Source organism: Oncorhynchus masou, chromosome 23, assembly GCF_036934945.1.
Source record: "Oncorhynchus masou masou isolate Uvic2021 chromosome 23, UVic_Omas_1.1, whole genome shotgun sequence".
Classification (NCBI taxonomy): domain Eukaryota; kingdom Metazoa; phylum Chordata; class Actinopteri; order Salmoniformes; family Salmonidae; genus Oncorhynchus; species Oncorhynchus masou.
The window spans coordinates 44,266,286-44,554,643 of NC_088234.1; the positions used below are offsets into that span (position 1 = coordinate 44,266,286).

The following is a 288,358-nucleotide window of genomic DNA, read 5'->3' on the forward strand; positions in this document are numbered from 1 at the left end:
CTCAGGGATCCTTTCTAAAGTATCATTCCATTTTCTTCTCGTTAAACGAGATCCTTCAGCCGGTGTGTGTGTTTCACTGAAGCCACCATTGTGTGGTGTTGAAATCACTGATTTGCTTGTATTGTATCTAACTGTATTAATCATAATATGATTCATTGTGTGTCTTGTTTTAAACTAATTTGTCAATCATTGTCATCATAAACAATGACTTAAAATCACTGTGGGATTGTGTCCTCGTCTGTCTCGTCATTTATGACGAATCTTCATCACTTCATAGTGCCTAACCACATTAATATGGGCAGTGGGACTCGAGTTGCTATCTTATGTAATACTGCCAGAACAGTTTCTGCCTCAACTCACAACCCCCTCCCTCTCTCTCCCTACCCTCTCTATCCTCTCTCTCTCTCGCTCTCTCTGCTCTCCCTCACCATCTCTGTCTCTACCTCTCTCTCCCTCCCTCTTTCTCCATTTCTAACCACCCTCTCAGTTCTCGCTCTCTCTCTGCCTGATGTGATGTGGCTTGGTTGCCTAGCAGCCATCCCATGTTTGAGTAACTGGGGAAGCGGAGAGTTATCTAGTCTGCTGGACAACACACACACATACACCAAGGCAGATTATACCACTAGTGTGCTATTCTATGGGCCTGACTGTGTCTGTTTGATGTCAACTCTCGCTGCTGTAATGAATTGTTCTGATCTCTGTACATTGATTTCTGTTTTGAGAAGAAGAATCCCAGTCTCTTCTCTGCAAGCACAATTTATTAACCCTTTCACGCACCAGGATAGAGTTATGACTGAAGAGTATTTAAATCTGTCTGTTTCACATAGGTCGACTTCGCTCACACATCAAAAGCCACATGCACGTCCCCATTTTAAGTTGGCGATCAACACATTTTCTTCTGATCCCTGCCTCTACTACCTCCACCACTCTCTCCCTCTGTCCTCCCCCACATTAGCCCGTGTGTGACAACTGCGTCTGGCCGGTGGGTTGGAGATTAGTGACTTAATCCAGAGGTTTCCAAACCTCTCCTCAGGGACCCCCAGTTATTTCATCGTTTTGTTGTAGCCCTGAACTAGTTGACCTGATTCACCAGTCAACGACTTGATAATTAGTTGACGAGTTGAATCGGGTGTGTTAGCTCGAATAGATCACATGGAATGGCTGGGGTACCCCAAGGAGACAGCTGGCCTAATCCATGCGGTTGTGGAATGTTCTATATTGTGGCGCGGTCAGGACAGCCATGACCAGGCTGGTAAAAGGAGACATTAATGAATAGGCCTGCCTGCCGCAAAGCCTCTCAGGATGACATCAGATGACGAAGGGCTCTGGACAGTTTCGCTGATCGCCAGGCTGAATAATTAGCCTACGTGCCTTCTAAAACACACACCCAGTACTGTATAGTAGGCTAGGGGAGGCAAAAATTAGAGAGAAGAGTTCTATATTCTCCAATCAATCTAATTTGTTTGTAAAGCCCTTCTTACATCAGCTGATGTCACAAAGGGCTGTACAGAAACCCAGCCTAAAACCCCGAACAGCAAGCAATGCAGATGTAGAACCACGGTGGCTAGGAAAAACTCCCTAGAAAGGCCAAAACCTAGGAAGAAACCTAGAGAGGAACCAGGCTATGAGGGCTGGCCAGTCCTCTTCTGGCTGTGCTGGGTGGAGATTATAACAGAACATGGCCAAGATGTTCAAATGTTCATAGATGACCAGCAGGGTCAAATAATAATAATCACAGTGGTTGTCGCGAGTAGCACGTCTGCAGAGACAACGGAATTGTCTCTTAATAGCTCTGATTGTCCCTAGGTCTTTGTTCTCCCCTATGTATAGGTGGGTCCCAGTGGCTGTGTCTGCTGTGTGGCAGCTTCATGTGATGTCAGGTGGCCTTGGCAGGGTTCTCTGGTTACCCTCAGGGGTGGCTGGGCGGCCAGGTCCCTGGTCGCTCTACTTGTGCACTGTTGGGGCTGAGAGGGGGGGTCAGGTGTCTGGGCCCAATTACACCCCTATTACAGCCTTTCTGTTGTGGGGAAAAGTAGTGTTGCACGTTGTACTGGTACCACGTTGTACTGGTACCACAGTACCAAAATATATGATACCAACATTTTAGAAAACTGTACTACTGTATCATATGAAGTATGCCAAGAGTTTTGTCCCTATAGAAATTTAATTACTAGGAAGTTTAAAGACCGCCAGACCACGGCAATGTTCGAGTAATTTGATTTCTATGATTAGCGCTTTACTGTACTGTATGTGGGGTGGTATTCAGGAGAAAGAGGAAGCAACCTTATGAGACTGCCAACAACCAGGGAGTTATTGCAGGGCAGAGGGAAGTTAAAGGTCCAGTGCAGTCACAAATGTGATTTTCCTGTGTTTTATTTATATAAAAGAAATATACAATACCAGTCAAAAGTTTTAGAACACCTACTCATTCAAGGGTTTTTCTATATTTTTACTATTTTCTACATTGTAGAATAATAGTGAAGATATCAAAACTATGAAATAACACGTATGGAATCATGTTGTAACCAAAAAACTGTTAAACAAATCAAAATATATTTTATATTTGAGATTCTTCAAAGTAGCCACCCAGTGCCTTAATGCCAGCTTTGCACACGCTTGGCATTCTCTCAACCAGCTTCACGAGGTAGTCACCAGGAATGCATTTCAATTAACAGGTGTTTTTTTTTGTCTTCACTATTATTCTACAATGTAGAAAATACTAAGAATAAAGAAAAACCCTTGAATGAGTAGGTGTTCTAAAAATGTTGACCGGTAGTGTATATACAGTTGAAGTTGGACGTTTACATACACTTCGGTTGGAGTCATTAAAACTTGTTTTTCAACCACTCCACAAATTTCTTGTTAACAAACTATAGTTTTGGCAAGTTGGTTAGGACATCTACTTTGTGCATGACACAAGTAATTTTTCCAACAATTGTTTACAGACATATTCTTTCACTTATAAATCACTGTATCCCAATTCCAGTGGGTCAGAGGTTTACATAAACTAAGTTGACTGTGCCTTTAAACAGCTTGGAAAATTCCAGAAAATTATGTCATGGCTCTAGAAGCTTCTGATAGGCTAATTGACATCATATGAGTCAATTGGAGGTGTACCTGTGGATGTATTTCAAGGCCTACCTTCAAACTCAGTGCCTCTTTGCTTGACATCATGGGAAAATCAAAAGAAATCAGCAAAGACCATTGTAGACCTCCGCAAGTCTGGTTTGACCCAAGTTATTTTAAAGGCAATGCTTTTAAGGGCAATACATTTTAAAGACAATGCTACCAAATACTAATTGAGTGTATGTTAACTTCTGACCCACTGGGAATGTGATGAAAGAAATAAAAGCTGAAATAAATCATTCTCTCTATTATTATTCTGACATTTCACATTCTCAAAAAATAAAGTGGTGATCCTAACTGACCTAAGACAGGGAATTTTTACTAGGATTACAAGTCAGGAATTGTAAAAAAAAATAAAAAACTATTTGGCGAAGGTGTATGTAAACGTCTGACTTCAACTGTATATTAAAATGTAATTTGTGGAATTTCTTTCCTTCTTATTGTGTCTGAGCCAATGAGTTGTGTTGTGACAAGGTAGGGTTGGTATACAGAATATAGTCCTATTTGGTAAAAGACCAAGTCCATATTATGGCAAGAACAGCTGAAATAGGCAAAGAGAAATGACAGTCCATCATTACATCAATAATCTCAAAGATAAAATATATTTGATTTGTTTAACAATTTTTCGGTTACTATATGCTTCCATATGTGTTTTGTCATAGTTATAATGTCTTCACTATTATTCTACAATGTAGAAAATAGTAAAACTAAAGAAAAACCCTTGAATGAGTAGGTGTGTTCAAACTTTTGACTGCTACTGTATATATACACTACCATTCAAAAGTTTTGGGTCACCTAGAAATGGCCTTGTTTTTGAAACAAAAGCAAAAAAAATGTCCATTAAAATAACATCAAATTGATCAGAAATATAGTGTAGACAACTAAATGTGCTTTTCTTTCAAAAACAAGGACATTTCTAAGTGACCCAAAACTTTTGAACGGTAGTGTATATATATATTTCCACACTATGAGGTTGAACAAAAATATGCCCTTGTAGTGTAAGAGCTATTTGAAATGACTGCCTGACATTTCAGCCTGTTGTGGTGGGATGTAGTTTTGGCCTGCCTGGTGACATCATCATGTCGTAAATTTGTTAATAGACCAATAACAGATATTTTTCGGTTTTCCCCTCCCTACTCCAGACAGTCCGAGCTAAATTATTGATTGAGAAAGTGTTCTTTGCTAAGAAGCATTTTTTTCTTCTCTTTTTGACCATTTTAATTTAAAACAATCACAGTAAGGTACTTAATTGTTACCCAGAAAGGATTTGATATTGAGATAAAAACAGCTGCATTGGACCTTTAATAGAGAGGACGCTAACAATAGGTCATGTGTGGCAATCTGAACCTCAGGGCCTGGAGGGCAATTATGTTTGGTCATTGGTGTGGGTTTTCCCATAAACCTAGATGGTTATATCTCTTTAACAATTAGTAAAGGAACCGGCAACCTAGCAATACATTCTAAAACAATGTTGACACATGAGGCAGCAGCCAATGAAGCGGCATATCCAATTGAAACGTTTTCTCCTTGATAATGTTTTGAGGTTAACCAGTCAATGTAAATGAGTTACAGCAGCAGAGATATCACCAACCCTGCCCCCCCGGGTTCTATTTCACCAAACCGACTCACCTGATCGCCCTCAAACAGCCTTGGCCCGTGTCCATGTGCCCAACATCATGCCAGCGCCATTACGGGATAAACAATGACCCCTTGTTTCACTAACAGCAGCCTATTCAACCTTATTAAACTTTTATATGTCATTTAATAGAGCTGTAATGTCGGCCTATCGCACCTGTCAATTACATGGTAAAGAGATACCTGGTCATCTGCTTTGGTGTCATGCTGCCTTCTGAATTCTTTAGCCAGCCGTCAACACTGTGGTGGCGATGGGAATGGATGTGACCCTGCCGGAGAGGACACAAGTGAACAATACTCCATGACAGCTCTGTCTTCATGTCTTACCATTGGGCTACGTGAGAGGGCTGGAGTTTTGAAGGTGGTCATGTAATACAAGGAAGGGAGGAAGCAGCAGTAGATTGTGTGGGGGCGGCCATCTTGGTTCATTGCGTTGTAAACAAAGGCTGTTTTCGCTCGTTTGGCGTCGTGGGTTCGTCAATCTTTAGAGTGATGTGGACCGTGGAGTGACTGATGATGCTTGTTGTATCTCCAGAAACAGTATGAGCCAATTCAGGACAGACGTACTTACCTCAAACAATGGAAAACACAAATAGCATGGCAATTTCTTTGAACTGCTCGGTTTGATGTCGGGTCACTTCCTGTTCAAAGCTGCCAATTATATGGATTGGAGGATTTTAAAAACATCCATTATCATATCGCCTTCCCAATATTATCCTGAATTCATTTAGCTATTCCAGAAACCAGGTCATGTTTGGGTTGTCTGTTCTGCCAAGTTGTCCTTGATGACACTAGATGGATTCTAATGAAAGTGAGGGACTTAATCCCACAAGAAACCTTGGCTGCAGCCAACCCAACTGCCTCAAAACCTGGAGAGGATTTTACATGGAGTTTAGATGGAGGTGAACAATTGAAAAAGCTTATCTCCTTTCCTTTGCTTTTCGATAACACAAAGTCACGCAATTGCTAGAAAATAAAACGTAGCCTAGTGGCCTAGGTGCATGCTTTACCTTCTCTGAGAGTCATTTATTCAGCTTTTTTTTGGAGAGGTTGATCCTGGTTCAATCATATGTTGTCCTTTTCTCACTAGCCCCGTTTATAACTGGTTCTAGCATGCATCCTTTGTCCTGATCTTGTTCACATTCTGATTGTGCCCACATTTGTTTGACGGGTGTAGACAATAATATATCCCATTTAGCAGACGCTTTTGTCCAAAGCGACTTACAAGTCGGCTGGGGCCACTACTTTTTTTACATATGGGTGGCCCCAGTGGGAATCGAACCCACGACGCTTGGCGTTGCAAGCGCCATGCTCTACCGACTGAGCCACACAGGACAACACATTGTGATCTGATTGTGATCAGATTTCCTGATCACCTCCAGAGGTAGTCAGAGACCCATTGTGTCTGGATATAACGATCTGGACAGTGAAACCATTTAAATCATCATTATATTGCCTTCTAAAATCATTGACAGGTGGCACTATTGGCTTATGGCATACATTTTTCTTAAAATTAAATCTTATTTTGAAAGAATATCTGTCAAATAATGTGCATACGGGGAGGGACCAGGAAATCTGGTCACAATGCAGACACAGCAGATGGATGATGTAAGTGACACATGTTTGAAAATGTGGGCACAATCGGAATGTGGACAAGATCAGGACACATGTTTGAAGCAGATATAAATGGTGCTAGGCATTGTGGTCAGCCTAACCAATGTCTTTCATTGACTCAGGACCTAAAAGAGGTCGGGTTGTGCTAAGTCCTCACTATGGGGCATATGTTACAGATCAGAGTGTTGTTATGATGACCATGAGGGATTGTAAAATAAGATGTACTTTATTGTTCATTAACTTGCAGAGAACTTAAATGTGTCTTTATGATCATACGCCAACCCCCTGAGACAAACACACTCCGAGGGAATGGAAGCAATGGGTCATCCGCAGTGCAGCGCCTCTGGAGCAATTGTAGGGGGTTTAGGGCCTTGTGCAAGGGTGATGGTAACTAGGATGATGCCAGCAACCCTCTGGCTCGCTTCTCTAACCACTAGGCTACCAGTGGCTGGCTATAGTGTACACCTGACCACAGCCTACAGCGATGATGCATCCACCAGAAATGTTTGTAAGGTTTTAAATGATATCAAACTCAACTGTTTATATTTTCCAGTGATGAAGACATGGATGTCTCATGGTATGGCGAGGATTGCAAAATGGGTTAATTTTGAGCACCTTTTATTTCCTGAATGTTTTGGCATTCATGTCCAAAAAGTACCTTTCTGAGCACTTCTTCCATTGGCAAACATGTAACAACAGTGTTGTTTAGATCCAAAGGGATGCTGTCAAAAAGAGATGAATTCAAAATGGATTTACCCACTTACAAGACCGGGCTTATAGCCCGATAATAGGGATGTCTTTCTGTCAGCCTCAAAGTGTTCTCCTTAGTCCCCTGTACAATGACAACGTCAATAAGAGCCCTGCACTTGAAACACTTGAGCCGCTCGTATGTGTCGCAAGCTGAAGACAAGGACGTGAAGTGTTGGAAGGTTTAAACTGATGAGCTAACATAATAACATTATGGATATATTTGGGAATATTGCGAGAATGCAGACATTATGAACTGACATCTATACAGGCCAATGGAACGAGTGAGATACATAGTGATGTCTCAAAAGACGTCAAGAACAAGTACTCCCTGATTTTATTTTTTTTATTTTTTATCTCATAGCAATCTGATGAGAATGTAATGTGGTTTCAGACAATCGGAGCATCCAGGACCGAAACGATCTATTGTAAAAAATAAAAATAAAATGTTTTTTTTTTTAAACAACTACTTGGCCTACATTCCACAGGCCTGATTCCTATCAAGGCTGTGGTCTATGTTAGTGTAACCTGAGTCCAACATTATCCCGTGTTAGTTTTTTTCATTGACAGTAAGGATAGGTAGTGACAAGAATAGCCCTTTGGTGGTGTGACACTGGCTGCTCCGCTAATGTTGAATGTGCGGCATGCCAGCTATGTGCATGTGATGGATGACTGAACTGCATTTCCCCCCTCACTCACGAGTGCATAACACAGCCGACAGTGTGGAGGCACAACAGCCTGCCAGACAGGCTGCCAGCAGAGAGAGAGGGGAGACAAACTGGGGTAGGCAGAAGTACAAAGGGCTGGATTCAATCCGTAGTGCCGAAGATCGGACGTTTTTAGGAAATGTTCGATAGAGCCGAGATATGCATCGTTTAACGTGAATGCAGTCTCCGTGAAAACACTGGCTTGAAATTTCAATCCCGCTATAATGCCGATCTTCTACGGATTGAATCCAACCCTTAGTCAACCAGCGTTGCAATGCAGGTTAATATTGTTTAGTTTCCCTGGTTAGTGTCTCTAAAAATTTACTAAGGTAAAACAAATGTTTTTGACAATGGTGGGCCTATGTGTCTGGCAATAGTAGACACGTTTGTGGGTAAATGTAGTCAAGTGCATTTGACAACGAAATCAGGGTTTTTTCTTTACTCGGGGGGAAAATAAGCAACATGATCACCCAGTGTCACGTGCATTCTATCAGACAGTAGAAGTGGGGGGGACTAGGGAGTCATAAAAAGGGATGGCTAGATTACACTGTTGGACGATCTAGAAGACATTGCGGAAGAAGAGACCGTGGGCCCTGCCCATGTTGGCCTCCGTCCCCAGACGGTGACCCATCTGCCAGGACGGCTCATAAGTCCCCGGTCCTGGAGTCCTCTGCCAAACAAGATCAACAAACAAACACTCACTAAAAAAGCACAGCTAGCTCGGTCTTCACGTATCATTACTGTGGGAGAGAGAATAGCATACCATACCAAGCATTAAAAATGACCGTTTACATTTTTATAACTATCTGAAGCGACATAATGCTTAGGAGAGTGCGACTACTTTCAATGATGTGTGTGTGTGTGTGTGTGTGTGTGTGTGTGTGTGTGTGTGTGTGTGTGTGTGTGTGTGTGTGTGTGTGTGTGTGTGTGTGTGTGTGTGTGTGTGTGTGTGCGTGCGTGCGTGCGTGCGTGCGTGCGTGTGCGTGCGTCCCTCACCGAGCGCACACTGTGAAGACGGGGCACAGTGGATCTGAAACAGGACGTGACTCCTATGGTCGGGTCCGTCCTCATGTTGTAATGTCCAGGAGCAGGGCCCTCTCTCTGAACACAAACAGGAACCATTTGATTCACTATTTACAATAGGCTAACTCACTCACACAGGCAAACTGCTCAGAGGGACCACGGTTGAATGGTTGTCTTGAGGATTATTTTCTGGCACGAATCCCAATTGCATAAGTATTCAAGGTCTAAAGCTGGAAGTTGGATCAGTGAGGCAGTTCATATTGTAGGGCTTATTTATACTTGATCCACGGCATATATGAATTACGTGAGGTTCAAACTACTTTATTTCAATAGCTTCCAGCTCTCATTTTCCCCTGCTGCCCACTAACACACGGTGTTGGCCACAAGCAGAAAATAGCACACAGCCTATCCTAGCCTTTCCCGTTCCTGACATAAAACATTTTTACGTCGCTGAGCCGGTAATCCATCCCCAGCCCTCCTGATGCGGTGATTCATAGCACAAAGAACGAGAGAAGAAGAAGAAAAAAAGAAGCCGTTCTGTCCCTGAGCTCAGACTAGCTGGCTATAGCTATCAATATTTGCCATTTGATTGCGCTGGGCAAGTTCACTTGATCCCCCACCCCCCCCCCCCCCCCGCCCCCACCCCCGCCTGCCCGCCTGCCCTCAGGGGAGCTGATCTGCGGCGAAGGTGTTAATGCAGGTGTATTTCACAGGAGCTTTTAGAAAGGACACAGAGGACCAAAGCACACTCGCCTACCCATGATGAGCTGTCCTGGTGATCTGCCTCTGTTCAAGGCGCCTGGCCTACTTTTCGCCGCTGTCGGAGCGAGCGCCACATTTTCCCGGTGTGGCACAGATAACTGGCCCATGCCGCACATTAATTATGTGTGTCAAGAAGGACCATGCCACAGCGAAGGTCCTCGACACCTCTATTCCCATAGATACGCCACGTGTGCATAGTGCAGATACACCGAGCTGTTCTCTTCGACCACAAAACTTTATCAGAGGCCATGGCCAAACAATAAAGATTTTATATAGATGATCCCAGATAGGAATAAATCAAATAAAGCGGAAATAAAGTCCCCAAACATGGTTTGTTCGGAGTTGCATCTGCACAGACTCTGCACACTGCACACTGCACACTGCACAGTGCACACAAACAAATCTGGGGCACATTTAGGCCCGAGGATGAAGAAATTAAGTCAAATCACGTGAAAAAAACAACCCCCCGCTTTGTTGGGTTTGCAATGCCTTAAACCCTGGGGATATTTCTATGTGAATATGTGAAAATCTATTTCACATTTGGAGCCTGCAAAGAGAAATCACAAAAAAATCCTCCGTTGCTCATTTCAATGAGATTGATATGGATTCGCTGGCTGACTATTTTCGGTGTAAAACATTAAGACTCTGTGACCCTTGACCCCCTGATATATGGCGAACCTGCTTCAATTCGTCAAGCAGACAGCTGTCTGAATGGCTGTGGCTACAAATATGATTGCCACGGGACTTGTTGAACTGTTTAACCTTTGACAATAAACTTGCTTTGGACTAGCCCTGACACACCACTAGCGGTGGAAAAAGCTCCCTACTACATAGTAATGGCACCCTTGAGATGTCCCAACACATTTCCTTCTCTGTTAACGCGAGAGAGCTGCCAACACTGCTCAAATATGTGCGGACGCACTTGCTGCACACTGCAGCACACACAGTGCAACCGAACATGAAACATTAATCAACACTGTAATAGGCATCAAACGCGGTCAGAGATAATATACCGTATCCTCCATAACATACTGTAGGTCTCTAACAGACTTGGTTATGGGTGTCATAACCAAACCGACTGAAACACGTAGGTCTGCAGGCCTTTGTTGGCAACGTAATTGGCTTAGTCATAGCTAGTGGAGACTAGATACTCACAGGCAGAAAGCTGGCACGCTGCACTGCCGAACGAAACATCACGTGTCTGCAAGGAGAGAAGAGAGAGAGTGGTTCGAGAGGAGAATAGGTGCTGTAGAGGCCAGACCTGTTGTGTGGTACTGGAAAGGAGAGGTCAGGTGGTTATTTGTACAGGAAAAAGATATCAAGGGGATGATTCATATATCAAGGAGATGAATCAGAGGCAGTCTGCTTGCTGTGATTCAAAGGATGAGTTGAAAGTGTAAAAATGATAATGATAGATTGTGCAGGACAGGTGCTTACTTGCAGGGTATCTTGGGCACTGGTTTCTGGGTCACATTGTAGTGGCATGGTGAAAGGTCTATTTCCTGGACAAAGATGGACAATATAAAACATTCAGGTTAAAATGTCAAATAAAACTGCATTATTAGAAGATACATGAATGCTGATAACAGCTCCTTCTCCACGCCTCCCCATCTCCTTTCCCCCACACCACCTCCCCTGGTCCCCCTCCCCTTGTCCCCTGGTCCCCCTCCCCTTGTCCCCTTCCCATCCTCTCCCCACCTTGTCGCGGATACCCAGAGTGTAGTTTTTTGGGCGGGGGCAGCTCTTAAAGGAGTAGGAGGCCTGGCATTGGAGGGCCTCCTGGGTGGAGTCAGTGAAGCAATAGGCTCCCGGCAGCAGCAAGTCCCCCTTACGCATCTGCATCTTGGTGTCTCTCCCCGTACCCTTAAAGCCATACGTCCTACGGACCGGGTTCAGGCCAGCCTCCTCAATGAAGTCCCGGATGTGGTAACTCCCAGGGATGGGCGTATCCTGGAGGGATGCGAATGAGAGGAAAATGTATTTTTTGAAAAATATCTCCTGCACACATGATTTCCCGCATATACGGGAAAAGGAGATTGAGAAGGCTTTTTTGGACAGCATAATCTTTAAATGCACTGGATAGAGAGTTTTATCTAATCTTTTAATATTACATCAATTCTACATAATTCCATAATCTTAATAGTAGAACTGTGTGAAGATGCTTGACTGAAATCAACTGTTGTAGTTTCCCCTCACTGAAAATACCTACTTTCAAAGTACCCATCCACCATCTGCCTCTGTCACACTGGTCCCCTTTCTCATTGCCCTGTAGATGCAAGATAGACCAAACAGTCAAAAAGGCTTGTAATACAGGCAAAAGGCTTGTTTATGGACTGTATTTTTAGGAATACGTGACAAAATAACCGACTTAATTTATTTCTACATCTACCTCTACATTTTAGTGACATTTTAGTCATGAATACTTATAGCTACTGTATTTCTTTGCCGAGAGACTGAATCCAACTTCAGTGTACAGTCATAATATCCTATGACTGCCAACTCCTCCTGACTGCAAAGATGATAACACTTCACAGGCTATTTCTGCTCTCAACAAACCTCTTTTCTCATGACAAAGATACAAAATAACACTGACTAGTCTCAAACTTACCCTCTCCTCTGTCCTGCATGATGCATCATCGCGGGATATGTCACTAACTTTGGACATATTTTTTCCTACGGTCATTGTTTTCCCAGTACTGTGTGTATGCACTTCGCCGTCGGCTGTTTGCTCTCACAGAGATAAAGTTACAGCTTCTCAGACCGTGACTGTTACTAGTAGCAGCCCCACCAACAATCCATTTTTCAACAGGCTGACACTGTGAGATGCAGCGGACACATGGTGACCCAGGTCAAAGTTTAAGATGTTGATAATGACACAAATGAATATTGTCATAGTTACTGTGCCAGTGTTCCCTTTGTAACGTCACACAGGCCTACTGCACGACCAGGTTAAAAATGTGTCATAAATGGTTTCCTAGTGGCATGTCACAATTGGATAATATGTTATGGTGTGACAATTATCTTTCAGCTACAGATCAGCTCTGAAAAAGATCTGATGTGATTGGTCAAAATACCAATTTGTGAAAAACAGATCAGAATTGGGTTGCCTGTCTAAACGCAGCCACAGAGTATCAGTGAGAATGAGTGGTATGCAGCTATCACTAGATGCATAGCACACTTCTACCCAACAAACTTGGGTGGTCATATAGACACATCATGTATGTATGAAAACCCATCGTAAAATAAAGTTAGTAGTTCTTATTAGACCTTATATCAGATTTCTTCTCAGAGGGTTATGGCCAGGTTGAATAACTCAAGTAAGGGGCCCCCTATATTATAAGCACTTGTCTCTAGTGGCCGAGTCCAAACTTTCTTCGCCTCATAGCACATACAGCTGAGTGATATGCAGTGTAAGTGCTGTGCAACACACTATGAACCAGAACTAAAAAACATAATCTAGATTGGAGAGCCTGCTAAGATATTTGTGGGAGCAGAAGCAAAATGTTCTGCCCCATTGCTAAGCTACATGGAGCATTTGATTTCAAGTAGCCAGGAATTCATGTTTACACTGCTTGTCAAGGGAGTCTCATGTCATGTTTCAAGTTTCATGTTTTTAATGTCACATGCACAAGTACAGTGAAAGACCTTTATTGCAAGCTCTAACCCCAACGATGCATTAATCAATAACAATGTAAGACTAAAAATAACAAGGTAGAACAAAAACACACAATAAGAAATAATATAAGAAATCAGAAGAACACAATAAAGTAAACATACTATACACAGGGTCATTTCCAGTACCATATTTACAATGTGCAGGGATACTGGATCGATAGAGGCAGATATGTATAGAGATAAGGTGACTAAGCATCAGGATATATGAGAAACAGAGTAGCAGCAGCCTATATGATGATTGTATGTGAGTGGGTGTGTGTAGAGTCAGTATAAATGTATGTGCGTTTTGTGTGTGTGTGTCAGCAAATTATAGAGTGAGTGTTTGTATTTGTGTTGGAGTATCAGTGTGCATAGCGTGTAGGGCCCTATGAGTGTATAGATGTAATCGGTGTGAAATGGCTACCTATTTAGCAATGCGCGCTAACAGTGTTTCAATCGGTGATGTCACATGCTCTGAGACCTTGACGTAGCTGTTTTTGAGGGGCGAAAGATAACGATGCTTTGAAGGTGACTATTGTCACTGGGGCAAGGGGAGGGACGCAAGACACACTGATACATAGAGACAGTGCAAAATCAAGAATAAAATACAAAGGTCAACTCAGATAGTCCTTGAAGCTATTTAGTTAGCTATTTAGCAGTCTTATGGCATGGGGATAGAAGCTGTTCAGGAGCTTGTTGGTGTCAGACTTGATACGCCGGTAACCGCTTGCCTTGCGGTAGCAGAGAGAACAGTCTATGGCTTGGGTGGTTGGAGTCTTTAACGATTTTCCAGGCCTCCCTTCCACAACACCTGATATAAAGGTCCTGGATGGCAGGGAGCTCGGCCCCAGTGATGTTATTCGGCAGTCCGCACCACCCTCTGTAAAGCCATGCGATCGAGGGAGGTGCTATTGCCATATCAAACAGTGATGCAGCCAGTCAAAATGCTCTCAATGGTACAGCTTCAGAACTTGTGTGTGATTTGGACACAGAGGAACTTGAAGCTCTCGACCAGCTCCACTGTAGCCCCGTCGATGTGGATGATGGTGTTGTTGTCGTGAGTGAACAGGGAGTACAGGAGGGGACTAAGTACACACCCCTGTGGGGTCCCCGTGTTGAGGGTCAGTGTGGCGGAGGTGATGTTGCCTACCCTCACCACTCGGGGTTGGCCCATCAGAAAGTCCATAATCCAGTTGCAGAGGGAAGTGTTCAGTCCCAAGGTCCTAAGCTTGGTGACGAGCTTGGAGGGGACAATGGTGTTGAACGCTGAGATGTAGCCAATGCAACAGCATTGTCATATAGGTATTGCTCTTATCTAGGTGGTTGAGGGCAGTGTGGAGTGCAATTGAGATGGTGTTGTCTATGGATCTGTTGGGGCAGTATGCAATTTGGAGTGGGTTTAGGGTGTCTGGAATGATGGAGTTGGTGTGTGCCATAACCAGCCTCTTAAAGCACTTATGGATGCTACAGGACGGTAGTCATTGTGGCATGAAGCCTTAGAGTTCACCCTGGAATATCATCGGGCCTGCGGCAGTGGCGGTTGGTGCTGTTTAAGATGAGGGAGGATGATATATAGTGGGGCAAAAAGTATTTAGTCAGCCACCAATTGTGCAAGTTCTCCCACTTCAAAAGATGAGAGAGGCCTGTAATTTTCATCATAGGTACACTTCAACTATGACAGACAAAATGAGAAAAAAAATCCAGAAAATCACATTGTAGGATTTTTTATGAATTTATTTGCAAATTATGGTGGAAAATAAGTATTTGGTCACCTACAAACAAGCAAGACTTCTGGCTCTCACAGACCTGTAACTTCTTCTTTAAGAGGCTCCTCTGTCCTCCACTCGTTACCTGTATTAATGGCACCTGTTTGAACTTGTTATCAGTATAAAAGACACCTGTCCACAACCTCAAGCAGTCACACTCCAAACTCCACTATGGCCAAGACCAAAGACCTGTCAAAGGACACCAGAAACAAAATTGTAGACCTGTACCAGGCTGGGAAGACTGAATCTGCAATAGGTAAACAGCTTGGTTTGAAGAAATCAACTGTGGGAGCAATTATTAGGAAATGGAAGACATACAAGACCACTGATAATTTCCCTCGATCTGGGGCTCCATGCAAGATCTCACCCCGTGGGGTCAAAATGATCACAAGAACGGTGAGCAAAAATCCCAGAACCACACGGGGGGACCTAGTGAATGACCTGCAGAGAGCTGGGACCAAAGTAACAAAGCCTACCATCAGTAACACACTACGCCGCCAGGGACTCATATCCTGCAGTGCCAGACGTGTCCCCCTGCTTAAGCCAGTACATGTCTAGGCCCGTCTGAAGTTTTCTAGAGAGCATTTGGATGATCCAGAAGAAGATTGGGAGAATATCATATGGTCAGATGAAACCAAAATAGAACTTTTTGGTAAAAACTCAACTCATTGTGTTTGGAGGACAAAGAATGCTGAGTTGCATCCAAAGAACACCATACCTACTGTGAAGCATGGGGGTGGAAACATCATGATTTGGGGCTGTTTTTCTGCAAAGGGACCAGGACGACTGATCCGTGTAAAGGAAAGAATGAATGGGGCCATGTATCATCAGCAAGGGCATTGAAGATGAAACGTGGCTGGGTCTTTCAGCATGACAATGATCCCAAACACATTGCCCGGGCAATGAAAGAGTGGCTTCGTAAGAAGCATTTCAAGGTCCTGGAGTGGCCTAGCCAGTCTCAGATCCATAGAAAATCTTTGGAGGGAGTTGAAAGTCCTGGTTGCCCAGCAACAGCCCCAAAACATCACTGCTCTAGAGGAGATATGCATGGAGGAATGGGCCAAAATACCAGCAACAGTGTGTGAAAACCTTGTGAAGACTTAGAGAAATTGTTTGACCTCTGTCATTGCCAACAAAGGGTATATAACAAAGTATTGAGATAAACTTTTGTTATTGACCAAATACTTATTTTCCACCATAATTTGCAAATAAATTCATAAAAAAATCCTACAATGTGATTTTCTGGAATTTTTTCCTCGTTTTGTCTGTCATAGTTGAAGTGTACCTATGATGAAAATTACAGGCCTCTCTCATCTTTTTAAGTGGGAGAACTTGCACAATTGGTGGCTAACTAAATACTTTTTTGCCCCACTGTATATATTTTTTATGAGCATGGCCTTATTTCTATATCAGCATATTGGATGACTGTCAATCGCTAGGTTTAGGCTACTACATGAATCGTAGACTGTTCTCTATGCTACCGCACGACAAACGGTACCAGAGTGCCAAGTCTAGGTCCAAAAGACTCCTTAACAGATTCTACTCCCAAGTCATGACTGCTGAACAATTAATCATATGGCTATCCGGACAATTTAAATTTTTCAACAGAATCAGCATAGTGAATACACCGCTGATCACACACAAACACAGTTCACTTTCATAGCAGCCACATAAAAACAACATGATCACTGCTCGTTGAATATATAATTTGCAACTATCTATGCGCTCTCCTCTCACCTTTTCCCTTCAATTGTGGACTTCAATGCACAACACATCAGCTGTCTGTGACCAGTCAAAAAAACCTTTCCAAACCTTAATACTTGGTATTTTAATATCATGACCACTAACAGCCACACACAGCCTACATGATTGTCATGTCATAGTCAACATATTAGAACTGACACGTTAGTAAACCCGCTACAATCATGCAGTACGGTGTACAGTCAGAAAGCAGTATATCAGTTACAACGGCTGGCCCCAGTGGCAATAAATTAATAAAACCAAAAGCTTCCTTTGTCTTAGAGTTCCAGTGTTGGCTATCCACTAGCTAAGTGAAAGTTTAAAAAATACAACCAAGCTCTCTCTCGCTTCTATTGGAATTTTCACAACTGCTTAAATACTGTCTTTCTCTGAGTGAAATAATCACCACACTTTATGCACTGCAGTGCTAGCTATCTTATGCTTTCAGTACTATATTCATTACCTGATCCTTTGATTAGGACATGTCAGTTCATGCTGCAAGAGCTTATGCTGCAACGTTCTCCTGAAATTGTCATAATTACTATGCAAGTCTATGGAAGGGGGTGAGAACCATGAGCCTCCTAGGTTTCGTATTGAAGTCAATGTAACCAAAGGACAGAAGCGAGCTATCCTCTAGCTACACCATGGTGCTACCCTACAGAGTGCTGCTGAGGCTAATGCAGACCTTTATTTCAAGTTTTAAATTATTTGGTGACAATATTTGGTATAGTATTATCTAAAAAGGTTAACCGTTTTTCATTTATGAAATTCACTGATGGTCCTCTCCTTCCTCTGAGCCTTCATTTGCCCACGGCCTTGGGGGTATTGACCTGATTAGACTTAACTCACTTTGGCCTCAGAGAGCAAGATCCCCAAATCTAGGTCGGCAATGTTATGAGACTAAAAAGGGAACACACAATCCAATGTTTAATCTTGTCAAATCTGTCAAGACCATCTGCAGATTTGCATCTCATTAAACTGTATAACAAGTCACACATTCAACACCTTACTGAGAAGGAAAAACAAGTTTATGATCATTTTTAGAGCTGTTCTCACCATAGCCTCAAGGTGAGAAACAGGCGTCAAATGCATTTTTTTGTGCACTGTCATAATACTTAGGGTTCTCAAAAGTATGTTATTCAGAGTAATCCTATTGCCTTGCTGGCAAAGAGCAACCTTTCCAGGCCCACTCGTCAAAGTGCTGTATGGTAATTCCTGATTGACCGTTAGCTAGAACTTCAGCAAGTCACCATGCAGGGTGACCAGTACAGAGGATCAAGAAGCACAGGTGAGTTACACAATAGCTTTATTTCATCGTCAAACTTAGAATCTCTGCAAATTAACAAGTTCAACATTTAACAAATGAGCGCTGTTCCATTTACAGCCTTAGTGCCAACATGCATACCTGCGATTCAAGCATCTCGTGATGAAGACTTGTGCCAAAGACACAAGGCAGTCAACTTCTTCCTAGTACCAAGCCAATATGATCAGATAATGCCACCAGTTAACAAAAGACCTGGACAGTAAATTGATATACTAATATTAGAAATATAATCCTTTGATCCAGCAAGTCAATTTATTTTGAAGGACTACAAATTTGATCAGAGCTTAGCTGAAAGCTAAGAGGCATTGGCTGAGACATTCTGTGCTCATGGAATTTACCTGATCACTTTAGTAAATGTCAAGGCCTATGCAAAATTAATGTTTATCAAAACAAACAGCTTTCCTTCATACAAAAGATCACTATTACACAACGGCAACAATCCATTACGGTTGAGAAAAGACAATTTTCAAATCTGGGTAAATAGTAAATTTTATTGGAAAACAAAAATATACAACTTGGAATGGATTATTTGAAGCATGGCCAAAGGCCATAAAAAAGTAGTGAGTAAAACATTAAAAAGCATAGTAAGATTAAAACAAAGTAATTTTCTGGTAAAGAACAGCAGATACAAAAAGAGTTTAAGTGTACCTACAAGATACACCTGTGTAGTTTTTTTAAATTCTTTGCAGTAGTGCAATGCTGAGAGATTTCCATATACACTTTGTCCGTAGTCCATGCAGTGTTACTCCTCTAGGCCATTTCCATGGCAACATAGCTGCCCCAAGTGACAGGTCACCAATGTTGCCACGTGTCCAGAATGGAGCCGACGTGACGATTCTAAGCGCTCGCCAACCCCTGGGGCTGCGACAGGCACCCGTTTGTACAACCACACCGTCACTCCAAAACACGAGGACAGCAAAAGAAAGGGACATGGGGACTCGGAGCCTATGCAGTTTACATGCAGTTCCTTTGGACATTAGGGAGGGGGGATATTAAGATTTTACAGATAAATTCCACAGAAAAAAAAGGCAAGTTATTTATACATCTGTACAAGGCCTTCACTTCGCCGTCATCATTTGTACGAACTCTGCAAGGGAGAGAAATAAAGAGCCAATGTTACTCTTTCTATGTCCAAAAGTGGGCTCTTCCATCTGTTTAATTCATATTTTGTACCAACCTTCATAATTGACCTGGCCATCTCCATCAATGTCCGCTTCTCGGATCATCTCGTCAACTTCCTCATCGGTCAGCTTCTCCCCAAGGTTTGTCATCACATGGCGCAGCTCAGCAGCACTTATGTAACCGTTCCCATCCTAGAGCAGAGCACACGTTGGTTGAAGAGCACTAAACCAAACGTTGTCAGGACGAAGGCAGATGGGAGTGTTACCTTGTCAAAGACACGGAACGCTTCTCTGATCTCCTCCTCGCTGTCTGTGTCCTTCATCTTTCTCGCCATCATGGTCAGGAACTCTGGGAAGTCTATCGTTCCATTACCTGGAGAGGGAACAAATGGGCTTAAAGAATATCTTGTGTGTAGTGCCATAAGAGGTGGTGCGTCAGAGCTGGCTCCCCACCATCAGCGTCCACCTCGTTGATCATGTCCTGCAGCTCAGCCTCTGTGGGGTTCTGGCCCAGAGAGCGCATCACGGTTCCCAGCTCTTTGGTGGTGATGGTGCCGTCGCCATCCTTATCAAAGAGCGAGAAAGCCTCTTTGAACTCTGCAGAGAGAGTGAAACAAACAGTCAGGTCCCCCGTTGGCAGTTCAAGAGGAAGACGTGACAAAGGAAACAAAGACCATTTGAGGGAGAGAGAAAAAAGGCACTATTAAACTCAACATTAACAGGGAGTATGTTCTGAATAAATATCAACTCCTTGAAAACTCTGCATCAATACACCCCACCCTGAACCCTGTCAGCTCAACACCCAAAACGTAATACATCACTCATGTTCCAGACGACAAACCAGCTAGCTGCATTACCATAAGCGTTTGGGTGTTCCAACACCGACTGCTCTGTTTGTTTACACAAAGGACCAACGGCATGAACAAACAGCAAAGGCAGGATAGGAAGCAGAATGAATGACAAGCTGTTTGCCAGGAGCTTTGTTGAGCAGTTGCGGCATGCAGCAGCTTGTCAGAGTTGTGAAACCCAAGACGTGGCCTGCAGTTGAAAGTACTTTGTGATAGAGGAAATTCCTTTGTTGCAGGGGTACTGGGTAATAAATACTTTCTGCCACTGTCAAGAAATCCTTATGGGTTTACAAACAAAAGCACCCTAATTGCCTCCACTCTACCAAACAGAAAAATAAGCCTAAAAGTTAATGAAGTCCTTTGAAATACACTGTACAAGACAGTATGTCAGGGGACACTTGCCTACAAATGACAATTTTCAAATGATGCTCTAGATAGGAAGCATGTCCTCAGCAAACACCATGAACCAGGATTTAGACTTTGAAAGCTTACACCAATAGGGATGTTAGTGGTTAACCACTGAAAAATACATTTGACCAGCCTATCAGCCTAAGGCTTATTTTTCATAATTGTGGCATTAAATTGGCACGTGTGTATTTGTTAGTCGTCATGCATTTTATTTACCACACGCAAACAGAGCCGAGTTTGAAGAGGAATAGCCTATGATTTGTCCAACAGCTCGAGTAGCTTCTCAAAAAGCCTACTGGGGTGAAATCTGCTTTTGTAAGCCCATTGCACAACAAATCATTTAAAATGCTATCACGTGTTAACTTGTGGACACGATTATAAAGGAACCATTTTTACTTCTCAATGTCAACTCGTAAAGCAACCCTCCTTGTCAAATGCACAGGCTACCATGCGAAAATCCATCCATAGAAACAATTTTATACAGACTTCCTCATGCCACTACCAGCATGTCTGTCCTGTTATTGGTTTTCATAGCAACTTTCCTAGTCATTAAAAAAACATCATAGTTGCTATTAGATGCCACCTCTTCAGTAGACTCATCTGTAACTGCCAGCATTAGTCACAATTTAGACCAGGGTTCCACAAGTTGCATTTTGGCAATGTTTGAAATCTACAAATTGCATACTCAATAATAGCCTTGACTGTAAAACAATAGGCAGCACATTTCCATTAAGCGCTTAACGAAAAACGTGCAGTACTTGTACTGCATGCATAGTTCAGGGGAAGAGGAAAAGGTTGACTAACAGTCCATTTCTACAGCCTTATTTTGAGTCTAAGCAGTAAAATGTGCCTCTTTACACCACTATGAAATAAATCCGTCAGCTTTTTCTGAAAGCTGAAGACCAAAACAGGTGTCATGTCAACTTAAGTGGCTAGTGAAGTGAAAACCACTACAACCGAGGCATGACTTCCCCATGATTCATCACTGTCCTGGAGGGGAGCCACTACAGGGAAATCTCAGAAGACCACACCAGTTTAAGTTCCTCGATACCGGCATTTATGGCAAGAGTTTATTTTTACTGGCGGAAAAGGCACGATTGTCAGCATTCCTGTCATTAACTAGCTAGCCGCATTCCATTCAACAGCGAGAGGACACACCCATGTCAAAGGCTGCCGCCAGCAGTCTGGCAGTTGATCAAGGCATGGGATCTTATGATCACTTTCTGATTACATAATTTGTGACATGGAAACCATAAAAATGCAAACTGTCACGTTCCATGAGTGAGTCCTGTAGACTGGGGTTTAAGGCCTGTCTAATTCTTGTTTTATGACCAGCTTGTCCAACGAAAGCCTTAAAAGGCAAAAATATAAATCCAATGCCGGGTAGGTGGGGGGAGCCACAGTGGGCCACGTGTCAGGGTAGGGACCAGATGAATACAATGCTGTCTTACCGGCAATCTGCTCCTCTGTTAGCTGATCAGCCTGGGGGGGGAAAGGAGAGGGAATTTAAAACTGGACCACATGTGAAGTAGCTAAGACTAGTTGACTTCTGAGTCAATCTTAACTCTGGCCACCTACGAAGTTATGCTGCAGTTCTATGTATAGTCACATTAGCCAACTTTCAGAAATATCGCTACTGCTAGCTATGAAGCTAGAACGTAACTAACATTTCTTATCCAGCTTGCTACCCAATGCCAGAAGCAACCTTCAACCATAGATTAACTTTAGCATGATCTATACTTCAACCCTTGAGTGGCTGGGCTAGTAGTTAGCCAACTAGCTATAAAACACTACTGGAAACTAATTAAAATAATATTTTTGCTGACTTGCGAGAGCATCGCCAAGATTAAGGTTCACGGAAACATTAGCTAACGTTACTTTAGCTACGTAAAGTTAGCTGTTCTATCGGCCGTGATCCATACGACGTTAGCTAGCTAGTTGCAGTAACTGTTAAAGTTCTCTAGTTACTGTAGCTAACATCTCAAGTAGTTCGCATGTTAGCCAGGTACCCCTATTTGACCTAGCCAGGTCGCTCTCGTTTTGATGCCTACAAGGTTGATTACATTGTAAATGAAAGCGTTACCTAGCTACAGCAAATTGGCGGTAATCTTTGCTAACGTTAAGTCTTTTTAACCAGTTAGCTGGCTAATAACAATCAACATTGCACAGTGACTATCAGTTTGTATAATACTAAGAGATTAGATTTCTTTAGTAACTGACTCACGACAACGCCGGTACCTATGAATTAATTTCCGCGGCGACAAAACAAGGTTTGGCCATTCAAACGCAGTATGGCTGTCAAGCAACCACTCATTTGTCAAGAAAAAGACGTAAGGATAAACGCTGAAACATAAACGAGAAATAACGTGATATGCTTCACTTACCATTGCGATATACCGAGTAACAGCGGAATATAGAAAACAATTTTTTGGTCGCTAAACTTTCAACCTCGCCGAACGCACTGTCTGGCAGACAGTTTGACGCGCCTTTAACGGTTGTTTTTTAACTCCTCCCCCATGTGCTATCCCTCCGCCAACTTCGTTTCTCGTCATTTTCTCAATTAGTAAAATCACGCATTTATTAGCATTCAAAAATGATATGAAATGTAAAATGACCTCGACTCTGTAAATATTTCACCGGCATTAATTTATATCCCAATATCTAAACAAAAAAGTGCCTGTAGCATACTGAACTAGCTAAGTGCGCATGTATACTTTCTGCTAGTCAGTGAAAAAGTACAAGACGTAGTTGGATGAAATAGCAAGCTCTGATTGGTGAGTTTGTACCTGCAATGCGTCACTGCTTGGATTTGGTCTGCGGCTGCATTGTAGTCCACACAGACATGGAATTGCCACAGGCACAGCATAGAATACGTAGCAGTCTGTAGTGTAGGAATGATCTCGTAGATTGAATTTCATACATAAGGTTGTAGATGGAAGTGACATGCATTCCGTTTCAGAAGAGCTGCTCGTTATAGTATACATTGCACAGACTCCATGATCCACTTTTTCTGGTGGGGACCGTTTTCAAAAAAGGTAGTGCCACAGCTTTCAGAATCAACACATTTTATTATATTTTATTGCATCTCCAATTCAGTGAAACATGTTGGGAAAGAGTTTCTAGATCAGGGGTGTCAAACTCGTGTTGCCCTAGGATGCCGCATCAGGTCTTCAACGAGGTCTAGAGGGCTGCACTGAAAATGTGTTATATTTCCTCACTGTCAAAATTTCAACCAACACAAACCGCTCTCTCTAATATAGCCCCACCAAGCCAAACATAACTGACTCCAACCACACATGACCATCTTTTCCTCTTTATATTTTATTTAGTTTTCACGTAACTTATATTTTAGATAGTTAGTAGCCTATCTTTAATTTCCCTACTTTACATTTATTTAGGGCCTACAACAACTTAAACATGCTATTTATCCCTTTAGCACTAAACTATGATAATTAATATAACTAACCCTTCCCCATATTTGCTACCCTTACCCTAATATGGGTTCTTATCCTCTAAACCAGTGGTTCCCAAACTTTTTATAGTCCCGTACCCCTTCAAACATTCAACCTCCAGCTGCGTACCCCCTCTAGCACCAGGGTCAGCACACTCTCAAATGTTGTTTTTTGCCATCATTGTAAGCCTGCCACACACACTATATGATACATTTATTAAACATAAGAATGGGTGTGAATTTCTCACAACCCGGCTCGTGGGAAGTGACAAAGAGCTCTTATAGGACTAGGGCACAAATAATAATAATCAATAATTTCTCTTTATTTAGCCATCTTACATATTAATCAAAAATTGTGAATAACCACAGCCGTTATTTGTTAATCAAAAAACAATAAACAATACCAAAACAAATCGTGAATAACCCACTGTCAATCAGAGACAACGTTAAAATTGAGAACCATACCCGAAAACATAGAAACATAAAATCATAGAAATCCAAGGTGCAGTGTGGTGAGCGTACATACTTTTAATAGTAGATGTTGCCAACAAAACAATAAACAATACCAAAACAAATCGTGCCGCTTAAGGCTATGTGCCATCAAACAAAGTTAACTTCCCACTAAGAAAGGAGGGAAAAGGGGCTACCTAAGTATGGTTCCCAATCAGAGACAACGATAGACAGCTTCCCAATCAGAAACATAAAATCATAGACAATAACTGATAGACAGCTGTCCCTGATTGAGAACCAATAAACAATACCAAAACAAATCGGCCAAAACATAGAAACATAAAATCCCAATCAGAGACAACGATAGACAGAAATACCCGGCCAAAACATAGAAACATAAAAAACATAGAGCTGTGCCTGTGGTGAGCGTACAACAATAGTATGCCCACCCCAAATTACACCCTGACCAAACCAAATAGAGACATTAAAAGGCTCTCTACGGTCAGGGCGTGACAATAACTCACCCCAGGTTAATGAGAAGGGTGTGCTTGAAAGGATGAACATAACTCTGCAATGTTGGGTTGTATTGGAGAGAGTCTCAGTCTTAAATCATTTTCCACAAACAGTCTGTGCCTGTATTTAGTTTATGCTAGTGAGGGCCGAGAATCCACTCTCACATAGGTACGTGTTTGCAAAGGGAATCAGTGTCTTAACAGCGCGATTTGCCAAGGCAAGAAGCTCTGAGTGCAGCCTTATCAAGAAATCTGGCAGCGACTTCTGATTAAATAAAATTTTCACAGAACCGCTTGTTGCAATTTCGATGAGGCTCTCTTGCTCAGATATTGGTAAGTGGACTGGAGGCAGGGCATGAAAGGGATAACAAATCCAGTTGTTTGTGTCATCCGTTTCGAGAAAGTACCTGCGTAATTGCGCAACAAGCTTACTCAGGTGCTTCGCTATATCATATTTGACATTGTCCGTAAACTTGAGTCCATTTGCACACAAAAAAAATCATACAATGATGGAAAGACCTGCGTGTTGTCCTTGTTAATGCAGACAGAAAAGAGCTCCAACTTCTTAATCATAGCCTCAATTTTGTCCCGCGCATTGAATATAGTTGCGGAGAGTCGCTGTAATCCTAGATTCAGATCATTCAGGCGAGAGAAACTCGTCATTATGCAAGCGGTCAGACAAGTGAAAAAACGTGTCAATACTTCGCCCCTTGATAACCAGCGCACTTCTTTTTGTATGTTGTAAAAGCGTTACATGGTTGCTGCCCATTTCTGCATAATGCAGAAAATACATGAGCGTTCAAGGGCCCTGCTTTAACAAAGTTAACCATTTTCACTGTAGTGTCCAAAATGTCTTTCAAACTGTCAGGCATTCCCTTGGCAGCAAGAGCCTCTCGGTGGATGCTGCAGTGTACCCAAGTGGCATCGGGAGCAACTGCTTGCACACGCGTTACCACTCCACTAACGTCTCCCTGTCATGGCTTTTGCACCATCAGTACAGATACCAACACATCTTGACCATCAAAGTCCATTTGATGTCACAATGTTGTCCAGTACTTTCAAAATATCCTTTCATGTTGTCCTGGTTTCCAGTGGTTTGCAGAAGAGGATGTCTTCCTTAATTGACCCCCCATAAACGTAACGGACATATACCAGGAGCTGTGCCAGGCCCTGAGTCTGTTGACTCATCCAGCTGTAATGCATAGAATTCACTGGCTTGTAAGCGAAGCAGTAATTGTTTCAAAACATCTCCTGCCATGTCACTGATGCGTCCTGAAACAGTGTTGTTTGATGAAGATATTGTCTGTATAGTTTTTTTCATTTTTCCCCCAGCATTGACCCAGCCATAGCCGCGGCAGCAGGAAGAATTAAGTCTTCCACAATGGTATGGGGCTTGCTTGTCCTAGCCACTCGGTAGTTCATCATTTAAGAGACTTCTGTTGCTTTTATACATGTTTTACTACTCAAAAGTAATCTTTATTCTCGCTCAAAAAAATCCTGTGGCTTATTTTTCTAATTGTCATGTTTCATTTCGAAATGTCTGTGCAAGAGTGAAGGTTTCCCGTGAGAGAGTAACGATTAATGTGATTGGATGTTAATTATTTGACTAGGCTACCTGTATATGACATTGTGTTGTTATTTTGTTGAACACTAGACGGTTTAATTTTATTTTTTGGCAGTGAAACGAGGCTACTCAGGTGAGAAGTCCTGTTGGAAAATATAAATGTACCGTTTGAAAACGTGAAGAAAAAAACATTGAAAAAATATGAATAATATGTGAATCAAGTTTTAATGTGAATCACATTTTTATTTGACGTACCCCCGACGGCATTGTGCGTACCCCTAAGGGTACCCCAGTTTGGGAATACCTGCTCTAAACATACCCCCGCCCGTTACCCCAATCCGGTCCATGTCCTCTCCCCCACCCCTCCCTATTCATCTAATATTATTGACTATATAATGATCTACTATCTTATCTAATTTCTTAGTTATCTTTTATCCTTCTAAAGTTTGTTTAAAATAAAATCATGTGGTTCCCAACCAGGGGTACTAGGACCCCTACGGGTACTTGGTCTATCCACAGGGAGTACTTGAGAAGACTCATGAGACCATGGGCCTATGGGTAAGATGCACACGAGGGGGTATTTCAGGGGTACTCCGGGCAGAGCAAAATTCAGTTGGTGGTACAGTAACCGAAAAAGGTTGGGTACCAATGCCCTAGAGCACATTTAAAATTACATTTAAAGCCACATTTAAGCAGAGAAATGTCTTGATCTAACTGCACCCTCCCTCCTTGACCCTTGCATCTTCCTCCCACCCAAGAGAACTACATATATATGGACAGGAAAGAGCAGCTCTGCTATCCCATCAGGCCCAGTTAGTCTTAAATGTCCAAATTGGCAAAATTGGCCATCATTTTTTGAATTTTCTATGCTCCCTGACTGTCTAGATTTCATTTCGGTGATTATTAGCGAACTGGAAACTTAGGTCCATTATCATTTCTACACAATTTGTCATTATTTTGTCATTTTACAGTATATTGAGTTTGCCCCCCCCCAAAAAAAAATAATAATAATAATTGATATATATATATACAGTGCCTTGCGAAAGTATTCGGCCCCCTTGAACTTTGCAAACTTTTGCCACATTTCAGGCTTCAAACATAAAGATATAAAACTGTATTTTTTGTGAAGAATCAACAACAAGTGGGACACAATCATGAAGTGGAACGACATTTATTGGATATTTCAAACTTTTTTAACAAATCAAAAACTGAAAAATTGGGCGTGCAAAATTATTCAGCCCCTTTACTTTCAGTGCAGCAAACTCTCTCCAGAAGTTCAGTGAGGATCTCTGAATGATCCAATGTTGACCTAAATGACTAATGATGATAAATACAATCCACCTGTGTGTAATCAAGTCGCCGTATAAATGCACCTGCACTGTGACTGTCTCAGAGGTCCGGTAAAAGCGCAGAGAGCATCATGAAGAACAAGGAACACACCAGGCAGGTCCGAGATACTGTTGTGAAGAAGTTTAAAGCCGGATTTGGATACAAAAAGATTTCCCAAGCTTTAAACATCCCAATGAGCACTGTGCAAGCGATAATATTGAAATGGAAGGAGTATCAGACCACTGCAAATCTACCAAGACCTGGCCGTCGCTCTAAACTTTCAGCTCATACAAGGAGAAGACTGATCAGAGATGCAGCCAAGAGGCCCATGACCACTCTGTATGAACTGCAGAGATCTACAGCTGAGGTGGGAGACTCTGTCCATAGGACAACAATCAGTCGTATATTGCACAAATCTGGCCTTTATGGAAGAGTGGCAAGAAGAAAGCCATTTCTTAAAGATATCCATAAAAAGTGTTGTTTAAAGTTTGCCACAAGCCACCTGGGAGACACACCAAACATGTGGAAGAAGGTGCTCTGGTCAGATGAAACCAAAATTGAACTTTTTGGCAACAATGCAAAACGTTATGTTTGGCATAAAAGCAACACAGCTCATCACCCTGAACACACCATACCCACTGTCAAACATGGTGGTGGCAGCATCATGGTTTGGGCCTGATTTTCTTCAGCAGGGACAGGGAAGATGGTTAAAATTGACGGGAAGATGGATGGAGCCAAATGCAGGACCATTCTGGAAGAAAACCTGATGGAGTCTGCAAAAGACCTGAGACTGGGATGGAGATTTGTCTTCCAACAAGACAATGATCCAAAACATAAAGCAAAATCTACAATGGAATGGTTCAAAAATAAACATATCCAGGTGTTAGAATGGCCAAGTCCAGACCTGAATCCAATCGATAATCTGTGGAAAGAACTGAAAACTGCTGTTCACAAATGCTCTCCATCCAACCTCACTGAGCTCGAGCTGTTTTGCAAGGCGGAATGGGAAAAAATGTCAGTCTCTCGATGTGCAAAACTGATAGAGACATACCCCAAGCGACTTACAGCTGTAATCGCAGCAAAAGGTGGCGCTACAAAGTATTAACTTAAGGGGGCTGAATAATTTTGCACGCCCAATTTCAGTTTTTGATTTGTTAAAAAAGTTTGAAATATCCAATAAATGTCGTTCCACTTCATGATTGTGTCCCACTTGTTGTTGATTCTTCACAAAAAATACAGTTTTATATCTTTATGTTTGAAGCCTGAAATGTGGCAAAAGGTCGCAAAGTTCAAGGGGGCCGAATACTTTCGCAAGGCACTGTATATATATATATATACACACATATACACAGTGCATTCGGAAAGTATTCCACATTTAGTTAAATTACAGCCTTATTTTCATCAATCTACACACAATACCCCATGTTTACAAAGCAAAAACAGTGCCACTGAAAAACATCCCCACAGCATGATGCTGCCACCACCATGCTTCACCGTAGGGATGGTGTCCGGTTTCCTCCAGACGTGACGCTTGGCATTCAGGCCAAAGAGTCAAATCTTGGTTTCATCAAACCAGAGAATCTTGTTTCTCATGGTCTGAGAGTCATTTTCCAACCTTTTAACAAACTCCAAGCGGGCTGTCATGTGCCTTTTACTGAAGTGTGGCTTCCGTCAGGCCACGCTACCATAAAGGCCTGATTGTGATTGGTGGAGTGATGCAGAGGTGGTTGTCCTTCTGGAAGATTCTTGCTCTGACATGCACTGTCAACTATGGGACCTTATATAGACAAGTGTATACCTTTCCAAATAATGTCCAATCAATTGAATTTTCCACAGGTGGAAACATCATTCTTTGGGGATGCTTTTCTGCAAAGGGGACAGGACGACGACACCGTATTGAGGGGAGGATGGATGGGGCCATGCATCGCGAGATCTTGGCCAATAACCTCCTTCCCTCAGTAAGAGCATTGAAGATGGGTCGTGGCTGGGTCTTCCAGCATGACAACGACCCAAAACACACAGCCAGGGCAACTAAGGAGTGGCTCCGTAAGAAGCATCTCAAGGTCCTGGAGTGGCCTAGCCAATCTCCAGACCTGAACCCAATAGAACATCTTTGGAGGGAGCTGAAAGTCCACATTGCCCAGCAACAGCCCCGAAACCTGAAGGATCTGGAGAAGGTCTGTATGGAGGAGTGGGCCAAAATCCCTGCTGCAGTGTGTGCAAACCTGGTCAAGAACTACAGGAAACATATGATCTCTGTAATTGCAAACAAAGGTTTCTGTACCAAATATTATGTTCTGCTTTTCTGATGTATCAAATACTTATGTCATGCAATAAAATGCTAATTAATTACTTAAAAATCATACAATGTGATTTTCTGGATTTTTGTTTTAGATTCCGTCTCTCACAGTTGAAGTGTACCTATGATAATAAATTACAGACCTCTACATGCTTTGTAAGTAGGAAAACCTGCAAAATCGGCAGTGTATCAAATACTTGTTCACACCACTGTATATATATTATATATATATATTCAGTATACACACACATCCCCCCATGAACTCCTCACAAGTTACATCACAGAGTTGGTTTAATGTTTTAAAGACCATGAACTCATTTCTCCAGGGTTCCAATCAGGCCCATCCATATTAACCTCTAACCTACCATCACCTTTGATTCGGAACAAGTCTACAGGGACCCAGGGGGAGCGAGAGGGCATGTCACCAACCACCACCCAGCTGATTCTACAAATGTATGGGAACCAGTATAATAGATGGGATAGAGATGGAAAATCATAATGGTGTGACTATGCCCACATCGTGGGCATTAATATCTTTGGTTTGCAATAGCATAATTGCTGCATTATAAATGAAACAATACTTAACCAGAACATCATTTGTCACACCGAGTTCCTTTAAAATACGGAGGCAAACATTTTCATCACAAAGTTTATAAACGCCTCATATGGTGCATTTTCACACCGAAATACACTCACACACAGATCCCAGATTATCTGGTTCTTGTGACAGATTTAAGCCTTTGCGCCGTCTCCTTCCGATTGACATAATCTGCACTGAGAGTAAAATCCTGTTGCAGGAAAAGACCTTTCACTGAATACACATGTTCCAGATTAGGTAGAGAAAAGCCTGGGAGGTGACATTGAATCTGCTCACATGATCACACATCACATCTACAACTAAAGCTCTGTGAACAGAATGAAATTAAAGAGAATAGAGAAGACATTTGTTGCTCTTTCTGCTTTCATTTACAGTATGTCACCAACCCAAAGGGTCTAACAAAGGACTATTAGAGACAACAGGCAGCATTTATGTTCCTTGTCAGGTTACAGGTATGACTCGGATGCAGACAGTGTCGAAGAAACAAAAGTTTATTTCTTGTACAGGGACAGGCAAACAACAGGACAAAGGCAGGCAGAGATCAGTAATCCAGAGAGGGTGCAAAACGTCCAGGACAGCAGGCAGTCTCAGGGTCAGGGCGGTCAAAACTGTGAAGGACTAGAAAACAGGTGCAAGAACAGATAGGAGCAGGGGAACAAACGCTGGTAGGTTTCACGAAACAAAACGAATTGGCAATAGACGAACAGAGAATACAGGTATAAATACACAGGAGATAATGGGGAAGATGGGCGACACCTGGAGGGGGGTGTAGACAAGCACAAAGACAGGTGAAACAAATGAGGGTGTGACATTCATAAGGAAATTATCTCAATGTTTTCTCTAGGAAGCAATGTTGGAAAGAGTACCCAATTGTCATACTTGAGTAAAAGTAAAGATACCTTAATAGAAAATGACTCAAGTACAAGTGAAAGTCACCCAGTAAAATACTACATAAGTAAAAGTCTAATTTGGTTTTAAATATACTTAAGCATCAAAAGTAAATGTAATTGCTAAAATATACTTAAAAGTAAAAGTATAAATTATTAACAATATTAAGCAGATGGCACCATTTTCCAGTTTTTTAAATTTACGAATAGCCAGGGGCACACTCCAACACTCAGACATAATTTACAAATTAAGCATGCATGTTTAGTGATCAGAGCCAGTAGGGATGACCAGGGATGTTCTCTTGATAAGAGCGTGATTTTGACCATTTTCCTGTCCTGCTAAGCATTCAAAATGTAACAAATACTTTTGAGAGTCAGGGAAAATGTGTGGAGTAAAAAGTGTATTCTTTTCTTTCGGAATGCAGTAAAGTAAAAGTAAAAGTTGGCAAAAATATAAACAGTAAAGTAAAGTACAGATACCATAGAAAACGACGTAAGTAGTACTTTCAAGTATTTTTTACTTAAGTACTTTACACCACTGCTAGGAAGAAGAAACTTCATTAGACCTTTGACTGTCAGTGAAAGAAACTGAGAAAGGTGACTTGAGGTACAGAGATAGATTCTGTTACATTCTCAATGGTTATTCAAATCCTCCTCAGCCTAAGAGTTTCCATCTTCCCCCTGCCTTGTGGTTCCTGTGGGACAGGGACAGAGACAGGTGGCCAGTGGGAGACAGGAGTGCAGCCAAGCATATTAAATCGGGCTATCAGATACTCCCATCCACACTACCAACTCAATTAGCCCTGAGAATCCACAGTAAGCTGACAGCCACTGACTGCTGCAAACCTGGTCACGTCTGTTATCACACATCAGATCCCCCACACACACTCACCTGCACAAACACACGTATGTCTATAAAAAACTAGGAGTTTCTATTGATGAAAACTTCATTTCATGTGATGTTGGAGCTCCAGTCTGCCCACACCAGTCTCCGCTCAACTCCATCGTAAATCGTGGAGTTGAGTAGAGTCAGCTAACTCGAACATGGCTGTTTAACCTCTGCACTCATGTCTGACCTATTATCTCATCTAGCGTATTTTATTTTTATTTTAGCCTTATTTTACCAGGTAAGTTGACTGAGAACACATTCTCATTTAGAGCAATGACCTGGGGAGTAGTTACAGGGAGAGGAGGGGGGATGAATGAGTCAATTGTAAACTGGGGATGATTAGGTGACCATGATGGTGTATGAGGGCCAGATTGGGAATTTAACCAGGACACCTGGGTTAACACCCCTACTCTTACGATAAGTGCCATGAGACCTTTAGTGACCACAGAGAGAGTCAGGACACCCATTTAACATCCCATCTGAAAGACGGCACCCTACACAGGGCAATGCCAATCATTGCCCTGGGGCAGTGGGATATTTTTTTAGACTTGAGGAAAGAGTGGCCCTCCAACACCACTTCCAGCAGCATCTGGCCTCCAATCCAGGGACCAACCAGGACCAACTCTGCTTAGCTTCAGAAGCAAGCCAACAGTGGGATGCAGGGTGGTATGCTGCATCTAGAATCCGCAGAGTTAATTCGGAAAGTATTCAGACCCCTTGAATTCTTCCACATTTTATTGCGTTGCAGCATTATTCTCCTCATCAATCTACACACAATACCCCATAATGACAAAGCGAAAACAGGTTTTTAGAAATGTTTGTAAATGTATGCAAAATAAAAAACAGAAATACCTTATTTACATAAGTATTCAGACTCTTTGCTTGACATTTTGAAATTGAGCTCAGGTGCATCCTGTTTCCATTGATCATGCTTGAGATGTTTCTACAACTTGATTGGAGGAACAGTGTATCAAATACTTGTTCTCCCCACTGTATATATATGTATGGGTTTTATTGGTTGGTTTCAATAGATTTACATGCAATAGTTTACTCATTGTGTGACAACGTGCGTCTAGGTGGTAGGTGTAGGAGTCAGGCGCAGGAGAGCAGGGATGTCTGAGAAGCGTGTTTAATAAGAAAGTCTACCAACACAGGAATGGCACAATCAAAAGGACAGCGCCCTCGACAACAGAAAACCCATACAAACGTACGGAGGAACAAACAAAGTTCCGACACTCCTATACTTCAGAACCCGTGAAAATAAATAATGGTAATACTTAACTGAGCACCTCACAATCAACAACTAATCCTGCACAAACTTAGGCAGGCAACAGGTTACAATTATACACACAGAAATTAACGCAAATGAAACCAGGTGTGAAAAAGAACCAAAGACAAAACAGAAAAGGAAAAAGGGATCGGTGATGGCTAGTAAACCGGTGACACCGACTGCCGAGCACCGCCCGAACAGGGAGAGGAGCTACCTTCGGTAGAAGTCGTGACACATTGTGCGTGCATGTCAATCAAATTTTCAATCAAATGTATTTATAAAGCCCTTTTTACATCAGCTGATCTCACAAAGTGCTGTACAGAAACCCAGCCTAAAACGCCAAACAGCAAGCAATGCAGCTGTAGAGGCACGGTGGTCAGCTACCAGGGAGGAAACCTAGAGAGGAACCAGGCTCTGAGGGGTGGCCAGTCTTCTTCTTGGCTGTGCCAGGTGGAGATTATAACAGTACATGGCCAAGATGTTCAAACGTTCAGAGATGACCAGCAGGGTCAAATAATAATAATCACAGTGGTTGTAGAGGGTGCAACAGAGGGTGCAACAGGTCAGCACCTCAAGAGTAAGTGTCAGTTGGCTTTTCATAGCCGAACATTCAGAGTTCGAGACAGCAGGTGCGGTAGAGAGAGAGAGTTGAAAACAGCAGGTTCCGGGAAAAGGTAACACGTCCGGTGAACAGGTCAGGTTTCCATAGCCGCAGGCAGAACAGTTGAAACTGGAGCAGCAGCACGACCAGGTGGACTGGGGACAGCAAGGTCATCAGGCCAGGTAGTCCTGAGGCATGGTCCGAGGGCTCAGGTCCTCCGGGAGGGGAGGGAGAGGGAGTATGTGTGTGTGCCTATGTATGTGCGTGTGAATGTGTATGTGTGCTCGCGCGAGTGTGCACACGTGCACATATATGCCTATGCGCTAGCCCAGTAACCTCCCCTTTCTTGTCATGCCACCTCTCATCTGTATGGTATGCATGTGCAGTGCTTGACTTGGGCAGGAGCTCACAGGAGCTGAGTATCGTTACCTCTATTGCTTGAGCTCATGTTCTTCTTACATAATATTACCTCAAAAGTATTGTGGAGCTCCTGCACCTAAATATAGACAGTACCAGCACCTATTTCAGCCAAGTCAAGCATTGCTAGCATGTGTGAATATATAACTGCTCCGGAGAGTGAGACCTTATCTGCAACAGGCAACCCATCCCCGAACACACTCCTCCAGACAGCTGCTCTTGGCAGTGGTGGAAAAAGTATTACATTGTCATACTTGAGTAAAAGTAAAGATACCATAATAGAAAATGACTCAAGTAAAAGTGAAAGTCACCCAGTAAAATACTACTTGAGTAAAAGTCTAAAAGTATTTGGTTTAAAATATACTCAAGTATCAAAAGTAAATGGAATTTCTAAAATGTACTAGATATCTAGAAGATAGCTTGACTCCTTCGCATAATTATGAGATGGGAACCAGGTGTGTAGAAAAAACAAAAGGAAAAATCAAACATGGATCGGTGGCGGCTAGAAAGCTGGTGACGTCGACCGCCGCACGATGCCCAAACAAGGAAAGGGAACAACTTCAGTGGGAGTCGTGACAAACACAGCATTTATGTTTAGTGAGTCTGCCAGATAAGAGGCAGTAGGGATGACCAGGGATTTTCTCTTGAGAAGTGTGTACTGGACCATTTTCCTGTCAAAATATAACGAGTACTTTTGGGTGTCAGGAAAAATGTAAAAGTACATTATTTTATTCAGGAATGTATTGATGTAAAAGTAAAAGTTGGCAAAAAATATCCCCCCAAAAGTAGTACTTAAGTACTTTACACCACCACAAGGTCAGGGTCATGTGTAGAGGAGGCGGGCTGTAGTCAGGGACTCTGGCACTGTGTCCACCACTTCATTTTAATTAGTGTCACTGCTCAATGTACTGTGACATCATGCCTGGATAAAAGTTGTTATTGTCCTTCTATACAAGCTAAACAGTAAGCAGATCCATACATAGCTACCTTTTACAGAGCAATGACTTGTTGTTTTCACAATTGCATTATCATGAGCCAAATCTGATAAGAGGATTTAGCATTGCTGGTATTCCCAAACTATTTCAATCATGTTCTGATGAAATGGATATGAACAGTGTTGAATCCAAATTAATCCTTCTAATTCTGTCCATCTGTGAGTATCTTTGTAGCTCAAGTCATCGGCTGGCTTTTTTTTTATTAATCTGAGGTGCTCAGAAGGACACCACCACTTAGAAACTGTCAAACCGAATCCCTGCTGTTGATCTTAGCGCTCAGCTCTCTCTCTCCTCCTTCTGGCGTACCTCCAGGTGTCTGCTGCAGTCAGAGTAGGATCCCTGTTCAAACGCTGCAGCCTTCAGTTTAGCTCCAGACTAAACTATGCAGGATAGAAGTAGGCTAAGTGCTTGTCATATTTTCATCTTCAATGCTTAATTCCATTTATTACAAAGGTGAGTTATTCTGGTATTTCTTCATTCAACCTGATGTTTCTTCATGCACAGGTGTCAGCTGTGTTGCTTGCCATGTCATCTCTCAATGACTCTTTATAGCACTTTTCCTATGCATATTCTGAAGAGGACTTTGACCTTATCTGTGTTCGCTTCCTCCAAAGGATGAAATCAAGAGGAACTGTGGCACTGCAGAGGTGTGGAGGGCGAGGTGGAGGGGGATCCACATTCAGGAAGTGGGTCGGGTAGTGCGGTGGCAGTGCCCTGCCCTTGACCCTAGTGTTGCTGCCTCTCTGCGGTGCTGGGAACTGCAGAGCTGCGCTGTGCACCGCACTCAGATGATCTCATCTTGCAGGGGGCACCACACGGCATGCTGCAGCCACTTTCTAAGGAGCCAGGGCTGCAGTCTGAGCAGGTGACTGCTGTGCTACTGTGCTACTCAGCTCAACTCAACCTCCCACAAGCAATGTGATTGATCAGCCTCTCTGCTGCCCCTGTCTGGGTGACTCGCTGCTGACACCTAATGATTGGAAAAGGTATAACACCTCCACAGGATGGGAATGGTCAAAGTATGGTGGTACTGTAAAATTTTGATGGTAATATATAGCCAAGCAGATACACTATATGTACCAAAGTATGTTGACACCCCTTCAAATTAGTGGATTCAGCTATTTCAGCTGTATAAAATTGAGCACACAGTCATGCAATCTCCATACACAAACATTGGCAGTAGAATGGCCTTACTGCAGAGCTCAGTGACTTTCAACGTAGCACCATCATAGGACGCCACCTTCCAACAAGTCAGTTCGTCAAATTTATGTCCTGCTAGAGCTGTTCCGGTCAACTTTAAGTACTGTTATTGTTGTGGAAAAGTCCAGGAGCATAGTGGTAGGCCACAAAAACTCACAGAACGGGACCGCCGAGTGCTGAAGCACGGAACAATGCCCTGTCCTTGGTTGCAACACTCACTACTGAATTCCAAACTGTCTCTGGAAGCAACTTCAGCACAAGAACTGTTCGTCGGGAGCTTCTTGAAATGGTTTTCCATGGCCCAGCAGCCGCGCACACAAGCCTAAGATCCCCATGTGCATACAATGACATTCTAGGCGATTTTGTGCTTACAACTTTGTGGCAACGGTTTGGGAAAGGTCTTTTCCTGTTTCAGCATAATTCTTATTTACAATGACAGCTTACTCTGGCCAAACCCTAACATGGACGACGCTGTATGCCGCCCTATGGCACTCCCAATCACGGCTAGTCGTGATACGGCCTGGAATCGAACCAGGGTCTGTAGTGATGCCTCTAGCACAGAGATGCAGTGCCTTAGGCCGCTGAGCCCCAAAATGCCCCTGTGCACAGAGCGAGGTCCATACAGAAATGGTTTGTCAAGATCGGTGTGGAAGAACTTGACAGGCCTGCACAGAGCCCTGACCTCAACTCTATCGGACACATTTGGAATGAGCCAGGCCTAATCGTCAAACATCAGTGCCCAACCTCACTAATGCTCTTGTGGCTGAATGGAAGCAAATCCCTACAGCAATGTTCCAACATCTAATTGGAAAGCCTTCCAAGAGGAGTGGAATCTGTTAAAGCAGAAAAGGGGGACCATATTCATTACTTAACTCCATATTAATGCCCATGATTTTGGAATGAGATGTTTGACGAGCAGGTGTCCACATACTTTTGGCCACGTAGTGTATGTTTCACCATCTGTGCCTCTCTGTAACATGGGTGGCAATCGTGAAACATGTATCCCCTTGTAAACATGCTACCCCCTTTTTATTTTCTAATTGAATCGAGGGCATGCCATTGTCTGGTTCATGACTTCAGCGATTAAAACATCGTCTCCAAGGGATCATGCATTTAGTTTCTTTTAGAACATTGAAATGTATCATTATTAATATTGCATGTATTCCATAGGTTTAAGGCAAAGGAGACTCCTCTCTCTTCAATGTACATGACAATAATAATTTATTTGACTTCTATAGCGCTTTTCATTACAGAATGAGTCTCAAAGCGCTTGAAAAAGCTGAACAAACAAGAATCAAATAAAACAGCTATATAGATTCGGGTCTGGATTACTATTTTCAGCCAGAGTTTAACGGTTTTTTTTTTTTTTAAATTTCAAGCTACCAAAATATGGAGTGACAGTCAAGAGGGAACCTCATGGCTTGAGTAGAGGGAGGATGTGGTCAACAAGGCGTCTCACCGATGCCTCGCCATCCCAGCCATCGACTGAGTGCGACTCCTCTGTAGCCGCTGACTCTCTCTGGTCTTGTAGTTCGATATGAGGTTTTGTTTCTGAGCTCTCCACTCAGGATAATGGTGTCAGCCCGTTCATAACTTATATAAGGGTGTTTGAGACCCATGTATGACAAAGTTTGTATGCTCGGTGTATACTTCTCTTACCGACCGGTCGTTAAGGAAACCTTGAATTGGATTCAAGTGCTCCTCGTTCGTTCTCCGTATCTTCATAACCAATAAGACTCAGAACCCTACAGTACCCTCCACCACAGTGCGAAGTCCAACACAAAGCGGTAGACATTGTGCTCTAAAGTAAAACAGCTGATGGACTGAAGTTTAAGAAGAGGACCCCACAACATGTCTGATAAATGAAACGACTACAATCTTCTCTGTTAATCCGTTGCATGTACAAATATGTGGCAAAGCTCACGCTGTAATATGAATACAAATGTGCTTTACACATGCATATAATAACTACGATAAAAAATAATGAACAGAAAGCATTAGGGGTCACACAAAAATACTTAAGGCACATGAATGGCTCCATGTTTGTTTGTCTACGGCTTTATTAAGTTCCCTCGCCTAGAGCCGTCCAGCCTTTACTTCGATGTACTTGCTAGGAGTGCTTGTCAGAATCACAGCACGAGATATGCGTAGCTTCTCCCTGTGTCCACTTCTTTTCTGAAATACATTGGACTTTGAAAGTCCCTCAGCTTTAAGCGATTGGTTATTACAGTACAAATAATATATTTACTTTGTTTTATTTTTGACATGTACAATCATAATAGCGCTGTCAAGCGTGTGTGAAGTTTGTACTGCGATGCTTCCTGGGTGTAAGGTCGTCGATGACGCGCGGGCTGACGTGGACGTTGTAGTGTAGAGCCGGGTCGGAGTAGTTGAAGGGCGGAGGGTTGTACTGCTCCTGAACATATTCGGGTAACAATTGAGGAATTCTGCACAGAAACAACACAAAGGAATGAGAGTTGTCCAACAGTAACACTTACATCTGGCACACTCAGTACTGACTTTAAAAAAAGGCCATTATGCCATTAAACATGAATACAGTTACACAGACACAATCCAAATATGTTGCATAATCTCTATCAGATGAAGAGCACTATGTGTGTCCGTGCGACAATGGCCTATTTCCTATCATTATAATAACCTAATTCTACAACATCCCGAAGCCCTTTTGATTTGAATGAAACTTTCCATACATATTTGCCCATGGTAGAAGTGGTCAGAAAGTTAAACATTCAGGAGATGGAGGTTCATTCTTTTTGTTGTTGATGATAAAATGCGTAAAGATCCGTTGTTTTAAATGATACTGTCAATCTTCCATAGGGAACCTATTGAAATATAGATAATAGAATAGACGTTCCCATTTAAGTTGGCATCCGACGGTGGTTGACTGATGACCATCTTTGTGGTAATAATTGGAAGTTAACATTTCAATTCAATACACTTGGCATTATGCATTGGGGCAGATAGCATTCTGCTGGAACTACTCGCTTCAGCAGGCGGCGGCTCTGTTCTGTGAGCTTGTGTGGCCTACCACTTTGCGGCTGAGACACTGTTGCTCCTAGATGTTTCCACTTTACAATAACAGCACTTACAGTTGACCGGGGCAGCTCGAGCAGGGCAGAAATGTGAAGAACTGACTTGTCGGAAAGGTGGCATCTTATGACGGTGCCACGTTGCAAGTCACTGAGCTCTTCGCTAAGGCCATTCTACTACAAATGTTTGTCTATGGAGATTGCATGGCTGTATGGCAGATTTTATACATCTGTCAGCAATGGGTGTGGCTGAAAAAAACCCAAATACACTCATTTGAAGGGGAGTCTACATACCTTTGTATATATAGTGTATTATGACATGGTTATGACAGGGTCATAATGTGTTATGACGCTGGGTGTCAAGTGAAGTGTTACCAACATTTCAATGGTATCAGCTGTGGTCTGAAGGGATAGGTCCATTCTATACATTCTATTTCTATGATTGAAATGACACCCACCCCGTATTCAAGAGCATGGCGGGCACAACACAAACACCTCAGATTATGTACATTAGGGTCTATGCTACAACATATACGGGAAAAAAAACGTTTACCCGTTTTAATATGTATAAAATAGTTAGACAATCCTGTTTGGCAAGCTTTTAAATTATATCAAGCTCAACCGTACACTTTTATCCAGTGATGTCGACTTGTCTCATGGTATCGTGGGATATGCAAAATGGGTCAACTTTGAGCACCTCTACCTCCGGAATATCTTGGTATTTAGGTTCAAAAAGTCACTTTCTGACCACTTTTACCATGTACGGAAAGTTCAAAAAGGGGTGAGGTCAAAAAGTGAACTCAAATAGAATGACTCATATATTACACTGTGGTTTACAGTATAAAGCAGGGCCAGGACTCAGCGTGTCTCTCGACTACTGCCACCTGCTCCAGATGCTGTACATCTGCAGACTGTAGCACTGCAGTCATGGAGATAACACACAAACAGGGCTGATGGACATACGGACACCAGATGTACCTCTATTATCCTGCAGAGGTCAGGTAGACCAACACAGTGTTAAGGTTTTGTTCTGCTTCTGAGAACTACTGTGGAATTCATTTGATGCGATTACCAGTGCAGTTAGTGTCTAGCTAGTATATTGAGGTTGTCGGTTCATGAAGTTTGTCACGTATACTCCCTCTCCGGCCTCTAGGTCATCAGGCTGCTGATCATATCGGTGTGTTGTTTGTGGTTTGTGCTCATTGTTTTGCTTATTTATTAAAACACTTACTCCCTGTACTTGCGTCCAGACTCTCAGCGCACTCGTTACAAACTTGGTGTCGTGTTTCCACCCAATCTTGTGTTTTTGTGATTATGTACTGCTGCAATAACAGTAAACATTGTGAACTGAACTGAGGGTAGACTATGCATCTGTTACTGTAAATATATGTATATATTGTGGTTGCAGTATCTTTCGGGAAGATACTATATACCATTAGGTCTGTGTGAATGTTGTATACACCATGTAACTGTCTGTGAGGATATTCAGGCTACTCACTCTCCTGTGATGGTCTTCTTGCGGGAACAGCAGAAGCAGGCGAGGGCAGACAGTAGGAGGAGGACAGGGATCCCGATGCCTAAAACCAGGCCCAGGATCAGGGACTTCTTATCCTCCGCCATCTGGGCCACGGCTATCCCCGTCCTGTTCAAACCACCCATGTCTAAATAGTGGGCCAACAGTGGAACGTTAGGTTTAATAGGCCATTATCACATTATTGTGTCATACTTAGGGCCCCCCAAAAACCTTGGTCAGTTCCCAAGTTAACGAAATTTAGTAGCTGGCCAGTGCATTTGGTTCTGGGTTCAGAGAATACATGCTTAGTGGAAACTCTTTTCCATAACCATAGTATGAAATGACCACGTGAAATGACCAGGAAAAGCATCACACCCTGGGTATTTGCATAAAATGGTAAATGGTCAACGACCCATCTTTTCCCACAGCCTCACCTAAAATGCAGGATTGGGTGTAGTCGACGTCGGTGGTCCCGTTACACACACACCTGTACCCTCCGTAAGTGTTGGCACAAAGAGCAGGTTGCCTACACACAGCCTCATTTGATTTACACTCATCCAAGTCTGTGAGAGAGAGACGAGAGGATTGTTTTACATTACATAGTGTGACGGCCGCCTGCACTGCCACCTGTCAGGGATAATAACGCTTTCCTACAACTATTGCAATCAATCATTTCTCCGTCTGACAACTCCTCGTGACTATAGAGTAGAGTTTAACAGAGAAACGCCTTCCTTTTACCTCCAACTTCAGCGGTTTTGATGCTGTAGTAAGCACTGACGCGGGTCAGGTAGTCTCTGATGTACCAGTGGGGTGTGTCACTGGACACGTTGATCCTGTACTCATCCAGACCTGAGCCCTGCATCGGCCGTTTCATCACAGCGTTGTAGAACTTGTTCTGGAAGCCCATTGACAGAATCTCCTCCAGCTGTAGGACGGAGAAGTTTGTCGTCATTGGTATAAATACACATATCACCACATCTTTATATCACACCGCTCAGCCATGATCTAAATTTACACACACAATCCTAGGAGCCAGAGTTTTCCCCTTTCCATTTCTGGACTGGTATCCCTGGTCAGGTCATGTGGTCTGGAAAAACGTATGGCCCTATAGCTCTTTTTATGTGTTCCACACACACAAATGTAGCAATTCTTTATTTGGAGCCCACACACACCCTCTCTCTCTCACCTGCCTCAGCCCCTCTCCTCCAGACCCCTGGTTCCTCCAGCCCAAGGACACGTTGAAGACATTGAACCCTGTCAACAACATCAACAACATCAATAAGATGGGGCCTAGACCCGAAGATGACCTCACACAACCACAATGTGGTCACGATCACCACGGTGACACAGTATTCATGTCTTGCTGTGCAGTATTGGGGGATTTCTTTTGAAAAATAGAAGGCTTACCTGGTGGATTGGCAGAGTCCCCTGCAAAGGAACAAATTAAATGGTATCATCATTATACAGAGAGCCTTTACATGACTGACATAGTGTAAAGATCAATAATGCCCTGCAGAAGATACTGTTTCATGCAGTACTATACTGGAACAGTAACTGGGCCGTTCTGTGTACGTACCACAGCCATCGGTTTCCTCAGTGCTCTGGTAGCGACAGGAGCATCGGATGGACCCTGGCGTGTTCACACACTCAAACTTAGCGTTACGACAGGCCGATGGGTCCAGGCACTCATTTATGTCTGAGTCAGGAGGAATATTACCATTATGTACTGTAATCTCTTCAGAAAACAACTGCAATATGGCTCAGAGATACACTACATGGCCAAAAGTATGTGGATGCCCTTTCAAATTTGAGGATTTGGGCTATTTCAGCCACACCCGTTGCTGTCAGGTGTATAAAATCGAGCACACAGCCATGCAATCTCCATACACAAACATTGGCAGTAGAATGGCCCGTACTGAAGAGCTCAGTGACTTTCAACGTGGCACCGTCATAGGATGCCACCTTTCCAAAAAGTCAGTTCGTCAAATTTCTGCCCTGCTAGACCTGATCTGGTTAACTGTAAGTGCTGTTGTTGTGAAGTGAAAACATCTAGGAGCAACAATGGCTCAGCCACGAAGTGGTAGGCCACACAAGCTCACAGAACGGGACTGGCGAGTGCTGAAGAAGTGGTGTAAAGCTCGCCGCCACTGGACTCTGGAGCAGTCGAAATGTGTTCTCTGGAGTGATGAATCACGCTTCACCATCGGGCAGGCTGATGGATGAATCTGGGTTTGACGGATGCCTGGCCTGACGGATGCCTGGCCTTGACTGGCCTGCACAGCCCCTTGATCTCAACCCCATCGAATACCTTTGGGATGAATTGGAATGCCGACTGCGAGCCAGGCATAATCGCACAACATGAGTGCCAGACCTCACTAATGCCCTTGTGGCTGAATGGAACCAAGTCCACGCAGGAATGTTCCAACATGTTAATGCCCATGGTTTTGGAATGAGATGTTCGACGAGCAGGTGTCCATATACTTTTGGCCATGTAGTGTATTTTACATTGCTTTCAGAATGTATGTATACTGTAGTGACCTTACCTCAACACCTACAACGTCACTGAGAGGTTTGGATCTCTTGTCGTGAAAGCTATGGTGTTGGCTTGACTTTCACAAAGTCCAGGGTTCAAGCCCCGGCCAGGACTGCGCCCTGACTTTGCTACAACACATTATGTTTATGTCAGAGGTCAAGGGTCAGTACCTGTGCAGTTGCGTCCGTCCCCAGTAAAGCCAGGCTTGCACCTGCAGGTGTAGTTGTACCCTGAGCTGAGGCAGTCGGCCATCGTGTGACAGGGAAAGGGGAAAGGAGGGAGGCAGAGGTCTGAGAGGAAAAGAAGGAGAAACATGAATGAGAACAGCTCAATGGTAATGAATAGGGCCAGGAGTTTATCTGGATGAGGAAAAACTCCTGACTAGTAGTAATGAACAATTTCCTGAATACAGGTAATGAAGTTGCTAGCTGAGTCGTGCTCATAAGGGCAGGCAACACAAAGCGAGCAGGTAGCCCCAACCTGTTTTCTCTCCCGTTTAGTGCCTAATGAACACAACCCTTTGTTATCCAACGTATACCAACCATTCTCAAAGCACTTGTATCCCTGCTTGCCCCCGTAGATGGTGGGTGAGGGGCACTCTCCACAGGTGAACTGGTCTGGCTCTCCCTGGGACTGGCACTGCACTCCTGGGAAGCAAGGCTTCATTTTACACACGTCGGTGGTATTCTCACAGAATTTCCCACTGAAACCCTTAGGGCACAGACACCCTACCACCTGGGAGGAGAAGGCACAAAGGAAGGGTGCGTGGGTTGATCGGCATGGGAACATCATCTCACACTCAAAAAACACAGGACTAGTTCATATTGCACTCTGGGAGAAAACACCCAAGCCCATATAGAAATACTTCCCTTACTGTTTTGTCTGTCAGTCTGTCTGTCTGCATGTTTGTTTACCAGAAATCTCCCCTGCAGATGGTTGTCCACTATGCTGTTATATTGGCAGGTGCCACCGTTGAGGCAGTTGCACACCTGCAGGATGGGGGTGAACTGAGAGCTCAACAGCTGGTCATCAACTCTGATGGTCAGGTAGACTGGCTGGATGTTGAGTGGTGTCCAGGTTAATATACCATCACCTATAGGGAGAAACACATTAAGGAATTATAGGAAACTTTGCCAGGGGGGGGGTTGCATGTGTACGTACGTGTATGTGAGTGTACGTGTGTGTGTGTGTGTGTGTGTGTGTGTGTGTGTGTGTGTGTGTGTGTGTGTGTGTGTGTGCTTCTAGCTCACTTTTCCCAACAGATGCTTGTGGTGGTCTGGGGAAGAGCAGTGAGAAGCTTATAGGGTCTAGGTTGGAGTCTTGAGTGCTGATCTGCACGCGAACGGTGGATTTGACCTTACAACGGATCACCGTGGGCTCAGTCACTATGGGAGGCATGTTCCCTACATAGGAGAGAAATTGAAGCATGTCAAACTCAACTCTGGAACTCGAAGCCAGTTCCTTTGCTTTTTTTCATTGTTCCCCTTTAATAACGGACTGATTTAGACCCGGGACACTAGGTGGGTGCAATTAAGCATCAGTAGGATAGAAAACCAGCAGGCTCTGGACCTCGTAGGCTAAGAGTTGAATACCCCTGATCTGTAGAGAAGCATGTCAATTGACCTCAATCAACATTACGCTGCATTCAATAAATTCTTACGGAGCGATTGGCAGAATGCTGTGGAGTAGGATGAAGTTGCACATACTAGGTCAGTGGTGGAAAAAGCACCCAATTGTCATACTGTAGTAAAAGTAATGATATCTTAACAGAAAATGACTCAAGTAAAAGTGAAAGTCACCCAGTAAAATACTACTTGAGTAAAAGTAAAAACGTATATGGTTTTAAATATACTTACAGTAAGTATCAAAAGTAAAAGTAAAAGTAGAAATCATTTCAAATTCCTTATATTAAGCCAACCAGACGGCACCATTCTCTAGTTTTTATGTATTTACGGAAAGCCAGGGGCACACTCCAACACTCAGACATCCTTTTCAAACGAAGCATTTGTGTTCAGTGAGTCCACCAGATGAGGTAGTAGGGATGACCAGGGATGTTCTCTTGATAAGTACGTGAATTGGACCTTTTTTCCGTCCTTCTAAACATTCAAAATATAGCGAGTACTTTTGGATGTCAGGGAAAACGTATGGAGTAAAAAGTATATTATTTCCTTTCGAAATGTAGTGAAGTAAAAGTAGCCAAAAAGATAAATAGTAAAGTAAAGTAAATATACGCAAGTAGTTTTACTTACGTACTTTACACCACTGATAGACACTGATATAAGGTTAGTTTTGTGTTTACCCCCCTAAACTAGCCCAACTAGGCTAATATTTTAAGATTAGACTCTGTAATTGGGGAGGGTAAACTGATCCTAGATCTTTGTCCAGAGGGCAACTTTGACCCAGAGCATGTGACTCGAAGAGGAAGTGCCAACATCTGCAATAAAGATACAAATTGTTGATCCTCTGGCTGACATAACAGTTGACTCACCAAACACCGTAGCCAGCTTGTGGTACAGCTCCTGGGACTCCAGACTCTGCAAACCCAGTCCAGTGTCGTTAGAAGCCAGGATGTCATGAACACACTGCAAACTGCCCTGACATGTCCTCCTCAGTCTGTCTTGTACAGCTGGACTCACTGACATCAGCTCCTCTGTCGAGGCTGGAGTAAACTGACCAGTGGGTGGGATGGAGAAGAGCAGGCTCTCTGGAATGGGTACAGCCCCTATGGAACACATTACAAGACATCCGTCAGAACCCTCAAGATATCTCACCATATTTGACATTAGACAAAGTGACTGTACAGACATGACCTTATATGTAACCGAGGGGCTCTGTGTGAATTCGTACCCACTTATCAGACCAAGGATGAAAGGGTGAAAGACCGCTCCTTTAAACACCTAGCAATGTCTGCGAATGGCTACTTAGGGGTACTTAATCTGCGTGATACACTATATTTGAATTAGGGTAGAGGGACCACACTAGCATGCTACCTAGAATGAAGCAATGTATTGGACATGGATTCTAAGTGGTATGTTAGTATTGACATTCAATGTGCCGCCAACTCCTTCAATGTGAAATATTGACTTAAGCCTCACTCACAGGACAGGCCAAATTGGCGCAGGCTCTCCTCCGGGGGAGGGTTGCTCTTGAGGGAGATCATCAGCTTCCCGTCAGACTGCAGGAAGTCATCGGTGCGGTTGGAGCTCCAGAAGCCCAGGAGGCCCACTGTGCGGTTGTAGAAGGTCTGGGGGACCTCCACCAGGGCGGCCAACTGCTGTGCACCACCACCTCCACCCACCCTCCACACCACCACGTGGAGCCCCCCGGCGTACACTGCCGCACAGCTACTGGCCGAAGTACAGCGCACCGCAAAACCCTCCTTGCCCATGTGCACCACACCTGCAAGGACAGCAGAGGGCACTGTTATGTCATCTTAAAGGGATATGAGGATAGTGTTCCATTGCTACTGCAATATGCTGGGTCCCAGCCCACTCGGGTGTGGAAGGGAATGAAATTGCAGACCAGATAGCCATATCATTAATATTCATCTTCCACTGGTTAGAGGCGAGGCCAAATGTAAGATCAGAACCATTTTGATGGATGTGTGGCAGAAGAGATGGGACTCTGAGCCCAAGGGCCGAGTGTCGAGTGTCATTTATGTGCCCTCGATAGAACGGTCGGTGGACCAAGATTCAAAGGTCAGATTAGGAAGGAAGAGGTGGTGTTACATCCGGTTGGCCAGCATGTGAATGGTTTGTGTCTGGAGTGAACGGTCGAGGAAACGGTGGAGCACGCGTTGTCATATTGTCGTAAGTATGTTGAAGAGAGGCAAAGCTTGAAGTGTAGGGTCATTGAGATTGGACTGCGTTGGTACTGTGTTAGGTAGGAGGATTTAGAAACGTGGAGCTTAATGTTGTAAACTCTGATTGACCACACACTCCGGCCCAGTAAGTGGCGGCATGCACCTTCAGCGTTTGTTTGCGGAACCGCCATGATATCATAGAAGAAGAAGACGCTACTGTAATATTGTATGTAACAAGGGTTGGAGAATGATGTTCCAGGTCATTTGTAAAGTTGTATAGAGATTTACAATATTCCTAAATTGCATTGTCTAGTCCGGTAGAATAGTAGTAAAATGTTTCATAGTAATTGTCCTGTTTCTGTGCCATGTTTGCTATGGGAGGCCAAGTGTAGGCCTGTGCACCGCTTAGATTTCTTACCGACAAAGACTGGGACCTTCACATTATCCACCAGGACCTCCAGTCCCTCTCCTGACTTTGCACAGCGCCACTCAACCTGAACACACACACATTCACACAGAGGCAAGGACAATCAAGCACGTGAGATCTACATCCCATAATACAACCCATAAGACAGACACACACACACACACCACAACACACTGACCTTGCCGATGCCCTGGTGAAAAGCAGCCATCCTCACCACCGTGGGGACCCGTCTAGCCTGTCCGCCCGTCTTCAGCTCGCCCGTCTCACCCTGCAGCGTGAAGATATTGGAGCCCGAGTAGGAGGAGAGGCGCACAATGACAAACTCGCCGAGGGCCTTGAAGGAGTACTCAGTCCCATCGAAGGTGATGAAATGAAGGCTGCCGTACACCATGCCTGAGGACAAGACAGGTACGTACTGTATGAGAAGGAAACAATTCACTAACCGAGACTTTACACAGGACATTTACACTCATTTACACTAATGGGTCCAAGCAGACAGGCACACAGTGAAGGATCTGTCTACTATCGCATAATGGGACCAAACATGTGGGCTATATATCATTCACAAACAGTGACAAAATGATGTATTATTAAGCAACACGGCCCGAGGAGGTGTGGTATATGGCCAATATACCACGGCTAAGGGCTGTTCTTATGCATATTCTTATGCATAACGCAACGTGGACACAGCCCTTAGCCGTGTCATATTGGCCATATACCACAAACCCCCAAGGTGCCTTATTGCTAATATAAACTGGTTACCAACGTCATTAGAGCAGGAAAAATAACTGTTTTGTCATATATACGGTCCGATATGTCTGTGACACAAGTCAATAATAATTAATTCAATGAGTTGACAGGAGTTGAAAGTAAATGACCCCCATTCCGCTGAGTATAGGTAAGCTCTCACCAATGCCCTGTGTTGCCTTGGCTGCGGTAATGCAGCAGTCGGGGCTCACCCAGCCGTAACCTTGGCAACGGTCCAGGGGTCTCTTGGCCAGATAGAGGTGGCACAGAGGAGACTGGATACAACACCACTGGAACGGAAGGAGATCCTCATCTAGAGATGGAGGGGGAGAAATAAGACGACAACAGGCCATAGGGATGAGTTTGCTGCTTTAAAAGACATGCAACTGGTGATTACTTTGATGAATGCCGTTATTGATTTGAACAGCATCCTGAATGGCAGGTTGAGCTTTCACTATATGACGTAACTGAGACGGTACCTATGTGTTTCTGTGCAGTGGCTCCAGAGAAGTAGCGCTCACTGTATCCAGCCAACAGGGGACCTTGTGGGTCATACACACATCTCTTCCCTGAGCCGTGCCGATTGGACAGGATGGACTGGAATACGTGACCCACACTGCCCCCCCAGCGCAGCCCCCGTAGCTCTGTCACCCGTACCCGATCCTGCTGGTTGGGGGGAAGGGTCTCAGGCCCGAAGGCCAAGTCCTCCAGTGCTTGGGCGCGGGTACAGGGGCACGGGGACACCCCCTTGGCCCACTCCTTCGGCTCGGGCTCCTTTAGGGCCCACACTTGGCACCTCATCTTCGGGTCCTGTTCGCGCTCTGTGGGCCCTGTCAGGTCGTACACCAGCTGACCCAGCTGACCTGTGTTCCCCTTCACCTCCTGAGGTCTATACCGCCCCCCTGGGCCAAACAGATTTGTTGGATCCGTGGTCTCGTTGAAAAAGTGGGCTCCACCGTCGGTGTAGCCTGTGAGGGCGTCATGGTGGATCCTCTGGCCAGGACCCCAGTACATCTCCCCGAAGCGTAGCAGGGCAAAGGAGCGCTCCCCGTCCGTAGTCAGGATGCACTGGAAGGTGTTAGCCTGGAACAGGCCACAAGGTGGCAGCACAAGAACAAAAAGACGGGGAGAGAAGTGATATGTGAGGACTGATGAATCAGGTAGGTTACATTCCCCCAGCTAACACTTGAGCAACAATGGATACTAATCTAGGACAGACATCCGGGCATACACTACCACACCTTGTAGCATCCAATAACCCACTTTCCTGCTAGACGTACAATTATGTTTAGCGCCAATAGACACCTACAGGAAATGCCTCTATTGGAGATTGACCTGATTGGGACATGGACATTGAACCAATACCTCAGAGTAGTTGATTTTCTGATAGGAGACAGCCATCACATGATCCCAAGTGATCTTTAGAATCCAGGCTGGGGTGAACGCAGGTTTGTTGTTCCGTTCCTCAAACCGCGTCACATCGTCCGCTGTACGGCTGAAGACAATTTGGGAATATCTATCTGACATATTCAGCTTGTGGAATTCCTAGGAGAGAGAAAAATAATTCAGATTAGATGAGATTAGTCCAATGACTGTCATCCCCACTTTGACTCCACTCTGACTCAAACTCACTCCTAACCCTTGAAATCTCACCTGATAGAACAGCTTCCCCTCCCCAAGGGTGAGGTCAGCATCGTCCCAGAACACGGCCAGCATTGCCATGCCCTCGTTGCCACGGAAACCCGTAGGGAAAGGGACAGGAAGCAGGAACTGCTCGTTCTGACTGACAGACTGGAACTGAATGAGTCCATTATCTGAGAACTAAACCAGAGAGAGAATGATTTATTTATTTTATATATATTCATTGCCAAACCTACAGTATGTCTTATGAAACATGCATTCTAGTCAAAACTATTCTGATTTGTCATTTATTATAACATTTGGAAAGATAATTTGACCATTGAGAAAGCATTATCGATCAAAATATTGGTACTGACTTGGCCAAGCAGATTGTCACTGTAATGGTGCACATCTTTGTTGTCATATTAATACATTTCAATATTGTGGTAGAATATGTCTTTCCCAGTTATACGGTACTGTAGAACCAATCCTTTGGCTTCTTTGAGTATTGCTTATCCTTAGTTCTGTCAAAGGTGATTATTTTATTTTGGTGAATTTATGTGTTGTAGTTTTGCACATATATCAGTGTTTTGTTTGTTGTTGTTTTTTTGTTGTGTGTGTGTGTGGGGGGGGGGGGGGTAGATCAGTTTTAATATTGCAGATAGAGTTTCACAGCAAAGGCCATTTCAGAGAAAAAAAATACACTGATGTACATCTTCTTGCATCTGCATCGAATAAAACACTTGTAGAATTAAAAAATAGTACTAATCATTTATCTTGCTGTCTGCAGTTCAGGGTTGCCAGTCTCAGAGTTGTGAGTAAAGATGTGGATACTTACATAGACCCGATCATACAACTTGCCTATGAAGGGGAAACCCATAGGTGGTGTGATGTAAGGAGAGTTCCCATCTTTTGTGTCCAACCACACTCCTATATCTCCCACCTCATCACCAAACGGGTACAAATCACTCTCTGTGAATTACATCATTGTAATTTTGACATTTTTATACACTTTTCACACATAGAAAATATGCAGCAAAATGCCAATTACTATATATGCTGCAAGAATATTCGAAGAAGTAAACAATCTCTTTACACTATTTAGCACTTCAACTACTTCAAGTGTACACTCAACACATTTAGTATGTGTTCAGCATACACTACCGTTCAAAAGTTTGAGGTCACTTAGAAATGTTCTTGTTTTAAAATAACATAAAATTGATCAGAAATACAGTGAAGAGGCGACTCCGGGATGCTAGCCTTCTAGGCAGAGTTCCTCTGTCCAGTGTCTGCGTTCTTTTGCCCATCTTAATATTTTATTTTTATTGGCCAGTCTGAGATTTTCTTTGCAACTCTGCCTAGAAGGCCAGCATCCCGGAGTTGCCTCTTCACTGTTGACGTTGAGACTGGTGTTTTGCGAAGACTATTTAATTAAGCTGCCAGTTGAGGACTTGTGAGGCGTCTGTTTCTCAAACTAGACACTCTAATGTGCTTGTCCTCTTGCTCAGTTGTGCACCGGGGCCTCCCATTCCTCTTTCTATTCTGGTTAGAGCCAGTTTGCGCTGTTCTGTGAAGGGAGTAGTACCAGATCATCAGTTTCTTGGCAATTTCTGGCATGGAATAGCTTTCATTTCTCAGAACAAGAATACAAGAACAAGAATACGAGTTTCAAAAGAAAGTTATTTGTTTCTGGCCATTTTGAGCCTGTAATCAAACCCACAAATGCTGATGCTCCAGATACTCAACTAGTCTAAAGAAGGACAGTTTTATTGCTTCTTTAATCAGGACAACAGTTTTCTGCTGTGCTAACATAATTGCAAAAGGGTTTTCTAATGATCAATTAGCCTTTTAAAATGATACATTTGGAGTGATGGTTGCTGATAATGGGCCTATGTACGCCTATGTAGATATTCCATTAAAAATCAGCTGTTCCAGCTACAGTAGTCATTTACAACATTGACAATGTTACACTGTATTTCTGATCTATTTTATTTCTTTAAAAAAAATACATTTCTAAGTGACCCCAAACTTTTGAACGGTAGTGAACATGCAGAGACATTCATTCCCTAACCACATACAGAACACAGAGCAAAGTTAACTTGAAGGAGTAGCCCACCCTTAGCCAGCTCAATACAAACAGTGTTGTTAGAGGCACAGGAGCAGTTGAAGGACCCTGGGTAGTTTCTACAGGACGTGTGGGCGGGGCATGCCGAGGGCGACACACACTCATCCTGGTCAACACACCCTCTGTCCCCATGCCCCCCTCTCTCCCCCCTGGTATCCCAGCCACTGGCACAGTGGCATTGGAACCCCCCCGCAGAGTTAGAACAGGTGGCAGCAGAGTGGCATCCTCCATTGTTCTGTTGGCACTCGTCCAGGTCCACACACAGGGCCCCGATGCCCAGGAGTCCTGGGTGGCACACACACAGGAATGACCCAGGCGTGTTGTAGCAGAGGGCGCGTTTGTGACAGGGCGCCGTCAGGGCGGAGCACTCATCCACGTCCTCGCACCAGGTGCCGTTGCCCGCGTGGCCCTGGGAGCAGAGGCATGTGTAGGAGCCTGGAGTGTTCCAACAGCGCGCCGCGGGGTGACACACCTCGGCACCCTTACTATTCCCACATTCATCCGTATCCACACACGCTCCCACATCCTCATGGTACCCCCCGGGACAGTCACAGTGGTACGTCCCGGGCAAGTTAGTGCACACCTGGTCAACGCGACATGTGGTATTAAAGAGGCACTCGTCAATATCCCTGCACACCGTGTCATTGCCTTGTGCCCCTGGCTCATACCCGTCCAGACAGGGACAAAGGAGGGAGCCAATAGTGTTTTTGCACACGGAGTGATCAGGGCAGGGGGCGCCCTCCGGGTCGCTACACTCGTCTACATCCTGGCAATCTGTGCCGTTCAGGAGGAAGCCACTATTACAGGGACACTGATAGGAGCCAGGGAGGTTGATACAGGTGGAGGAGGGCTGGCAGACAGAGACCGAGGTAGAGGAGTTGGAATACACCTCTGAACACTCATCCACATCCACACACTCAGTATCGTTGCTCCAGAAGCCCACGTAGCATAAGCAGAAGAATGAACCAATGGTGTTCATGCATGTTCCGTTGATACAAAGCGGCCCGAGGTCGGGGTCCGAACAGTCCTCGATATCCTCACACCGATCATTTATACTGAGGAATCCTACGTTACAGGGACACAGGAAGCTGCCATAGGTGTTGACGCAGGTGCTGTTCTCAAGACAGGTGGAGTTGTCCAGGCATTCGTCGATATCCTGGCAGCCTGTGCCATTGCCCTGGTAACCGTCCCAGCAGTTACAGACAAAGGAGCCGGGTGTGTTCTGGCAATCTGAGCTATCCGGGCATCGCGCCAGCCCCAAGACACACTCGTCAAGATCCAGACACTGAGAGTTGTTACTTGCCAGGAAGCCCAGATCACAGCGGCAGCGGTAGCTGCCCTCTGTGTTGGTACAGTTGCTGTTGTCAGGACAGGTGTAGTTCCCCGCCTCACACTCATCCACATCCATGCAGTGTGTCCCATTGTCCTGGTAACCATCCCAACAGTCACACGTATAGGAGCCTTCTGTGTTGAAGCAGTAGGAGAACTCCGGGCAGTACTCCCACCCCGATTGGCTACACTCATCCACATCCCAGCAGGTCACCCCGTTGCCATGGAAACCACTCTGGCAGTGGCAGTAGAAGGAGCCTTTGGTGGGGTGGCACGCTGCGTGAGGGTGGCACGCCCGGCTGGCGTTCAGGCAATTCTCCACGCTCACACACGTGCCTGCTTCGTAGGCTAGTCCCAGAATGCAGGTGCAGTTGTACCCCCCGGGGGTGTTGTGGCATGTCAAGTTCCTCCCACAGGTGGAGGGTGAGAGACACTCGTCCACGTCCTCACAGACGAACCCGTCCCCCTGGTACCCCTCCTGGCACAGACAGAGGTAGGAGCCGTCCGTGTTGTTGCATTGGGCCAGGTGGCTGCAGTTGTGGGCCTTGGTGGAGTTGTCGGCACACTCATCAACATCCTGACACTCAATGCCAGTGCCCTCGGTGCCAGACGGGCAGATACAGTTGTGAGATCCGGCAGTGTTTGAGCAGCTGGCAATGGGGTGGCATCCTCCATTTTGGTTTTGGCACTCATCAATGTCTATAATTCATCCAAAATGGGACAGTGTCAGGAAAACAGCCCCACAAGTTGCTAAAAGAAAGCTCACAAGAGAATCCACACAAAAGTAGAGCAGGTACGGTATACATGAACAGTCTTAACAGAGTTATGTGATGTAAACTGATGATAGAAATTCTAAGAGAAATGTTGTGCTTACCAGAACAGTTCTTTCCATCGCCAGTGAAGCCACTGAGACAGAAACAGAGGTGACTCCCTACTGTGTTCACACACTGGGCAAACTCACTGCACTCCTTGTCTCCAGACACACACTCATCCACATCTGAGGGGAGGGAGGGGGAGGGAGGGAGGGAGAGAATATCACCTGATTAACATCTTACAATTTTATAGTACAACATATTCTAAATCATTTGTAACACCAGATTTTGAAGAAAACACATAGGATTTTGCAAATGAGTGTTTATTGAGAAATATTGAGTGGTTCTGGTAGTATTTGTGACTAAATCAAATCCTCTTACCAACGCAGTTTGTCCCGTTCTGTCTGTAGCCCACTTTGCAGAGACAGGAAAAAGAACCTGGGATATTCACACACTTTGTCTCATTCTGAGGGCACACATTCTTCTGACACTCATCTATGTCCGAACAGGCGAGTCCATCCCCCTCAAAGCCTAGGTCACACACACACTGGAAGCCAGCGGGCGAGCGGTGGCAGAGCCCATGACGGTGGCAGGCAGGGGCACACCGTGGACTGGGGGCCACACAGGTGTCATTATAGGCCACTGTGCCATTCATACAGGAGCAGACGTAGGCTCCGGGGGAGTTGACACACTTTGAGATGGGGGGACAGGTGGCGGCGTTGGAAAGGGCACACTCATCCACATCCTGGCACCGGAAGCCATCCCCAAAGAAGCCCTGCTGGCAGGAGCAGGAGAAATCCCCAGGTATGTTGGCACACAGTGCCCGTGAGTGGCATGTGCCTTCTTCAGCACACTCGTTCACATCCTCACACCTGGAGCCGTTGCCTATGAATCCGTGCTTACAGGTACAGGTATGGGAGCCCACTGTGTTCAAACATGTGGCGTTGACGTGGCAGGGGTTGTTAACTTTGCACTCGTCAATATCCGTACAGGCCTTGGTCGCTGTGGGGCGGGCAAAGCCCACCCGGCAGGGGCACTCATACGCCCCCTCAGTGTTTGAGCAGCGTTCATTGAGAGTGCATGGCTTCTCCATGGCCTGGCACTCGTCTATATCCTGGCATGTGGTGCGGTTGACCAGGTTGAACCCAGGCGGACACAGACAGGAGAAGGAACCTTTACTATTGACGCAGGTGGCTTTATTCCGGCAGCCTCCGTTGTCCACCAGACACTCGTTCACGTCCGCACACTGGATCGCCCCATCCCCGGAGTAGCCTACCTGGCATTGGCAGTTGAACGTGCCCGCAAGGTTGGTGCAGAGGGCATTGGAGTGGCACTGCTGTGCCAAGGAGCACTCGTCCAAGTCCTCGCAGGTGATGCCGTTGCCCCTGTACCCTGCCCTGCACTCACAGGTGAAGGAGCCCGGGAAGTTGGCACAGGTGGAGAAGGGGCTACAGCGCCCAATGGTACACTCATCCAGGTCCATGCACTTGGAGTTGTTAAAGGTGTAGCCCGTGCCGCAGTCGCAGTAGAACGACCCCCTGGTGTTGACGCACACGGCCGAAGCAGAGCAGATATTAAGGGTGGCGCACTCATCGATGTCGGTGCACTTCCTTCCATCCCCTAGATATCCGGTGCGGCAGGAGCAGTCATAGCTGCCCAGTACATTGACACAGGCAGCGTTGGTGTCACATGTATTCTCCCCATTACACTCATTGATGTCCCTACATGCCAGCCCATTCCCAATGAATCCATCGAAGCAGGCGCAGCGGTACGAGCCCAGCGTGTTGACACAGTCAGCATAGAAACTACAGATGTTACCAGCACACTCATCAATGTCCTCACAGGTTTGCCCATTGCTCTGGTAACCAATACTACAGGTGCATTGGTACGATCCAGGCAGGTTCTTACAGCCTTTGTAGCCAAAGGAGGCCGAGCATACACTGGGAGTCTCTGAACACTCATCTAAATCCAGACACAGGTAGTTCCCATTGCCCTTATAGCCTGAGTTACAGGTGCACACATAGGAGCCAGGGTTGTTAATACAGGTGGCATTCCAATGGCAGATGCCACTGTTTGTGCATTCGTCAATGTCCGTGCACTGAAACCCATTGCCATTGAAGCCTCCCTTGCACTTGCAGTCTCGCCCTCCTTCTCTATTCGTACAGAGGGCACTGGCGTGGCAGCCTCCGTTCTTCGTCTGGCATTCGTTGACATCCTCACATTGGACTCCGTCGCCGAAGTAGCCATCCAGACACACACAGCTGTAGCTGCCCAGTGTGTTGAAGCAACGGGCCTTTGGGTGGCAGCCGTGGAGGCCGGTAACACACTCGTCAATGTCCACACACAGTAGTCCATCTCCATGGTAGCCAAACCGGCACACACATACAAAGCTATTGGCTTTAGCCTTGAGGCACTCGGCATGGGTGTGGCATTTACTTCCCACCGCTTCACAGTCACTCACATCGGCAACTAGAGAGAACGGGAGAAGGAGGAGAAAGAAGCACTTGTTAGAATAGAGATAAACATGTTTATGCAATTACTTTATTTAGAACTCATATACTATACTACACCAAAACAAAATGTAAATGATAAAGAGAGAGATGACTACAGTCAAGATGACATGCAACCAGATTGTGGACAGACTCACCCACAGAGCAGTATCCCAGCACTGCACAAAGACACACCAGTCTTAGCAGTGGCAACCTGCAAGAAACAGAGTACAGTGAAAATGGTGACATTGAAATGCATAACATTGAAGTTTGCAAATGTATTTGACACTGCCTTGAGACTGATTTGGAGGGTCTGGAAGTCCTGTTATTTGTCAGTGCATTAACCTTCATCCCTTGCATTTGTATGAGTCGCAGAGACACCGTTATATCATAGAGTTCAACTCTGGGGAAAGTAGGTCAATTCCTTGTTCTGCTTAATGGTGGTAAGGAATTTGTTAAATTTGTGGGGATCCTTTTTGTTTGTTTGCGTAACCCTCTTCCATTCCAAACAATGGTGCAGGGTCTACTATGACCTTAACATTATTTTTGAGACAAGAATCATCCCACCACAAGAGATCAGTGAAAAGGTACTGATATTATTATCCAATTATAACTGGAATATTATTAAACATTGATGGGATCAAATAGGGAGTAAACGAAACAAAATTATAGAGGTTGCTGCTATTCATAATTGGGTTGGAATAATACATACTTTTGTCAAGACATATTCCAAAAAAGTATTTGATATTATCTGGTGATAAAACGTGATTTTGAGTATACAGTACCAGTCAAACATTTGGACAATCCTAATCATTCAGGGGTTTTTCTTTATTTTTACTATTTTCTACATTGTAGAATAACAGTGAAGACATCAAACTATGAAATAACACATATTGAATCATGTAGTAACCAAAAAAGTGTTAAACAAATCAACATCTATTTTATATTTTTGATTCTTCAAAGTAGCCACACTTTTTTGGTTACTACATGATTCCATAAGTGTTATTTCATTGTTTTGATGTCTTCACTATTATTCTAAAATTTTGAAAATAGTAAAAAATTAAGAAAAACCCTTGAATGAGTGTGACACCCTGACCATAGAGAGCCCTTGGTTCTATATGGTGTTGTAGGTCAGGGCATGACTAAGGGGTGTTCTAGTCAATTATATTTCTATGTTTGGGTTTGAGTATGGTTCCCAATTAGAGACAGCTGATTATCGTTGTCTCTAATTGGGGATCATACTTAAGGAGTCCCTGCTCACACCTGCATTGTGGAATATTGTTTGTGTTAGTGTTTTGTGCAATATGGCGGTCACGGTTGTAGTAGTTTGTTTAAGTTTCACAGTAATAAAAGATGTGGAACTCAACTCACGCTGCGCCTTAGTCCGTCCTTTCCGAAGAGCGGGACAATGAGTAGGTGTGTCCAAACTTTTGACTGCTACTGTATGTTTTTACTAATCATTTGGCATTAACTGCTGTTTCTTTGATTAGTCCACAAAATGAACAACCTTAGAAGGAAAAAAAAGGACACTGAACTGGAATCCATTATTGTTTGTGCAAAGAATGTCCTTGACTGTATTATTGAGCATCCAAATAGGTGAGACGTCTAAGTCCAGAAGGGTTGGAAATACAAGTCCCCTAACAATATCCCACTGAATAGAGGAAACTGATAAGAATAATATCGGTTTTCTGATTGGGTTACAAGCTAAATGCTAAGACTCCCTCGAGGCCAGGTTCAATTAGTGTGTGACTGTGTGGAGGCCTGTGGGGACAGAGCTCCATACATATAAACCTGGGTGGTGGTGAGTTGTTTTACATAAAAATACAGTCTACTGTAAGTCCCAGAGGACCTTATTCTACACAGTAAAGTTATACAGTTACAGTGAACTAAAAGGTCATGTTTTCCTCTTACCAAACCCCTACATTTCAACATTAGGTGCAGTATCCACTGTACTCTATGGGTAAGTTACTGGGCCATATGAAGGCTATTTGTTTTCAGGTCCAGAAATGGTTCAAGTTTAAATCTATTAGAATGTAATTGCTCTAATACAACATTCCAGTTTCAATGTTGAAACCCAAATGATCTATATCACAACTTGGCAAATGAAGGTGAACGAGACATGCACGTACCATTGCCTTCAGTTACGGATACGTTTACTGAGTACCAAAGAACGGGTATAGATTGTTAAAAAAATCTAGAAGACAATATGGTCAAGGACCAATGATATGCATTTACTTTTATTTCATCAGGGGAGACCAGGTTCTCATTTTCAGTGGTGCCCTGAGACCTTAAAGTAAAAGATTAAAAATATATAGCAAGATACAATCGCAAGTACATTACATCAGAACAACCCTAACATCACAGCCATCATAGACCATGTTATTAAATCAATCGATGTAAGGATTGCCTTTGAAAATGTTCTGTCCACCTTGCTCGGGAAAAGTGTGTCATCAGACAATGTCTTTATGTTGGGTTTCCTGCTCAGTGTCACAGACACCGGAGCACATGAAGAATTCGGCAATACGTTATTAAAATGACCATGAAAAATGTTTCTAAATCACAGAAAATAAGTATGAAACGACCAATTAGGAACCTTTCCAAAATGTATCATTTAGAAACCATTGTGTGTCTAAAAGTCAGAGTGCACCAACAACTTGCATACAAATATATGTATATGACTCAAAAAGGACATCAGACATTGACAGGTATCATAGCAGAGATTTACTCACCGCATATTTTTCTATATTCTCAGAGTCTATGAGGCTTTCATTGGGGCTGAGAGTGCAGACTTCTCTCGGCTGTAAGGTGTGTGTCTCTCCGTCTCTCTGAGATGGATGTGACCGTGTCCTCTCCTCCTTCCTTACCCAGGCTGTGTGCCAGTTCCTCCACTCCTGTCTCTTGTCTCCCAGAGGGACCCAAAACAATAGGAGTTCTAACATACCTGAGAGCCCTCTGACATCTTAAACCGCTGAGAAGGGGAACACCCATATTTTTCATTACGTATCATTCCTCTCACAATAACTGGACAAGTCCCCTGAGGCATTCATTTGTCCTCCTCACTGTAAAGGTATAGAGTCAAATAGACAAGGAACACTGGTCGGGATAGGTTCATCTGTAACGAAGTGTTAGAGTTTTACAGTGTTATTCTACTGAGAATAGTTCACAATTTTATGATGTGGGCATTTTACATTTGGGTTACATTCTACATTTATCATGATTACATATTGTTTTCTCGGAGGAAGGCCTTTGCATAAAGTTTACAGAATCAGGAATCAGGGCCCACATTCACAAAGCATCTCAGAGTATTTTTTTAACCTTTATTTAACTAGGCAAGTCAGTTAAGAACAAATTCTTATTTACAATGACAGCCTAGGAACAGTGGGTTAACTGCCTTGTTCAGGGGCAGAAGGACAGCTTTTTACATTGTCAGCTCAGGGATTCAATCTAGCAACCTTTCAGTTACTGGCCCAACGCTATAACCACTAGGCTACCAGGTCTCTCTTCTTATTCATTAAGGTCTACAGGCAAAATGGATCTGAGATCAGTCCTCCTAATCTGAGACGCTTTGTGAATACGGCCCCAGGAGTCCAAATAGTAGGAGTAGGAGTGCTGATTTAGGATCAGTTTTGGCTTTTAGATCATAATGAATAAGATCAGGACAGATTGTAGATCAGCACTCATACTCTGAGATGCTTTGTGGATTCATTGCAGGTGCTTCACTCGTAGACCTGCTAATCAGCTGTGTGGTGAGATAAAGGCTACAGGTAGATAATATATGCTCGGTTATAAAGTAATAAAGTAAGTCTACTGTGTTTATAAGGCCATTTAAAGGGAAATTACCTGTCTGGTTTATCAGTTCCATTCCCAGGTGAAACAATCACTTGAATAGAGTGTTTTGATATATTTTTATTGTCTGGTCAATAAAAAGCTTTGATATTATCGTATTTTAGAAAAATATCATGATTATTCATGCTGTACAATAGTTGTACAACACATTTCTATTTAATATCGAAATACATTTTTCACTGGTGGATCAGTAAATAATTTTCCACACTGCATTTACTGATGCATCTGAGAAATGTGACTCATAGACAAATTTGTCATCACTGTGGAGACTTGAGTCAGTGCATCAGCAAAACTGATCAGTGTTGTTTCAAGCTTTGGTTCAGTTTTGTGTGAAAACTTTACCTGGGTTGTTTAAATGATACTGAATCTAATGATATATATCAACAATGAATCCTGTAGTTTGAAAACTTATTGTACAGCTGGTATTTTGCAAGGCATGTGTAGAAGAGAACAGTAGGGGATGAGCATTGTAGGGGAAATAAATGTATGCTTTTTTTTTTACAAATCTTGATTATTTTCTCAAACAGTTTACCAATAAAGCCTAGATATTCTAATTACCTCATCTTATTTTTCATTGCTATTAGTTTGATTATATATATATTCTGCCACAAAAACCTATTTTTTTGCGACTTACATTCCATCCCTGTGGTAATTGCTAACCATTGCTATGAATGCTAAAATGCCGATATTACTGAAACATATAACACTTGTTGGCATATCCCTCTGTACTGGCACAGATCTACTCTCATTAATCCTCTCAAGATCCCTCCCCCTTGACTCATGTTGTTCTCTCTCGTTCTCTCTCTCACGTTCTCTCTCTCACACACACACAGATAGAGATAGAGAGAGAAGGGTTGGGGGAGAGATTGATTCCTAATATGGTCAAGGCGGAAAAAAAAGGTGAGCCAGGTAATACCCCATACACCCCTTTCCCATTATGTAAATTAGCTGACGTCATGAGACTAACCTTTCTTATAAATCAAGCGATTCTTAACTATAGCATCATATAGCAATAGACGTTACAACGTTGTTGCAGAAGGCGTTTAAACAGGTGCTACGCAGACACACCGTTGCGCGTTTGGTGAACTAGGAATCATTGGAGTGTGTAAACTGGTTGAACGAGCCGTAGCTGTGAGGAAGAGAGTACGTTTGTGTCGTTCAGGTGTTTACTCCATCTTTTTTTTCTCTCGGTTTTTCTCAAATTCAACAATGAAGATTTGGATTGCACTTCTTCTTGCGACTTTCGCAGTGGGTGCATCAGCTCAATGTAAGTTGCTTTTTTAAAATAGGCATTTTTAACAAGGTAAATGTATTCTAATCATTTTGTTTTCTAACAGATACATAAAGTAATGTTTACGGTAGCCCTGACCTCTAGCCAACTTTCAAAAGTTGGGAGGCTGTTGGCTAAAATGTATAAATTGCGTGGGTAATTGTATTGCCCTCTGCTCTGAACTGCCTACATATAGACAGCCAGGTCTAATCAAGCTTTTCGGTATAACACCGTTTGCTTAAATATTACAATGACGTAATTGTATGAATTTTAGTTAAACTCAAACCATCAGTTTCGGTGCGCAAAGCACGGTCTGTTGTGTAACCGGTTTGAGTTCTCTACCGGTAGGCTTAATTACACCCTCCATGGGGATTCCTTTGTCACTTCGTTCTAGCATATAATGGCTATTTTCTAGCAGACATGTCAATTACTTCACCGGTTAGCCTCATGTAGACTTGACCGGTTTAATTTGTCTTCCACAGGCACATGTGAGAGTTTTAAGTGGGCTACATGTGATGGCACCCCTTGTCAGTGTGGCGTTATGGTGGGAACTGGTGAGCTGCAGAACCTGAACTGCTCTAAATGTAAGTACCTCATCAATAACAGGCCACGTTCATCTAATATTTTGAACTTTTTAAAGGTGCAGTCAATCATGATTTTTTTTTTTATCTCGGTTAAAATGATAATGCCCTTGTAAGAGATGTTTGACAAGATGGCCGGACAATTCAGCCTGTTTTGGCCTGCTGGGCAGTACATTTTGTTATTAATTGACCAATGAGTTCCAAACCTCTTTTTGCTGTTTCACTGTGGCTGGCAACCAATAAATGTTGCAGTACCACCACCTACTAGGTTATTACTATTTTATACTTTGTTTGGAGAAAAGGGGGTTACCCTGCCATCTGACCCTACACATTAATAACCCACTACCCTATTCCACTATTTTAAACCTGTCTGGTCCAGCTCAGGCCAATGGCCTGGAAGGATGGGACACCAACACACACTAACTCTTCTGACCTATTTGCATATGCAGTCACAAACTCTACCTACATGTACGTATTACCTTCGACACTGGTACCCCCTGTATATAGCCAGCAGTAAACGATAGTGGTCTATCTATTTTTGGGGGTTAAGGGCTTGTAAGCATTTCACTAAGGTCTACTACAGCTGTTGTATTCGGCATGTGCCAAATTTAGATTTCACCTCAAATCTCATACACCCAAATACTAATCTGCTGCTGCTACCACAACCTACATTTTCTACGACCTACGTCCCATCCCTGTGGTACAGTTGATAACCATTGCTTTGAATGCTAAAAAGCTAATCTTACTGAAGCGTATCCTTCTGGACTGGCACAGATTTATTCACAAATCCTCTCCGGATCCCTCCCCCTTGACACCTGTAACAACGTAATGGATTTGGCACAAAAGCTTGTATGGGATAACTGAAACATCCTTGCATCACTTTGTCGGGCAATAACTCAACATCAACACTCAAAAGATCCAACAGACTTCCGTTTCCCTGCTCACGCCACCCAGTCTGCATCGCACCAAACGACGAGCATCACAAACACTGGGAATATTCCCCTTCAGTTGGTCCAGCCATTTTATGGCTGCTCCAGTAATCAATGCTGTCAACTGCAGTAACCATTCCCTCTGACTGGCAGAAACACAAGCAACTATCACAAGACCACTTCAGGTTACCTTCAGAATGCACAGCACCAACTCATTTTCAGCTACCCTGAAACCACATGTGGATCAGCTTAAAGGCAGGTGTCCACTTTCTCAAAACGTCACTCCTACTGTCACTAATCTTTATCAGTGCAAGCCTCGGGCTCAGAACTTCACCACACCCGCCACCTCTAATTCACCCTTATTCACTTTAATATGACCTCTGACCTCACGCCAGTGTGCAGCTTACACTTTCCACCATTTGACAAACCACCTCCCTTTTCCCCCTGCCGTCTTCAAACGATTCCTTCTTTCAAGACCTCTGCCAATAAAGACTTTTCAGTTTTCACCACTCACAGACCGTTGTAGCTATATATTTGCTAGAGATATCGCTCTTTCCTAAGAAGCTATTTGTTTCTTTTGACCATTTAATTGAACACACTTGTTAGCCATTAATTATTTGATATTGCGATGACTGCATTGGACATTTTTATATACTTCCTGTTTCGAATCCTGCAACGACAGTCTGTGTTCATGGGTAGAAAAGTGTCAGTCCCTGGGTGGTGCTATTTTCAATATTTATTATCCCTCTCCTGTCAGTGGTCCCCAAATGCTTCCTGATGAAGGCAGAGATGTACCGTGCTAGGAAAGGCCTGTCCACTCGTACCGGAGGAAAGCCAGTCAATACCGCCTTTGTGGACAACGATGGCATCTACGACCCAGACTGTGAGACCACTGGTGCCTTCCGGGCCAAGCAGTGCAATAACACTAAGGAGTGTTGGTGTGTGAACAGTGCTGGCGTGCGCAGAACCGACAAGGGAGACGAGAGCCTTCGGTGTGAGAAGTTGGTGGAGACCTAGTAAGTGCCTATTGTGTATTGTCATTCCTCATGCATTTTAGAATAAAGGGTTAGTATCATTCATGCGAGATGTGTTTTTGACCTTGCCGTACAGCCTATGCTACACATGTGAACCATACATGCAGGATGAGTAAGTTGAGATATGAAGGGTAGAGATGCCAAAGAGTGATAGGCTTCATCTCAATTCTGATGACTAGGCCATTGTACCAAGTATTTAAATCTGATCTACCCCCTGTCCCTTTCTCCTAGTTGGGTTCGCCTGGAGCTCAAGCACAAGCCAGTGAACAACGCTGTGGATGCTTCTAAGTTGCAGGCGTAAGTAGTTGTCTATTTTTCTAGAATTAATATTACAGCACTTGTAAATTGTTGCTGCGTGGAATAACTGAACTTTTGTCCTAATGCAGTGCCATAGCAACTGCCATCCAGAACCGTTACAGCTTTGACAAGACCTTAGTGAAGGAGGTGGAGTACGACTCTGAGGCTCGCCTGATCGTTGTCGATGTCAAGAAGGAGAAGGGAGACCGCAAGGCCGACCTGTCTCGTATGGCTTACTACATGGAGAAAGACGTAAGCCATGACTTTGCTTTGCTTTGGGATTTCACTAAAGTAACAAAGATCAAGGTTGGAAAGATGCCTTCTGACCTCAATGGGACTTCCCAGTTAAAATAAACTTTGTCAAAACCCAGATTAACCTGAGAATATTCCATGTTATTCCCAGGTTAAGGTGCTGCCACTGTTCAAGGACCAGGCTAAGTTTGAACCCAGTGTGGACGGTCAGAAGCTGGAGATGGAGGATATCTTGGTGTACTATGTAGATGAGGAGGGCCCCACCTTCACCATGAAGAGGCTGACCGGGGGAGTCATCGCCGTCATCGTGGTGGTCATCCTGGCTGTGGTCGCCGGACTGCTGGTCCTCTACCTCGCGAGGAGGCGAGAGCGGGGGTACAGCAAAGCAGAGGTGAGTGGTCCAATAGGTCTCGTTTTTTTTTTTTTAAGCGCTTGAAATGTGTAAAGTGGTCATGGTTTTATTAATGCAACCCTCTATCATTACTAGTTTACGATCATCAAAACTGTACTAACCTGTTGGAAAAACAATTGCCGCCTGATGTTTTGTTGCTTGTCTTTCAGCCCAGAGAGATGGAGGCCATGTAGACAAATATTAACCACAGAGCTGGTTCTACGCTGAAATATTAACACCTTGTATAGTGCCTTTTATATAACATTCTGTTTGTAATTGTGCTGTTTAATACTGTTACTTGAGGGGTGCCGTTTTGTAAATGATTGGTCAAATCTATTTAGCACTATTACTACTACCCAGCATTTTTATTTATGAGCTGTTGATTTAAACAACCTTTTGATTTAAATGAAGATGTTTGAATGCTGTAGATCCCGCAAACTTGATTCTGGACATCGACGCCAGTTCCACTTCAATAATAAAATGTTCCACACTAGTCAGGGACTTATTTAGACCTGGGGCACCAGGTAGGTGCAATTTTAGCATCAGGTAGAACAGAACCGGCAGGTTGTACGGTTTCATATGAACTTTGTGTTTGGTTTTTTTTTTAAATAAAGTATGGATTTTAAAATTATCCTATTTGGTTTTTTTAAATATTTGTCAATTGCTTTTCTTCTAAGCCAAGAGATTCAGCATTTGAGCCAGGTACTACTTTTTGTAAGGTGTCTCAAAGGAAAATTACTGAGTCAGATTAGAGGTGTGTGGTGTTTAGACACCTTAGTTTAAATGCATTTCGCTAAGTTATTCACAATTCCTGACATTTAATCCTAGTAACAATTCCATCTTAGGTCCATTAGGATCACCACTTTATTTTAAGAATGTGAAATGTCAGAATAATAGGAGTGATTTATTTCAGTTTTTATTTCTTTCGTCACATTCCCAGTGGGTCAGTTTACATGCACTCAAATGGTATTTGGTAGCGTTGCCTCTACATTTAACTTGGGTCAAACGTTTCAGGTAGCCTTCCACAATAAGTTGGGGGCATTTTGGCCCATTCCTCCTGACAGAGCTGGTGTACATGAGTCAAATTTGTAGGTCTTCATTCTCACATGCATTTCAGTTCTGTCCACATTTTCTATGGGCATGAGGTCAGGGCTTTGAGTGCCACTCCAATACCTTGACTTTTGTCCTTAAGCCATTTTCCCACAACTTTGGAATTATGCTTGGGGTCATTGTCCATTTGCGACCAAGCTTTAACTTCCTGACGCCATCTAAGTGCACCAGTCCCTCCTGCAGCAAAGTACCCTCACAACATGATGCTACCACCGCCATGCTTCACGGTTGGGATGGTGTTCTTCGGCTTGCAAGTTTCCCCCAAACGTAACGATAGCCAAACCATTTTTATTTTTTTTCATCAGACGAGAACATATCGCCAAAGTACAATCTTTGTCCCCATGTGCAGTTGCAAACCGTAATCAAATTTATGGCGGTTTTGGAGCAGTGGCTTCTTGCTGAGCGGTCTTTCAGGTTATGTCACTATAGATACTTTTGTACCAGTTTCCTCCCTCTTCACAAGGTCCTTTGCTGTTCTGAGATTGATTTGACCTCTTCACACAAGTACTTTCCACTCTAGGAGAAAGAACGTGTCTCCTTCCTGAGCGGTATGACGGTTGCGTGGTCCCATGGTGTTTATACTTGCATACTATTGTTTGCACAGATTAACGTGGTACCTTCAGGCGTTTGGAAATTGCTCCCGAGGATGAGCCAGCCTTGTGGAGGTCTACTTTATTTTTTTTTGGACTAGGCTGATTTCTATTTTATTAATTTTTTTATTTCCCCCATGTCACGCAAAGAGGAACTGGGTTTGAAGGTAGGCCTTGAAAAACATCAACAGGTACACCTCCAATTGACTCAAATTATGTTAATTAGCCTATCAGAAGCTTCTAAAGCCATGACAATTTTCTGGAATTTTCCAAGCAGTTTAAGGCACAGTCAACTTAGTGTATGTAAACTTCTAACCCACGAACTGTGATAGTGAAATACTCAACAATTGTTGGAAAAATAACTTATGCACAAAGATGTCCTACCCAACTTTCCAAAACTTTAATTTAACAAGAAATTTGAGTGGTTGAAAACGAGTTTTAATGACTCCAACCGAAGTGTGTAAACTTCTGACTTCAACTGTATTTAATGCTGTCTGTCGCCACCCAAGCAATAGGGATTTGTTGTCAGAGCAGAATGGCGGGCTGTCAAGCGCCTGCCTATTCCTCTTTGGATTGGTGGATACATCTTGTTGGAATATTTGAGGGGTGTTAGCTGCCTGTATTCAGTGGAGAGCTACTAGCCGCGTGAATATGCATAGCCATCTCAACAATCTTTTCAAAGTTGCCAGGATGTCTAGTGTCCTGTATCAGTACACAAGCTAAATATTACAAAACTTATATTTGATCAAATAAACCTCATGTAGCAAATATACCATTTTGTCACAACACAACAATGTCTCAAGTTGAAGGAGCATGCAATTGGTATTCTGACTACAGGAATATCCACCAGGGCTGTTGCCAGAGAATTGAATGTTCATTTCTCTTCCGTAAGCCACCATTTTAGAGAATTTGGCAGTACGTCCAACCGGCCTCACAGCCACAGACCTTGTGTATAGCTTCATGGGTGTGAGCGGTTTGCTGATGTCAACATTTTGAACAGAGTTGGCCATGGTGGAGTTAAGGTATGGGCAGACAAGCTTCAAACACAATTGCATTTTATCGATGGCAATTTGAATGCACTGAACGAGATCCTGAGGTCCTTTTCTTTTAAGGTATCTGTGACCAACAGATGCATATCTGTATTCCCAGTCATGTGAAATCCATAAAAAGGCTTAATTTATTTATTTAATTTGACTGATTTCCTTATATGAACTGTAACTCACTAAAATCATAGAAATTGTTGCATGTTGGCATTTATATTAAGTATATGTACGTATGGATAGTATTGGTCATGGCACTTTACTGAACCTCAGCCATGCCCATTTACACATCTCTGACTTGATCCCAGCTGAGCTCAGGCAGTGAAGAAACGGGAACCACTGAGCATGTTTACACACATTGTGTACTTCAGACATGTTTGAACACTACAAACTAATTGCCTGGGTGTGTATTTGGATATGTTGCCAAATAGGACTGTTAATCCATGTTATGTGGAAATGGCTTCCATCTTCTCTATAGTTTCTCTGTCGTGCCCGTATTTCTCTTTCTGACCCCACTGCCCACAAGTCCCGAGTATGTCAGTCAATCCAGTAGAAAAGTCAACTGTGGTTTTATTTCACTGTTGACATTCAGAGACAGTTTTGTTATTCTCCCCAGGTGAAAAGACTCAATAGGGCGTGGTCACCTCTGGTCTCAGCTCCATGTGAGTCACACGTTCAGTATCTGTTTATACTCTGTTAGAAATGCCACTGAGTGTCTGGTCTCTATAGACCTTACTATCATGGGATCATTGATACTAAATGTGGGGGCTTTTGAAAGTATGCAGGTATATTCAATACATACAGATGAGCTATGACCATGAACGCTTGAATGTGTGAATTGTTTAGGAAAGATCTATTATCTCTGAGCTTGTGTTAATATTAATATAAATTGCTTAACATTGAGAATGTATTTTCATGCCAGTCGATTGAGAAGGGCCTATGTGTAGATATGACACCACCTGTTTCATGGGGCACTTGGTAGCTTAGCGGTTAAGCGCATTGGGCTAGTAACCGAAAGGTTGCTGGTTCGAATCCCCAAGCTGAATAGGTAAAAAAAAAATCTGTCTGATCTTGAGCAAGGCATTTAACCCTTATTGCTCTGGATAAAATGGATGTGGTTAGTCAACCTCGGCTCTGAAACTGTTTGGCATCACATCAGCCCTGTTTGTTAAGTTTAGGTCCACATAATTCTCTATGCTATTACTAACCAAGAGGTGGACTGAGTTTGTGTGAGGCATGCCATCTCAGGATGGTAAACTGTATTTACTGCTCTCTTATCAGAGCTGTTGGTGTCAGAATGTCAAGTCAAACACCTTAAGGTCATAGCACATCAGTAGAATTGTAGGTAACCAGTCTCTCTATGCACCATAGTGCCCTAAAAACTCAGGACCCTGTCTGCGGTGCAAACACTTAAACGACACCCTATCCCCTCAGCCCACAAATTAAGTGGACACTTCTGATGTGGTATCATGACGAGTATACACTTGCAGGGCGAGGGAGGAAGGAATGATATTTAAATGGACCACCCTTGGCTGGATATTCGTCACTCGTTCATCTCGCGTTGTGTTTTCAGCCATCGGTAGCTTGTGGGTGCTTTATATGCGCTACAGTCAATTATGAGTGCATGTCTATTTATATTAAATATAATTATTAAGATATCCCTACTGTATGATTGCTAGCAAATTAATTATCTAAGGTCAGCCTGCCGAGCTGGAACTTCTGAAGGATTATTTTTTTATTTCTACAATTTCCAAAAGATGACTAACAAAAACATATTTTATTTTTACGAGATGTGTTTGTGCCATCATGTGCATTAGTAGCACAATTTCGAACTTACTTGCATTCATTTTTACTTACACTTGTATGTTGACTTCTCCATTGATGTTTTTACGTTTTCGCAGACTTTTCTTAGCGGATGTACGATCGTCACGATGGGGAGTGGGGAGTTTCAGGCCCCGGAGCGAATATAATTCTACACGAGCAAAGCCGACTAAAAACGAGGGCTAATCATGGCTAATCATTTGGACCGCCGTCCAAGATGGCGACGGGGATTCCCCCAAGGGAATAAGACGAGGGTAAGTGGATGAGGTTGTGTCTTTTAAGTGTTTGGACCGCAGCCCCTGGGACTAAACACCTCCCTCTGCATCCTGGACTTCCTGATGGGCCGCCCCCAGGTGGTAAGGGTAGATAACAACACATCCGCCACGCTGATCCTCAACACGGGGGCCCCTCAGGGGTGCGTGCTCAGTCCCCTCCTGTACTTCCTGCACAGCCAGGCATGACTCCCAATACCATCATTAAGTTTGCCGATGACACAACAGTGGTAGGCCTGATCACCGACAACGACGAGACAGCCTATAGGGAGGAGGTCAGAGACCTGACCGTGTGGTGCAAGGACAACAACCTCTCCCTCAATGTGATCAAGACAAAGGAAATGATTGTGGACTACAGGAAAAGGAGGACCGAGCGCACCCATTCTCATCGAAGGGGTTGTAGTGGAGCAGGTTGAGAGCTTCAAGTTCCTTGGCTTCCACATCACTAAAACTAATATGGTCCAAGCACACCAAGACAGTTGCGAAGAGAGCACGACAAAACCTATTCCCCCTCAGGAGACTGAAAATATTTGGCATGGGTCCTCAGATCCTCAAAAGGTTCTACAGTTGCACCATCCTGACGGGTTGCAGCACATCACTGGGGGCAAGTGTTTTGCCTTGCAGGACATCTATACCAGGTGGTGTCAGAGGAAGGCCCTAAAAGTTGTCAAAGACTCCAGCCACCCATGTCATACACTGTTCTCTCTGCAACCGCATGGCAAGCAGTACCGGAATGCCAAGTCTAGGTCCATGAGTCTTCTAAACAGCTTCTAACCCCAAGCCATAAGACTCCTGAACATCTAATCAAATGGCTACCCAGACTATTTGCATTGCCTGCCCCACCCCCCCTTTACGCTGCTGTTACTCTCTGTTATTATCTATGCATAGTCACTTTAATAACTCTACCTACATGTATATATTACCTCAATTACCGCAACTAACCAGTCCCCTCGCACCTTGACTCTGTACCAGCACCCCCTGTAAATAGCCTCGTTATTATTTTACTGCTGCTCTTGAATTATTTGTTAATTTATTTATATTTTTGTACTTTTCTTAAAACTGCATTGTGGGTTAAGTAAGTAAGCATTTCACTGTAAGGTCTACTACACCTGTTGTATTCATCGCATGTGACAAATAACATCTGATTTGAATAGTATATCTACATCTGAGAGAGATTATTAGCCAAATTGACAAGGGATATGATTGTTGCATTTGAAAGGTGCAGGGCAAGAGATCATTTCCACATTATGAACACCAGAAGCTAACTATTGAAAACCTGTCTCAGCTTACTCACACTGTTGGGTTTGGTGTTTGGTTCTGGAGATTCTTCCTTTACTAGCAGTATGGCTACAAATAATTAGCATTTTTGGATGTTTCCAGGTGTCAACATCGATTAACCAATGAAGTGGACACCTGGCCTGTCAAAGTGTTATCTTCATGCATTTGGTACATTACTTATTGACAAAGGATTTCCTTTCTCACTGGAGTTTCTCTTACAAAAACTAAAATACTACACAAATATACAAAAATAGCCTTAAATTAATAATTGCTATTTTCAATAGTCATGACAAATTGTTTTCCCTGTTTCCCATTCAAACTCTTCTTCCTTCTACTGTTTTCCTCCTCTCCTAAGCAACACAAAGTGCCTCTCTAACTAGTTTAGACAGGTTTGGGTGTCAGATATTCCCCTTCCGCCCACTGTTCCTGGAATGAGGGTGTGTCAGTTCCCCGACAGGCCCTATTGAAAGCTCCACAGCATCAGCCAAAGAGAGAACAACAGTCAATACTACTGGGAGATATATTTTGGAACCGTTTATTTTTTTTATTTTTTTTAATAAGTCTGTTTTAATAGGATAATTACACTGTTTTAAATGGCTGCAAGCAGTCGGTTAACCCTGGACCATCTCTGTGGGGATTCCAAATGCCTGTCTGAAGCACAACTCCAAGGGTGTCCGTTTGCCAATGGCGTTTATTTAAATATTTGTACAATAATGACCATTTTAAAAGATGCATTCTACATATATTTATAAAAATGTATGGCATATCAAAATAAATACCTAAGTCATACAGTATAAGCTTGTATTTTGGGAATGACAGGCAGCATGAACAGCAAAACACGCACGAGAAACAAGTAACATACAGCTCAAAATGGGTTCAGATTCTAATGAATGATCATACTGATCTAGAAATATGCTTTCCAGTTCATCTTTATAGTAACGTGATGCAAAATGGAACAAATGGGTCGTGCTTTGCTTTAAATTCCATTTGTCAACTGTCACACCCTCCCAAACTCCTTCCACTGTAATACAAAAATTGCACTCCTTTACCTTCCTACCCCAGGCCCACAACACACATACTGAATACTGGTAAGTAGTTTCTTCATTCTTCATCCTGGATGTACTGAAAGGACAAGTGAAAACAACATGGTGGTCACTGGTCACCTACCAGTAATCTAGGTTGAGTTTTGGACCATTTCAGTTTCCCCAACAGGCCACAGTAACCAAGAGGTGATCGAGTGGTGTCTGGTTGAGACATCACCATTCATTTTTTGTGTTCAGGGTTCACTCTAACATTGTTTTAAGGCTTTGTTTGACTGTTGTAGCTGATTTAAGGATTGTAATATCGATTCGCTCTCCTTAAATATAAATCATCCGATTTATTCATTTGAGTGTAGTTAAATAAAGGTTCAATGTAAAAAAAAATATTTAAAAAATGGTTTCAGTCGCTGAATTGTTTAATCAACATTTTCGCAGTCTCCTGAATTAGCCTAGTGTGCATTGGCGCACATGTGCAACTGGCCCGAGCTGGTTTTCCCTGGCTAAACTATGCTAGTTTTCATCCTCATTGCCAAACTTCATAATAAATACATTTTATTTTAACCAGGTCAAGTCAGTTAAGAACAAATTCTTATTTACAATGACGGCCCACACCGGCCGAACCTGAACGACGCTGGGCCAATTGTACGCCACTCTATGGGACTCCAAATCACGGCCGGTTGTGATACAGCCTGGATTCAAACCAGGGTGTCTGTAGTGACGCCTCTAGCACTGAGATGCAGTGCCTTAGACCGCTGTGCCACTCAGGAGTCCATAAATAATGCAACTTCAGAATCCCTTTGCTAGTGATACAATCATTTAGTTAAGAAATTCACTGGAATGCAGCAATGATATCCTTTGTCACCGCCATCTTAAGACAGATATCTTAAACCAGTCATGACTATTCAACAAAACAATAAATCATTTTGAAGTTACTTTCCAGCAAATTTCTTAGTTACATGATTGTATAACTAGCAAGGCAGTTTTGAAGTTGATGCAGTATTTCCTCACCACTTCATAGGGCTCGACCATCTTTTAAAGGGGCAGTGCAGTCTAAAACATGATTTTCCTGTGTTTGATATATATTTCCACACTATAAAGGTGTGAATAATACTGTGAAATTGTGAAAATGCCCTTTTAGTGTAAGGGCTGTTTAAAAAGGGTGCCTGACATTTCAGCTTGTTTGACTGGATGGAATTTTGGACCAGGCGAGATAAGTTAATAGACCAATAACAAAGAGAGTTTGCCCTCATCTCTGTCAATAAAAGCTGGTTTGAAGGTTACACTTCCCTCCCATTAGGCCCCTCACTCAGGCCACTCTCAGACAGTCCTAGCAACATTCTTGCTGGAGAAATATCATTTTCCTAAGAAGCTGCTGTTGTTCCCTTTTGACCATTTTAATTGAAAACAATCACAGTAAGGCACTTAATTGTTACCCAGAAATGGGTATTGAGATAAACAAAAAATGTCCGCATTGGACTTTTAACATACCAACTACTCATAAAGTGGTCTTTCTCAATACTGTACTGTGTCACTTCCACTTAACCAATCATGTGCATCAATCACTTCCATTGCATTCTTTCCAACGTCTCCACAAACTAGCCACTTACACCCCTTCCTTTCCTCAATCTCTGTACTGTCCATGCAACCAACTTTGCACGAAGGAAGCTTATTCATCTCTCCACTCCAACCATAGTGGGCCAGTTGGCTAAAACAGCAACCCCAACGTCATCCTATATCCTTTCAGTAATCCTGTTCTACATGGCACTATATCATAGGCTGTTTCGTGTTGGTTTCCTTTACCTTATTTCACACACAGAAATATGAACAACAACAAAAAGGTCCTCTGTTGGAAACTGGCATTATAGGTCGCAGTAAAAACAGAAGAAAAATATCTAGAGGCGCTATACAACGGCGACCCTGGCCGTGACCCCACTCCTTGTGGGTGTCTAATGAGTAGTTGGGATATGCAACAAACAAAAAACATTTGGAATACACATTAGTGTGTAACAGGACAAATATAAGCACCCCCAAAATTATTATTATAATAATAGAGGTACAAAAGTTTAAAGGCAGGAAGTAAACTGTGTACAAAGTTACAAAAAATATAAAACAAGCAATAGAAAATACTGAAAAGCTTAAACTAGAGAAGGCTTTAGAGTTTAAGGCTGTCTGTCAATAAATAACACTGACCTTTTGCTCTTTGGTGAGCGAACAGAAGGATCTACAGCGGATGAATTAAAGTGCACAGGGATGAGAAAAAGCTCACTATGGACCATTGTACCATGTACCCACTGTACCATGCCATAAGTCTCTGCACTGGAGTTCATCAGTCCTCTGTCACGTGATGAGAGACGAGACTGGGTGGCGTCATTATGCCACAACGTGTCAAAACGTTTTGCAATGAGAAAAGTAAATGGTTGTTTCTTATTGGACAGGTTAAGATTGTACCCCCACCCCCCTCCTGTTTCACTCCATTTCGTACCTACTGAACACAACCCTGATTCCACGTACTCCGCTGATCCCCTGGCCTGATATAAATGTACATAGCTGTTCTTGCAGCTCGTAGAAGGGCGATCACAGGAGAGTAGGTGCCTTGCTAGGTCTGCCCGCTGCTGGTGGTGATTTACTCCTTAGCTCTTTGCTCTTGAGATTGACAGGCTGAGCCACCAGCAAGGCAGGGGCAGAGAGGTGGTGGGCGGCGGCTTTCTGTTGATGGGCACTATTGATGTAACTGGAGATGAGAAGGGTCATCTCCCTGTTCTGCAAAACAAAACAGAACCTTTTCACCTCTTTACATAAGTGCAAATCTACTTAGTCACCTATGCAAATCTACATAGTTCACCTGAGCCTTTGAAATCGGAAATGGCTGTTGAGAGAGAGAGAGAGAGAGAGAGAGACAGAGAGAGACAGAGAGAGAGTAGGAGAGTGAGAGTGCACAAGGGAGTGAGAGAGAGCGAGGGAGAGAAAGAAGAGAGAGAGAGGGGGATAGGGAGAGTGTGTTCTTGTGTGCCTCACACACTAACCTTGGAGGTGGCCATAGTGAACAGGTGTTTCTCTGTGGGCTTGTCTTTGGTAGCATTACTGCCAATGCTCTGGCTTACCACCAGCATAAAGTCCTGCCTGCAGCCTCCAAACGTCATCAGGTTCTTATAAGGGTGGGACACCAGCAGTTTCTACACAGTAAAGGGGAACATGGAGAGTGATGGACGTAGTGAGCGGAGAGACTAGTGGGGAACCACAGGAAATGCATGCATAAACCAAAAGATGAAAAGATGTTAGTAGAAATGCTTACAATGGAGTTGTGCTCCAGCACGCTGATGCCATCCTCATGCACTGCCAGCCACAGGTGGGCACCCTGCTCAGGAGAGGGCGTGATGGACTGAACGATCACAGGGTCAGAGAGACAAATCAGGGGAGAGCACAGAGAAAGAGTGATAGGTGGTTAACATCTTCATTCAATGCAAGGAACACATATATATGCCTGATTACCGACAATAATGAGACAGCCGATAGGGGGGAGGTCAGAGACCTGGCCTTGTGGTGCCAGGACAACAACCTCTCCCTCAATGTGATCAAGACAAAGGAGATGATTGTGGACTACAGGAAAAGGCGGGCCGAACAGGCCCCAGTTAACATCGACAGGGCTGTAGTGGAGCAGGTTGAGAGCTTCAAGTTCCTTGGTGTCCACATCACCAACAAACTAACATGGTCCAAACACACCAAGACAGTCGTGAAGAGGGCACAACAAAACCTTTTCCCCCTCAGGAGACTGAAAAGATTTGCTATGGGTCCCGAGACCCTCAAAAAGTTCTACAGCTGCACCATCGAGGGCCTTCTGACCGGTTGCATCACCGCCTGGTATGGCAACTGCTCGGCATCTGACTATAAGGCGCTACAGAGGGTAGTGCGTACGGCCCAGTACATCACTGGGGCCAAGCTTCCTGCCATTCAGGACCTCTATATACGGTGACAGATGAAGGCCCCAAAAATTGTCAAAGACTCCAGTCACCCAAGTCATAGACTGTTCTCTCTGCTACCGCAAGGCAATACATAACCTCGTTATTGTTCCGTTATTGTGTTACTTTTTATTATTTTTTGTTTATTTGGTATCGGTACCGAGTCAATGTGCGGGGATACAGGTTAGTCAAGGTCATTTGTACATGTAGGTAGGGGTGAAGTGATTATATGTATAGATAATAAACAGGGAGTAGCAGCAGTGTATAAAACAGATGGGGGGGTGTCAATGTAAATAGTCTGGTGGCCATTTGATTAATTGTTCAGCAGCCTTATGGCTTGGAGGTAGAAGCTGTTAAGGAGCCTTTTAATGTGTTACTTTTTATTTTATTTTTTACTTCAGCTCATTTGGTAAACATGTTATTAACTCTTTCTTGAACTGCACTGTTGGTTAAGGGCTTGTAAGTAAGCATTTCACGGTAAGGTCGACACCTGTTGTATTTGGAGCACGTGACAAATAAAGTTTGATTTGATATTGGACGATAAAACACACTGCTGACTAAAATCATGGCTTTTTATAAAGGCTAACTTGTACTATGTAAGGCTAAGTGTGTACCTGCGGTATATTGTCCAGCTGGTTGATGTATGGGTTTCATTTTGTGCCAGCACACACACACACACACACACAGACACAACACACACACAGACACAACACACACACAGACACACACACACACAGACACAACACACAGCCATTTCTGTGGTGTTTTTTTTGTTTCTAAAATAGCCAATATTAATGTGTGCACCACCACATTGTCTCTTCGTGTGGTGCAGATCATAGAAAAAACCCAATGCTCTGTGTGGCCAATGATGAGGTCGTCTGAAATGTCAACAAATAGGTAAATGTGTATGTGGAAGTATTTTTAAATAAAATCATTAGTCTTTGTCCAGTACATAAACACACACACACACCTCTGCTTCAAACAGCTTGGCCCCGAAGAAGGGCCACTTCCTAGCCACAGTCAGGTAGATGCGTACACACTCGGATGAACTTCGACCCCTGAGTGACGCCCATCGGGTGGACAGACGCTGGCGCAGTTGCCTGGGGGGTGGGAGAGGGTAGTTTATCAATGACAGAGTGTGTGTGAGGGGGATGAATAAATAACAAAGTATTTGAATCAGACCAAGAGAAAGTAATAATTACCCATCGAGAGGTGTGAAACTTGGGTAAAGAAGGAAATAATATCATACCTGGGTCCAAATACTATTTGAAATCTTTCAAATACTTTTAGCATTTGCTTTAGCGTGCCCTGAGTGTCATATGGTCGGGCTTTGCACTTTTGAAACTATTCTATTGGTTCCTTTGCATCAATCAAGTCCAGACAAACCTTTTTGAACCCAGGTCTGTATAATGTAACACATTCTAGCAGTTTACCTGAGTTGTTCCTCAGTGGATGTCCTGCGGTAGTGTTTTGGGTAGAACCTCTCCAGTACCTGTTTCAGGGTCTGGTTGGACTTGGTCTGGGATGAGTTGGGGCTGGCTGGGGTGGAGAACGGACGCTCAAAATCTCCAAACTCCACCTGAGACCAAAAACAATGAAATTAAAATTAAAAAAGGGGACACTAGGCTTTACAGTGCGATACCGTCTCATGTCCACGACTGATACTTTAAATGGTTCCCATTAAACCTGTCTATATTCTACAACTCTGAATACACTGTTGACTTTCAAAACAAGGTGAGACAATGACAAGTTGGCAAACTGCTCACACCCAGGCTAGGGGTACTGCAATGGCATTCAATACAGGCAGAATAGATGATACGTCATTTACAATGGGCAGACAGTGAGGAGAGAGAAAATACACCAACGATGTGTATAACTTATGTGATGATATACAGTAGGCATATGGACGTCACAGACCTGGGCAAGCAGGGCAGACATCTCCAGAGCCAGCTCCTTGTTGACAGGGAAGTGTCCCGCTGCGATGGCCTCGTTGGCCTGATAGACCAGGAGCAGCCTCTCTCTCTCGGACTCACCTCTCACCTGAGGAGAGAAGTAGAGCCTGCAAACACACACCCAGACACACACCCAGACACAGGTAGAGTGTTACAAAAGGTTGACTGGTGGCGAATGAGATCTCTACATACAAACAGTATGTGAATGTAAAGTGTCAAATCTACCTGTTCTTGTAGGTGAGCCTGACAGTCCTGGTGTTCTCAGATTTGCCCGTGTGCTGCTCCTTGGAGGCCTGCTCCCATTTGGAGATGATGTCACAGATCTGCGGGAGAGGAAGACACGCAACTTTTGTGATGAAGGCTTTGTTGAAAAAAAAAAATTAATAAAGAACCCTGAAAAGGCAATTCCACAATAACAGTGTCTACATATGTGAAAACGGCACACTTTTACATTTTGTACAAACAAATATCCGGGTAAGAAGTTCTGTCCGATGACATTATCAAAAGTTGAAACATTGTCAAAACTCTGATTTTCAAACACAATGAGATTCGCGTTGACGTGGGGGAGCAAGAAAATACCCTCCCTCCGTCTAGAAATTCTGGAGAAAACCATAGAGAAGCATTTTATAGGACCTTTAATCTGATCTTTTTAACCACCAATCATAGAAACACGCCTTTTTTTTTTTTTTTTTTTTTTACATATGTAGACACTGGTATGGTGCTGAAGACAATGAATATGAGGTTGAAAAGTATCGGAATTGCCCTTTAAGTGCTTTTCTAATAAACACAGCAGATATTGTCCCACATTTTTAAGTGGAGAAAACTCCTTCATTTTATTTGTGTGTTGGTTCTGTGAACGCGGCCAGCTATTCAGTCTGACCTTGATGCCCCCCTGTAGACAGTGCTCCAGCTCTCGTCCAGTAGGGTCGTCCGTGTAGAGGCTGAAGCCTGATTGACCAGTCTTCCTCATGCCTGTGTCTTGGTTCAGCCTGCACTGAAATTCCTCCACTGTGGTAGAGGCATCAAAGCCCACTACCTGTATGGGGTACAATACACTGTAAATGTGTGTGTGAGTGTGTGTGCACTAGGGTTGCATATTACTTGAAACTTTTTTTTTTATCAGATTACATCTAGTTGCCTTTTGGGTACTTCAGATGATCACAGGTGTCTGTAATTATCTCACTGTGTGGGCCTTATCACATGTAGAATATATAAAATAATCAAATAAGATTATTTTGTGAATACCACTGGTGTTTAATATGAGGGTTTCAGCACGAAATATATTTGATACATTTTACCATGTAAAATTTCCTTGTTGTAAATGTTTTGATACCAAACTGGTGGCTGTTGTGAAAAAAAAGTAAATAGTTGAAAGTGTTGCAGAGTTTAAAAAGTGATTTAACTATAAATGACCAAAGCCACCATAGACTCCCATATATGACCTGTTAATTACCAAAATTACAGAAGATTCCGTTAACTTTGGTAAATTACCGGTTAGCTCGGCAACCCTAGCATGCACACCCGTGCCTCTCTCCCTGTGTACACCAACTGGTAGAGAGCGTATCTGTTGTACCTGGTATGTATTGTTGAGGAAGTGGACAGGGACACTGAAGGGCAGTGAGTGGTGGTATGGGTTCCTGAGAAGGATAGACAGGATCTCCATACGGGACGCCCTGGCCTGGCGCTCACCCTTCTGCTGTGTCCGCTCTACCGACCTCTGACAGTAGATGGCGTATTTACCCACCTCTGTTCTGAGAGAGACACAGGGGAAAGTACAGTCAAATCGCAGGTAAACACAGGGTTGGGTGAGCAAATGAGCGACTAGGAAGTCAGACTAGGGACAATTTGCATGCGTGCGTGTGTGGGCGTGTGTGGGTGCTCACCTTGAGTCTCCATGCCTCTTAAGGTGTACCTGCAGCAGCCAAAGGAAGGGGTGCTGGGGCAGAAAGAGACCCACACACAGAGCCAGGAACTGCCAGCCCTGTAGAAGACCATACACACATACACTCCGATTTGTTAACTCCGTATACTAAACATCCGGGACACCTTCCTAATATTGCATTGTAAACCCAGCCGCATTGTAGTTCTTGACACAAACCGGTACGCCTGGCACCTACTACCATACGCAGTTCAAAGGCACTTAAATCTTTCATCTTGCCTATTCACTCTCTGAATGGCACACATACACAATCCATGTCTCAACTGTCTCAAGGCCTAAAAATCCTTCATTAACCCTTCTCCTCCCCTTCATCTACACTGATTGAAGTGGATTTAACAAGTGTCATCAATAAGGGATGAAAACGTTCACCTGGTCAGTCTATGTCACGGAAAGAGCCGGTGTTCTTAATGTTTTGTACACTCAGTGGATAAGGGCAAACTCTGTTTAAATCCATTGCAGTTCACTAGTTCATATTCAAAAACATACTCTGCATGCTACAGTTTAACGCATTCGCAACAATCTATTCATGGCCGCCACAGGCCATTGTGTTTGTCAGGTGTGGACTGTATGTAGTTTTTCATGTACTCCTGCTGCCCCCGGATGGTGTAAGAGTGTGTATGTGTACCTGTAAGGGCCAGGGCTGCCCTTGGGGCTGTCTCTTGGTTGTCTGTTTGATGAGCTGACAGAATAACTCGTTCTGTAGCTCTGGGTGGGTCAGGCACACCTGCAAAGCACTCTGGGCCAGGGACACGTGGTAGTCAATAGCTGGAGCATCGATGGCCACGTTGATGAAGAGCTGGCATGTCTGGAGGAGTGGGAGAGAGGGGGACAGAAAGAGAGAGAGAGAGAGAGAGAGAGAGATAGAAAGAAAGAGAAAGGAGGAGAGAGTCCTTGGAAAAAACGGACATAGCTCTTTGAATATCATTTATTGTCAAACGACTGCAATGCTAACCAACTCTCTTTGGTGTGTGTGCGTATCCTACCTTAAACAACTTGATGGCCTCAGTCTGCAGGGCCTGAGAGGGCAGGGTGGTGAGGGCAGAGACCAGACCCTCTTTACTGAAACACAGCATGGGGTGTCTCCAGCTCTGAGAGTCTGAACGAAAGAGCAAGAGGCAAATAGCAAGTTAGGAAAGCGCAGTCCAAACTGTTGACATACTGAGGAGAAGTCTTGCATGCCCGACTTACAGGCTCTTCAGCTGTTGAAAGTGACTAACTGTCTACTGGGAAAAACAGGCTCTTCAGCTGTTGAAAGTGACTAACTGTCGATACTGAGGAGAAGTCTTTGAATATTCAGCTTTACTTGTCAATACTGAGGAGAAGTCTTGCAATGCTTCAGCTGTTGAAAGTGACTAACTGTCAACTCTCTTTCAGCTGCGTTGACATACATCTCTGTTGGTCTTCAGCTGTGAAAGTGAGTGTTACTGTGTGCACGTGACTTACAGGCTGTTCAGCTGTAAAGTGACTAACTGTAAACTGAAGAAGTCTTGATGGCCTCAGGCTCTGCAGGACTAACTGCCTGAGGAGGTCTTGCAGGACTTACAGGCTCTTCAGCTGTTGAAAGTGACTAACTGTTGACATACTGAGACCAGACCCTTACAGGCTTTCAGCTGAAACACAACTGTTGACATACTGAGGGTGAAGTCTTGCATGCCCGAGCTCTTCAGCTGTTGAAAGTGACTGTCGACATACTGAGGAGAAGTCTTGCAAGAGGCAAAAGTGAGCAAGTTAGGACATACTGAGGAGAAGTCTTGCATGCCCGACTTACAGGCTCTTCAGCTGTTGAACTAACTGTTGACATACTGAGGAGAAGTCTTGCATGCCCGACTTACAGGCTCTTCAGCTGTTGAAAGTGACTAACTGTCGACATACTGAGGAGAAGTCTTGCACGCCCGACTTACAGGCTCTTCAGCTGTTGAAAGTGACTAACTGTCGACATACTGAGGAGAAGTCTTGCACGCCCGACTTACAGGCTCTTCAGCTGTTGAAAGTGACTAACTGTTGACATACTGAGCTGAAAGTGAAACTGTCTTGAGGAGAAGTCTTGCACGCCCGACTTACAGGCTCTTCAGCTGTTGAAAGTGACTAACTGTTGACATACTGAGGAGAAGTCTTGCACGCCCGACTTACAGGCTCTTCAGCTGTTGAAAGTGACTAACTGTCGACATACTGAGGAGAAGTCTTGCATGCCCGACTTACAGGCTCTTCAGCTGTTGAAAGTGACTAACTGTTGACATACTGAGGAGAAGTCTTGCACGCCCGACTTACAGGCTCTTCAGCTGTTGAAAGTGACTAACTGTTGACATACTGAGGAGAAGTCTTGCACGCCCGACTTACAGGCTCTTCAGCTGTTGAAAGTGACTAACTGTTGAGATACTGAATCAGACAAAAGTCAGGAAGAGCAGTATGACACTCACTTGGTTCTCCCTCCACATTGAGCAGTTTGCCCACCAACTGCTCAAACTCTGTGCCCACCTTGCCCAAAGTGGTGCCCGCTGCCACAGACAGGTGATACAGCCAAGCATCCTAAAGAAACCAGAAGACAGGACAGAACTTTCACATAGGCACCGTAGCTTTAGCGGTGTGGCTATTAAGTGTTCATCCCCGTTGGATTTTTTTCACACTGAAATGGATTTAATTGGGATTTTATGTCACCAATTTACACAAAATACTTCATAATGTCAAAGTGAAAAGAAAATTATATAAATGTTTACAAATCTATAAACAATGAAATGTATTAACCCACTTTGTTATGGCAAACCTAAATAAGTTCAGGAGTAAAAATGTGCTTTACAAATCACTTTTTAAAATATATTTTTTTAACCTTTATCTAACTCGGCAAGTCAGTTAAGAACAAATTCTTATTTACAATGACGGCCCACTGGCCAAACTCGGACAACACTGGGCCAATTGTGCGCCGCCCAGTCACGGCCGGTTGTTTCACAGCCTGGATTCGAACCAGGTTGTCTGTTGTCTGAAGTAGTGACTCCTCTAGCACTGAGCTGTAGTGTCTTAGACCACTGTGCCACTTGGGAGCAACATAAGTTGCATGGACTCATTCTGTGTGCAATAATAGTGGTTAACATGATTTCTGAATGACTACCCCATCTCTGTACCCCCCACCCATACAATTATCTGTAAGGTCCCTCAGTTGATTAATGAATTTCAAGCACAGAGTCAACCACAAAGAGCCGGGAGCTTTTCCTATGCTTGGCAAAGAAGGGCAACGATTGGAAGACGGGTTAAAAACAAAACAGACAATGAATATCGCTTTGAGCATGGTAAAGTTATTAGGCTTTGGATGGTGTATCAATACACCCAGTTACTACAAAGATACAGGTGTCCTTACAAACTGAGTTGCTAGAGAGAAAGAAACCGCTCAGGGTTTTCACCATGAGGCCAATGGTGATTTTAAAACAAATACAGAGTTGAATGGCTGTGATAGGAGAAACCTGGATCGCTCAACAACATTGTAGTTACTCCACAATAGAAATGAAAAGGAAGCCTATACAAAATAAAAATATTCCAAAACATGCATCCTGTTTACAACAAGGCATTATAGTAATACAGCAAAACAATACAAAAAAGTGGCAAAGGAATTAACTTTCTGTCCTGAAAACAAAGCATTATGTTTGGGGCAAATCCAACACAGCACCATAGAGTAACACTCTCCATATTTTCAAGCATGGTGGCTGCATCATGTTATGGGTATGCTTGTCATCGGCAAGGTCTGGTGACAATAACCTAAAACACAAGGTCAAATCTACACTGGCGTTGCTTACCAAGAAGACAGTGAATGTTCCTGAGTGGTCTAGTTACAGTTTTGACTTAAATCCGCTTGAAAATCTATGGCAAGACTTGAAGATGGCTGTCTAGCAATAATCAACAACCAACTTGACAGAGCTTGAAGAATTTGAAAAGAACAATGCTCAAATATTGCACAATCCAGGTGTGCAAAGATTTTAGCAACTTAGCTACCCAAAATACTCACAGCTGTAATTGCTGAAAAAGATGTCTCTAACATGTATTGACTTAGGGGGTGAATACCTATTAAAATGTGTGTTTTATAAAAAATCTAAAAAAATCTAACTTTGACATTACAGAGTGTTTTGTGTAGATCTTTGACCATTTTGTCCCTATTAAATAGATTTAAATTCCACTTTGTAACACAATAAAATTTTAAGAAATCTGGGCAAGGTGGGGGGGACTTATGATAGGCACTGTACAGTATATTGGCTAAATACGCCAGTATTAGCAGTATCTACCACTTGGGTAAAGCATGGTGCTTGCAACATCTCAGTTGTGGGTTTGATTGTAGTATGTGTTCCACATACTAACATGTATTCACTGTAGGTAATGTTTGTGTCTGTGTGAACATACTGTACTGGCTTTTTATCATGGGATGTTCTCTACCATGCATCCATACTGATTTTGGCTCCTCTCATACCTTCTCATGACGGGATTCAATGAGCAGGTAGGTGGGGCCCTGCTCCTGGGGATGGACAGCTATGGTGTGGGGCGGGGCCTCTAAGCCCCTCCCGCATGACTTCAGCTCCTCATCCGAGTCATGTGACCTGTCCACCTCCTCCACCCGAGCCTCCCACAGCTTGATCTGACCTAGGGGGAACTGATGGGGCACACAAGCACGCACACATGCACACTGCGTGTTGGTATGGTGAATGGGAAGATAGATGAGAGTAGAGTGTGTGAGTATTAGTGAATGAGTTGTGTACCTTGTCTTCCTGACTGCGGAAGTAGTAGAGTGTTTTACCGATGAGGGCACACCACACCCGCTTGGAGTAGCCATGTTTCACCTGACAGAGATACAAAAAAAGTTACCTTCACTTCAATGAGGCACTGGTCATTGGTAACCACCTCAGTCAACCAAATGTCAACAGTCAACTCATAGAGTCATAGTTCAAATAGAGAGTTTAAGGGTCAATCTGCAGTTCAAACAATAACAAAGCCTTGCACCTGGCCACTGTTTTGGTAAACAGCGATGCAGAAATGAGGGGTAGGGCTGAAGAAATGTAACCACTCTAAAATGTATAGACAGAGCTATGGATGCAAGGGCTGACCATCCATGATATCAAAATGCTAGTTTAAACAACATTTTGAGGCTGTACAAGGTTTGTTTACAATGACATTGTTTATAAACAAAGGAGTAAAAAAAGCTTATTTCGGGTTCTGATTGGGTTAGACAGTTGAACTAAGCTCATGAGGAATTTATAAGTTATATTCCTCAATAACCAATAGATATATATTATGAATTTTAAAAAGTAACAAAACGGATGTAGTCCCTTTAAAGTTCATGGCTATCAGGGATATTTAGTGATGTTAGTCAGAACCTTGATGAGGTGGCCCTTCATCCCGGGTCGTATCTCAGGCTGAGCAAAAAGTGGGCTGGCTGTTTTGACCCTCAGAACACTCTGTAGAACCCTCAGCCACTCCTCTAGCAGGTTGGGAGAGTCTGCCTTCAGATAGTATACCCTCTTCCCTGTAACAATCTGAGATCACACACGCACGGCACGCACACAAACAGGAAATGATAGTTAATGCTATATATCCACATGAACACACTCTTGCTCTCTCTATCGCGCACACACACACACACACACACACACACACACACACACACACACACACACACACACACACACACACACACACACACACACACACGTACCTGGAGCACTTGCTTCCCGTCACCACGGGCGATGCTACTGGTGGCATTGACCTCAATCTGACCCTGTGGTCTCCGGATGACATCACTCTGGGAAGACCAATCACATGGGCTTGTTCAGTAAATGACATAAGTGAGTGTTACAGTTCACTAAACCAAATCATCAGAGCAGTCATGAGAGCTACAGACGTAGAGCATCATTTGATCACTCTTTTGTTGACGTGTATTGTATTCAAGGTTTAATAAAAAGGCTTGTAAAGTTTGTAATTTCCACTTTAAAATGTCAGACTTCAACAAAAAATGTATATTAATTACAATCCACATAATAATTCACATTTCCTGTTGCTACAGGTTTATTTGAGCAAACTGGCTCAAATTAAGATCCGTTTTCTGTAGACTTGAGCCTGTGCAAGGAGACATGGCAGAAAAGCACACACTAAATATAACCTCAGCTATATATAAACCCATAAATAACAGATCCAAACAGTGTCAGTCCACATTCATTTCAAAGCAAACTCTTGAGGACAGTTGGTATACATGATTTGAGCGAGTGTGTGTGTGTGTGTGTGTGACTGTGTGACTTTCTTTAACTGACCGGTGACTTGTAATAGAGCAGCTCTCCATCTTTGAGGACAAACCAGCGCCTCTTCCACGTCTTCTTCCACGTCTTCACCATCTTCAGGAGGTACCCTGACTTCTCCATGGGCTCCTAGAAACCCATGAGGCGGGGAGTGGTGTGTGAGTATAGTATCAGCTGTAGGGTATACAGTGCATTCGGGAAGTATTCAAACCCCTTGACTTTTTCTACATTTTGTTTTGTTATAGCCTTATTCTAAAACTGATTCAATCGTTCCCCCCCCCCAATCTACACAATACCCCATAAAGACAAAGCAAAAACAGGTTTTTAGAAGCGTAACTAGTCTCTCAGCGTAACCAGTCTCCTGAATGCCAAGCGTAACTAGTCTCCCAGTCCCTGCCTCTGAAAAACATCCCCACAGCATGATGCTGCCACCACCATGCTTCACCGTAGGGATGGTGCAAGGTTTCCTCCAGACATGACGCTTGGCATTCAGGTCAAAGAGTTCAATCTTCATTAGGTCAGAGAATCTTGTTTCTCATAATCTGAAAGTCCATTAGGTGCCTTTTAGAAAACTCCAAGTGGGCTATCATGTGCATTTTACTGAGGAGTTGCTTCTGCCTGACCACTCTCTGGAAGGTTCTCCCATCTCCACAGAGACACTCTGGAGCTCTGTGAGAGTGACAATTGGGTTCTTGGTCACCTCCCTGACCAAGGCCCTTCTCCCCCGATTGCTCAGTCTTCCATTTAAGGATGAAGGCCACTGTGTTCTTGGGGACCTTCAATGCTGCAGAAATGTGTTGGTACCCTTCCCCAGATTGTCACAGGTCAGGCTTTCTCCCTTGAGTGGACTACCTGTGGTTGCCACTGAAGAGCACCCTTGGATTTATTCTAGTATCCAGGTGACCCTGATTGGGCTTATTGGGATCACCAGCTGGATGACTATTTAGGTTCCTCTGTGGACTGTGCCAGTTGCTCAGTTCTCATGTTTTGTTCAATGTTCTCGTGTGCCCTTGCTTTGTTGTTTTGCTATGAACACCTTAAGTAAATATTCTGGATTTACCCTTACCTCTGCCTGCAGTGTTTCTCTGCGCCTGGGTCCAAGTTCGTACTAGCACTAATATCACAGTAGACCTGAGCCACTGGCCCAGTCCACAGAGGAACCTAAATAGTCATCCAGCAGGGGATCCCAATCAGGTCACCTGGATACTAGAAGAAACCCAGGGATGCTCTCCAGTGGCAACCACAGGTAGTACATTCAAGGGAGAAAACCTGACTTGTGACAGGAGCTTATCGTTCTGGCCATCCGGATTGACAACCGGCTTCGGGAATGTCATCATGAGCGGATGGAGGGGTCCTGAGTTGGTTCCAGTGTTTCGGGCTCCGGGAGTCGATTCTTCATTTGTTCCACTGCCATATGCTGAGCCTGTCCACCGTCAGGGTTCTCAATTTGGCTATGGTTCTCCTTCAGAGGAGCCGATGCAATTGGGAGGCACCACACTTTCCGCTCTGGAGCGTCAGATACAGTCTCCTACAACTGATACGGTACGCACCTCACACATTAGCTCGCCAAAAGAGGCTGCCACTCACTAAACTGGACACTCCGTTGTCGGTCACTGTGCTAGATGGTCAACCCCTAGGGCCTGGGAAGGTGAAACAACTCACCATGCCTATTCAGCTACAAGTTCTGGATGACCATGTGGTGCTTTTCCAGTTACATCTGGTGGACTCTCCTGAGCTTCCCCTGGTTCTTGGACATCCATGGCTTTCCACCCATAATCTTAAAATTGACTGGCCTTCGGGAAGAGTTCTGGGATGGAATCCTTCATGCCAGTTCACCTGCCAGCAACTCTCTCCACACCTTTCCGGTCCTGCTCGTCTGGAGACTTCCGATCCTCCTGTTCCTCTGGCATGCCTGACATGCCTGATCTTTCCCGCGTACCTCAGGATTACTGGGATTTGGGTCAGGTCTTCAGCAAACAGAGGGCCAGCAAACTACCTCCTCACAGGCCCTACGATTGTGCCATCTACCTCCTGTCCGCCACCACTCCTCAGAGAGGGCTGTATTCTCTCTCAGGTCCAGAGACTGCAGCCATGAACAGTTATATTGAGGAGGCGCTGGAAGCTGATTTTATTCAGTTGTCCACTTCACCTGCAGGAGCGGGTTTTTTCTTTGTTGGGAAGAAGGATGGGGGATTACGTCCCTGTATCGATTACCGGGGTTTAAATAATATCAGAACCGTTATCCCCTTCCATTTATGTCATCAGCTTTTAAGAGGCTCCAGGGAGTTACGGTTTTGTCTAAATCGGATTTACGGAACGAATACAATCTGGTGCGCATCAGACGGAGAAGAGTGGAAGACAGCGTTCAATACTCCTAATGGACATAAGGAGTACCGGGTCATGCCGTTTGGACTTACTAATGCTCCAGCCGTTTTCCAGGCCCTGGACAATGATGTGCATCACGACTTCCTTCACCAGTTCGTGTTTTAGTACCTGGATGACATCCTCATCTTCTCCAAGTCCATGGTTGAACACGTCCAACATGTCCGGCAGGTTCTTCAAAGACTCCTCGCTCATCACCTGTTCATGAAGGCCAAAAAGTGTGAGTTTCACGTTCCTCAGATCTCCTTCCTTGGGTATTGTGTCTCAGGGCTGTGTAGTGATGGACTCCAAAAGGGTAGGAGCGGTGGTCAACTGGCCGTGACCCAGCACGGTCAAGGAAGTTCAGCCTTTTTTGAGTTTCGCTAATTTCTATATGTGAGAAACTTAAGTGTTGTGGCAGGCATTGACAACGCTCAACAAGGGCTCAGCTGGGCATGTATGCTGGACCCTGCTGCTGAGAAGGCATTCCAGGACCTGAAACGTTGTTTTCTTCCTGCACCCATTCTCGTTCTTGCAGATCCTTCTCTCCCCTTCGTGGTAGAGGTGGATGCCTCTGATGTTGGCGTGGGGGAATGTTCTGCCTCAGTGAAAGACTAAGCTTCATCCCTGTGCCTTCTTCTCCAGGCATCTCACTCCAGCGGAGAGGAACTATGATGTCGTTAATCGGGAGCTTCTTGCGGTCAAACTGGCTTTGGAGGAATGGCGACACTGGTTGGAGGGTTTGGAACATCCTTTTACGGTTTGGACTGACCACAAGAACCTGGCCTATATCCAGGAGGCTAAACGCCTCAACCACCGACAGGCTCATTGTGCTCTCTTCTTCACTTGGTTCAGATTCATGTTATCATACCCTCCGGGGTCTAAGAACGTGAAGCCGGATGCCCTTTCTCGCCAGTTCCAGTGAGGATTGGCCGCTTGAATCCCTCATTCCCAGAATGCTAATCCTCGCGCCGGTGTCCTGGTGTATAGAGACTGTAGTGAAGGAGGCGCAAGGTAGGGAGGCAGTTCCAGACTGCTGTCCACCTAACAGACTTTTTTGTTCCTCTTGAGGCAAGGTCCAAGGAACTTCAGTTCACTCGTCGCGTTTCACCTCTCATCCGGGAGGGCAGCGAATGCTAGAGTTTTTGAGGAGGAGGTTTTGGTGGCCCTCGGCGGAGGCGGACACTCAGACCTTTGTGGCTGCCTGTCCGACATGCGCCCGGTAGAGGACTTCTCATCAGCAGTCTCTGGGGCTTCTTCATCCGCTGCCAACACCTTCTTGACCCTGGTCCCATCTCTCTATGGATTTCATCACGGGCCTTCCATCCTCAGAGGGACACACGGTCATCCTGGTCATTGTGGACCGCTTTTCCAAGGCGGCACATTTCATTCCTCTGCCTAAGCTTCCATTTGCCATTCAGCATTATTTCCGCCTACACGGACTTCCTCTGGACATAGTCTCCGACCAGGGCCCCCAGTTTGCCTCCAGACTTTGAGTACAGACCAGATTCTGTACTCTTCTGGGGTCATCAGCCAGTCTGTCCTTGGGTTATCACCCTCAGTCCAACAGTCAAACTGAGTGGGTGAACCAGGATCTGGAGACCACCTTACAATGCTGTGTGTCCGCCAACCCCCCCACTTGAAGTCAGCACCGTCCCTGGGTGGAGTATGCACACAACACTCTCCAGTGTTCCTCCACTGGCCTGTCACCATTCCAGGTGTTATACGGTTACCAGCCCCCCTTGTTTCCAGATCAGGAGATTATGGTGACGGTTCCTTCCGCTCAACGACTCATCTCTCGTTGCCACTGGACCTGGAAGAGGGCTCGGTCAGCACTCCTGTGGTCCTCAGCTCGGGTTCAACGACAGGCCAACCGTCATCGCCGCCTGAGTCCCCTCCTGCGTTCAGGCCAGATGGTCTGGTTGTCTACTAGGGATCTGCCTCTACGCGTGGAAGTTGGCTCTCTGGTACGTTGGGCCATTCAAGGTTCTACAGCGCATCAATCCAGTGGACTACCGTCTTCCCCGGTCCATGAGGGTTCATCCTAATTTCCACATCTCCAGACTTAAGCCTGTGGTGTTCAGTCCTCTGGTTCCAGCCACTCGGCCTCCACCTCCGCCTCGCATGATAGTGGGACAGCCAGCCTATACGGTGCGACGCATCCTCTCCAGTCGTAAGTTCCGGTGAGGGACTCAGTATCTCGTGGACTGGAAGGGTTACGAGCCTGAGGAACGTTCCTGGGTTCTGGCCCGGGACATTTGGACCCAGGACTCATTTGTGTCTTCCGTCGATGTTCAGCTACCCCTGGTGGAACCCTTACCTCTGCCTGCTGTGTTTCTCTGCACCTGGGTCCAAGTTATTACTACCACTAATGTCACACAGATCTGTGCCTCGACACAATCCTGTCTCGGAGCTCTACGGACAATTCCTTCGACCTCATGGCTTGGTTTTTGCTCTGACATGCACTGTAAACTGTGTGACCTTATATAGACAGGTGTGTCCAAATCATGTCCAATCAATTGAATTTACCACAGGTGGACTCCAATCAAGTTGTAGAAACATCTCAAGGATGATCAATGGAAACAGGATGCACCTGAGCTCAATTTCAGGTCTCATAGCAAAGGGTCTGAATACTTATATATAAAAAATAAAATAAAACTTATTTACATATCTATTTTGTATAGAAAAAAATATTTTCTCCCCAATTTCTCATCGCTCTAACTCCCCAACGGGCTCGGGAGAGGCGAAGTAGAGTCATGTGTCCTCCGAAACATGACCCGCCAAGTCACGCTTCTTAACACCCATTCGCTTAACCCGGAAGCCAGCTGCACCAATGTGTCGGACCGCCACAAGGAGTCGGCCTACCACCATGACGTGGAAACGCATGAAAAGTTTATCAGCAGATGAAAAAAAGTTATGGACTTCACATGGTGATTAACTATAGTTGATCATACAAATCTTCAATAGGCTAAATATCGAGGGTAGGCTATTATTTGATTGCTGGTGACATGATGATCGGTGCTTGGTTGCCAATTATCAAATAAAATGATTATCTGTAATTTCCACGTTATCAGCAAACTCTTGTCAAGAGAGCGTGCGCCAAAACCAGATATGGCAAGTTCGCTGTATTATTGGAACAGTTGATGAGACAAAACCACCGGTAGAGTTGAAAATGCAATGGAAACACATATAACTTTGATTTTTTAATTTGGTACATACATGGGAACTTAACTGCTAAAGTGTTTTTTTTTATGTGCAGTACGTCATCACGCAGCGTCTTTTTATCCGCAACAAGTCCGTTTGATGGAAACACACCTCTGGTAGCATATTGTATCATGCAGATTTTAGAATATTGGAATGAAAATCTGTCGCCAGTTGGATGGAAACCTAGCTATAGAGAGAGAAACGTGGCTTGTGCTCAACAAAAAGACAATGTTCTTACACTCTTGCCGTTGTCGCGGGTGCTGGAGCAGGTCTTGGGCAGTTTCTGCTCTGGCTCAGAACACTCTGTGTCAGTAGAGTAGGCATCAGGAGGAATGGCATAGTCACTCTCTGATGTCATGGACGACATGGACACTGCTGGACAAGCAGGGACAACAAAAACAGTCATGAGAACATGGTAATAAACACGTATGGATTTGGTTTTAATATGAAGCAATGTGAGATACGTACTCTTGTGTGAGTTTTGTTGTAGTGTGTGTGTGTGTGTGAGGTGTCTGACCGTGTGTGTCTGTATTTATGAAGAGTCTGTGTGTGTGCGCAGTACCTCTCTTGAGGGAGCGGGGGCTGCCGGGGTTGCTGTTCTTGCGGGAGCCGGATCTAGAGGGGTGTGAGCTACATTTAGATGCTTCCTCTACTTCTGAGCTGGACAACTCCTCTGAGCTGCACGACGACTCTGAGCTGCACGACTCTGAGAATGGACTACTGCTCAGCAGAGTGGCTTTCTAGAGAAGGTAATACACACCATCAGCTTGACACACACACACACACACACACACACACACACTAGAGGGTCACATTAAAAACAGGACTTCTGTGGGTGACACACGCACACACACACACAGTATATTTGCTCACTCACACGTACACATGCACACACCTACCCCCTTCAGCGTAGTGTAAACAGGCGTGGTCATGTTCTTATAGATGAGGGATGTGTAGAGCACAAAAGCAGGGTACGAGGACTGGAGGGAGGGGTCTGGAACAGAAATGACAGTTCAATCAGCCAATCACACAGCCTTCTACAAAACACAGGGCCAATGGCAGAACGGTACTGACCCGGTAATTTCGTCTTCTCTCGCTCACCTTTGCTTGTCTGGTCTGTACATGAGGTCTCTGACAGCCTGATGCCAGACTTAGCCACTGCATATATCCGGCTTTCCTAAAGTAACAGTCAACACAAGCAAAGCATAAAACACTCAAAGTATGTACAATAAAAGGTAGATAGAACTTAGTGCTCACCCAGGAGGGGAACCTGTGTAGAGGGGGTGTTGGTGGTTTGCTCCCTGGCAACGTGGGAGGGGGGTCTGGGTTCTCTGGGGGCTCCTCTTCGTCCGTGGCAAGTGAGGCTGGTGAGGTGCTCAAGGTTGACTTGGTGGCTGGCTGAGGTGGAGTGTCTCTACTTGTCTCCATGCTGACCTCCTGTTCCTGATCCAGGTCGGTCTCCTGGGGCCTAAGGGGGCGGAGCATGCTGATGGCATTGCGTGTCCTTCCATGAGCTGCCTCTGTGCTGATTGGCGGCTGGCTCAGGTGTCTCTTGGCCAGGGCCACGCTCATCACTCCAAATCCAGCGGTCGTCCGCAGGCGGGGCTGCTTGGGGGAGGCAGGGAGGTCTCTGGAGTCCTGGGTGGAGGTGGGGCGCTTGGGGGTGAGGGTGGGGGTGAGGATGGGGCTAGGGGTGTTGGAGGGGTCACTGGAGGAGGAGGAAGAGTCTAGTCTCTGGGACTGGAAGCGTTTGTTGAGTTCGTCCGAGGAGCAGTCCTCAAGCTTCCTCTCCCTGACCCCGTCCTTCTCCGCCAGCCCCCCCTCCCCGGACCCTGGCAGGTGGAAGTGTGGGCGCTTAGTACGCTCCATGTCATCATCGAACAGAGAGCTGCTGTCATCGGACGCCGTGAGGTAGGTATCGCTGCCGGGACGGCTGTACTTCAGAGGACACCCCCCTCCCTCACTGAAACGTCCACCCTCGCCCTCTGAAGCAGCATTGGAGAGCGCAGAGGACACACAGCAAAACTCTGGCCCTCCTGCGCTCTCACACACACTCTCAGACTCCTCCTCTGAGGTAGCATCCGCTGCTCTGTGGCCTCCACTCTCTGCCCCGGAGGAGTATGTTGTCTGGTTAGTGCCATTATCTGTCAAAGTAAACAAACACACTCCATGTCAATATTCTGTACCAAATAACATACCAAATCAATGTTCTTCAACCCTGGTACTGGGGACCCACAGACGATGCTGTGCAGGCTTTTGAATTATGATTAGTTAAGCTTCATAAGGTGTGTTAGCACAAAACTATGAAATAACACACATGGAATAATGTAGTAACCAAAAAATGTGTTAAATCAAATATATTTTATATTTGAGATTCTTCAAAGTAGCCATCCTTTCCTTGATGTCAGCTTTGGTTACTACATAATTCAGTGTGTGTTATTTTATAGTTTTGATGTCTTCACTATTATTCTACAGTTGAAGTCGGAAGTTTACATACACTTAGGTTGGAGTCATTAAAACTCGTTTTCAACCATTCCACAAATTTCTTGTTAACAAACTATAGTTTTGGCAAGTTGGTTAGGACATCTACTTTGTGCATGACACAAGTCATTTTTCCAACTATTGTTTACAGACAGTGTTTCACTTATAATTAATTCACTGTATCATAATTCCAGTGGGTCAGAAGTTTACATACACTAAGTTGACTGTGCCTTTAAACTGCTTAGAAAATTCCAGAAAATGATGTCATGGCTTTAGAAGCTTCTGTTAGGCTAATTGACATAATTTGAGTCAATTAGAGATGTACCTGTGGATGTGTTTCAAGGCCTACCTTCAAACTCAGTGCCTCTTTGCTTGACATCATAGGAAAATCAAAAGAAATCAGCAAAGACCTCAGAATTGGTTTTTGTAGACCTCCACAAATCTGGTTAATCCTTGGGAGCAATTTCCAAACGCCTGAAGGTACCACTTTTATCTGTACAAACAATAGTACGCAAGTATAAACACCATGGGACCACGCAGCCGTCATACCGCTCAGGAAGGAGACGTGTTCAGTCTCCTAGAGATGAACGTACTTTGGTGCGAAAAGTGCAAATCAATTCCAGAACAACAGCAAAGGACCTTGTGAAGATGCTGGAGGAAACAGGTATAAAAAGTATCTATATCCACAGTAAAACGAATCCAATATCGACATAACCTAAAAGGCCGCTCAGCAAGGAAGAAGCCACTGCTCCAAAACCGCCATAAAAAAACAGACTACGGTTTGCAACTGCACATGGGGACAAAGATCATACTTTTTGGGAAAATGTCCTCTGGTCTGATGAAACAAAAATAGAACTGTTTGACCATAATGCCAATCGTTATGTTTGGAGGAAAAAGGGGGAGGCTTGCAAGCTGAAGAACAGCATCCCAACCGTGAAGCATGGGGGTGGCAGCATCATGTTGTGGGGTGCTTTGCTGCAGGAGGGACTGGTGCACTTCACAAAATAGATTGCATCATGAGGACGGAAAAATACGTGGATATATTGAAGCAACATCTCAAGACATCAGTCAGGAAGTTAAAGCTTGGTCGCAAATGGGTCTTCCAAATGGACAATGACCCCAAGCATACTTCCAAAGTTGTGGAAAAATGGCTTAAGGACAACAGTTAAGGTATTGGAGTGGCCATCAGAAAGCCCTGACCTCAATCCTATAGAAAATTTGTGGGCAGAACTGAAAAAGCATGTGCGAGCAAGAAGGCCTACAAACCTGACTCAGTTACACCAGCTCTGTCAGGAGGAATGGGCCAAAATTCAACAAACCTATTGTGGGAAGCTTGTGGAAGGCTGCCGAAACGTTTGACCCAAGTTAAACAATTTAAAGGCAATGCTACCAAATACTAATTGAGTGTATGTACACTTCTGACCCACTGGGAATGCGATGAAAGAAATAAAAGCTGAAATAAATAATTCTCTCCGCGATTATTCTGACATTTCACATTCTTAAAATAAAGTGGTGATCCTAACTGACCTAAGGCAGGGAATGTTTACTAGGATTGAATGTCAGGAATTGTGAAAACTGAGTTTAAATGTACTTGGCTAAGGTGAATGTAAAGTTCCGACTTCAACTGTACAATGTAGAAAATAGTATAAAATAAAGAAAAAACCTTGAATGAGTAGGTGTTCCCAAACTTTTGACATGAAGCCATTCTAATAGAACTCTACCTTTTTGAAAGGAATGTATGGGACACGATACTAAGGCTACCATTACTTATCATAAAAGCACTGTTTTGGTACAAATTATATATACAGTGGGGCAAAAAAGTATTTAGTCAGCCACCAATTGTGCAAGTTCTCCCACTTAAAAAGATGAGAGAGGCCTGTAATTTTCATCATAGGTACACTTCAACTATGACACACAAAATGAGAAAAAAATCCAGAAAATCACATTGTAGGATTTTTAATGAATTTATTTGCAAATTATGGTAGAAAATAAGTATTTGGTCAATAACAAACAAGCAAGATTTCTGGCTCTCACAAACCTGTAACTTCTTTAAGAGGCTCCTCTTTCCTCCACTCGTTACCTGTATTAATGGCACCTGTTTGAACTTGTTATCAGTATAAAAGACACCTGTCCACAACCTCAAACAGCCACACTCCAAACTCCACTATGGCCAAGACCAAAGAGCTGTCAAAGGACACCAGAAACAAAATTGTAGATCTGCACCAGGCTGGGAAGACTGAATCTGCAATAGGTAAGCAGCTTGGTTTGAAGAAATCAACTGTGGGAGCAAATATTAGGAAATGGAAGACATACAAGACCACTGATAATCCCCCTCGATCTGGGTCTCCACGCAAGATCTCACCCCGTGGGGTCAAAATGATCACAAGAACGGTGAGCAAAAATCCCAGAACCACACATGGGGACCTAGTGAATGACCTGCAGAGAGCTGGGACCAAAGTAACAAAGCCTACCATCAGTAACACACTACGAACTCAAATCCTGAGTGCCAGCGTGTCCCCCTGCGTAAGCCAGTACATGTCCAGGCCCGTCTGAAGTTTGCTAGAGAGCATTTGGATGAAGAAGATTGAAGAGAAGAAGATTGGGAGAATGTCATTTGGTCAGATGAAACCAAAATATAACTTTTTGGTAAAAACTCAACTCGTGTTTGGAGGACAAAGAATGCTGAGTTGCATCCAAATAACACCATACCTACTGTGAAGTATGGGGGTGGAAACATCATGATTTGGGGCTGTTTTTCTGCAAAGGGACCAGGACGACTGATCCATGTAAAGGAAAGAATGAATAGGGCCATGTATCGTGAGATTTTGAGTGAAAACCTCCTTCCATCAATCAGCAAGGTCATTGAAGATGAAACAGGACAATGATCTCAAACACACCGCCCGGGCAACGTGGCTTCGTAGGCATTTCAAGGTCCTGGAGTGGCTTAGCCAGTCTCCAAATCTCAACCCCATAGAAAATCTTTGGAGGGAGTTGAAAGTCTGTGTTGCCCAGCAACAGCCCCAAAACATCAATGCTCTAGAGGATATCTGCATGGAGGAATGGGCCAAAATACCAGCAACAGTGTGTGAAAACCTTGTGACTACTTACAGAAAACGTTTGACCTCTGTCATTGCCAACAAAGGGTATATAACAAAGTATTGAGATAAACTTTTGTTATTGACCAAATATTTATTTTCCACCATAATTTGCAAATAAATTAATTAAAAATCCTACAATGTGATTATCTGGATTTTCTTTCTCATTTTGTGTGTCATAGTTGAAGTGTACCTATGATGAAAATTACAGGCCTCATCTTTTTAAGTGGGAGAACTTGCACAATTAGTGGCTGACTAAACACTTTTTTTGCCCCACTCTATATACATATATCATTCTAATCCTCAGATATCACACAATATTTTCTTATCATTAGGAGCATGCTGAAATTTGATCCTCTCAATTTCCACCACATTTCTGCATACATTTAAAGAAAACATACATAAGGGACACTTGGTTAATTTTATTGTGTTCTCCACCTCAAACATTTTAAGCAATCATTGGGCTGTATATGTACCAATCATTTATTCCATATGGCCATGTGAATCCTGTCCAACTAGAACCAAAGTAGCTGGCTGGTGGTCATTTTGGAAATGGGGTCTTTCAGTGTATAATAGATGATTCAACCTGCAATGGCACTATACATCTTTATGTAGTAGTTGACTCACATTTGTGAAAGTTACCTGTCTCTCAACTGGACATAATGCATTCCTATGGGATTTTACTTAAAGTGATGTGTACAGGGCAGGTTTCCAGTCAAATTACATCAAATGTACACAAAACAGAATATCATATTATATATCATTGCATTCAGTAGATTTAGTAGATTTCACATATTACCTTTAGAGTGTTAACCTGTAAAACTATTGGAACTATCCATGAAAACCACATTTTCACTACTTTTCAACAAAATAAATGAAGGATATGTATATATGGCATCTTTTGGCCATTTTATTGTTTTTCCAGACCCCCTCAAACATTTTAAGCCATCATTGGGCTTTAGGAACCAAATATGATAATTATTCCACCTTTATTTAACCAGGTAAGCCAGTTGAGAACAAGTTCTCATTTACAACGTCGACCTGGCCAAGATAAAGCAAAGCAGTGCGACAAAAAAACAACACGGAGTTACACACAAACGTACAGTCAATAACACAATGGAAAAATCTATGTACAGTGTGTGCAAATGTAGAAGATTAGGGAGGTAAGGCAATAAATAGGCCATAGAGGCCAATAATTACAATTTAGCATTAACACTGGAGTGATAGATGTGCAGATGATGATGTGCAAGTAGAGATACTGGGGTGCAAAAGAGCAATAGGATAAATAACAATATGGGGGTGAGGTAGTATGGTGTGCTATTTACAGATTCACAGTACCTGTACACAGCCATTGGAAAGCTGCTCTGACAGCTAATGCTTAAAGTTAGAGAGGGAGAAATAAGAGTCCAGCTTCAGTGATTTTTGCAATTTGTTCCAGTCATTGGCAGCAGAGAACTGAAAGGAAAGGCGGCCGAAGGAAGTGTTGGCTTTGGGGATGACCAGTGAAATATACAGTGCCTTGTGAAAGTATTCGGCCCCCTTGAACTTTGCGACCTTTTGCCACATTTCAGGCTTCAAACATAAAGATATAAAACTGTATTTTTTTTCTTACTTTCGCAAGGCACTGTACCTGCTGGAGCGTGTGCTACGGATGTTGCTGGGTGACCAGTGAGCTAAGATAAGTCGGGGCTTTACCTAGAAAAGACTTATAGATGACCTGGAGCCAGTGGGTTTGGCGACGAATATGTAGTGACGGCCAGCCAACGAGAGCATACAGGTCGCAGTGGTGGGTAGTAAATGAGGCTTTGGTGACAAAACGGATGACACTGACAGACTACATCCAGTTTGTTGAGTAGAGTTTTATGGAGATACGGCTTTGTGAATCTTTTCCAATATGGCCAAATGCAGCTGTACACAAGCCCTGAGTGGAGCAGCACACTACTGAGATGAACTTGATCAACCAAGTCGATTTCTCATGTTGACTCTCTCTCAATGCCACACACCTGTGTATAGATTCATCCTCATCACCTTTACCTTATGCAACCTGCTTACAAGGTCTCTCCTTTGTTGCAGATCCACACACAAATGCAACTTTACCATGTCCAACCACAAGTAATTTAATAAATATGGACATAATCTGTGCTGGAACAAAAACAAAAAAAGTACCACAATAAAATAACAATATGAGTCAATGTGCAGGGATATAGATTCGTCGAGGGAATTTGTACATATAGGTAGGGGTAAAGTGACTATGAATAGATAATAAACAGCGAGTAGCAGCAGAGTGTAATTGCAAATAGTCCAGGTGGCCCTTTGATTCATTGTTCAGCAGTCTTATGGCTTGGGGGTAGAAGCTGTTAAGGAGCCTACTGAACCTAGACTTGGTGCACCGGTACTGCTTGCTGTGCGGTAGCATTAGAGAACAGTCTAGGACTTGGGTGACTGGAATCGTTGACCATTTTTTGGGCCTTTTTCTGACACAGCCTACTATATAGGTCCTGGATGGCAGGAAGCTTGGCCCCAGTGATGTACTGGGCCGTATGCACTACCCTCTGTAGTGCCTTATGGTCGGATACTCGAGCAGTTGCCATACCAGGCGGAGATGCGACTGGTCAGGATGCTCTCGATGGTGCAGCTGTAGAACCTTCTGAGGATCTGGAGATTCATAACAAATCAAGTCTCCTGAGGGGGAAAAGATGTTGTCATGCCCTCTTCATGACTTTCTTGATGTGTTTAACCATGATAGTTTGTTGGTGATGTGGCCACCAAGGAACTTGAAACTCTGAACCCCCTCCACTACAGCCCTGGCGATGTGAAGGGGGCTGTTCGGCCCTCCTTTTCCTGTAGTCCACGATCATCTCATTTGTCTTGCTCACGTTGAGGGAGAGGTTCTTGTCCTGCCACCACACTGCCAGGTCTCTTACCTCCTCCCTATAGGCTGTCTCATTGTTGGCGGTGATCAGGCCTACCACCGTTGTGTCATCAGCAAACTTAATGATGGTGTTGGAGTCATGCTTAGCCACGCAGTCGTTGGTGAACAGGGAGTACAGGAGGGGAGTAAACACGCGGCCTTGTGAATGTTGGCTTCTGGTTGGGATATGTACGTACGGTCACTGTGGGGACGACGTCGTCGGTGCATTTATTGATGAAGCCGGTGACTGAGGTGGTATACTCCTCAATGCCATATTCTAGTCTGGGTTAGCAATAGAACGGACGGTAGAGGTGGGTTACCCACTCGCCAACAAATTCTCACAAGGCACCCTGATCTCCGCCCACTTTATTTCCTTCATGTGAATGATGGGGATTAAGGCCATTATATCCTTTGCGTCCGACTCATTAAAGAAAATACCTTCGTCCAGTTCGAGGTGAGTAATTGCTGTTCGGATATCCAGAAGCTCTTTTCGGTCATAAGAGCATCAACATTATGTACAAAAGAAGTAAAAAATAAGTTACAAACAATGCCAAAAAACCACACAAAATAGCACAATTGGTTAGGAGCCTGTAAAACGGCAGCCATCCCCTCCGACGCCATTGTCAGAGTGCTGACAGATGTGTGAAATTTGGTGGCTCCATGACAAATAACAATATGTAGCCGCTGGACTATGGTCAAAATGACCCCTATTAAGGTCACAATCAGAATTGTCTATATTATCTGTGTTTTTTTTAGTTGGTAGATAACATTAGTTTGGCATGATATTACAATATTTTCTTCTACCAGGAAATCCACATGGCAGTCATTTTATTAAAATGGCCACCCTGATTGACTGACAGGCTTCCCAGACAGCCTCAATCTTTAAAATGTTCCTTAAGATATCTAGTATTAATGTACCAAGTTTGATACTTGTATCATAAAATGGAACAATCATTTCACATATACACTGGACTAGTGGTTCTCCTGGACCAGAAGTGAAGAACATACGATGTAGGATCTTAATTTGATCAGTCTTCTGATGCTAAGAATTGTCCTGTGGAGCAGGAAATGCAAACGTGTAGTATATTCAAAGTTTCAAAAGTTTTTTAAACTTTGTAATTTCCACTTAAATGTCAGACATGATTTGCCTTAACAAAAAATGTATCAACACCTACAAAAATCTCCATGAATTATAATTCACATTTCCTGTTGCTGCAGAACAATTTTCCTGCTGTAGAAAACAGGCTCAAATGAAGATCCTGCATCTGTAGTACGACATTGAGTCGTAGAAATTATCAGTGATGGTCAACCAGTAGATATGAGGAGGTAGGGACTGACCAGTGTTGTTCCCCCCTTCGGCCTTGGGCTGGGTTCTGAGGGTCCTCTGGACGGGCTCGGGGCCTGTTAGGACCTGGGGGTTCTTCCCTCGTACCTGGAAACAGCCAAACGTCAGGCTGCTGAGACGCTGGGCTTCCCCAGGCTTAGACTGGACACCAACTCCTCGCTTTTGCTCCAGGGCTGGAACACATACATGAGACGGAGACTTTAAAATGTCTAGCCAGGGGACTTGGGTGTGTGTGTGTGTGTCTTTCCTGTGGTCCTTACCCTGCATCTGTTTCTGTATCTCCTGGATCTGAGCCTCCTGCTGAATGTTGGTCTCTCTCAGAGCAGCATTCTCCACCTCAAACTGGGAACAACACAAACTCTTGTAACACCAAAAAGCATCAACACTAATACTATACAAATACACACACACGCTTGATTTACTTTCCTTGTGGTGGCCAAACAATTGATTCCCATTGAAAGTCCTATTTCCCTGACCCTAATTGCAACCCTAAGCCTAAAATAGCATTTTTCCTTGTGGAGACTGGCAAAATGTTTTCCTTGTTTTGTTATCCTTGTGAGGACATACACTTTATGTACTTTACCTCACACAGCTTCAGCATCACCCACTCTTTGATCTTCGCTGCTTTCTCCTCCACAGTCTTAGCATCCTGGGCTCGGATCTGTTTCTGGTAAGGGAGAGAGACAGATATCAACACTGATCTAGGATCAGCATACCCTCCCCACAATCCTAACCTTAACCATTACGGGGGGAAAGAACAAAACTGACCTTAGATCACTGTCTAGTGGCAGCTCTTTACCTACTCCTCCAGCTGTCGTCACAAACACTGTTCTAGGATCAGCTTACCCTCCCACAATACTAAACTTAACCATTAAGGGAGAACTGTTTACCTGCTCCTCCAGCTGTGTCTCCAGCAGGGTGATGACATCATCCTTCTCCTGTAGGAGAGACTGTAGGTCCTGACAGCGTTTGAACAACCGCACCTCAGAGTCACCTGACTGACCGTCTGGAGCCTTCGCCTTCTCCTCCATCCACTGCACCTGAGAGAGACACACACACACACACACACACACACACACAGTTACAAAGAGTATGCATACGCACACATCACACATAATAGAATGAGCTCAAAAATTATACAGGTAACTTCCCAAATAAAGGAAACACTTGAATAAATGAGGTGTATGTCAAAGTATGTCAAAAGGACAGGTGTGGCTCCTGAGTTAATTAAGCAATTAACATCCCATCATGCTTAGGGTCATGTATAAAAATGGTGGGCAGGCCATTATTTTGGCTACCATGGCTATGGCCCCATAGGATGAAAAAGCCCCCATCCACAGGGCACGATTGGTCACTGAATGGTTTGATGAGCATGAAAACGTGTAAACCATATGCCATGTCTCAGTCCCCGCATCTCAACCCAACTGAACACTTATGGGAGGTTCTGGAGTGGCGTCTGAGACGACGGTTTCCACCACCATCAAAACACCAAATGATGGAATTTCTCAGGCAAGAATGGCGTTGCATCCCTCCAGTAGACTTCCAGACATATGTAGAATCTATGCCAAGGTGCATTGAAGCTGTTCTAACGAGTGGTGACCCAACACCCTATGAAGACACTTTGTTGGTGTTGCCTTTATTTTGACATTTACCTGGACATGTAACAAACACAAACACACACACACACACACACACACACACACACACACACCTCATTTACCTGCTGGTGAGCTTTGAAGGCACGTTTGTCTGCCTCTACCACCTGCGTCTCCAGCTGCTGAATCTGTAAGGGGGAGAACGATGGACGACATGTTTATGTTCCATGTTTACATACACAGTCACTGACTACATCCTCAGTCCCACTCCCCTCACTTGCACCGAATGATGTGAACGAGACCTTTCATTTCCCTCTTGGTCTAGCACATTAAAACAATATTTATACAGACTTAGAGGAGAAATATCAACCTCCGCTCAAGCCCAAATGCAACAACTACATCCAAATAAAGAATGGGAGGTGGTGCATACTAGACATAGTGAGTGTCATTACTGATAACACTTCCTGATTTATGTTCCGAAATGGAAAAGGGAACCGTTACATTCCCCAAATGCTCTTGCCTTGAGCATCCATTGTCAAATATATTTTGTATTCGATGTTTTAAAAATGTGACTAATAACAAAAATGCATCTATGTCATCACTAAACCTGTATAGTAAAGACCTACTTATGTGAGACTTGACTCCTGCTGTACTGCCCCTCTTGGTTACGGCTACAGTGTGTTACACGGAAGTCTGGTTGGACGTGAAAGTGTACGGGTGACAAGTCTCATGGTTACAGCCGGTCCTTTGTGTGCCCTGACCAGAGAGGACACTTAGAAAGCTGTCAGGCTCGTGTTAAACCACAGAGACACAGAGAGCGCCATTAATACCAGAGAACACCACTGTTTACACTGCAACGAGACGCCTAACAGATCTAGTGCACTTCGCACGCCACTTGGTCACAATTACAGTGGAAACACGCACGCACGGGCACGCATACATACACACACACACACAAAAAGGAAAGAACGCACTGACGCGCACACAGACACAGCTTTGTGGGAACGGGGAATGTAGAAGAACTTATGAGTAGCATTCCTGTCAAATGCCTCAGCTCAAAGTGGCGGAAGTGGCAGAGAAACCAATGTCTTCTGAGGAGGCACACGAAGAATCCCAAGCCCTCTGACAAACACGGCCTTTGAATGTGCCGCAACAAAGGCCCATTACAGCAGCGGCATTCTATCCAAAACACACACACACACACACAGTCCAGTATTCTGGGATCATGACATCATGGTGAGGCTATAGTGGAGCCTGTATAGACTGGAGAGCTGGCTCCAGAGTTGCTGCTGGACTCTCATTGCTCTGGCACTGGTTCTACTCAGCAATGTGTTTCCCTTTAGTTCTAGTAACTGGGAAATGGACCCAGCCCAGCCGGGCCCAGAGGTTAGCTGATGCTATGTCCTCACACACACACACACACAGAGTTTCCATTGCAGGAGAATAATACGTTTGGAAGACTCGCCATGTGGATCAAAACTGTAATGTATGGGTTTTCTGTGTGTGTGTGTGTGTGTGTGTGTGTGTACATAGGGAGCAAGAACCAAGGACGTTGTTTTATGGATATTTCAGTAGACCTAAAAGCCTAGTGAAATATTTTAAAAAGGGCAGTCAGTGAAGCCAGTGGTAAACAGCAAATCCTGTCTGAACCAGTCGGGTCCGCTCTGTCTTCCAACTCCAGCTGAGGGAAGGAAGGCCTGGAGCCTATTCACAGCAGGGGCAGACTGTACACAATTGTACACACACACTACCCTAACTGTGGCCAGTGGTGTGCCAGCTGGACCAAAGGGTGTGTTCAGATCAAAAACACACATGAAACCTGCAGAGGGGTTGGGTTAAATGTGGAAGATACGTTTCGGTTGAATGCATTGAGTTGTGCAACTGAACCCTTTCCCCTTTCCAATACGGCACCATACACACACACACACACACACATAACACACACACACACACGCTACATCCATTTTTTTGTTACTTATTTTTACTCGGTCAGGGTTTCAACTCATTTTTAGCTGGCTAAATTCATTTATCTATCTATCTAAAAGTAATCATGGCAGATTTACAGACCGGGCACGTGCTCAGGGGCCCTGACCTCCAGGGGCCCTGAATGATTTTGTTTGTCATTCTCACTCCGATATCACATTAATATGGCATAAGTTATGGCAAAATTTCAGGACATTAGCTTTAAAACTTCAACAATTTCTCCCCACCCCATGGCAAAATGTGCAGGAAATTGGATGTAAAACTGCTAACTTATCTCTCTGCGCCATGGCAAAGTATATAGAGGGTATAATTGCATGAAATGACTTATACATTTGCTAAATGATCTCCCACCCCATGGCAAAATATGTAGAACGTCAGAAAACTTGCTTTAAAAGTGCAAAATGTTAACCATGCCCTATGACAAAATATGAAGAATTGCAGGAAATTTAAGCTAAAACTTTGTCAAGAGGGGGGCCACTTAAATGTTTTGCCCACTAGGTAGGGGCCCCCCAACCAAATCTCGCTTAGGGTCAGCCTTGCACACACACACACACACACGGACACGCACATGCACACAAAGGGGCAGGCGGGCAGTCAGGCAAGCACTCACGGACACACACACACACACACACACACACACACACACACACACATACACACCTTCTTAGGAAGGATTCTCCAGAGCCCAAGGCCGTCCACAAATGACAACCTACAGCTTTCTCTCAATGCACAGATATAGCATCAAGCAGAGAATAGAACTGTAATTACAGGCAGGCAATTCCATGGTGGCATAATGAGGCTGAGATTCAGAGTTTTCACTTTAAAAGTATGCCAAACACAAACCATCGATTGCTAAGTTAACCCTTTACACTCGTGGGAATTGGCCGATATGCAAAGGGCTAAATTGAGATGCTTCTTATAGAAGAAATATAAAAAGCATATGCATAAAAATGGTAGCAATTGAAAAGGAACAGTTTCGAGATTATAGGAAAATTATTTGACCAAAAGTTGAAAACACAAACAGTTCACCTGACACAAGACCGAATCCAAAAATTACACTTTTGATTTTGTTCATTTGACAATTTTACTGTACCCTTCGTTGCATTTGTTGATAAAGAAATCAGAAAATAATCTGGATACATTCAGTAACAAGGGTTCTCAGTGAGAGGACTAACTGGTGTCTCCAAGTGGTCACACACCTCTCCAAAAAGCCTGTTCTATTGTCAATTTATTTAAAAAAACAATGTCAAAGTGTTAAGCTTTCACAATGCAATTCAGGGAAACAGATCAACATTTTGGTGCAAATAGAATGAAGACGTGACTGCATTCAGCAAATGTCCTTCGCAAATAGGCAAACATAGGCTCATTCTGTTCAGAACAACGCAGGGTATGACGCCATGTCATCTTGTAACTCTACATCACACATGGTGATTATAAAAGTTGACACTGTATATAACATTAATTTTATGATTTGTAAATGTGAAGTGCACATTTGGACTCACAGATGTTTGGCTTCCTTGCATGATTTCAAATCGGTATTTATTGATCCTCAATGTCTCATCTTTTAAAATACAGTGCCTTGCGAAAGTATTCGGCCCCCTTGAACTTTGCGACCTTTTGCCACATTTCAGGCTTCAAACATAAAGATATAAAACTGTATTTTTTTGTGAAGAATCAACAACAAGTGGGACACAATCATGAAGTGGAACGACATTTATTGGATATTTCAAACTTTTTTAACAAATCAAAAACTGAAAAATTGGGCGTGCAAAATTATTCAGCCCCTTTACTTTCAGTGCAGCAAACTCTCTCCAGAAGTTCAGTGAGGATATCTGAATGATCCAATGTTGACCTAAATAACTAATGATGATAAATAGAATCCACCTGTGTGTAATCAAGTCTCCGTATAAATGCACCTGCACTGTGATAGTCTCAGAGGTCCGTTAAAAGCGCAGAGAGCATCATGAAGAACAAGGAACACACCAGGCAGGTCCGAGATACTGTTGTGAAGAAGTTTAAAGCCGGATTTGGATACAAAAAGATTTCCCAAGCTTTAAACATCCCAAGGAGCACTGTGCAAGCGATAATATTGAAATGGAAGGAGTATCAGACCACTGCAAATCTACCAAGACCTGGCCGTCCCTCTAAACTTTCAGCTCATACAAGGACTGAAGACAGCCAAGAGGCCCATGATCACTCTGGATGATGCAGCCAAGAGGCCATAGGACAAAATCAGATATCCAAAAAAGAGTGGCAAGAAGAAAGCCATTTCTTAAAGATATCCATAAAAAGTGTCGTTTAAGTTTGCCACAAGCCACCTGGGAGACACACCAAACATGTGGAAGAAGGTGCTCTGGTCAGATGATACCAAAATTGAACTTTTTGGCAACAATGCAAAACGTTATGTTTGGCGTAAAAGCAACACAGCTCATCACCCTGAACACACCATACCCACTGTCAAACATGGTGGTGGCAGCATCATGGTTTGGGCCTGCTTTTCTTCAGCAGGGACAGGGAAGATGGTTAAAATTGATGGGAAGATGGATGGAGCCAAATACAGGACCATTCTGGAAGAAAACCTGATGGAGTCTGCAAAAGACCTGAGACTGGGACGGAGATTTGTCTTCCAACAAGACAATGATCCAAAACATAAAGCAAAATCTACAATGGAATGGTTCAAAAATAAACATATCCAGGTGTTAGAATGGCCAAGTCAAAGTCCAGACCTGAATCCAATCGAGAATCTGTGGAAAGAACTGAAAACTGCTGTTCACAAATGTTCTCCATCCAACCTCACTGAGCTCGAGCTGTTTTGCAAGGAGGAATGGGAAAAAATTTCAGTCTCTCGATGTGCAAAACTGATAGAAACATAGCCCAAGCGACTTACAGCTGTAATCGCAGCAAAAGGTGGCGCTACAAAGTATTAACTTAAGGGGGCTGAATAATTTTGCACGCCCAAATTTTCAGTTTTTGATTTGTTAAAAAAGTTTGAAATATCCAATAAATGTCGTTCCACTTCATGATTGTGTCCCACTTGTTGTTGATTCTTCACAAAAAAATACAGTTTTATATCTTTATGTTTGAAGCCTGAAATGTGGCAAAAGGTCGCAAAGTTCAAGGGGGCCAAATACTTTCGCAAGGCACTGTATATAGAGTCCTCTTAATTTACAGCATTTTCCTCACTCAGACAACAAAACGTGCAAAAGTTGCCCAATTAGCGGGAGGGATGGTGGCAACTTCTTGACGCGCGAGGTGCTCAAGTTCAGAACAGCTGTCAGTCAAAACCCATCCAGCGCTGTGAAGCTGTGAAGCGCAGTCAGAGCACTGGTGTCATGTATAGCATGTTACTGTACAGCCACTGCATTTATCAGAGCCCAAATCTGCCATTTTCAAGTCATATATGGGTATGAGTATAAAGGACTACACGAGCCATACAACTCCATGCACGAGCCATACAACTCCATGCACGAGCCACACAACTCCATGCACGAGCCACACAACTCCATGCACGAGCCACACAACTCCATGCACGAGCCACACAACTCCATGCACGAGCCACACAACTCCATGCACGAGCCACACAACTCCATGCACGAGCCACACAACTCCATGCACGAGCCACACAACTCCATGCACGAGCCACACAACTCCATGCACGAGCCACACAACTCCATGCACGAGCCACACAACTCCATGCACAAGCACTACTTTTAACAATTTCCAGTGAAAATCTCACTCAGTTGTTTATGTGACCACGTTTTCCAAGAACTGTTAAATATCTACACTGAATAAAGATTCAAAGATGTCTGCAGAAAGAATGGGGTGTCAGCTATGACATGACACCATACGTTTCTAAAAATGTATTTTGGTTGAACTCCAGCAAGAGAAGTGGATTAACACCTGGTAACAAAATGACACCGTGGGTCCCTGATCTGTACTATACACAAATGCATCATTATGAATGTCAATCTCTTCATGGTGATGTATCCTGAATGGGTACACAAACATAGAAAAATGCAATATCCTCCTTTGCGTCTGGTTTTGGTTGGTGCTCAGTGGGTGACAGGGCTGGTTACAGTGAATGGAAAGAGAGAGGGTTCATGGGTAGGTGCAAGTAAGAGCCGGGGGAGGTGACATTAACTGAAGAGAAGAGAGACAGGGAGAGAGAGAGAGGAAGGGATTGTTCAAACTGTTTTCACACACTTTCTTTGACCACCACGCGACAGAAAGAGAAAACCGTTATGACCTGAAAATAACAGTATCCCCGTGGAAGGCAGGACAGGATGCAGTTTTGTGTTCGAGACCATCTAAAGTGAGACCGACCATCTAAAGTGGGGGGGGGGGGGGGGACCGTGTCAGAGTCAAGACCGATACCAGAAAAATGCGAGTCCAACTCAAGATCATGACCGGTATTTCTGTGTTCATATTTCAGAAGAACATATGGATTCTCTAACTTACCCTAGTAAAACTGACTATCCTACTGATCCTCTACTTTGACGATGACATCTACAAAATAGCTTCCAATACTCTACTCAGCAAACTGGATGCAGTTTATCACAGTGCCATCCGTTTTGTTACTAAAGCACCTTATACCACCCACCACTGCGACCTGTATGCTCTAGTCGGTTGGCCCTTGCTACATAAAGCTCCGCCTTATCTCAGTTCACTGGTCACGATGGCAACATCCACCCGTAGCACACGCTACCTCATCCCCATACTGTTTATATTTATTTACTTGTCTGCTCTTTTGCACACCAATATCTCTACCTGTACATGACCATCTGATCATTTATCACTCCAGTGTTAATCTGCAAAATTGTAATTATTCGCCTACCTCCTCATGCCTCAAAATGTATATAGACTCTCTTTTTTTTGTACTGTGTTATTGACTTGTTAATTGTTTACTCCATGTGTAACTCTGTGTTGTCTGTTCACACTGCTATGCTTTATCTTGGCCAGGTCGCAGTTGCAAATGAGAACCTACCTGGTTAAATAAAGGTTAAATAAAAAAATAAAAAAACATTCAGAATGGTGTAAAAAATGCATGCAAACCCAAACACAGTGGGGAACAATGAGGGCCTTCTACAATTTCAGAGAAAGGCTAAGGATTTATAAAAATAATACAAATAATTAGAACGATATATTATTAGTTTCAATTATGTTCTGACTTAATCTCTTCAGTGTTTGTTAGCAAGGAAAAGGTCAACGTTGAAGACAAAAAATATTCAACCAGAATTTTTCTTTGGCAGTCTCTGGGTAGATACATTTAGCTAGCTAAGTTAGCCATTGGCTAGGCCATCAGAAGCTTGATAGAAGGCATCTGTCATTCAACTGTATATGGGGAAAATTTTAGAGCGACAGTGGAATCAACCAATCACATTGACTTCTAATGACCAACAGGTCGAAGGCCAAAAAGTCATTGTGCAATAGGGAGCAGTAGTTTTCCCACGGTCCAGCTAGCTAGCTTTTGTTGTAGGCTAGTTTGCAGCGGCTGCAGCAGGTGTTATCGAAGAGGATATTGTTGCTAATTTGTTAGCTTCTCCCTTTTCAAGAATAACTTCCAACAAAAAGTTACGTTTCAAATGATCATCATCTGGTGAGTGGAACTGTAATTTCTTATTGCAGCTCACATCTCTTTGAAAATAACTTGTGTGTGAAACATTGTTGCATTTAAACTCTAGATCACCGGTTACTTTGTGTGCTAAACGTTAAATGTTTTTTTGCAACGGGAAGTAAGAGTTGTACATTTAGATTGGGAAATGCTTAGCCTATTGGTTGTGTTTTTGTATTCTTCTGATTGGGACCTACTGGCTTATTATGTCCGAGTTAATGGACTGCTGTCTTTCCATCGGCCCTATACAGTGGTGTAGTGGTGCCTGGAGAACTGGGTCCTGTGTGAAGGAATGGCACCCTGTGTGAAAAATGCTGTTTTCCTTTAGATTTGTCAGATTTCCACTTTCAAAATCACACTTTAAAAAATATACTAAAATGTTGAGTTCTAAGTCCACAACCATGCTTAAACCACATCAGCAGACCGTCTGGGGGAGAACAAAAAGAAGAAATGTCTGGGAGGGTGTAGTTGCCCTTCTAATTCAATTGAGCAAAACAAATTCCCTCCCCATTGATACAAATCGTTCCAAAATAAAAAAAAGTTAAGAATTATTTATGAATTGATCTTTAATTAAATGAGTTGACTCTTCACATAGGATGATTTCACTGAACAACAAAAGAAAGAGAATATTGAATGATCCTCTATGATCCATTGCAATTCTCAAAAATGTTTTCAACATACATCTGCAATATGATAGTCTAGAAACTAAAGCTTTGGTTGTCTCCCTCTCAGGCTTCTATGTCTCCTCCCTGGACCTCCTCAATGTCCACCTCTTAAACATCAGACTGAGGCCTCATCTTCACTGTCACTTTCCAACCTTGTTGAGGATGGCTCATTGTCAGGCTCAAAAAGCCTCAAATTTGCCCGGATGGCCATAAAGTTTTCAACCTTGTATTGGTCAGCCTGTTGCGTGCTGATTCTGCGTCTTTGCATTCTTCACATACGATTTGGCGCAGTATTTGCAAAGGTGCAAAAATTAGCAAAAACTAACTAGCAGAAAGTGTTAACAAGTTAGACATTAAACACACTTTGCTGTAGGCTACTATTTACTAGTTAACAAAAAATATTGTCATATAAAATATATTCACCCCACCCAGTATTGTAATCAAATTTTACCAGAAAGCATGTAGTCCTTGGCTCAGACAGTGTAGTAGTGTGGGCTCAATAGCATCTCATTAGTGTGCAAGATCTTGAGAATCAGCTGTACATGTGATGGAAGAGTGCACTGCTCATGTGATGGAAGAATGCACTTTGCAATTGCAATTCCATTGGGGATAGTTTAACCAAAATATGCCACAAAACCTAGAAATGCCATTTGTGTATATATTTGTTCTGGTGAAGCTCTTTTATGCGCTGACTGAATGGAAGCTGATAATTGATTTTTTACTCTGCTGGTCTCGGGAAGAGGTTAGGAGTCCTCACTGTCCTCACAAGTCAAGACCAAGTAAAAATGTATCTGACGCGCGGACATCTTCTTCTTCAATGAGTTTTAACGGCGGTTGGCATCCAATAGATGTTGCATTACCGTCACCTACTAGCCTGGAGTACAACTCCATTATACTTTTTTTTTTTTTTTTTGTTTAACATCTAACAACACACTCTCAAAAACATTTAAATAATAGAAAATAACACCATCCTACTCCACTATTTAAATATACGTAGACCTACCACAGGCCAACAACCTGAAAGGAAGGGACACCACCACTCAACACACCCTGTAACTATTCTGATGTCAAGTCTCGCACACCCAAATATCTCTCTGCTGCTGCCACCACCACCAATTTTCTGCGATCTCCATTCCATCCCTGCAGTACAGTTGATAACCATTGCTATAAATGCTAAAAATCCAATCTTATTGAAACATCTATCACTTGTTGGTTTATCCCTCTGTACTGGTACAGATCTACTTCTCACACCACTCCTCTCAGGATCCTTCCCCCTTGACCCATCTTCCTCTACTTTCTTCAATAAACTGGACAATTTTATCTCAATCTCTTCATTCAAAGACTTAATCATGGACACTCTTAGTGACAGTTGTGGCTGCTTTGTATGATGTACTGTTGTCTCTACCTAATAATGTTTGTACCATGCTTTGTGCTGCTACCATATTGTTGTTCTAACCCCTGAGCTGACAAGGTACAAATCTGTCATTCTGCCCCTGAACAGGCAGTTAACCCACTAGGCCATCATTGAAAATAAGAATTTGTTCTGACCTGACTTGCCTAGTTAAATAAAGGTAAAAAATAAAAAAAAATAAATGTTGTGTTGCTACCGTGCTGTGTTGCTGCCTTGCTAGTTGCGGTCTTAGGTCTCTCTTTATGTAGTGTTGTGTTGTTTCTATTGTTGTGCTGTGTGTTTTGACCTATATTTATATTGTATTTATTTATTTTTATTCCCAGGCCCCCGTCCCCACAGGAGGCCTTTTGCCTTTCGGTAGGCTGTCGTTCTAAATATGAATTTGTTCTTAACTGACTTGCCTAAATAAAAAGGTACAAGTATTATTATTTTTAAATTCACTGCCTCAGCATATGACAACTTCTGCACTACTCTAACCGTGGAAACCTCAACCTGCCTCTCTCACACGGAACATATCTGATCACCAGCCACATGGGCACCTCTACAATTAACACATACCACTACTTTCCCCAATGCTACACATTCCTTTGTCTCATGCCCTTCTGCACACTTCTCACATCTAGGAACCTCCCTCCTACACACTGCTGCCACATGCCCATAAGCTTGACACCTGTAACAATGTAATGTATTCGGCACAAAAGCTCGTACAGGATAACTTACTAAGATATCCTAAGAACATCAAAACTCAAAAGAACAGACAATGACTCTTCTGTTTCACCACTCACGCCACCCTGTCTGCTCCACACCAAACAACGAGCAAAACAAATACAGGAAATCTTCTCCTTCAGTTGGTCAACTTCTACATTTACCGCTACCCCAGTAATCACTTCTTTCAATGGTGCCATTTTCTTGAGCGCAAAACAATTCACATTTCATGCCCGCATAATACAATTATTACAAGACCACTTCTGGTTACCCTCAGCGATTCCACAGCACCCAACTCTGTTTTCACCCACCCTGAAACCACACATGGATCAGCCAAAAGGCAAGGGTCCACTTTTCCCAAAAACCTCACTCCTACTGTCACAGACGCATCTTTATCCTGACCCTCGGTACAAGCCTCTGGCTCGAGAACTTCATCACACTTCATACCGATACTTTGCCCTCATACACTTCCATTTCTCCTCCTGTCTTCACTCACTCAGCTTACACTTTCTACCATTCCTCTTTAACAAACATCTACCTTTTTCCCCCACCATTCTGAACCGACTCAAGCTCACTCTCTTCCTCCCTCTCTCTCTTAGACCTCATCTGCCTCTCTTTTCCCCCTCCATTCCTCCACTGTACTCCAAGTATACGTCCCCTTATGAAAATACTGCACCTCTCCTGTGATAAATCTTGTTCTGGGCTTCTCAAGGGATGCCATTTAACCGGCTGTCACAATCTCTGTACAATCAGAACGCTCAACAGGGCATCCCACTTATAACGCAGCTGCTTTGTCTTGAGGTTCTTCTTTTTCCAAAAGCTACTGCGATGCTTTTCCATTTTAAACAAGCGCGCTCTTCCACCCACCATCTCACCCTAGACTCGAACATACGATGGTGACTCCTTTTCTCTGTGTGTTGGTTGGGCTGCCACAACACGCCTGGCTCCCAGACAAGACCCTCAAATGTGGTCTCGAGACCGGACTCCTACAACACTGGTAGCAGGGGAACCAACTTTGGTTTGTGACTACTATGACTCCCCATTGTAGTCAATTCAATTGCAGTCACTCTGTTACAGATTTCTGTAGGATGGAACATGGTTGAACAATTTATATATGCCTTAAAACATTTTTTGATGTGCCCAGGCCATATAGCGAGTACAGCTGTACTGTACACACACACACACACACACACAGACACAAACACAAACACACACACACACACCCACTTGTGTGTAAGGATACATCACTGTCCATCATTTCCTGAGCAGCTCTAATGGGACTTTGTTACTGGAATTTACACTGTGGTAATCTGTGTTATGGTCCATTACCAAGTCCCTGAAATAAACTCCCAGTCAGACAGCTAGAATGACAACGTCGAAATAACATGAACACACAATGTTTACACACTTGAAAGACACACACAAAAAAGAGCTCAACAGAAGCCATGTCAATGCACATAACCCCTAACATCTCCATCATTCCACCCTTCTACATCCTCACTGTCGGCTTTCTATTCTGCAACAAAGCCTCCTTCACTCACGCCGCCAAACTTACCCTAGTAAAACTGACTATCCTACCGATCCTCGACTTCGGTGATGTCATCTACAAAATTGCCTCCAACACTCTACTCAGCAAACTGGATGCAGTTTATCACAGTGCCATCCGTTTTGTCACTAAAGCACCTTATACCACCCACCACTGCGACTTGTATGCTCTAGTCGGCTGGCCCTCGCTACATATTTGTCGCCAGACCCACTGGCTCCAGGTCATCTACAAGTCCATGCTAGGTAAAGCTCCGCCTTATCTCAGTTCACTGGTCACTATGGCAACACCCATCCGTAGCACGCGCTCCAGCAGGTGTATCTCACTGATCATCCCTAAAGCCAACACCTCATTTGGCTGCCTTTCGTTCCAGTACTCTGCTGCCTGTGACTGGAACGAATTGCAAAAATCCCTGAAGTTGGAGACTTTTATCTCCCTCACCAACATCAAACATGTGCTATCTGAGCAGCTAACCGATCGCTGCAGCTGTACATAGTCTATTGGTAAATAGCCCACCCATTTTCACCAACCTCATCCCCATACTGTTTTTATTTATTTACTTTTCTGCTCTTTTGCACACCAATATCTCTACCTGTACATGACCATCTGATCATTTATCACTCCAGTGCTAATCTACAAAATTGTAATTATTCGCCTACCTCCTCATGCCTTTTGCACACAATGTATATAGACTCCCCTTTTTTTGTACTGTGTTATTGACTTGTTAATTGTTTACTCCATGTGTAACTCTGTGTTGTCTGTTCACACTGCTAAGCTTTATCTTGGCCAGGTCGCAGTTGCAAATGAGAACTTGTTCTCAACTAGCCTACCTGGTTAAATAAAGGTGAAATAAAAAAATAAAAAAAAAATAAAAAAACTGGATCCAAACTCCAGTTTGCCTACCATTCCTGGAATTCCGGGCCTGCCTCATTGTGGCCAGCCAACCAGCACCCCACACACACACACAACCCTCCATCCACAGCCTAGCCAGCTCACAAAGCCTCCCTCTGTAGACACCAGGCCTACATATTTACTCTGCAGTAGCTCAACATCATAGCAGCAGAACACTACAGTAAAGCAATGGTAAAAACTGATTTCCGTGCAGTGGCTCCATCAGATATAGAGTCCTTCCACACAGCAGACACTTGACTACTGGTGAGAGGGAGACTTGTGCTGAGGGGATAGAACTGTAGCCCTCACACACATCTCAGTGATTACAGCAGACACAGAGCCCCTTTGAGTCACCTACACACATGCACAAACACACACGTCACATGCTCACACAAACACACTTGCACACACACGCTCATATATTCGCCCGCGCTCACATGCGGTATATGCCTGCACATGCACACATTCGAGCACACACACACACATACACATGCATAGACATACACACATGCATAGATACGCACACATGCATAGACACGCACACACACACACACACGTCTGTCATGGGGAGGAAACCAGTGGAGAACCAAGCAAATATCTCAAGGTTGGAGACGTAGGCGGAATCCCATCTTGAGATTGGTGGCGGCTGGGCCTGCTCTGAAATCAGAAGCATATGTCTGTGTGAACACTGCAGGGGATGTGGAGAGGCAGCACAGTCTTACTAAAGAGATACAACTGGCTTTTCTCTCTGAGTGTTTGTGTTAGTGCGTGTGCATGTTTGTTTGTGTGTTTATATATGTGTGTGTGTGTGTGTGTGTGTGTGCCTACGATAACAGACTACTCTTTTGCCACTGAGTTTGCGGATGCTATTGCCATCCTACTGTAAGTACAACAGTCTGGCCATCGGTAAGGTAAAACTATGGTGGTCCACTCTACTTACTCCACAGCCTTGAGTGTGACTGACATGCCCTTGTCAGAGAGATGATTGGTCCACGTGACATTTAACCCCAACACCCCCACAGGAGGCCACCACCCACATAAATGTGGAATCAATCTGGGAGTGAAAGGCAGGAAGTGGGGGGAACGCTAAAACCAGAGCACATTTCTCCACCCCAAATGTGGTTCCTGTCTTTTAACATGTGTGTGTGTGTGTGTGTGTGTGTGTGTGTGTGTGTGTGTGTGTGTGTGTGTGTGTGTGTGTGTGTGTGTGTGTGTGTGTGTGTGTGTGTGTGTGTGTGTGTGTGTGTGTGGGGATCTGGACCATAAAAGTAGGCCACTGAACGTCCAGGTCCCAAATACTTCATCCTCCCTTTCTGTGTCGACTCTACTGCTCAGGGTTCTACTGTAGTGGTGAGTGGACTTACTCAGTAAAAGGGCGACAGCAGGAGTAGTATTAAAAGGGCCTGTGAGTGAGAGTGAGACTGAGTATAGGAGACAGAGAGCGAGAGAATGAGAGGAAAATAGTCTGGGACAGAGAGAGAGCAAGAGAGAAGCTGTGGGACAGAGAGAGAGCAAGAGAGAAGCGGAGTGCGAGAGAGACTGAAGGGGGTAGGGAGAGAGGGTGCAAAGCAGCATCCTGGGAAAATAAAACACACATGGTCTCTTTGTCTCCAGTATGAGCTGTGTGGACCACTGTTCCAGATGGCTAGTTCAGGGGCCAAAACCAACGCCCCACCTAGCCCTCCACTACCTCCCCAAAATACCACAGGCAAGGTGTGGGTGAAAGGAAACCATTACAGAGAGTGAGGGAAAGTTGAGTCAAAATAGAGTGAGAAGAAAACGTAAGTGTGGGAGGGTGAGAGAGAGAGACAGAGAGAGAAAAACTAGTTGTGACCCACATTGTTCCATCGTTCCAAACATGGAGAAGTGTAGACTGTCTCTCTCTCTCTGCCTCGGTCACTTCCTGTGCAACACGCTCTGTTTACAAACCCAGGAATTTCCTCCCCTGGGCCGCCAAATGATTACAAGAGCGTTTATTTCTACTCCGTCTCTCCGTTCCCTCTTTCTTTACCTTCGCTTTCTACTACTTGCCCAACGTCCCAGGTTTTCCTACAAATTTGTACCTTCTCTCTATTCCCTTAGTGAGATACTCAGAGCTTTCTGGTAGCGGTGATGACATCAGTGTGGTTGGTGGTCTTTCTTTATCCTGATGCTTCATCTCGTTTCACCGACCCAGCACACCACTCCGGATCTCAAGTCCTCTATTAACGAGAGAAAAGCTCCACTCTACTCGCGTCTCGCTAACACAACTGTAGAGCACTGTACCACAAAAAGAAACACACCTTCGGCCTGGGTCACATTAATACTGCACTGCCCACTCAGCAAACTAGCTCCCCCCCCACCCACACACCCTGGTGGCAGGTTGTCTAGCGGTTAGAGCCAGTAACCGAAAGGTCACAGGATAAGAGTCTCCGAGCTGACAAGGTGAAAAAAATCACACACACACACACACAATTTAGGTGCCTGCAATTCACCAAACAGATGAGAAAGTGGGAGATGAATGAGATTCTTTGAGGTATACGTGCACCCCCACACACTGATGCATGGTTTAAAACAACAGGCACTGACGCACCGCGAGCCCAGTACAGAGGAACAAAAACACACTGGGATGACTGCATGGGGATTTTCACTTGATGAGCTCATCTCGCCACAGTAGGAAATCCAGTAGAACTGAGGTCAAAGGTCACAGGAGGAAAACCAGGCTGACTCCACTCAGGGCCAGACCACAGAGGGAGGGAAGGAGGATAATGAGGTCAGACTCTACTAGTGAGAGTGACCCGTCAGCCCTGACCAGGGCTGATTGAATATTTCCCTGATAATTTACAAATGTTCCATCCCGAGAATAAATCACTCCCCCCCCCCCCCCCTAACCCGGTATTTCCCACCAAAACCACAAGTGTCATTCTAAAGCATATAAATATATCTGGGTTTTGATTTGAGCTTTTGTCGGCTTGAAAATTAAAGCCTGAGCTTCCTGACCCTGTTGAGCCATACATTTAAATATGTTTGATGAGCCCTACATGAAAGACATTTTATGAGCCCAAGCCCAAATGATTGTGCCATTATCCAATAGGCCTACAATTGCCTATAATATATAGGCTACCACACTTCACACACAAGATACAACAGAAAAACATAGAAGCCCATAGATGTAACTATGCTCTCTTGGGTAAATAAATGATACAAGCTCCAGTAGGCTAATATTTTTGAAGGTGGACTGTATTACTGTACTGTATTATATGACTGAAATTACTACCTTGTCCAAACCATCAAGCTGGGAGAGAACATGCAAAGATGGTGCAGGACATGCAGCCTACAAAGTTACAACTACAAGGCTAGAAAATTTGATTTCATTTGGAAATATAATAGGGCCTATTTTACATTTGTATAATTAGTAGGCTGACGCATATCTAGGGCACCTTTCATAATATTTCCCCTACTGTGCGACATCGCTTTTAACAGTTAAATGAAATATGTTTCGTGGTCCTCATCTTCACCGTCGTAATGACATGCTCGAATAATTAAGGACTAGAACCAGATCACTTCTCTTCACGAAGATTGCATGGTTATGGGTGACGGTTCTAAATAAATAACTGACACCGCCATCACGCATTCGCTCTTCTCCCTATGAGTTCTACTGGCTGCTGAAAACAAGAGCTTGCATCCTTTTTCGAATAGCCTTTTAGTAGGATATAAGAAAGGCACACAAACAAATTCCAGCAAACTATTCTCGTCTAGCTTGTCGTGGGACTAAGAGCTAAGGAGCATTTTTTTTAAAAGGCCAGCGGTGCACAAGTGCGTATTGCACAAGAGACAGAGGCTATACACCTATGAATAGCCCATAATTCATTCGATATATGGCTAATAACGCATTGAATGAATTACCTGAAAGGGGTAGGCTAGGACATCTATATGAAAAGGATGATCTATTTTGGATGGAATTGTTGGAATGGAATTGTTGGAGAGATAGAGAGAGACTGCGAGAGCGTGCTCCCGTAAATCTACGTCGTTTTGTCCTTGAGCTGTTCTTGTTTATTAATGTTCTGTATTATATCATGCTTTGTGTGGACCCACTAATAAAATACCAAACACCGTATGCACTGATTTAAAGCAACTATATCCGAGTGAAAAAAAAGTACTCAATAAATAAAATGTACTAAAAACTAAGATGGCTCCCGATAAGCAGATGGAGATGTGTAAATTAGACGCGCATTCAGTCATTATATTACGGTATCATAGGCTATGCTGCAGCAAATATAGGCCTACCTGTCACAAGAAAAAAACATGAGATGAAACATGCATTGTGAACTGCGCTCCACCTGAGATGAGCTGTCTGTCCCGCCCTCAGCGTTGATGATTGATCATGCAGAGCGAAGGCTGTAGAAAAGCCAGATTTAGACATTTTATATATTTTAACAGTTCCATTTCACATCATGCTGTTCATAGAAATAATTTATTGTAATTTACCAGTTTCTCGCTGTTATTTATCCCTGGGAAAAGGGAGTGGGTTTGGGCGGGAAATATTGGTATATCTCGTTAACCCGTTATTCAACCCTACCCCTGAACCCTGGCGTACGTTTATGGTTTTTTTTTTTCATTTTACATTTTTATTTAACCTTTACTTAACTAGGCAAGTCAGTTAAAAATAAATAAATCTTATTTACAATTTAGAAGTTATGAGGCCTACAATACATATACAGTGCCTTGCAAAAGTATTCATCCCCCTTGGCATTTTTCACATTTTGTTTGCATTAACAACCTGTAATTTAAATGGATTTTTATTAGGATTTCATGTAATGGACATACACAAAATAGTCCAAATTGGTGAAATGAAAAAAAATAACTTCAAAAAAATAATCTAACGGAAAAGTGGTGTTATGAAGCTCCTAAATAAGATCTGGTGCAACCAATTACCTTCAGAAGTCACATAATTAGTTAAGTAAAGTCCACCTGTGTGCAATCTAAGTGTCACATGATCTGTCACATGATCTCAGTATATATACACCTGTTCTGAAAGGTCCCCAGAGTCTGCAACACCACTAAGAAAGGGGTACCACGAAGACCAAGAAGCTCTCCAAACAGGTCAGGGACAAAGCTGTGGAGAAGTACAGATCAGGGTTGGGTTATAAAAAAGTATCAGAAACTTTGAACATCCCACAGAGCACCATTAAAACCATCATTAAAAAATGGAAAGAATATGGCATCACAACAAACCTGCCAAGAGAGGGTCGCCCACCAAAACTCATGGACCAGGCAAGGAGGGCATTAATCAAAGAGGCAACAAAGAGACCAAAGATAACCCTGAAGGAGCTGCAAAGCTCCACAGTGGAGATTGGAGTTTCTGTCCATAGGACCACTTTAAGCCCTACACTTCACAGAGCTGGGCTTTACGGAAGAGTGTCCAGAAAAAAATAAGCGAACGAATAGTTATGAAGGTTAAAATATTTTACCTTTTTATTTCTTGTCTGTTTTCACTGTTTGTTTTCACTAAAAATCTTTAAAAATGTCACAAAGCATCTTCAAAGTGTTAGGCATGTTGTGTAAATCAAATGATACAAACCCCCCCTTAATTTTGATTCCAGGTTGTAATGCAACAAAATAGGGCAAATGCCAAGGGGGTGAATACTTTCACAGGCCACTGTATATTACATGGTTAATGATGAAATATGGGAAAGATATCATTCTTTCAAATAGTTAAATTGTTCAAAATGCACCTAATCAACTTCAATACACCATAGGCCTAAATAAAAGCACAATAATTTTCCTAAAGATTGTTTGGCTCAACAACTGAGCGGTAACTGTAATTCAATAAAGTCAGTGGCATCCCAGAATGCATTGCGTGATGGAGCCCTGTGGTCAGGCTGCTGTTTACATTAACCTCTAATCAGGCCTCCCTGGAGACCTCAGGCCTCAGAACTAGGCCAGCGAACTACAGGGGCCAAGCTGGCCCACCCCACCATGCCGGCCAGACCAGACCATGGCTTGGGCCGTCTCTCTCTTTCGCTCACTCTGTATCTCTGGGTCGTTCCACCTCAAAAGCACAAGAAAGAGAATTGACACCCACCATCTCAGATTGTTCTGAAATAGTTTCTGTTCTTAGAAATGGATAAGATTAGCTAGCATTCCTTCAACATTATTTTGTTGAAATATAATTTGATCTCTGAGAAATGAAGCAAATAGATTGCATCCAAATTGGCCATTTTAATTTACAGGTTATTCAATAAGTACACTGAGTGTTCTAATATTGAGTTGCACCCTCTTTTGCCCTCAGAACAGCCTCATTTCATCAGGGCGTGGACTCTACAAGGTGTCAAAAGCGTTCCACAGGGATGCTGGCCCATGTCGACTCCAACGCTTCCCACAGTTGTGTCAAGTTGGCTGGATGTCCTTTGGGTGGTGGACCATTCTTGATACACACGGGAAACTGTTGAGCATGAAAATGGCAGTCACTACCATTCCCAGTTCAAAAGGCACTTACAGTGCATTCAGAAAGTATTCAGACCCCTTCCCCTTTCCCACATTTTGCCTTATTCTAAAATGGATTCGATTAAATGTTTTCCTCATCAATCTACACACAATACCCCATAATGACAAAGTGAAAACAGGTTTTTAGAATTTTTCAAATAAAAAAAACAGTCCTTATTTACATAAGTATTTAGTCCCTTTGCTATGAGACTCTAAATTGAGCTCAGGTGCATCCTGTTTCCATCCATTTGTCATCCTTGAGATGTTTCTATAACTTGATTGGAGTCCACCTGTGGTAAATTAAATTGATTGGACATGATTTGGAAAAGCACTCATCTGTCTATATAAGGTTCCACAGCCCTGAGGTCGAAGGGATTGTCCTTAGAGATCCGAGACAGGATTGTGTCGAGGCACAGATCTGGGGAAGGGTACTAAAACATTTCTGCAGCATTGAAGGTCACCAAGAGCACAGTGGCCTCCATCATTCTTAAATGGAAGAAGTTTGGAACCACCAAGACTCTTCCTAGAGCTGGCCACCCAGACAAACTGAGGCCTGAATTCCAAGTGTCAGGAGGAAACCTGGAACCATTCCTACGGTGAAGCATGGTGATGACAGCATCATGCTGCAGGGATGTTTTTCAGCGGCAGGGACTGGGAGACCAAGGGAAAGATGAACGGAGCAAAGTACAGAGACCCTTGATGAAAACCTGGCTCCAGAGTGCTCAGGACATCTGACTGGGGCAAAGGTTCACCTTCCAACAGGACAACGACCCTAAGCACACAGCCAAGACAATGCAGGAGTGGCTTTGGGACAAGTCTCTGAATGTCCTTGAGTGGCCCAGCCAGAGCCCGGACTTGAACCCGATCTAACATCTCTGGAAAGACCTGAAAATATTTGTGCAGCCACATTCCCCATCCAACCTGACAGAGGTTGAGAGGATCTGCAGAGAAGAATGGGAGAAACTCCCCAAATACATGTGTGCCAAGCTTGTAGTGTCATACCCAAGAAGACTTGAGGCTGTAATCATTGCCAGAGGTGCTTCAACAAAGTACTGAGTAAAGGGTCTGAATACTTATGTAAATATAATATTTCAGTTTTTTATTTTTAATAAATATGCCCCCAAAAATAAAAACCTGTTTTTGCTTTGTCATTATGGGGTATTGTGTGTAGATTGACGAGGGAAAAAACAATTTAATCAATTTTAGAATAAGGCTGTAACGTAAAAAAAAACAACAACCTCTGAATGGCACACATACACAACCCATGTCTCAATTGCCTTAAGATTTTAAATTCCTTCTTCAAACTGCATCCTCCCCTTCATCTACACCAGGGCTGCCCAACCCTCTTCCTGGAGATCTACTGTCCTGTAGGTTTTCAGTTCAACCCTAATTTAGCATATTTGATTCAGCTAGTTAACGTCTTATTGAGTAGCTAATTAGTAGAATCGGGTGTGCTAAATTAGGGTTGGACTGAAAACCCACAGGACGGTAGATCTCCAGGAAGTGGGTTGCACTGAAAACCCACAGGACGGTAGATCTCCAGGAAGAGGGTTGCACTGAAAACCCACAGGACAGTAGATCTCTAGGAAGAGGGTTGCACTGAAAACCCACAGGACAGCAGATCTCCAGGAAGAGGGTTGCGCTGAAAACCTACAAGACTTTAGATCTCCAGGAAGAGGGTTGGGCAACCCTGCTCTACACTGATTAAAGTGGATTCAACAAGCAACATCAAATAAGGGATCATAGCTTTCACCTGGACCAAGGTGTTCGTAATGTTCCTAACATTTTTCTAACAATGAGTTAGACATAAGGAATGGTCAACAACAAAAAAACACGGACCCCCCCCCCCCACACATATCCCACCCCAACAACAAGTATATAGTATCAGTTCTCTGTCTGACAAGTAGTATGGAGATGCAGCTCAGAGTATTGTTTCCTTATCCTCTGTAATGTATTCTCAGTGAATTTGGTCATGTTTTTTTCCTGTTGTTCAGAGAAATTACTCATTGAAGTTGATAGGTTTATGTCCTTGATAGGTTTATGCCAATAAAAATAAAAGATTAAGATGGGCAAAATAACAGACACTGGACAGAGATACAACTTTTTCTTTGCAACAGCATCCCAGAGTCGCCTCTTCACTGTTGACGTTGAGACTGGTGTTTTGCGGATACTACTTAATGAAGCTGCCAGTTGAGGACATGTGAGGCGTCTGTTTCTCAAACTAGACACTCTAATGTACTTGTCCTCTTGCTCAGTTGTGCACCGGGGCCTCCCACTCCCATTTTTATTCTGGTTAAAGGCAGTTTGCGCTGTTCTGTGAAGGGAGTAGTACACAGCATAGTACGAGATCTTCAGTTTCTTGGCAATTTCTGGCATGGAATTGCCTTAATTTCTCAGAACAAGAATAGACTGACGAGTTTCAGAAGAAAGTAATATGTCTTTGGTCATTTTGAGCCTGTAATCGAACCCACAAATGCTGATGCTCCAGATACTCAACTAGTCTAAAGAAGGACAGTTTTAGTGCTTCTTTAATCAGAACAACCATTTTCAGCTGTGCTAACATAATTGCAAAAGGGTTTTCTAATGATCAATTATCCCTTTAAAATGATCAGCTTGGATTACCTAACACAACATGCCATTGGAACACAGGAGTGATGGTTGCTGATAATGGGCCTCTGTACGCCCATGCAGATATTCCATTTTTTTTTTTTATTCTGCAGTTTCCAGCTACAATAGTCATTTACAACATTAACAATGTTTACACTGTATTTTGGATAAATTGTATGTTATTTTAATGGCCAAAAAGTTGCTTCTCTTTCAAAAACAAGGACATTTCTAAGTGACCCCATTTTTGGAAAAGGACCAGTATGTAAGCATTTCACTGTTACCGTCTGTTGTTAATGAAGCATGTGACAAATACAATTAGATTAGATAAAGGCTAAAAAGTTAGCATTTCAAGGAAACCAATTTGGGTGCACTATCCCTTTAACGTTGAGGTGGGGGGGGGGGTTCTTAAAAAAACCAAACACATAATAGCAGGAACATCACCATTTAGCGCTCAGAACCTGGTAATATCAGCATGTAGAATGGGACATAAACCTAACAACCTCAATGACAAATTTCTCTGAACAGGTGGGGGAAAAAACATCACCAAATTCACTACATTACATAGGATGAACAAACAATATTCTGAGCCACAGCTCCATACTACTAGTCAGACATAGAGAATTGATACGGTCTAGTTGCTGTTGGTTTGGGAGGTTGCTGTTGCTGTTGGTTTAACGTGGGGGGTTTCCGTGGGTGGCTTTTTACAACTTCTTTGAATTCCTCGTGTCTTACTCATTGTAAGAAAAAGTTTGGTCCAAATCAGATGTTAGTACTATATTTGACTATCATATGAATCCTATGAATTAAAAATGGCCAATTTGGCTCCAACCAATCTCAGATTAAATTATATTTCAACAAAATAATGTCACAGGGATGCTAATCTTATCTGTTTCTAACTTTAGAAACAATTTCAGAACATTCTGAGATGGTGGGTGTCATGGCTTCCTGGAATGACACACACACACACACAGCCTTGCAGCCTGCCACATAGCCAAGTCTTCGTCATCCTACCTCATTCTTGCTCTCCCTCCCTCTACCTTTCTCACAGTTCTACATTACTGCACACACACAAGCACACATAAACCATACCCCACCACTCCATAACCTAGATAGTAGAACACTATTCCACACCATACATGGACTGCTGTTTAAGAAGATCCTGCACTTCAACACAAAGAGAGAGAGATGGAGAGAGTGTGTTTGTGTACGAGAGAGAGAGAGAGAGCCTAGGAAAGAACAGCTCTCCCAACTGACCTTTCCCCACAGCAGACATTCAACAGACGCTTCAAGTCTGACTGACTTTAATAGAGATGGCAGTTCATTTAGAGTCAGGCTCCGAACAGAGATCCTCGGGCAAGAGGATGTGCCTCTCCAACGTGGGAGGAAATCCGTGGATAAAACCACTTCCTTGTTCTGTAACAGTAACAGTTAATAACAGCTCCAAATGAGGGAATGTGGTTGAGATGGAATATATTGCTCAGTCAGCATGAGATATGCTGTGAAACGGTCAGTTAAGTGTGCTAATGAGAAAGGATGAAGGACTGGCTGCTTGGAATGGTAAAGGATGATATTCCAGATGACTGTTTTAGGGAGTTTCAGAGTGTTACGGTCTTCTTTAGCAGATGCGTTACTGCTGGTGTGTTTGCTTTAGTTTGCTTCCGATAGAAGAGCCTGGGATGTAAGGCTACTTGGGATCATTTAACATTTCATTTGATACAACGTGTTACTTAGGACCAACCTTGTCTGCCGTTAGCTCTCTGATCTTGATGATCTGCACCCGGAACTTCATGAGCAGGGCTTCCAGGACTAAACACTTCTCCTTCCAGTCCTCCTGTCCCAGAGCCTCCTCTGCCTCTGCCATGGCCCCTGTCCCTGCCCCCTCCAGCCCCTGTGGAACACAAGAGACAATGGTGCGGTCAAGTCTATTTAGTATTGTTACTTGGGAATTCTGATAAGAGGGCGGATGAGATGCATGCAGCTGAGACGGATAGACACAGTGTAGCTGTTGTTTTGAAACTGTAACTGTATTTCCCCATCTGGCACCCCTCAAATGTTCCAAGGCTTGGCTTGACTAGGCTGGACTGGACACAACTGGTAGTCAAACAGAGCAATGTGAGAGAAACGTGTATGGGCAATTCCACGGTAACAGAATTACACTTTGACTCTGTTTTTTTTTCCTTCAAATTTAAAATGTACACCAAACAAAGGACTACTTAAAAAAAAAAAAAACTTGATACAAAGATTAAGGAAGATACTATTTAATTGCATAGTAGAAAACTCTTTAAATCAGGCAGCTGCGAGGGAGATCTACAGTATCTCTGGTTTCACAGGGAAGAATTCCAAGAGTAAATGGTCACATGTCCCTTATATAGTGGGAGGTGATGATACAATCATATTGTTATTTTATACAAGCAACAGTTCAGGAACAAAATGGCCTTGTGTCAGGGTGCAGACATACCAGGAGTAAAATCTCCCTCAGGTTTTTATGCGACCATATTTTCCCAAAACTTTTAAATATCTGCTCTGAAATAAGATTCACAGATGTCTGCAGAAAGAATGGGAGGTCAGATATTCAGCTATGACATGGCATCTTGAGTTTGAAAACATCTATTTTGATTATTGAACTACAGTAAGTGAAATGGATTTACACCTGGTAACGGAATTATGGGAACAGAATTACATCATGGGTGCCTGATTGTACTACACAGAAATGAATAATTATGCAAATAAATGTCATTCTCCTTATGTTTCACAACTTTGGACATTACAGCGCAGCAGAGCACAGTGGAGTACAGTGCAGTACAGTGGAGTACAGCAGACCACAGTGGAGTACAGTGCAGTACAATACAGCAGAGCACAGTGGAGTACAGAGCAGTACAGTAGAGTACAGCAGAGCACAGTGGAGTACAGTGCAGTACAATACAGCAGAGCACAGTAGAGCACAGTGGAGTACAGTGCATTACAGTACAGCAGAGCACAGTGGAGTACAGTGCATTACAATACAGCAGAGCACAGAGGAGTACAGTAGAGCACAGGGGAGTACAGTGCAGTACAATACAGCAGAGCATAGTGGAGTACAGTGAAGTACAACACAGCAGAGCACAGTAGAGTACAGTGCAGTACAATACAGCAGAGCACAGTGGAGTACAGTGCAGTACAATACAGCAGAGCACAGTGGAGTATAGTGCAGTACAGTAGAGTACAGCAGAGCACAGTGGAGTACAGTGCAGTACAATACAGCAGAGCACAGAGGAGTACAGTAGAGCACAGGGGAGTACAGTGCAGTACAATACAGCAGAGCACAGTGGAGTACAATACAGCAGAGCATAGTGGAGTACAGTGAAGTACAACACAGCAGAGCACAGTGGAGTACAGTGCAGTACAATACAGCAGAGTACAGTGCAGTACAATTCAGCAGAGCACAGTGGAGTACAGTGGAGTACAATACAGCAGAGCACAGTGGAGCACAGTGGAGTACAATACAGCAGAGCACAGCGGAGCACAGTGGAGTACAATACAGCAGAGCACAGTGGAGTACAATACAGCAGAGCACAGTGGAGTACAATACAGCAGAGCACAGTGGAGTACAGTGGAGTACAATACAGCAGAGCACAGTGGAGTGCAGTGGAGTACAATACAGCAGAGCACAGCATAATACAGTAGAGTACAGCAGAGCACAGTGGAGTACAGTGGAGTACAATACAGCAGAGCAGACTATGGTAGAGTTCAGTACAGTGCAGTAGAGTACAGTACGTTAGAGTTCAGTAAAGTAGATAATTCAGTACAATATACTGTACTCTACACTACTTGTATTTACTGTACTGTATTGAACCGTACAACTGTATTGTATTAGACTGTTCTCTACGGTGGCCTACTCACTGTACTGTAGTGTATTGTACTCTACTGTGATTTGATTAGGATCTCTTTTAGTCCTCATTTGGACAAATCTTCCAAGAGTCCTTAAACATTAAAATACAATTTATCATATGATCACATTTTCACATATGTTACATACTGTTACAAACAGACAAAATACACTGACATATTGACCAGATGAATACTCTAACAGTCTGAAAAGATATACTGATTCCTTCATCTACCATAGTCCTGCTCAACCTTCCAATGTATTACAGTTGAAGTCGGAAGTTTACATACACCTTAGCCAAATATATTTAAACTCAGTGTTTCACAATTCCAGACATTTAATCTGAGTAAAAATTCCCAGTCTTAGGTCAGTTAGGATCACCACTTTATTTTAAGAATGTGAAAGGTCAGAATAATAGTAGAGAGAATTATTTATCTCAGCTTTTATTTCATCACATTCCCAGTGGGTCAGAAGTTTACATACACTCAGTTAGTATTTGGTAGCATTACATTTAAATTGTTCAACTTGGTTCAAACGTTTTGGGTAGCCTTCCACAAGCTTCCCACAATAAGTTGGGGACGAGTTTTAATGACTCCAACCTAAGTGTATGTAAACTTCCGATTTCAACTGTATATTTAAATGGTTCTAAAGTATTTTTTGAATGTTGAAAGGTTGAAAGGTTTGAAAGGTTTCTGGTTTGTTCAGATAAATTATTCAATTTCTTTATTGCACATAATCTAAATGTTAGCCTATTTCTCTTTTCTGTCTGGATAACACATAGGCATAAGGAAGGTAGTTTGTACAGTTGAAGTCTGAAATGTACATACACTTAGTAACCGAAAGCTTGCAAGTTCAAATCCCCGAGTTGACAAGGTACAGAATCTGTCGTTCTGCATCTGAACAGGCAGTTAACCCACTGTTCCTAGGCCGTCATTGAAAATAAGGATTTGTTCTTAACTGGCTTGCCTAGTAAAATAAAGGTAAAAAAAAAAGGTTGGAGTCATTAAAACTCTCCACAAATTAAAATGCTCCATCAAATTTCTTGTTAACAGACTATAGTTTTGGCAAGTCAGTTAGGACATCTACTTTGTGCATGACACAAGTAATTTTTCCAACAATTGTTTACAGACAGATTATTTCACTTATAATTCACTGTATCACAATTCTAGTGGGTCAGAAGTTTACATACACTAAATTGACTGTGCCTTTAAACAGCTTGGAAAATTCCAGAAAATTATGTCATGGCTTTAGAAGCTTCTGCTAATTGACATCATTTGAGTCAATTGGAGGTGTACCTGTGGATGTATTTCAATGCCTTCCTTCAAACTCAGTGACTCTTTGCTTGACATCATGGGAAAATCAAAAGAAATCAGCCAAGACCTCAGAATTGTTTTTTTTTGTAGACTTCCACAAGTCTGGTTCATCCTTGGAGCAATTTCCAAATGCCTGAAGTTACCACATTCATCTGTACAAACAATAGTACGCAAGTATAAACACCATGGGACCACGCAGCCATCATACCGCTCAGGAAAGAGACGTGTTCTGTCTCCTAGAGATGAACGTACGTTGGTGTGAACCTCCATAAAAAAAGATAGACTACGTTTTCCGACTGCACATGGGGACAAAGATTGTACTTTTTGGAGAAATGTCCTCTGGTCTGATGAAACAAAAATAGAACTGTTTGGCCATAATTAGATGCACTATTGTAAAGTGGCTGTTCCACTGGATGTCAGAAGGTGAATTCACCAATTTGTAAGTCGCTCTGGATAAGAGCGTCTGCTAAATGACTTAAATGTAAATGTAAATGTAAATAATGACCATTGTTATGTTTGGAGGAAAATGGAGGAGGCTTGCAAGCCGAAGAACATCATCCCAACCGTGAAGCACGGGGGTGGCGGCATCATGTTGTGAGGGTGCTTTTCTGCAGGAGGGACTGGTGCACTTCACAAAATAGATGGCATCATGAGGTAGGAAAATTCTGTGGATATATTGAAGCAACATCTCAAGACATCAGTCAGGAGTTAAAGCTTGGTCACAAATGTGTCTTCCAAATGGACAATGACCCAAGCATACTTCCAAAGTTGTGGCAAAATCTGAGTTTGAATGTATTTGGCTAAGGTGTATGTAAACTTCCGACTTCAACTGTATATATTTAGTAAAGAAGTGGCCCAAGGCAGTTGATCTGCAGTATTCCACAGTTTAAAGCATGAGGGGAAGAAAACAACCCATTGATATAGGTTGACTGTTAGATATCATTGTACCCAATTCAATGCTGCCTCCTTAAACCCAGAATGCAATCATTTTTTCAAAATCATTTAAATGATCCATTAAATCAAATGCTGTGCTAAAATAAAAAAATAATTAACCCACAAATCTGCCGTTATCTATAGCATTGAGCCACTGGTCACTCATGTCAACCAATTTAATGGTAGAATGTTTTTTGCGATAAGCATGCTGATTGGCTGCCATCAGACTACTCTTTTCCATGTACTCCCATATTTGTCTACTCACAATAGCTTCCCAAATCTTCCTGAGTGAAGGGAGTAGACTAATTGGTCGACTATTGGCAGGAGTAATGGGTTCTTTGCTGTCTTTCGGGATTGGACACAGTTTAGCATGCTTCCATGCATTTGGAAATGTCCCCTTTTCCAGTGACCAATTAAATATTCCGTGGAGCTGCAATCTGGGGAGCAGCACAGCGAAGTTAAAACATTGTCTGTAAGATCATAAGTTCATCACCTGTAGATTTACCATCGGGTAATGCCTTCAATAGGTTTAACACCTCCTCTACTGACTCTGTTTATAGACTAAAAGAACAGTTTTTTGTTGTTGCTCATAATATGATCAATCTAGGCTACCCTGGGGCGGCAGGGTAGCCTAGTGGTTAGAGCGTTGGACTAGCAACCAGCAGGTTGCGAGTTCAAACCCCTGAGCTGACAAGGTACAAATCTGTCGTTCTGCCCCTGAACAGGCAGTTAACCCATTGTTCCCAGGCCATCATTGAAAATAAGAATGTGTTCTTAACTGACTTGCCCGGTTAAATAAAGGTAAAATAAAAAAAAAAAAAATTAAAATCTATTGGACAATAGCTTGTTTGGAAGAATGGGTGTTTACATTATCGCTCAGTCAATTCATTTTCTTTGTAAAAAAAAAAAAGAAATCAGCAAAATGATTGGCAATATCAGCTGGTTTTGTTATTGTTCTCCTGTCAACCTCCACACTAGATGGGCATGATGAAATAGACGTGCCAAGTAAACCCTTGACAATCAAAAGCATTTTGAAAAAAACTTTTTTTTCCTAACGATTTAATTTAACTGCATGATTACACAGTGTTCTACAATTCTGTCAATGAATTTCTGGTTTAGATTTGGCTGCTAAGACTTAGGCAAGATTTCTTTGACAAAATGCCTCAATCATGCAGTTGATCATCAATCCATGAAGATGGACGAGCCCCAACTGTACTCTTTCAGACTGGTGCATGATGGTCCATTACCCTAGTGAGCAAATCAATAAAACATTCTGTTGGGTGACTTAAATCATCCTCTAGATAAATCAGCTCCCAGGGTACAGCAGCCAAATCATATAGAAATAGCTCATGATTAAATGTTTAAAAATGTATCTTGACCACAATCCTTGGGGGTTTCTTTGGAACCTTGGTGTTTATGGTTATGGTCACAATATTATGGTCTCGCCAGCCCACTGGCATTGATCTGGCTTTTAACCATTGCAATGGTACATTACAGAAGGTCAGATCAATGCATGTGTACTAACTTAGTTTGTGATCTAGTAGTATCATTAACCATGCCTTCGGCATATCTCATCAATTTAGTTATATTTGATCATTATTATGATCCTTCCAATTTATATTAAAATCACTCAAGATAGCAACCAAGATATATTTATCTGTGGCCTGATCAAACCCAGATAGGACACCTTAGAGCAAGGAGGTCAAAACACACATCCTACCAATATGGCTGCCTGGTGAGACAGATGTACTTGAGCCCATAGTACCTCTATTAGACCTACATTAAGGTCATCCCTCCTCTAAAAAGGTATAGGATTCCACCATTCCTATTCCTGTCCCTTCTAAGTAGGCTATATCCATGAATGTTCATTTGCCCATCATTTACAGATGCATCCAAATGTGTTTCGGTCAAAGCTAAAATATGAATATTATTTATGTTGACCAAGTTAAAGACCTCATGTATTTTGTTCGGAAGACTACATACATTAACCTGAGCTATATGCAACTATTTCCTTGTCGAGTGGAGATTAATAGAGCACGTATTCATTATAGTGGAGATCAATAGAGCATGTATTCATTATAGTGGAGATCAATAGAGCATGTATTCGTTATAGTTATAGTTGAAGTTGTCATGATTCACTACAACAAACTCATGAACATTAATTTAAAATAGCCAGGGAGGTACTCTAGAGTCCCGATACAGTTGCCCGTTGATGTAAAGTTTATCCATCACCATGGAGACTTGTTGATTCAGGCAACGCTTTTCCTTCATGATGGGATACAGTTTTTTTCTCCTTTCACTGATCTCAGTGGGGAAGGGATCATTCATTCCAAAATCAGTGTTTGAGTTCTCTGCCCCTGCTCTTCGTCATTTCCTTTTGCTTAAAATGGTCAAAATATGCAATAATATCCCGTGGCCTATTCCCAGAGGCCTTACCTATTCTATGGACTCTGGAGAAAGTGACATTACACACAACATCAGTGGGCAGTTTTATTTGAGTCGAGAGTCTCGGGCAGTGTCCTCACAGCTTCTGCTGTTGTCATTCTCCAGTATCCCTGATTGATCGACTGTACATCAAGCAAGGTTTCTTTAAGTTGTTTGTTCTCCCTTTGCACCACCTCTGCCTTGCCATGAATAGAGTCTACAGTACCTTTCAGCGTCATGTTCTCTTTCCTTAGATCATCAATCTGACATTGGCTGAATTCTAGACTGGCACATAATGCATTGAGGTCCTCTCGTAGTATATCCAAGATATCAAGTTTGGCAAGCCTTTCATTGATGGATTTCAACAAGTCAACATCCATATCTGTAAACCTCTCCCCACGTGCGCCTTCTTGTTTGGGGAAGGTTTGATGCCATCGTTGATACCGCTTGGCCAACTTGGTTTTGGTTTGTTGACTTGGGTTTGTTGTCCTTAACAGTTCTTGAATCCTCTGAAACCAGCAACATGTTTCTTTGAGCTCGTAAGTATCTCTTGTCAATGAATCGTTCATGCTCTTCAATGGATTCTGACTCATCCAGCATGTTTGCAGACTCTACTCACTTTATAGTACTGTGTACTCACTTTACAGTATTGTACTGTACTCTACTGTGCTAAACTCACTGTTCTGTATTGTAATGTCCAAACGAGGGCTGGGCAGTATACCGTATTTTACTATATACCGGTATTGATGCACTGACCCGTTTGGGTTTTTAACTTCATCTTCTATAATGGTATTTGGTTTGTTATTAAATGTGAGACGCCGTGTAAGGTCCATTTGTATAGTTTACTCCGCTACTTAAGGCATCCCTCCGCTCTCTCCATGCCGCTTTCCACAGACCTAGTCCCACAAGAGCATTTGTTGTTGCTCGACTACGAGACTCTTTCGTTCAGTCTGCATGTTCAGTGCAGCACATGCAACAACGTTGATGACAAAGATGTTGTTTCTACTTTGAACTTAATATCAATTCACAAGCGTTCTATAATTACAATATTAGTTTGTGTTTCTTACATCTGCAAACAGCTAGTTTGCATTTTCTTAGCAAGTTAAGCTAAATCGTGTTAGCCACTAATGCTATTCGCTAGCTAATAAAAGGACTGAGTCAGAGCAAATGTCGCTATCTAATACAGCCTGATACCAATACTGGTGGGGGCTTAAATCTGCATGTTGTTTGTGCAACAGTATCTTCTAAATCAAAGAGGAATAGCCGAAACATCAATATTTTGCCAACATGGATATAGGTGTAATGTAGCCAAAGATGATAGGGTCTCCCAGGAAACACTGAACATCACTTTGGTTCCTACCCTGTCACAATAACTCGTCCATGGCATTTTCATTCGTTGTCATGTCAAACACTGTATTCAAAGAGCCCACTATTATGTATATTCTAACTATAGAAATAGAATAAACATTATATTTCAATGATTCCAAAAGTTCACCTTAGTGTTCGCAATTGCAACATTTGGTTAAAAATAAGGCCCAGTATTTTTGCCCATATCGTGGCAGTGTGGAAATGATCTCAAATGAGTGCAGGAAATGCAGAAATTGATGGAAATGCAGGAAATAATTTGAGGTTGAAGTTGAATTGAACAGTATAAAACAATTGGAATGGAGAAAGACCCATTGAAATCATTTAGAACATATGTGTTGCCACCCTAGGGTCACGCACTACTCATGAAGCACATATCGTCAAATACAGGCAGAAATTTGAAAAATACCATGATATTTTGGTCATATCGCCCAGCCCTAATCCAAACTTGTGAAACATACGTCTAATTGCCAATACTTTTCAACATCAATGGACATCCAGTGCCAGTCAGTGGGTGAGGATGCTGGTTACAGTAAGTGGAAAGAGAGGTAGGCATGACAAGAGCTGGGAGAGGTGACATTCACTGGAGAGTAAGAGAGACAGGCAGAGAGAGGGAGGGGTTGTCCAGAATCAGACTGTAACACTCTTGGTTTGACCACTAGACAACAGAAAGACAAAGAAAATGGAGATTAACATTAACCAGTGGAATGTAAGAAAGTAGCAGGTGACCTAACTGTGCTATGTGACTACTAGGATTTCCCATTGTAGACAATTAATTTGCAGTAATTTCGTTACTGATTGTTTTGGGTACCAATTTGGTAACGGAATTAGGAGTTTTAATAATTCATAAACAAAATTGATATCAGTAAAATCACTAACTAATTGGTAGTTGTACCAATATGTGTTACTTCTGTGACCTTTCATTATCCTCCCTCCTCGTGAGGGAGAGAAACAAAATAATATATTAAAGATTTGTGGGTTTCCGGTAACGGAACTACAAGGCACAAGGCAATGTTTTTTAAACTTACACAATTAAACAATTTCTCCAAAAATAAAATATACATTTTGATATTAGTTGGCAGGGGTCTTTAAGTCAACATTATTGTGTTTTGATGTATTTCTGATACCTTTTAAGACCTTTTTCCATCTACAGTATTTATCCAGAAATCAAAGCCTTTACTTACATCACATTATTAAGATGGGAAATGATTGAAAAATGTAACTACGCCTTCATTTTCCAAAAACATTGACTCTTAGCTTTAATTTGACACCCGACGTGAAGTTCATAGAAGCATATCATATGTTGGTGCTCATTGGTCCATTTCGATGGAAATACCCTTATCATGAAAAACACATGTTAGTGGGATAAACAAGAGAGAGGGAAGGAGAGAGGGATTGAGAGAGAGTGAGCAAGAGAGGGAGACAGAGAAAGAAAAAAAAGAGAAAGTGAGTAAGAAAGACTAAGTAACTTTTATACTATAATAACCTCTCATTATAGCCGTGGGCTCCACACACAGGGAGCACAAACATGTGTGGAAGGCAATTAACTAATTTCCATTGGCTGTTTTTGTTGGGTGTATGTTGTGGTAAACAATGACTAAGACCCGGACTTTGGGTCTGTGTCAGTCTGAAAGAAAACAACGTAATGTGCCAGTGAAAGAAGAATAACATACCATTTCTGTTATTCTGTATCAAAGAAGAACAATTAGTGTGTATTACCAACATCTAAAAACTCATTATCCTAAAAGCCCTTACAGAAAACCCTAAATCCTATTCTCTCATAGGCCTGCACCTCTTAAAACAATCCATAATAATCCTTGGCCTCCACATGGCTCTCGCTTGGTAATTCTTTCTGATGAGCCTGATAAGCCCATTTCCCCAAAGAGCTATGACGTTTCCCATATCTGCTTCCCATATCTGGCCTCACATCACAAATCTGTCTTCCATGTGTCTGCCTCCTCTCCATCAGCATCTCACTGAATCTGCCTCTCCTTCACTCCCTGCTGCTCTCTCCTTTACTCCTTCCCTCTCTCCTTCACTCCCCGCTGCTCTCTCCTTCACTCCCTGGCGCTCTCTCCTTTACTCCTTCCCTCTCTCCTTTACTCCTTCTCTCTCTTTCACTCCCCGCTGCTCTGTCCTTTACTCCTTCCCTCTCTCCTTCACTCCCTGCTGCTCTGTCCTTTACTCCTTCCCTCTCTCCTTTACCCCTTCCCTCTCTCCTTTACCCCTTCCCTCTCTCCTTTACCCCTTCCCTCTCTCCTTTACTCCCTGGCGCTCTCTCCTTTACTTCCTGGCACTCTCTACTTTACTCCTTCCCTCTCTTCTTTACCCCTTCCCTCTCTCCTTCACTCCCTGGCGCTCTCTCCTTCACTTCCTGGCGCTCTCTCCTTTACTTCATGGCACTCTCTCCTTTACTCCTTCCCTTTCTCCTTCACTCCCTGGCGCTCTCTCCTTTACCCCTTCCCTCTCTCCTTCACTCCCCGCTGCTCTCTCCTTTACTCCCTGGCGCTCTCTCCTTTACTTCCTGGCACTCTCTCCTTTACTCCTTCCCTCTCTCCTTCACTCCCTGGCGCTCTCTCCTTCACTCCCTGGCGCTCTCTCCTTTACTCCTTCACTCTCTCCTTCCCTCCCTGCTGCTCTCTCCTTCCCTCCCTGCTGCTCTCTCCTTCCCTCCCTGGCGCTCTCTCCTTCACTCCCTGGCGCTCCCTCCTTCACTCCTCTGCGCTCTCTCCTTTACTCCTTCCCTCTCTCCTTCACTCCTCTGCGCTCTCTCCTTTACTCCTTCCCTCTCTCTTTCACTCCCCGCTGCTCTCTCCTTCACTCCCCGCTGCTCTCTCCTTTACTCCTTCCCTCTCTCCTTCACTCCCTGGCGCTCTCTCCTTCACTCCCTGGCCTCTCTCCTTTACTCCTTCCCTCTCTCCTTCACTCCCTGGCGCTCTCTCCTTTACTCCTTCCCCCTCCCCTTCACTCCCTGGTGCTCTCTCGTTCACTCCCTCGTTCAATTCCACATTGTGTGTGTGTGTGTGTGTGATGAGGTGATGTGGGGAGCGGAGGACATCAAAGGACAGTTGACCCTCGGCCCCCAGGGAAAGGGAGGAGAGCTGTCTCTATCTCCACTCGCTTCCTGTGAGAAGAGCCAGAGCAGCCCAGAGAAAGACAAGTGATGATGTAGTACACCCACCATTAGTGACATCGGTGCACATACTGAGGCCTTGTTCGTCATTTTCAGTTAGAGATCTGGTGCTTACATTGATCCAAGATGTCATTGAAGAACGTTCTCTGTACGGCAACGTTTTTAAAATTTTAAGTATCATGTAATAATATTTACAGAATAACATTAGTCTCTACTGACTATGATGACTATCTAATGATTGTGTACAATCATTTTGTATTGGATTGCGTTTTATTATATTGAATCCAAAGGGCATCCTACAGTAAGTCATAAATCACGAGCAAAACCTAATTAAAAACAGTTTAAAAAAAGTTACTTAGTTATGCCTTCACAGATCATGTCAAATCACTTTTGATTTAGGGTATTTAAACATTTCGGCAGCTTCAGTGCTATACATTGCCCACACCCGTACTTTTTCCATATTTTGTTGTGTTACAGCCTGAATTTGTAATTGATTAATTGTAATATTTTTTTTTCACTGATTGAATTTTGTTTGTCGAACATTTTTGAAATTAATATAAAATGTAAAGCTGAAATGTCTTAGGTCAATAACTATTCAACCCATTTGTTATGGCAAGCCTAAATAAATTCAGGAATAAAAATGTGCTTAACAAATGACATAAGTTGCATGGATTCAGTGTTCAATAATAATGTTTAACATGATTTTTGAATGACTCCTCCATCTCTGTACTGCACACATACAATTATCTGTAACGCCTACTAATCGAAAAGTGAAATTAAAGCACAGATTCAACCACAAAGACCCGGGAGTTTTTTCAATGCCTCACAAACGAGGGCACCTATTGGTAGATTTGTAAAAATAGAAAAAGATGCTGAATACTCCTTTGAGCCTGATGGAAGTTATTAATTAAGCTTACGTGTAACGTACCAATACACCCAGTCACTACAAAAATAAAGCCGTCCTTCCTAACTCAGTTGCCGGAGAGAAAGAAACTGCTCAGGGATTTCACCATGAGGCCAATTGGGACTTTAAAACGGCTACAGAGTTTAATGGCAGTGATATGACAACTGATGGATCAACAACATTGTAGTTACTCCAGAATACTAACCTAAATGACAGCGTGAAAAGAAGGAAGCCTGTACATAATAAAACATATTCCAAAACATGCATCCTGTTTGCAACAAGGCACTAAAGTAATTCTACAACAAATGTGGCAAAGAAATTAACTTTTTGTCCTGAATACAAAGCGTTATGTTTGGGGCAAATCCAACACAGCACATCACTGAGTACCACTCTTCATATTTTCAAGCATGGTGGTGGCTGCATCATGTTATGGTTATGCTTGTCATCGGCAAGGACTAGGGAGTGTTTGGGGATAAAAATTTATGGAATAGAGCTATAAGCACAGGCAAAATCCTAGAGGAAAACCTAGTTCAGTCTGCTTTCCACCAGATACTAGGAGATGAATTCACCTTTCAGTAGGACAATAACCTAAAACACAAATCTACACTGGAGTTGCTTACCAAAATGACATTGAATGTTCCTCAGTGGACTAATTACAGTTTTGGCTTAAATCTATGGCAAGACTTAAATGTATTTTTAAAGAATAATGGGCAAATATTGTACAATCCAGGTGTTGCAAAGCTCTTACAGAGTTACTCAAAAGACTCAGATGTAATCGCCCCCAAAGGTGCCTCTACAAAGTATTGACTCAGGGGGGTGAATACTTATATAAATGACATATGTCTGTATTTCATTTTCGATACATTTGCAAACATTTCTAAAAACATGTTTTCACTTTGTTACTGTGGGATATTGTTTGTAGATGGGTGATAATAAATATATATATATATATATTTTACCACTTAGAATTCAGGCTGTAAAACAATGAAATGTGTAATAAGTCAAGAGTTATGGACACTTTCTGAAGGCACTGCATAATTCTCATTAGAAATAATGAGATTGTGATCATGAAAATAAATGTCAAAACTGCATTCCTACAGTACAGTTCTACAATGCCAGATATAGCTAGAGAGCAAATGACACTAAGATTGATAGCTCTCCCTCCATCTCTACAATAAAGAGAAAAAAGCATCAATATTCCTCTACATTCTTGTCTTACCCTGAAAATGGTTGACGAAAGCAGACGGTGAGAGAGATGTTACTCCATATCAGTTATTCCATCCATATTCCCCTTGTTGTTCATGTCGTATTATTCTAATTACGAAATAAAATCGAAGAGTTTCTTCCTTTCCAAGTTTTCATTTCATCACTAAGTTGAAAGAGGGTTGGCTCTGGCTCCAAGGCGTGTTTTCCAACAACTTCGTCCAATCGAACGTTGTAAAAGCATGGCCATGTAAATTTAAACAAGTAATGTATCCAATATGATCGACATATTTTTCAACCAATGAACGCTATCAATTTTGTTCCAACAAAATTATTGGCCAATAAGAGAATCTTCAGGGCGGGGTTATGGAAACTCCGGAATTGACGTTATACACGTGTAGCATGATGGTGGCTAGCAGCAGCTGAGAGAAGCCACATAAAATATTATTTGTGATATCAGGTTGTTAATTGCAATTTTGCATGTTTATTAAAAAGTCCTTCAATAAACGTGAAATCACTCAAATTCTGGTGAGTGTGTATTTTACGTTATCTTTAGTAGCTCCCTGTCTTGTTTGCATGCTAACGTGTAACGTTATCGTTACCTCTCTAGCTCATGGGTAAAGTGAACTTACATGTATGTTTCATTGAACATCATTTAGCTATCTATGCATATCTAACAACAATTGTTCTTTTAAGTTATCAAATATAACATGTTACGGAAAAGTATAGCTATACCTATCTTGCAATTAAGAAGACTAGCTAGCTAGCTAGCTAGTTGTGCTGCGTTCATAACGTTGTGGGAAGGTGGTAATTCCATGTTATGAAGCGTTAAATATCAATTGAATGCATTCACGTGCTTTGTTTGTTATCGGTTGAGAAACGCGGATTGTCTAATGGTCAACAAGCTGCGTCAACCATAATGAAAGTACAACTATCATGCTTGTAAACAAATGAGTCTTCAGTAACAGTAATAATAGATGGATTTTTTTTTTTTAAATGCTGTTATTGAGATCATTCCCTTAGTAGTTGACGTCAGAGGTCAGCATGTGGGAGAAGTCGGGGTTCAGGGAATTATAGATACGTTTCCCACTAATAATTACCAGTTGGAGGGGCGTGAATGAGGATTTATCTTTCCCATTTGTATGAGGTAAATACCAACTTCCCACTTGGTTATGAACACCGCATTATTCACCAGGATAGTCGCTCTCGAGCAAGTGTCTGGGTGCATTTCCAATGTATGGCAGTGGTCACCAATCCTGTCCCTGAAGAGCTACATCCACAGTGCACACTCTGTTTCACTCTTCACCTGGTTGTCCTGTCAGGGGAGCCATGGTGACAAAGAAGAAAACGGTGAAAGTGGAGGCTGTGGTATTGGACAAGGACAGGCGTGACAAGTTGATAGGTGAGATGATGGAATTGGTGTTAGCGACTGATTGTAACTGTGGTGGTGGTTTTTTTCTGCTGTGTAAAGTGATTCTCTGTATGTATGTGTGTTTTTCAGTGTCTCTCTCTGTGGATGGAGGAGATGAGTGGATCAGACAGCTTGCCCAGACCTTGCAGGACTGTCTGGCGTTGACTGACCCAATGCAGCAGATCCAACTGGTCAAGAAGGTTTGTGTCCATTCTCCCTCTCATTACCTCAACTAACAGTGTTTGGTATTTTAGATTTGGGTCACACCTAGGGCCGTGTCGACACCAATATGCCGATGCTCGTTAGTATCGTGGCAAGGATACAAAACACAAAGCGTATTTAACTTCTTTAGGAAAACAGCCCAAATGTTGGAAACATCATTATCCAGTCACCTTTATTCAATCAAATTGTATTTGTCTCATGCTTTGTAAACAACAGGTGTAAACTTATGGCCCCTTCCTAACAATGCAGAGGAAAAATATAAATAATTGAATAATAACACCACAAGGAATACATACACAATGAGTGACGATAACTTGGCTATATACACGGGGTATATCGATGTGCAGGGGTACAAGGTAATGGAGGTTGAGATATTCGGAAAGTAATCAGAGTTAAGTAAACATTTTGTTACGTTACATCCCTATTGTAACATGTATTAAATACATGTTTTCCCTCAGCAATCTACACACAATAACCCATAATGATAAAGCAAAAAAGGGTTTTTAGAAATGGTTGCAAATTAGTAGAAAAGGTATTTCTGTTTTTTATACAAGTATTCAGAACCTTTGCTATGAGACTTGAAATTGAGCTCAGGTGCAGTCTGTTTCCATTGATCATCCTTGAGATGTTTCTACAACTTCACTGGAGTCTACCTGTGATAAATTAAATTGATTGGACATGATTTGGAATGGCACAAAGACAGAAGCCACTCCTCAGTAAAAGGCACAGGACAGCCCACACAGAGTGAATCCATGCAACTTATTATGGCACACACCTGTCAACCTAAGGTCCAACAGTTGACAGTGCATGTCAGAGCAAAAGCCAAGCCATGAGGTCGAAGGAATTGTCCTTAGAGATCCGAGACAGGATTGTGTCAAGGCACAGATCTCAGGAAGGGTACCAAAACATTTCTGCAGCATTGAAAGAACACAGTGGCCTCCATCATTTTAAATGGATGAAGTTTGTAACCACCAAGACTCTTCCCATAGCCGACCGACCGGACAAACTGAGCAATCAGGGGAGAAGGGCATAATTTGATCATGGAGGTGACCAAGAACCCAATGGTCACTCTGAGGAGATGGGAAACCTTCCAGAAGGACAACCATCTCTGTAGCACTCCACCAATCAGGCCTTTATGGTAGAGTGGCCAGACATAAGCCACTCCTCAGTAAAAGGCACATGACCTCCTGCTTGGAGTTTGCCCATGAGAAACAAGATTCTTGGTCATAGGAAGGCCCTAAATAAATTTCAAAGACTCCAGCCACCCTAGTCATAGACTGTTCTCTCTGCTACCGCACGGCAAGCGGTACCGGAGCACCACGTCTTGGTCCAAAAGGCTTTTTAACTGCTTCTACCCCCAAGCTATAAAACTGCTGAACAGCTAACCAAATGGCTACCTGGTCTATTTGCATTGACACCCCCCTTTTTTACGCTGCTGCTACTCACTGTTTGTTATCAGTGCATAGTCACTTTACCCCTACCTACATGTACAAATTACCTCAAGTACCTTGACTAACCTGTACTCCCACACATTGACTCTCGTTATTGTTATTTTATTGTTGCTCTTACATTTTTTACTTCAGTTTATTTAGTGAATATTTTCTTAATTGCATTGTTGGTTAAGGGCTTGTAAGTAAGCATTTCATGGTAAGGTATACTATACACCTGTTGTATTCTGCGCATGTGACAAATATAATTTGATTTGATGAAACCGATATTGAACTCTTTGGCCTGAATACCAAACATCACATCTGGAGGAAACCTGGCAACATCCCTACGGTGAAGCATGTTTTTCAGCTGCAGGGACTGGGAGACTAGTCAGGATTGAGGGAAAGATGAATGGAGCAAAGTACAGAGAGATCTTTGATGAAAACCTGCTCCAGGGCGCACAGGACTTGAGACAGGGGCGAAGGCTCAACTTCCAACAGGACAACGACCCTAAGCACACAGCCAAGACAATGCAGCAGTGGCTTCGGGGCAAGTCTCTGAATATCCTTGAGTGGCCCGGACTTGAAACCGATTTGAAAAAAAGCTGTGCAGTATCACTCCCCATCCAACCTGACAGAGCTTGAGAGGATCTGCAGAGAAGAATACAGGGGTGCCAGAGCTTGTAATTTCATATCCAATAAGACTCAAGGCTGTAATCGCTGTCAAAGGTGCTTCAACAAAGTACTGAGTGAAGTGTCATAAGCCACCTCTGTTGTTTTAGAGAATTTGGCAGTATGTCCAACCGTCCTCACAACCGCAGACCACGTGTATTGCGTTGTGTAGGCGAGCGCTTTGCTGATGTCAATGTTGTGAACAGAGTCCTCGATGGTGGGGTTATGGTATGGGTAGGCTTAAGCTACAGACAACAAATACAATTGCAGTTTATCGATGGCAATTTGAATGCACTGACGTACAGTGACGAGATCCTGAGGCCCATTGTCATGCCATTCATCCGCCGCCATCACCTCATGTTTCAGCATGATAATGCACAGCCCAATGTCGCAGCGATCTGTACACAGTTCCAGGAGGCTGAAAATGTCCCAGTTCTTCCATGGCCGGCGTACTCACCAGACATGTCACCCATTGAGCACGTTTGGGATGTTCTGGATCGACATGTACGACAGCATGTTCCAGTTCTCGCCAATATCCAGGAACTTCGCACAGCCATTGAAGAGGAATGTGACAACATTCCATAGGCCACAATCAACAGCCTGATCAATTCTATGAGAGAAGGAGATGTCATGCTGCATGAGGCAAATGGTGTTCACACCAGATACTGACTGGTTTTCTGATCCACGCCCCTATTTTTTTTAAAGGTATGTGACCAACAGATGCATATCTACATTACCAGTCATGTGAAATCCAACGATTAGGGCCTGATGACTGATCTCCTTGTATGAACTGTAACTCAATAAAATCTTTGAAATGGTTGTTTTTATATATATTTTTATTCCTTATATTTAGCAGTCTTATGGCTTGGGGGTAGACACTGTTCAGGGTCCTTTTTGTTCCAGACTTGGTGCATCAGTAGCGCTATGGCTTAAGTGGATGGAGTCTGACAATTTTTAGGCCCTTCCTCTGACACCGCCTAGTATAGAGTCCTTGGATGGCAGGCTGTCTCATAGTCGTCGGTGATCAGGCCAACCACTGTCAGCAAACCTAATGTTGGTGTTGGAGTTGTGCACTGCCACACAGTCGTGGGTGAACAGGTGGGGACTAAGCATGCACCCCTGTGTTGAGTGTCAGTGTGGCAGGTGTGTTGTGGCCTACCCTCACCACCTGAGGATCCAGTTGCATTGGGAGGTGTTTAGTCTCAAGGTCCTGAGTTTAGCGATGAACTTAGAGGGCACTATGGTGTTGAACACTGAGCTATAGTCGATGAACAGCATTCTCACATAGGTTCCTCTTGTCCAGGTGGGAGAGGGCAGTGTGGCGCGGAATAAAGATTGTTTTGTCTGTGGATCTGTTGGGGCAGTATTTCTTTATTTTCCAAGATATAGCACATCACATTTTACACGCAGCTGCTTTTTAAAGGACCAAATAGTTTGGTATGCTTTGTTTTCATTTTTGCCATGAAAAAAATATTGTAATAGTAGTATCGTCACAGGCCTAGTCACACCTCTGGCGGGTTGGGTTGACATAAACAGGCAGAGATGTGAGAACTGGCTCAGAAGCAGGTCAACTCGACCTGCACTGCAACAGAGAAGACGCCAATATTGAGATGATACTGTCAACCACAAGTCCTACATGACACAGACCATTAGGCCTACAATACTGTCATCCAATTAACTCCTGCACATGTGTTTTCATCTCTGCATGTTTGTCCACCCCTCCCCAGTTCTCCTGGCTGGTCTAATCATGTCAGTGTCTCTCTCTCCAGGCAGGATCTCAGTTGGAGCTGCTGAGTGAGGAGGAAACTTCCCGTGGGCCTCTCCTCCAGGCCTGTCTGCACACCATGGCCCTCATCTACACCTCCCTGCTGGCCAAGAACCCCCTCCGTAGGGCCAGCGCCAGGTACACCTCCTCTCCTCAGCACATCTTCCTCTCCCTCAGTCTCTGGAGAGCTACAGGGTGTGCAGGCTTTTGTTCCAGCCCAGCACAACCACAACCGATTTAACTGCTGATCAACACCTTAATGAGTTGAACAGGTGTGTTAGTGCTGGGTTGGAAGTGGGACAAAAGCCCACATATCCAGGACCAAGTATTGTGAACATGGTTCTACTATTTTATTTTTAAAGAAGACTAGCAAACAAGGTATAGAATCGCTATAGTAACGTAAACACTGAATCTACTTGTTCTCTCTCGGCAGTGCCCTGAGCTCTGTACCGGACTGGCTGCAGGAGCAGACTGTCATCTGTCTGTCCGCGTGCCTGTCGGACAGTCTGTCCACTGTGGGCTCAGACCACAGCTCATACTCGCACCTAATAGATTCTATCACAGCTTGTCTAGATGCCTTCCCTCTCGGTACGTATGGAATCCCCTCGTTTAGACTGTCTCTTGTGTTTGTTTGGTATAATTTGAATAAGATACGCGTTTTATTGCTCTATTGCCTTTCAGGTGAGAGGTGTATACACAGGCTGCTAGCAGAGGGTGAGTGCTTTGTGGATCAGTTTTAGGTTTATATCAAGCCTGCTCAGGACGGTGAGCTCAAACACAGAAACGTAGTTCGTTGATGTCTTTGGATAATATGCCTCTCCTTCTGTTCTCCCCAGTGTTACCGTTCCTCCATAAGGCCTTGAGTGAATACCTCCAACTCAACAGGTAAGACCGGCTGTGCTGCTAAATCCCACAGGACGGCAGGCCTGCCTTCCAGATCGGTACGAAAACACCTGGTTCAACTAATAAAGGACTTAATTCGTTGATTAGTTAAATTAGCTGTGTTAGTGCTGGGCTTAAAGCAAAACCTGCACACCCCCCACACATGTAGTGCGTGCCCTCTGACTGACTGATGTGTGCTTGTCGCCCCCTGCTGTCTCCTCAGTGGTCTAGCAGGTCGCCATGTGGTCCAGGCCCAGCTCATGCACTCGTGTCTGGCTGCGGTGAAGGCCTCCATGCTGGTGGTGCAGAGGTCCCAGGAGCTCATCAGCGTCACCCTACAGGCAGTTCATCCTCACTGCACCCTGCAGCTCACCCTCAGTGGCCTACTGGACTGCTACACACACATCCTCACAGATGGTGAGGACCGTGTTACACTAGGGGTTTATTTACAAGGAACCAAACGGAAGCCAACAGAACGAAACAGGGAGGGACCTACCTGAATTTTTCCAATAAACTCTCGTTTTTGTTGCAAAACGTTGTCAGTTTGGAGTAAACCGTTTCCGTTGAAAAACGTTTTGCAACTGTTTGCTGTGACTTGGTCTGAATGAATACAGCCCTTGTTACTCAACATCAGCTCATAAAGTCTGGGCACTGAGCATCTGACTCTTTCCATATCTCATTATCTCCCCACTCTCTCTCGTCTGTTCCCCCCCCCCACCAGAGAACTTCCTGCAGGCGGTGCAGAGCACGGCTGGCATGGCAGTGGTCCTGCTGACCCGGTCTGTCATGGGGAGTGGAGATAGAGTGGCCGCAGTGGTGAGTGATCCCTACACCTGAAACACTCACAAGTACCCTGAATTAATTATTTTGGGTTGTTCATTTATACTAGTAATGGCCATGATGTTGAATGATGGAACTTTTTGTCTGTCTATTTCTGTATGTTTTTCTGTCACTGTCCATCTGCCTGTCCAGGTGGCAGGTCTCCTGCAAGGTTCAGAGCAGAGTGGTGAGTGCGCCCCCGTGTGGCTGACACAGAGCTGTACGGGGCTGTATGACAGTGGCCGTCCCGCGGGGGTGTCCCTCTACCTGTGTCATGGGGCCCTGGCTATGCTAAACTGGAGAGGGGCAACCCAGGGGCCACAGAGGGAACAGCTGCTGCTGCTGGTTCCTCACACACTGCTGGCGCTGGATACCAGGTTAGACACATGCACGCAGACACGCTGCACAGACACACACGTATGCAAACATACTCACACTTGTGCGATTGCTAACACCCAAATGGTTGTCATTTTGGTTGACTATTGTTCTGTCTGTGTGTGTGTTTGTAGTGTAAAGGAGTCCAGCACAGCCATGGTGGTAGCCCGCGTGCTGACCCTGTGGAGCGGAGCCGCCTTGGAAAGCCTGCAGGGTGGGCTGTCCTCTCCCCCAGGCCTGCTTCACGACTCCCTCCGCGGGGGCTCAGAGCTCCAGGGGCATCTGCTGGAGCACGTCTACACCCACTGGGAGCACCCCTTGGATGGGGTCCGCCACCAGACCCGCGCCCTCTTCAAGAACCTCCTCCTCCTGCACCAGCACAGCAGCCCTCTAGCCTTTTCTGACCCCTACAGGGACCCATACTTTACCCAGCTAACCCACAACCTGCTGGGCCTGGAGTGGCACCAGAGAGGGAAGTATGGCTCTCTGGCCTGCCTGGTGGAGCTCCTAGGGGCAGGGTACCTGTTGGCTCTGGACCCCCAGCTGCCCTCACGTCTCCTGGGCTTGATGGGGGACCAGACCCTGGCACCTTACGCTAGCGACCTGCTAGAGAGGCTGTTTGTCAGTCACAAGGCCCAGCTGGTTGAGGAAGGTGGCACAGGGGGCACAGAGGCGGGCATGGAGAGGTGGCACCAGACCTGGGTGACCCCATTGCTTCAGGTGCTGTGTAGAGCCAGGCTGGACCAGACCACCTATATCCTGGATTATTTCCTTCCCAAGCTGCTGCGCTGTTCCCCCTCCAGTCTGGCCCACATGGTACAGGCCCTACAGGTCACCCCACCCTGCAGCGCAGGTAGATATAAATGTACACATGCACGCATACCAGGGGTCGTGTTAATGCAAGATTCTATGTTTTTCACTCAGAAAGGGAAAGGTATGTTGCTGTGTTTTTATAAACGCAAATATAAAATGTTCCTTATTGTAACTTCTGTTTGGCTTCAGTCAGAGTTCACTCCCCCATCGTAAATGTAGAAGCACTAATTTCCTGCTTCAGTTGCACTTCTCCACATAGATTAAATATATTAGCTCTCATCACGTGTAGGATACCTTTCTTTACTTGCTACTTTTCTCCGGTGTAGTTTTTCTTGGGTAGCAAGTTAAAATGCAGGTAACTTCAACCAAAACATCAGGAAATGCAGCTTGCTAATTCTTTCTATGAAAACATTAGAAATATGATGGCCATGAATCGTTTTTGCAAAAAATAAATACCTTGCTTTTTCACAAGTACATTTGTGTGGCCGCTAGCCAAATAGCTTTGCACTTCTGTTGTCATCTGATGAAAATGATTTTCTGCCGAATGTGTTGCGCCTAATGTATTTTGTGTGAAGGAAAACTATAGACGCACACCCCTTATTACTCTATTTAAGCCAAAAAATAGTTTATAACAAAGATTATTCTGTTGGTCTGTGTTTTGAAAATGCACACATCACTATATTTACAACATTTTGAAACAATGATAGAAGTTTTGTCATGTTATATGTTTAGGACCTCCGGGCAGTAGGGGTGCTTTGGGTGCTCTGATGACGTGTCTGCGTGCAGCACGTGCCCAGGGGGTGGTCCAGTCAGAGGAGGGGCTGTGGGGGGGACTTGTACCCCTCTTTCTGCTCCGTCAGGCTCTTGTTCACAAACACGATCAGGTGAGGAGAGAGCTGTGTGTATATTTATTTATACATACATACATACATACATACATACAGTTGAAGTCAGAAGTTTACATACACTTAGGTTGGAGTCATTAAAACTAGTTTTTCAACCACTCCACAAATTTCTTGTAAACAAACTATAGTTTTGGCAAGTCAGTTAGTACATCTACTTTGCATGACACAAGTAATTTTTCCAACAATTGTTTAGTGGGTCAGAAGTTTGCATACACAAAGTTGACTGTGCCTTTAAACAGCTTGGAAAATTCAGTTCCTCTTTGCTTGACATCATGGGAAAATCAAAAGAAATCAGCCCAAGACCTCAGAAAAACCTCCACGTCTGGTTCATCCTTGGGAGCAATATGCCTGAAGGTACCACATTCATCTGTACAAACAATAGTATGCAAGTATAAACACCATGGGACCATGCATCTATATCCACAGTTAAACTAGTTATTGACATAACTTGAAAGGCCGCTCAGCAACGAAGAAGCCACTGCTCCAAACCCACCATAAAAAAGCCAGACTACGGTTTGCAACTGCACATGGGGACACAGATCATACTTTTTGGAGAAATGTCCTCTGGTCGGATGAAACAAAAATAGAACTGTTTGGCCATGATTACCATCGTTACATTACGTGGTACCTTCAGGCACTGAGTTTGAAGGTCATCCTTGAAATACATTAACAGGTACAGCTCCAATAGGCTAATTGACATCATTTGAGTCAATCAGAAGCTTCTAAAGCCATGACATCATTTTCTGGAATTTTCCAAGCTGTTTAAAGGCACAGTCAACTTAGTGTATGTAAACTTCTGACCCACTAGAATTGTGACACAGGGAATTATAACAATTGTTAACAATTAAACAATTGTTGGAAAAACTACTTGTCATGCACAAAGTAGATGTCCTAACCGACTTGCCAAAACTATAGTTTAACAAGAAATTAGTAAATTGGTTCATACGCTTAGTTTGGAGTCATTAAAACTTGTTTATGTAAACTTCTGACTTCAACTATATATACGAACATATACACTGTGTGTGTGTGTTAATAACGTCATTCTTTGTCTTCTCAGGTGCGAATGGATGCTCTTGGGTTATTGTGCGAGAGTCATCGTCGCACAGAGGTTCTGACCTCGCAGGAAATGGAGCTGCTTCATCACTTCCTGCCCTCCAGTCTAAACAGCCAATCACCAGGAGTCAGGCAGCTGACTGTCAGCCTGCTAAAAAAGGTCAGACACTGCTTTTTAATCCATTATTGTGTTATACATTAATGGGTATTGCAGAGACCCAGATTGAGATTACGCATGCTCCTGGACTAAAGCACTTTCAATGAATTGCCTATTAAAAGTCCTTTTTAGTCTATGTGTAGACTGACAAGTAGATATCTATTGATTTGTGTTTGTAGCTGCTGTGCAGAGTGAAGGATAGTGGTCAGTCACTGCAGAGGAGGCTGGTCCAGGAGAGAGACCAGGGACAGAAGGACAGAGACCAACACATCCTGGACACGTACAAGGTACACTATGATCACGGGTTGAGTTTTATATAGGGCTCAATGATCTGTACCATGTATCCTCAGTGGGGAAGACACTGATGGCAATGTTTGGGGAGATGGGAGGGAGAGTTTCAACCTAAAATGCTCTGTATACAACGTGTGTGAATATGTGCTCAGGAGTTCCTGTGCTGGCTGTGTGAGAGCCTGTTCGGTGTGCTTCTCCCCGGGGCCTCCTTCTCCACCTGCCTGACAGCCCTCCACCTGCTGTGCCAGCTGGCCCACCTCTTCACCTTCAACACTGGTACTGTACACACACACACTTTACATCATCTTCATCAATTACTTCTCCACCATTATCATTCTTGGGGGGCGGCAGTGTAGCCTAGTGGTTATAGCATTGGACTAGTAACCGAAAATCCCCGAGCTGACAAGGTACAAAATCTGTCGTTCTGCCCCTGAACAGGCAGTTAACCCAGTGTTCCTAGGCCGTCATTGAAAATAAGAATTTGTTCTTAACTGACTTGCCTAGTAAAATAAAGGTAAAATAAAAAAAATTCTTATCACTGAAATCATACACATCTCTGTCGTGCGCTTTCTCTCTGTCGCGCGCTCTCTCTCTCTCTCTCTCAGGGTCTGATGATGTGTTTGCTCTGGGAGAGGTGGTGACCCCTGCACAAGCGCAGAATGTCCTCTACTGCGTCGCCAGCAACTTCCTGGAGGTCAAGCAGCTGGCCTCCGCGTTGCTACGACAACTCCCTCCGTCTGCCGTGGGGCTGCAGGTCAGTGAGACGAGCTTCGATGGTTCCGTAGACCTGCCCTTGGTCACTCTATGTGCAGAGTTGTGTACTCTATGCTATATCTCACTTTAGGTACACACAACACATATACCTTCACACTGCAGTGTGGTTAGTGGGACATTAACCTGTACCTCTAAACTCAAGTCTGGATTGAAACTTAGAGATGGTTTAATCAAAGAGTTGGCCGACTGGAGATCTTGAATGTGTGTCAGATTGAAGTTGTGGTGTACTTATGGCTGCTTTATCCATTTACCCCCCCCCCCCCCCATATAGGAGCCAGGCAGGATGCAGACTCTGCTCCAGGCAGCTTTGGACCTCAGCACCAGCACCAAGCCTTTTGACAGTGTCACGGCTGCACACCTCTTCAACCTGTTCCTTCGCCAGCCTGCCCTGCCCCAGGCCCTGTTGCTCTGTGCCCAGGAGCAGGGCCTCTCCTTCCAGCCTCCTGCTCTAACCCAGCCCCAGGCTTTTGAGGCCCTCACCCTGGAGACGAACACTCTGGCTGGTAATGCTGATATTGATTTGGTTTCTCTTCTTAAAATCAAAGCACTTTACATTGTATGGGGTTGCATTGAAGTTATTTTAACTGCACTGGCTGTCATATTCCTCATCTCATAGATATTGCTCAGTGCTTGTGTAGCCGATGTGAAATGGCTAGCTAGTTAGCAGTGGTGCGCGCTAGTGGCATTTCAATCGGTGACGTCACTTGCTCTAAGACCTTGATGTAGTGGTTCCCCTTGCTCTGCAAGGGCCGCGGCTTTTGTGGAGCGATGGGTAACGGTGCTTCGAGGGTGACTGTTGATGTGTGCAGAGGCGTCCCTGGTTCGCACCCAGGTTGGGGCGAGGGGACGGGCGTAAAGTCTGTACTGTTACACTTGCAGTAATTGACATGACCATGCTATACTGTGGTGTGATTGTGTGTTTTGTTTCAGTGGTGCAGTACTTGTTGCTGTGTCTGAAGGCTGAGGTGGTGAAGGCAGAGTCGTCTCTCCTGCTGGCGGCAGCCTCCTACCCTCTCTACGGCCGAGCCCACTGTATCACTGCTGCCTTACAGCAACTCAACACCGGGTGAGGACACACGCGTGCGCACACACACACACACTCTTGTCTTAGTCAGTCTGTGTGTATTGTTTATCTTGTTTCTTGCCGTGCGTTTGTGTGTCCAGGTGTCTGACTCTGACAGGCCAGTGGAGGAATGTGATGTCAGAGCTCATCACAGTGTCCTATAGGATGTCTGACGTAGTGTCACCTGTCGTCCAGAGCTCCTCCCCCGAAGGCCTCATCCCCATGGATACCGACTCAGGTCAGCACCTCTGGTCTAGATTAGCTAGTGATGATGCCTCATAACTAGTGCCCAGAGCTGGTTTTTGGTAAGGGGAAAAACACCTGACCCTGCACAAGGCAGATGGTGTATTAAGTGTGTGTGTGTGTGTGTGTGTGTGTGTGTGTGCCTGTTCTCAGAAACGTCCGCTGGTCTGCAGAGGATCCTGCAGGAGATACAGCCTCGCGACACCAACGACTTTTTCACCAGCGTCAGAGAACTGGACACCGAGCCGTCTGGACAGGAGAACGGACCTGCGGCCCCCACAGACAGACCACAGCATGACAGCACAGGTCAGCAATACACATTTCCACTCACTCACTGAACTAGGATATATCATGTCAACATGTTGTGCTGCTGCTGTGTCTTTTATGTTCTATCAGACTCCTCAGACACAGCAGATGAGGGGTGAAACACCGACCCCGTCAGGACAGAAGCGGTACTACAGCCATCTGTGTTTCACCACCCCTCACCTGCTGGGACAGTTGTTACAGTGAAAATACCATTTTTGTCATTACCCATTCCAGAAAGCTTTTGGGTGGGTCGTGTGGTGTCCAGTGTATTTTCAGTGCGCATCTGCGTGTGTTGTAGGTGGTAGTGGTGAGGGCTACAGGGTGACCGCTCAGATGGTGTTGGTGTGCTGCTGGAGGAGTATGAAGGAGGTGTCCATGGTGCTGGGTCAAGTGTGTCAGAGCCTCCCCTTACAGACCTCCAGCAAACACTCTGACCAGGGGCTCATCACCGAGGAGCAGGTGAGAGACAGACACACACTTAAACGTGAACTCAATGCCATCTCGTTTACCCGAATATGTAAAGACAGCTTGACACCCAGTGGATACACGCTTGAACAAAATACCAGTAGAACACACAATCCCAGTTAACTGTATGTTGTTTATATCCAGACACATACACACGCCAACACACTCTGCTTTTCCCAGCATGGATGTGGGCCTGGAGGTCGTGTTTGGGGATGGCAACGTATGTTTACTGTCGTGAAAATCTTCAATTAGCATCCGCCCTCATTAGCGGAACTCTTTCATTTTAGGACGACCTGCTGTTTAATGGCCACGATTGCCTCGTTTCAAAACTTTCCTCGCATTCTTTCCAAATCACTTCCATTACCGCCCGACCCGCTCCTGAATAGATAAACGCTAAAAACACTCCGGCACCTTCCCATTTACACCAGAGATCTGAATATAATGAAGAGATGCTCATGTCTCCGTCCTAACAATGGGAGTCATCCCAAAGGCGGGAATACAGGGGACGAGCTTAGTTCCAAAACAAGCCCATAGAAACACATTGGGCTTATTTCGGACAGATTTTGGCGAGAGAAACTTCTCGCTTTGCTTCTTCCTCTCAGTTTACACACACACACCAAGTCCCTCCCCCTGCCACTCACGCCCTCAAAGTTGAGAGATCACTTCTTCGTCTCTGACGAGCTGTTTCAACTCGCTACTTGCATTTGAGACTTGAGTCGGTCACATGGACCCTGAAACGCATTGAGGCATTATTTTACTGTTATAGATGAGAGGATAAACTGTTTGTCTCAACTACTCAAATAGTGCGCAGCGCAGACACTACTAAAACAAGTTTTAATGAACATTGATTCTGGAAAATGAATGCTCAGGTTGACGTCCGCAGCATTGCGGTTCCATCGACTGCTAGCAGCATTTTAGCCAAATACTGTTATGCTAGCTGTCTCGTATGTGTTTTATAAATGTGCAGTAAGTATAAAACACATTTATATAAGGATTTGGCACCTCCACACTCTGAGAAAAACATGTAGGCCACTTGAAATGGACTTGAAATGGACAGAAATGGACAGGTTAGCATGCTGTTCAAACAGTTGGTTCCCACATATGCTGAGCCCTTGTTGGCTGCTTTTCCTTAACTCTGCGGTCCAACTTATCCCAGACCATCTCAATTGGGTTGAGGTCGGGGATTGTAGAGGCCAGGTCATGTGATGCAGCACTCCACATTGAGTCGTGCATAAGAACAACCCTTAGCCGTGGTATATTGGCCATATACCACACCCCTTTGTGCCTTATTGCTTAAATAAACAGCACCAGTCAAAAGTACTCATTCAAGGGTTTTCTTTATTTTTACAGTTTTCTACATTGTAGAATAATAGTGAAGACATCAAAATGATGAAATAACACATATGGAATCATGTAGTAACCAAAAAAGAGTTAAATAAATCAAAAATATATTTTAATTTGAGATTCTTCAAAGTAGCCACCCTTTGCCTTGATGACTACATTGCACACACTTCTCATTCTCTCAACCAGCTTCATGAGGTAGTCGCCTGGAATGCATTTCAATTAACAGGTGTGCCTTGTTAACAGTTAATTTGTGGACTTTCTTTCCTTAATTTGTTTGAGACAATCAGTTGTGCTGTGACAGGTAGGGGTGGTATACAGAAGATAGCCCTATTTGGTCAAATACCAAGTCCATATTATGGCAAGAACAGCTCAAATGAGAAACGACAGTCCCATCCATTACTTTAAGACATGAAGGTCAGTCGTTATCATTAGTAGGCTTGGTATATTATCCTTGTATAACCACCCTCGAGCTGTAGGACTAAGAACCCGTCCTGTTTCGTCTTGATGTAGCAGCTTCAGCACGGACAGAGCAATAAACACTAGCTGTGCTGTGGTGCCTTTTAGTTGCAGTAGGGAGGTGAGTGAGACGACATGCGCCAGTCACACAGGCACTCGCTGTCAAGAACAGGACGCCTCTTGGTGGACCAAGATATTTTTAGTCAAGGACAGCCGAGAGAGCGAATATTGCCAATAAGTTTGAAAAAATCTAGATTTTTAGGATCAATCCAGTTTTCTGTGTTTGTAGAATGGGTCTTGTCTGCGCAGACAGAAAGAACCCTGTCTAACCTGCCACAGAGATTGGCACGCTCAGTCAATACTACTGTGTGTGTGTGATACATCTTTCTAACACGTGTAGTCAACCTCCCCTGGCCTACGGCAGCGCACTGTTTTGCATTCCGGTTGCCATGGCGACATGGCAGATGTTTCTGTGCCTGGTCGGCGCCATAGCAACTTAAACATTAGTCACAGTGGCTGGCCGATGGTGTTTAATCCTTCATATTCATGGGACTGCCTGGGCTTCAGATGGTAGACTGAGACGGTCCACAGAGCCAGGACTGTTTAAACCCTGGGGGGCATTCTGGGATACGTCTCCTCCATCTTGGGAGGCTCCCGTAGTCTATAGAGATGTGTGTTCTGTGAGACGGGAGTGGAATGGGACCCTGGTGGCGATGTGACTGCTCGTCTTTCTGTGTGCTTGGTGCTGGTTTGAATCTGAGGTCCTCCGTGGTTTTACAGCTGTAGTGTTTGTTTGTCCTGGCCTGGAATAGATGGACCGTTTGGTCTTCAGTGGAGACACAGCCAGCAGTGTGGCCTCTGGACTGTGACACTTCCTCTCGTTCTCTCTTTTAGCATTTTACTATTGCTGATAACATCTGTTTATTGTGTGGCTCATGTTTCACTTTTTTTTTTTTTTTTTTTTTTTTTTAATTAGAAACAGGAACAAGGGTAAGGGTCAGGAACAAGGGTAAGGGTCAGGAACAAGGGTAAGGGTCAGGAACAAGGGTAAGGGTGGGTGGGAGTATGGATCATTGCTTTCCTGGAAGTGTTGTGGACAGAGTTGGTGGGATATTATCCACACTAAGACATTGTTTTAAAGCATTGCATATACTCCATCATGCGCATTCATTGAAATGTTTTTTTTTTTTACCCAACCCAAGAATGACAAACCCAATACAAAAATGTGCCATCAACTCATCTGACCTCATTGCCCCAAACTGTGATCCTACACCCTGCTGTATAGCAGTGCATTACCAACGTAACCACTGCAGTACCAACCCAATGAGTGTCCCATCAGATCTGCTCATTCACAACTCTGAGTCTAGAGTGCAACCTGAGGACAGAGCTGACCTCACTGCAGTAAAACAAAAAGCCACTAAGGGAGGGCAGTGACCTAACCGCCGTGCTGCTGAGCTGGGCCCTCGCTGCGGCCGAGAGTGGGGCAGCTATTTAAGGTGCAAGGCGTTTTGTGTAATCGTTAAATTTCCACTGGGGTTCCTGGTTGGTGGGGGGGAACTTAATTTAGATGGGACACTTCCTGTTTGCAACTCGCCCATTTCTCAGAAAAGCTAACCTTGTCTCCCAACGTCCTAATTACACAGGGCTGTATCAGTGACCCAAATAGCTGCTTTTCCTCCTGACGACTGGGCAGGCTGCCGGGCCTGGACTGGCGGTGGGTATGAGAGCCTTAAGGAGGGAAAACTGTTGCTGATGCACTACTGCTACTGTTGTTGATCTGATGCCATTGACTGGAGGGCCCGTGGGGATTATGCAACAGGCTAAGAGAGCAGGGCAATCAAGGAAGTAAGACCATAGAAATATTCAACATTGACATTGGCTGTAATGCTACGTATATTGGTATTGAATCGTTCGGTACGGGGACCTCTGTTCTCACTGTGAAACCCGAGTGAATACATAACACTAGGCCTGTAGGCTCTGCCTACACTGCGTTGTATGCTATTGCCTCGTGAGTAAATCTGAGCTGAAAATAACAACTTTGAAGGCTATTCCGTTAACAAGTACAGCCTATGCACACAATGTAATCAAAATTCTAATCTTAACTGGCGGATTTCAAACTGTCCTTGTGTGAGGCGCAACCCGGGAAGTTTGTAGGTGGCGGGGTTCGATTAAACCATCGTTTAAAGTTTGGAAACATTTTGGCTTCACAATTGATTACAACTGCGATTGACAGAGATTGTGGATAAAAAGGCATGCTTTCCACTGCTCAACGAGAATAGCCTCTGCAGAGTGCCGTGTGGAGCTTGTTGTTGGCCTCCGTGTGTGGCAAAGCAAGTTAGAATACAAATTCTGGAATAAAATGTTTTATGATAACTGTAGGCTACAACGAACAAGAATCAACAGTTAGGCTGCTATTTAAAAATCTGAATAAAGGTATTGTTATTTAACTGGGACGGCAGTGTAGCCTAGTGGTTAGAGCATTGGACTAGTAACTGAAAGGTTGCAAGTTCAAATCCCTGAGCTAACAAGGTACAAAATCTGTCGTTCTGCCCCTGAACAGGCAGTTAACCCACTGTTCCTAGGCCGTCATTGAAAATATGAATTTGTTCTTAACTGACTTGCCTAGTAAAATAAAGGTAAAAAATAAATAAAAAAACTGTAGGAGGAAGAAAGTGCATGCAGACTCAATTTGACAAACTAACGGAGATAGCTATTTTAGCCAATTCGCTTCTCCAGGTTTGATGCAGTCAAGACGGGTGTACTACTTTATCATATTGGATGATAAATATCCAAGCTAGAAGTTAGTCTACAAGCGCAAGTCGGATTGGTTGCTGCCTTTCCCTCCCTTTTGGCTTCTGTTTCACTCGCTCACAGTACACATACCACAAGGCAACCTCCCTCGTCCTGTATTGGCTATGGTTAATCGAATATCTTACAAATGGACTTTTCTGCTGCTTCCCTCAATCTTATCCGACCACATCTATATATGGAACTGGTCGTCCTCAAGTCCGTTCGGAACGGGTCTCTATATTGAAAAATGTGTGTTGTGCATATTTTTCCGGTTCAGAAAGCCCCCGGCCCATTTCGGAATGGGTCCACATTTTTTTGAACCTCTACTTGAGGCCCAACATGACAGTCCCTGTCACAACAAACAATGCCAGGAACATTGTGAATAATGTCAAACTGTTTTTGGGCCACAAATAGTATGCTTTTAGATTGGTCTTATTTGCCAAATAAACAAAATATTACAGTAACTGTTGGAATTTATATTTTCCGCTTTACCGTAAACCGTGACTCTAAAACCGCAATATGTACCGAACCGTGGGTTTGGCGATCCGCTACACCACATACAATGTTGACCGCAGGACAACTTAAGTCAAGGTTCAGGGAAATTCCATAGGGGCTCTTGTGTAGATGACCAACACCAGGTCACAGAACTTTCATCCCAGAGAAAGAGCAGAATTAGTACTATTCATTCCATTAAACTAGGATGTAAAATATGTGTGAAACTTAGTGTATTAGTTTATGTGGCATTTTAAAATGCACTTCAAAAACAAGTTGGCCTGGGATGATGTTGGGGATTATTTTGTAGTGGGTCTGATTTAATAAATGTGTGAAAATGAGAGAGGACTAGGGTCCTTATTTGGGGCAGTGCTAAAAGATGCCTGTCCAAATCTCTGGCTTTAGAGGGGATAATCCCAACCAGGTTGTGTGATGAAACTCAAGAGGGTGTGTGGAATTCTAGAAGTACCCCGTTCTCATTCCCACAGAGCTGCCCCTAGGGCTGGTATGGTGATACTATTACCGCCACACTGGCGGTCACGAGTCATGACCGCAGTCAAATTCCACGTCACCGTTGAGTCATTATAACTGGGCTTCTCCAAAACTGCGTTCTGATGCCGCGGATGGTCATTAGTAGCCTACCAGACTTGCAAAGGCCAGTCGTTAGTGGCCTGGTACTCGGCGTTCTTGTCCCCCTAATCGATCGGACATCAATGCAATCAAAAATGAAATCAAACACTTCATGAGAGCCCTAGCATTTAGAGTTCGAACTGAATAGGATCGCCTGTTTTGCAGCGAGATCCGGCTCATCATGGCTGGTTGCTGAATAGATTGAAATAAGTGTTCCTATAAGCCCAAGCCCATGTTGCGCAACATTTCCATAGGCTTTGCAGTTGCGTAAGAAAACAGTTTTGATGGCCTCTATTAAAAAGAGGAGGGTCCCACCTGTTTTCTGCAGGCTTGCTATATTTATTTTTCAACTTCCTTAATATTAACCACATTGCTTCTCTTTACAACCTGAGTAGCTTACCTGGCTGGCATGAAAATTGACCGTGGGAAAAGCGTCCTCCATTTGCTATTCAAGTGCATGCAGATGCCAAGTCTTTTATACCACCTGCCCCTGTTCTGACCGGTGCATGATCAAAACTAATTTCACACACATCATTTAGTATATGTAAAGATGAGATTACATTGAGAATAGTCTGACGGGTGAGAATATTAGCACTTGTGAATGATGCCCAGCGCGTGCCTAGATCACACTTCTGCAGCGTCGTTGCGTTTTGGTACACCAGAAGTACATTCATTTCCAATGGACCTCTGTGTCTGCCTCGCAGTGTTGCGTTGCAGAGGCAGTTGCGTTCTGTGTGGTCCATATGTTGGATATATCGACCGTATGCTTCAAACTGTATGTATAGACGGCTTGGCAGCAGAAGGTGATTGTTGAACAATTGTTTGCGCGCACATCCAGATGCTGCGTACCATTTTGCACAATGACACTGTAGGTGTGACCGGAGGCGTAAGGTAAGAAACCACATGGATTGTTTATTGTTGTGTAGCCCACAGATGTATGACATAGCCAGATCATGGCCTAACATAAAGATGACTCAGAATATGCTATTTTGTTCTTCTTAAATGGAAACATTTTCTTCATATCATGTTTCTTTAGATTTGCCTAAAATAAAGAATGGATTTTTTTGTGATGGTGTAGGCCATATTAAATGTTTTCATTTGACTTCTTTTAAATGTAGGTTTCCAAACGACCACATCAGTGTAGGGCTATGCGTGGACCCGGAAAGTGCTAAACATATTTATGCTAATTAAAGGTCAATTGCCGTGAGAACTGGCAGTTATTTGCGTGACAGTTAACGGCTGACAAAATTGTCATGACCACCACAGCCTTAGCTGCGCCCCCCCAACCCCAACCCTCCATCCCTCCCTGTGCCCTCTGTGCCACCCCAGGCTTGCATAGTGCCTAGGTCCAGCCTGTGGTAGAGACAGTGTAATGACAGGGTGAGGAGGCCTCAGCCTGCTCCACCCTGCTCTACCTCACCTGGTTTACCCCCACATGTTGACTAACTACACCAACACGTGTGGGCTGTGTTGATATGCTGTAATGTTATGACGGTTTAGTTAATTACATGACCACATGTCATTTTATGTTGTAGCTAATCACTGACTTATCTGTTTTAATGCTAGTGAAATGTCAATCAAGACTAACTTCTGTGCTTGTTTACCTAACCACTTTAAATCATCCAGAGGAATGAAGAAATGTGTTATGTTCCCGTACGCCACACCCTCTTTCTCTCTTCTCATGCCTCTCTTCCCTTCTACTCTCGCTCTACCTCGCTGTCGCTCTATACCGCTCTCCTATCCCAGGTGGAGGGGGTGGGCCTGTACTTCCGTCAGCAGCTCCTCCAGTCTCGTCACCGAGGGGCCTTTGAGCTGGCCTACGTGGGCTTTGTACGTCTCACCGACATGCTGCGCAGGTGAGTTAGAGAGACAGATTGTGTGTTTGTGTGCGCACGCTCTATCTACATCAATACCAAAGCGCACACTTGGAAGGTGCAGCTGGGGAGGAATGTGCCCTCCTGTTGCGAAAAGGGCTGCTGTTTTTCCAGGGGCAGTGGACCAAGCTGGCCAGATCAAACAATCCACTGTGTAGGATGGGTGGAGGACAAGACACACACAGACTGACACACACACACACACACACACACACACACACACCCTGCCATATCCTAGAGCCCAGTAGAACATCCCAGCCCAGAAACAAAACCGAGCTTCAAAATCTGGGCAGTTAGGCACCCCATAACCAACAACCCCAAAACCCTATTCCGTGTATTTAATCCAGACTACTGTTTCCACTCTAGCACTCTGGCTCACAACATACACACACACACACCCTTGTTCTGACACCAACCTACAAGAACATTACCCTCATCAAATCACTCAGGCATTTAGATGTATTTATTCAGCATATGCGCTTCGCTTTTGAAAGGGCAATATGTTCTCCAAAGCTTTTCAGGTTCAGGGCTTCGCTCTATGACAGAAAATCGAACTGATGTGAGATCTGGTCTGGGAGCAGTTTTTAAACAAATAGAATAGAGCTGGGACAATAAACTTAAAATGACTGACACTGACATTGCCTTCCTCTTTCCGAAGCATCTGGCTTACTTACGTCTGTAATGTCCGGTGATTTAGCTACACAACGGTCCTGTAGATTGTTCTAAAACCAAAGTTTGGTCAACAGTAATAGACTATACATTATTGATTCCTGCCATGAAAGTATCTGCCTGTCCCCGTTTTGCTTTCGGCTGCTGATTCATTCTCTTGCTGCGGGTGATTCCCTGATCCACTTCTATGCAGACGGCACCATTCTGTATACATCTGGCCCTTCTTTGGACATTGTGTTAACTAACCTCCCAACAAGCTTCAGTGCCATAAAACACTCCTTCCGTGGCCTCCAAATGCTCTTAAATGCAAGTAAAACTAAATGCATGCTTTTCAACCGATTGCTGCCCGCACCCGTCCGCACTACTAGCATCACTACTCTGGACGGTTCTGACTTAGAATATATGGACAACTACAAATACCTAGGTGTCTGGCTAGACTGTAAACTCTCATTCCAGACTCAAATTAAGCATCTCCAATCCACAATGGAATCTAGAATCGGCTTCCTATTTCGCAACAAAGCCTCCTTTACTCGCGCCGCCAAACATACCCTCGTAAAACTGACTATCCTACCGATCCTCGACTTTGGCGATGTCATTTACAAAATAGCCTCCAACACTCTACTCAGACTGCATCCAGTTTGCTATCACTGTGCCATCTGTTTTGTCACCATAGCCAAATACACCACCCACCACTGCGACCTGTATACTCTCGTCTGTTGGCCCTCATGACATATTCGTCGCCAGACCCACTGGCTCCAGGTCATCTACAAGTCTTTGCTAGGTAAAGCTCCGCCTTATCTCAGCTCACTGGTCACCATAACAACACCCACCTGAAGCAAGCGCTCCAGCAGGTATATCTCACTGGTTATCCCCAAAGCCAACACTTCCTTTGGCCGCCTTTCCTTCCAGCTCTGGAACCAATTTGAAGTTGGAGACTTATCTCCCTCACTAACTTTAAACATCCGATCGCTGCAGCTGTACACAACCCATCTGTAAATAGCCCATCCAACTACCTCATCCCCATATTGTTTTGATTTACTTTTTGCACACCAGTATTTCTACTTGCACATCATCATCTGCACATCTATCACTCCAGTGTTAATTAGCTAAATTGTAATTACTTTGCTACTATGGCCTATTTATTGCCTTATCTCCTCACGCCATTTGCACGCACTGTATATAGACTTGTTCTGCTGTATTATTGACTGTATGTTTACTTATTCCATGTGTAACTCTGTTTGTCGCGCTGCTTTGCTTTATCTTGGCCAGGTCGCAGTTGTAAATGAGAACTTGTTCTCAACTGGCTTATGTGGTTAAATAAAGGTCAAATAAAAAATGCAAATTCCCTCTCCTCACTGTGCGCACGGAGGAGGGAGAGATGCGTTCTGAGAAGCGCAAGCATATTGCTTAAAATGCTAAAAAGACCGTTTTCAAAGCAACTACTGCTCTATTTACAGAAAAGAGTCACAGCTTTCTGTGAGTATGTCATGTGTTTCTCACCTCTTAATGTTGAGTGTGTGGCACCACTTTACAACCAGAGTAGGCTGAAGTAAGTGTAGATTTGATGCGCCCGCAGAGCCGAGCAGAAAGCGCCATTTGCTGCCTACATCAAGTAGCCTCGACCAAGAGCTGGAAAGTTTGATCTACATTCACTGATCAATTTAATCAATTAGCCTACATGGCTAGCAGCAATGTATTTAGCGTTTGAAATCTAGTGAATTGTCTTAAGTTCCCACTTCCTCAGGTGGTTAACAATATAGCCTATACCCAGGGGTCTCCCAACAGATCAGTCACTAGCTACGAGTAGCTCGCAGCCCACCTGAGCAGCTCGCAAAACATTTTTTTATTTCACGCGTTCCACCGCAAACTGTCATGAACAAATCTCACAAGTATCAGACACCTTAAGCTCCCGCCTTCTATCCAATCAAATCCACGTTGACATTATTGCAACCCGAGTTAAGCACAATTGGATTAAAAAATAAAACATCTGGCAATTCATTTCTAGCACTGTTTCCCTTGTATGTCTGTGTGGTTCGAGTTCGTCTATCATTTACTTTGTGTAGGCTGTTAGTGATAATGGTAACTGTCTTCAGGGTAGACAGACTTTCCCCAAAACCGTCTCAATTTACATGTCATCTGCAAAGCAAAAATATCATGTTTGTTTGTATCATTCAGGTGGGCTTTTGTTTGCAAACTCTTGCAAAATGCACAATTTTAAAGGGTTATTTTTCAATTTATTTTGCCCTCAAATTGTCTTCTGATGTTATTTAAGCATTGACATGGGCTCAGAAATAGATTTGTTTCTCTGTAAATAATTGTCATTTTTAGAGTGAAAAACGAAAACATCCAAAACCAGGAAAAATACAACGGAGAAAACGGAATTTCGGGGAAAATGCAGAGTGCCTATTTGAAAGCTATGAGAAAATGAATAAGTAGCTCAGGCCATGTTTCCTAATTTAAAAGTAGCTCTCATGCTAGAAAAGGTTGGCGAGCCCTGCTATAGGCCAGTATGCACAAATATGTCGGCAAATCCTCTGAGTCGAGCCTAAATGGTGTCATTCTGGGTCCTATTTTGACAGGTTGAGCATCAAAATATCAATCATGCATTACCTGGATGTGTTGGATGAAATAGCTGACTTTTTGAATCATAGGCTGCCATTTGAATTGTCTAACTTGTCACTGGAAAAATGTCTAGAGCCATGCCGCATATATTAACTAACTGTCCGTTAAACATGTTTTTTGTTGTTTTTTGTTACCATACAAAATAGTGACATTTATCGTGATATGACTTAATGTTAGGTCTGATAAACTTTTCTGGAACAGCAAAACACTCTGTTGTAAGAGTTACATGACTAAAGAACCGCAACGTAGTCGCTGTTAGGATTTTAGTGAAACAATGTTTTTGTGTGAGTGCATTATACAGCTTAATGCCACATACAGGATATTTTCAAGATATTATGTGTTCGTGCGTGTGTTGTGTAAATGTTTTTGACATCGCCGTTCAGCCATGGCTAATTAAGAGCCTCTAATGAGATTTTTTTTGTTAGGAGTGGAAGCAGAACCCTGCAGCAGCTGCCTGGTCGCTGGCTCACGGAGGTCCTGCAGGAGGTCAAGTCCAGTGACCCCTCCTCCAAACTGTGTGCCACGCGCCGCAGTGCAGGCATCCCATTCTACATCCAGGTGTGGGTTTATGTTTGGAAAGGAAATTCTTGGCATGCCTCTAAAGCATTCATGCCACTAAAGCAGTCATCCTTCTGTCTCTGTCTGTCATTATCACATATTAGAGGGGGAGAGGGAAACTTTAGGGAGAGCGGTGGTCGGGAGGGAGAGAATGAGGGAGGACGTGGACTGTGGGAGAGGAAGGGAGAGAGATTGAAGATCAAGTAGGTACTGTGAGGTAGCAAGAGAAGAGAGCGATATTAGGGAGAGGGTAAAGAGAGGAGGCTGATCTCTGCACCTTGGCAGGCTTGTGCATTCCATTCTTGCGGTGATATCCGGAAAGGGCTGGCCGGTGTGCTGCCGGCCTGGGACAGACGTCACAGGAACCAGCCCAGATCCTCTGCCCCCAGGCCAGAGAGACAGCTGTCTCTCATCAGCACCCACAGCCGGCCAGCACGCGGATGATGTCACCACGCCAGAGGTGTTTGTACAAAGGCTTGTGTTACTTAATGACTGTAGTGGCAATGATCCCAATTCTGATCCTTTGCCTAATTTAAGGGCAAAAGAGCTGATCTATTGGTTAAAACACCAATTAGTGCTACAGAAGTTCAGAATTGGGTTATTTTCCCTGTCTCTTTTCCCTCTTCTGCACCAATGGCAACACAGTGGCGATCTGTCAGAGGGCCGCTATTCCATAAACCAGTTACTTCCTGATTAGTGCTGCTGCTGAAGGAAAGGATGCTTTTATAGTCCAGACTATTGGCATGCAGGCTGACGCACCATCTGTGGCCTGTCTGACCTCATTTTGTCGGTCTTGTCTCCTGTCCAGGCCCTGTTGTCATCCGAGCCCAAGTCGTCCAGCTGCAGCCTGCTGAAGATGACCATGAGAGAGCTGACCGCCCTGGCCATGCCCTCTCCTGACAGAGCCACTGACCAGACCACTGTCCCTCAGGTACTAAACACTACTGCTGAACACAGTTTGTCACCTGAGGCAACAATTACTGGAGGGATCACGCGTTACAATGGGAGAGTGGTTGTAATTGAATTCGGCTCTACCTGAGCTTGTCGATTTTGGAATCCTCCCTGGGTGACATTTTGAACAGTTTTGAGATTCTGAGCCTAGCACTGATTCAGTACAGTAACTATAGGCTAAGTGCCTGTACTGTATCCCAGGGGTTGTGGGTTTGGATTCCCCCTGGGGCCATCCACACGGAAAATGTATGCTCGCATAACTAAGTGGCTTTGGATAAAGGCCTCTGCTAAATATCAAATTACATAATATACATTGTAGCGGATACATGTGTGATTGCACGTGCAGTATAATGACGTCCCTGTTTGTCTCTCTAGGTTCATGCTCTCAACATCCTGAGGGCTCTTTACAGAGACACTCGTCTGGGGGAGAACATCATTCCCTTTGTCTCTGAGGGAATGCAGGCTGCTGTCCTGGGCTTCACCTCCCCCGTCTGGGCTGTGAGTCCCCCCCCCCCTTCTCTCCACTCTGAATCTGTCCTGCAAGACGATACCACCCACTCCTCTCCGTCATCCCTCCCTCCCTCATCCCTCGTCTGACTGTCCTGCAAGATGATAGTCTTCTGAGTGTCATCTCTCCCCTTCTCTCTCCGTCTCAGGTGAGGAACTCCTCCACCCTGCTCTTCAGCACTCTGATCACGAGGATCTTTGGAGTGAAGAAAGGGAAGGACGAGCACTCCAAAGAGAACAGGTCTGGATCCCTACCCAGTCTCCTAGGCAACAGTTCTGACTGCCGTAGTAAAGCAGCAGTATCACACACCTGCTTGCTCACCCTCAGTCCTTCTCTATTGGACCTTCGCTAACATATTTTAGTGCAAATCTCCCGTTGGCATTTATGCACGGTTTATACACAAAAGCCAAAGGGTATTGTGAGTTATGATTTGACATTTGATCTCGACCTGGCATGTTGTGCTCTGCCCTGTGGATTCTCTCCCGTACCAGCAGGGGGCAGTGTGTCCACACCAGGCAGGCCTCCCCTCGTCCCCAGGTCAAAAGTCCCCAGGCCTACTCTACTCTCTCGTTCTCTCTTTGCTTGAAGAGTATGGCAGGAACGTAGTCGAATGCTGCTATTCCCTGCAAGACCCTCACACTGTCTTCAGAGAGGATAGATGCTCTGCACTCTGCAACTCCCCTTCTGCTTTCCTTCTCTTTTACCCCCGTTCTGCTCTTTCACTCTCTCATGCTTTTTCTCAGTGATATCCAGGACTCTTGGCTCTGGAATGATTTTGACATTTTGTTTGAATCAAGTCTAGTGCATGTAGGCTACATTGTACCCAGCATTACACCTTCACCAGTTAACAGCAAAGCTCCTGTTGTCTAGCACCGACCTCCCGCATCCCTAGGCGCTCTCCAGTCATTGCTCCACTGGCCTTCACTTCTGTGTGTGTGACCTGTGTGTGTTTGTTACTGTGTGGGGGAGGGTAGTCTTTGACAGGACCCCTTGCAGCGCTCACTCTGTTCACCCTCCACCCTACTCGACTGTCATCAATTCCCACTCACTCCAGATGTGATCTCTGTCCATACCCACAATGCAGTGCTTGGGGGGGGGGGCTCGCTCGACTCTGTCCCGTGAAGGGCGAGATTAGCCGCCGAGGACAGCTCTGAGCGAGTGCCCTGTCAGAACACTGCATTGTGGATATGGACAGAGAGGTCACATCTTGAGTGAGTGGGGATTGGAGAGAGGGGAGGGAGAGAGAGAGAGAGAGGAGAGGGGAGGGAGTGAGGGAGAGGGGAGGGAGAGAGAGGAGAGGGGAGGGGAAGGAGAGAGAGAGAGGAGGGAGAGAGAGGAGAGGGAGAGAGAGAGAGCAAAAGGGTAGGTTGCTGAGGCTTAGAGGAAAGGGTTTGATTGCTTGTTTACAGTGATAGTCTTACAGTCCTGGGTTAAAAGCCCGTTCCTGTGTAGATGCTGTGTGTGTGATAGGGTTATTTTGAGCTCTTATCCACAGTGACAGGTACCCATGGGGGCGGAGGAGTTGATCTGAAGACATTTTTTTTTCCTTCTCATGATGAAGTCCAATCAAGGTCGTTTTGGCCCATCCAACCGCACAGTCTGTTTTCATTTAGTTTAATTTGCTTGTGTGGCCAGAAGCCTTCTGATCCCTCCGGGCCAAGTCAATTGTTTTTGGAGGTTTTTTATTTACTTTTTCGCTGTATGTTAGTCTGTCTCATGTTGTTGCTGTGTGCACGCATATGTGTGGGAGCGAGAAAGACGTGTGTGTGTGTGCTGTGTCTATACTACTCTGGTGTTCTGGGTCTGGCTCGTGTTATTACTGTGATTATTTGGCTGTGTGTTCTGGCTACAGTCGATGCGTTGTGACAGGCTGTCCACTCCAATGGCTGGCTGGTTGCTGGTCTGTTTGGTCAGACTGCTGTGTGTGCGTTTTGCCTGTGGTGTGTGTGTGTGTGTGTGTGTTGGGTTGGCTCCCATGGCTCCAGTGGAGGTGAAGTGTGTCAGGCCAGCTGACCACTGGCCTGTGTGTGTATGTTAGATTTATTTGTACGACGTTTGAATCTGAAGGTGATTGTTTGTTGTGTTTTATAATATGGTTATTTCTTGTTTTTTTTCTTATATCTGTTCCGCGTCTGGATTTTATTTGGAGAACACAAAGTTCATGAAGAGAATTTTGCTCTGCAAACCCAAGCCAACAGCTACAGTATATCTGTGTTCTCAGTCTTCACCCTTTCTCTCTCCTGCTTTTGTTAAGTCATCATTGTTATTTTGTGAGGCCTGCTGGCCCCGGCAGGCAGATAAGACGGAGCTTGTCCTCAGACACCTCCCCCCCCACTGACCCTGACCTGGCTAATCTGCCCAGACATGACCTTTAACCTCTGACCCCGTGGAAGGGTCGAGTGGAGGAGTGAGACGTCCCACTGAGAGGGCCTCATTATGGAGGGAGAAAGGGAGGAGAGGAGAGGCCTGTCTGTCTACTGTTACAGTCCTCTGCCATCTCTAAGGCCCTCTTCTTCGAATACTTAGAAGTGCAAGTCAATCTTGTAGGTAGCCGGGTTTTATCTCCCTGTGAGATAGCTGACATCTTAGAAAAGCCTCCAGGCTTACAGAAGGAAGACGAGTCGTACCGTTGCAAGGGGTTAGTGTGTGTGCATTCGCGCAGCCGCGTGCGCTTGTGCATGTGTCTAGAGGTCAAAGGTGATTTACGTGAATAGGTCAGAGGCCTGCAATCAACCGGTTTTGTAGGCATGTCCTCGTCTGCTTTTACCGTTTTGTGTTCATGCCGTTCAGCCTGGCAGGAAGACTACAGGTCTTTGTGCAACATGTAACTTCTACCCCGTTGGCCCACCTCAGTCGCAATCGGGGGAGCATTTTCCGTGTTGCGCGTTGACGCTGCCGCCACATGCGTGCCCCACCGACACGACAGACAGACCTCGTTACCTCGACGGTGCCCCGGCTCTCACTCGGACCAGGCCTGGTGGGGAGGGAGGGAGGGAGGAGGAAAGGAGAGGGGGTGTATCCCTTTCGGGGGGGGAAAAGTATTTGTCGTAGTTTTGTCGGACGTTTATGTGAGCTCTGCTCTTTACGTTGTTGGGTTACGCTGTTTGGCTTTGCAGGCTAACCTAACCGTTCCATCCCCTTACGTTTCAGGGCACTTGATTTAGACGTTAGGCTTTTACAAAAAAATATTGGCTTGACGTGAATGGTGGCATTTAGCTTTTGGAGATTACACTGCCAAAGTTCAATGTTGTCAGTTTATGCATAGAATGCCGTTCACACGCAGGCACACACACTTTTCCCCCTCACACACACACACACACACACACACACTACCCCCCTCCAAACACGCACATAAAGTGACCAAGTCAGACTAAGTCAGTGTCCACAGTACATTTATTTCCAGACACGCTGCTTGCCTTGCCTGTCTTGGGGATAAACAAACGATGCAGGCTGAAATGAAGTGTTTCCCTCTGGGTCTGGGGTGGTTTTGCTCGTTGGCATGAGCCTCCTGAGAAGCCGACCCTGCTGGCCGGCTCCTAATTAGCTTTTTATTGGCTTGTAATGCTTTGAAATGGAAGGAAGTGGTTTAGAAGCCAGACAGCGCTGGAGAGGTTGTTTTCTTTCTCTATGCAAGTGTGTTTCTCTCTCTCTCTCTCTCTCTCTCTCTCTCTCTCTCTCTCTTTGCTTTTCTCTGCACAGGGAACTTATGTAATTATCAAATGGTTTACAGAGCTGGGTAGGGTGCACCCACTGCTGACGTTACACAACTGTTCAAATAAGACAGATGTATTTAGTATGTGGCTGAAGATGTTTTACTGTACACAGATACATCAGTTGAAATACTGCTGTACAACTTCTCCTCCTCCTCCCTCTTTCCTTCTCCCTAGGATGACGGGCCGGGAGTTCTTCACTCGTTTCCCAGCGCTCTATCCCTTCCTCCTGAGCCAGCTGGAGGAGGCTGCAGCGTCGGTGGACAGGTGAGAGTTAAGGTTCAAGCTACGCCGAGAGGGACGTTAATGTCTGATTCACACTACAGAGCCATGCCGAGAGGACAAGCTGAGCTGTGCTGGCCTGGTTCCACATCCACCAGAAAGTTACTTGAATTTGATGGAAAATAAAATCCAATATACAAGCCAGCACAGTATACTGTGAGCTCCACATTATTTACCATTTATTTCTGATAGACAGTAAATAATCTGAAACACAACCAAAACAAATAGAAAAAGCATCCAACAAATGTGTAGAGTCACAAGCTTGATGTAGTCAATGCGTGTTAGGAATATGGGACCAAATACTGAACTTTTTACTACTTTAATACACATAAATGAACTTTTTGTGTAGTGTGCTGCAAATTCTAAGCAGTTCACCCGATATGGATGAAAATACCCTCAAATTAAAGCTGACAGCAGCCTTGTCTTCTCCTCTTCTCACCCTCCTCTGGTTTCTGTGGGACCCTAAATGAAACCCTTGCTTCATTAGGCCCGTGAAGCTCGTTAAGGCTATTGGCCGGGCTGATGGACAGTTTCCTGGGAGAGATGGAGCGATTCAGAGGAGGAATGGGCAGACTCCTCCACTCTCTGGAAGAGTCTTGGCCTTCTTATCTCTACCAGTTAGCTTCCCCCTAAAAGCTTTTGGACTGTGAACAGGCTCTCCAGTCAATGTTATCTTAATATGGATCAAATTAATTGGATGCTTTTTCAGACTCTCTTCCTCCCTCCCTCCATATTGTTCTCTCTCTTGTTCTATCACTCTCACCTTTCACTCCCAGTCCCTCCATTGCCTCTCGTAGAAGTCATTAAGTTTCCCACGAAACTAAACCCTCGGCCCCCTCAACCTCCAAATAGAAAGACCGGGACTGTAAACTTCTCTCAGATGTGTACCGTCTGTTTAGGTCATATAATACAGTCAGTGATGGAGCAGAGCTGGGTCGTCTGCTCTGTCGAGCCCGTACAGGGCGCGGTGCAGTGCTTCACAGTAAGAGGCGTGACAAACCAGAGCTTCCCAGGCCCAACTCCATCCAGACACATCTCTTCTCTTCTGTTAACCTGCCCGCTTGTCAGTCCTACTCTGACATCAGGGTAATTTGCGAGGCCCGTGAACTCTTTTACCCCCCCCCCCCCTCACTTTCTCTTTCCTCTCATTTCCTGTTACCCTTTTTTTTTCTTTATTACCCCTCCCCTTACCTTTCATCTCCATCACTCCCCCCTCTCTCTGTCCCTCTCAATCCCTCCATCTCTTGTAGTGTTGTCATGACACCAGAATTTTGACTTCGATGCCAGGTTTAGTATCATAATACTCGATGCCACGTCGATGCTGAAACGATAGCAAAAAGATACCACGGCATAAAAAAAGAGGCCACTTTAGCCAAAGTCACAGAATGGCACTTGATCCAGACAGGAACTCGGCTGCTGCTCTGTTCAATCGTCGGGCGTTTTAGTTCAACTCCATTTGAATTGTCTCATGTCAACATTTTTCAGACAGCTGTATATGCATTAGTGAATGTGGTTTTTACCAATCTAACTACACAACAAAAATGGTAATCATGTATTGTAATGGTAAATCTCTGTTGATAAATTGACTTTTTTTGGCTGATTTTCATGAGGCTACAGATGACAAACCAATCTGTTTCCCTTCCATTTGGGACTTAAAAAAATAAATAAAAGCTCTGTCTCGTAACAAGCAATGATGTCGGAGCGCAGTCTTTGGGAGAGACTTGAGTGAGACCGAGTAAGTGGATTTTGCGTTATGGTTTGAAAGTTCAAGGGTGGTGAATTGGCTTTATCTGTCAGCTAGTAAGGGAAGTTAGCCTGTAAAGCCTGAAGCCACCAGTATCTTCTTGTTGTAAAGTTCTGTCTGTCAGCCTGTAAAGCCTGAAGCCACCAGTATCATCTTGTTGTAAAGTTCTGTCTGTCAGCCTGCAAAGCCTGAAGCCACCAGTATCATCTTGTTGTAAAGTTCTATCTGTCAGCCTGCAAAGCCTGAAGCCACCAGTATCATCTTGTTGTAAAGTTCTATCTGTCAGCCTGTAAAGCCTGAAGCCACCAGTATCATCTTGTTGTAAAGTTCTATCTGTCAGCCTGTAAAGCCTGAAGCCACCAGTATCATCTTGTTGTAAAGTTCTATCTGTCAGCCTGTAAAGCCTGAAGCCACCAGTATCTTCTTGTGTTGTAAAGTTCTATCTGTCAGCCTGTAAAGCCTGAAGCCACCAGTATCTTCTTGTTGTAAAGTTCTATCTGTCAGCCTGTAAAGCCTGAAGCCACCAGTATCATCTTGTTGTAAAGTTCTATCTGTCAGCCTGTAAAGCCTGAAGCCACCAGTATCATCTTGTTGTAAAGTTCTATCTGTCAGCCTGTAAAGCCTGAAGCCACCAGTATCATCTTGTTGTAAAGTTCTGTGCCGTGTCAAGTTATTCAAGTGTGTTAACTTTGTCCGGCATGAGTAGGAAGTAACCTGATGCAGCCTAGAATCCCAGTGGAGGCTAGCAATGAGTAAGTGGAGCCGGTACAGTGCGGGCCACAGTAAGGGTGTCGGCAGCGCGGGTTGACAGGCTTGCTCTGTGAGACAAATTAGTACCCAAATGTAACAACAATTACTAAACCACTCTTTCTGTATATTCAATTCAAATGACATTATTGGGAAGCATTTGTTTGCATTGCCAAAGTAAGTGAAAATAGATAAACAAAAGTAAAATGAAGTGTAAACATTACACCCACAAAAGTTCCAAAGGAATAGTCATTTCAAATGTCAATGTCAACGCTGTCTTTCTATTTTGTTGCAACGATGAACAAGTAGTTAAAGTACGAAAGGGAACATAAATCAACATAAAATATGGGTTGTATTTACAATGGTGTTTGTTCTTCACTGGTTGCCCTTTTCTTGTGGCAGCAGGTCTCTCTCTTTCTCCGTCCGTCTCCAGCAGAGCTTCATATGTTAACAATTCCTCTCTGGTGCTACATGACATCACTCGTGGCCGTGCCTGACTGAAATCGGATGCTAAACACATTACGCAGGGCCGTAATTAGCGGACTGTAACATTTCCTAATGCTTGGCCAGGCCATCCCAGAGGAGCCGGTGGGGGGGGTGTATTGTTGAATGGAATAATGAAAAGCATAAGGCCCAGCTGGCAGAGTGGGGTGGAAGGGGTTCTGGTTTGGGACCTTCTATGGCCTTTGCTTTCTTTCATCCACTTCTCTCTCTCTAGATGTTTCAGATTGACATTGCCAACCATGAAAAAGTTACCACTGGCTCACAGGGCCGGTGTTTATTCGGAGTCAGGGAGAGCGTGGGAGTGAGGGAGATGCAGGATTAGAGTGGAAGAGATACAGGGGCTAGTAGGAGAGATGGATTGAAATGGGAAGAAACTACAATCGAGGTGTGTGAAGGTTCTGAACACAATAGCATGCTTGCACAATGAGCCCGTCACTCCAGATGGGTCGTTGATAGGTAAAGCATTACAATGAAGCTCACCGACTCCCACTTTCTGCCCCCCCTTATTCTAGGGGATCCTTTCCTTGTTTTTCCTTGCTCTCTCTTTTTTTTTTAAATGACCCCACCCCGTCCGTTTTCTTGCATGAAGGTGAAGTCGAATGTTTAATCTCGGCATGCCAAAATCCAAGCCTCGCGTCTGTACACTGGATTTGCTTCTGGGACAGGAGGACGTTACTTTGGGACTAATGCGAGTGACGACAAAAAAACGAGAACAAAAAAAAGCCCTTCCAACATTCCAACTGTGGGGGCACCTCTGTGACATCTCAAAACCAGCACACCGGAATAATCTTTGTGACGATCACAGCCCGATAAGACATACAATTTTTATGTTTCAGTCACGAGAGACCAAATGCTGTTAAATCCGTGTACCCCAAGTATTACAGATTGCGGATAATAACTGAAACTCCCTGTTGGTCTGTTCCAGTGACAGGGGTCAGGTGATTCTGCACCCCAGCCTGTTCCTGTTGCTGCTGGTGTTGGGGCGTCTCTTCCCCTCGCCCATGGACGGGTCTTCTTCCCCCCTGGGCCTAGCCCCCTTCATGCCTTTCATCATCAGGTAAGGACACACAGCTATTGGATGTTAGAACTCACATGAGGTACTGTCATTCACTGTCCTCCTCCCATTGTGATTAGCTAAAATCATACTCTTTTGGATCACACATGGGCCACTGTGTTTCGTTGATACTGTACACAATAAGGTAGGTCACCCAGTATGTTTTGGCATATGTGAGTAGACCGTACCACACCGGAACAATGTCTTTTCTACATCTAACCAACCATAGCTGTCCCCAACCCTAACGGTGCCAAGAATAGACCTAATTTTTGGTCTAAAGTGTTTATGACGGTGTTTAGCCGGGTGTGGAGGCTGCGTGTGTGTCTGTGAGTGTGTGTGTGCGCGTGCCAAAGGATGCATGTGTGAGGGTACTCGTGTACTCGCCACGTCTCACGGCGTTCCCAGATTCCCACTCCCTTATCGCTGCTGCTCTGACCGTGTCGTGTGGGGGGGGGGGGGTCCGGGCAGACTCATGGGAAACTGCGGATCGGCTCGCACATTCTTCTCATTTCTTGGAGCTGGAAGAAAAGGCGTAAAAAATATTATTGGAACATGTTCCCCCGCAGCACCTGCAAACCGCCCAGGAGCCGGAGGCCACGCCCATCCATATCACAGTCGTATGCAGTATTTTTCCGCCAATAAAGTAGTACTCAGCAAAATCTGTACTAGTATGAAAATACAAGTGCAAGTTTGTTTTTACGGGCCGGGGGACAGATGGCTTATTTAAGATGCTCTTTTGAAGAGGTACTCACTTAGACCAGTGTAACCCCAAAAGTACTCTTCAACTTCTCCTTCAGCCCTAAATGAGTTGAATGAGGTATGTTTGTCTCAGGCTCCAACAGAAATGTGTGCTGTTGGGGCTACTCCAGGACTGGAGCTGGGAAACACTGCCGTAGACCATAAGTAGGCAGGGAGGACGAGGAGAGGAGGGCTGTGTGTGTTCGGTGCCTGGGACAGAGGGAGGACAGGGTCAGGGAGGACAGGGCCTTGAGGTTGGAATGCTCTGTGACCGGCCAGATAACGTTCAGCGGAGGAGCTGACGCACGCACACACACTCCAAGTGCACACAGTTCCACTGTAATAACCACTGAATGAGAAAAAGCTGTCTGAAGACATAATGATACCCTCTAAGATGTTATGCAACAGGACACTGACCAAGCTGCTTTACTCTTGTGAGTAGGGTCTCACTTTGTTGTGTTCTAGTATGTTTTATGGTGTTTGTCCTGAAAGATTTAAACCCCTATTTATTTTCCCCCTCAACGTAATGTATGCTTTGTGCCCAGTCACCTCTCTGGCTCAACTCCCTATGTTGCCTGATGGATAAAGGATTGCTGGTCTGGTACAGTGGGGGTTAACCGCTCCAAGGCCAGAGTGCTGGCTGGCTGGTTCTTGTCAGTGGAGGTATGCAGTGCACATCCCCCTCAAATGAAACCCACATGTTGAGGATGTTAAATATAGCAGGGCCCTGGCTGCTCTGGTTCAGGCCTTGTCTCTCTCTCTCTCTCTCTCTCCCCCCCAGGCGCGTGTGGATGTGTCTGGGAGGGTGATAACGATCTGCCACCTCCTCCCCTACCTCCAGGACTTATCTCCACTCTTATCCCAGCAGTCTTAATCCACCTTTCCATCCCTATCTCCCGCCATCCGTCTCATCCCCAGCTCCCTTCCTCTGATTTGCCTCTGTCTGGCCGATCTCACCATCTCTTGCGTTCCTCTATCGGCTCAGCCTTGCCCTCGTCAGTAAGGGTGATTGGGTCGCAATATTTCCCCCGTCCCTCCCTACCCGTGACTCTCTCCATCTGTGGAAGATGAACAGACTGTTTTCGTTCTCTCTCTCCCTCTCTTTGTGCCTCTGGCTGACTGGCACTGCTTCTGACTAACCTGATACCGTTTATCGTTTTTCCACTATCCAGACCAAGCGTCTCTGACTCTGCATGTCCTTCCTCCCTCCCTCTGTTCCTCCCTCTCTCTTTCTCGCTGTGGTCTCCTCTGCCGATCTCATTTCACTGTAAGTCAGTATCCATTCCTCCCTAACGGGCTCCATTAAGGCTCAGAGTGGAGCTAGTTTAGTGTTAACAGAGACGGTCACTAGGGAGGAAACTGGACTGCCAGGATCCAAATGAGCCCCAGATGCCCCCACTGGCCCTCCCCTCCTCTGGGCTGGTGTTTAGAGCAGATCTCCCCCGTCCCCAGTCTGTGTCCTGACCCCCTGGAGACGGCTTTGGACGGCCCTGTTTCTAAAATTACACCCCTCCAAACGGTCATTTCCTCTACAAAGAGTTTTAATGGGACAAATTAGCACTGATCGTTAACATATGGGGCCCAAATGGGGCTGGGGGGGTTGATGAGGCAGGGGGCAGGCAGTGGGGTTGTTCATTAGGCTGTGTGTGTGCGCGTGAGAGAGAGACAGTTCAGAGCAGAGGAATTATAACTGTATCTGTTTGACACAGGGCCTCTTGTTTTGGTCTGCGAGTTATGACACAGCAGGTGGAGGGCCATTTGTTGACAGTATGTGTGATTCTAGTGTATGGGGAAGAGAATGGGGAGGGACAGTTGTTGACAGTGTATGTGTGTGTGATTCTAGTGTATGGGTAGAGAATGGGGAGGGCCATTTGTTGACAGTGTATGTGTGTGTGATTCTAGTGTATGGGTAGAGAATGGGGAGGGCCATTTGTTGACAGTGTGTGTGTGTGTGTGTGTGATTCTAGTGTATGGGTAGAGAATGGGGAGGGACAGTTGTTGACAGTGTGTGTGTGTGATTCTAGTGTATGGGTAGAGAATGGGGAGGGACAGTTGTTGACAGTGTGTGTGTGTGATTCTAGTGTATGGGTAGAGAATGGGGAGGGACAGTTGTTGACAGTGTGTGTGATTCTAGTGTATGGGTAGAGAATGGGGAGGGACAGTTGTTGACAGTGTGTGTGTGTGTGATTCTAGTGTATGGGTAGAGAATGGGGAGGGACAGTTGTTGACAGTGTGTGTGTGTGTATGATTAGAGAATGGGGAGGGACAGTTGTTGACAGTGTGTGTGTGTGTGATTCTAGTGTATGGGTAGAGAATGGGGAGGGACAGTTGTTGACAGTGTGTGTGTGTGTATGATTAGAGAATGGGGAGGGACAGTTGTTGACAGTGTGTGTGTGTGTGATTCTAGTGTATGGGTAGAGAATGGGGAGGGACAGTTGTTGACAGTGTGTGTGTGTGATTCTAGTGTATGGGTAGAGAATGGGGAGGGACAGTTGTTGACAGTGTGTGTGTGTGTGTGTGTGTGTGTGATTCTAGTGTATGGGTAGAGAATGGGGAGGGACAGTTGTTGACAGTGTGTGTGTGTGTGATTCTAGTGTATGGGTAGAGAATGGGGAGGGACAGTTGTTGACAGTGTATGTGTGTGTGATTCTAGTGTATGGGTAGAGAATGGGGAGGGACAGTTGTTGACAGTGTGTGTGTGTGTGTGTGATTCTAGTGTATGGGTAGAGAATGGGGAGGGACAGTTGTTGACAGTGTGTGTGTGTGTATGATTAGAGAATGGGGAGGGACAGTTGTTGACAGTGTGTGTGTGTGTGATTCTAGTGTATGGGTAGAGAATGGGGAGGGACAGTTGTTGACAGTGTGTGTGTGTGATTCTAGTGTATGGGTAGAGAATGGGGAGGGACAGTTGTTGACAGTGTGTGTGTGTGTGTGTGTGATTCTAGTGTATGGGTAGAGAATGGGGAGGGACAGTTGTTGACAGTGTATGTGTGTGTGATTCTAGTGTATGGGTAGAGAATGGGGAGGGCCATTTGTTGACAGTGTATGTGTGTGTGATTCTATTGTATGGGTAGAGAATGGGGAGGGCCATTTGTTGACAGTGTGTGTGTGTGATTCTAGTGTATGGGTAGAGAATGGGGAGGGACAGTTGTTGACAGTGTGTGTGTGTGATTCTAGTGTATGGGTAGAGAATGGGGAGGGACAGTTGTTGACAGTGTATGTGTGTGTGATTCTAGTGTATGGGTAGAGAATGGGGAGGGACAGTTGTTGACAGTGTATGTGTGTGTGATTCTAGTGTATGGGTAGAGAATGGGGAGGGACAGTTGTTGACAGTGTGTGTGTGTGATTCTAGTGTATGGGTAGAGAATGGGGAGGGACAGTTGTTGACAGTGTGTGTGTGTGTGATTCTAGTGTATGGGTAGAGAATGGGGAGGGACAGTTGTTGACAGTGTGTGTGTGTGTGATTCTAGTGTATGGGTAGAGAATGGGGAGGGACAGTTGTTGACAGTGTGTGTGTGTGTATGGGTAGAGAATGGGGAGGGACAGTTGTTGACAGTGTGTGTGTGTGATTCTAGTGTATGGGTAGAGAATGGGGAGGGACAGTTGTTGACAGTGTGTGTGTGTGATTCTAGTGTATGGGTAGAGAATGGGGAGGGACAGTTGTTGACAGTGTGTGTGTGTGTGATTCTAGTGTATGGGTAGAGAATGGGGAGGGACAGTTGTTTACAGTGTGTGTGTGTGTGATTGTAGTGTATGGGTAGAGAATGGGGAGGGACAGTTGTTTACAGTGTGTGTGTGTGATTGTAGTGTATGGGTAGAGAATGGGGAGGGACAGTTGTTGACAGTGTGTGTGTGATTGTAGTGTATGGGTAGAGAATGGGGAGGGACAGTTGTTGACAGTGTATGTGTGTGATTCTAGTGTATGGGTAGAGAATGGGGAGGGACAGTTGTGGGGCTTGGAAACGTATCTTCCAGGCCAAGCTCACTCTCAGAGCAGCAGAACGTCTTAATTGAGACATTTCGTTCCATAAGCCGCCGCGGTGATGGATGGACGCTCCTCTGGAGTTTCCAGAGCGGCATGGCGAAAGGCTGTTTGTTTGGCTTGAGCCGCTCGTAAAGCACTCGGCTCCTCTGCGGCCCCGTAAACACACACGCAGTGTGACGCAGCAGGCCCCGGCTGCAAACAGCCAACGTCGCAGCAGCTCCCAGTCACCTCACCCTTAAATTCCCTTGCCCTGTAACTCTCCTGTCTTTCCTACCCCTCACCTCCCATGTTGGCTGGGGAACAAGATGCTGAAAAATCCTCAAACGTCAACCGAAAGGCCCTCATACCCACCTCCCTCACACGTCTCACCCATGTCCCACCCACGCCGCCTCCGTGCGAGCTTTGACATTGGAGAGGGACGGGCGGACCGTCACTTGTAAACAAGGCTAATTTTAGCCTTGTAAACAAGGCTAATTTTAGCAGGTGTTAAGGGTGACTGAACAGGGACCACATTCCCTGACACCTCTCATGTACGGTACAGTAGAGGACCGTGTGTGTGAAAGAGGGTCGTCCTGCTTCCCTGAGAGCTAGATAACGGATGTTTATTCAGTCTCCGACATCAATCCACTCATTGGTTTGGAGTTATTCTCATACAGTATACTGTTCACCCAAACACAGGGGTTTGTGTGGGCAGTTAGTATGGCTTTTTATAGAATCCTCCTCCTCTAACCTGCCCTGTCTGTTCCAGGTGTGGTCGTTCTGCGGTCTACCGGACCCGTGAGATGGCCGCCCGGGCCCTGGTCCCGTTCGTCATGGTAACCCAGGTCCCCTCCACCATCCGGACTCTACTGAAGGACCTGCCTCTGGAACCCGGGCCTAGAACCCAGCAGAACCACATCCACGGAATCCTGCTCCAGGTCTAGAACCAATTCCGCTCTCTGATACTGGCAACACACTGAAAAAAGACACCCACACCCACAGCGCTCAACACATCCTGTCAACACAGTGCACATCCCATCAGCCCCATTATCACACTGTGACAGTCCAGGGTAAATACATATTTAGTACTATCAACACATTCTGACAACACAACCAAACACTCACACAGTAATATCAACACAGACTGATGAGTCATTGGCGCTGGGCTCACTCCTAATGGGACATGGGGGGACAGTGTGGCCCAAATCAGGGGTGGTGCAGAGTCAGGGGGAGGAATGAACAGCTTTGTTTAGTATTTTCTTTCCGTGATCTGACAGTTACGATTTGATAGTGGTTTCTTGTATTCAATACTGGCTGGGTTTCATGGAGGTCTATGGGATAGAGGGAGAGGAATGGGGAAAGAGCGATGGAAACTGTTAGAGGGGGTGAGCGGGAGCCAGAAAGAGAGCGATGGAAAGTGAGGGATGGCAGGGGAAGTGCACTCCCAGAGGCTTATGTGAGGCTTTGGAGGAGCAGGGTTTGTTTTCTTTCATGTCATGGTGGTCATATGTGGAGCTTCCACAGATCTCTCTCTCTCTCTCTCTCTCTCTCTCTCTGTCTCTCTCTGTGGAGGATGACAGGGGGAGCTCTCTCTCTCTGTGTCGGTGTGTGTCTCTCTCAGTGTCTCTGTATGTGTCTCTCTCTGTGGAGGATGACAGGGGAGCCCTCTCTTGCTGTCTCTCTGTGTGTGTCTTTCTCTCTGTGTGTTTGTTTGTGTGTGTGTGTCTCTCTCTGTGGAGGATGACAGGGGGAGCCCTCTCTCTGTCTCTCTGTGTGTGTGTCTCTCTCTGTCTCTGTGTGTGTGTGTCTCTCTGTGGAGGATGACAGGGGGAGCCCTCTCTCTGTGGCCAGGGAGGAGAGAGAGAGGCAATGGGCTACATACCCATATCTATCTGTTTGCGTGCCTGCTCTTGCCTCTTTGCAGCCCGGCACTTCACTTCAGACGATGCACCACAGATATAGACTGGGCAGGAACGCAGCGTGTCAGTTCCCGCTTGGTATATCTGCATGCGGAGGGGTGTCTTTCCCATGATGCGCCCCAGATAAACTGGAGTGTTTGGATATGCTGGGTCGTGTTTGGCTGGGGGGAGGGCCGGGGTTGTATGCAGGCGTAAACACTGTGGAGGAGAGAGGTAGAGATAGACGGAGCGTACGTGTAGACCGGAGCATCACCCAGGGCCCACTAGATAGCGGAGATACTGCGGGCCTGTTTTTGCTGAAATGACGAGGACAGTGCGTTCAGCTGCAGGGTATGGCTAATGTATGTTAATGTGTTCTGGTCACTGTCAGGGAGTCAGTTGGTGTGTGTAGCAGATGTGGGAGTCTCTTCTTCCCTATTGGAAAAACCTTCCTGGCTTTCATTTTTGAAGATTTAACATGTTGCTATCCAGAATGCCCCTTCTCACCTCCATTGACAGTGCACAAGCACACAGCATACCTGCCGAGGCCCATCGATACCCACTACTAGTACATTGACCCACTCTTGCCGGCTTTCTCTCCCACACCCCTAGCTGTGTGACCTGCAGTGTCCTCAGGAGACGGTCCCCAGAGAATCGTGCATCAGCAGGCAGGTTAGAGTTTATTGGAGAGATGGGTATTTGATTAAAGCACCACAGAACACCGTTTTGCCAACAGCGCTCTGGTCTACCCAGTAAGTTTCTGTTGACGCAACCCGGGTTCCCCTGGACCTGCCTAGCGAGGAAACAGGCGGACCAGCACTGACAGAGCACGACGTCCCTTCCTGCACGCTCCAGCGACGCCATGTAAGCCTGTCTACCCAGTACGCCTGGCGCGGTCAGGTTTTGAGGTTGTGCGGTGGGGAATGAATCCTTTTGTGTATTTTCACATCACAAATCTGGAGTTGAACTCTAGACTCTCTCATGGATTTTTATTTGGTATTTTTTTTTTCAAGGTTTTTGTAGCCTCAGCGCTATTCTGTAGGAGACGGAAATCTGTTCCCAGGCCTGTTTGTGCTGTCTTACCAAGTCCTATGGTTGACCATGGAGTTGGTTAGTTGGCAAGACAGCACAAACAGATCTGCGACCAGGTTATAGCTAGAAAGGGTCTGTAGGGAGTAGTACTAGTTCAGCACAAACAGATCTGGGACCAGGCTGTACTGTCGCTGGACAGGGTCTGTAGGGTGGGTAGAGTCATACATGTATGTAAGCTTGGGCGGTATACCACTTATACTGGGGTATTTGGAAATAGTCACTGGATGGTTTTTCAATACCTTTGAAACTGTTCATACATTTTAATATTTGTAGCTACTTTTTAAGTAAATACCTGCGGTTAACTTGTGCAATATGTTTCAGCTGTCGAAATGTTTCGTTATGAAGCTTACCGGTCGTATCCAGTCATGCGGTGTTTGTTTACAAGCACACAACGACGATAGACTGGAGCCTTGTGAGTCACTCAATGTTTTGCAGCCCTCTCCAGGTGATCTAGTTAGAGTATGGAATTCACAACTAAATGTTTGCCAGCTGGATATCTTATAGCTATTCAGTTAGCTGTCTAAAATCTGCTCAATGCTCTGCAGTTGTACATTTGGTTTGCTAATTTAGTACAGTGGCAAGAAAAAGTATGTGAACCCTTTGGAATGACCTGGATTTTGGCATGAAGTCGCAACAATAGACAAACACGGTCTGCTTCAACTAATAACACACAAACTATACGTTTTCATGTCTTTATTGAACACACCGTGTAAACATTCACAGTGCAGGGTGGAAAATATGTGAACCCTTGGATTTAATAACTGGTTGACCCTCCTTTGTCAGCAATAACCTCAACCAAACATTTTCTGTAGTTGCAGATCAGACCTGCACAACGGTCAGGAGGTATTTTGGACCATTCCTCTTTACAAAACTGTTTCAGTTCAGCAATATTCTTGGAATGTCTGGTGTGAACCTCTCTCTTGAGATCATGCCACAGCATCTCAATCGGGTTGAGGTCAGGACTCTGACTGGGCCACTCCTGTACTCCCTGTTCACTCATGACTGCACGGCCAGGCACGACTCCAACACCATTAAGTTTGCCGATGACAACAATGGTAGGCCTGATCACCGATAACAACGAGACATCCTATAGGGAGAAGGTCAGAGACCTGGCCGTGGTGTGTGGTGCCAGGACAACAACCTCTCCCTCAACGTGATCAAGACAAAGGAGATGATTGTGGACTACAGTAGGAGGACTGAGCACACCCCCAGTCTCATCGAAGGGGCTGTAGTGGAGCAGGTTGAGAACTGCAAGTTCCTTGGTGTCCACATACCAACAAACTAACATGGTCCAAGCACACCAAGACAGTCGTGAAGAGGGCACGTCAAAACCTATTCCCCCTCAGGAGACTGAAAAGATTTGGCATGGGTCCTCAGATCCTCAAAAGGTTCTACAGCTGCACCGTCGAGAGCATCCTGACTGGTTGCTTCACTACCTGGTATGGCAACTGCTCAGCCTCCGACCGCAAGGCGCTACAGAGGGTAGTGCGAATGGCCCAGTACATCACTGGGGTCAAGCTTCCTGCCATCCAGGACTTCTATACCAGGCGGTGTCAGAGGAAGGCCCTGAAAATGTGTCAAACTCCAGCCACCCATGTCATACACTGCTCTCTCTGCTACCACACGGCAAGCCGTACCGGCGCGCCAAGTCTAGGTCCAAGAGTCTTCTGAACAGCTTCTACCCCCAAGCCATAAGACTCCTGAACATCTAGTCAAGTGGCTACCCAGACTATTCACATTGCCCCCCCCCCCCTCTCCACACCACTGCCACTCTCTGTTGTCATCTATGCATAGTCACTTTAATTAACTCTACCTACATGTACATACTACCTCAACTAACCTGTGCCCCCGCACATTGACTCTCTACCGGCACCCCCCTGAATTTATTGTTATTTTTTTACTGCTCCTTATTTGTTACTTTTATCGCCTATTCTTATCCATCTTTTTTGAAACTGCGCTGTCGGTTAGGGGCTCGTAAGTAAGCATTTCCTTGTAAGATTGTTGTTTTCGGCGCATGTGACTAATAACATTTGATTTGATAGCCTTACATTCTTCTGATGAACTTGGGAATACATTCTCCTGTCGACGATGGCAAGCTGTCCAGGCCCCGAGGCAGCCCCAAATCATGATGCACCAACGTACTTTACAGTTGGGTTGAGGTTTTGATGTCGCTCTCCCTTTTTTTTTTTTTTTTTTTTCCACACGATTTTATGTTTCTTTCAAACAACTCAACTGTAGTTTCATCTGTCCACAGAATATTTATCTACTTGTGGAACATCCAGGTGCTTTCTTTGAACTTCAGACGTGCAGCAATGTTGTTTTTTTGGACAGCAGTGGCTTCTTCCATGGTGTCCTCCCATGAACACCATTCTTGTTTAGTGTTTTATGTATCGTGAACTCATCAACGGAGATGTCAGCATGTTCAAGACATGTCTGTATGTCTTTAGATGACACTATAGGATTCTTCTTAACCTCATTGAGCGTTCTGCGCTGTGCTCTTTTATATTTAAAAAACTATTTTTAATTGTTAAATTTGACAAGTCAGTTAAGAACAAATTCTTATTTACAATGACTGCCTAGGAACAGTGGGTTAACTGCCTTGTTCAATGGCAGAACGACAGCTTTTTTTTTACCTTGTCAGCTCGGGGATTCGATCTTTCGTTACTGGCCCAGCGCTCTAACCACTAGGCTACCTGCCGCCCCTTGCAGTGATCTCTGCAGGACAGCCACTCCTAGAGGGAGTAGCAACAGTGCTGAACTTTATTCATTTATAGACACTTTGTCTTACTGTTGACTGATGAACATCAAGGCTTTTGAGAACTTTTGTAACCCTTTCCAGCTTTGTGCAAGACAACAATTCTTAATCTTAGGTCTTCTGAGATCTCTTTTGTTTGAGGTGTATTTCACATCAGCCAATGCTTCTTTTGAATTGCAAACTCACATTTTGTGAGGTTTTTTTATAGGGCAGGGCAGTTCTAACCAACATCTCCAATCTCATCTCATTGATTGGACTCCAGGTTAGCTGACTCCTATCTCCAATTAGCTTTTGGAGAAGTCATTAGCCTCGGGGTTCACATACTTTTTCTAACCTACACTGTGAATGCTTAAATTATGTACTCAATATAGACAAGAAAAATACAATAATTTGTGTGTTATTAGGTTAAGCATTGTGTCTATTGTTGAGACTTAGATGATCAGATTACATTTTATGACCAATTTATGCATAAATCAGGTAATTCCAAAGGGTTCACATATGTTTACATATACTTATTAGCATTACTAACCTTGATATTACAAAGATTCAGTGGGGTTTGAAAATAGCCCTTGTGTTCAGTGCCGGTATTACCGACTGTCCCGTTATTGTGTAATGTACACTATATATACAGAAGTATGTGGACACCCCTTAAAATTAGTTGGTTTGGCTATTTCAACCACACTCGTTGTTGACAGGTGTATAAAATTGAGAGCTAAGCCATGCAATCTCCATAGACAAACATTGACAGTAGAATGTCCTTACTGAAGCACACAGTGACTTTCAACGTGGTACCGTCATAGAATGACACCTTATTTAACAAGTCAGTTTGTCAAATGTCTGACCTGCTAGAACTGTCCCGGTCAACTGTACGTGGTGTTATGGTGAAGTGGAAACGTCTAGGAGCAACAACGGCTCAGCCGCGAAGTGGTAGGCCACACAAGCTCTCAAAACAGGACCGCTGAAGTGTGTAGCGCGTAGAAATAGTCTGTCCTCACTACAGAGTTCCAACACTCACTATCAAGTTCCAAACCTGCTTCTGGAAGCAACCTCTGCACAAGAACTGTTCGTTGGGAAACGAGTTTGGGTTTCCATGGCCGAGCAGCCACACACAAGCTTAAGATCACAATGCCAAGCGTTGGCTGGGGTGGTGTAAAGCTCGCTGCAGTTGGACTCTGGAGCAGTGGAAACAATGAATCACGCTTCACCATCTGGCAGTCCGTCGGATGATTCTGTGTTTGGCAAATGCCAGGAGAACGCTACCTGTCCCAATGCATAGTGCCAAGTATAACGTTTGGTGGAGGAATAATAGTCTGGGGCATTTTTTCATGGTTTGGGCTAGGTCCCTTAGTTCCAGTGAAGGAAAATCTTAACTCTACAGCATACAATGACATTCTAGATGGTTCTGCGCTTCCAACTTTGTGGCAACAGTTTAGGGAAGGCCCTTTCCTGTTTCAGCATGACAATGCCCCCATGTACAAAGCGAGGTTCATACAGAAATGGTTTAGTTGAGATCGGTGTGGAAGAACTTGCCTGGCCTGCACAGAACCCTGACCTCAACCCCATCGAGGTTCTTTGGGATGAATTGGAATGCTGACTGCGAGCCAGGCACCCAACATCAGTGCCTGACCTCGTTAATGCTCTTGTGGCTGCTGCGAGGACTTGATTCCATTCAATGTTCCAACATCTAGTGGAAAGCCTTTCCAGAAGAGCGGAGGCTGTTCTAGCAGCAAAGGGGGACCAACTCCATATTAATGCCCATGAGTTTTGGAATGAGATGTTCGACGAGCAGGTGTCCACATACTTTTGGTCATGTGGAGTAGGTATAAAGGTATGACAATCTAGTTACCGCCCAAGCCTACTTACGTGACTGATGAACGAGAACACAGGTCACCACTCCATGCTCTCTCTGGCTCAATGTTCTAATACAACGACCCCAGCTGCTCGGGTCTGCTCGGACCCTTCAAAAGACACACACTGCTCATGTCTCTCCACCGTCTGCACAAATGGAAATAACCAACACGTCCCCGGGGTGCAGTTGACCTCCGACTCGTCACGATTGTTGATGGGCTTGTTTGTCTGGACTTGCTTGTTTGTCATAGAACGTTTGTATATATATATATATATATATATATATATATGTGTGTGTGTGTGTCAGTGGTGCCGTGTTTATCATTGGTTTTGAGTTTCGTTTGTGTGTAAATGTGACAAAATTAATAGAGGGTATGCTTTTTTTTGTAAGCATCTTATTCAGTAAGTTTTTGTGTGTGGTTTGTGTTTTCTGGTGGGTCCTTGCATAAGGCTGTACTTTTGTGTGTGTGTGTCTAGCCGTGCCCTGTGGTCTGTCCCTGGTTGTGGATGTGGGAGGGACTGCAGCCTGATAACAGGCTCGGAAGAGTCCTCCTACACCACCACTATTTTTACCGGGCTAAAAGTGACACACTCACCCAACACACACACTCAACACTGACTGTAAAACGCCTCACAAAAAAACAAACCTTACAAAGAGTTTGATTTTGTTTTGTATTCATCTCAAACGTTGCCAAACCATTCCCATAAAGTTTCCCCAAAGAGGTGGTGTCCCTCATCAAAACGACAGGTCAAACGATAGGTCCACCTCCGCCACGGTTCCATCTCCAGGCAGGGACACAACAGTGACCTCTCACCCCCATCTCCCTTCTCCTTCCAGGGCTAAAACATCGGACCATGACCCTTCTGCTTTATGGTTCTCATCTGACTGGGGCTTCTTTATTTTAGCTCCGTCTCATCCCATCTCCCTTCTCGTCTCATGCTTATTGTAGGACGGTTTGGGTTCTATAAATATTCCTGTTTCTTCGGATCGAGTCCGGATTAATCCGGCTGAGACTCCCACTAGGGACTTCCCAGTTCAGAGTTTGGAGGGGGCAGGGAACGACGGCGACAGGGAGAAAAGAGGGGTGTGGTGGGGGCTGTTTGTGAAGGCCAGTGGGCGTTGGCTGGCAGCCAGGTCTGGTGCTACGTGGTCTGCCTGGTTTTCCCCTGTTGCCTTCCCTGCATGGTGTAATGAATGGCTTCCTCCACTGTGGCTGTGGCCCAGCTAAAGAGTATACTTACTAGGGCCCAGAATACACCGAGTACACAGAGGACCGAGGATGCCGAGTACACAGGCACTGCGTCAGAATACATCCTATACAGACTACACATCATCCGACCTAGCCTCAGAATATCGGTCTTGGTCTCTCCATTGTAACATCGGCAATATATCAACTAGGGTTTGCAAGAGTCGGACACTTTCCAGTAAATTTCCAGAATTTTTCTGGAAATTTTCAATGGGAAGTTAAGCCTGGGAATTTTGGGAATGTTTCTTAAATTCACAAAAAAAAAAGTTAGCTTATGACAGTGAACCTTTTTTGTGTGATACACATAAGGCAATTCTACGTCTTGTGGCATATGTTGCTTGAACTATCCCCAATTCAATGGAATTGCAACCCTCTGCATGCACAGTGCATTCTTACATCACATGTGCAGTGCACTCTTCCATCACATGTACAGCTGATTCTCAAGATCTTGCACACTAATGAGATGCTATTGCGCCCACACTACTACACTGTCTGAGCCAAGGACAACATGCTTTCTGGTAAGTTTTGATTACAATACTGGGTGGGGTGAATATATATTTTTATGGCATAATTTTTTTGTTAACTAGTAAATAGTAGCCTACAGCAAAGTGTGTTTAAATCATTTCTACTAGTTAGTTTTTGCTACCATGTTGGTTTTAGCTTGCTTGAGCCTGTTAACCGAGGAGTGTTAATTAACCTGTTTCCAAACATGTTTCATTTTAAAACATCTATCTTACAAATTAGTTGTTTAAGCTGCTGAACTATTTATCTGTACTTGGAATTGTATTTGTGTTGGTTTTTTAAAACTCATTATTTTCCAAATCTTTACAGGAAAATGCCATGGGCACTATCTGATGTGTGGAGACATTTCACTGCAGCTAATGTAGAAGGAAAAGCTGTGTACATTTGCAAATACTGTGCCAAAAAATATGTGAAGAATGCAACAAAGATGCAGAATCATCTGGTCAAGTGCATAAAGTTCCCTCAGCCCTCACAACAACCTCACAGCAACCTCTGACAAAAGTCCCTCTACTTCTATTCGAGGTGAAAATGATGAATCCGACACCTTATCGATGGCAACAGCTCATGGTCCTCCTGGAATCAGGAGGTTTTTTTACTCAATGGAAGAACGTAGTCAGAGAAATCCTGATGAATGTCTTGCTCGAGCTGTATATGCAACTCTTTCACCTCTGATGCTCACAGGCAATGTGTATTGGAAGTGATTTCTGAAAGTTCTTCGCCCAGCATACACGCCTCCAACCATACATGCTTTATCGACTCATTTGCTGGATGCAGTTCAACAGAGTTCAAGTGAAGGTCAAGCAAATCATAGAGAAAGCAGACAGTATTGCAATCATCTCTGATGGGTGGTCGAATGTTTTTGGGCAAGGAATAATTAACTACATCTCCACCCCTCAACCAGTATTCTACAAGAGCACAGACACAAGGGACAACAGACACACCGGTCTCTACATTGCAGATGAGCTGAAGACACTAGTGACAGACAATGCTGCAAACATGAAGGCTGCTTGGTCTAAAGTCCTACCATCACATTACACCCCTTGCCTATGCTGCTCATGCATTGAATCTGCTCCTCAAAACATTACGGCACTGAAAACAATGGATACACTCTACAAGAGACCCAACGAAATGGTTAGGTATGTGGGTCATCAAGTTATAGCAGCAAAGTGAGAAGAAGCTGCCCAGTAACACTCGTTGGGGTGGTGTTGTCATCATGTTTGATAGTCTCCTGGAGGGGAAGGAGTCTCTCCAAGAAATGGCCATATCACAGTCTGCCGCTATGGACAAGATGGCGCCGACAGAGATGGTCGCCTCGCTTTAGGTTATTTTTTTAATGTATTTTATTTATTATTTCTTACATTGTTAGCCCAGGAATTCGCAAGTCTTATTCCATATAGCCGGGAAGAACTTTTGGATATAAAAGAGATTACAATTTACCAACATTATGACCAGGAATACGTCTTTCCCAAAACGGATCCTTTCTTCGGACCCAGAGGTCGACCCAAAACACGCGGTCGCCGCAGGAGTGGCGAACGGAGCGGCCTACTAGTCATCGAGCACACATCCACCGCTTCCGAGCATATTACTTGCCAATGTCCAATCTCTAGATAACAAGGTGGACAAAATTAGGGCACGAGTTGCCTTCCAGAGAGACATCAGAGATTGTAACAATCTCTGTTTCACAGAAACATCGCTGGGATATGTTGTCAGAGTCCCTCATTAAAATGCAAATCAATTTATAATATTTTTGACATGTGTTTTTCTGTATTTTTTTGTTGTTATTCTGTCTCTCACTGTTCAAATAAACCTACCATTTAAAGTTATAGACTAATTTCTTCGTCAGTGGGCAAACGTACAAAATCAGCAGGGGATCGAAAAACTTTTTTCCCTCACTGTATATACTCAAATCTCTGGCCACTTTAATAAATTGACTTAATAAAGGTACAGTTGAAGTCGTAAGTTTACATACACCTTAGCCAAATACATTTAAACTTGGTTTTTCACAATTCCTGATATTTAATCCTAGTAGAAATTCCCTGTCTTCGGTCAGTTAGGATTACCACTTTATTTTAAGAATGTCAAATGTCAGAATAATAGTAGAGATTTATTTCAGCTTTTATTTCTTTCATCACATTCCCAGTGGGTCAGAAGTGAGCATACACTCAATTAGTATTTGGTAGCATTGCCTTTAAATTGTTAAACTTGGATCAAACGTTTCGGGTAGCCTTCCACAAGCTTCCCACTTCCCCTATAGGATTGAGGTCAGGGCTTTGATGGCCACTCCAATACCTTGACTTTGTCAATAAGCCATTTTCCTGACTAATTTCTTGAGATGTTCCTACAATATATCCGCTTAATTTTCCTCCCTCATGATGCTATCTAATTTGTGAAGTGCACCAGTCCCTCCTGCAGCAAAGCACCCCCACAACATGATGCGGCCACCCCCGTGCTTCACGGTTGGGATGGTGTTCTTTGGCTTGCAAGCCTCCCCCTTTTTCCTCAGGTTATGTCGATTTTATAGGACTCATTTTACTGTGGATATAGATACTTTTGTACCTGTTTCCTCCAGCATCTTCACAAGGTCCCTTGCTGTTTTTCTGGAATTGATTTGCACTTTTCGCACCAAAGTATGTTCGTCTCTAGGAGACAGAACGTGTCGCCTTCCTGAGTGTTATGACGGCTGTTCCCATGGTGTTTATACTTGCGTACTATTGTTTGTACAGATGAACGTGGTACCTTGAGGCGTTTGGAAATTGCTTAGCTGATTTGATTTTCCAATGATGGCAAGCAAAGAGGCACTGACTTTGAAGGTAGGCCAGGAAATACATTCACAGGTACATCTCCAATTGACTCAAATTTTGTAAATTAGTCAGAAGCTTCTACAGCCATGACATAATTTTCTGGAATTTTCCAACCGGTTTAAAGGCACAGTCAACTTTGTAAACTTCTGACCCACTGGAATTGTGATACAGTGAATTATAAGTGAAATAATCCGTCTGTAAACAGTTGTTGGAAAAATTACTTTTCATTCACATAGTAGATGTCCTAACCGACTTGCCAAAATTTTAGTTTGTTAGATTACTTTAAATAATCAAACTAGATATTACTGCATTGTCGGAACTCGATGCACAAGCATTTCACTACTCTCGCATTAATATCTGCTAACCATGTGTATGTGACCAATATACGGGGCGGCAGGTAGCCTAGTGGTTAGAGCGTAGGACTAGTTACTGAAAGGTTGCTGGATCGAATCCCCTAGCTGACACGGTAACAATCTGTCTTTCTGCCCCTGAACAAGGCAGTTAACCCACTGTTCCTAGGCCATCATTAAAAATAAGAATTTGTCCTTAACTGGCTTGCCTAGTTAAATAAAGGTAAAATAAATATTAAATACAATATTTGATTTGACAGCCCCATCAAGAGGATCCTCCTGGATGATGTGTTTTGAGAGAGAGTGGTAAGAAGCCTGAAACTCCTGAAACCTATAGCAGAAGCCATTACATGGATTGAGGGAGACAATGCCATCCTGTCTGTTGTTCAGACTGCTGCAGATGTCAGAAGTCCATACTGCCCTGCCCACTTCACTGTTGCTCCAAGCAGAGGAAACTGCAGTTCTGAAATACATCAATTAGCGTGACGACTTCAGCCTGAATCCCATACATGCCGCAGCGTACATGTGGGACCCCAGGTATGCTGGCAAGAGCATCCTGTCTGGTGCAGAGATCAACAAGGCCTGTGGTGTCATCACTACTGTGTCTCGCCACCTTGGCCTGAATGAGGGAAAGGTTCTTGGCAGTCTGAAGTACACTTCCAAGCAAGGGCTTTGGGTTGGAGATAAGATATGTTGGCACGACTGCCATATTGCATCAGCCACCTGGTGGAAGGGACTTTGTGTATCTGAAACTCTTTCCCCTGTTGCCTCAATCATCCTCCAAATCCACCAACATCAGCTGCCTCAGAGCACAACTGGTCCTGTTTGGGAACACACACACTAAGGCATGCAACAGGCTGACCGATACAAGGGTTGAAAAATTGCTGGCCATCCGGGAAATTTGAGGCTTTTTGAGCCTGACAACGAGCCATCCTCAACAAGGTTGGAAAGTGACAGTGAAGATGAGGTCCAGGGAGAAGACATGGAAGCCTGAGAGGGAGACAACCAAAGCTTTAGTTTCTAGACTATCATTTTACAGATCTATGTAAAAATGTTTTTGGGTGATGCGATGGATCATTCAATATTTCCTTTTATTTTGTTCAGTGAAATCATCCCATGAAGAGTCAACTCATTTAAGTTCAATTAATTACAAAATTAATGTTTTTATTTCTATTGGAAGGATTTAATCATTTGCAATTATGTCTACTTATGACAAGGTAAAAGTGTTATGTTTCTGTCTCCATATGATATGTTAAATATATCCAATGCCGGAAACATCTACATTTAAATGGTACTAATATTAATTCCCGTGAATTCCCATGGAAAGTTTCCACCTCTGAATATTCCCCCAAAATGTGCATCCCTAATCTCAACTGAGTAATATTATCATTAGGCCATTTTGTAATGCACGTCACAAAACGTTATGCCTTTCTTGGTCCCAAACAGCCACATGGTAACTGCACACAACGTTTTTCAGACCAATGTAAACTACTTAGACTTTGTTTGTGAACGTCTCCGAACCTCAGCGATTGTTTGCCTAGTCGAACGCACGGCACTTCACGCCTCAGTCGTTCTGCTACACACACGGTTATTACTTAACCAGTTGAAATTGTGTGTGTGTGTGTGTGTGTGTGTGTGTGTGTGTGGTCTAGGTGCTGTTCCTGCTGCGCTCCTACCAGACGGATACGCACAGACCCCAGGCGGCAGGAAGTGACATCAGCCAAGCCCTGCGCCCACGACTGTGGCTCGCCTCCAGGTCACCACTCATTTGCTCGCTCTCACACACACCGCAACACAGATAACCATCCGTTCCTGATATTAAGAATAGCTTCTTTTTCCACTGCCCATCCTCTCTTTGGCTGAGTTCCCTTCACACCCCACGAGGCTTCCATTTCAAAGGAAGCAACCCCCCCCACCACAACCACCAGTTTTTCTGCCCCATACCAGGGCCTGACCAGGTAAGCAGGAGATAGCACAGAGGGGTGTGGAGGGGATTAGCTAGCTTGCTGCGCTTGGTCCCAGTGACTCCTTATTAAGATGCCGAGGTGGATTCTTGTTCGTTCAGGCGCTGCACCATCTGTCCGTTTGATCGCTTGCCGCTTCACAACCCCCTGCAGAGATACAGGACGCACACGCTGGCGGTGGGGCAGAGAGGCTCTACTTCCCCCCCCCCAGTGGAAACAGTCCTAGGGGCAGTCTACAACTGAGCTCATTTGAAGCATCCTTTACCTAACACTAGCGAATGTGATGTGGGCATTGTCAAATAGGAATTAAAACTTTGCAAACAACTCTTGCGTTTTCAAGCACACGGTTTTGAGCTATAGTTCGAATCAGTTTGACTGTTTGTAGCATTGTAAAAAAAAATATATATATTTTTTTTTAATTTCGTCTGGTTGGTTTCACATTGCCAAAGTCAAAACCAACAGAAATCCCGAGACGAAACCACTTGTCCATGCAAGTCATTTATTTATTGGACAAAAATACTCACGCTCACATTTAAATCCATTTATGATTATCATGAAGTATCACTTTGTGTCCCAAACTTCATTTTACTTTCACTTTGGTCTTCCAACAGCATGCAGAAGGAAACGCGCAATAGCTGCTCTGACTGCGACGTGAATAGGCCATCAGTAACCTCTATCTCTGGTTTAGCCCCCCGTCTCCCCTAATGAACTCATAAATGCCCTGCTACTCACAGAATGTCTCAAGTAATGATGCTGCGTGCATCTCAAAGTGCTTGCAGTCAAATAACCAGTATTAATGCGCGACTGGTTAATTTAATACAATGTTACAAATAACTCTTGAGTCAAATTATAGTTCAAATCTGTGTGAAAACGCCCTCAGTGCACACAAAGTAAAATAATTCCATGGGATGTCAATGTATGAGTGCATAACCATTGAATTCTAGCTTGAGTCAATTGTTATCCTCCAATTTTTTTAGGCTTGCGGTCACTAAAGTTTTCATATGCTAGAATGAGTCCGCATCAGGCTACTGACCGTCAAAATGGCTGCCTGCTCTCCCTGTGTATTCAACGTTGACTACAGAGGCCCATACTAACACACTTTTTAATGGTTCACCATACCAGTGTCTTCATACAGGTAACTGCCAAAAGAATGGAAACACTTAAATGAGGGATACAAAGTATATTGAAATCAGGTGCTTCCACACAGGTGTGGTTCCTGAAGTTAACATCCCATCATGCTTAGGGTCATGTATATTAATGCTGGGCATGACATTATTTTGGCTACCATGGTTATGGCCTGATAGGATGACAATGCCCCCGTCGAAAGGGCATGAGCGGCAACTGAATGGTTTGATGAGCATGAAAACGATGTGAACTGTATTTCATGGCCGTCTGTCACCGCATCTCAACCCAACTGAACACTTATGGGAGGTTCTGGAGTGGCGGCTGAGACGACGGTTTCCACCACCATCAAAACACCAAATGATGGAATTTCTCAGGCAAGAATGGCGTTGCATCCCTCCAGTAGAGTTCCAGACATATGTAGAATTGTGTCCTCTGAAACATGACCCACCTAGCCTCCTACTTTTTATTTTACTGCTCGCTTAACCCCGGGTGTCAGCTGTACCAATGTGTCAGAGGAAACACCATTCGACTGACTACCTGAGTCAGCTTGCAGGCACCCGACCCTGGCACAAAGGGTCGCAAAAGCATGATGAGCCGAGGAAAGCCACGGGCCAAACCCTCTCCTACCGTGGGTGGTGCTGGGCCAATTGTTTGCCATCCTATGGGGGGCTCCAGGTCCCGTCAGTGGTGCCCCAGTACTGCACTGGAGTGCTTTTGACCGCTGCCTCACCCAGGACCCTGACACTTCAGGATCTTAAATACAGCTTCACAGTGCTGGAACAGCCAGGTTGGGATGAGGCTCATCCCTTTACAAATCTGTTCTCACTTAAACCTCACTCTTCTCTTCCTGTGTGTGTGTTTAATATCCGAGTGATGAAAATGTGACGTCAACATCACACACTGTCCCCCTTGTTCTCACACACGCGCTTGTGGGCTTTCGCAGCGCTGAGGTCGAACGCTGTGGTCACACGCTTGACGAGCACACACATACACCTCCCGTCTCTCTCACTCACACACACACACACACACACACACACACACACAAGCTGCTCTGGTGTCTGTTGTACATACACACAGTTACGTTTATGTATATTTACAGAAGTCTGTCTGGTGACTCACTGACATATTACACACACACACACCATGGAGATGATGGGACTCTGTAGACCCTTTGGCATCTCATGTGACCGCCTCTATCCTGGGATTTTTCATCTTCATGAATAGGGATGTGGCGGTCACCAAGTTTCATCAGCCGGTGATTGTCAATCAAATAACTGCCGGTCTCACGTTAATTGACTGTTAATCAACATAAACACATTTAGCATCTCCGGGTTTCCACGTATAGCCAACAAGCCGCTGATGTTCCATTTTTAAAAGTCTAATAAATCCATGTAATATAGCCTACACCATCACAATAGACTGGTCTCAGACTACATTTTCTTCATATCATGTTTCCTATTTCAGGAGAACAAAATAGCATACTCTGAGTTGTCCTTATGTTAGGCCCTGATCTGGTTATGCCATATGACTGTGGGCTACACTAGTTCATTTAGCAGACAAGATTTGCTTAGAATTCCATGGCGTTAATTTTATATTGTTTTATAGTATGAAGAATACAAATGAACAAAGCTGAATGAAATAGAAAGGATATTTTCTCCAAACGATTTGAGGGAGTGTGCATGTGGCTATACTGTGTTGAGCGATTTAAAACCTCTTAGGGATACCCTTCCACTTTTCGCCTAAAATGACATACCCAAGTCTAACTGTCTGTAGCTCAGGACCTGAAGCAAGGATATGCATATTCTTGATAGCATTTGAAGTTTGTGGAAATGTGAAATGAATGTAGGAGAATATAACACATTAGATCTGGTTAAAGATGATACAAAGAAAACAACTTGCTTTCTTTTTTTTAATCATCTTTGAAATGCAAGAGGCCATTATAAACTCAGAAAAAAAAGAAACGTCCTCTCACTGTCAACTGCGTTTTATTTTCAGCAAACTTAACATGTGTAAATATTTGTATGAACATAAGATTCAACAACTGATAAATAAACTGAACAAGTTCCACAGACATGTGACTAACATAAATGGAATAATGTGTCCCTGAACAAAGGGGGTGTCAAAATCAAAAGTAAGTCAGTATCTGGTGTGGCCACCAGCCGCATTAAGTACTGAAGTGCATCTCCTCCTCATGGACTGCATCAGATGTGTCAGTTCTTGCTGTGAGATGTTACCCCACTCTTCCACTAAGGCACCTGCAAGATCCTGGACATTTCTGGGGGGAATGGCCCAAGGCCTCACCCTCCGATCCAACAGTTCCCAGACGTGCTCAATGGGATTGAGATCCGGGCTCTTCGCTGGCCATGGCAGAACACTGACATTCCTGTCTTGCAGGAAATCACACACAGATCGAGCAGTGTGGCTGGTGGCATTGTCATGCTGGAGGGTCATGTCAGGATGACCCTGCAGGAAGGGTACCACATGAGGGAGGAGGATTTCTTCCCTGTAACGCCCAGCGTTGAGATTGCCTGCAATGACAACAAGCTCAGTCCGATGATGCTGTGACACACCGTGACGGACCCTCCACATCCAAATCGATCCCGCTCCAGAGTACAGTCCTCGGTGTAACGCTCATTCCTTCGACGATAAACGCAAATTCGACTTTGTCCCCTGGTTAGACAAAACCGCGACACGTCAGTGAAGAGCACTTTTTGCCAGTCCTGTCTGGTCCAGCGACGGTGGGTTTGTGCCCATAGGCGACGTTGTTGCCGGTGATGTCTGGTGAGGACTTGCCTTACAACAGGCCTACAAGCCCTCAATCCAGCCTCTGTCTATTTTGGACAGTCTGAGCACTGATGGAGGGATTGTGCGTTCCTGGTGTAACTTGGAAAGTTGTTGCCATCCTGTCCCGCAGGTGTGATGTTCAGATGTTCCGATCCTGTGCAGGTGTTGTTACACGTGGTTTGCCACTGTGAGGACGATCAGCTGTCCTTCCTGTCTCCCTGTCGCGCTGTCTTCGGCGTCTCACAGTACGGACATTGCAATTTCTTTGCTCTGGCCACATCTGCAGTCCTTATGCCTCCTTGCAGCATGCCTAAGGCACGTTCTCGCAGATGTGCAGGGAGCCTGGGCATCTTTATTTTGGTGTTTTTCAGAGTCCGTAGAAAGGCCTCTTCAGTGTCCTAAGTTTTCATAATTGTGACCATTATTGCCTACCATCTGTAAGCTCTTTGTGTCTTAACGACCGATCCACAGGTGCATGTTCATTAATTGTTTATGGTTCATTGAACAAGCATGGGAAACAGTGTTTAAACCCTTTACAATAAAGATCTGTGGTGTTTTCAGAAATTTACAAATTATCTTTGAAAGACGGGGTTCTGAAAGAGACGTTTCTTTTTTTCCTGAGTTTATCACTGAGTCCAGGCGCAATTTAGATATTGGCCATTAGATGGCAGCAGTGTGTATTTTTTTCTGTCTGTCTCTGTCTAGGAGTTGTATTACATATATACATACACATGTATGTATACATGTAATACAACTCCTGAATAGAGGTAGCCTGACTGCCATTAGGTACCGAGGTGAGACCATATGCTGGTGCGGTTGGCCCTGGGTTCCTCCTAATGCTAGACCTCATGTGGCTGGAGTGTGTCAGCAGCTCCTGCAAGACGAAGGCATTGATGCTATGGACTGGCCCGCCCATTCCCCAGAACTGAATCCAATTGAGCACATCTGGGACATCATGTCTCGCTCCATCCACCAACACAACGTTGCACCACAGACTGTCCAGGAGTTGGCGGAAGCTTTAGTCCATGTCTGGGAGACCATCCGCCACCTCATCGGGAGCATGCCCAGGCGTTGTAGGGAGGTCATATAGGCACGTGGAGGCCACACACACTACTGAGCCTAATTTTGACTTGTTTTAAGGACATTACATCAAAGTTGGATCAGCCTGTAGTGTTGTTTTCCACTTTAATTTTGAGTGTGACTCCAAATCCAGACCTCCATGGGTTGATAAATTTGATTTCCATTGATAATTTTTGTTGATTTTGTTGTCAGCACATTCAACTATGTAAAGAAAAAAGTATTTAATAAGAGTATTTCATTCATTCAGATCTAGGATGTTATTTTAGTGTTCCCTTTATTTTTTTGAGCAGTGTGTGTATGTGTATTTATGTATATGTGTGTGCAAATTTTAAACTGATCCAATGAACCATTGCATTACTGTTCAAAATGTTATATCAAGTTTGCCCAAATGTGCTGAATTGGTCAATTAATACATTTAAATACATAACTATGGAGAACATTCAAAAATGATATGGTAATAAAAAATTTAAGTTTACACACTTCCAGCAATGTCATAAATTAGCTTAAAGTAACCATTTTGAATGTTTTATCCAAATAACAGTGACTCACATCTAGCGCAATGCTCAATGCTAACGTTCACCTTGGTCAAGACAACTGATTGTGAGAATTCAATTTTTTCAAAAGATACCCATAACAATACAAGATAGGCATCTTTTGAATCAAGCAGAAAATACGCCTCAAGTCAAAGAACAGTGAAACCTGATTGTTCGGTCTCTTCTCTCCTTCCTCCCTCCATCCTCTCGCACATCCCCTTCCTCCTCAATATCTCCCTCCTGTTTCCAGGCAGAACCTGTGTCTAGTGACCCGAGCTGTGTTTGTGGACGTGCTGGGGGCTGTGTGTGGACCCCTGGCTGCTCCTGTTGGAGGTAAGTGAACCAGACAGACAACTGATGTGTTGCACTGCCTCCCTCTTCCTTCATTAGGCAAGACAATGGAGAAAATGGAGAAGTGCTTCAAGTCCAAATTTTTACTGTTGCCTCCTTTTCAAATGGTTTTCTGTCATTTGATGCCAACTGAATGTGACCCTTCCAAGTGTGGCATGGAACACATTTGAGTTGGTTTGATATGGAAACAACTTTGGTTTGAGGTGGAGGGAAGGACATAAGAAAACCCTGGAGTACAAATAGCGGTAAAATGAGGTTTACACATTTTCGGCTAAGCTTTTTCTGAAGGTGATTTCTATACCCTGGTGAATGTTGTGCCATAACAAATGTCTGGCTTATCTCTCTGATCTGGAGAGTTCACTTCGATCACTTTGCATGACCTCTCCATTTTCTTAATGATAATAACTGACGTGTGTTGGCATGGCCTGTCCAACTGTCCTCCATTTTGACCGATTCACAGAACTGTTGGTTGGTTTGTGGCCTGGGTGATTTAGGGAAGTGGGTGGGTGCGCGTGCGTGTGTGTGTCGTCTGCGTGATCAGGGTCTCCACAAAGGAAGAATGTGAAACCGAAGGCGAGCCTCTGACAGATGGCGGGATTGTGCCTGTGACCCAGTTAAAGGAGGAGGGGTGTTGTGTGTGTTTTTGGTCCATGTGCTCAACACATGTCCCGGCCAGTGGAAACGTTTACGGCTGTTTTAAAACAAGTCTGCATTCAGCCTGCCCGCTGGAACCTTACATAACAAATACACTGCAGCCTCTGAACCCCTCTCAGCCCAACTTTGCCCTATCCCTCTGTCCTTCTCTACCCAATTAGCATAATGATTTTTAAAATCCATAAAATCCTTTAGATTTTTTTGTATTGGACTATCTGTTGGTTCATGTAGTGAATCTGTTATTCAGTGTGTTGTTATGGGCTAATAGCAGTAAGGCCCAAAATATCCCTCCCCTGGCTTAGACTGTTGGGTTAGAGTTAGTGCCATTCACCGGGGGCATGGGATGATGAAAAATCATCCTTTTTCACTTTAACTGGCATCATCCACTAAGTAGGAACTGGAAATGTATTGGGTAGTTCCTGCAGACAGTCACATCGCTGTGTAACCAACACATCTCTGAGGGGTGAGGGTGGGGGGGGGGCTCTCAACGGCAGCACAGTTGATCCCTCTCCCCTCTGCTCCAACCAAGCCAGTAAAAACAGCAGCAGCACATTTTGGAGTTAGGAGCTCTCTCGCTCTGGCTGTCTGTAGGAGCGTTCTCTCTCGCTCTCTCTGTCTCTGTCTGTAGGAGCTCTCTCTCTCTCTGGCTCTGTCTCCGTCTGTAGGAGCTCGCTCTGTCTCCGTCTGTAGGAGCTCTCTCTCTCTGGCTCTGTCTCCGTCTGTAGGAGCCCTCTGTCTCGCTCGCTCGCTCGCTCTCTCTCGCTCGCGCGCTCAGGCTCTCTGGCTCTGTCTGTAGGAGCTCTCTCTCAGGCTCTCTGGCCCTGTCTGTAGGAGCTCTCTCTCAGGCTCTCTGGCTCTGTCTGTAGGAGCTCTCTATCTCTCTAGCTCTTTGGCTCTCTGTCTCTGAAATCTGACTCCATGGCCAGCACTATCCTTACCTCTCAGATGAGTTATTCACTTGACTCAATCCACCTTAAATGATCTCAGTTAAACACACACACACACACACACACACTCAAAGTTGTTAGAACCATCTGGAGCTGATCCTAGTGTTGAATCACATGTATTTGTATTACTAGAGGATTTGGCTTTTCTGGAAAGGGGTTGTGTCCATCACACACACAAATCATCAATGTCAACACACACATTCCCATAGACACAGTCTCAAAAACATGCTCCGACACACCCACCCACCCACCCACCCACCCAGGGCCTGTAAGATAATTAGAGGGAGTGATGCCAGCAGGTTGTACAGGCTCCTCCATCATGGGAAAGAGCACATCTGCAGCACAGACACACACACACCGTCTGGGGTTTTGTTTTTCACAGTTTGGGTAATGACGGGGGAGCATGATGTAAAATCCAGCTGTGAATGTGTACTGGTAAACTCAAGAAACTGAAGTACGGATATACCTAGACACACACACACACACACACATATTGAGTGGGTCAGCACAGTACTCTACCCTTAACCTTGTTTTAACCAGGCTCTAATGTATATACACACCCTGGACAGGGTCAACACGGGCCATGACTCCAGCAGTACACACACACACCTCTTTCTTGCATAGTGGGCTTGCATATATCAGGATATGTTTCACACAGACACTCACACACCAGCACAATAATTTATTCTGACACACATACCTTCCCAGTGCATAACATAACAAACACGTATAGGTTCCAAGCCTCACACAAGTTTGCTCTCACACAGACACTTTCTAAGAGGGAGCGAAAGGAAATGGTTTGTGAGTTGGACTGGGCGTTTACGATACATCTTGGATTGGATTATGAAAGTCTACACAGCGAGAAGTTTGTTTACTTTTAATCTAAATACACCGGATGGATATTTACACGTTTTAAAGCAGTGCAGTGTTACCCTGGCAAAGTTTATTTAAACCAAATGTGGTTTCATTTTTGTTTAAATATTTGACGCGTTTTGAGTAGACCCACACACATAGTGCCGATATAATTCTCTCACGTACTCGCTCTCACAAACGCTCCCATTTCCACGTTCAGTGTGTTTCAGGTTTGTCAATGCTTTTTGATGGAAAATCATTAGCGTGAAAAATGGTGTTGTATCGTGGATACTTCTGTTATATTGTGTTGTTTTAGTATTTGTAAGACCCACTGCCAAACTGGACAGGCTATTGAGTCATTTTAGAACCAAGTGGTCAGTCGATGTGCCCCGGGCCTGTTTAGAGTCGACTGTTGTACTGTGGTTTTTCTGTATGACCGACTGTGTTTCCTCTGACTGCTGTCTGGTCATGTGTCAAGTCGTTAGAAAGACGCGCACACACACAGAGATATTGGCCTTTGGCATCCAGTGTCCACACAGAGATACTGGCCTTTGGCATCCGGTGTCCACACAGAGATACTGGCCTTTGGCATCCGGTGTCCACACAGAGATACTGGCCTTTGGCATCCGGTGTCCACAGAGATACTGGCCTTTGGCATCCGGTGTCCACACAGAGATACTGGCCTTTGGCATCCGGTGTCCACACATAGATACTGGCCTTTGGCATCCAGTGTCCACACAGAGATACACATCATAGATTCTGGCCTTTGGCATCCAGTGTCCACACAGAGATACACACACAGAGATACATCACCACACAGAGATACTGGCCTTTGGCATCCGGTGTCCACACACACACACACACACACACACACACACACACAGAGATACTGGCCTTTGGCATCCAGTGTCCACACACACACACAGACACTGGCCTTTGGCATCCAGTGTCCACACACACACACAGACACAGATACTGGCCTTTGGCATCCAGTGTCCACACACACACACACACATCCAGTGTCCATACACACACACACACACACACACAGAGATAATGGCTTTTGGCATCCAGTGTCCACACACACAGATACTGGCTTTTGGTATCCAGTGTCCACACACACACACAGAGATACTGGCCTTTGGCATCCAGTGTCCACACACACACACATAGATACTGGCCTTTGGCATCCAGTGTCCACACATACACACACACAGTTTGTGGTGGAACGCCTTTAATTTCCTCACTGAATCCCGGCTGCGGTCCCCCCCCCCCGAGACTCAGCTATTTTGATGAATGCCGTTATAAAAACAGCTCTGCTCTCAGCCTAATTATGTTTTCCCTCTCTCACTATTTCTCTCCCCCTTCTCTCTCCCTAACATCATTTTACTGGCCTAGTTGAAAGGGAAGTCAGGAGTTTGGGCTGCTCCCTGTTTGACTTGATTCACTTCCCTCCAGCTGTGTTTGGTTTGTTGCCGTCACCCTGCTGCTCCGGCCGTCCTCTGGAGTTGTGGAACACTGGTGTGGTGCAGTTTTGTATGATCTAGTTTGAGTGTTTGTGCACGTGTGGATACTTCTACATGGGGTCTAACTGGAGAGGAAAGGCCTGACAATCCAGATAGGGTTGCAGTGTCCTTCCCCCAAATGCAGACAGGCCGCTCTTCTCTCTCTCTCTCTCGTCTGTCTGTCTGTCTGTCTGTCTGAAGCTCTCATTTGTCTCCAGTCATCCTCATCCCACCGGTCTCTCGTCCCGTTGTCATTACTCTCCTCCCATTATGGCCATTACGGGCCGCTCATGTGGCCGCCAGACTCTTTGAGGATCTCGTTCCACGGTAACCCGGCCCATCTCCGCGGTAACCCTAGACCGTCCCCGGGGAATGCAGCATTTCCCTTCCTTTTTGTCTGGCTCATGTTGAGTGGCGCTCGGGGGGGCCAGGTTGAGTTGCACTTTTTCTTTCTGGGGGGTGGAGGGAGGTGGTGTGTGTGTTTAATATTAAGCTGGCTGTGAAAGGAGGTCCTGTGAAGATGTCTTGGATTTTGGCGCAATGTAGCAGGGGGGTGGAGCTACAGAAAGATATTGAGTTACCAAAAAACTTCCTGGTAGCGCGCTAAAGCTGTGCTTCAGGGAGAACTGGTGTGGGTACATGTGTGGTCATTGTACGTCTATCAACCACTGGAGCCGAGACAGGACAGACGGACTGAGTGTTGAGGTGTGAAGTGACTGGCACAATAAGGAGCCAGGCCAACAGAGTACAACAAAGGCGGTACATCCGTCACCTGTACACCCCAGAGGGTTGGCAGCACCTCCCTCAAGTGTGTGTGTGTCTTTGAGTGCATGCCAATGTTCTCTTCCTGTTTTCCGTCTCTCCTTAGACTCTGAGCTAAAGGAGCTGCGTGAGGAAACGCTAGCACTCCTGATGGCCTCTGAGCTGGTGACCCCTGGAGGCCCCTCTGCTGTGTGTGGCCCCTCAGGCCCCCCCGGCACCACCCAGTATCTCCTCAGCCTGGCACGCCTGGCACTCAGCGCCAGCGTGGAGAGCCCACTGCTGTGGGGCATGGAGGAGGATTGCAACACATCGCGAGGACCCCTGCTCCTGGGGTGTCTGCTGCAGTGCCCGCACTACGAAGTCCGTGAGCTGGCCCTGGGAGAGGTCCTGAGGAGGCTGGAAAGAGAGAGGGGTGAAGGGAAGGGGGAGAGGGAGAGAAGCTCTCACTGGCCCCAGGAGACCATCATCTCAAACCTCACTACCCTGGCCCTGCATGAGGCTCACCCCCAGTCTCTGGCCAAGGTAAGACACCATGGGGAGGGCCACTAGGACCAGAGTTTTTCCCTCATGTCTGGTCATGTTTTAAGCATAAACTCCAGGGCTCTTAAACATGTTGATATGGTTATTCGGTAGTTGGTCATGTAGCTGGTGTTTTATGAAGCACATGGGGGGGGGGGGGGGATCAAACCTACACCTCCACCCATCTCAATTGTGTTCAACCTCCCTCTCCCCAGTGACAAACTCAAGACAATTATAACAAATCGATTACATGTAGAAATCTGGTTTCCTTATTATTGCGTGAGAGTCTTCAAGCGCCATATGGCTACGCCAAGAGAACCTCTCTCCCCCTCCCTCCCTCCTCAGTCCCTCTAAGGTTTGGTAACTTTCCACTCCTCCACCAGGCAGAACCTCCTGCACCACGGTGGAGGTTTAAGTGGAAAGGCAGCCTGTTTATCCCACCTAGAATCATATTTCAATTCCTCATAAACACTGGCCAGCCATCCATTACCCAAATCTTTGCCCTGCCATTTTTATCATTAAGCTGTGTAAGAGTTGACAGGACTTGTCACTACTGGGAATGGTGTGTGCGTGCGCGCATGTGTGTGTTTCATTGAAAGCCGTTTTATTGCCCAGCCGTTAATGTTTAACCAGCCGGTCCGTTAAGCCGCATCTCTCCGCGCCAAGGACACCGTTTCCATGGCTAGCCCTCTGCTCCAGTAAAGCATTCTGGAAGGAAACACTGCGTTTGGGCCTGACTTCCTCTGTGGGTTGGATCTGTTGGCCTTTAAAAGAGCGGGAGCAGGGCATTCCGCTTCCTGTGAGACGGACCTGCAATCCTCCTCAGCCCAGACTCTCACTTTACAGCTTTAGAGTGCTTTAAAAGTCTCAGACGGAACTGCTATTTGCAGAGTGTGTGGGGTGGGGGTGGGGGGGTTGAAATAATTCCACTATTCGAAATCGGATCTTCAAAATACATGTTCAGTTACTTTTACTTAGTGTTTTAACCTGAGCACTGCTGCGCGAGGGTGAGGCTGGCGCTCTAATGCTGCAGCTACGGAGGTAGCGGGGACATGGGGACAGGCAGAATGTAATGTTATTCCATCTTTCATTGCATTAGTGAACTCTCACTCCAATTGCGACCCACTGAGCCTCTTTGCTACTTTGATTGGCCAAGCTACACACATTGTCTTCACAAGGTTTTCACACACTGTTGCTGGTATTTTGGCCCATTCCTCCATGCAGATCTCTTCTAGAGCAGTGATGTTTTGGGGCTGTTGCTGGGCAACACACTTTCAACTCCCTCCAAAGATTTTCTATGGGGTTGAGATCTGGAGACTGGCTAGGCCACTCCAGGACCTTGAAATGCTTCTTACGAAGCCACTCCTTCGTTGCCCGGGCGGTGTGTTTGGGATCATTGTCATGCTGAAAGACCCAGCCACGTTTCATCTTCAATGCCCTTGCTGATGGAAGGAGGTTTTCACTCAAAATCTCACGATACATGGCCCCATTCATTCTTTCCTTTACACGGATCAGTCGTCCTGGTCCCTTTGCAGAAAAACAGCCCCAAGCATGATGTTTCCACCCCCATGCTTCACAGTAGGTATGGTGTTCTTTGGATGCAACTCAGTATTCTTTGTCCTCCAAAAACGACGAGTTGAGTTTTTACCAAAAAGTTCTATTTTGGTTTCATCTGACCATATGACATTCTCCCAATCTTCTGGATCATCCAAATGCTCTCTAGCAAACTTCAGATAGGCCTGGACATGTACTGGCTTAAGCAAGGGGACACGTCTGGCACTGCAGGATTTGAGTCCCTGGCGGCGTAGTGTGTTACTGATGGTAGGCTTTGTTACTTTGGTCCCAGCTCTCTGCAGGTCATTCACTAGGTCCCCCCGTATGGTTCTGGGATTTTTGCTTTGTGGAGCCCCAGATCGATGGAAATTATCAGTGGTCTTGTATGTCTTCCATTTCCTAATAATTGCTCCCACAGTTGATTTCTTCAAACCAAGCTGCTTACCTATTGCAGATTCAATTTTCCCAGCCTGGTGTAGGTCTACAATTTTGTTTCTGGTGTCCTTTGACAGCTCTTTGGTCTTGGCCATAGTGGAGTTTGGAGTGTGACTGTTTGAGGTTGTGGACAGGTGTCTTTGATACTGATAACAAGTTCAAACAGGTGCCATTAATACAGATAACGAGTGGAGGACAGAGGAGCCTCTTAAAGAAGAAGTTACAGGTCTGTGAGTGCCAAAAATCTTGCTTGTTTGTAGGTGACCAAATACTTTATTTTCCACCATAATTTGCAAATAAATTCATTAAAAATCCTACAATGTGATTTTCTGGATTTTTCTCATTTTGTCTGTCATAGTTGAGGTGTACCTATGATGAAAATGACAGGAATCTCATCTTTTTAAGTGGGAGAACTTGCACAATTGGTGGCTGACTAAATACTTTTTTGCCCCACTGTATGTATCAGTGTCACATGGATATTTTCATTTCATTTAGAAAAAGCCATTTCAGTGTTTAAAATAGGCCTATAAAGGGCCTCGTGAGTGGCACTGCATCGCGGTGCTTGAGGCCCCACTACAGACCCAGGTTCAATCCCAAACTGTGTCATGACTGGGAGTCGCAAAGAGCGGCGCACAATGGCCCATTGTCGTCCGGGTTAGGGGAGGGTTTGGCCGGCGGGGCCTTAGTTGGCTCATCGCCTCTAGCGACTCCTTGTGGCGGGCCGGGTGCCTGCTGGCTGACTTTGGTCATCAGCTGAACTGTGTTTCCTCTGACACGTTGGTGCAGCTGGCTTCCGGGTTAAGCGGGTGGATGTTAAGAAGCGCGGTTAAGCGGATCATGTTTCGGAGGACGCATGACTCGACCTTCGCCTCTCCTTAGCCCGTTGTGGAGTTGCAGCGATGAGACGAGATCAGAACTGCATTTGGGAGAAAAAGGGGGTCAAATTAAAAATAATGAACATAAAAATGAACACAAGTACTCACACTAACGTCTGTTCAGATATTCAAATAACCATGCACATCCCTAGTGTGTTTGTGTGTGTCAGGGAGGTTGTGAGCTTGTCTGTTGCTGTGTGTGTTTTAGGAGTGTGTGATTTCAGTGCATGGTGAGACAGGAACCCATTAAAGGGGGGTAGTAAAAATGAAAGCCATGGAGCAGCAGAGAGACCAGAGGCTAAAAATCGTTTTTACTTTAATATTTGTTTGAGACGGCAGCACTGTCATAAGCTGAGGGCCACAGAAGCCGTAGAACCTGCTCACGTCCCGTCCAGACTGACACCCACTCTCACTGCTATCCCTCTAACCCCATACAGGGATCATTTTTAAAGCTTCAATAACAGCTCCATGCTTTAAAAATAAATGATCATCAAAGAAATATGCAGAAGGAATGTCAACAGGTGTTGGGGTTTCTGAGGGAAAACAACTCCTTCCTCCCTCGACTCGCTCGGCTGATCCCTCAGGTTGAGGTGGGACTGGAGGAAGGTAGATGTAGTCTGGTCCTGGAAAGTGGATAAGGGGAAAGGGAGAGAAGGACAGACAGATCTAACGATGAGGCAGAGAGTGAGCGAAAGGGATGAAAGCCAGAGACGCACAGAGGTACAGGATGTATGTGTGTGTCAGCTGTGTGCCCGTGGTTTGGGTTAGCTGGGAGGATCTGAACGTCCAGAGGGGTAAAAATATCTCCAGGGCAGAGTGCCAACTCACACAGGACAGACACCAGAGCTGTGGGCCTGAAGCTAGGACCCAGTAGTTCATGTTCAAGACTAGACATTAGTCAGGAAAAAAATCCTGCTCTCACTTCACCTCTATTTATTTTATTTAACTAGGCAAGTCAGTTAAGAACAAATTCTTATTTACAGTGGCGGCCTACCCCGGCCAAACCCGGACGACGCTGGGCCAATTGTGCGCCGCTCTATGGGATACCCGGTCACGACACAGCCTGGGATTGAACCAGTAATTTCATGACTTGTATTCAATTATTAGTAATTGAATACAAACCTTGAATCAAGTATTTTAATACTCAGATGTGGTGCTGCTCAGTCCTCTTACTCTATTTCTCTCCTTTCCTTCTCTTTCTCGCTCTCTCCCGCTCCATCCCTCTTTCCTCAGGTGCTGCAGGTGCTGTCTGTCCTCAGCGTGAACTCTGACCTGCTGTGGAGGGACGGTCTGCGGAATCTGACCCAGACAGAGGTCCTGGAGCGGGTTCTCACTCTGGCTGAAGGCTTTGCCCACAGGTGAGCCCAGCCACCAAGGGCCTGAAACAGCAATACACTATTATCCTTTTCACACTACTGAGCTGAGTCAAGCCAATCAAACCCAGGCTGGCCTGGTTGCTCATCCACCACCACAGTTGTTGAAGCCATGCTTGTAAGGCAATGTGGAAAACCAGCACAGTAATGGTTCAGGTCAGCGGACTCGGCACGCTAGTGTGAATCAGGTCTACCTGCACAGTCCTTCACAAAAGTCGAGTTTAGGATGGGTTAGGATCTCCGTCAGTAAGCCTCAGCACGTCCACAACACTGAGTCATTGAGTGCTTTCTCTTTATTTTTTTATCCTATCAGCCTAAGATTACATTACTAAGGTTCCATTACTTTCAATGTCAGGCATAGTGCTCTTGAACCTCTCCCAGTCCAGCCTGTGAGACGTTGTGACATAGGTCACACTCTCTTCCAGCTGTGCAGTGCCTTGCAAAAGTATTCATACCCCTTGGATTTCTTCACATTGTATTGTTAGAAAGTGGGATTACAATGGATTTAATTGTACATTTTTGTCAACAATCTACACAAAATACTCTGTCAAAGTGGAAGGTTAGATTTTTGATAGAAATTTGTCATGGCATAAGTATTCAGCTTCCTGGGTCAATAGAAAAGAAAATACCTTAGAATTAAACGCACACGTTTGCAGATGTAGTTGCAGTGTATGGGATGGGGGGGGGGCAGGTAACTGACTAGTGGTGGCTATTTGACCGCCTGATGGTCTGGTGGTAGATGCTATTGGCCAGTCTGTTTGTTGTAGACATGATGCTCCTGTACTGCACACGTCTGAGTGATGGAAGCAGGAAGAACAGGCCGTGGCTGAAGTCCCTGACGATCTGCTTGGCCTTTCTGCGACTCCTGGTGGTGTAGGTGTCCCGGAGGGTAGGCAATGTTCGGATGAGCGTGCAACGCTCTGTAGTACCTTGCAGGCAGTGGAGTCGCTGTCTCCTTTGGCAGCGATTTACAGCTGTGAGTTTTCTTGGATAAGTCTCTAAGAGGTTTACATACCTGGATTGTGCAAAATTAGCCCGTTCTTTTCATAATTATTCAAGCTCTATCAAGATGTTGGGGATCATGGCAAGACAGCAATTTTCAAGTCTTGCCATAGATTTTCAAACAGATTTAAGTCAAAACTGTAACTTGGCAACTCAAACATTCATTGTCTTCTTGGTAAGCAACAACTGTAGATTTGGCCTTGTTGTAGGTTATTGTCCTGCTCAAAGGTGAATTTGTCTCCCAGTGTCTGGTATAAAGCAGACTGAAGCAGGTTTTCCTCTCGGATTTTGCATGCGCTTAGCGCCTCCCCATTTTCTTTTTATCCTGAAAAACACACTATTTGCCGAAGTCAAGCATACTCATACCATGATGCAGCCACACCAATGTTTGACAATAAGGAGGCAGTTATTCAGTGATGGGTTGTTGGATATGCCCCAAGCATAAGGCTTTGCATTTAAGATTTTAAAAAAAATGGTATTCCTTTGCTGTGTTTTTTTGTTTGTTGCAGTATTACTTTAGTGCCTTGTTGCATACAAGATGCACGTTTTTGAATATTTGTATTCTGTATATTTGTTTTCTTTTCACTCTGTCATTTACGTCGTTATTGTGGAGCCACTACAATGTTGTTCATCCAGCCTCCGTTTTCTCCTATCACAGCCGTTGAACACGGGAACTGTTTTAAAATCACCAATTTTGGTGAGGCAACATCCTGAGCAGTTTCATTGCTGTCCTGTAGCTCTGTTCAGAATAAACACTATATTTGATGTGTCTGGGTGGTTTAATACATAATCCATAGCATAATTAACTCGACCATGCTTAAAGATATCCATTGAATGCACAAACATTAGGAATTCTTTCCATGGCATAGACTGACCAGGTGGCTCCAGGTGCAAGCTATTATCCCTTATTTGAAGTCACTTGTTAAATCAGTGTAGATGAAGGGGAGGAGAAGGGATTTTAAAGCCTTGAGACCGTTGAGACATGGATTGTGTATGTGTGCTATTCAGAGGGTGAATGGGCAAGACAAAAGAGTGAAGTGCCTTTGAACGGGGTATGGCAGTAGGTGCCAGGTGCACCAGTTTGAGTGTGTCAAGAACTGCAACGCTGCTGGGTTTTTCACGGTCAACTGTTCCCCGTGTGTATCAAGAATGGTGCACCACGCAAAACGCATCCAGACAACTTGACACAACTGTTGGAAGCGTTGGAGTAAACATGGACCATCATCCCTGTAGAAGGCTTTCGACAACCTTGTAGTCGATGCCCCGATGAATTGAGTCTGTTCTCGGGGCAAAAGAGGTACAAATCAATATTAGGAAGGTGTTCCGAATGTGTTGTACACTCATTGTATTCAATGTCTGATTTTGTTACTGTTAACCATCTACCAATCACCATCTTTTTGAAGCTTTCGAAAAGCTCCCTGGTGTTTGTAGCTGAGTCTGTTTTTAAAATAAATACTTGACTAAGGGACCTTACAGATGACTGTATGAGGTACAGAGGAAGGATTAGGCATTCAAAAATCATGTCAACTCTTATTATTTTACACAGCGAGTCAATATAACTTATGTGATTTCTTAAGCCAAATGTTACTCCTGAACTAATTTAGGCTTGCCTGAATAAAGGGGTTGACTATTTTAGTTATCAAATTTGTATTCATCTTTTTAAAAATATATTTTTTTTAGTAGATTTGTAAAAAAAATGTGTCAACAATTTTAATCCCACTTTGTAACACAATAACATTGAAGAAATCTAAGGGATCTGAATACTTTTGTAAGGCACTGTATGTTATGAGGAGGTTGGGAAATAGAGGGAGGTGAGGGAACTTTAGGAATGACCTCAAAATGGCCGCTGGTAATGGGGCCCTGTCCTCAAATCGAATGTTATTTGTCACATGCTTTGTAAACAACAGATGTGGACTAGCAGTGAAAACCGGCTGCCAAAACAGCCCTAAGCCATCCATGATTGATGTACAGGCTTGAATGGAGAGGTGGGAGAACAGTAGGTGAGGTGCAGCCTCCCTCCTTTCCCTCTTCTCTCTGTCCGTCTATGAAAGGACCCACATACCTGTGGTTGTGAGGATGCCACTTGTGTATTCAGAGCCAAAGCCTTGGATTAAGGAGATAGATTTACCCAGCACTCTCTTCACTCCGGGTCTTACGTTAGCTGCCCAACTGGCCCGTGCACTTGGCGACAGGTGTGGAGATCTGTCCGACTGTGTGTGTTCATCCGTGTGTGCGTTGACATGTTTAACTATACTTGTGGGGACCAGTCCCCACAAGAATAGTAAATGAACAACATTTTTACCAACTGACAACATTTTGTTAGTCCCCACAAGGTCAAATGCTATTTCTAAGGGGTTTAGGGTTAAGGTTAGAATTAGGGTTAGGTTTTGGGGTTAGTGGTTAGGGAAAATAGGATTTTGAATGGGACTGAATTGTGTCCCCCTCCCAGTACATGTGGGATACCCCACACCTCTGTACACACACACACCACTGTTTTAACAGTGAGAGAATGAGAGTGGAGAATAAGGATTGGATTACAAAGACTTGCCTCCTCTAAAAAAAAAATATATATATATATAATAAAATGGCCAGGCCACAATCTGTACGAAGCATGTTGTGGCTGACGGACAGCGACTGTTGTGGATTGGGTCAAGATCATCAAGTTCCCTGGCGTCCACATCACTAAGGACTTAACATTGTCCACACACACCCACACAGTGAAGAGGGCACAGCAGCACCACTTTCCCCTCAGGAGTCTGAAAAGATTTGGCACAGACCCTCGGATCCTCAAAAAGTTATACAGCTGCACCAACAAGAGCATCTTGTTGACCTTTGACCGCAAAGAACTACAGAGGGAGGTGCTGGCTACCCAGTACATCACTGGGGCCGAGCTCCCTGCCATCCAGGACCTCTATATCATGTGGTGTCAGAGGGAGGTCAGAAAAACTGCCGAAGACGCCAGCCACCCAAGCCATGGACTTTCCACTCTGCTACCGTCTGGCAAATGGTACCGGAGCATCGGTTCTCGGACCAACGGGCTCCGAGACAGCTTCTACCCCCAGAGCCATACTACTGCTAAATACCCAGATTGCTAAATAGTCAATTAATGATACACAAATAATCTGCACTGACTATCTTGCAGTGACGCACATTCAGTAGAGTGCATTCTACAGCGCATTCTGAAAGTATTCAGACACCTTTTTCCACATTTTGTTACGTTACATTACAACCTTATTCTAAAATTGATTAAATTGTTTTCTCATCAATCTACTACACACACTACCCCATAATGACAAAGAAAAAACGTATTTTTTTAAAACATTCTATAAAAACATTTTTTAAATAAGACAAATTCCTTATTTACATAAGTATTCAGACACTTTTCTATGAGACTTGAATTTGAGCTCAGGTGCATCCTGTTTCCATTGATCATCCTTGCTGTTTCTGTAACTTGACTAGAGTCCAACTGTGGTAAATTAAATGTATGGGCACACACCGGTCTGTATAAGGTTCCACAGTTGACAGTCCATGTCTGAGCAAAAACCAAGCCATGAGGTCGGAAGGAATTGTCCGCAGAGCTCCGAGACAGGATTGTGTCGAGGCACAGATCTGGGGAAGGGTACCAAAAAATGACTGCAGCATTGAAGGTCCCCAAGAACACAATGGCCTTCATCATTCTTAAATGGAAGAAGTTTGGAACAACTAAGACTCTTCCAAGAGCTGGCCCACTGGCCATATTGAGCAATCGGGGAGAAGGGTCTTGGTCAGGGAAGTGACCAATCAATCAAATGTATTTATAAAACCCTTTTTTACATCAGCCGGTGTCTCAAAGTGCTGTACAGAAACCCAGCCTAAAACCTCAAACAGCAAACAATGCAGATGTAGAACCAAGAACTCTGACAGAGCTCCAGAGTTCCTCTGTGGAGATGGTTGTCCTTCTGGAAGGTTCTCCCATCTCTGCAGTACTCCACCAATCAGGCATTTACAGTAGAGTGGCCAGACCGAAGCAATTCCTCAGTAAAAGGCACATGACAGCCCACCTTGAGTTAGCCAAAAGGCACCTAAAGACTCTGACCATGAGAAACAAGATTCTCTGGCCTGAATGCCAAGTGTCACATCTGGAGAAAACCTGGCACCATCCCTACGGTGAAGCATGGTGGTGGTAGCATCATGCTGTGGGGATGTTTTTCAGGGACTAGGAGACTAGTTAGGATCGAGGGTAAGATGAACAGAGCAAAGTACAGAGAGATCCTTGATGAAAACCTGTTCCAGAGTACTCAGGACCTCAAACTGGGGTGAATGCAGGAGTGGCTTCAGGACAAGTATCTGAATGTCCTTGAGTGGGCACAGCCAGAGTCCGGACTTGAACCCGATCGATCGAACATCTTTGGAGAGACCTGAAAATAGCTATTCAGCGGTCACACTGTCAATCCAACCTGACAAAGCTTTAGAGAATCTGCAGAGAAGAATCGGAGAAACTCCCCAAATTCAGGTGTGCCAAGCTTGTAGCGTCATACCCAAGAAGATTTGAGGCTATAATTGCTGCCAAAGGTGCTAAAACAATGTACTGAGAAGGGTCTGAATACTGTAACTGATATTTCTGGTAAAAAAAAAAAAAAAAAAAAAAAACTCCAGTATAGATTTGGCCTTGTGTTTTAGCTTATTGTCCTGCTTATAGTGGTGCTGAAGGGGATGGCTGCCGTTTTATGGGCTCCAAACCAACTGTGTAATTTTGTTAGTTAAAAACAATGCGGAAAAAAACTAATTTTGTACATGATGTTGCTGCTACCGTCCGCTATGACCGAAACAAGCTGGACATGATTGAAAGGTGAATTAACCTCCCAGTGTCTGGTGGAAAGCAGACTGAACCAGGTTATCCTCTAAGATTTTGCCTGTACTTAGCTCCATTCCATTTTTTTTTATTCTGAAACTCCTTATCGATTACAAGCACACCCGTAACATGATGCAACCTGGAGATTGGTAGTGTACTGTATTGGATTTGCCCTCAAACATAAATGTTTGTATTCAGGACAAAAGTTTAATTGCTTTGCCACATTTTTTGTAGTATTACTTTAGTGCTTTGTTGCAAACAGAATGCATGTTTTGGAATATTTGTATTCTGTACAGGCTTCCTTTTCACTATGTCATTTGGGTTAGGATTGTGGAGTAGCTATAATATTGTTGCTCCATCCACAGTTTTCTCATCACAGCCATTCAACTCACCATGGTGAAATCCCTTGTTTCCTTCCTCTCTGGCAACTGAATTAGAAAGGACACCTGTATCTTTTAGTGACTGAGTGTATTGATACACCATCCAAGTGTAATAAATAACTTCACCATGCTGAAAGGGATATTCAATGTCTGCTTGTTTGTTTTTTTACCAATAGGTGCCCTTCTTTGCGAGGCATTGGAAAACAACCCTGGTATTTGTGGTGGAATCTGTTTGAAATTCAAATTCTATAAAACGACATTGGAGTTGGCTTATGGTAGAGAAATAAACATTCAATTCTCAGGCAACAGCTCTGGTGGACATTCCAGTAGTCAGCATGTCAATTGCCCGCTCCCTCAAAACTTTAGACATCTGTGACAATGTTGTGTGACAAAACTGCACATTTTTAAAGTGGCCTTGTATTGTCCCCAGCACAAGGTGCACCTGTGTAATGAGCATGCTGTTTTAATCAGCTTCTTGATATGCCACACCTGAGAGAAATAAGCTTTTTGTGCATGTGAAATATTTCTGATCTTTTCTTTCACCTCATGAAACATGGACCAACACTTTCCTGTGCTGTGCATGCTGTGTTTTATATTTTTGTTCAGTGTCTTTTATTTTATTCCTCTTGTGTTACTATTTTATGATTTATTTTTAAACAGTGTCGTTGGGAAGGGCTCTTAAGCAACAATTTCCCAGTGAAGTCTGCATCAGTTGTATTCGGCGCATGTGACATATTTGATACGTTAGCTCTGTGTGAATGTTTTTACACACAGCTTTATTGAATGGTGTTGTGTAGGGGCTCATTTTCTTTGTGCAGTGTGTTACTGCAGTGTTGAGTTGATAAAGATCTCACACTGTCCTTGTGTTTTACTGTTGTGTGTGTTTTGTATTCCAGTGTGGAGTTGCACTGTGCTTCCCTGACCCTGGCCTCTAGATTGGTGGTGCACCTGGTACACAGTGACCCTCAGGTAAGAACCACCAATGATCCAGCAGGGAAATTGTGTGCGTTTACCATGCCCTGCAGTGACATAAGTTTTGTCTATGTTTATGTCCTTCTCCGATCAGGGTGTGGCTGCAGTAGCATGTCTGGGGCGCTGGGGGGCGCTGGTGTCTCAGTCCTGCGGTGTGGAGCAAAATGCAGAGGTCAAGATGATGGCTGCAGAGGTACTGGTCAACGCCACACCCACCTTGTTGACCAGCCCCAACCTACCATTGGGTGAGTAGGTCTATATGGAAGTTGAATGTATTTGTGGGAGCTACAGTTGTTTTGTTTTGTGTTGGTATTTTATGGACACAGCCACAAAGATTGTGTGTATGAAAATTCCAGGTAGACAATGCTTTAAAAAAAAATTGGAGTCATCCGTGGAAGGATGCTGGACAACGGTGATTATTGTTCCGCCAAAAAAAACCTTTGTGCATATGCAACCCGTCCATAAAAGAAAAATAGATAAGTTGAACTTTAAGGCAGAAACGGACTGTGACGAATGCGAATGTAGTTTAATACATTTTCATACATCTCTCTGTGTCCTAATGAAGTTTTGATTGTGCCAGGTGTGTCCCACACAGTGTCTCTGTGGAGAGGTCTGTTCACTCTACTGCAGGACGAGGACCAGGATGTCCGAGACAGAGCTGCTGACTTCATCTCCAACCTCCCTACACACCTACTGAACCCAGGTACGCTCACCACCTCAGCACAGACACGCACGCACTGAAACACACACAAGGGCTGCTTAACCAAATTCCATCTGATTCGAAATCGAACATTTTAGTGCTTTAGTAGCACTACATCCAGCTGCTACATCATGTTTAGTTAGTGCTTGTGGATGTGTTGTAAATACTGTAGATATAGAGGTCATATACAGTTACCCCATAATCTTTCTATTACCGTCTCTGTCACAGTGTCAAACACACACGTTGGGGAGGGGCACTGACGCTGTTTCTCGCTATGATTGGGGAGGGTTCCCGGAATGAGGGGTGCTAAATCTAGTTTGGCAGGGGGGGGTACACTGGTGCTGGGTATCATTTGTGTATGTGGTGATTCGTCATAGCTCTGAAGCGTTTGTTCTTTGTTTTGCAAAGTATTTTGTGACTCCAGCTCTTGGGACATGGATGCGCTCTCAAACTTGAAAAGGAGAGCCGCACGCTCTAGGAGTTTAGATGCAGTCATTTAATAACCTAATATCCAACGTTTCGACAGACAGGCTGTCTTCATCAGGTGAAACGTTGGATATTAGGTTATTAAATGATTGCATCTCAGCTCCTAGAGTGTGCGGCTCACCTTTAGTTTTTCAAGTGTTTTACTCTGCTAGCCAGCACCTCGCCTAAACAGGTGTGTGTTTCATTTGCCTCCAGATTGCGTTCTCAAACTAACACACACACTGCCCTACTCACTGAAATATGAGACCGCTCAAAAACACCCCTTTTGTCGCGCAGGCAGGCACTCACAGCACCAGAGTTTTGACTAGGGTTTGGAACTGAACTTATTTTCCAATTGGTTCGCTGTGAACAGAACCACTTTTTTTGTTCAGTTCCACTTTTCTGTCCAGCAGAAAACAAAAAAAACTAGTAGTTTATATTATTCCTTTCTGTTCTTTTTTAAAACGTCTTAATGTTTTATTTTATTTCACATTTATCCCAACATGAAATTACTTCACCAGTCGATAGAGCAGCTTTATGGAACAGGCAAGCTATGTACTTGCATTGGAGAGACAAGTGTAGTGTAGGGTACGTCATGCTGCTGAAATTTTTGCAGGTGAGGAGAGCGCTGTTATGACATGCATTATCTGAATTAGGCCTACGGATTAGCGGCTTCAATGAAGGAACTTTGAATGTCTTTTAAATTCAGGGAATTGTCTTTTAATTTCAGAGAATTGTCTTAACATTGGACCAGCGCTAGCCCTTGATCATGACTCTCAGTTCCATTACATTACACATAATTCCTCCTAGAGTTTGAGAGCTAGACCAGAGCTAGCTAACAACCTAGCTAGATAACAAGCTTGTGTGTGCAGAGTGGCACCAAAATTAAAATAAAAACATCTTACCATTTTGTAGTTAATAAATCCAATGTGAAACGTGATAACTGTTTAAGTGATAATGCAAGAGAAGCCAGTGTTTGGAGGATATATTGGCACGGGTGTTAGGCCCAATATATCCAGCCAACACCGACTTCGAGGGTATTGTCAATTTTATACAACGGGTTACCAACCTATTCAAATAATGTTATTTTGGTGAATTTATTCATACTATACTATTTCATCCTTCCACAAGTCAGAGACACGACCCAGTCGTTTGTTCTAAATGTTCAATTGCCATACTGGCTGGCAACATTCTTTTCCCTTGCTCGCTAGCCAGCCAAATATGGCCTACTTAGTCACGTCAAACAATGCAGCCAGAATAACAGCGAAGTAGCTGCGTTAGTTTAAGCTGTTTTCTAGTGACATTTATTTGGTAACAAGCTTGTGTGTGCAGAGTGGCACTAAAATTAAAACATCTTACCATTTTGTAGTTACATCCATAACAATGATCTAGTGATGCGTGATTTGGCCTGGTATAGAAAATGTGCTCTCTCGTCAGGAGACTGTTGTTCAGAGGAGCTAGCCAACACCACAGCTAACACAATCACTTCAAACTGAAGCTGGAAAGACTGCAAACTATCTGCATTTCATTCTACCTGTTTTCTATTGACATTTCATTGTTTATATCCATAAAAATGATCCCAGCTGATTCATGATTTCGACTGGCTGTCTCTCTCGTCCCGTCTCCCGACGCGTTCATTACTATGGACCAGCTGGCGACCGAATTTCAATATTGAAACAATGTTGCAAATGTTGGACAGACAGCAAGGTTTATACAAATCTCCGTGGTAGCTGGCTAGTGTTGGCTATTTAACAGTCTGATGATAGAAGCTGTTTTTCAGTTTCTTGGTCCCAGCTTTGATGCATCTGTACTGACCTCGCCTTCTGGATGATAGTGGGGTGAACAGGCCTTGGTTAATGTCCTTGATGATCTTTTTGACTTTCCTGTGACATTGGGTGCTGTAGTTGTCCTGGAGGTTGGGCAGTGTGCCCCTGGTGATGCGTTGGGCAGACTGCACCACCCTCTGGAGAGCCCTGCGGTTGCGGGCGGTGTAGTTGCCGTACCGGGCAGTGATACTTTCAATTGTGAGTTTGTGAAGGTCTTAGGGGCCAAGGCAAACGAGATCCTACCGTCCTAAGGAGCGGGCCGTATCGGTGGCGCTGTGTTATCCTCAAAGCGGGCGACGGTGTTTAGCTTGTCCGGGAGCAAGACGCCAGTGTCCGCGACGTGGCTGGTTTTCCCTTTGTAATCTGGGATTGTCTGTAGACACCGCCACATACTTCTCGTGGCTGAGCCGTTAAATTGCGACTCCACTTTGTCTTTGTACCTACATGTTGCCTGTTTGATTGTCTTATGGAGGGAATAACTACACTATTTGTATTCAACCATGTTCACAGTTACCTTGCCATGTTTAAATGCCTTGGTTCACACTTTCAGTTTTGCGCAAATGCTGCTATTTATCCAAAGTTTCTGGTTTGGGTAGATTTTAATAGTCACCGTGGGAACAACATCCCCTATACACTTTCTGATGATCTCAGTGTCCATATATATGTCAATTCTCAGAGGCTACCCGGAACCTATTCCAGTCCGCATGATCAAAACAATCTTGAAGCATGGATTCCGATTGGTCAAACCAGCTCTGAATAAACCTTAGCACGGGTACTTCTTGTTTGAGCTTTTGCCTAATAGGAAGGGAGGAGCAAAATGGAGTCTTGATCTGATTTGCCGAAGTGAGGGCGGGGGAAGGCCTTGTAGGCATCTCGAAAGGGTGATAACCCCCCCACACTGCTTTTCTAGTGTTTTTCCAGAGCGAAAACTACCGTCAGTGTGTTGCTAGAACTTCGGTAGTGTTTTCCTCATATTTGCTTTGTTAAAATCCCCAGCTACAATAAATGCGGCCTCAGGATATGTGGTTTTGTTTGCATAAAGTCTAGTGTAGTTCCTTGAGGGACGTTGTGGTATCGGCTTGAGTGGGAATATACACGGCTGTAACTATAACCGAAGATAATTCTCTTGGGTGGTAATACATTGATGGTGAGGTATTCTAGGTCGAGTGAACAAAAGGACTTGAGTTTCTGTATGTTATCACACCTTGAGTAGTTAATGATGGAACATACCACCACCTTTCTTCTTCCCGTAGAGTTTGTTTTTTAAATATTTCTGTCTGCTGGCTGTATGGACGGGGACAGAGAGAGCCATGATTCTGTTTAACAGATCATGTTCCAGTCCCTGTTGTCTCTCTGGAAGGAGATCCTCGCCTTGAGCTCGTCTACTTTATTGTCCAGAGACTGAATTAGCAAGTAATATACTCTGAAGCGGTGGATGGTGTGCACGCCTCCTGAGTCGGACTAGAAGTCCACTTCGAATACCTCTTCTCCGCCGGTGGCATCATGGAGCAGCCTCTGGGATAAGTTAAATTACCCTGAAGGGTACGAACTAAGGATGCAATTCGGAGAAGTCGTATTCTTGGTCGTCATGCTGTTGAGTTACAGCTGCTCTGATATCCAAAAGTTCTTTCTGGCTGTCTGTAATATCACAAAAAAACGTTCTGGGCTAACAATGTAAGAAATAACACACACAAAAACAAAGTTGCTTTGGAGCTAGAAGCAGAGCTGCCATGTCTGTCGGCGCCATCTTACATTGTTTCCTACAATGTAAGATGGCTTACATTTAGCTTACAACATGTCATGGAACTTCTGGAAGAACTGCCCCCTCCTGTAAAGCGGCACAGACACAAAGAAAACCCAAAGGAGGTTTCAAAAACATATCCCACTCTTTGACCTGCAGCATCACCTCTGGATGCACACCACACACTCTCTCTTGTGCCCTTCAAACTTCACCTGCTTTCCAATGAGTTCCATATCGGTTCACACGCCCTGGTGCCACAGTCTTGGCTCCCCTCTTCCTGCCACTGTAGCATTATCACAAAGTGAATGCACAAGCTGCATTTTGAATGCCTTCGGGGACCAATTCCTGAGGTTTCTGGGAGGAGACTTTGCAGGGTCCCCTACACAATGAATGCATTTATAATTACAATGTTGATCATCCCCCAAAACATTTACTTCCACCAATTTCTGACTGTTCGTCCAACATTGTAATAGTTCCTCAGTTGGTCAAGATGGTCAACCCCACCCATTTTCTTGTTATAATCCATTGCAAGCTCTGGAACAGAAATAATATTTCAATATCACCGCCTCTTCCTCTATTTCCCTCTCCCTCCTCCTCCCTCTTCTTCCTCCTCTCCATGTTCCCCTCTCCCTCTACTCTCCCTCCTCTTCCGTCTCCTCTTCCTCTCTCCCTCCACTCTCGCTCCACCCCTCCCTCCTTGCTCCACATCTCGAACCCTCCAATCATCTCGAACTCCTCTTCCTCCCTGACGTTTGCTCCTGAGCCCTGACTCTCCACATCACTTCCCTCACTTTCACTGACCCAGAGGAACTGAGTAACAGAGGGAGAGGAGCAACAAATAGGATACAATTGTAGGTGGAAAATGATCTCTCTGTCTCCCTCTCACACGGTCTTTTTCTCAACCATTCACATACTCTCTTCCTAACAAGGGGTTTCCTTATTAAAACGTTACACGCTTCCCATTCGTTTCTCTCTCTCCCCTTAAACCAACAATTGCTTTCTCGCCTGACAGACTAACTACAGAGTTTGCCAATGTTAGCTGATTATTTACGACAGTTTCCAAATGAATTGTGTCGGTAGAAACGGGACAAAACAAGCAACTTGTTAGCTGGCTATGTAAACAAATATCCAACTTATCATATGAGCCCCATTGCGCGGGCATCTACCCTAACGTGACAGCTGCACGACACCTGTTCCGCAAATTTCACAGCATCAAACATCGACTGCATCAAACATACAGTGCTGTGAAAAAGTATTCATGGCCTTATGTGACAAAGTAATTGCCCCCCCCTGTTAAATCATGAATTTACTGTGGTTAATCACATTTTTTGGAAACCCGAGTTCAATTTCACTAGCCACACCCAGGCCTGATTACTGCCAGACCTGTTGAATCAAGAAATAACTTAAATAGAACCTGTCTGACAAAGTGAAGTAGGCCAAAAGATCGCAAAAAGCAAGATATGCTGCGATCCAAAGAAGTTCAGGAACAGATGAGAAACAAAGTAATTGATATCTATCAGTCTGGAAAGGGTTACAAAGCCATTCCTAAAGCTTTGGGACTCCAGCGAACCACGGTGAGAGCCATTATCCACAAATGGAACAGTGGTGAATCTTCCCAGGAGTGGCCGGCCTACCAAAATTACCCCAAGAGCGCAGCGACGATTCATCCAAGAGGTCACAAAAGAACCCACAACAACATCTAAAGAACTGCAGGCCTCAATTGCCTCAGTTAAGGTCAGTGTTCATGACTCAACTATAAGAAAGAGACTGGGCAAAAATGTTAGAAAATTGTTAGAAAAACAAGGCCTTTCGAAGCCGCTTTTAGTAATTTAAAAGAAAGGCCGTCGACAGCCGCAATGGGTTCTAAAGGGTTATTAACTAGCATTGAAAAAGTGTATCCGTTGTTCTCTTAAAATGTTCTTTCCCTAATTTCTGAATCATGCCTGTAACGTCAGTAGCTACAGTAGAGCATTCATTTCTCGGTCGGAGGGGAGGAACAGGTAGCCTACACACACTGGTGAAGATTTTCAGCTGGCAGGCAGACACTGGAATATGTTTCTGAGTGAGAGTCAGGGTTTACATATGCGCTTTGTTTTGTGGGACTGGGTAAAAAAAAAATACCGTAAAGTAAAATAACGTTATTAGCCGTGGCTCTCGAGTGGCACAACGGTCTAAGGCACTGCATCTCAGGGCAAGAGGTGTCACTGTAGTCCCTGGTTTGAATCCAGGCTGCATCATATCCGGCCGTGTTTAGGAGTCCCATAGGGCGGCACACAATTGGCCCAGCGTCGGCCAGGTTTGGCCAGGTTAGGCCGTCATTGTAATTAAGAATTTGTTCTTCACAGACTTGCCTAGTTAAATAAAGGTTCAATTTTTTTTTTTAAATAACCGGTTTCCATGCTTTTTAAATAACTGTTCTGTTCCGGAACAGTGTAGATCACTTTCGTTATCAGTTGTTCCTCAAAAAAATATATGTTCTGTTGTGTTCCCTGAACCAGCTCCAACCTCTGGTATTGACATCTGTCTGCTCAGTGTGACTTTCTCTCCTCAAGACACACTTCCTTTATTTTCCCAGCTTCTTTTCCTGGTGAAAACGCAGGAGCCACCCTTATTGTCGCTGCATCTGCCTCCAGTGATAACATCACCTCATTGTTCTCTAATAAAAAGAACATCCATGTCTATACATCAATGTGTACGTTGGGGCCGAGCAGGGTCAGATACGAACCAGAGGACTAAGAATGAAATGCTTTTTCTACAACAGGATGGGAATAAAATGAACATAATTGCTGTGTGTGTGTCCTGGGGATCCCCTGTCATTTCTCCCTCCTCACCACACTAGTCATTTCCTGAGAGTTCAACCCTGATGTGTGGGCGTCAGAATTCTTCATGGACTCTACAGAGCGTACATTATTCTGCTGTCCAAAGGGACACTGTGTGTTGATGTCCTGTCTACATTCAGCACAGCCACCGTGTCTGCCTACAGAGTACTGTAATGGGGATGGGGGCATGTTTACGACCTAACGTGGCAGGGTAAAGTAGTGGTGGTGTCAAGCCAAGGCCATGTAATGACCAGCTCTCTGCCTTTTGATATGGAAGTGAATCAGACTCCATACCTTCACCCCAGTAGACCCAAGCAGGTATTCTACCTCTACTTCATATCCACAGACGTATTTCAACGTAGGGGTGGTATATAAAGGAAGAGGGCTTGATTTAGTACCCAAAAAACTCAATGTAGTACAATAGATGGTATGGTAGATTGTCAACCACAGTAGATGGTCAATTGACTTGGAAAGTCGGTCATGTCCTCGTTTTTTTTAAATGATCAATTAATCCATTTACCAAAGAGCACATTCTCTATCTACAAAGATCTACTATTTTGTATCCTAGCAGCACTTCCCCCGTTTTTTTCCTTCTACAAGTTAGTTATGCATTTAGAAGTATGAGAGAGAGAACAACCTTTCAACATTTTGTTCTATAGTATTATACAGTTCTTGCAGCCTGATAAGGCTGAACTACAGTGGAGCCCTGTGTTTCCCCTATATGCATAAATCATGGCCGCCACTGAAAACAAAATAATCAGGATGGTAAAATGTTTTCAGTGTAAACTTAAACGACTAAAACGAGAAAGTACGTAGAAAAGATACATTGCTACATCACATCTGTTTTTAATAAGACCTTCTTTGAGAGCTAACAATTACCAAAATAATAATTTGACAGTCAGGGAGAATATGAAATTCCAATATCGATAGAACAAGGCACAAGACAATGGCGAAATGTGTATAATTGCATGAAAATAGCTTTGAAACTAGAATGTTTCTCTCTGCCCAATGGCAACATTTGTAGAATAGCAGGAAACAAACTTTAAAACTGTAAAATGCTGTCACTGCGGCCAAGAGGAGGGCATCTAAAACCATTCCATAGGCCACGCCCACTACAACGGATTTCTAGTAGATTATGATTCAAAAGTGCCAATGCAAAGTTGCACCTTTTTCTTTTGGAGTTATTTCATAAAACTGATCAGAATTCCAAAGAATGCTGACGTCATGCCGGGATTATTTTTTTTTAGGGGATATGACGTTAAACGGAGGGCCTGGTTATACAGCCTATTCTCAATAATGTCAAATTAAAATGTGTTGGAAATACTTAACACCATCGAACCAGTTATCAAATAATGTTATCGGTATATGCAGTTACACTAAGTGACCAAAAGTATGTGAACACCTGCTCAGGGAACATATCATTACAAAATCATGAGAATTAATATGGAGTTTGCCCCCCCCCCCCCCTTTGCTGCTATAACAGACCACTCTTCTGGGAAGGCTTTCCACTAGAAGTTGGAACATTGCTGGGGGACTTGCTTCCATTCAGCCATAAAAGCATTAGTGAGGTCAGGCACAGATGTTGGGCGATGAGGCCTAGCTCGCAGTCACCATTCCAATTCATCCCAAAGGTGATCGATGGGGTTGAGGTCAGGGCTCTGTGCAGGCCAGTCAAGTTCTTCCACAAACAAACCATTTCTATATGGACCTTGCTTTGTGCACGGGGTAGGTGCCGTAGCTGCAGCCGGTGGGCCCGGCTCTGTGGAGCCGCGGGCCCCTTATGTAATTTGAATACCACCCGACCATGCTCAAGTATTAATTGTTGACGTGGGTCCATCAACTCTAAGATGTGTTGAATAGCTTTCTTTAACACAGGCTATATGATAAATGATCCCACTGATGGTTTTACCAACAAAAAGTCAGCATGATATTTTAGTGTTTAGTTGACAAATTGATTTGCTAAATAAATCACATTATTCAATAGTTTCAATACCATGTTGAGATAATGAAATGCATTCTGGGATTCATCGTGCAAATACTCTCCAAAGCCTTGTTGTTTCTGTCATTGTTTTAAGCAACAGTTGAGCTAGCTATCAAGAGACAACGGCTGGGAGAAAAATTAAGTCGAGAATAGAAAATTAAGGATTTAAAAATCAGCTATGTATCAACACAAAAGTGGAGCCCAAAAGAGGAAGGCCAAAAATGAGAGAGCAAAGGAGGTATCAAAATTAGTTCAATTAGATTCCTTTTTCAAATGCAGTTGAAGTGCAGCCGTTGCTAGCATAAGCAATGTAGCGGGACCAGAAGAGGATGTAGGTTTGTCATCGCCAGCAGCAGCTTTTAGCGGGTCAAGTGAGCCAAGGCCAAGCTGTTCCATCGTGCCAGAAACAGCAACTTTGCCAGAGGAGGATACAGGTTGTCAGGTATCGGCGGATATGACCCTGAGCACAAGCCAGACTATCCCTGGGCCGGGCAGGGAGGAAGAGGAGCAGGGCAAGGCTAGAATTGTGGCGGCTGAGGAAACAGGTGGAAGTGGTGCTGATGGCCTTTTAACCTATCCAACTGACAGGGGGCATTATGCAACAAATATGGATGCAAAGGTGAAACGGCACGTTATTGCATTAGGCTCGTGTAAGCCTACTGGCCCATTCCCAAGAGATGAAGAAAGGCAGTGTTTTTCCGAGTCGTATTACACCACTACAACCAAGGCTGGAATCAAATGACCACGTACATGGCTATGTTATTCGGCCAGGCTAGATTGGGCGTATTGTGAGCCTTGCTGGCTGCTCAGAGATCGGAGTGCCCATTCTCTGATGCATGGGTGAATGGGGTGAGAGATTGGCGCCATCTAACATACAAAATAGCATGTCATGAGACATCCCAGATTCACATGGGTGCCTGTTTTGTATATGAGCAATGGAAGCTCAATGGCGCTATTGACGCAGAAATGCAGCACATTTGTTCGAGCGCATAGTTAGGGGCACCGTGAAAAGTTGGGACAGGAATAGTCTCAGTATAATTGAACTGTCATTTTACGACCCAGTTCTGAGCACCGCAGGATGTTAATTAACTATCTCAGTCCTCAAATCCAAAACGAGCTGATTTATATCTTAACCGAGCGAATGAAGTGTGACATCCAGGGAGAGATGCAGGATGCCCCATTTTTTTGTTTCTATTATTATGGACACTGGATGTATCCAAAGTAGACCAGTTAAACCAAGTTCATCGCTTTTTGTGAGAGTGATAAGGGATGCCGATAATGTCGCCACAGATCTGACCGTCAGAGTCGTTTTTGGGATTTCTCGAGGCTGCTGACACATCAGCGGCTGAGCATCAACTTAAGGTCCTGGGCAGCATAGAGGATAATGGGTGGGATATTTCAAAATGTCCTGGGCAGGGGTATGATGGATCTTCTAATATAAGCAGGGTCTATTGGGGTGTGCAGGCCAGAATATCTGAAAAAGAGCCGCTTGCTGTTGTGCGTTGCGTAGCGCACAATCTCAATGTCTCTGTCAAAAATGTGTCGAGTTTAAACAGTTTTATGAGACTGTTGAACTGTTATACACCTTCTCCGGGCACAGCATAAAGAGATCCATGTTGAGTGGTATATTTGATTTTGCACCAGGAAAAAGAAAATGTAACACTAAAACGACTGTGTCCCACCTGCTGGTCATCTAGATGGGAGTCCCTTGCGACCCTGAGATACAGATATGTGGACGTATTGAAGGACCTCACCAACATTGTGCTTTTAAGTGACAAGAAGAACGAGAGGGAGGATGCAGCAGCACTGACATTTTGTTTTGTTCTGCAGACTAAGGTTTTAGAAAGTGGGAACGTGGTCTCCAAAATGCTCCAGGCCAAAGATGCAGACCTGCACAGAGCAGTCAGCCTACTCAAGGACAGAGGGGTCCTGTCCGGACAGGATTTTGAGGAGGACAAAGTCACTGCAAAAACGCTTGCCGACAAATGGGGAGCTCAGAGGACGAGCGACTGTCTGATGGGGAAAGTAGTTTTAGAGTCAACGTCTTTAATGCAAACCTTGACATCGTTATCCACCAGTTGTCAAACGGATTTAAAAGTCAGTGGGCAACGTCGAGTCTGTTTGACTCCATCCATCCCACTACCCTGGCCAACACAGATGATGAACTCTACGAGACCGCCAGCCGGCTGGCTGAACATTACAGCGAAGATATATCTTCCCTGGCCATTTACTCTCTTTCAGGGCCTATTGTAAGGAGGAAATAGCAAAGCACACTACAGTTAAAGACCTGGCCAAGATGCTCATTGTGGATTACAATTCAGTCACTGCTACATTTGGGAAAGTAGTAGTTACAGGCAGTCATAGAAAGGAGCATCGCTGTAACGGTAGCCAGTGCCGAGCGCTCCTTTTCAAAACGGACAACAATGAAATCATACCTGAGCAGCAGCATGGGACAGGAGAGACTGCGTGGGTTCTACATTCTGTCCATTGAAAACACCAGGGCCATAGATTTGAATGCCATAATCAACGACTTCGCAGAGCGCAAGGCCCGTCGAATGCCAATCAAATGAGTGAGTATAGCTTAGATTGTTACAGGGCAGGCTACCCAGACAGCCTATATAAATCAAGCTTTATTGAGATTAATTTACATTGCTTGTCAATCTATGACTATGCTCGATCTGTCTTTGGAAACCATGTTGTGTGGTGCACAGCCGCTGAGCCATTTCATTGTCATCCTAGTCTATCTTTAACTAGTCTATAGTAATAATAGTAAGTGCATATGCATCATATACTGTTTAAAGGCATGCTGCCATTTGTGCAATCTGTTTGAAATCTCCACTTCATTGATTTGCTGGTGTTTTTGCTATAGGCAACCGAGGACAGATTATTTTTACACACTTCAGCACTCTGCGGTCCCATTCTGTGAGCTTGTGTGGCTTACTACTTCGCGGCAGAGCTGTTGTTGCGTCTAAATATTTCAACTTAAGAAAAACAGGACTTAAAGTTGACCGGGGCAGCTCTAGCAGGGCAGAAATTTGACAAACTTGTTCGAAAGGAGTCATCCTGATTCATTCATTGATTCATTACAGCCTAATAAATAAAAATTCCTCAGCGATCTACACACGACCCAAAAATGACAAAAAAAAACAGATACCTTATTTACATAAGTATTCAGACCCTTTGCTATGAGGCTTGAAATTGAGCTCAGGTGCATCCTGTTTCCATTGATAATCCTTGATGTTTCTACAACTTGGAGTCCACCTGTGGTAAATTCAATTGATTAGACATGATTTGGAAAGGCACACACCTGTCTGTATAAGGTCCCACAGTTGACAGTGCATGTCGGAGCAAAAACCAAGCCATGAGGTCGAAGGATTTGTCCGTAGAGCTCCGAGACAAGATTCTGTCGAGGCACAGACCTGGGGAAGGTTACCAATACATTTCTCCAGCATTGAAGGTGCCCAAGAACACAGTGGCCTCCATTATTCTTAAATGGAAGGAGTTTGGAACCACAAAGACTCTTCATAGAGCTGGCCAAACTGGGCAATCTGTGGAGAAAGGCCTTGGTCGGGTGAAAGAAAGGCCTTGAGGTGACCAATAACCCAATGGTCACTCTGACAGAGCTCTAGAGATCCTCTGTGGAGATGGGAGAACCTTCCACAAGGACAAACATCTCTTCAGCACTCCAACAATTAGTCATTTTTTTGGTAGAGTGGCCAGACGGAAGCCACTCCACAGTAAAAGGCACATGACAGCCCACTATGAGTTTGCCAAAATGCACCTAAAGACTCTCAGACAATGAGAATCAAGATTCTCTGGCCTGAATATCAAGTGTCAAGTCTGGAGGAAACCTGGCACCATCCCTATGGTGAAGCATAGTGCTGGCACAAACATGCTGTGGGGATGTTTTTCAGGGACTGGGTGACTAGTCAGGATCGAGGCAAAGATGAATGGTGCAAAGTACAGAGAGATCCTTGATGAAAACCTGCTCCACAGCACTCTGGACCTCAGACTGGGGCGAACAGGACAACGACCGTAAGCACACAGCCAGTACAACGCAGGATTGGCTTCGGGACAAGTCTCTGGATGACCTTGAGTGGCCCAGACTTGAACCCGATCGAACATATCTGGAGAGACCTTAAAATAGCTGTGGATCAACGCTCCCCATCCAACCTGACAGAGGTTGAGAGGATCTGCAGAGAAGAATGGGAGAAACTCCCCAAATACAGGTGTCCCACGATTGTAGCGTCATACCCAAGAAGACTCAATGCTGTATTCGCTGCCAAAAGTGCTTCAACAAAGTACTGAGTAAAGGGCCTGAATACTTACAGTTGAAGTCAGAGGTTCACATACACCTTAGCCAAATACATTTAAACTCAGTTTTTCACAATTCCTGATATTTAATCCGAGTAAAGATTCCTTGTTTTATGTCAGTTCGGATCACTACGTTATTTTAAGAATGTGAAATGTCAGAATAATAGTAGAGTTATTTCTGCTTTTATTTATTTCATCACATTCTCAGTGGGTCAGATGTTTACATACATTCAATTAGTATTTGGTAGCATTGCCTTTAAATTGCTTAACTTGGGTCAAACGTTTCAGGTAGCCTTCCTCAAGCTTCCCACAATAAGTTTGTTAAATTTTGGCCCATTCCTCCTGACAGAGCTGGTGTAACTGAGTCAGGTTTTAGGCCTCCTTGCTCGCACAATCTTTTTCAGTTCTGCCCCCAAAATATTATATAGGATTGAGGTCAGGACTTTGTGATGACCACTTCAATACCTTGACTTTGTTGTCCTTAAGCCATTTTGCCACAACTTTGGAAGTATGCTTGGGGTCATTGGCCATTTGGAAGACCCATTTGCGACCAAGCTGTAACTTCCTGACTGATGTCTTGAGATGTTGCTTCAATATATCCACCTAACCTTCCTCCCTCATGATGCCATCTATTTTGTGATTTCAAGCAGAGACACTGAGTTTGAAGGTAGGCTTTGAAATACATCCACAGGTACACCTCCAGTTGACTCAAATGATGTCAATTAGCCTATCAGAAGCTTCTAGAGCCATGACATCATTTTCTGGAAATTTCCAAGCTGTTTAAAGGCACAGTCAACTTTGTGTATGTAAACTTCTGACCCAACAGAATTGTGATACAATGAATGATAAGTGAAATCATCTGTCTGTAAACAAATTTTTGGAAAATGACTTGTCATGCACAAAGTAAATGTCCTAACCGACTTGCCAAAACTATAGTTTGTTAACAAGAAATTGGTGGAGTGTTTGAAAAACTAGTTTTAATGACTCCAACCTAAGTGTATGTAATCTTCCGACTTCAACTGAATGTAAAGCCAGCTGAAGTTTTTTTTAAACTGCTTGCTAGCCTAGCCAGCTAGACAACCACCAATGTCGACATAGCTAAGTAGTAAGCCGCATAACAACTAGTCTAGCACAGGCAGGAACCCACCAAAAAACAGCTGATAGAAAGTATAGAGGCTGACGGCTGAGTTAGCTACCAAAGTGAAAAAAGAGCCAAGACTCGTCCTCCAGAGTGAGAGTCAGCTAGCGATTCCAATAGCAATATAGTGAGTTAAATCCACATTGAATTTACCCGGTTTGTCTCCATCACTGCTGACACTCGCAATGTATTAGTAGGTCAGTAGGAAATTGATGTCACAGGCTTCACACTCAGCTTAGCACCTGGATTCAGTCAGTCTCATTCTGATTCCTGCTTTCCACTGGTTAAACTAAGCCATTGAAGTCCTTTGGGTTGAAATTAGCAGCCCATATAAGTAGCCGTGCGCACGGTTCCCATACGCCATCCACTCGCTTCAACCGGACAAACTGTTCCCGACTTCAAAGCTGGCTTGCTTCTTGTTTTTTGGCCACAAATGATTGGGCCACACATGAGTCGTAACACCGTTCCTTGTGGTTATTACAGTACTATGCGGGTATTACTACACTAGCTACAAACAAAGTAAATCTACTACAACACTCAATCGCTCACTGGACTACCAAACTCACAGGAGAAGAGGCGTTGCAGTTTTATATGGTTTCTTCTTTGTGGATGTACAGTACCCGTCAAAAGTTTTGACACAGCTACTCATTCAATTGTAGAATAATAGTGATGAAATTAAAACTATGAAATAACACACATGGAATCATGAATAGATTTTATATTTTATATTCTTCAAAACAGCCACCTTTTGCTTTGATGACCGCATTGACCAGAAGAATATAAAATCGATTTTGATTTACCACTTTTTTGGTTACTACATAATTCCATATGTGTTAATTCATAGTTTTGATGTTTTCAATATTATTCTACAATGTAGAAAATAGTAAGATTGAAGAAAAACACAAACTTTTGACTGGTACTGTGCATCGCGTTTCACAGTATTACCAGTGAGCTACTATCATTCCACTATTAGCGCCAGATATATCATAGACATTTCCTGAAATTACAATGCAAAACATCCTGTCTCTATCACCTTTAATTATGTTACTTAATTATGGTGACAGCTGTAGTTGTGGATGTTATTGTTTATTCCATTTAGAATGTTCAGCATTTAGTTACCTATTAGCTCAGTGGCATTGAACTGTCAACCTTATAGTTCAGATATAAAGTGTGGTTCTCTGCAGACTGAATAGCATCAACAGTAGTGGTCTTATGGGCTGTGCTGACCTGTCAGGCCATTCTCAATGAACCATCATTGAATCCACGCTCTCAGCCTATGTCAATATTAACTTCAATATTATGTTGTGTGTGTGTGTGCCGCTCTGTCCAATCACTTACAGCAGCATGAATGTAGGAGGATATGCAGATTTTTCACCTATAAACCACTTTCTGTTTTAACTGGGAATCGTTCAGTCATTAAACCAGGGTTAGTAGTGTATGAATGGAGCATGCATTAGGGCTGGGAATCGTTCAGTCATTAAACCAGGGTTAGTAGTGTATGAATGGAGCATGCATTTGGGCTGGGAATCGTTCAGTCATTAAACCAGGGTTAGTAGTGTATGAATGGAGCATGCATTAGGGCTGGGAATCGTTCAGTCATTAAACCAGGGTTAGTAGTGTATGAATGGAGCATGCATTAGGGCTGGGAATCGTTCAGTCATTAAACCAGGGTTAGTAGTGTATGAATGGAGCATGCATTAGGGCTGGGAATCGTTCAGTCATTAAACCAGGGTTAGTAGTGTATGAATGGAGCATGCATTTGGGCTGGGAATCGTTCAGTCATTAAAACTGGGTTAGTAGTGTATGAATGGAGCATGCATTAGGGCTGGGAATCGTTCAGTCATTAAACCAGGGTTAGTAGTATGTGAATGGAGCATGCATTAGGGCTGGGAATCGTTCAGTCATTAAACCAGGGTTAGTAGTGTATGAATGGAGCATGCATTTGGGCTGGGAATCGTTCAGTCATTAAACCAGGGTTAGTAGTGTATGAATGGAGCATGCATTAGGGCTGGGAATCGTTCAGTCATTAAACCAGGGTTAGTAGTGTATGAATGGAGCATGCATTTGGGCTGGGAATCGTTCAGTCATTAAAACTGGGTTAGTAGTGTATGAATGGAGCATGCATTAGGGCTGGGAATCGTTCAGTCATTAAACCAGGGTTAGTAGTGTATGAATGGAGCATGCATTAGGGCTGGGAATCGTTCAGTCATTAAACCAGGGTTAGTAGTGTATGAATGGAGCATGCATTTGGGCTGGGAATCGTTCAGTCATTAAAACTGGGTTAGTAGTGTATGATTGGAGCATGCATTAGGGCTGGGAATTGCCAGGGACCTCACGATTCGATATGATCACGATACTTAGGTGCCGATACGATATGTATTGCAAGGCCGTTAACCCCCACAAAGTTCTCCCCGGGCGCCGATGATGTGCATATCTATTAAGTCAGCCCCCCGACTGCACTGTTGTTCAACTGACTATGTATCCCCGTCCCCTTTCTATATGTATTACGATTCGACACTGATTTTATTTGCGACTCGATGTTTCAAACAAATTGCTCACCATATGTCTGCTGCAAGTGGGCAAGAGAGAGCCATGACAACCTAGTTTTGATCAGCCACGGAAATGAAAGTGCTGAAAACAAATTAACTGCCTATTTTAAAAGAAAAACGAGAACAAGCTATAAAGGATAAATCCTGGCGTTTTGGTTCAGGTAAAGCCAACTAGCAAAATAAGTATATTGTCAAAATGATACAACACATCATAAAAATGAATGTCCCAATATGTAACTATCAAGTCTCTTTTTTAGCCTGGAAGCACCCTCTGTCAAATCTGAGGCCCATCTTAGTCTACTGACGACGACTGAAGAAAAAGCTTTGAGGTGAAGTAATATTCTGTAGTTGTCACCACAAGGCGGAGAAAATCACCTACAATTAGAACTAAAATCACTCCTGAGTGTCACTGTTACTTTAGACTGGTCTGGAGATGGCCAGATAGTCCCACCAGCACTGGTGTAGTACAACTGACTTTTATATGTTCATGATTGTTGTTGATTTGTTGTTATTGAATACTAGTAGAGGCTCTTGCGAGGCTATAGTCTCTCGCACACTGGTTCTCGTTGAGCTATAGGAGGAAGTTGGGGCTCTAAGGTGTTTTTATTTCACACACACACACACACGTCAACACGTCCTGGTCTCCGCACTTCTGCACAATCTCCAGTGTGTGTGTGTCAGGGTTTCCCTTGATGGCTTTTAGCAAAATCTTATATGAAAAGCCGATACATTTGAATTGTTGCCGACCAAATTGAACGGGAGAAAAGAACACTGCCATTTGTAAAATAATGCTTTATTATTAATTAACCAAGTTTGCATCTAACGTTTTTATGCAGGTGAAGTACATGTCGGATAAAGTCCTGATTAAATTTTTCGGTAAACCTTCCAAATGTCAAATCAAACTAAATACACTAGACAAGTTGGGACCTTTTTGTGTCTAAAATTAATTCATTATGTTGGTGGGCAAATATTGATATAATAACAGTCATATCGAGTAGGCTAAATGTGCGCTCAAGCCAACTGTGCACAGATAAAGTGCGCTCTTGGCTAGAGTGCATGTACCAATACCAGAGTGTACTCGCTACATAACACACTTTTTTGTGAGAAAACCATCAGTAGCTTTGAAAATGTGATGGAAACCTGTTTAACTTGTATTTTTTAGTTGGTACATGATGAGGGGGAAAAGGTACATGGAAATGTAATCAGACAAGGTATTTTTATGTGCACTACATCATCACGCACAGCCTTTTATCTGCCACAAGTCAATTGGATGGAAATGCATCTCTATGCGGATTTTTGAATATTCGCATGAAAATCTGTCGCCCAATTGGATAGAAACCTAGCTACTGATAGACATACCAGTCGATGTAAATACGTTTGACGTCATGCTTTCGGTCATTTGCACTATTCAGTGGAACTAAATTGGTGCGTTTATTTTAGTCTACATGTATACTATATACACAAAGGTATGTGGACACCCCTTCAAATTGGTGGATTTGGATATTTCAGCCACACCCCTTGCTGACCGGTGTATAAATCGAGCACACAGCCATGCAATCTCCATAGCCTAACATTGGCAGTAGAATGACCTTGAAGAGCTCAGTGACTTTCAAAGTGGCACTGTCATAGGATGCCACCTTTCCAACAAGTTAGGTTTCTGCCCTGCTAGAGCTGCCCTGGTAAACTGTAAGTGCTGTTATTGTGAAATGGAAACGTCTAGGAGCAACAACGGCTCAGCTGCAAAGTGGTAGGCCACACAAGCTCACAGAAAGGGATGCTGAGGCGCGTAGTGTGTAAATATCGTCTGTCCTCATTTGCAACACTCACTACCGAGTTCCAAACTGCCTCTGGAAGAAGCAATGTCAGCATAAGAACTGTTTGTCGGGAGCTTCATAAAATGGGTTTGCATGGCAGAGCAGCCTAAGATCACCAAGCACAATGCCAAGTGTCGGCTGGAGTGGTGTAAAGCTCACCGCCATTGGAATCTGGAGTGATTAATCACGCTTCACCATCTAGCAGTCCGACAGACAAATCTGGGTTTGGCAGATGCCAGGGTAACGCTACCGGCCACAATGCATAGTGCCAACTAAAGTTTGGTGGAGGAATAATGGTCTGGGGCTGTTTTTCCTGGTTCGGCTTAGGCCCCTTCGTTCCAGTGAAGGGGAATCTTAATGCTACAGCATACAATGGCATTCTAGACGATTCTGTGCTTCCAACTTTGTGGCAACAGTTTGGGGAAGGCCCTTTCCTGTTTCAGCATGACAATGCCCCCATGCACAAAACGAGGTCCATACAGAAATGGTTTAGTTGAGCTCGGTGTGGAAGAACTTGACTGCCCTGCACAGATCCCTCACCTCAACCTTATCAAATACCTTTGGCATGAATTGGAAAGCAAACTGCGAGCCAGGCCTCATCGCCCAACATCAGTGCCCGACCTCACTAATGCTCTTGTGGCGAAATGGAAGTAAGTCCTTGCAGCAATGTTCCAACATCTAATGGAAAACCTTCCCAGACGAGTGGAGGCTGTTATAGCAGCAAAGGGGGGACCAATTCCATATTAATGCCCATGATTTTGGAATGAGATGTTCGACCAGCAGGTGTCCATATACTTTTGGTCATGTAGTGTATCTTATTTGTCACACGTGCACAATATAAAGAGCCTATTCTGAGAGGAATATCACCTCAGTGAGTGCTGCTGCTGCAGCTCCTCACCTCGTTGCTGCTGGAGTGAAACGTGCTTTTATATTATCCCAGTCATTGCGCAGCAATTCTAAATGGAATTGCGTGTTAACTTGTTTTGATGGCCACCATTGTAAAAATGGCTCTTTTATTTCTCAACTGGTAATTGAAGCAGCCTCTTCACCATTCATGTACATAGGCAACGGTAGGCAGGCTATCAGCGCGTCACCCACCCCTTTGCAATGTGAGCTGGAGGCATGCATTTTGAGAACTGATACTTAATTGTTTGAAACCTGAACGTTTTACTTCATATTATGAAGCGTGTCTTACCTTGCTTCAAAGTAGCCTAGGCAACATCTGACCATTTTGAAATCTGGAGGCAATTATTTCATAAAGACTTCCTCATATGCCATAACCAGCATCTCCTGTTCTATTGGTTTTCGTATCAACGGTCTTTCATTGTCCAGAAGCCAAAAGCACAACCCTAGTCATATTAGCAAACTATCCTAGTTGATGAGTCTGTTAGATTCACAACAGATTTTCATCTCTGTCACATATGGAACCGCTTGCATCAGGTGCGCTGTTTAAAATTGTGTTTCCCTGTGAATTGCATTTTGGCAAATGTTTGAAAATGACACTTTAGTGGCAGCTTCATTACAGGTGTTGCATGTTCTGTTAAGATTACCATAATCTAAGTGTGTAATTTCTGTCGTTCTGAGCACCTTGGGTGGATGCCCTAATGGATTACACACCCAATGCATATATGGGTCCGGTAAGTTAACATTTTCTCGGTCACGAAACCCTGGTGTGTGTGTGTGTTACTGCCAGTGAATGTGTGTGAGCATATAGGTACAGGTATACAAAAGCCTACACCGTTGTAAACCAAGATTGTCACCTTTTTGTGTATCAGCACTCAAAATGTGTTTCTCTGATCTGTGAGGAGTGAAAGATTTAAGCAGGGCCTTGTTAGAAATGCAGGTGGAGGGGTCTGGGGCAGGGGCCTGTGTGATCCCAAGGTTAGGGGTCCAGGTGGATTAAAACTGGGCATAGAAGTGGCGTACTGTGGCCCCCTATCTCTCTGATGTGGGTGGCTGAGCAGCTGAATGGAGCGTGGGCGTGTAACTGCCCCCTCACACTCCAACACACCGTATGATGACGCCAGGAAGGCAGGAGGGTCCACCAATATCTCTTATTTTACCACTATCATTACAGCCCTCCTCTGTCATTGGTACACCCGACACCCCCCAGCTGCAGAAACTATGTCCCGGATTTGCGGAACACCAAAGCTCCCTTCTCTCTTTCCTTATGTCCAAACTTTTTTTTTTTTAATTAGTTCCAGCCCGAGACTCGCACCACATATTGATTTCAGGAATTAAGCATCCTCCTTTCCCGCCGGAATTTGGCTCTGTTTCATAGCGAAACATGGCACAGAGCTTGCTGGCTGCGTAATGGTGCAGAAACGAGGCGGATGGGAAAAATTCACCCCCCGAAATACCGTTGCCGTGACCGAAGGGCAGTACTTGGAACAGGCATTGATCTCTCTGAAATGAGTCTAAATCTATTTCCAGTGCAGCTGTAGCTCATACAATGCCCTACAGTACCTTTCCTCATGTTGTGGTTTTATGATGAGATTTTTTAATTGTAGGACTCCATATACTTTGTTGTGTATACTCCTGGATTGTTCTCCACACTCTTTCTATTCTAGCCACTGAATGCCAACAAGCTTAGTGTGCCAACTGTAGTGGTGGGTCAGTCACTCCCTGCCAGCCCCATTAACCAACAGGAAGATGGTGGCACTGCCCCGTCTTCTCTCCGATAAGATTGTTAGATAAACACTATTACTCACACAAACAACACACTCTAACACCAACACTGTTGCCACACACACACACACACACACATGACTAATAGCAGGGGAAAGCCAATCCCCTGAGAGGAGTGTAGTGGATGTTGAGTACTGTAAGCCGAGGACAGACCAGGGGAAATCGTGTTAGTGAAGTGTGACACCTCCCAAAAGTTCATCAATTGAAAAGTGGCTAGTTTCCTATTATGCCTTAATGTTTGGGGCTGGTTGTGTTTTGAAGCATGCTGGGCCAGGTCCAGTGGTGAAGCCTGTCACCTTCTCTCCCCCTCTGGGATGAATGGCTGGGGTGACACCAGAGCTGGGACAACCCAGAGAGGGGGCGGCACAACACTTTGCTTTGAGAAAGGAACATGCCACTCAGGCTCAACACACAAAATCCCTGATAATACCGTACAATTACCATCTTCCTAGGTTCGGAGTGGGTTTCCATGAATCTCAAGTCCTTGGTTTTACACCCCCTTCTAGAAGGGAAAACCAATCTTCCTGAACAGCCACTATCCCCAGCACTGTTGAGGTGGTGGTGGTTAAGGAGTGGTTTGGGATGATGTGTGGGGATGTTGATGGGGGTTAAGGTGACGCCCCCCACCCCCCCCCCTTTTTTTTAAGTCCCTTTTTGGGCATGGTCAGGGGATAATAAGACACAAACACGCACACGGTTGCGGAGAGCTTTCACATTGATGCGTGGAGTCGTTACATCTAGGGCTAGAGGCTGTTGCTGGATGAGCGTGAATACTGTCATGTCCTCCCGTCTAAAGTGCCGTCTCTTCTCTCTTCACTTACGCTCTTTCTGTGCTCTCTCCCATACTCGTTCCCAGCTCAATCCTTGGTGTGTGTTTTATTTAAATGTCTTTCCCATAATAGGTTCCAGGCTCAGAAGAGAACGCACACTTGGTCTGGAACATAAAGACAGAAGCACATCAATCTTGTGTATAAGCTTGGCATTGATCCTGTGTCAGGCAACAGGTTGGGAGCAGACTTCATTTTTTCTTCTCCTGCTCCTTATTTAGTGTTCTTTGGGCCTAATGGTGACGGATGCTGTGAACCAAAAGAACATCCACATTGTAGCGTTGTCAGTGCTGCTGTACGAGAACAGTGCTTCTCGTTCTGGTGTCTGTTTACCCCTAAAGACTCCCCTGCTCTCCGAACCATACTTACTCCTGTCTCTTCTCTCCAGATTCCCAGAATGTAAAAGTAGGTATGTGAACCCCGACCTCATGTTGTTGACTCTGTCCCCTGTGTCCTTAGATGTGGCCTGTGTCTCGGTGTGCCCACCTGTTGCACTGGACATGGGTGTGGGGTTGCTATGCCAGCTGTTCCAGCTGTGGGGGCAGGTGCCAATGGGCATCCTCACCCTGACAGAGTGGCTGCTGGGAGACCAGGAGCAAGAGACAGCCACAGCAGAAGCAACTGGCCTGGTAAGGACACACACACACACACACACACCTCCCGAAGACTTTGGATTCGACTGGATAAGATTAGTTGGAATGGAGAGTTGACGTCTATGCCCTTTGGCAGAGTATCTTCTTCATCCCAATCTCTGAAATGCATTAAAGAATAAAATGTACTTCGTTCAATCTGAATCCATTCTTTAGCCTCTTCCATTTGCACACAATAGTTCTCATCTTCCATTCACTCTCATCTCCTCTGCTCAGGATGAAGAGGACTTCCTGTTTGAGAAGGGCGATCTGAACCTTTGGGCCGAGCCTGTCCAGTGGGCACGGCTACTACACAGACACCTGGGTGTCCTCTTCAAGGCCTCAGGGTTGACGGCTCTGAACCAGAACCAGGCAGAGGTGCTCAGACTTTCAGCCCAGGCAGAGGCCCTATCCCTGGCCACCCAGCAGGCTCTAGAGGGCCTCCCAGCCCTGCCCCAGTTTTCCTGCACCATCGAGCATGCCCGACTGGCCCTACAGCAGGAGAGGGCCACACTGGCTCTGGCTATACTGGGGACCCTGAGACAGACTGGTCTGTCAGGCTGAGGACCAGGGAAGATCAATGTCGGTTTAAGACACCATAGCCACTAGTAAGTTAACATTCTTGGTCGGTTTCCGGGGTCAAGACCAGAGTAAAGGTGGATGTGGTATTGTAGATTGAACCATCTCGATAGATATTCAGGTTGGAGTTCTGTCAAGTCTTCACTTGTTAAGATAACTGATGGTGAAAAGGGGGTGGAGTATGATCTATTAACCACAGTTATGGAATTACATTTTTCAGCTATGAGACATCACTTAGTGCCTGGAAATGCATCAACGGCCTCGCTACTCCAATACATATTTTGATTTGAACAATTATGCAAGCAGTACACATTTTAACGACCTAACATTTTAATCAGCGGCGGTTGTATTTGTTTTAGAAGGGAATGTACTGCGGAAAGTGTTTATGTTTGAGTTTTGTTTCTGTTTTTCAAATTAAAGATGCCTAATTCATGTGCCTCGTAATTTTTGAAAACAACCAAAGGGCGTTATGTGTATGTATGTGTCCTCACAGCACCTTGTACAACAGGACTGAGCACTGAGGCTTCAACCTATGTGCTGGGACATAGTATTCCTTTAGCTCTACATGTGAAAAAGAACACGTTGTGCACTGTTCTCATATACACTACACTGTAACAGGGAAAGGGCTAGTCAGTTGCACAACAATGTATTCAACCGAAATGTGTTTTCTGCATTTAACCTAACCCCTCTGAATCTGAGAGGTGCGGGCTGCCTTAATCGATGTCCTCGTCATCGGCGCCAGCGGAGCAGTCATTGTTGGGGGGGTTAACTGTCTTGCTGAAGGGCAGAACGGCAAATGTATACACCTTGCCGGCCTTGGGGTTTTGAACCAGCGACATGTATACAGTGCACTCTACCCTACATAAACATTGCCTCCAAGGATGTTGTGCACTTCGGACATTTAGATGAAATCCACACAACACCCGGAGTCATAAGGTCCTCAAAAGCAGAAGCACCAACAGTGTGGTTTTAATGGGGAGGAGGGAGTAAATCTGTTGACAATGCATGGGGTTGCTAACGCAGATGTTTACCCTAAATTACACTCGTAATTCAATTTGTTCTGTTTACAGCTGTCCTCGGATATGATGTAAGAGAGGTCATTTTCATATATTTAACATGTTTTCCAGTGGACTCTTCTCCACCATTTGTTTAGGTTTTTATGCCCCCTTGGTGTCCTAGGTTACGTAATTAGGAGGGCAATACAATGGTCCACTGTCCCGTGCCTGCGACCCGTGCAGACAGCTGGGCAGTCTCGCTCTGTAGTACTGGCAACGTTCCCTGTTACTGTAAAAATTCTGTCATGTTTTTTGGAACGCTTGGAACAGCCCCCAATAAAAACAGCACTGTGTGATGGGAGAGTGGGCTTTTTTTGAGGATGAGGACATGATCAAGGGATTTCTCAAAAGTACGAGGCTTGCCTTGTCATTAGACTATTTATCATAAACGCTCGAGCTCAAATGTAAAGGTTCGTAGTAGTAGATTCCAACCCGTTGTCATTTGGTTTCGGCTGTTGCTAGTTGGCTTTTTTATATCTAGCTCTCAGCAGCTGAACTACTCACAGTATGACTATTGAATGAAGCACAATGCACTTTCAGATTTGGGCAATTGGGAAAGACTTGATGGTAACTGGTGTCACAGAAACCTGCAATTTTTGGTGGTATGTTTTCTACAGAATTGTAACATACTCCAAACAAAAATGTATCCCTTGTGGGACCGTAGTATAGCCATGCTGCTCTGATCCTCATTGCTAGTTATGCAGTCTTTGTATGGTGTGGCTGTGAACTTGGTTCAGCTCCAAATTAGAATATTTTCATTCTCACACTTTCATAGCTTTCGGATGGTGTTAGTGTTTGTTACATCACACTGACAAAATAGGCTATTTTAAATTTAAATCATGCCTTGTACCTCAGCAGGTGGCGCTCAAGTCTGTAAAATCATTTTGGGCGTTGCTCTCAGGGGGGCAGTGTTCCACTGCTTTTTTTCTTCTTTTACAGAGATTCACATTCCTTCAGTCAAGTCTCGGTGCAGTATTCTGAGGTTGTGTGCGGTTGAGCCGCAGTATAGAATAGATGGCTGAACGCTCTGTGTTTAACGAGTGGCTTCAATGAGTGCTACTTTGAACTCGTGTGTCCTTGTTATATTTCAATTAGCCATCTTATGTGTAAATGAACTGTGCTGCACAACAATTCAATTTATGCAATGTCTATTTTTTTGTAGTTGTAATAAGTCGGTTATTTCACCAGGTTGTACGAGACCAGGCACAGGGCTTCCCCAACCCTGCTCCTGGAGAGCTGTAGGTTTTCGCACCAACCCCAGTTGTTACTAACTTGATTCCGTTTATCAACACGCTATATTTGTAAGTCGCTCTGGATAAGAGCGTCTGCTAAATGACTTAAATGTAAATGTATATGAATCGGATGCCCTATAAATTAGCGATGGAGTGAATCTATGGGACAATAGTTTTCCAGGAACATGGTTTTAGAGCCCTGATCTAGGGCATACATTAGGGGGTGTGGATTATCATTATGCAACCACTCGGGTACAAACCTAAACAACAACAAAAATACATTGCACTCTGGCTGCGTTCATTCATACGATGTCCCCAAACACTTGCTGTCCCTCTCAAACGTGCGAAACCGAGAGAGCGAGAGAGCAGTGGTCCTTAGTTTGTATTTGCCTAAACGTGTACAAAAAAAATAACTTTTCCAGCAACTACTACTGTACGCTATTGCTAAATTCAAGCATAGAGCTCCTATTTAATTCCAGTATTAGTATTCTAATGACAAATTATATGGAACTTTACACAAGTTCGTGGTGTGATAGAATTGTGGAGGGGTACAATTTCAAGGCGGCCAACCAGTGACTGGAAGACGATTGAATACCGGGGGCGTACCCTGCAGAAAACTTTGCTACAACTTCAGAAAACTCCACCCACGCGAGCCACCGCGAAGCATTTATATCCATGTGCAGAGGGAAAGCAGTTAGTGAAGCAGTCTGGCTCGGCGCTTCTCTAAGGAAGAACCTGCAACACACAAGGAACTTTCACCTACTTGTTGATTCCTCTCCATCGCTGGAATTGCACATTTGTTTTTCCTTCTAACGCTCTAAAAAAAAACAGTCGTGGCACCATTTTACAACCGTTGCCTCGTGCATTGAAGGATCCTGGTCGGTCCTCTATGAGAGCTACTGTAACGTTACTGCGACAGAACTTCCGAAAAAGAGATGTCTGCAACCATCTTGTCCGCTTTCTACGACATCGACATGCTTTACAAGGTATGTTTCCCCATTGTTTGGAGTTGGCAAATTATTTATTTTTACCAAGTCTGTTGGCTGGCTAACTTAGAGCACACCTTTATTTTCAGTAGGTTGCAATAACGTGTTGCTGGCACGCGCATGCAGTTTTTACTTGTAACAAAGTGTACGTTTGCAGTTTTGTTTTATGAGAATGCATGTGTTCGTCCAAAACCGCGTTATTGGAAATGCATTGCTAATTTGTTTTTTCTCTCAACAGCAAGATATGAACATGAACGCTGTGAATCACATCAATAGCATACTGGACAAGAAAGCGGTGGGGCCTCCAGTGACCACACACAGCTCCAATAGTTCTTTCGCGCCGGGATTTTTCCGTAGAAGCTCGACCACCAACATGGAAGCAATGACCAACAACAGCAACAAGTACTCTGCCAACTCCTACAGTAATTTGATGGAGAACGCAACGAGCAGCAGCACTGCCATTATGAACAAGGAGAACAAGTTCCGCGACCGGACATACAGCGAGAATGGGGACCGCAGCCAGCAGCTGCAGATCGTGCAGCAGAAGCCAGGCTCTCAGATCAACTCCACCCGCTACAAGACCGAACTCTGCAGACCCTTCGAGGAGAACGGAGCGTGTAAATACGGAGAGAAATGCCAGTTCGCGCACGGCTACCATGAGCTGAGAAATTTGTCTCGTCACCCTAAGTATAAAACCGAGCCCTGTCGCACTTTCCACACTATTGGCTTCTGCCCCTACGGTCCCCGCTGTCATTTTATCCACAACGCGGATGAGCGCAGACCCGCTCCAAGCAACGCCAACGTGCAGGGGGAACCCAAATCGGCTCGCGAGCTCTGCGGCTATGGTCAAAACGGCGACGTGCCGCAGCAAGTTGGGTACAACCGGGACAGACCAAAGCTTCACCACAGCCTGAGTTTTTCAGGCTTTTCCAGCCACCACGGACTTGAGTCGCCACTACTTGAGAGCCCTACGTCGCGCACACCACCACCCCCCTCAAACTCCTCTTGCTCTCTCAACTATTATGAGGACTTACGGTCTCCCAACTCCATGTCTTGTGTGAACAGTGCATTCAGTTTTCCTGGACATGACCTGAAAGCCTTACTTGCTCCCCTGGCCTTGCATACGCAAAACGGCTATGGCAACAACCATTTCAATGGTGCCTACTACGGGAACATTCAAGCCAACATGTGCCCCCCTTCTCCCCCTCATACAACATGAGCCACTTGCAGTCCCTGCGCCGCCTCAACGATTCACCGGTGTTCGACTCCCCTCCTAGCCCGCCCGACTCCCTCTCAGACCGGGAGAGCTATGCGAGCGGGTCCCTCAGCTCTTCTGGGAGTCTTAGCGGCTCCGAGTCTCCGAGTTTGGATGCTGGGAAACGTTTGCCAATCTTCAGCAGGCTGTCGATTTCTGATGACTAGACATCCCATGTTATTTTCAATGGATCAAATTTGTCCATGACATGGCATTAGTTGTTTTTCCTTTTTGTAATGAGGGTTGTATAGAAGTAGATATCAACAGAAGGCATTCCATCGGTGACTTACACTTTTGCGCTGCAAGTAAGGGCAGTATTTGTCTCAGGCAAGCCACACTTCCCTGGGATAGATGTGTACAAAACTTGACACGAGACTGTAAAGCAGATTCAGATTTCCTCCATCCTGCCAAGAAATGCCTTGACACAATGTACATTTTTTTTCTTCTTCTAAGTATGTATGTGTTCCTTTCTGAAAGCTTAAACTTCCATTCCAGAACTTTAATCTTTTTTCACAGCGCCACGCAGTGGTTTGTTTGAGTAGTATAGTTTGTTTGCTTAGTTGAAGCACTCTGAGTTAGGTTTGTTTGGGGAAATCACTGCAGATGGTTGAAAATATATTTTATATATTTTTAGCTGTTTTGAGTGATTACATAGCAGTGCGTAACTGGCTATGAAATATTTAACTTATTTATTATCTTGTGAAAAGTGTAGGCTATATGTTGGTAATTTGTCCATACTGTATTTATCAAGTATGATGAAGCAATAGATCTATATTCTTTTATGTTTAAATTATGATCGCCATTATTAATCTGCATAAAGTGGAGTGTATGTCCTTTTCACAGTAATATATATATATATTGTTTTTGGTCTCCTTTTGTAACTTCACTTGGTTATTTTTATTGTAAATTAGTAAAAAAAAAAAAAATCTTAATTTAAAAGAACGTATGTGATATTTATTTTCTAAATTTTGTTTACGTTTATTAAAACAAAAGTTTGCGTGATTTGCTGTTCTGAGGTTGCTTGTAAGAGCTGTGGAAGGTGTTTTGAGAATCCTTATCTAGATGTTTCTGTAGAATGTATAAACAATGTGGTTGTGCAGACCGTCCAAACCTGAGCTAGCCTTGCATTTTTTTTTCTTCATAGATCAGACTCGGTGACAAAGAACCCAAGTAAATAAATTAACCAAAAAAGTATTTTGTGTTCTGTTTGTACGAGGTCACACTGTGATTCCAGCCACGCGCTAAAGAATGTAGCAATCCCTTGTGCCCCAGTATTATTGTGTAGTGCCTACAGGGTTCACCATCTTACATGCCTTAATATTAACCAAATAAAGTATTTTTCCTACATATATCTTTTCCACAACTTTAATTGAATGTAGTGTTGGAGCTGAATTACTTTTTGAAGGTTGTTACCACTTATCATAAGACCCTGGGACAACCATACTATTTTATTCCCCATTCCTCTACTTTTGATTTTGTTTGATATTGACTAGTTCAGGGGATGCGCACTATGTAATTTTTTTTGACTACTTTTATCAGAAGTAAAGCTTTTTGAATGTAACTAAAACGGACAAAAAGACAACCTGAGTTGTAATATAATTATTTTTGGAGAGTCAGTTCACTACAAATTGAGTGTGAGACTTTGTACTGTACATTTTCTTTTGTAGTTCTCCCAATAAAATGATTTTGAAAATAGTTTTGTGCTGCTTGGTCTTATCCTTCACAGAAAGAATGACGCAACTGTATGGGTATTTCTGGGAAGATCTTTCTCTAGTGTCATCTGTTTTCAACACTACACCCTCTCAATCATTCATACAGAAAGGATAGCATAGCATGTTCAGGTTTGCCATGCTCCAAACAGCAACACACTAAGTTATAAATCACCCCCCCCCCCATTAACTCCCCCAGCATCATTGAGGGGAAAAGGCCTGAGTCATTAGTGAACGCACCCATCTCTGGCAAAGCTGTATCAAGTGTCTATCCTCAGAGGCCTACTCTGGTCTTGGCGAGGGGCCAATGGGGCTTTGTGTTGACTCGAGTAGACCCTCCACAGCACAACAACCAACCCCAACACTAGTGGAAGGTGGGGCTGAGGAACCTACCTTTTTATGTGATTTCATTTTATTATACTTGTCAGATCTTGGACCGAATCTGAATTGTAAGTAGGTAGGGTGTAGTGTTAAGTGATAAAGCAGTCTCCATACATACTTCACTAATAGGATACCAAATTAGGATGATCATACCAGGTGTGGATGTCATCCCCACATTGTATGTTTCATCTGTGTATGGATGAGAGTAGCCATAACCTCCTGTTATGATTTAGTCTTGAAATAAATCTGCAAAGGTCTCACGCTTGTTTGCCAGGTCTAGAGCAGGTAGATAGAAGTCAAACGGGCAGGGTAAGTGAGAGTTGTTAACCCATTTGAAAAGGTATTGCAGCACTATTTGTTTTTCAGGAGCCCCTCAAGGAACTCTCCACCCATTTTCAATTGTCGATTCTGGGAAGTTATCAGAACCCACAAAGTCATTAAGAAAATAAAGCCCTGGAAGCTGTGTAGTGCGGAAAGTTCACGCCAAGATAAGAGAGGGTGATAAAGGCTGAGCAAATATTTACAGAGTCCTCAGGTTTTCATAATGAAGTGTTTATGAAGAAGAGAGCTGAAGGGCCCATGATGCCTGCGCCAAGTAGGGTTCATGTACCTGTGTGTGGGGTGGGGGAGGTGCATGCTCCTACAATGACAGGAAATACTCTGACTTCTGATTACGGCAGGAAGAGCCCAGTTCCTCGCCTCCCCTGCTGTGCGAAGTCTTTTTTATTTTCCTTCTGACCGGGTCGGTGGGATGGCTGCTTCTAGAGGTTCCTATTTTTGCAACAGTGCGTTGCTTGAGAGCAGCTTGGCTTGTCCTGGCATTGTTTTTGTCATGCTCAGTAAGGCGTGAGCCACATCATGACTATTACCATGGAACTTATTTCCAGAACATCTGAGAGAGGGTAGTGTTTACTGAGGATGGAGCAGATCGAGCGCTGACAACATCCAGGACCGCTATGAAACTATTATCAATCAATCAAATGTATTTATACAGCCCTTCTTACATCAGCTGATGTCACAAAGTGCTGTACACAAACCCAGCCTAAAACCCCAAACAGCAAGCAATGCAGATGGAGAAGCAGGAGGCTAGGAAAAACTCCCTAGAAAGGCCAGAACCTAGGAAGAAACCTAGAGAGGAACCAGGCTATGAGGGGTGGCCAGTCCTCTTCTGGCTGTGCTGGGTGGACATTACAACAGAACATGGCCAAGATGTTCAAATGTTCATAAATGACCAGCAGGGTCAAATAGTAATAGTCACAGTGGCTGTTGAGGGTGCAACAGGTCAACACCTCAGGAATACAATGTCATTTGGCTTTTCATAGCCGATTAAAAGGGCTCTCTACCACCCCTCTGCTACCAGTACTCCAGATTACCCAACAGTCCAAATGATATAGCCCGTATGAGTTAGACAGCACTGTTTGCTGTATGGAGAGACCCAATAAGAGAGTAAATGTAAAACAATCCCCTATCTGTGTTCTATTCATCTCGTCTTGACACATGTACACATAACAGCCAAACATGATGGGTATGTGTGAATCTCACAGAGAAGGGAGGGTCATGGCCTTGGGTATTTGGTGAAGCTGTAAAATGTGACATGGCCTATCCACCTCAGTGAAGCTTCACGTCGATTGGTTGTGGCTCACATGTGATTGACACCTGAGAGCATGGCCATATGCAGGTGTCAGTGAGCTGACAAAGTGTGTGGTCTATAAAGGAATGCCACTGTGAGTGTGAATGTAGGATCCACTTATGATCATTATCTTGCACGCATCCATAGGCCTGCATCCTTAGGCCCGCAATGAACAGGATGTAGGTCATTCGTGCTGTTTCAGTAAATTAAACCTGACTCTGGTTGCTGTGGACTGAGCACACTGAGACAAACACACACTAGAATTATGGAATAGAACCTTAAGTGGGAGTGTTAGTATGAAAATATTTAATGAGTGGTGTTCATATGGGGGAGTTCTTGGCAGCTTTTATGTCCATGACTCCTTTCACTTAAACAATATTACTGAAGAAAGAGTTCGTAGCATGGAACAGAAATCCTTTGTGTGTGTGTGTGTGTGTGTGTGTGTGTGTGTGTGTGTGTCTGTCTGTGCACTCGCGTGCATCCGTGGATGTGTGTTTATGCATCGCTAGTAATTACATATAATCATCCAAAATGTTTATACTGTACAAATAGTGTAGCTATGATGGGTGGTGTGGTATAGGAGAGCCTCGTCGTGAAGAAGTGTTCCCGCTCAGTGATTACCCAGGCAGGCTGTGTGGAATTGTCATGCAGCTGGAAAGGTATATTTTACGAGGGCCACAGAGAGACGCTTCTATAAAAAGGGGCGAGACATCCTTTGAGGTTTTACCTGCGTCTGGGAGGAAGTTTAAAGGGGTCAAAGGTCGTCTTACAGGCGGATGTTGGTTGGGGAGACTGGCTGACTGCTTGGTGGAGAGAGGGCGGTGCTTTTACTCACGTCCATATTTCATATCACTGGGTTTTAAACAAAGGCTGTGTTGATACAATCTCTTTACAGAGGGCAGGAAATGACTGTTTGTACATGCTAATGATGTTATATTTCTTCCTAATTCCCTCTGTTTTTCCTTTGGTATGTCCCATTTTTCTACTGAACCACACGTGTAGGCTAGTATTATGTTAGGCTTTTGCATACCCCTGCACACACTGGTTGAGCATTCATATAAACACATTTTAATTTTTTTTGTGGTCAGGTCTGTGGATTTGGAAAATCCATATCCGCCTAACTAATATTTATCTTTGGACCCACAATGTGGTGAGTGTTTTGGTGAACTATGGCTGCCTTTTGCATCACCCAAATGCAGTGGTGTAGTGGTGCCTGGAGAAGTGTCTACCCTCTACAACACCGCTGCCCAAATGGGTGCTACACATTGGTGGTGGAGGGGTGAGTTACCCTCGCACAATATAAAGTGTGTTGAATTTTGAGAAAGGCACGAGTCATCATCGGTATAGTGGGGGGGGTCACCATTCTGCCTTCACCGTACCACTAACCAGATTGTTACAATCTGAGTCACGTTTTGGACTGTGTCTAGCACACACCTTGTGTTATTACACAGATATTACCGGTATTACACGACCACCGCCTCTGGCTGGGACGTCAAGACTAGTTCTAGTTTGTGTGGTTCAGACAGTGTCTCTTCCCTTACATGGAGCCCTCTTCCCTTGGCCGTGCAGCTCATCTAAGCCTTACTGCTGCACTTCCATCAATAAGGCCTTTAAGGGTCAGAGGACCAGGGGCACAGACCACCTTTATCCTACACGTTCAGGCTGCTCATTCATGGCAGTGCAGGAGAGCACACACACACTCCATGCCGCGCACACTCTGAGCGGCCTCTGTGTGCTCACACACGCCCGGCCGTGGACCGAGCAAATAAACCCCCCCCCCCCATCTGTGGACTCGAACTCAGCCCACCTTTAGCTGCCTGCACACTCTCAATGGTACACGCACATACACACACGCACTGACACAACCACACACACACACTAGCATCACAGAACTGTACTGTCAATAAAGATGCCTCAACATTTACATGTACTCTCTCATACCACTGCGATGTCAGACAGTTTATAACATGTCTATGTAGCATGTACAATATGGGTCCTTGACCAACGGGTGTGTGCCACTGTGCGTTCTAATAAATGGGAGGTCCAGAGTGCATTTAGTCTTTAGTAAAGATGACCCTCACCCTCTCCTCACGAGGACAGAGTGTGATCTCTGATGGCTCAAAGTGGGTCAAATACACAGTGCCGCGTGGCCCTTCTAACATACACTCCCATGTATTCTCACGTTACATCACTTCTGGAGAAGAACTGCTCCTCTGTTTCACCTTGGGGGCTGAGAACGAGACTTGTTTGATTCATCATTTAGGGGTTACTGGGAAATGTTCACAGCCATCGTATTCCGCCAGGCCGACTGAGTAAGAGGGGTTTTGGAACATTTGTTTAACGTTGTGGTAATGTAAGACTGTGATTCACAGATGTATTGACCTGAATCAGAGGATCTCTCACATTTTGTATCAGTGTACAGTACAGTGCATGGTCTATTTACCTACAGCCAGACCGTATGTAAGGTCTAATTGCTTGGCAGACTGTTTTTAGAGTCTATAACCCATTTACTCACTGAAGTTAATGGCCTTAGTCAGCTAGGAGTCACGTGTCTCGACTGTTCAAAGCAGACACTGTAAGACATTGTAACAATGACTAAACTGTAGGCTACTACCATTTCTAACCACAGAGTTTGTTCAGTTTCAACCGAAGGCCAAAAAGCATATTTACCTTGCCCCCCTTCCCTTGTTTTCAAAGTGGTTCAGTCCAAAATCCCCCCTGATTGATCCCCCCTTCTTCTCCAGTGGTTTGGTCCGAAAGGACTCCTGAGGCGCCTAAGGAAATGAGAGGTTGAGATTTCTCCCTCGATAAGTTCCAACCTGTCAGTATGTTTTTCTAACGGCACGTTACACTGCTGTCGAGCCCCAGCGATGTATTTCATTCCATTTACTTCCATTTTAAGGCTGGAAGTACTTCAGTTTGCCATTGAGTTTGGTGTTTATGAGAGAAGAGTTAGATCAACTGTTTACGAAAATGCTCCTGCTTTTTTATTTCTGGAAAAGTATATGGGCTGATTCTTTACAGGTGGAGTGTTTTGGCTGGTTTCGGTCAACATTAATTCCTGTCAAATATCTCAGATATAGAGTCATGTTCATGGGAGTCGTTTCCATGGCAGTGGCTTTACAGGGCTTTATTCTCCTGGAAAAGGGGAAAAAACATAGTCCTAGTTTGAGAAGAGGCCTGGTTGTCAGCACATTGGTCTCTAAGGGAAAACAGTATGATCTGTGAACAAGTTCACTGTGTGAGTCATGAGGAAGAGTAGTACACTCACTATCTCACTTATCTTCATCTCCTTGACCTGACTGTGAAACTCATCAGCCTCTCTTTCTCTCTGTCTACATTTCATTTATGGTTCTCATTCTCTCTGTCTTTTTCTTGCACCGTGAACCCTCTCCCTCTTTTTCTCTCTCCTCTGTGAGTCTCACTCCCTCTTTCCCACATTCTCTATTTCTCTTCTTTCTATTTCTCAGTCTCTTCTCTTGCCTTGTCTTCTCGCTCTCGTGCTCACTCGCTTGCTCTCTCTCTCTCTCTCCGTCTCCATCTCTCTCTCTCTCTCTGTCTTTCTGTCACTCTCTTTCTCTCTCTCTTTCTCTCCATCTGTCTCTCTCTCTTTCTCAGTCTCTCTCTCTGTCGCTCTCTTTCTCCGCCTTTCTCTCTTTCTCAGTCTCTCTCTCTCTCTGTCGCTCTCTTTCTCCGTCTTTCTCTCTCTCTCTCTCTGTCTTTCTCTGTCACTCTCTTTCTCTCTCTCTTTCTCTCCATCTCTCTCTTTCTCAGTCTGTCTCTCTCTTTCTCAGTCTGTCTCTCTCTCTGTCGCTCTCTTTCTCAGTCTTTCTCTTTCTCTCTCTCTTTCTCTGTCTCTCTCCCTCCCATGTGGAATTTAAAGGGATTATCTCGCCTCATGATGTACAATAGCCTTCAGCGTTGCCCTGACAACCTGGAGCGGTGTGGTAACCAGGTTACCTATTGAGTGAGTTCCCGTCTTCATCCCTATGTCAATATTTCACCTGCAGCAGCTAGACCTTGGAGGTTGCGACACTGACCTACTTTTCCCCACGGCGGAGAAAAAGATAGCAGCTAGGGCCTGTTCTGATCTACCAGACAGGCCTTCTACTAGAACTTGCTCCCTCTATCAGGCTTAATGAGAGGATAGGTATTTTTTATTTAACCTTTATTTAACCAGGAAAGGCTCATTGAGATTTGTAATCTCTTTTTCAAGAGCGTCCTGGCCAAGATAGGCAGCACCAAGTCATTACACAATTACAGACATACAACATGAAAAACTACGAGTAATCTAGTAAAAACCATAGAATTCACAAGAGTATAACAAAATCATAAACATTGACGGGTCAGGGAATCAGTCTCAAAATCCTTCATCAGTGATTTAAAAACACCAATCGGAACCAGTTCTTCCAGTTGAAAAGTATTTTGTAAGGCGTTCCAAGACGATGGCACAGAGTACATAAAAGCCCTTTTACCAAATTCAGTTTGGACATTTGGAACAGTTAGCAGGATAAAGTCCTGCGAACAAAGAGAGTACACACCACATTTCTGAACAATAAAAATGCCCAAATAAAATGGTAGTAAAAATGGCTTTGTAAATAAAAGTATACCAGTGCCTGAGCCTACGAGTGACGAGAGAAGGCCAGCCAACCCTGGTATACAAAGTGCAGTGGTGCGTAAGGGTTTTGCAGTTTAAAATAAATCTCCAAGTGCCATGGTAAAGGGTGTCAATTGATCTCAAACACTGAGCGGAAGCATTCTTATATAAAATATCCCCATAGTCTAGTAAAGGCATAAATGTAGCTGATACTAGCCTCCTTCTGGCTTCAAAAGAAAAACAGGCCTTATTCCTAAAATAAAATCCCAACTTCAGCTTCATTGTTTTTGTAAATTGTTGAATATGCAATTTAAAAGAGAGGCCATCATCAATTAAAATTCCAAGATATTTATATGAGGTTACAGTCAAAATCTCATTGCCCTAACAGGTAGTAATAGTAAACATTACACAACCAACACACAACACCATTCTGACCAGGCACTCCGAGAAATAACAAGGCTAAACAGGAGCTCGTACTGCATCAATTCAGATGGTTGAATTGGAAGATATGAAGTTACTCTGTACTGGATACAAATACACTCATTCTTTTCTCATCAGTTCAGGTTTGTGTTTAGTCAGGTTGCAAATACGTTGTACTTTATCTGTCATCAATGAAAAACATGATAATACCTCAGGAGATAAAGCTGTTGTCACCTTTCTCATGGATGGATTAGTGAAAATCTCATCTCAATATCGACAAACATATTACTATCTTGCCTCAAGTCATAGGCCTAGTTATCTAAAGATAACACGGCAACATCCAAATAGCAATAGTCTTGCACATGCCCAATACTACTGAATGTGAAGGACTTGGACTGGGGGTTAGGGTACTAAGTCAATTCTGGCACTACCGCCTGTGTGTGCTCACTGGAAATACTGTTCCATCCCACAAAACTGAGTGTGTTTGTACGCACCTCAACCACTGAGGTTCCTTTTCACATGACCAAATATTGTACATTCCTGCTGATGGTAAACACACACACACACACACACACACACACACACACACACACACACACACACACACACACACACACACACACACACACACACACACACACACACACACACACACACACACACACACACACACAGTTGAGTGCTCAAACATACACATGCTATCTGTGAAAATGCCACTGTATGACTGGTTTAAGGGCATCATGTATTTTATTATTTATTTACCCCTTTTCTCCCCAATTTCGTGGTATCCAATTGGTAGTTACAGTCTTGTCTCATCGCTGCAACTCCTGTACGGACTCTGGGGAGGCGACGGTCGAGAGCCGTGCGTCCCCTCGAAACATAACCCTGCTTCTTGACACAATGCCCACTTAACCCGGAAGCCAGTCGCACTAATGTGTCGGAGGAAACACCGTGCACCTGGGGGCCGTGTCAGCGTGCACTGCGCCCGGCCCGCCACAGGAGTCGCTAGTGCGCGATGGGACAAGGACATCCCTGCCGGCCAAACCCTCCCCTAACCCGGAAGACGCTGGGCCAGTTGTGTGCCGCTCCATGGGTCTCCCGGTCGCGGCCTCCTGCGACAGAGCCTAGACTCGAACCCAAGGGCATGATGTCTGATTGGGATGTGTAATTCACCACAGGATCTGTGTTGTTTAGCCAGTGACCCAAGGAGCTTCATCTGAACCTATGTAAACCCTGCAGTCTCTCTTTGTGTGTGTCTGCGTGTATGTGTGTATGTCTTTGTTATATTTGAGCGTACAAATATGTGTGTGCAGGAGTAGAGAACATAAGCCAGGGCGTCGGTGATAAATGACCGCCTGTGATGTCAGGGCCCAGTGTGTGTGGGTGTCATTAGGCTGACTCCTCCCCCAATCACCTGGGTGCCAGGTAGGGAACAAGAACAGATGGAAACATCTGCAGACACGCCCCCATCCCTCACACCTACACTATCCTGTCTCTCTAACGTCACAACAACTACCTTGACCCTAACCTCTCACCCATAGCCTTGTTGCACCCTTCCATGCCATTACTAGCCAGATACATCTGCCTGTACGTTATCCATTAGAAATAGAATTGGCTACATTGCCGTATTCGTGCTGTATTTGTGTACTGTAGTTGTTTTACTTTCTACACTAGGTTTCCAATTTGCTATGCAAATCAGGAGGGTGACATGCATATCCCAAACATATGTTTACCGGCGCTTTTTCATTTTCTTTATCAGGGAACTAATCCAATTCCCTCTCTTGGTGATGTCATCTTCGTCTTTAATGTTACAAATCTACTTATCAATGTCCTCGGGACCACTGGGTGTCACCATCACTTGAAGGGGACATCTCTCTCTCCCCACCTATCTGTGGAGATTTCACAGTTGACAGCGGCCCTGTGCTCATGGACAATGAAACGTTTCCCTGAGGCGTCCAGTGTTGTCAGAGCCAGCGATTGTTCTCAGCGTTTTATTTTGGTTAGTGCAGCTTCGGGGGAAGGAAGTTTGCAGCACAGAGCCAGCAGAGAAAGAGAGAGATTGGGAGACTTGGTTTGTGTCTCAGAGCTGCCTGAGCACAGAAGGACCCATCCTGTTTATTCACCGGGAGACACTGCATTCTCCGTCCACCGCTGCCCATGGGACCATCAAGATTAAGTGTTCCTGCAGTAGAACAAATGGCTGTTACAGAGAATTGCATGAATCATGTAATGTGGTGTTAATGTGTTATTTTAGTTCGAATGGGCACCCAGTCCCTAAATGGTTTGCGTGGCTAACACACACACACACACACACACGCACAAACCCACACACACACTTTCCATTCGCGTCAGAGAGGCAGGCAGCATGTGGTATTTCAGAGGGTTCAAAGAAGTGGATTAACAGGAGACCCCATGCAGCTGTCACCACTATAAAAACACAAGGCCTGGTGCATCCCGGGTAAACACTATCGTCTCTGGAATCTAGCCAGCCTGTCAGCCACCACCTCCAGAACCCCTCCAGACCCCAGACCTCCACCAGGGGCCCTGCCACCTGATAGGGGCCCACTCCACGTCACCTCAGTCCCCCTCGCTGCCACGTTGTCACCCCGAGGAACCTGCGTGGCGTTGTGACGTGCCGCAGTGGCGTGAGAGAGGTGAGAGAGTTCATCTGACTGAGAGAAAGAAAAAGAGGGGCAGCCAGGCAGAGCTGTAGAACCTCAGAGGAATTCCTCCTCCTAGCCACAGGGCCACAGCTGATCACTGCACACAGCAATTTAGTCACCTCAAGATACACACACACACTCACACACACACACACACACACACACTTTCTTTTCCCCCTTTCTTTTCTCAGCAGGCAGGAAACATGGACAAACAGAGGAACAGCTTAAGACAACCAAGCTGTTGCCTAACTGGGAGAAAACATCATGAGGGCAGACACAGTGACAGCGAGGGAGAGATGAGAAATAAACATGTTTTGTTTTGATAATGGGATCTATGAGAGATAGATGAATGGGTTAAACTGCTGACTGCACTCTGAATAGCTAGAATTCACCGTATAACGATAAGGGGAACGATGTAACACTGGGTGGCCGTATCATAATGGAGCTTGTTGTGTCAGTGAGAGGTGAGGTGCTCTGTTGAATAAAGAGGTGTTGAACATCATTTGAATGCATCGCTTCTCCATAAACACCAAGCACATGATCTACACCACCCCGACTGACGCAGAACAAACATGGACCTGGGATACTGTGAAGAGCTCTCTCTCTCTCTCTCTCTCTCTCTCTCTCTCTCTCTCTCTCTCTCTCTCTCTCCCTCCCCCTCCCTCCCTCTGACTAAGCAGCCAGCACGGCTCAACGTTCAACCTCTCTCAATCGCCGTTCAGGCAAAAAAAAAAATGAAAGGCTGCGCCAGCCGTTACCATGGCAACCCCATGTCAGGGTGGACGTCACTGCCAGGCCACCGCTCTCTGGCCCACTGTGTTTTAATTGATCATGAGACCATGGAAACACAGGAGGGGTCAGGCTGGAGGAACAGCAGGCCTTAGTGCATTCAGTAGCGGCGTGTGGGTAAAATCACTGAGGAAGCCAAGCCAGAAAACAAGCCATATTACAACCTGTGTGTGGTGATAATTGTGTTGTTTGCTCTATAACCTGTTAGTTCATATGCCTTAACGCCATGATAATGTATACAGGCCTAAAGGCCGAGACAATAAGGAGACACAGTGGCAGAATAAAGTCAACCACACCTTTGTTTCATCACAAAACTGGAGAGCAACCTCTGTCCTGTGAAGTCCACAAAGCATATTGCGTGTAACAAACAGTTACATGACCTACAGCATGGTCAAGCGAGTATTTACAGACTACTAAACAACTATTGATTTAGAACCACAGAGTCTTACCCCAAGTCGCAACGAAAACAAGCTGCCTCCTCTATTCCAGCACCATTTCAACTTCAACATTTTAACATCAAATCACCTATGCTTAGTCTAATACAGTAACAATTAAAAGACACCAAAACAATTTAGTCCAATCAACGTAAGCTAAATATGATGTGGCTGTCCATGGTACTGATTTGTGTGTGCGTGTGTTTGTGCAAATAGAAAAAGCATGTAGATTCACACTACTTGTCGAGAAACGCCAATGCCGTTATCCTCTCTTTCATGTTGACGAAACGGTCTATGACTCTGTCCTAGGCTACCAGGATAAAATTCTTGCTCGCTAGCCTAACCTGCTTTCATGGGCAACGTCTACACTTTCTACATCTAGGTACATATTGAACTTCCATCCTCTTAGTCCAGGGGCACAATGTATGAATTTATGGTTGGATCAGAATCACTGTTATAATTATTGGGGCAGTACAGAGAATTAAGTAAAGTCCAAATCCCTTTCTCCATCCATGGCTAATTTAGGAAAGGGACAATTTTAGCTAGCTAGCCACCGGAGGACAGCAACACAACGAGATGTAACATTTCTAGTTGTTTCTGTCAATTACATATTTCTCTTGATGCAATGTGATTGGAGTGAAGCCAAATCTGAGCTGGCCTCCTTATGACAATTGTTTTTGGGTGCTCCAGGATCATTCACAGTTGAGCTCACTCAGTTTAGCTCAACGCTGATTGGCTATTTTATGCTTTTGTTTTATTCAGGGAGGCCAAATGCACACTGGCTTCCTTTGCATTCAACGCTGTGGGCTGCAACAATGTCATACTATTTATGACCAGACAGCTAGGCTACCCTCTAACCACTAGGCTACCCTGCCTAGGCTACCCTACCTGCCGCATATACTGAGATCATGTGACAGGTCATGTGACACCTAGATTGCACACAGGTGGACTTTATTTAACTAATTGTGTGACTTCTGAAGGTAATTGGTTGCACCAGATCTTATTTAGGGGCTTCATAGTAAAGGGGGTGAATACATATGCACGCACCACTTTTCCGTTTTTTAATTTATTTTTTCATTTCACTTCACCAATTTGGACTATTTTGTGTATGTCCATTACATGAAATCCTAATAAAAAATCTATTTTTATTACAGGTTGTAATGCAACAAAATAGGAAAAACGCCAAGGTGGATGAATTCTTTCGCAAAGCACTGTAGCGCGTAACAATGGTCTGCCCTCAGTTGCAACTCTCACTACCGAGTTCCAAACTGCCTCTGAAATTGGTTTCCATGGTCGAGCATGGAATCACCAATGCCAAGTGTCGGCTGGAGAGGTGTAAAGCTCGCCGCCATTGGACTCTGGAGCAGTGGAAACGTTTTCTCTGAAGTGATGAATCACGCTTCACCATCTGGCAGTCCAACTGACGAATCTGGGTTTTGTAGGGAAATATGTAATGATTTGGAAATGTCTCTGGGAATGAGGTTAGGGAGGTAGTTAGGGACACCGATTATAAAATAGATTTAGTTTGTGTTATAAACTCATTAGACTTTTAGTCTCCTGGTCTCTTACACACAGACTCCCTGCACTGCTCCCAAAGAGGATAGACAATAACATGCAACAGAGTCATATTATATATATAATCAGCAGACATACTGTAAATCTCCTGTGTAGAGTGCCTTGTTGCCAACCTGAATGTAGCTTTTAAAGGTGCCAGCTAAAAGTAACAACTAGCCCACTGTCAATATACAGTCAGATTGAGATGAATACTTTATAAAATAAATAATGCAAATACTGAGCTATACTGTTGTCACGACTTCCGCCGAAGTCGGGTCCTCTCCTCGTTTGGGCGGCGCTCGGCAGTCGCCGTCGCCCGTCTTCTAGCCATTGTCGATCCACTTTTCATTTTCCATTTGTTTTGTCTTGTTTTTCCACACACCAGGTTTCAATTCCCTCATTTACTTATTGTGTATTTAACCCTCTGTTCCCCCCATGTGGGATTGTTTATTGTAGTACTTGTGCACGTTCCCCGTGAGCGCACGACAGGTTATTTTTGTGCCCATTTATCTTGTTGTTCTGGATGCCGTTGGTTTTGCTTAATAAATCTCTGGTTATTACTCAGTTCTGCTCTCCTGTGCCTGACTTCTCTGCCGCCAATTACGCACCCCGCTACAACTGTATGCAAAATAAAATGGATATTGTATTATTTTATACTAATACTATTGCTCAGAGAAAGAGATTTTATTTAAAACGATCTAAAAACGATAGAGGCCACAATTGTTTTGAAAATGCTTAACGAGATTGGACAACAAGTTGGGATGGATCTTAGACCATTCCTCCATACAGAATCTTTCCAGATCCTTTATATCTTTGTCTGCTTTAATGGACGGCCCTCTTCAATTCAAACCACAGGTTTTCAATGGGGTTCAAGTCTGGAGACTGATGGTCATTGCAAAATGTTGATTTTGTGGTCAATTAACCATTTATCTGTGGATGTTGATGTGTGCTTGGAGTTATTGTCTTGCTGGAAGATCCACTTGCAGCCAAGTGTCAGCCCACAGGTGTAAATGGACAAAGAGCTCTATCTTCATGTAATCTGACCAGAGCACCGGTTCCAATTCCAGTGCCAATGCCATTTACCAAACTTTAGGCGGTGCTGTGGTCAGATGACAATATAGCTCTTTGGCCACGCACATCAAATCAAATCAAATTGTATTTGTCATGTGCGTCGAATACAACAGGGAAATGCTTACTTACAAGCCCGTAAGCCCTTAATCAACAATGCAGTTTTAAGAAAAAATATGTGTTAAATAAAAAATAGATAAGTTAAAAGAGCAGCAGTAAAATAAGAGTAGTGAGGCTATATTCAGGGGGTACCGGTACAGAGTCAATGTGCGGGGGCACCGGTTAGTCGAGGTAATTGAGGTAATATGTATATGTGGTGGGTTTGGTGTCGAAAGAAAGATGCACATGCATGCAGAAAATACCTCAATAACTACTGTAAAATATGGTGGTGGATCTTTGATGTCATGAAACTATTTTGCATCCACTGGTCCTGGGGCCCTTGTTAAAGTCAACACATTAGTGACGTACAACGCATTACTTGTGTAGATGATGGCCATTGCACATTAGAGCAATATGGATGAATAAATACCATTATTCACAAAGTTATCAGAGTACACACATTAATTTGTAAGCCTAACATTCTAAAAAAGACGGTATCATTTTTTATGAGTTATTCTGTTGTAAACTATAGTACATACTATAGTATACTATGGTAACATTTCTTAAGGGACAGTCTATTACAATGTAGTATAAAATTGTATAGTAAGTGCTACAATTTTTTTTGTCCGTACAAGCATTTTTAGGAACAACGTCGATCTTCTAAAGTCCACTACTCGGTGTCCACTAAGGAAATAACATGGTCCACACACACCAACACAGTTGTGACGAGGGCACCTCTTCCCCCTCAGGAGGCTGAAAAGATTTGTCATGGGCCCTCAGATCCTCGAAACGTTCTACAGCGGCACCATTGAGAGCATCTTGACTGGCTGCATCACCCACGTTATGGCAACACAAGGCAACCAACTGCAAGGCGCTACAGACACACACCCAGTACATCATGGTGGCACTCACACCATCCAGGACCTCTATACTTTATTGTTATTAGTTGTTCACAATTTATTCCTTGTGTCACTATTTCTATTTAATATTTTTATCTTTAACTCTGCATTGTTGGAAAATAATACGTAAGTAAGCATTTCACTGATAGCCTACACACTAATCTATGAAGCGTGTGATGAATTCCATTTTATTTTATTTGACAAGACACACAACTCTGTGGTATATTGCAAAACAGCAAATGTGTTTTCAAAATGTAATTGCCTTCTTGAAAAAATAAATTCCTTCATAAAAACGATATTATACCATCAAAATTGCAAATACATTCATCAAGAACTCGACCGCCTGCAAAATGATTAACGTAACCATACTTCTCTCTTAAGTCCAAGCAGACAAAACAGAAAGTTAGTCTGTGTTTTAAAGATCCCAGTAGATAAATACATTTTCTTAAAAATGACGATGATCAAAATTGGAAGTACAACTATCCAAAGGTACAGATTTTCATCCCAATTACTCTCCTTTTAGGCATATTTCACCAAACAATTTCGTACACATCAAATGAATATTATTCCTTCAGGATCACAGTCGAATTCCCTGCATTCAATGCAAATGTTTACTCATAGTTTTGTAGACGTTCCATTGGCGCACAGAAACACAATCCACAAAAGAAATAAGGAAAGGTTAATGTATTGTAGGAAAACTTGGCCTAAATCCACACCAAGGCAAAGCTCTATAATGGAAGGTCACAATGTTGAAGATAGTGACTTATTCTACAGTATACTACATAATTCTATAGCACTACATGATCAAGGTATACTACAGTGTATAGTGTTCTACAGCATACTACATAACGAAATAGTAAGTATTACACACGATTGAGGGATACAACAGTGTGAAGTATAGTATTCCAAGTACTATAGTACTTGAGTTTCTATGAGTAAACTATAGTATTTTTGTTTGTAAATCAAATACATTTAATTGCTGAAATATACTTAAGTATCAAAAAGTAAAAGTATACATAATTTCAAATTCCTTATATTAATAACCTTTTACTGCAGTGGGCTAAATCATGGTCACACAAAGTATTTTTGGTTTTCTTAAACAAATCTACTTTCAAACAAAAGTATAAACCTCACACACATGGCTATAGGCTTAAAAACACCTGTACCATGTCAGATATAGAGTTCAAATGATTTACATTTTGTGTTGCATCCCAATATCACACTTTAAGTATGTCACAGAAGACTGAAATATAACAAAACCGTAAACGAAGAACACTGGATTTTCAGCGTTTTCTATTTTATTTTAATACATTTTGAAATGATGTAAAATATGAATACTATTCCACCCATGAGGCCACTAGGTCATTTGACTGCCGCAAAGAGCTATGCAAACCAGAAGGCACCACTTTCTTGTTTAAATAAAAAATTGCCACGGGCACACTCCAACACTCTGATATAATTTAAAAACGAAGCATGTGTGTTTATTGAGTCTGCCAGATCAGAGGCAGTAGGGATGACCAGGGATGTTCTCTTGATAAGTGTGTGAATTGGACCACTTTCCTGTCCTGCTAAGCATTCAAAATATAACAAGTGCTTTTGGGAAAATGTATGGAGTAAAAAGTACATTATTTTCTTTAGGAATGTAGTGAGTAGTGAATAGTTGTCAAAAATATAAATAGTAAAGTGCAGCCAAAAACTACTTAAGTAGTACTTTAAAGTATTTTTACCTAAGTACTTTACACCACTGGTGGACACTGTGCTTAATCATTTTAACTGGGTGGTGCATTCCAGTACAAAGACAGGCTAGTGATCATAGACCACCCCATATCTAGACTACGACCCGAAATTACCCCTGTCACTGACCCATGGTCATGCAACATATGAGTGGTAGTGTGTGTGTGTGTGTGTGTGTGTGTGTGTGTGTGTGTGTGTGTGTGTGTGTGTGTGTGTGTGTGTGTGTGTGTGTGTGTGTGTGTGCGCGTGCGTGCGTGCGTGCGTGCGTGCGTGTGTGTGTGTGTGTGTGTGTGTGTGTGTGTGTGTGCGCGTGTGTGTGTGTGTGCATATTCTAATATAAGAAAAATGGAGGAACCTTAATTGGGGAGGACGGGCTCGTGGTAATGGTTGGAGCGGAATCAGTGGAATGGTATCAAATACAGCAAACACATGGTTTCCAAGTGTTTGATGCCATTCCATTCACTCCATTCCAGCCATTATTATGAGCTGTCCTCCCCTCAGCAGCCTCCACTGGTGTGTGTGTGTGTGTGTGTGTGCATAAAGGTGTGTGTGAGAGATAGAGAGAAGAGAAATTGTGTTATGCAAACCCATTTCCCACCCTTTCCCCATCATGACGTGTTAACCAGCCGTGTCTGTGCAGTGTCTGACATGGCATGACGTCAGACAAGTCTATTCATATAGATGTGTGTTTGGGTTGTGTTAGCGTTCAACACACACTGAAACTGTCTAGGGGGGAGTTGACGTGGTTAGCTCTTTCAGCTCTGACTCATCTCATCCTGTACGTTTGTGTGTACGTCTGCACAGCTGGAAACCAAAAAGTTACCTCTTCACCTACATGGCCTAGGCTTCCTCAGAAGGGCCTGTCTGGAGTTCAGTGATCGAGACAAGCTTCCACAGTATTCGTCGCAGTGTTCCAACAGCATTAGTCTGGGGTCTATCTGTCCCTGTCTGACCCTCTCCTCCAACACTCGTAATCTGTTACGTTATTCATGTCTTGCTACAATGCATGATTATCATTTTTGTTGCAGCACATTATCCATACTCATGTGTCTGGTTAATGGAACATACTGTATCTTACGTGGATGTGGGAGTCATTGCTACAGAGGAAGCAGAGACAAAATAAGTTGATGTCAGTTCAGCTTTATGTTTCTGATTTGATTTCTCTCATTCTAGCTTTAGAGAATTGTGAGTGTGTGTGTGTGTGTGTGTGTGTGTGTGTGGCACCTTAATTGTGGAGGACAGGCTCATCAAACACATGCTCCGTTCCATCCATTACTATGAGCCTGTCCTCCACAATTAAGGTGCCACACACACACACATACACACAGGCAGCCTCTGTGTGTGTGCGCATGCGTACGTGTGTCTATGTGTCTGTATTTTTTGACACTATCATGACCTCATGGAGGGTGTTCCCGTGGACTCGAGGACTTGTGCCACAGAGGCCAATTTGGGACATAAAACCCATTCCCTGGGGACTTTGAGTTGGACAACTGTTTGTATTGTGGATAGTCCAGTTCCAGACCAGACTTGGGAACATCTTTGCCCTCAGGGCTGAGACTATGTGACTAGCCCAGCTATGTGCTTTAACAGGGAGGGAGGATGTCTGACTGTCCCCCATCACATCCAGTGCATATTTGTACAGTGACGATATTAGGACAGCGTTAGTCTCAGCGGGAGTTCATCAGATTGAGGCTATCCTAATGTGGACACTATTCCTTTTTATTTTTTTTATTTTTTACCTTTATTTAACCAGGCAAGTCAGTTAAGAACACATTCTTATTTTCAATGACGGCCTGGGAACAGTGGGTTAACTGCCTGTTCAGGGGCAGAACGACAGATTTGTACCTTGTCAGCTCGGGGGTTTGAACTCACAACCTTCCGGTTGCTAGTCCAACGCTCTAACCACTAGCCTGATCCTGATCCACCTCATGTTCGTTAAGAGAATAGTAGAAGCTTTATCCTCCCTTGTGATTATTTCCTGATTACATGCCATAGTCATTGTTTAAGGAGACGGCAGGTAGCCTAGTGGTTAGAGAGTTGGACTCGTAACCGTAAAGGTTGCCGGATCGAATCCCCAAGCTGACAAGGTAAAAATCTGCCATCCTGCCCCTGAACAAGGCAGTTAACCCACTGTTCCTAGGCCGTCACTGAAAATACAAATTTCTTCTTAACTGACTTGTCTAGTTAAATTAAAGTAAAAAAGATAGTTGAATCAGGTTATGGGCTGTTGTGTTCATGGATGCTGAGGGAAGTCAGGCTTCCCCCCAAAAATGATCAATGCAATTATTTTTATTTTATTTTTTATCTTTCGTCTCTCTGTGTTTAATTTTCCTACAATTAGCAAGAGGCTGAATGTATCTCACAGGAGAAACCATCCGAGCAATCGAAAAAGCGCCCCTCTGTCTCTCTGCATGGGGCTGGGCTTCGCCAGTCATTTTACCCACGCACAGCTGCTGGTTGTAGTAGATAAACAGCCTGTCATGCTTTGTTTCAGACACTTTATGTTTTGGGAAACATTACCCCCCCCACACACACTGGGTCTCCTGATTCCTCATACAGTATGTAGGGCAGCTGATATGGGACCAGGTCACTGATAAGGAACCAACATCTGTCGCTGGGATCAAATCTTAATGTTGGACAGGACTCAACTTCCATCAAAATACTCACTGGTAAAATGACAGCAACATAAACATTCCTATTTGTGTAGATAGTGAGATGCAGAGCGAACATTCATCCAGTATCCCGTATCCAGTATTCATGAACATCTGTGACCTCAGGAAGTGTTGTTGGCCATCTGAGACAGGAAAATGGCCAGATAGGAGAGCAATATTTAATATGAATGTGCTTTTGACAGGAAGGATGGCAGAAGGAGACGCTGAGAGTGGAGAGAGTGGAGAGAATGAGAGTTGGAGCACTTGGGCCAAGAGGTGCCTTATGGCAGAAGAGACAGGAAGTGACATCACCGTTGGGATACATTCTGCACCTGTTTATTGGCCAGACTGGCTGTGCTTCTCTGGCCTCCAATCATGCTGCGTGGGAACCATGGGCAGGCTGACTGACAAGCACAAACGGGCAAACATAACACACTGTTGGCTTAGGGTGTGTGTGTGTGTGTGTGTGTGTGTGTGTGTGTGTGTGTGTGTGTGTGTGTGTGTGTGTGTGTGTGTGTGTGTGTGTGTGTGTGTGTGTGTGTGTGTGTGTGTGTGTGTGTGTGTGTCAGAGAGACAGAGAGACAGAGAGTCTGGTTTTGCGCGTGTGTGTCTGTGTGTGCTTTTGTGAATGTTTGTGTGCGTGACTTTATTGTGTGTGTGTGTGTTTTTGTGTGTGTGTGTGTGTGTGTGTGTGTGTGTGTGAGTGTGTGTGCGTGCGTGCGTGCGTGAGTCTGTACTATGTGCATGTGTGTGTGTGTGTGTGTGTGACACAGTCTGGAAGGCAGGTTTGATGATAGTAGCTCCCAGCTCTGATTTGGATGGCTGCAAGATGCTGACAAGTGACTGTTATTTCATGGCCCCGCTGGGGGCCAACATGAAGGAACAAGACTATGAAAAATTCCCTCCCTGTTCCTCCTTGCTGTCGGCCGGGGGCTCATTGGAAAAAGAGTGCAGTTCGGAAAACCACTTCATTCACGGATGTGCCATCCCATTAACCAAAGATTCCATTGAAAACCCAGGGGACATGAGAAGAGACGAGAGTAGACAGGAGGGGACAGGTGGTTCCTGGGTAGAAAGGTTGACATTTGATCAGATTGGTGGCCCTCTCTGGGAGAGGGAAGAGAGGAAACAGGGGTGTGTGAGACAGAGTTGACAGCTCTCTGTCACAGGCTGGGCCCACTGAGACACTCAGGAGTCTTTCCATCCGCTCTCATATCCTGTCGATGAGAGCGAGAGAGCTGCCTCTCCCTTTCTTTCTCTCTCCATCTCTCCATCTCCCTATCTCGCGCTCTCCCCCTCTTTCTCACGCTGTCTCTGTCTATCTGGGGCAGCAAGGTAGCGGCAAGGTATCCTAGTGGTTGGAGCGTTGGACTAGTAACCGGAAGGTTGCAAAAATAAAATATCTTTCTTTCTCTTCTACACTCTCAGAGAGCAGCTAGAGAGCTCTCTACCTGTCTATTTGACTCTCACTCTGTCTTGGTTGGCATCAGTAGCGACACGTCATTCAGGGAAGGGCAGAATCTACGGGTAGAGCTCGAAAGTTCAAGCCCCTCGGGTGCCACCATAGACTTACATTAGAAGTGCCCATCCAAGAAGGCACAAGGTCATTGGCCACAGATAAAATGACGTCAAATCACGTTACATCTAATGTAGCTTTGATTGGACAGATCATGTCAACATCGTACTTTCAAAATCTTAGCTAGAAAAGCAGTCATCATCATGCGTCAAGTCAACAATCTACTGGCAAATCATTTTCAAACCTTGTCATATGAAGAGCAATTAGAGATAAAACCTATTGGTGCTCAATCGGCCATTGGACATAAACATTACACAACAACTTGGAAATCACAAATTCAACAATGAGTGCTAAGGTGCCACTGCAGCTTCGGGTTCGATCCCAGGCTGTGTCACAGCCAGCTATGACCGGGAGACCCATGAGGCGGCGCACAATTGGCCCAGCGTAGCCCGGGTTAGGGGAGCGTTTGTCCGTCCAGGATGTCCTTGTCTCGTAGTGCTCTACCGACTTCCCGGTGGGATGGGCGCTTGCAAGCTGACTTTGGTCGTCAGTTCGACAGTGTTTCCTCCGATACATTGGTGCGGCTGGCTTCCGGGTTAAGCGAGCAGTCAATCCAGCATGACTTCTGCCTCGTTCAAGACAACTGGGAACTCCGACTGTATAAATGATGTAATATGCCAGGTAGATATGTATATTGTAGCCAAGAAAGTGTATGTTGTGTAGTAAGTTGTTAGTAGCACATGTGCCTCACCCTAATAATTTGATCCCATTCCTCCCTCATAACTGAGCCTATTTTTCTGACTTGATGGTGCACATGTAGCCTACAGCCTGTTTTAGAGAAATGTCATCATCGAATATTGTAAGAGCTTTCACTGTCTGCTTATATGCCCCCTTTATTTCTCCTACAGTTTTGACTGGGTGTACAGGGAGAAAACTGTAAGAATGGCCCATGTTGTGAATTCTGTCGCTGTACATTTCAAAAGTGCTGAACAAATAGTTATATTGACTATGTCCTTCCTAGCTCGCTCATTAATGTCTTAATTGAAATGACGGATTGCCTCTTATCTGCTCGTTGTTCCCTTATGCCATAGTTTGTACATTTCAATTGTCAGTAGAATCCACATTTGTTTAAGGAAGTCAGCCATATCAGCTATGTTTTATAAAAGGCAGTAAATGAGGCTGAATTAAATGTTTAGTTGCCAGACAAGGCTCCGCTGATAGCCAGGTGTAGCAGTGGAAAGGATTCACTACATGGTGCTGAAAAGAAAGCTCTGCTGTTGGGACAGCTTATGTAGGCCCTAACAGTTTGTGGGCACAGTTTGTCACTGTTATAGTGCAATGAATGTATTGTTTAGTGTTGTGTTGTGTAGTGGCTTTGCTGGCATGCATCCCCCCAATCTTTTTTTGTTTGCCCCACCAAGATTTCCATGCTAAAATCGCCACTGGTTGGCATTGAGTCACAGACCAGGCCAACTGGAGAGACGCTCTCTTTCAGACATCTTGGCTCCAGACGCCTGTCAGTCCACCGAAGATCCTGTGGCGAGTGTCAGCACCTTTTTTAAATTACACACTTCCTGGTGTCAGAGGTAGTGGAGAAGTGTGGGAAGAAAATAGAAAGAACAACAATAGTCAGTTAGAAATGAACACAGTATCCAAGTATGGAATCATGGAGGAGGAATCATAAGAATTACACTTACATACAGTATGTTGGGTTTCAAAAAAAACATTCTCCAATTAGTAAAAAAATGATTATCCGTTCAACTTTCCTTTGATATCCCTTATTTCTATTGACTCGTGATATTCCTCATTTCTCGATCAACCTTCTTTCCCAGTGCATTTTGCTAGATTCTCTGTTGGCATGGAGCCTGTTTTCTCTGAGGAACCAAGGCCTGTCTCATAGTGAAGGTTGCTCCTCTTTCCTCTGCCCTTGTAGATGTGGACCCAAATGATAAGATACACACATTATTGTCCCCATTGTCCATTGTGGCCTAGGTGTTTTATTCATTCACACTGTGGAGAGGCAGTGGAGGCTCAGAGGTTCTGGAAAGGCCCTATCAGCAGAGAGATACACTCCAGCACTTTTTAAAACAGCAGATACCAGCGCTGACAAAGGTTAAATCAAGGCTGTGTGACCAAATGGCGAGCTGGCAGTGGAGGAGTGTTTACCCAGCTAGCACATAACGTTCTGAGAACCATATGTTTCTTAGAGCTTGGTGAGAGTGTGGTTGTCCTATGGTTATTTTGAATACAACCTTTCCACAACGTTCTGGGAATGGCACAGGATTGTTGATCGGCTTTGGAGAATTCTCAGCACATTTAAGGGACTTGACAAAATAATGTTATTTTCTTGGTATTTCATTACTTTAACAGAACTTTACCTAGTTCAAACATGGTTGCCTTTCATTTAATTTTTGGTAATGTTCCTGGAATGTTCTCCAACTTGTTTGCCATTGGGAATGTTCTCAAATAGTTCAGAGAACCTTAACAAACAACATTCTTCTGTGGGAATTTCAGTACTTCAGCATAATGTTTCCTACAGGTTTCCTCATGGTTCTATTTAAAGTCATGTTCTCAAATTGTTTCGAGAACATTAAGAAACAGTATTCTTCTGTGGGAATTTTAGTGGTTCTATCTGAAGTCATGTCCTCAGAACATTAAGAAAACATTCCTTTAAACATACAAGAAAACATTAGTAACGTTCAAAGAATGTTCTGAGAAGGTTATTTTAAAAAGTATACATTCCGTCCTCAGCGTCAACAAAACTCTCTCTATCCTCGATCTAGTACTGCCCCATAGCCTTAAGAATTTAAGTGTGATTAGGTGTGTTGACCGCAACCACTAATTGGCCACACCTGATCTTAATGAGTGCTTGTTTGAACAGCTTTGAATGCCATGCTTCAACATAGTGGCGCAGAGGCCTAATTTCATGGATAGAGAACATAAGATCATAGGTTTGAAACTCACTGATGCCATGCCACAATTAAAAATACACGTGTCCTATCTGTCCTTGGAGTTCAATGCACCCATCCCGTTAGCGGGATTATTTTTGTCAACATCCGCTGAATTGCAGAGCGCCAAGTTCAAATTAAATTTCTAAAAATATTTCATTTTCATGAAATCACAAGTGCAATATAGCAAAACACAGCTTAGCTTGTTCCACCTGGCGTGTCAGATTCCAAAAAAGCTTTTCAGCAAAAGCATACCAAGCGTTTATGTAAGGACATCTCTCTCAGAAGACAAAACATTACAAACAGCTAGCAGCCAAGTAGATTGGTCACGAAAGTCAGAAAAGCAATAAAATTAATCGCTTACCTTTGATGATCTTCGGATGTTTGCACTCACGAGACTCCCAGTTACACAATAAATGTTCCTTTTGTTCCATAAAGATTATTTTTATATCCAAAATACCTCCATTTGGTTGGCGCGTTATGTTCAGAAATCCACAGGCTTGAGCGGTCACGACCAGGCAAACGAAAATTCAAAATAGTATCCGTAAAGTTCGTAGAAACATGTCAAACGTTTTTATAATCAATCCTCAGGTTGTTTTTACAATATATAATCGATAATATTTAAACCAGACTGTAGCTTCTTCAATAGGAGAGAGAGAGAAAATGTCTGCTCCAAACTGTTGTGCATGCAAAACACTGCTGGCACCCAGCCATTCAATGGCGCAATGTGATCTTTCTCGCTCATTTTTCAAAATAAAAGCCTGAAACTATGTCTAAAGACTGTTCACAACATGTGGAAGCCATAGGAAAAGGAATTTGGTTGATATTCCTTTAAATGGAGCGAAGGCAGGCAATGGAACAGAGAGCTTTCAGGAAAAACAGCACTTCCGGATTTGATTTTCCTCAGGTTTTCGCCTGCAATATCAGTTATTTTATACTCACAGACAATATTTTGACAGTTTTGGAAACTTTAGAGTATTTTCTATCCTAATCTGACAATTATATGGATATTATAGATTATGGGCCTGAGAAATAGGCAGTTTCATTTGGGTACGTTTTTCATCCAAACTTCAAAATACTGCCCCCTACACTCAACAGGTTAAACTAAGCTAGCAGTATTAAAAGTCTTATTGAAACATTCAATTTATGTTCCCAGAACAGGCAAAGTCTCAGTTCCATTCTCAGAACGTTTAAAAAATGTTCACTTTTACGGGTCAGGAAACGTATAACTTTATTCCCAGAACCAATGGGAAACCCAAAAGATACGTTCCCACAACTTCCAAAGGAAGCAAGTGTGCTAGCTGGATAGTGTATGTGTGTGTGCATGCACCTAATGCTTGTGTGTGTGTGTGTGTGTGTGTGTGTGTGTGTGTGTGTGTGTGTGTGTGTGTGTGTGTGTGTGTGTGTGTGTGTGTGTGTGTGTGTGTGTGTGTGTGTGTGTGTGTGTTTTTTAGTGTGTTTCTATGTGCATATCTTTCTCTGTGTGTATTGAACTCATTAAACTCCTCCTGTGTTTATTTCTTTATAGAGCCTTGCTGCTGGATGTGAACTGTGTCAGTGAGCTGGGGCATAGTACATGGTGCAGGCCTGGATGACTGGAGGAGTGGAGGGGCAGGGCCCCTCTCCCAGATCAGGCCCATCAGCCCTGAGCCCTGAGTCGAGCCCACCGATAAACCCTCCCACCTATAATGTTCACCTCTCCGCCCCTCCAGACAGACACACAAGCCTGCACATACACACCTTTTAGCAAAATGTGAGAGATCGCCTCTGAATTCAATTCTGGTGGCACTAATATCGCTCCTTACTCAAACACTCTGGGACAATGCAAAGGTCGGTTGTCAAATCGAAACCTGTTGCCTGTGAAAATACATCATGGCATTGAGTTCAACACCACTTTGAATGATGCTAACAGCTTCAGCTGAGTGAGTACTGTATGTCTTGACAGACACTAGACTGGACGCTGGAACATAAACAGAGCCGTGTCAGGAAGTGGGGGGTGTCGGAGTGAGAGAGCAGCCACGCCAGGAATGCCAACATGAGCCATGACTCTGGGGCGAGCAGGGCCCTACCCAGCAGCCTCCACACAGATGTCACCGCGGGTCAACAGCAGGTCACAGGTCAACACAGAGCAAAGAGGGAGGGGGAGAGATAGCAAACTAGATATAATAGAAGAGCTAAGCACACAAGGAGGGAGGGAAGGAGAAAGAGAGAGTACTCTGGATTAAAAGAGCAAAGCGGAACTCATGATCAGTGTTGGAAATAGTTATTATATATTACTCGTTACATTTAACAAACGTAGCGCATTATGTTCCTTTCTCTCACTGAAAGGTTGTGGTTAGACTGTGTGTACACAGATCAATAGAGATGTATAGAGTGCACACTTGCCACTAGAAGGTGAAGCCCTCTATGGGCATTGCTATCGTAGAAGCGATCAATGACAAAGATCAAAGGTGTGCCCTCTATACATTTTTAGGGACTGCAGCTGTCATGACATTTCTCCAAACACCCTTTTCCCGCTCACTTGAGAACTAAATGAGGAAACAAGTCGACATCGGATCATGGAAACATGCTCTGGGTAGAGATATGATTCTGAAAGTAACTCATCCATTACTTGACAAAGTAACTATAATTACATTACCCAGTTTAAAAAAGTTACATTACTAGTTACTCATTAAAAGTAATCAGATTACGTAACGGGTAAACCTAACACTGGTTGAGAGAGAGACAGACAGAGAAAGAGAGAGAGCGAGGGGGGTAGAGAGATAGACAGAGAGGGACAGAGATGGGGAGAGAGAGAGAGAGAGAGAGAGAGAGAGAGAGAGAGAGAGAGAGAGAATGAGGGGGTGGAAAGAGAGAGTGAGAGAGAAGACAAGGCAAGAGAAGAGATTGAGAAATAGAAAGAAGAGAAATAGAGAATGAGGGAAAGAGGGAGTGAGACCCACAGAGGGGATAAAGATAAAGAGGGAGAGGGAGAGATTGTGGTGCAAGAAAAATACAGAGAGAATGAGAACCATAAATGAAATGGAGACAGAGAGAAAGAGAGGCTGATGAGTTCAACAGTCAGGTCAAGGAGGTGAAGATAAGTGAGATAGTGAGTTGACTACGCTTCCTGATGGTCACTGTAAAGTAAAAATATGCCTGAGTGAAAGTACTGGAGTACACAGCAGTGTTTCTGAAAATAGACAAAAGACACGCCAAATTCGTGCACAAGAACAGATGGATGTGTCTGAGTCCTGGCATCCATTTTTGGATTCCCATTGAAGTGTTTATATGACAGCCATTTCAGGGCCTAATCCTTGAACCATCCATCTCTGTGTAGAGCTACAGGGATTACAGTAGATGTGTTGCAGTGTTCAGGGACTGGCTCCACCACTGGGATAGAGAGGGGTCAGCATCATGCAGGAGAGTAGAGAAGAGGAAATGTCAGAAAATGTTTCTTAGGGTTGGCAGAGCATGGTTGTACTATGGTTTTTTCTGCATACAACCGTCCCACAACGTTCTGGGAAGGGTGCAGGATACCCAGCTAGCACATGACGTTCTGAGAACCATAAGTATCTTAGGTGGGAGTTTCAGTACTTCAGCATAATGTTTCCTCATGGTTCTCTATAAAGTCATGTTATCAGAGCGCTCAGAGAACGTTAAGAAACAATGTTCTTCTGTGGGAATAACTGAAAACTTTAGTGATGTTCAGAGACCATTCTAAGAATGTTATTTAAAAACATATACATTCCATTCTCAGCGTCAATAAAAGTCTCTTTATCCTCCATCTTGTTAAGTGTGTTCTGGTGCGTTGGCCACGCCCACTAATTGGCCACATCTGATCTTAATGAGCACTTGTTTCCTTTGAAATGGTGCCTGTTTAAATAAGCAAATAAATGTACATGTATCCTATGTGTGCTTGAGTTCAAAACAGGTAACCTAAGCTAGCAGTGTAATTAAAAGTGTTATTGAAATATTCATTCAAAAACCACCAAATAACCTACAATTTCCGTTCTCAGAACATTAAAACCTGACAGGAAAACTTTCAGGGAACCATAGTAAAATGTTCTCAGAACCTCCCTGCAACTTAAGAATTTGCATTACCGGAACAGGCAAAATGTTCACTTCCATTCTCAGAATGTTTAAAAAAAACTTACATTTTTACTGGTCAAGAAACGTATGGCTTCGTTTCCAGAACCAATTTAAAATGTATGTAGTTCTGTCCTTGAGCTGGTCTTGTCTATTGATGTTCTGTATTATGTCATGTTTCATGTTTTGTGCGAACCCCAGGAAGAGTAGCTGCTGCTTTTGCAACAGCTAATGGGGATCCTAATAGATTACCAAATAGGAAACCAAAAATGTACATTACCACAACTTCCAAGGATCTAATTGTGCTAACTGGGGCGGGATACTTTCTGAAAATGTGCTTTCTGGAACACCTTACAGAATCATCCCATTGTCTTAACCCCAGCATGGTGCATGATAAATAGCTTAGGAACTCTACTAAACAAAAATAAAATAAGAAATATTAAACATAGGATAGATGACTTCTTCAAACACAAATTGTTCTTTCAGTTGATACTGGCAAATTGGGACATCTTGATTGGCAAAGCGGGACACTTCATTCTTTATTGTGAAGAAGTAGAAATGAGAGTACATGAGTAATTTCAATATTTTAATGTTAAAATTCATTTATTCATACAAATAAAATGTATTAAAACATTATTTCGGTATTTTTGTGGAACATTAATAATTATCACTTAATATTATTATTATTATTATTAATATCATCAATCTTGATTATAATTATATCCCACTGGGCACAGTTCAAAGTCTTTTCAACATTGGTAACGTAATTTAACAGAAATTGGTAACGTAATTTAATAGAAATGACATGGAAACAACGTTGATTCAACCAGCATGTGCTCAGTGGGATGATGTATATATCCTCTTCAACTCTAATACCCTCTAGTGGCATTTTCTAAAAGTCGTATAATATTGTATACTACACTCTAAACATGTACAAATTCCAATAGTAACACACTTTTGGTGACTAGACTGACATTGCATACTCTATGAATATGACCACGCGCATGATTTATGGCCTTTATGGAGGGTGGAGGGGATTTTTAGGACATAAGGAGGACTAAGATTTGAGTTCAATTTCCAAAAGGACAAGGGCTGTAGCAGTTTTTTTTTCTGTCTGAACAGGCCCTTTACAGAGCCAAAAACAACCGCTCAGAGTTAAACAGGAAATGTAATTGTATAGCCTGTAAACAAAATACAGGCCCCTCAATTTCATGACTGTTTTATTATTGTCACCAGAGTCAAATACTGCAAAATAAACTATTTTGTCATATACCTGAATGGTTATGAATATAGCTAGCTAGGGGTTTTAATGTTTGTGAGGCAATATCTTTCTAAGTAAACTGCAGCTATGCTAGCTTTTGCTAGCAAGCTAGCTGATGGCAGATTTGAGGAAAAATAAATAGAAAATGTTATCCTATTTAGAAAATTGATTTCTGTTAAGAAAATGTATATTTCATAATGCACCTTCCTTAGGGAAGGCATGGGAGAGCGCAAGCAAGCCAGGGACTCAGCCCCCGTGATAGGGTCAGAGGCAAAGAATCCGAGTTGGAGAGAGGGGAACCGGCCAGAAAGAGAGATCACCTTCGCACCCCTAGACCAGACGAAACTCAATCATATTAATTCTAGGATCAGTAAAGAGGCTTGCGTCTTGTGACTGCAGCACACATGTAGGTATGTACAGCAGGACCAAATCAGAGAGATAGGTAGAAGCAAGTCATTTTTTAACCTTTATTTAACTGGGCAAGTCTGTTAATTTTCTTATTTACAATTTAAACCCAGACAATGCTGGGCCAAGTCCACCCATGTTCCCAATCAAGCCAGATGTGATACAGCCTTTTGAACTTTTTACAATGAGCAATCAATAAAACCTTGAAATCAGCCCTAGCCTTAACAGAAAGCCAGTGAGGGAAGCTAGCATTGGAGTAATATGATTACCTTTTTTGGTTCTAGTCAAGATTCTAGCAACCTTATTTAGCACAAGCTGAAGTTTATTTAGTGCTGGGTAGCTGGGTAGCTGTTTTGACCACTAGCCTGCCATTGACTGGATGTCCTTTGGGTGGCAGGTCATTCTTGATACACACAGGAAACTGTTGAGCGTGAAAAACACAGTAGCGTTGCAGTTCTTGACACACTCAATCCAGTGTGCCTGAGAGCTACTACCATGGCATGGAAAAAAGCTACTCTTTAAATATTTGTTATACAGTGGGGCAAAAAAGTATTTAGTCAGCCACCAATTGTGCAAGTTCTCCTACTTAAAAAGATGAGAGAGGCCTGTAATTTTCATCATAGGTACACTTCAACTATGACAGACAAAATGATTAAAAAAATCCAGAAAGTCACATTGTAGGATTTTTTATGAATTTATTTGCAAATTATGGTGGAAAATAAGTATTTGGTCAATAACAAAAGTTTATCTCAATACTTTGTTATATACCCTTTGTTGGCAATGACAGAGGTCAAACGTTTTCTGTAAGTCTTCACAAGGTTTTCACACACTGTTGCTGGTAATTTGGCCCATTCCTCCATGCAGATCTCCTCTAGAGCAGTGATGTTTTGGGGCTGTTGCTGGGCAACACGGACTTTCAACTCCCTCCAAAGATTTTCTATGGGGTTGAGATCTGGAGACTGGCTAGGCCACTCCAGGACCTTGAAATGCTTCTTACGAAGCCACTCCTTCGTTGCCCGGGCGGTGTGTTTGGGATCATTGTCATGCTGAAAGACCCAGCCACGTTTCATCTTCAATGCCCTTGCTGATGGAAGGAGGTTTTCACTCAAAATCTCACGATACATGGCCCCATTCATTCTTTCCTTTACACGGATCAGTCGTCCTGGTCCCTTTGCAGAAAAACAGCCCCAAGCATGATGTTTCCACCCCCATGCCTTCACAGTAGGTATGGTGTTCTTTGGATGCAACTCAGCATTCTTTGTCCTCCAAACACGACGAGTTGAGTTTTTACCAAAAAGTTATATTGTGGTTTCATCTGACCATATGACATTCTCCCAATCTTCTTCTGGATCATCCAAATGCTCTCTAGAAAACTTCAGACAGGCCTGGACATGTACTGGCTTACGCAGGGGGACACGTCTGGCACTGCAGGATTTGAGTCCCTGGCGGCGTAGTGTGTTACTGATGGTAGGCTTTGTTACTTTGGTCGCAGCTCTCTGCAGGTCATACACTAGGTCCCCCCGTGTGGTTCTGGGATTTTTGCTCACCGTTTTTGTGATCATTTTGACCCCACGGGGTGAGAACTTGCGTGGAGCCCTAGATCGAGGGAGATTATCAGTGGTCTTGTATGTCTTCCATTTCCTAATAATTGCTCCCACAGTTGATTTCTTCAAACCAAGCTGCTGACCTATTGCAGATTCAGTCTTCCCAGCCTGGTGCAGGTCTACAATTTTGTTTCTGGTGTCCTTTGACAGCTCTTTGGTCTTGGCCATAGTGGAGTTTGGAGAGTGACTGTTTGAGGTTGTGGACAGGTGTCTTTGATACTGATAACAAGTTCTTACAGGTGCCATTAATACAGGTAACGAGTGGAGGACAGAGGAGCCTCTTAAAGAAGAAGTTACAGGTCTGTGAGAGCCAGAAATCTTGCTTGTTTGTAGGTCACCAAGTACTTATTTTCCACCATAATTTGCAAATAAATTCATTAAAAATCCTACAATGTGATTTTCTGGATTTTTTTTCTCATTATGTCTGTCATAGTTGAAGTGTACCATGATGAAAATTACAGGCCTCTCTCATATTTTTAAGTGGGAGAACTTGCACAATTGGTGGCTGACTAAATACATTTATCCCCTTCTTTTATCCCCTTCTTATCCCCTTCTTTATATCACAGTCCATGGTACAACACCCTAACCTAAATCCGCTCTGGTATGGGGATAAGAGAAGAGAGACTCTCAAACATATGTACTAATCTGTCTGTAACCATTCTTTTCATTCCTTTACACAGTATAGAGGCCAACACTATAGGTCTGTATGAGCCCGGGTGGGATGCTTGTTTTCGCTGTTTCAAAATTGGCACCACTATGGCCTGCTTCCACACTGCTGGTAACATCCCCTTCTCCCATACTGTATTAATCAACGCCAGTACCTCCTCCAGTACCAAATCGTTGTTCGTAGCAACAAGTTGTATCGCCCGGCGCAGATAATTTGTTGTTAAACCACGTTGATCTGTCAATATTGTCATTGTTGGGCTCAAGTTCATTCACTCTGTCTGACATCAATACTGTCCATGTCATAGCCTGAAATGCTTTGACACATAATTCAGCTTTACCTTTATCATTTACGGCAATCTCTTCTCCATCCTCCAACATTGGCACAGCCAACCGTCTGTAACTTCCAGATATTCGCCGAATCATCGCTCACAAGTCTCCCACTCTGTACCGCCCCCAATTTTCCCCAATATTTCCTCCAAAATTCCCGCTTAGCTCCCTTAATGACCTTCCTCACTACTTCCCTTTGGTCTTCACACTCCTCCACTGAACTCTCCATTGGATATCGTCTCAGGGCCCTGTGTGCCAAATTTATAGCACAAACCGCAGCATCACAATCGTTGTTTCACCAGGGCACACAGATCCGTGCCCTAGGGGGGCCTTCACTGTGGAATAGTAAATACAGAAGCTTGAATTGTCATTGAACACATGGATTCATTCCATTCTTCAATGGATCAGTCACTATTAACCTTATTCACTCCTTCCGCACATTTCTCTGCAAATTCCTCACACCAAGCTTTTTCAGAGTACAGGGGTCTAGGTCTTCACTTACACCAACAGTTTTCAGCCAAAAGAGCTCGGAATGTTAAAACCCAATCACCTCCATTGTTTTTACAGATTCATCCGAGGTTATAACTTTCCTGTTCCGATCCATATTGGCACGACCTCAAAGCGGTTTGTCTGCATTAAAACGCCCCACCCATATCACAGAAGCCTTGACCGCAGCCACTATCTCATCAAGTGCTCCAATCTCCAGCGGCATGGGTTGTAAAAGTTCATTACTGTGATTCTACCCTGGACACTCCACACTTTAACCACTGTACATTCCACCTCATTTTTTAAAACAATTTTTTACAATTTTTATTTAATAGACAGGTTGGCTGACAATGTCACAAAAAATGTGCTTTGTTATGATTCTGAACGGTCAGATAGCTAGCAACAATGACAAGAAGCTTTCATGTGGTGAATTGTAGGTTGCTCGTTTCAGCTAGTTTTATCTTGTTCTCGAGACCATGTCTTGTCTTGAGGTGTTTTGACTGATTTCTTGTCAATGCTATTATGACAACATTCGCTAGCTAGCTAACCAGTGTAACAGTATAATTTTAGACCGTCCCCTCGCCCATACCTGGGCGTGAACCTGGGACCCTCTGCACACATCAACAACTGACACCCACGAAGCATCGTTACCCATCGCTCCACAAAAGCCGTGGCTCATGCGGAGCAAGGAGAACTACTACTTCAAGGTCTCAGAGCAAGTGACGTCACCGATTGAAACTCTATTTAGCGCGCACTGCTAACTAAGATAGCCGTTTCACATCCGTTACACCAGCAACTCTACAGATGTGTTTTGGAGACAGCAAGTGCTCGTGCAAATGCCTGTATGTTTTCAATAAACGTTTGGAGACTAAATATAAATGACATGTTGTCAAAAATCTAAGCCAACCCCGTCTGTTTTTCCCAATAGTTGTGCACGCCTCGGTTTTGTTATGAAACAACCAACCGTCTATGTTAGAATATAAAACTGGATGTCAGAAGGTGAATTCACCAATTTGTAAGTCATAAGAGCAGATGAAATGTAAATGTATAAAAAAGGGTGTGGTCAGAGCAGATGACTGACTGTGCCTTGGGTCAAGCTGACCTCAACGCTACAGATAACCTGGCCATGAATAGAGGCTTTCCAGCCCCTATAGGGCCTACATCAGGGGTAAGCAACCCTTTTCCTGGAACGCCGCAGGTACTGCAGGATTTTGTTCCAACTAGTCACCACATCCGACCAACTGAGCTTATTGATCAGTTCAGGGATTGCCTAAAGTCAACACACCTGGTCTTCCAGGTCGGTTAAATCAATTCTAGTGACTGCTCTAGTAATGGAAATAAAGATGGAAGGCCGGCTGGATGAGGCGAGATCAGGTGGGACTATTCTAACCAATGAGAGGGCAGATATGCGTATGAACAACAAGCCATACCGATAGAGGACTAATCTATGTATCTGTGCCATTATAGTGTTTGTGACAGACACACGTAGCAAATGAGCAATTACATTTTTTGTTAAACAAATTTGAGACTCTCTCATTGACCTCCGTACAAAAATTCCTTACTTCGTGGCCTTATTTACGCGGACAGATTTTGGGCAGAGTAAAACCTCTTGCTTTGCCTCTTCCTCTCTGTCCCTAGTCTTGTTGAGGGGAGTAGTGCACTGTGGGAAAATGCTGCCTTATAGTAGTGAAGGATTCTCAGTAGGGCATTGCAGGCCCCAACAGGAGGTACTGAGGGGCAGAGCCTGACTGTGGTTTTCAGCTCACTTGTCATTTTTACAGACATACTGGCATTGCAAACTGCCACTTTTCCTCCCTATGGTGTTCACATGGAACATAACCCTGGCAAAGCTGTGAATTCTGTGGCCTTGCACTTGCTTTTTTTAAACACTCGTTGTTTGGTGTATTTGCAAACGTGCATAGTGTGTTTATCCCTGTCCAATTTCAAGGGCGTTCTAAACAGTGCTTCTTTCCTTGTTGCTGCCAGAGGGTTTGTGTGTGTGTGTGTGTGTTTGTGTGTGTGTGTGTGTGTGTGTGTGTGTGTGTGTTCTTCTCGGTGCCTTAGCCCACATGACACCCTCTAGTGTGTGTGTGTCCTTTGGCCTTTCAGCAAAGTTACGTCTCACTGTCATGAAAGTATGTTAATCATCCAAGCAGTGTTTTTTTTCCGCTGGTGAGCTGCATACGTGTCCTTTTCCATTCTACTGTGAAGAAAGCTCATTATTGTCATTGTCTCAGGCTGAGTCACTGACCCTGCACTGCAGAAGGATAACTTTACACTTGGCTGTCAGAGACAGGGAGACACTAGAGCCAGAATGCCTTCTAGCAGCTTCAGACCATCTAACAGTACAGAGAGGATCTGGAGTTTTTTCTCAACATGTGACCTGGCAAGGAGCTTTTCCTGTTCAGTTCACAGGGTCAGGAATGAGGAAAAACCCCTGGCCCAAAGTATAGTATTGAATCTTCCCATCCTACTATTGTGATGAGTAGAGGAGTTTGAGTGTGTGTGAGGTTACTGAAGACGAGTTACGTAAAGGTGCTGTGATGTGGTCAGTGGAGCGTGAGATAATGGCAGGTTAATGGGCTTGACAGGAGGCCGAAGAGTGACCCCACACTCCCTACACACAACTCAGCGGTCAGTTCATCTCATGCATCCTTAGTGGTAACTGCATAACTGTTTCGACCCATCTCTTTCTTGCAGTAAGCCTCAATGTTTATGCCTAACTATACAGTAGACTATCTTTCATTCTCAAACTCTTCTCTCTCTCTCTCCGCAACACGTCACTGTATCATCTCTCTCCCTCCATCCTCTCTCTCCCCCTTCTAAACTCAGCTGAAAAAGCACCGCTTCAGAGAAAGGGACTGCTGCAGTCTTAAGTATGTCTGGAATGAGAAAAACGACTGACTGGTTCTGCTTCCCTGGGGCAAGTACGTCTTCCCCTTTTAATGAATTCTTGGTTTCCATGCTTCAAGTCAAAGGCCAAGTTTAACTCCAACAAAAAGTTGTTTTGACCAGGGATTCATCTGACACTGGAAATAAAAGTGGTCATGAGTTTAATGTCATTTGCATTTGTAATTTATTAAAGGTTGAACTGATATTGAGCAGAATATTTCATTTTGTTAAATCTATGGCTTATTTGAATAGTGACCAATACAACAGACACGTTGAAACATTGAGTGAATAATCGTGTTGCACAATAGTGATCATAGCTCACACATCACACAGATTTTCAAGACCGTTCAGGCTGCAAATGTTCCCCAAAACAACACTTGAAGAGTGACGGCCCCTAAAAAACAACTAATCCCTTTGGGTAGGCTATGTGGCATCTATACGAGCCAGAAACAGTTATTCTAGTATGAAAATTGACTACAAAGTGTAAATAGGATCATTTTGGTCATAAAGCCAGTCTAGTCTAAAACAGAGTTTGGAAGCTCAGTGTGTCACAATGAGTAAATGAAGGTTTACAATTATGTCAACAAGTCATGCCCCCTTTGACAAGCTCCACGTGCAACCCCCCCCCCCCCCAACCCCCCAAACTCCTATGAAAAGGACACGCCATCATGAAGCCTCTGATAGCGACCTTAGTTACTGCCCTGATGACACAGACGGCATCATCAACAACGACAGGTAATGTGTGTTATGTGAAAAGTTGTATATATAAATAACCAGCTTGATAAAATAGCAGGCTAATTCCCCTAGCTGAGCAGATACAACAATAGAGTCATTTTAGTTGTGAAGTGCATTAGCAAAAAGCTTTGTTTAGAACAAAATGCAGTTTACCAACGCTGTCTATCATATCACCCTGTCACAGGCCCTCCCAGTCTACACCACCTAAGATTACCTGCTGCAGTTGCTTGAGAGATGTCCAGTTTGCAGCCGAACATACAGCATGGAGAAGACCAGCAAGGGGCCCCTCATCAGCAACATGCAGACGTGCCCTCGCTGTGAGCAGGTAGCATCGTGGTTAGAGTGTTGGGCCAGTAACCAAAAGGTTTCTAGATCAAGTCCCTGAGCTGACAAGGTAAACACCTGTTGTTCTGACCCCGAACAAGGCAGTTAACCCACTGTTCCAAGGCTTTCATTGTAAATAAGAATTTGTTCTTAACTGACTTGCCTAGAATGGAACAGTCAGCATGTGGGCAAGTATCCGGCCAGCAACCTTCACCTGTCAGCAGCAACATCTTTCACAGGCTCATCATTTGTACAAATACAGAAGGTAACCCACTTCATTACTTTGATTCATTTGACAACCCAGTTGTGAAACCTCCTTTATGTAAATCGACATTATTTGTTGCTTGTTTTCTACTTCTTAGTTGCGTACAATGTCCAGGGCGTAACCTAGTCTGGTGGAACCAGCCTGATCGTCTGAAGTGAAATAGAAAGGCGAACGCAGCGATCGGGTTGGTTCCACCGTGCTAATCGTAACCACCATTGATAATGCAATCAGTGCTCTGTGTGTGTTTGTGTGTGACTGACCCAGTATCTTTGATGAGGGGTCAGGAGCTGATCTACGCTGCTACCCCCATCAATTGGGCTCTGGCAAAGACCTCACCTCCAGCCTCACCTCTTGCCTGCTCACCAACGGTGGTCGATGGGGAGAACGGAATTAGGTAGGTTTAGTCTGACTTGTTCAAACTTCAACATAGTAGCTGTTTGTGTGCGAGATATTACCTATCATAACGGCCATTGGAAATAGAACAGTGATTATGTGTGTTCACAGAAACATGTATGGAGCCAGCATTGTGACTCGCAAGATGATGCAAGGAGGTCCAGACTGACAAATGGGCTTGATAGGGATGTCTCTGAATGGAGAGAGAGACCTGCCACTCTGCGCTTTAACATTTTACTACATTTTTACTTGTGTTGTCATTCTTTTATTATTGCATTGAATGGTATCAGTCAATATGGGGAGGGAGAAACCCAGTGTATTCTGCACCAAGATCAGGGGACACTCACGGGACACCACACAGGAAGGTATGACCACTGACATGTTTGCCAAAGGTAGCCCCATTACCATTAGACAAAATCCTGATAGGCAAAATACCTGTATTGGCTGGGAATGACAATGAAAGATGAAAGGTGTACATCGTTATACACTGAACAAAAAATATTAAAGACAACATGTAAAGTGACAGGCCCATGTTTCCTGGCTGCCAGCATTTCTTCAGGAGCAAGGCGAAAAAACGAGGCCAAATCAACGGGTTCAGGTCCCCTCTAATTGCTGACACAGCCCAAACACAGCAACCTCATGTCGATATTGGAGTTTGAGATACAATACACACCCATACCAGTAACCCCATTGAAAACAATAGGGCCTTTTCTTGTCTTCAATGCTTAAGCTGGCATACATACAGTACATGCTGATTTTAGGTCAAGTTAGAGCCGGTTTGTTCTGTGAAGAATAAAGTCATTGTCTCAGCTGTACGATGAAACCAAACCAACCATGCAGTTATTTGGGTTATCCACGGTCCGTCATTATAGCATCACGGTCATTATAGGGCTGATAAGATTAATACACGTACACCATTATCTTAAACTTAGGCCATTCTACAGTAGTTCAAGTGTTGTGTGTTCATGGTTGAGACAGTTAAACACAAACGCAGGAATGGATGGGAACGCACGCGCGCACACACACTTTGTCCCTAGTCAATGTTCCATGTGAATGAGAACAATGGCGGTTTGTGGGATGTGGAAGAAGGAGGGGTAGTAGGTAGGGAGGGAGCGGGCCTACCCTAGTATTACATAAATAGGTGCAATAGAAGGCAATCAGATTACCACCAACTGGTTAATCATTACAGGGGCAAAGGCAGTGATTGTGACTGGGCAGCCTGGTCTGCAGGACCGTGTAATCAGTGAGCAGGACTGTTGGCCCAGGAGCCAGGCTTTATGTAACAGGTCAGAGAAACGCTGCTCTGGGTCATTGGGCTTCAGGCTGTGGGCTGCAGAACAGACCATCAAAGAACGGGTTAACATTTAATGCTGATTTAATGTAAGTCCGGGGTCCCCAACTGGCGTACCGAATTTGACCCGTGGGTGATTTTATTTGCTGAACATAAAAGACTAAAATACCAGCAAAACAGCTCTGTAAGAGTTTTGAAAGGACTGTCTGGGTGGTTTTAGTGAGAATGGTGATGGCTGCCAAAAGGCTTCTGTCAGAGAGACTCAGAATCAGGACTGGCTCTAGGAACAAAGGAAACAGGTGGCAATAAGGTGACAATAAGCATACACTAGGCTAGAATTACCCTGGCACAATTCATCAATACACATTTTCCATATAATGCTTCTCAAAAGGGTAGCAATAGTAAGTAGCAATAGTGAAATCAAAACATCAAAAGTCATGTTTAAACACAGCCAAAACTATAGCTCAATTCAAAGTACACAGCAAGACAAAAACATCAGATTACAACACACTTTTGGTCAATGATGCACACTGTTGGTCTTCAGATGATAGTTGCCAGACAATGGATTGTTGGTGTGTGTGTGTGTGTGTGTGTGTGTGTGTGTGTGTGTGTGTGTGTGTGTGTGTGTGTGTGTGTGTGTGTGTGTGTGTGTGTGTGTGTGTGTGTGTGTGTGTGTGTGTGTGTGTGTGTGTGTGTGTGTGTGTGTGTGTGTGTGTGTGTGTGTGTGTGTGTGTCAATAAGGAGTGGCAATGTGTCACTGTTATAGTGTGTTTAATAGTGAACTGGGCATTTTCTTCAGAATATCAGCAACAAGCTCCAAGTGATTTTACTTTTGGAAATCTGTTCAAACGTATTTCCACGCATAATAGAGAGATATACACTGAGTGTAGAAAACATTAGAAACACCTTCCTAATATTGAGTTGCACCCCCTTTTTGCCCTCAGAACAGCCTCAATTCGATGGGGCATGGACTCTACAAGGTGTCAAAAGTGTTCCACAGGGATGCTGGCCCATGTTGACTCTCAACGTTGCCCATAGTTGTGTCAAGATGGCTGGATGTCCTTTGGGTGGTGGACCATTCTTGATACTAATGGGAAACTGTTGAGTGTGAAAAACCCAGCAGCGTTGCAGTTCTTGACACACTCAAACCGGTGCGCCTGGCACCTACTACCATACCCCGTTTAAAGGCACTCAAATATTTTGTCTTGCCCTTTCACCCTCTGAATGGCACAGATACACAGTCCATGTCTCAATTGCCTCAAGCCTTAAAAATATTCTGATTGAAGTGAATTTAACAGGGGACATTAATAAGTGATCATAGCTTTCACCTGGTCAGTCTATGTATTGGAAAGAGCAGTTGTTCCCTATGTTTTGTCCACTCAGTGTATGTAATCACATACAAATGTAGTCAAGGTTAAACATTATTATGCTTTAGTCAAATATTATATCTGTTTGGGCTTCTTGCATGCAATTTGCAGTCTGCAATGTTTTTGTAATTATGTTTCGGTCCCTGACTATCTGCTGAAGAAATAAAATCGTCCTGCAACTGAATCTAGTTGATGATCCCTGCTGTAGGTGTTTTGCCAGTTATTTTCCATCAGTTTTGAAGTTGGAGCCTTCACCATGACAAATGAAAGGTTAAACAGTAGAGTGAAATGAGATGAATGTTGGTTTTGGCAAAATATATATTTCACACACACACACACACACACACACACACACACACACACACACACACACACACACACACACACACACACACACACACACACACACACACACACACACACACACACACACACACACACACACACACACACACACACACCTCGTCTCATCTCACACTCGGAACAAAAACCTGGCAAGAAATTCCTCCCTAAATGAACCACACAGGTAAATTACCTGTGACAAGTGAAAAATCTCTCCCTCTCTCTCTCTCTCTCTCTCTCTCTCTCTCTCTCTCTCTCTCTCTCTCTCTCTCTCTCTCTCTCTCTCTCTCTCTCTCTCTCTCTCTCTCTCCCTCTCTCTCTCTCTCTCTCTCTCTCTCTCTCTCTCTCTCTCTCTCTCTTTTCTCTCTCTCTCTCTCTCTCTCTCTCTCTCTCTCTCTCTCTCTCTCTCTCTCTCTCTTTCTCTCTCTCTCTCTCTCTCTCTCTCTCTCTCTCTCTCTCTCTCTCTCTCTCTCTCTCTCTCTCTCTCTCTCTCTCTCTCTCTCTCTCTCTCTCTCTCTCTCTCCCTCTCTCTATCTCTCTCTCTCTCTCTCTCTCTCTCTCTCTCTCGATTTATCAAGACGAGTCCCCCATGCTTGTTTCAAAGCAGTGCGCTGGTTCTTTCCCAATCAAAACAGTGCTAAAATGATCAACTTGGCGACCACATATGACTATTGGTTTAAATTAGCTTAGCGG

At 44.1% G+C, this 288,358-nt stretch overlaps 7 protein-coding genes across 9 annotated transcripts; 3 read left to right on the forward strand and 4 right to left on the reverse strand.

Annotated features, from left to right (window-relative positions):
• Positions 1-8,149: 8,149 nt before the first annotated feature.
• stpg4 (sperm-tail PG-rich repeat containing 4) lies at positions 8,150-12,279 on the reverse strand. The gene is made up of 7 exons (XM_064930895.1): positions 12,223-12,279; positions 11,824-11,880; positions 11,313-11,564; positions 11,052-11,116; positions 10,770-10,815; positions 8,826-8,930; positions 8,150-8,499 (listed from the first exon to the last, which is right to left on the reverse strand). Exons 1-7 carry the CDS (start codon positions 12,277-12,279, stop codon positions 8,389-8,391), a joined length of 693 nt encoding a protein of 230 aa, XP_064786967.1. The 3' UTR covers positions 8,150-8,388.
• A 6,290-nt stretch (positions 12,280-18,569) lies between these two features.
• Positions 18,570-22,968, reverse strand: calm2a (calmodulin 2a (phosphorylase kinase, delta)). The gene is made up of 6 exons (XM_064932195.1): positions 22,860-22,968; positions 21,927-21,957; positions 19,673-19,816; positions 19,486-19,592; positions 19,276-19,411; positions 18,570-19,185 (listed from the first exon to the last, which is right to left on the reverse strand). The coding sequence occupies exons 1-6, from the start codon at positions 22,860-22,862 to the stop codon at positions 19,157-19,159; spliced, it is 450 nt and encodes a 149-aa protein (XP_064788267.1). The 5' UTR covers positions 22,863-22,968; the 3' UTR covers positions 18,570-19,156.
• A 16,016-nt stretch (positions 22,969-38,984) lies between these two features.
• Positions 38,985-50,363, reverse strand: si:ch73-105b23.6 (mucin-like protein). The gene is made up of 18 exons (XM_064930896.1): positions 50,319-50,363; positions 49,489-50,092; positions 49,173-49,322; positions 48,441-48,655; positions 48,254-48,329; positions 47,133-47,432; positions 46,522-46,755; positions 45,284-45,436; positions 44,948-45,126; positions 44,576-44,768; positions 44,204-44,323; positions 43,077-43,196; positions 42,908-42,928; positions 42,687-42,754; positions 42,239-42,425; positions 41,935-42,063; positions 41,486-41,648; positions 38,985-39,384 (listed from the first exon to the last, which is right to left on the reverse strand). The coding sequence occupies exons 1-18, from the start codon at positions 50,361-50,363 to the stop codon at positions 39,225-39,227; spliced, it is 3,117 nt and encodes a 1,038-aa protein (XP_064786968.1). The 3' UTR covers positions 38,985-39,224.
• Positions 50,364-62,203: 11,840 nt separating this feature from the next.
• LOC135510886 (tumor-associated calcium signal transducer 2-like) lies at positions 62,204-66,615 on the forward strand. The gene is made up of 7 exons (XM_064932196.1): positions 62,204-62,497; positions 62,983-63,084; positions 64,768-65,026; positions 65,276-65,341; positions 65,431-65,593; positions 65,745-65,984; positions 66,155-66,615. The coding sequence occupies exons 1-7, from the start codon at positions 62,440-62,442 to the stop codon at positions 66,176-66,178; spliced, it is 912 nt and encodes a 303-aa protein (XP_064788268.1). The 5' UTR covers positions 62,204-62,439; the 3' UTR covers positions 66,179-66,615.
• Positions 66,616-72,768: 6,153 nt separating this feature from the next.
• On the reverse strand, positions 72,769-141,465 carry plekhh2 (pleckstrin homology domain containing, family H (with MyTH4 domain) member 2). Of its 2 annotated transcripts, none has more exons than XM_064932198.1 (30): positions 141,275-141,465; positions 127,857-128,006; positions 104,363-104,425; positions 103,533-103,682; positions 103,226-103,309; positions 102,903-102,984; positions 102,636-102,815; positions 94,068-94,954; positions 93,912-93,987; positions 93,710-93,804; positions 93,373-93,550; positions 93,049-93,182; positions 87,261-87,374; positions 86,669-86,755; positions 86,331-86,489; positions 85,716-85,796; positions 85,430-85,609; positions 83,400-83,508; positions 81,966-82,078; positions 81,608-81,787; positions 80,927-81,024; positions 80,617-80,794; positions 79,924-80,079; positions 79,269-79,366; positions 79,009-79,150; positions 78,525-78,670; positions 78,062-78,191; positions 76,428-76,514; positions 76,159-76,308; positions 72,769-75,895 (listed from the first exon to the last, which is right to left on the reverse strand). In XM_064932198.1, exons 2-30 carry the CDS (start codon positions 127,977-127,979, stop codon positions 75,710-75,712), a joined length of 4,446 nt encoding a protein of 1,481 aa, XP_064788270.1. In that variant the 5' UTR covers positions 127,980-128,006; positions 141,275-141,465; the 3' UTR covers positions 72,769-75,709. The 2 variants fall into 2 exon arrangements, with proteins under 2 accessions (XP_064788270.1, XP_064788269.1); XM_064932197.1 differs by having other exon boundaries at positions 93,049-93,185.
• A 167-nt stretch (positions 141,466-141,632) lies between these two features.
• thada (THADA armadillo repeat containing) lies at positions 141,633-242,051 on the forward strand. Of its 2 annotated transcripts, none has more exons than XM_064932200.1 (38): positions 141,633-141,786; positions 142,581-142,660; positions 142,760-142,869; positions 146,760-146,893; positions 147,189-147,343; positions 147,437-147,469; positions 147,592-147,640; positions 147,861-148,054; positions 148,359-148,453; positions 148,610-148,833; positions 148,966-149,684; positions 150,377-150,528; positions 151,607-151,762; positions 151,939-152,046; positions 152,203-152,326; positions 152,656-152,804; positions 153,096-153,327; positions 153,755-153,890; positions 153,989-154,125; positions 154,284-154,436; positions 154,735-154,895; positions 162,360-162,469; positions 166,204-166,336; positions 167,145-167,267; positions 167,663-167,785; positions 167,944-168,035; positions 171,683-171,772; positions 175,708-175,839; positions 181,308-181,476; positions 194,704-194,807; positions 200,788-200,870; positions 205,715-206,130; positions 210,225-210,349; positions 217,474-217,546; positions 217,644-217,794; positions 218,130-218,252; positions 240,871-241,040; positions 241,278-242,051. In XM_064932200.1, the coding sequence occupies exons 2-38, from the start codon at positions 142,588-142,590 to the stop codon at positions 241,602-241,604; spliced, it is 5,838 nt and encodes a 1,945-aa protein (XP_064788272.1). In that variant the 5' UTR covers positions 141,633-141,786; positions 142,581-142,587; the 3' UTR covers positions 241,605-242,051. The 2 variants fall into 2 exon arrangements, with proteins under 2 accessions (XP_064788272.1, XP_064788273.1); XM_064932201.1 differs by having other exon boundaries at positions 218,145-218,252.
• Positions 242,052-244,567: 2,516 nt separating this feature from the next.
• LOC135510889 (mRNA decay activator protein ZFP36L2-A-like) lies at positions 244,568-247,842 on the forward strand. Its single transcript, XM_064932202.1, is given in 3 exon segments — positions 244,568-244,892; positions 245,131-246,106; positions 246,109-247,842. Coding segments are annotated over 3 exon segments (1,233 nt in total). The 5' UTR covers positions 244,568-244,841; the 3' UTR covers positions 246,315-247,842.
• The last annotated feature ends 40,516 nt before the right edge of the window (positions 247,843-288,358 follow it).

Bases quoted from the DNA above. Each gene is read 5' to 3' on its own strand.
- stpg4 (XM_064930895.1), bottom strand. From the start codon at position 12,279: ATGTCCAAAGTTAGTGACATATCCCGCGATGATGCATCATGCAGGACA. The intron at 11,881-12,222 runs GTAAGTTTGAGA...TTGCATCTACAG, and splicing joins CATGCAGGACAGAGGAGAGG to GGCAATGAGAAAGGGGACCA. The intron at 8,500-8,825 runs GTGAGGGACGCA...CTTGTTTGGCAG, and splicing joins GTCTTCACAGTGTGCGCTCG to AGGACTCCAGGACCGGGGAC.
- calm2a (XM_064932195.1), bottom strand. The intron at 19,817-21,926 runs GTAAGACAGCAT...CTCTCTCTGCAG, and splicing joins AACAGAGGAGCAGATTGCCG to AGTTCAAAGAGGCTTTCTCG. The intron at 19,186-19,275 runs GTTGGTACAAAA...TCTCCCTTGCAG, and splicing joins TGGCCAGGTCAATTATGAAG to AGTTCGTACAAATGATGACG.
- si:ch73-105b23.6 (XM_064930896.1), bottom strand. From the start codon at position 50,363: ATGTCCATGTCCCAATCAGGTCAATCTCCAATAGAGGCATTTCCT. The intron at 48,330-48,440 runs GTCAGTGTGTTG...GTGTGTGTTCAG, and splicing joins TTCACCAGGGCATCGGCAAG to GTTGAGTGGCGCTGTGCAAA. The intron at 44,769-44,947 runs GTAAACAAACAT...TTCTCCTCCCAG, and splicing joins ATCTGCAGGGGAGATTTCTG to GTGGTAGGGTGTCTGTGCCC.
- LOC135510886 (XM_064932196.1), top strand. From the start codon at position 62,440: ATGAAGATTTGGATTGCACTTCTTCTTGCGACTTTCGCAGTGGGTGCA. The intron at 65,027-65,275 runs GTAAGTGCCTAT...CCTTTCTCCTAG, and splicing joins GAGAAGTTGGTGGAGACCTA to TTGGGTTCGCCTGGAGCTCA. The intron at 65,342-65,430 runs GTAAGTAGTTGT...GTCCTAATGCAG, and splicing joins GATGCTTCTAAGTTGCAGGC to TGCCATAGCAACTGCCATCC.
- plekhh2 (XM_064932197.1), bottom strand. From the start codon at position 127,979: ATGGCAGAGGCAGAGGAGGCTCTGGGACAGGAGGACTGGAAGGAGAAG. The intron at 80,795-80,926 runs GTGAGCACCCAC...TGTCTCTCTCAG, and splicing joins AAGAGGCATGGAGACTCAAG to AACAGAGGTGGGTAAATACG. The intron at 75,896-76,158 runs GTTAGTGTGTGA...TTTGTTTTGCAG, and splicing joins TCACTATGGCCACCTCCAAG to AACAGGGAGATGACCCTTCT.
- thada (XM_064932200.1), top strand. From the start codon at position 142,588: ATGGTGACAAAGAAGAAAACGGTGAAAGTGGAGGCTGTGGTATTGGAC. The intron at 147,641-147,860 runs GTAAGACCGGCT...CTGTCTCCTCAG, and splicing joins GAATACCTCCAACTCAACAG to TGGTCTAGCAGGTCGCCATG. The intron at 206,131-210,224 runs GTAAGACACCAT...CTCTTTCCTCAG, and splicing joins ACCCCCAGTCTCTGGCCAAG to GTGCTGCAGGTGCTGTCTGT.